At 53.2% G+C, this 258,422-nt stretch overlaps 3 protein-coding genes and 1 long non-coding RNA gene across 7 annotated transcripts; 3 read left to right on the top strand and 1 right to left on the bottom strand.

Moving 5' to 3' along the window:
• The first annotated feature begins 14,950 nt into the window (after positions 1-14,950).
• On the top strand, positions 14,951-159,555 carry TTC28 (tetratricopeptide repeat domain 28). 2 transcript variants are annotated; one of them, XM_054996004.1, is made up of 22 exons: positions 14,951-15,118; positions 21,326-21,604; positions 117,179-117,326; positions 122,799-123,071; positions 123,786-123,916; positions 128,288-128,795; positions 131,493-132,834; positions 133,224-133,747; positions 134,373-134,482; positions 134,689-134,818; positions 135,088-135,306; positions 135,832-135,994; positions 138,946-139,086; positions 145,093-145,237; positions 145,817-145,996; positions 146,730-147,450; positions 147,714-147,838; positions 148,076-148,307; positions 148,425-148,501; positions 148,991-149,120; positions 149,298-149,405; positions 155,319-159,555. In XM_054996004.1, exons 1-22 carry the CDS (start codon positions 15,017-15,019, stop codon positions 156,920-156,922), a joined length of 7,392 nt encoding a protein of 2,463 aa, XP_054851979.1. In that variant the 5' UTR covers positions 14,951-15,016; the 3' UTR covers positions 156,923-159,555. The 2 variants fall into 2 exon arrangements, with proteins under 2 accessions (XP_054851979.1, XP_054851980.1); XM_054996005.1 differs by lacking the exons at positions 14,951-15,118; positions 21,326-21,604 and adding an exon at positions 75,417-75,487.
• On the bottom strand, positions 66,376-74,500 carry LOC129341077 (uncharacterized). 3 transcript variants are annotated; one of them, XR_008598090.1, is made up of 4 exons: positions 74,416-74,500; positions 70,669-70,815; positions 68,949-69,047; positions 66,376-67,154 (listed from the first exon to the last, which is right to left on the bottom strand). It is a non-coding gene; the product is annotated as an uncharacterized LOC129341077 (long non-coding RNA). The 3 variants fall into 3 exon arrangements; XR_008598088.1 differs by lacking the exon at positions 74,416-74,500 and adding an exon at positions 71,217-72,783; XR_008598089.1 differs by lacking the exons at positions 68,949-69,047; positions 74,416-74,500 and adding an exon at positions 71,217-72,783.
• Positions 159,556-161,234: 1,679 nt separating the features above from the next.
• On the top strand, positions 161,235-175,683 carry PITPNB (phosphatidylinositol transfer protein beta). Its single transcript, XM_054996420.1, has 11 exons — positions 161,235-161,314; positions 161,443-161,473; positions 162,037-162,182; positions 162,539-162,630; positions 163,136-163,143; positions 164,097-164,171; positions 164,481-164,564; positions 168,845-168,922; positions 171,376-171,486; positions 171,689-171,811; positions 173,933-175,683. The coding sequence occupies exons 1-11, from the start codon at positions 161,295-161,297 to the stop codon at positions 173,981-173,983; spliced, it is 819 nt and encodes a 272-aa protein (XP_054852395.1). The 5' UTR covers positions 161,235-161,294; the 3' UTR covers positions 173,984-175,683.
• A 36,938-nt stretch (positions 175,684-212,621) lies between these two features.
• Positions 212,622-250,497, top strand: MN1 (MN1 proto-oncogene, transcriptional regulator). Its single transcript, XM_054996616.1, has 2 exons — positions 212,622-216,016; positions 246,753-250,497. The coding sequence occupies exons 1-2, from the start codon at positions 212,692-212,694 to the stop codon at positions 246,935-246,937; spliced, it is 3,510 nt and encodes a 1,169-aa protein (XP_054852591.1). The 5' UTR covers positions 212,622-212,691; the 3' UTR covers positions 246,938-250,497.
• The last annotated feature ends 7,925 nt before the right edge of the window (positions 250,498-258,422 follow it).

Genomic DNA, 258,422 nt, shown 5'->3' with positions numbered 1-258,422 from the left:
ACACACAGAGATGCTTCCTCCCACTGTGCTGATAAGAGGATAAAAAGAGCCATGACGGATCAGAGACCGATGGTCTGTCTGCCCAGTCCAGCATCTTTTCTCACACAGTAGCTGACCAGTTACTCTGGGGGGCCAACAGCAGGGCATAGAAGCTGAGGGCTCCACCTGGTGATGGCCTCTGGCATTGGTATTAGGAGGTTGACTGCCACTGAATGTGGAGGTTCTCTTCACTCACCATGGCTAGTAGCCAGTAGCGCTGTGTGTAATGAACATCACAAGGTGTAAAATCATGAAAAGAATTGTTTCCAGGTCTTACTTGTGGCTCTTCCGGAATGGAGACACTAGTCCTGGCTGTGTGGTAGTCACAAGATCCCTCCCTCCTGAAATCCGTGTTTTTTTGTTTGTTTTTTTGAGTTCCAGCATTTACCAGCAATGCAGCATGAGCTCGCATTTCACGCTGAATCTGTACTGAATTTCTTCCTTCCAATCAGATCATTGCAAGGGAAGATTAAACAGCACTCTCGGCCAATCCCAAAGACAGCTGCCATTTTCCTTTCTCCTTCACATCTCCTTGTGAGAGGGAGAGACTTTTTTTTTGTAAAAGAAAAGCCTAATGGTGTGTGTGGGGTGCTGAGGGGCCCATTGTATTTGAATGCTTTGCCTGATTTGCTTGAAGCTTGGGGATTCTTTGAAGGATAGGTGGAAGGCAGTCCACTGCAATTTTGGTGACATTTGGTCGAAAAATAACAAGTCCAGGCCCCCCGGAAGGGAATAATGAAAGTGCACGATGGCTGGCAGGGAGGGGGAAAGGAAGTCCTTTTCACTTCTGAAAGGAAAATAGCAACATGCCCTCCCTCCTGTCCCACTAGGTTCTCTTCTTCAGGAGAGGTCAGTGGCTCTGGAGGAACTGAGGGCAAAGGGGCATTGTCCTGCCAGAGGGTGGGCATTTTTGGCGGGAAATGGTCACGTTTGCGCTCTGGAGGACAATCACCCCTTTCTTAGATTTTAAAGCTGTACAGACCTCACCATTTGGCAGGCCTGCACAGAAGACCTCAATGAACAGAAGTTACAGGTAAGTGCAACTCTGTTTTTTCATCAGTTCTTTCTGTCATAGGTCGTGGTTTAGGAAGGAAAAGAAGAATTTTGCAAATGAATGGCTACGTAGATGGTGTCATCAGGAGCGGTTTGGTTTTTTGGACCGTGGCTTATGCTTTTGAGATGAAGCTCTTCTATCAAGAGATGGTTTGCACCTCATGAGGGTAGGAAAAATGTGTTTGGTAAGAGGCTTGCAAACCTGATGAGGGCTTTAAACTAAATCCTATGGGGGAGAGGGACAAAAATTCAGAGCCTATAACTGGAGAAGGGAACACTGAAGACCTGCAGGGAGCGGAACATAAGCTAGGAAACATTAATATGCAGGTAAGCATGAAAACAAAAACCTCAGGGCATATAACTCATGGCTTCTGATGTCTCTACACTAATGCACAGAGTATGGGAAACGAGCAGGAGGAACTTGAAGTCCTAATACAGGAAGGGGGACTATGACATAATAGGCATTACTGAAACTTGGTGGAATGACACTCACAATTGGAATACTAGGACTGAGGGATACAACTTGTTCAAAAGAGATAATTAAGGGAAGGAGGAGGAGTGGCATTATATGTAAAGGAGGGAATGAGGGAATAGTTGTATCTGAGCATGCAAGTTCAGTTGAGTCCCTGGGTAATAATTATAATAATACAATAATAACCAATTTATATACCGCCCTTCAGAACAACTTCGTGTCCTCTCAGAGTGGTTTACAAAGTATGTTAATATTATCCCCACAGCAATCACCCTGTGAGGTGGGTGGGGCTGAGAGAGCTCCAGAGAGCTGTGATTAGCCCAAGGTCACCCAGTTGGCTTCAAGTGGAGGACTGGGGAATTAAACCGGGCTTGCCAGATTAGAGTTCCACGCTCTTAACCACTACACCAAACTGGAGTAAGAAATAATTTGCCTGGGACAGATGTTAGGCTAACTGGCTTATAATTTCCTGGTTCCCCTCTGGGCCCTTTTTTAAAAATTGGTGCAACATTTACTACTGTCTTCTGGTACAGTGGCTCATTTTAGTGATAAATTTGCATATAGTAGACCAACCACCTCACATTTGAGTTCTCTACTGGTTCTTAATATCCCCTAGGTCTAGAACTTCCTCTCTTGTAACCTCAATTTGACCCACTTCTTCAGACTCCCTGAAAATAGTTGCTGTGGCCACAGGAACATGCCTCACACATTCCACAGGGCACGCAGATAGAAAGCATTCATTTGGTTGCCTTTTTAAAATAGCTCTCGGGCTGGGGAGGAGGAGTGGGGACATATTTTGAGAGCTGAAGGGATTGCAGGCTCAGTGCTCAGAAGCAAGCTGCTCCTGCAGCCGAGCTGTGCCAGGGAAGGGGTTCTGTGCCACCTTGCTCTTTTCCCTTCCTCTGTTCCATTCCCAGGCTTGGCAGGAGGGGGAAGAGTAGAACATGCAAGGAGAACTTGCCTGTGACAGAAGAAGGGGCTGTGGAAGAATATTCTGAAGAGTTGCTGGAGATGGAGGACAGGATCGGGAAACAACATCTTTCTGTTCATCTACAGTCTTCAGTGCAGTCCCACTTTGGGCCTGCGCATGCGCAGGCCTGCCGACTGGAAAAGATTCTTTAGCTCTAAACAATCAGAAGGGGGCTCTCGCCCCTACTGCATGTCCAGGAGTTTCCTGCCAAACGCAAGTAGGGGTCAGAGTGCCCCTATTCCCCTCAGTTCTTTTTTTGCCGTTATGAGAGGTTCTCCTTAAGAACATAAGACATGTTGGATCAAGCCAATGGCCCATCCAGTCCAACCCTCTGTCACACACTGGCCAAAAAAACAGGTGTCCTCAGGAGGTCTGCCAGTGGGGAAGGGACACTAGAAGCCCCCCCTCCACTGATTGCCCCCCCCCAAACACCAAGAATACAGAGCATCACTGCCCTAGACAGAGAGTTCCATCTATACCTTACGGCTAATAGCCACTGATGGACCTCCGCTCCATATGTTTATCCAATCCCCTCTTGAAGTTGTCTGTGCTTGAAGCTACCACCTCTTGTGGCAGTGAATTCCATGTATTAGAATCATAGAATCATAGAGTTGGAAGGGGCCATACAGACCAATCACTCTTTGGGTGAAGAAGTACTTTTCTCTGTTCTAACCCGACTGTTCAACAATTTCATTGAGTGTCCATGAGTTCTTGTATTGTGAGAAAGGAAAATACTTCTTTTTCTACCTTTTCTATCCCATGCATAATCTTGTAAAACCTCTATCATGTCCTTAGCTCTACTTTTCACTTACTGTGTTTTTCTTCTTCTTTTTTTTTTTTGAATTTTTTTTTATTGGGTTAGGATCAATTATTTTCACATTACAATCAATTCTCCCATTTCCCAATTTCTAACCCCCTCCCTTTCCCCCCCTTTTTGTTGACTTCCAACAGTTTTCCAACCCTTTGTCCCTTTTCCCTTACTCCTTTTATATTCCTCTATCTAACAAATATATATTCTCCCTTTATTCTAAGCAATAATTCTTTAACTATTTTTGATAGTCTGTACCCTAACTTTGAGTCCCTTTTTCCATGTTGGATAAACAATTTATCCCATTTTTCATAATTTCAAATATTTCTATAAATCATAAACCATATAAACCATACATTCATATAAGTCAACCAATTTAACTTATGCTCTATGTGTTACTCATTCTACATATCTTCTTTCTGCTTTAGTTATATTTAATTACATTACTATTTTTGTTCCCCTTCAATTATAAATCTATATAACTATCATCATATAATATCAATCAATTTGACTCATATATATCTTCAGATAAACTTATTCAGTTTGGTACATTATACAAATTTTACCAAAAATAATGTTAATTAGTCAGTCCTTATAATTAATCCTTATGGTTAATTATTTTCTATCAATATTCTATATATTATTCTACATATAATAATCTAATGACATAACTGCTTAGAAATTTTCATTTACCTCTTCGTCCCCCGGTAAAGTCACCCCCCTCTGCATTTTATTGTATTTCAATAGTTCTCAAACTGCCACAGTTCTCCTCCCACCTCCCATTTCTTCACCAAATATTGTTTCAGCTTCTCCCAGTCTGTGTTGAACTGTCCTGGGTCAAGGTTTCTCAATTTTCTTGTCATTTTGTCCATTTCCGCCATATACAGCAATTTGTAAATCCAGTCTTCGATAGTTGGCACTTCTTGTACTTTCCATTTTTGCGCGTACAAAAGTCTAGCTGCTGCTGTCATGTAAAATAACAATGTCCTGTGTTGAGCTGGAATGTCCTCCATTCCCAAGTTCAGTAGCAGGAGTTCTGGGTTCTTATTAATTTGAAATTGTAAAATCTCACTTATTACTCTTATTATTTCCCCCCAGTACTGCCTAGCTACCTCACACGTCCACCACATATGATACAGGGAACCCTCATGTTTTTTACATTTCCAGCATTTGTTAGAGGTGTTCAAATTCCCTAGCGCAATCTTCTTTGGTGTCATGTACCAACGATAAATCATTTTGTAAATGTTTTCTTTGATATTAGTACACGTCGTAGTCTTCATTGTAGTCTTCCACAAGTATTCCCATGCCTCCATTGTTATTTCTTTATTGAAATTTATGGCCCACTTCACCATTTGTACTTTAACTGTTTCATCTTCAGTATACCATTTCAACAGTACTTGGTATACCTTAGAAATTTCCTTCTTGTCATCTTTTAAAAGTGTCTGCTCTAGTTCCGAATTCTCTGTTCTTATGCCTCCCTTTGCAGAGTCCGAATTGTAGAGATCTCTGATCTGTCTGTACTGAAACCAGTCATAATTTGGTGATAACTCGTCCTGTGTCTTTATTTTAAGTTTAGAAGATTCTGTTCGGGTTATCTCCTTGTAAGTTAAACACTGTTGCTCAGTATCGACAGCTCTCGGATCTATTACCTCATATGGAACCACCCACAGGGGGGTTCCTTCTTGTAAATAGTCTCTGTACTTCTTCCAGGTTGCATATAGGCTTCTCCGTATATAATGATGTAAGAACATCGAATTCGCTTTTACTTTGTCATACCATAGATATGCATGCCATCCAAATATTTTTTTGTATCCCTCTAGGGCCAATAATTTCTTATTCTTCAGCGTCATCCAATCTTTCAACCACACTAGGCAGATTGCGTCGTAATAAAGTCTTAGATTGGGCAGTTGCATTCCGCCTCTTTCTTTTGCATCTTGTAAAACTTTCATTTTCACTCGAGGCTTCTTGCCTGCCCAGACAAAATCTGATATTTTCCTCTGCCATTTTTCAAACTGCTTAGAGTCCTGAATAATTGGTATTGTCTGTAGCAAAAACATTACTCTTGGTAACACATTTATCTTAACTGCTACAATCCTTCCCAACCATGACAAATTCAATCTATTCCATTTAATCAGATCTCGCTCTGAGTCCATAATTTTTCATAGTTATTTTTGAATAGATCTATGTTCTTAGCCGTCAGTTCAATTCCCAAATATTTCACCTTACTTGTTACTTCGCAATCTGTTATTTCCATTAGCAATTGTTGTTTTTGCTTAGTCATATTTTTACATAATATCTTTGACTTCTTTTTATTAATATAAAAACCTGCTAAATCTCCAAACTCCTTGATCTTGTCTATCACTTTTGGCATATTCTCCATTGGGTCCTCTACAATTAACATTATATCGTCCGCAAATGCTCTGACCTTGTAAGAAAAGTCCTTTATTTTTATTCCCCGAATTTCTTCGTCTTGTCGTATTTGTATCATCAGGATCTCCAATACCAAAATGAATAACAGCGGAGACAGCGGGCAACCTTGTCTTGTTCCTTTGCTTATAGTCAGTTTCTTAGTCGTCTCGTCATTCACTACAATTGCTGCATTCTAGTCTCTGTAAATTTCCTTAATTGCTCTTATGAATCTTTCTCCCATTTGTAGCTTTTCCATAGTGGCAAACATAAAGTCCCAGTTTAAATTGTCAAACGCTTTTTCAGCATCAACAAAGAAGAAACCAACCTCTTTATCACAACGCTTGTCGTAGTATTCAATAGCGTTAATCACTGTCCTTAAATTGTCTCTAATTTGTCTATCTGGCAAAAAGCCTGCTTGTTCCTCCTCAATAACTTCCGAAAGCCATCCCTTCACTCTCTCCGCCAGTATCTTCGCAAAAATTTTATAGTCATTATTAAGTAACGATATAGGTCGGTAGTTTTTCACATTAGTCAGATCTTGACCCTCTTTAGGGATCAATGATATGTTAGCTTCGTTCCAAGTATCTGGAGTCCGTTGATCCTTTAAAACTCCATTGATCACCTCTTTTAGGAATGGTGCCAGTTCATTGGCCATTACCTTATAGAATTTAGCTGTAAGCCCATCTGGCCCTGGCGCCTTTCCCAAATTTGTTGACTGTATTGCCTTTCTTATTTCCTCATCCGTTACTTCATTATTCAATCTATCTCTCCAAGCTTCCGAAATTACTGGGAGTTTCATTTTATCCAAGTATGTCGCTATTAATTCTTTGTTCACCTCTTTCTTGTTGTACAATTTAGCATAAAATTTGTAGAAGGCTCTACTAATGGCTGTCTGTTCCAAATATGTTTTATTATCTTCACATATTTTATTTATAGTTTTCTTTTCCTTTCTTTTTTTCAGTTGCCATGCCAGGTATTTCCCAGGTTTATTTGCCCCTTCAAACGCTTTTTGATTCAGTCTTTTAAGATTCCACTCCAATTCTTTGTTATTCATTGCTGTCAGCTGTTCTTGAAGTATTTTAATGTCCTGATAAATTTTCTTTTTCCCTGGTCTCTTCTTTAACTGTGTTTCTTTGACTTTTATTTTTTCCACAATCTCCTGTCTCTTCTCTTCTTTCTTTTTCCTGGCTCTACCATTTAAGTCCATTAGTATGCCCCTAATTACCGCCTTGTAGGTATCCCAAACCTTGTTGGTTGGTACTTCTTTATTCATGTTATATTGTATGAACAGTTTTGTCTCTCTTCTCAACATTTCCAAGTTCTCTCCCTCTTGTAACAAATCCTCATTTATTCTCCATCCTTTCCTTTTTCTCCTTCTCCCCAATTTCCACATGATTGGATTATGATCTGAGCCCACCATCGGCATTATTTCCACCTCCTTAGTCCATAACGCTAAGTCTTTTGAGGCCCAGATCATGTCGATTCTCGATAGTGTAGAATGCCTTGCAGAAAAGAACGTAAATTGTCTACTTTTGGGGTTTTGTCTTCTCCATACATCTTCTAAAGTCTCCTGTTGTATCAATTCAAAAAAGAGCTTTGGTAACAGTCCTCTTTTCTTTTGTGCCGTTGATAATTTTTTGTCTAGTTCCAAATTTGTCACTCCATTGAAGTCTCCAGCAAGAATTATCTGGTCATATGAAAGTTCATCTAGTTGCCTCCTCAAATCCTCAAAGAAGCTTTCTTTTGCTCCGTTAGGTGCATAAACTCCGACTACCAGCACTCTCTTTAGATTCCATATACATTCCACTGCTATAAATCTGGCTTCCACATCTTTCATTACAAATTTTGGCTGCAGCTCCTCTTTTATATACAACACCACTCCTCTTTTTTTCTTATTAGAGGCTGCTGCAAAATCATTACCCAATTTTTTCAGTTTCAAATATTTTACATCTTGTTTTCTAATATGGGTCTCTTGCAAACATACAATATCACATTTTTGTTTTAATAGCCAGTGGAAAATACTTTTTCTCTTGTTTGGTGAATTTAGTCCATTTACATTCCATGATAAAACTTTACATTCCATATTCATAGTCTTGTTGCTGGTAAGTCTTTTTCATTGTCCCTTAAGAATCGCTCCATCTCTCGCTCAGATCTGATACGCTTTTTGGCCCCTCCAAATTCAAAGGACACACCTTCTGGTAATTCCCATCTATACCTGATTTTCATGTCCTTCAGAATCTGAATTAGTGCTTTGTATTTTTTCCGATCTAGTAACACCGATCTGGGTAGTTCCTTCATGATGATAATCGTCTTGCCATCAATCTCCAATGGATCTTGAAACTGTTTAGTCACAATCTTCTCTTTCATATTTCGAGTCGTGAACTGCACAATCACGTCTCTTGGTAATTTCCTCTGGGTCGCGATTCTTGAATTTACACGATATACCACATCAAGGATAGCCACAACTTCCTCCTCCTCCTTTCCCAGGTATTCAGCTAACACCTCAGTCATCTGTTCTTGCGCTGTCTTTCCTTCCACTTCCGGCAAGCCGCGAAATCTCAGCTGCTTCTCCATGTGTTTACTTTCCGCAACCGCCATTCTTCCCCTCATCAGTCTCATCTCTGTTTGTTGCGTGTCAGCTAAGTTCTCCACCGCACCTTCCACTACTTTGACTCTCTGCTGTGTCCCTTGCAATTCGTTTTGTATTATTTCCATACCTTTCTTCACTTCTGACAGCTCAGTTTTCACTGTCTGTTTAACCTCTTTAATCAGCTCCAGTTTCGTGTCCTTAAGTTCTTTAATCACTTCTAAAAGTTTTTTATCCAGGTTTTCTATTGCCGATTGCCACTCTTTTTTCGACATCGTGGGGCTTGCTTTAGCTTGCTCCCACGAGTCCGCTCTCTTCCATAACTCCGTGGCGTAAAATTTAATGTCTTTTTAAATTCAAATGTCCCGGTCTTCTTGCAAAAAAAAAAAAAAAAAGGCTTTTAAAAAGTCCAAAATGTCGGGCGTCTTTTCTCTATGGTTTTTCTATGATTTTTGTAATCCAAAATGGCTTACTTCCTCTTCCGCTGAAGCCGCGACCCTTCCCCTTTCAAAAATGGCGATTCCCTTCTTCCTGCCCTTTGGCAAGGGCCGCTTCTCTCCAGCAACTCTATTGTTATTACGTACTTCCTGTTTCCCGACTTCCCACAGTAGCTCTCGCGATGGTAAATTTTTCTCACAGCTCCGTAACCGCAAGTATTCAAAACAATAGTCCAATTTCTTTAATAACTCCTTAAACTTAGTCTCTTTTCTTATGCAACTCTTGCCGAGTCTTCCCCTCCTTTTTACTAGCCTGTTGCAGTTTGAAAATCTACTTTACTTCTTCTTTACTTTTTACAATCTGTCCCGTATCAGAAGATAGTGATCTTTACCTTCTCATTCACTTTCCTTGGGTTGTAATCGCTGTTTCAATCTTAATTTCTCCTCTCCACTTCTTTCCCCTTTTGAAGCTTGGGTACGTAGGTCTTATGCCAACCGCATTGGCCCCGAATCTGCCGCAGAGATCTTAGCCGACCTGTCGCAGGGTGGGACCTCAAGGGTCGGGAGGGGGCCCGTTGCGCAGAGCCCCCCCTCGCCCGAGATCAACGCGCCCTGAGGTCTTGAGCGTTCTTTGCCTGCTCTCCGCCTGAGAGCAGTCGGCCGCGGGCTAAATTTCCCCCGCCGGCCGCTTAAAACGGCAGTCCGGTCAGCTCCGCGAATGGAGCTGCTTCAGACCTCCATGAATCCCAAACCGGAAGTCACTTACCGTGTTTTTCTTCTGTGCGATCTCATGATGACTCAAAATCATTTTTAAGGAAATGTTTATAACATGAAATAAAGATGCCTCTTGCCATGAAATGATTGTTGTTTGCTGTGTCTGGGTGAAACCTGTAAAATTTCAGAAGGCAGAGTTTGCCAGACGTTCACGCCTAAGCCAAAAGTAAAGGAGCTTCTTGGCTCAAGCGGCGTTATGGGAGAAGGCTCTCCCTGGCTCATATATGCCAGCAGCAGAGATATCTGCTGTGCTGTAGCTGCCTGCCCACTTGAACCAGGAACTCGGGTTCTGAGGGTCAGATCCAGCAGCAAAGATATCTGCTGTGATGACGTCGCCAACCCGTTCGAACCGTGGACTCTGGTTCCAAGGGCCAGATCCAGCAGCAAATTATCTGCCTTGATGGAATCACTGGCTCATTCTGAACCGTCAATTCCTGTTCTGAGGGCCAGATCCGGCAGCAAAGTCATCTGCCACGATGGATCTACTAGCCCAATTTGAACCATCCACTCCATTTCTAAGGGCCAGATCTGGGAGCAAGTAATCTGCCTCAATGGGGCCACCAGCCCATCCTGAACCATCCTTTCTGGTTCCGAGGGCCAGATCCGGCCACAAAGTAATCCGCTGCGAGAAACTGCCAGCCAATTTGAAACGTCACTCTAGTTCTGACGGCTGCACCCGATAGCAAAGCTATGTGCTATGTTGGAACAATCAGTCCACTTTGAACCATCTGACCCAGTTCCGAGGGCCACATTGAGAATCTAAACAGGAGGCACTGACCACTGGTTCTGATTAAGCACTGTTGTTTCCGACTAAGCCCTGTTGGATGCTCGTCAGATGATGAGCAACTCTTCCCCCTCCACATTCCCTCTCTCTGGCAGGGAGCTTCACTCACCAGATCTGACTCATCTGGAATGCTCCGCCTGCTTAAAGCCTGACTTACCCCTTGGCTGTATAAGTAGAGGACACTAGTCTGCCCAGATTCCCCCCCCACACACACACACTTCACATCCCATTTCAGGAGAGTGGAGGGGGATCACGCGCCACTTGAGGATCTTTATGCGCCTAACTCCCTGTGGAACTGACTGGTTCCTACATTTTCTCAGGGACCTCATAATCATGTGCACAGTCTTCTGCAACCCTGATGCCTATATAACTGGCAGGACTTGCAAACCAGTTGCCGCAGCATTCTTGCTGTTTCAGTGATTTCAGTTGTTTTCAACTCCAGGCCGTTTGTCTGCTCCCTCTTCAGTGCCGCCGCCACCCCATCCGCAACTACTTTTTGAGTTCAGATGATGGTGGGAAAATGATCCCGCGTTGTTTCTACCTCTAATCAAGAACTGAGAATAAAGCTTTGCTCACTTTTATTCCTTCTATCCTGCTTTCGTAGCCCTTCCTAACAATGGAAGACCTGTTGCTCACAGTGGGTGCAAAACAACCCTCCTCCACTTTTACCATTCCTCAGAAGATCGAGAAATGCTGAAGCCTTAAACAGCATGATTGGTGGCCCGTCATCCTTACCTCCCTTGCACATCCTTCCTGCTTGCTGAGGAGGTTTAAGGCTGTTTTTTGTCCTGCCCTCCTGTCGCCTTGGACTGACAGAGGAGGAAATAAACTGTATGCAGTTGACTTCAACTATACTCATCTGTGCCTTCCATTATCAGACCCCAGACAATTCCTTTCATAGGAGGAGCTCCCAATTTATAGTCAGGTCTTTTCCTAACAAACGTAGAGCCCCTACATGGGGCCGTCAAAGAAGGCTATTAATCAGCCGAACAGCAGAGGACAGCTGGAAGGCGTGCTATGAAGTCTTTAGCCAGGTCTAGAGCTTCAGCCATAGTTACCAGGTGTTAAACCAGGTTATCCTTAACAGCGCTCACTGGGGATAAGAAAGGATGATTGAGAATGTTCCTTCCAAGAACATGTCGTCTTTTTACGGAACAGCATATGATTCCTTAAGCCAGATACTGGAGAACTACCAGACGGTTAAGTCACTTGCTGTCATCGCTGTTGGCCCATTGGGTACTGCCCAAGCCTGTATGCAGTGCCCTCAAACATGCCAGCATCTCTTGGAAGGTATTCCTACCTTAGACCTTAGGGTCAAACACCCCATCTCTCAGCTCAGTGTCACACTACCAAGGGGGGTGAGACAAGGAACTGTTTTTCCTTTGATCCTGCCTATAGAGACAGGTTTATTGATATGTTTTCTGAGTAACTGCCCTTGTGTAGGCTCCTCTCCAGCAGAAGCCTGTTCTCCTGCCTTCAATGAGACTATTTATAGTTCACTGGACAGGGGTGTTACTTGAGCCTCCATTCCTGAATAACACTATTAAGTTCACAGGATTCACATGCATACCTCATCCACTGTTTGTTTGTTACAAAGAGCTTGCACTCGTCAGCCTTAAAGAGGCACAGTACACATCTCTATACATCTAAACCACAGGAGGGCTCTTTGTTCTATAGATGATGAATGTGTTCAATAGACGGTGCCTTCCCTCCCCTCTTCTTCTGCACCGGGTGTGCTTACCGAGTCCTGTTCCTCCAGCCCAGAGTCTGCTAGGTGTATCCCAACTGGGAAAAATGGCTACTAGTAGCAGAATCCACATTGCTACTCTTAACCCCTGGTAGAACTATACACTTCATTGGGGTCTGAATTCGGTTCCTCCATGGACAGGATCTTATTCCTGATTATAAGAATTGGAAAAGTTTGATCTCTGACCATTTCTGTATTACCAAGTGTTACCAATCCATGTTACTGGTTTGGAAGCTATTGGGTGTCATAGCAACTATTACCTCTGACCTATTTCTTCACTCAACTGAGTATAGGGCCACTGCAAATTGGGTTTTACATCACCGTAACCTGGTGATGACCCATCAACAAGCAAAAGCTGTTTATCCCAGGATCTGCATTTGGATTGTTGTTATAGTGGGCCCAAACTGAGAATCTGACCCAAGGGTGCCCATTCAGACCCAACCTGAATCTGACCCAAGGGTGCCCTGTCATTTCTATAGCCACAAATGCTTCAACATTAGATGGGGGTGTATGTCGTGGTTTTGTTCTTCGTTCAAGGTTTTGGGTATGTTATCTCAAAAAATCCCTGCACATAACAATATTTGGACTCGGAGTGTCTGTTCTTTTTCCGTTTCTGTTGCAGATCTATTGCACATCAGGAGGGTTCAGACTCCCATGGATAATACACCTCTGTAGTATAAGCTGTAGGAAATAAAGTACTGCTGCAACCATGCATACGATGAAGAAAGAAGAAACCAAAGCGGAGGTGCTCAGTGCAACTGTTCACAATCACCATGAATGGGAAAGAGCCAGTTTGGTGTAATGGTTAAGAGCACGGGACTCTAATCTGCAGAACAGGGTTTGATTCCCTGCTCCTCCATTTGAAGCCAGCTGGGTGACCTTGGGTCAGTCGCAGCTCTCTCAGAGCGCTCTCAGCCCCACCCACCTCACAGGGTGATTGTTATGGGGATAATGGTAACATACTTTGTAAACCGCTCTGAGTGGGCATTAAGTTGTTCTGAAGGGTGGTATATAAATCGAATGTTGTTGTTATATCAAGTATGTCCTGTTCATTTCATCTGTGATTTTTCTCCACCATGGACTTCCTTGCATCGCAAGGACTAAATAATTATGTCCCCTATCAGGTACCGGATCCCTTCCAAATTCCTTGGACCAGAGGTTTCTTCATGGTTCCCCGTTTCCATGATGCAAGAATACTTTGTAGTATTTGGATTTTCCATGTTCACTGCATTCTACTCACCTGCTTTTGGCCATGCCACTTCAAGGACTCTGTCCCAATATTGATGCCTCTGCTTCCTGATACTACCAGGCTCTCTGTGTAGAGGTCAGGTATAGCACTGTGATATAACACCTCTGAAACTGTGTGGCTACTGAACCCACAAGACCCTTTTTCTCCAAGGTGAACCAGGCCATTTGAATATCTGCAAAATGGTATTTTTTTTGTATCTTATGGTCTCAAGTGGGATTGATTCTTAATATGGTTGGAACCTAAAGGACTATCACTCTTCCCCTGACCATTAACAACTAATTTTAATACCAGAACCACTTTGTGTCTTCTGTTAAAGTACAGTTAGTTGCCATATCAGCCTTTCATGGTGGGATTGATGTTTTCTTCTCCTATCCTATTTCTTGTGTTTCTCAGAAATATCTTTGGTACCCTTCCTCTGAGAATCCCTCCACTTCCTTTATGGAGTCTCCTGCTGGTTCTCTCGATTAACAACCTTTGAACCCATGTTTTTTCCCTGCCCCTTCCCTGCTTATCTCAGAAGGTGGCATTTATGGTTCCTGTAATGTTGGCCGGACAATGGGGGGAATTCACGATCCTTCCGGTCGATTCCCCGTTTACTCAGTTCTTCTGGATGCAGTTGTCTGGCACATCAGCTTCAAATTCCACCCAGAAGTGGTGTCAAAATTTCACCTGTTTTTTCCCTAATGGTGCTTCTGTAACAGAACATGAATTACACAGGATGAATATAAAGAAGGGATTTTTTTATTTATTAGAAGAACCAAAGGGTTCACAAACCTGAATGCTTTCTTGTGTGTTATTCTGGGTCTCCCAAGTCCTTCCAAACTTTATGTGGACAGATAAAGCTTCCATTTTGCGCCTTTATTATTACAAAATAATTACTCAGCATTCTTAACATAGACTCAACTGAAAACCATACCATCCATTATATTTACATAAATCATTAAAGGCGCGCCATTGCATGAGCCCCCAAAGTATCTTCCCCAGGTTAGGGGGAGTCGCAGGCCAGGAGCCCCTTCTGGGAAGCAGCTCTGGATCAACTTGGCGCCTCACGTTGATGGGGTTTCCACACCTCTTGGCGACTCGCGTTCTGGCCTGACTGGGCTTATCGCTTCCTAGGCCAGAGAAGGCGATCCGCACCGGACGCGTCGTCTGGAAACACGAACCAGCCGCCGCTTCAGGCGGGCTGCTGTTCGCCTTCCCCAAGTCTGCGAGAGGGCGGCAAGTCCCTCGTGCAGCTCACCGGCCCTCGCCTGGAGTAACGCGGCCGCTCCGACCAAGGGAGGCGCCCCCGAGGAGGAGAGCGCCCCGCGCCGCTCCCTGCGCGCCCTCGCTCCAGCGGCGGCACCGGCCCGCGAGGGCCACTCGCCAGCGGCCCGGAGGCGCCGCGGCCAGAGGCCCCTCGGGGGGGGGGGCGCGCCCGCCGCGGGAAGCGGCCGGAGGAGGCGGCGCCTGCCCCCCGCTCGCCAACTTCGCAAACTCCGGGGCCGAAGTTGCCGGCGCGGCCCGGGCCAGGCGAGCGCGGCAGCGGACGGGCGCCCCGCTCCTCCTCGCGGCCCCCGGGGCGGGGCAGCGCCGCACCCCCGCCCTGCGCGCTGGCCGGAGCCCGAAGATGGCGCCTGGGTCGGAGCGGGACCGGCGCGGGCTCGGCCCGGGCGCGGAGGCGTGAGGCGAGGCCAGCCAGCCCCCCATGGAGCAACAGGCGCCGCGGAGGCTGGGCCGGGGGCCGCGCCGAGGCAGCGCCGGGGACGACCGAGAGGCCCCGCCGCCGCCGCCGCCGCTCCTGGGCCGGGTGAGTGAGGGGCCGGCGGGCGGGCGGGCGCCCTGGCTGGGCCGGGGGAGGCGAGGGCTGCCCGGGGCCGGGCGGGGGCGCTCGGGGAGGCGCAGGGCGGGCTCTGGAGCCCCCGCCGCTGCCCGCTTTGCCTTCTGCTGTCCCCGCCCGGGCGGCGCTGGGACGCGGGTCCGGCCAGGCAGCTGCCCGAGTCGGCCCGCGGAGCTCCGAGGGGAAGCCGCCCGCCTCGGCCCCGCCTTTCCAGCTCGGCTCCGGGGCCTCCGGCGGGGCGGCAGGCTGCGCGGCCCCCCGGGAGGCCCGGGCTCGGCAAGGGGGCCCTGCAGGGGAGGGAGGGAGGGAAGAATTGCCGCCGCTTGGCCGCCCGCGCTCCGGCCCTGCGCCCTGCTCCTGGCGGCGGCGGCGGCGGCGCGCTGTGGGGCCAGCGGGCGCCTGGGGCTGGCCTCCGCGCCGCAGAGAGCGCCTGGCGGGCCGGCGGGCGGGAGTGCGCGGCTCTCCTGAGCCCCGAGCGGCCGCCTCCTTTCGAGCCTGCGGGCGCGCCCGAGCGCGTGGGAAGCACGCCGGAGAGCTCCGCCGGCTTGACCCGGCAGGCGGGCCTCGAGCCGGGAGGTTTGCTGCCGCTGTGGCCGGAGCCCCCCGGAGCCGCCGCCCTCCGGACGCCGGGCACGGGGCCCTCGCGGCCTCCTCCGGCAGCAGCGCCTTTGAGCAGTTCACTCCGCCTGGCGAGGAGGAGGCTTTGCTTCTGTCTGTCCTGAGACGGTTTCCCCGCAATTGAATTGGGGCCCCGAAGCGCGGATACCGGAGGCGAGGGAGGCAAAGCTCCCGGGGTCCACGTGGGGCATAGGCTGGAGAGGTTTTTGCCTCGCCTGGGAAGGCCAGCCTGTCCCTGCAGGAGGAAGGGCGCTTCAACTCCGCGGTCATCCCGGTTGCCCTTTTCTTTCCAGCTCTGCGATGTCCTTCTGAGACCAGAACCCTGCACTGTGTGCCAGATAAGACCACCCTGGAACCTTATACAAGGGCATAACAATACTGGCCGCTTGGTTTTAAATTCCTAATCATTTCTAGCACAGGGTTTGCCTTTCTCTCTGTAACCGTTCGCCGGATCAACATTTTCGTCAAGCTTTGCACTACAACCTCAAGATCTCTTTCAGTCTCTGTCTCAGCCAATTCAGAACCCATCAGCATATTATTAAAATGATTGGGTGTGTGTGTGTGCTCCAAGATGCATTACCTGATGTTGAACTTCATTTGCCCCATTGTTGCCCACTCACCCGATTTAGAGAGAGCCTTCTGTAGCTCCTCACAGTCTCCCTTGGTTTTCACCATCTTGCGTGATTTAGTATCATCTGCAAACTTGGCCATTACCTGCTCGGCACCAATTCCAAATCATTTATGGACGAATTAAAGAGCACCAGCCCAATAACAACCCTTGCTGGGCTTCACTGCTTGCTTCTTTCCACTATGAAACTATCCTACTCTCTGCTTCCTATCATTTAACCAGTTTTTAATCCATAAAAGGACTTCTCTTCATATCCTATAATTGCTAAGCTTACTCAGGAGTCTTTAGTGAGGTACCTTGTCAAAAGCCTTTGAGAAGTCCAAAGGAGGACAACAAAGATGGTGATGGATCTGGAAACCAAGGCTGAAGGAGTTGGGTTAGGGTTAGTCTGGCGAGGGGACGAATGAGAGGAGGGACTGGGAATGTCAGCAGAAGCCCGTGGTTCTTTGTGGCTCCAAGATCCATCTGCAGCCTTTGAATAAGTAGATCAGGCCACCTGTGGAGGAGTTTGGAGGCAGAAGTGGTTATTGAGGATGTGCCTTGAACTGGTTTAAAAGTTCCTCATGGAACAGACTCAAAAGGTTGCTGTTGGAGACCAGGTCTCTTCAGTGGGGGAATGATCTTGCAGATTCCACAAGGCACTGTCGTATCCCCCATGAACCTTTAGGAGAAATCATTCATAGCTGTGGGACTGAATGTCATCAATGTGCAGATGACAGCCTTCTCTTTATCTCTCTATCCAAATTCCCTGGGGATGTAGTAGAGGTTTTAAATCACTTCTTGACAACTGTGGTCAGTTGGCTGAAAGAAAGCATATTGAAACTAAACCCAGACAAGACAAGTGATGCTGGTTGGGAAGGTGGAGACCTTGAAGTGGCGTTCCAGTGGCGTTCAGCAGACCCTTGCTGACTTGATTAAGAGCTTTAAAAGGTTATACTGGATCCAGAACTACTGCTTAGAAAATCAAGTTAAGGCAGCTGCAAAAAAATGCCTTCTACAAAGTCAGTCTAGGCTGGACTTGACTACTGTAATGCACTCTCCGTAGGTCTCCCCCAAGGTCAACTCAGACATTTTCATTGGTGCAGAACACTGCAGGTTGCTTATTATCAGGAGATAGTTGCAGCGTGCATATCGCTCCCATTCTGCAGTCACTCCACTGCCTACCCATCAGTTTTCAGGCTCAGTTTAAGGTTTTGGCTATTGCATGCAAAGCCCTTCATGGCCTTGGCCCCCTGGTATCCTACAGGATCACCTCTCTCCCTATGCTTTATGCACCTGAACGGGGCCTTCTGCGGGTGCCGCCCTACAAATGGGCAAAATCAACAACTGCCTCTATGTGCCCCTTCACTGACGTGGCCTCCACCTTGCGGAATGGCTTGTTTGATGAGTCTAGGGGGGCTCCAACTCTCCTGGATTTCCATAAACTGCAAAACTGAATTATCCCGGAGGGCTGTTTTACACGGGTAGGAGGGCTGTGCTGACATTTTCCAAAGTGGTGTGTTGGTAAGGGACAGAGACTGTAGACTACTGCTGTGTCCTGTCTGTTGTTGCAGCATGTTCCTACTGGGTATTCTCTGCATGTGTTTATTATGTCATGTTTAATTGATTGTGCTTGTTTCAGCATTGTTTTTAGCTCTGTTATTGGCTTTCTGCCATTTCCAATTTCTGCAAATTTTATTTACATACCCTACAATGCATTGTTTATTGAACATCCCATCGACTTACACTGTGTGATCTGCCTTAAGCCTGAGTGAGAAAGGTGGACTATAAGTTACACAAACAGCAGCAGCAACAACAAAACCCCAAATTGCTGTGTTGGTTCCTATCCCAGTTTCTGAGGCCTTGTCCTTAAATCCAGAGACGAGATACAGCCCCCCGCTTGACAAAACAAATTAGTGTCGTAAATGAAAGGAAAAGCTATGTGATTTGTTGAATTTCAGTTTTTAGTGAGATATAATTCTAGTTATATGTGTGAAAAGAGTAACTTGCTTGCCCTGCAGCATCCTTACTGTTACTACAACAGATGTGCCTTTTTTTTGAGTGGGATAGTTACAGAGATATTAATGTCAGAGGCGTCCTTTAAAGAACATGTTCTGCTTCTGCAGCTTGCTTTTTTGTCATGTACTAGAAGCGAAAGTGACAAAACTGAGGCTATTGTACTTCGGTTACATCATGAGAAGACAAGATTCCCTGGGAGAGTCAATAATGCTAGGAAAACTGGCAGGCAGTAGGCAGAGAGGAAGACCTAAAACGAGGTGGCTTGACTCAGTAAAAGAAGCCACACCCTCCCGTTTGCAAGATCTGAGCAAGTCTGTTAATGATAGGCCGTTTCGTAGGGTCGCCGTAGGTCGGAGACAACTTGACAGCGCGTCACACGCCTGCAGGGATAGTGGGAAGACCGTGTGATAGATGTGGAAAATGGAAGGCATCAGTGAGTGTTGCTGTTCTTTGAGCCGGCAGTTTTAGTTAACTTAGAAATATCTTCACGTAAACACTTCCAGCCATTCAGTACAAGGGAGTTAATGTCTCTGAATGCCAAACAGTCTGCCTGTATTTTGTTCAGAGAATGTCCATGTGGGCCAGTCCCATGTGTTCTGCTCAGTGAGTTTGACCTGGCAGTGAAAAGACTCTTCTGTTGTGGCTCCGAACGCCAGGCACCTGAAGAGGGCAAGAGGACCCTGCGGCCTGTGGCTGCTCGTGGTTGTATCACAGGTGAAGCAAAACCTTTGGCGAGTGACTTTGCTGAGGATCAGGTCCCTCAGTGTAGCCTAGGTGGACTTTCAAGAGGGATGTAAACGAGTCAGTAACAAATCAGATAAGCAACTGATTTTATGAGGGCTAATTCGGATATTTGATCTTAATCATATGTATTCAAGTTACACATATTTTTTGTTAACCTTTGATGACATTTAACGCAGTTCACTAGCAGGTTGTGGAAAAATACAAGCATCTTGTGATCTTTGACAACAAATTACAACTAGTTGAAAAAAAGATATTTTAATTGCTAGACTAAAATATAATCTGTTAATCTAGTTTGTAGTAGTTTTTTTAGCAACTTTAAAGCTTTATAAGAAATTTGTCAGTGAAGGAGTACAATGAAATTGAAGTTAGTTTTAGCAAAAACATCACAAGATTAACAATATGCAGAATCAAATTAAAGACCACCTACATCTTTATATTAGTGTCATATTTTAAAGATCTTAGAGATGTCTTTAGATAGTAAATGGCATTAAAGTGTAGAAGTCATCAAGATTTTTAAAAAGGATTTTGATGCAAAAAAAACCTCACACAGAAGATTTTAGGTGAGAAATATATGTGAAATTCCAATGCATTTCATAGTAGATGGAGTAAATTTGATTTTGCATCATTTGTTTATTTATTTATAGTCCACCTTTTTCACTGAGACTCAAGATGGACACACAGTGTGATTCAGTACAGTCGGTTTCAAAGACATTTCCATAAATGTGATAGGGTATATGAATGCAAGTTTGCAAAGATTTAAAATCAGCCGAAATGCTGAAACAGAGCATAAGCAATTCTAAGCCTGACATATTAAACAATACAGATGCTGCTCAGTATGATCATACTTACAGCATAAAAATCCCTCCTGAACAATCCAGTTTTTGCATCATTTACAGAAAGACAGAGGTGGGAGCTTCCCTGACCTCTTTGAGTATGCTGTTCCGTAAGATGGGGGCCACCACAGAGAATGCACGTGTATGGCCAACTGTTGGATTTGTCCGTCTGCGAGATGACACCTGCGGAAAGCTTTGTTCGGATGAACAAAGCTGCCAGGGAGAAACGGGGAGGTGGTCCTGTAGATACGACTGGCCAAGATCATGATAACCAGGTTGTGATAACCAGTACCTTGAACTGAGCCCGGTGACTGATAAGTAGCCCATGGAGAGACTGCAGAATAGGAGTAATGTTCATGCTCCTCCTGGCTCGATAATAGCCGAGTTGCAATGTTCTGCACCAACTGGAATCTCCAAGTTAATTAGGAGGGGAGGCCTATGTACAGTGCATTACAGTAGTCAAGTCTCAGATGTTATCATAGCTCAGATTCAGGTTGTGTCCAGGTAAGGGACCATCTTCCAAGCTAGACTGAGATTATGGAAAGCATTTTTTGCCGCTGTCTTAACTTAGCTTGTCTAGCAGCAGTGCTGGTTCCACTATAACCCCTAGGCTCTTAACTGAAACTGCAAGCGTCAGACAGACCCCATCAAAAGTGTGGAGCACAATGTCCTTCAAGATCTCTGCCTTCCCAACCAGCATCATGTCTGTCTTGCCTGGGTTTGGTTTCGATTTGTTTTTCCTTCAGCCATTTGACCACAGCTCTTAGGCAGCGACCGAAGAGCTCTACTGCATCCGATGGCAATTTGGATCATGAGATATAGAGCTGCTTGTCACCTGCATTTTGATGGCGTCCAATTCCATAACTACGAATGAGTTCTCCTAAAGGCATCTCCTAAAGTTATGTTTGAGAAATGTTAAGAGATTTTATTTTTATTGCATCTGTATGTTCATCACTAGTATGATTGTTTAATATGTACTTACATTTTAATCTCTTGATTAACTAAAAAGATTAGGGTTTATTTCAATAAAGAATAAAGATTTAAACTTTAAAAGAAGTTTCTGTGTACCTTGATGGGAAAGAGTTAAAGAGGAAGATCCCACTTACGTATAACTTGTCCTGAGAAGAAGGTTCTCTAACGAGATCCCTGTTATCAGACCTGCTTTAAAGGTCTTTGAAGGTATCCAGTTATGAAAATCAATTTTGCTGACTGGACAGTTTAAACTCTTAATTAGGTATGGATAAATTAATCTGTTACAGGGTAGTGTTATTGTCAATAATAAATTCTGAAATAAATGAAATTATTAATACCTCTTTTGCTTGGTACTTGGAGTTCATAGTTCTTTTTCCTTTGCAGATTTCGTTGTTTGGGCCCAAAAACTTTGCAGGAAAGAGCGCAGAGGTCCCCATGCTGAGTAAAGCTGAGTTTGTTGAGAAGGTTCGCCAGAGCAACCAGGCCTGCCAGGACGGCGACTTCCACAAGGCCGTGGCCCTTTACAGTGAGACTCTGGGGGTCGACCCTCAGAACTGCATCTTGTACAGCAATCGCTCCGCCGCGTACATGAAGACTCAGCAGTATGACCGAGCGCTGGAGGATGCCATCAAAGCCCGGCTTCTGAATCCCAAATGGCCCAAGGTAAGGAACTCCAGCATTTTGCACCAAGCTGCCACAAGGAGGGTCCTAATTGCTCTGTTTGTGGAGAAGAAGGGGCGGTGCGTTGTGCTGGAAAAGCAGCCTGGCCGGCCTTTGGGACCCGGTCTGGCCGGCCTCCGTGGCTGTGTGAGAGACTGGCTGAGCGTTCTGAGTCCCCGTCAGAATTTGGTCTTCAGAGAATGCAGACTCCCCACGCTGGCCGCGGGCCGTGGAGGTGGCTGGCCAGCCTCCGGGGCCTGGCGGTTCGTGGCGTGGTGTCCACGCCTTCTCAAGCGGCTTTCTTGGTATCCAGGTACAGGGGTCCAAGGGGGCTGCCTCCCGCCTGCCGTTTCAAGTGCTGCTTACAGCCACTCAAACCCCTCGCAGGCCTCCTGGAAGAAGAGCCCTTAGCCCTCCCGTTGAGACTCACCGGTCTCCGGGTTCTTTTCCAACCTGGGGGACTCTGCACACCCTTGGCCAGACACTCACAGACACAAGGCTTACATAAAAGGTGTTTATCACTTCAGAAGAATGTATGCAAGTAGCAGGAACCACTCTACTAAGGCACAAGCAAAAGGCATTTAAAACAATAAAAGCTTGTCTATTGTAACTATAGCTGACTAACTAAAACAGAAAGCTGGCTCACTTAGCATTTCTCTGAGGGAAACTTGAGGCTTATACTCACTCACATACTCCTTAAACTCTACCAGGCAGGTCTGGTCGTCAGGCCTGGCCTGGAGCAAAAATCTCCCTCAGGCTGGTGGAAAAGTCGCCTGGAGCCACCTGAGGGCTGAGAGGAGCCAACCTCCCCCTCTCGGATTCCTAGCCAATCAGAGGTGCCGTCAATCCGCGTTGCTAGGCGGGAACTGAGACAAGACTCCCTTGTTTCTCAAGGCCCCCCCCTCTCGGCAACAGCTTGCAGGTGCAGTTAATTAGCTGAGCCGGACATTCTGCTCCCAGGAAGTTGTTAGAACTGGGCCTGTGGAAACTTAGAAGCCTGAACCAACACAGGCAATGGGCTTAAAGGGGCTCTGCTAGACACTTGTGATCTGCTCCCCCCTTCAGGAGATCAGTGCAAATTGCATCTAGTTCCCAGGGAGGCGGCCTCCCCTGCATGTCGCGTGGAAGACTGTTGCTGCTTATTATGAGACCCTAGCAGGGTGTTTCAGGGTTTCCGAATACCCTGGGGAGTGCTGGGTGCCTGCTTTAAGGAAGTCTTCCAGGATTCTGCACTCTGTGCTTGGTTGCTGAAGTGTACAGTCCTGACTAAGATCTCCTTGTTTAATGGCTGAACATGAAAGAATTTCGTGGAATCTTGGTTGTTAACTGACCTCTCTTATTGGCCAAAAAGCAACAGTTGCCTGAATGTTGGATCTCAAATGCATGAGTGTTTTGAAGGGCTGTCTGTCTGGGGCTTTTTCTTACGGAAATGTGCCTGCATGCTCTTGATTTAGTAGGATGTGGCTGTTGCTCAAATTCAGCCATTAAGAAGAAGGCTTCTGCCATGGGAACAGCTTTTCGCCCTTTGTATGTGACAGATGGGCAGTCGTGTGGCTTTTGCATTTGATGTCTTGCTCATGCGGGCCCAGGAAAGAATCCTTTATTCCATTTGCAAGCCCGAGTTTTCTGGACTTGTTGAGCCTGGTTCTTGTACCAAATGTGGCTCAGTCCTGGTTCTGTTTGGTTTGTTTGTTTGTTTCTTCTTACGTTTGTTCCTTCGTTCATTTGTTCTTTCGTTTGTTTGTTTGTTTTGTTTGTTTTGTTTGTTTGTTCATTCGTTCATATGCCAGCTCTGCAGAGACGTGATCATGGAGGCTCATGAATAAAATGTTACAATAAAATCATAAAACCACAAGCCGGTGCTTAAAAACAATGTCGAATAACATTTGGCAGCTTAAAAATGATGGTCATAAACTGTCCTCAAGCTAGAAGCAGCCCATTAAAACAACTAAAAAAGATGGAACTCCTCAGTTAAAAGTCCGCTTAAAAAAGAAATGTTTTGGGCTGGTGGCTAAGAGGAGAGTAGGGCCAGGGCCGGCTTCCCAGAGGTTTCTGGAGGTCAGAAAATCTAGCCTTGTTACTGCAGGTCACGGCCTAAGACTGAGGGTTTGCTCTTGGTTATTGTTTGAGCAGCGTGGCAAGGTCCTCGACTGTGTTTGCCGCTGAGCTGTGCTGCTGCTGCTGCTGCTGGAGCATCTCCTAAAGTTCATCCGTGAGAAGCACCTGGGCCTTGCGGGGTCTGTAGCTTTTGGTCTCTGAAGAAGGGGCGGGAGGGCCTGAAATGCTTTTCCTGGCTACTGTAGAGAAGCAACTGTATTTCCTGCCTAAGGATGAAAGAGGATGCCTACTTGGGGGCGGGGGGGGGGGGACGACACACAGGGTGCTGTTTCCTTTTTGTTTTGTTTTTGGTAGCTTTGAAGGAAATGGCAGTTATCCCATCCATGTTGGCCTGAGGCTGTGCTTGCATTTCCATGGCAACCATGCTGAGAGTTCCCGTTCTGCCTCTGGTTCTAGGGAAGACATTTATCCCCCCTCTCCCTGTGTAGTAGAGACCTGTGGGGGTGCAGAAGAGGAGGCAGAACACGTCTTTGGGTTCCTCACACACCGGTGGCTCCAGATCCACCGCACGTCTGCATGCCTCGACTTAGGACTTCAGGGTTAACATGAGAGGATTGCCGTGTGGGCCTGTAGTGGGGCGTTGCCTTTTCCATGCTTTCAATATGAACAGGTTGCTTGCTTCCCCCCTGGAATCTCACCTAAGAGAGCCCTGCCTTTCCCAGCTGCAGCCTATTGTATTTAGTCATGTTCTTAACCATTTTCATAAGCAATTTATGAAAAATAAAATGAAGCATTCTCTAAACATTATAAACATCATAGAAACAACATAACATTTAAAAACAATATCAGGGCATCCGACAGCTGGGCTGAAATTCGGAAGGATTTGCATCAGAATCTCTGTTTCTGGGTGTGTGTGTGGGGGGGCTCTCTGAAACGCGTATGTTTTTACTGTTCTTTGTGATAGCAAGCAAAGATAGTCGTGGGGTGGGGGAATTTCCACAGTTCCGGGCGGGCCGCTGACAAAGCCCTGCTCTTCGCAGAGGCCTGTCCGGCTTGTGCCCCCTTGAGATGTGGCCAGACATTTATCGGCGGTCAGTGGAGCTGTGTTTAATACAGGCATAATAAGATTTTGCCTCCTCACATCTGCTGTTAATCTGACTGCAGCATTTTGCACTGGCTGTGGTTTCTGAACTGTCTTCATTGGCCGCCCCATGTACAGCATAGTGCTGTAGTCTACCCAGCCAATACTGACCGAAGGCATTCCGGGCGACTGTTGAGTCCTGGAGTAGGGCTGCTGGACCAGTCCCAAGCACAAACTGCAAGCTTTCTCTTTCAAGGAAAGTATGGTTCCCCACCCCACCCCGACCCCATGGCAGAGCTCGCCGCCTCGAACTTTGTGGAAATACTTTATATGTGACTGACGAGCTAGTGTGGTTGGTGTGTGTGCCTGTGTGACAAGTGAGCCTGAACCACCTTAGGAGAGAGGCTGGGTGTGAAGGGCGAGGATTGTGGGTACGCAGCCCCCGCCAAGGACTGCTGGGCTCAGCAGCGGCCAGACCCCCGGCCCTTCCCTTCATCGATAGGCTACAATTTCTCTTTTCTGTTGTTTTAATCTGGTGATTTTGCACGTTTGGGGTGTGTGCAGTTAAAGACCTGTTCCCTCCCCCCCCCCGCAGTATTTATGTGCTGTTTTAATAGGGGAAAGATGAGGAGGCACCAGGTGACCCTGTTGAGCAGCACTTGCGGGTTGTGTCCCGTTTCCTTTGTGGGGAGGGCGGGGTCCCACTGGAGTTACTGGAGTTCTTTTAGCAGAATAACAAGTGAGTAGATGAGGGTAATCCGGTAGACGTTATATATTTGGACTCCCTAACAGCTTTTGACAAGATCCCTCACAAGCAAAATACATCAGAAATCCTCTGGTGATCTACCGCCTCTGCTGTGCCCTCACTGGAACAAATTGAGCTTCCTGTTCCGCAGAGGAATGGGGGGGATTTTGCTGTGTGAACCACAAACCCCGCTTCCTGCCTGTTGTTACTTGACAGCACGCTGTGCCCCTTGCGCCTGTGTTGAGACAGCTCCGGTCTGGTGCAGAGCGGCAGCACCCCGGGGACTTCAGCAGAGCTCAGAGAGGGGACTTCATGCCTTGGCTTACATTTAACCCTCTTTGGATGGGACCCTTCCCTTGCTTTACCCCTTCCTACTTAATGTGGTAGCAGAGCTATAGAGGCTGTTTTTGGAGACTGACCCGGAGAGCAGTTTTCTACTGGAACAGCCTTCTGACTTCCTGCACTGGCAACTGGAGATGGGAAAGCCCTGGGGGGGAAATGGGAGGCCCCCCCCCGTCCTTTAAGAGCCAGCCTGGCGGGGCCGTCACCCCTCCCCTGAGTGCTGCTGCCGGGCCTGTACGAAGGCTTGATGCACCTGGCCGAGCTGTGTAAATACGCCAAAGGTTTGACTACCTGTGTTCAGGTTTGGCGCTTGGGTGACCAGGGGCACAGGGTTTTCCCAGCCAGCTTTGGTGTTGGGGTCGTCACGGCCCCTGCCGTAAGCTGCACTTTACAAGCTTCACGGTCCAGCATCCCCTGCCCTACTTTAGGGACTTAATGTTAACTCTTATGCTGGGACTTGATATCCATTGACATGATGTGCAAAATCTTGTGTGTAAAGGATCCTGTTAGCTGACAGGCAGAGACTTACGTTACCTGACTCTGTTGAACTTCTAGCAAGAAAAGGGCCGTTACCATAGAGACATAACCTTGACTTTATAAAGACATTTTCGCAGCTCAAATGCCTGTAGATATCTGCTGTAGCTGGATTCCTTCCTATTCGCTGTAGATAGAAGGGGGGAATGGGGCTGTGCTTAAATGACTATATATTTGCTGGGTATTGGGAACCAGACTTTATTCCTAACAAAGAACGTTTTGGGATGCTGAACTGGGGATCATCAATAAATCTTTAACTCATGCAGTCTTGGACTCTTGCAGTGAAGTTATTGAGATTCAACGGGCAGAGCTTTACACTTGGACTGGATTTCCTTGAACTTTTCATAGTGATATTTCAGCATAGGGCAAAGACTAGGTGTTTTTTTTCATGGTGAGTGAATTCGGGGACCGGAGGAGTTTCCCTTGGTTGTTGGGACATTAGATGCTTTCACCATTATGGGGAAGAGCTTGAGAAAAATTGCTTTGGGATGAGCAGACGTCAGAAATATCTGCCTTTAGATTTCAAGGTAACTTTCAGGTGCAAATGTTTGCCGTGCTTCTTTGTGCCTTGAATATTGTTTTTTACACTGTAGTCTTTGTCTCAATCCTCTGGTATTGGTGGCAGGAGTTAATTGTCTTGAATTCTGTGGGTCTTGAGGTCAGAGCAGCTTCTCTGAGCTGATTTTAAATACAAGCTGTCTGATAAAGGAGACTTTACAAATTAGTAGAAAGTTCTCTGTAATCTCTAGCTATTGAACATACTGCTCAGTGCAGTGCCTAGATTCTCGTAGAATGCTAGAGCTGGAAGGGTCCTTACACAGACCATCTAGTCCAGCCCCCTGCCCAATGCAGGAGCAGCCTAAAGCATCCCCGCCAAGACGTATTCCTCCAGCCGCTCCTTGAAGACTGCCAATGAGGGGGAACCCACCACATCCCGAGGCAGCCGATTCCACTGCTGGGTTACTCTTCTGAAATGTCCCAGTTTGGAAACTGATTGCTCTTGTGTATTGCAAAGAAGTGGGCCGGCTCCAGCACAAATTCTTCCCTCTATTCCATTTAAACTCGTTTGTGTGTTAAAATATTTAACCTCCCCTCCCTTTTCCTTGTAGTTCACTGCAGCTTCCAATAGTAGATTAAAAACATTAACCGTTAAAGCCAAAATAAGATCACCCCCAAATCCTTCCCTCTCCTCCCTTAAAAGACATCTGCCCTTTGAACTCCCTAAGAAGCCCTGGCAAACAGACACGTATTGCAGCGACTCCTGAAGATCTCCCAGCTGGGGGCTCCTCTTGTCTCCTTGGGGAGTCCATTCCGCAGAGCAGGGGCCACGATGGGAAAGGCCCAGGTTCTGATTGATGCCGATTGGGCCAGGCTAAGCGGTGGAACAGCCAGCAGGCGGCTGCCTGAAGACTGTAGTTGGAACTCGGTGACGCGTGGGAGGAGGCGGTCCCTCCGTGCTCAGTCAAGGAATGCGCAGTTGCAACCAGAGGGAAAGAGTGTGGAAGAGGTGCTGGGGGTGGTCAGTGGGGAAGCGCATGTGTGTGTGGCAGCAAGGGTGTGGATGCTGGGGGTGGGTAGCAGCTGGTTTGGTATGCCAGAGTTATGGCGAGTGGGGTCACAGGGGCCGATGGCTGAAATGGTGAGGAGCTTGGAGGAGCAGGTCGCTCTTGCTTTGGGCAATGGTGACATGCAGTGTGGTGGGATGGGGGGGAGGATTTTTGCAGGCAAGTCGTGGAAGAGAGGCACACGGGGGTTGTCATGTACGGAGCAGCGTATTTCTAAAATAAACCACAGGTCATAGTGCTCACTGATTTCCCCCTCCCTATCAGAAGTGGTGATGGGTTGGGGTTTGTGTGTGTGTGAAAAAGTATTTGTGTGAGAGCTTTGGCTGAGAGTTTACAGGAGTGTTTAACTCCTGTCCTGCTTTTTCCCTCAGGCAGCATTTGAGTACTAACCTTCCCCATTCCGTTTTGCAGTTTGCCTTTCTCTTTGGCTTAGAAATCTCGCTTTGTAGACTTGGGAATGTTGCCTTGAAGTGGTGTGTTGTTCTCCGCCCACCCCCAAGGCAGCTGTGTAGATGATAGGAGTTGTCATGTAATGGTAGGGCATGCAACAGCATTCCTTGAGTGACTGACTTTCTTCCTCCTTTTGTAATAAAAACCAGGTGTTGGCCATACAACCAGATTTGGGGGGCCAAGTGACTTACCTCCTTTGCCTCAGATGGTGCATGTTGAAAGGGGGCAGTGTTGAAATGAGGGTCTTCACAAGTGGAATACTCACCCCACATTGCACATAAAAACTTTGGAGTAAAGAATGTGACTTGACCAACGAAGCCTTTTTTATGAATAGGGTTTTTGTTTTTAATGTGATGAGCAGGGAACTTTCCAGCTCCATTCCCTTCTTTACAATCTGTCTTTAATTTGGAGGGAAGATGCATTCCAGTTTTTCAGACATGAAACTGCTTAGTGGGGCTTTCTTGGCTCCTCTGGAACTCCAGTTGTGTTAGTTTACCCTGAGTTAACATGTTCACTCCTCCTCTCAGAGGGTAGCTAGCAACACTTTTTAGGGCTACTTTTGACAGTTTGACTCCCTTGGTAACCCGTTTGTTATTTTGCTGAGGGAGGTAGCAGCTTGACTAGTCCGATTATATCCAGTGTTGAATTCGGCTAAAAATAGAGTGGAAATTGCTGTGCATCTTGGACTGCTTCTGCCCCTGTGGGATTAGATGCTTTGGAAATCTTGACTTGACTGAAATGGACCCAAATGACCTAAATAACTTTTACCCAGAGGCTAACATTCAATTCTTTGGCAAGGTGCTTGAGCAGGCGGAGGCTATGCAGCTTTAGGTAGTCTCGGAAGAAATGGATTATCGAAACCTGTTTCAGTCTGAATTCAGTCTTGGGTTTGGGAAAGAAACTGAGGGATGACCTTTGCCAGGGAAGTGACCAGAGGAGCATGTTCCTGTTGGTTCTGCCGTATCTGTCCTTGGTTAGCCATCTTGGTCTACAGCAGAACAGCAGAATTTGAGTCCAGTGGCACCTTAGAGACCAACAAGACTTCCAGAGCGTGAGCTTTTGAGAGTCAGAGCTCCCTCCTTCAGACACAGAAGCAGAAAGGGAGACCCCTGAGCCAAAGTTGTGAGTGTGTGTGTGTGTGGCGGGGTGTTACAAGGAAGGGCATCAGGATGTAAAGGTCCGATTAAAGCAGCTTGATTAGAGCAGAAGTGGCTGTAGTGAGATAAGAATCCTAAATCTCTGTTCAGGGTTCATTGCTCTGAATTAGCGAATGAACTCCATTTCAACAATCTCCCTTGTGATCTCCCCTTAAAGTTTCTCTGTTTGAGGACAGCTCCTTTGGGGTCAGCAGTGAAATGTCCTGTAACTTCCCACCCACCTTTGGCTGGGACGTAAAGACTCTGGGGGATCTGTTTTCCTGTGTGTGTCCGAAGAAGGGATTGTGCTAGTTCCACACTATGTAATCTGCCTTGAGTCTCGGTGAGAAAGGAGGCCTATAAATGACGCAAATAAAAATAAAAAGGGAGCTCTGACTCTCAAAAGCTTATCGTCTGAAAACCTTGTTGATTTCTGGGGCTCCGCTGGGCTCAGATCCTGCCGTTTGGGGGATTCTGATGCCGTTGAGCAGAGTCCCCTGGAGAGGCTGGTGGGCTGAGTGAGCAGCGCAGCACTTTGGTGGTCCTGGTCATATTTGTGCTGGCCAGTTCCAGAAAGCAGCGCTGGGGGACTCGAGTTGGTATTCTTGCTCGCATACCATTACCTCGGAACCGAGGTCAGACTCAGTGTGGGAACTGGAGATAGAAGGATTGGAACGTGGCCTGGTGGGAACCTCAGGTCCGTCGCCGGAGGAGACTGTGGGGAACTCCCCCAATATTTATTTCAAGCTGTACTTGGAACAGATGCTCCGCAGGGCGAAATCACTGAATATTGATATCTCAACAGTGCAACAAAAACCTAGAGATAGCATCTTGAAATACATTTATTCAGACACACCAGATACAGCGGCTTTCCCCATGACCGAGGGGTTCGTAGACATTACGGATAGTCTATTCCAAAAGCCTGCCTCAACTCCAGCAACAGCAAAGAAGGCGGAGGCCCTGTACAGGGTTAAGCAAGACAAATCCTCCAGCATCTTCAGTGATAACAGAAGAGCTTCAGTCCAGACATAGGCAGAATAGTATGGCAACACCTGCAGATAAAGAAGGAAGAAAACTGGATACTGTAGGCAGGAAGCTGTACTCAGGATCTGCGTTAAAAATCAAGATGGCAAATTACCTTACTATCATGAGTGGGTACCAAATATTTCTGTGGCAAAAAATGGCTGCCTTTATGGAAGGCTTACCAGAAAAGAAGAAATCCCTCTCCAAACTTATCTGTGTTGTTAGTGCTGTCTAAGCAGCAAATTGGTGCCAGCAGGCCTGTTTGGGACGTTTCCACAAGAGGCCTCAACACCACTGCTGTGCTGTGTAGACATGCATGGCTTAGATCGACGGCTTTGCCTCTTGAAACACGCTCTAAGATTGAAGATATGCCATTTGAAGGCATTTACCTGTTTGCTGAAGAGACTGGTGAATTTCTCTCCCAGAAGAAAAAAGACAAACAGCTAGATCTTATGGAGATTTACCTGCTGCGTCTGGAGGTCCTCCATACAGACATTCGGGGAGAAGAGATGACCAACAGAGGAGGGACTATCGCCCATACCGATTCCAACCATACCACCATCAGTATCCATATAGATTGCCATATACTGGTCAAAGTCAGCCTAGACGGAAGCCATCTGGACCATCTCAAAGGTTCACACCATGGTTGGACTAATAAGGAGCAGGGGCAGAAGGGACAGTTGTGACTAGAACAGAAACCGTTGACCCCCCCCCCCCCCAAGTGTTGTTTGAAGACAGGCTGTCAAGGTTTTCCCTCACATGGCCGGAAATTACGTCCGATTGTTGGGTGCTGTCTATAATTAAAATGGGATACCTGTTAGAATTCTGTTCCTTGCCTCCTACTTCTTTACCATTCAGGGTGCCCAACAATAACCTACCTGGGTTGCAGGAGGAGATTCATATGTTGTGGCAGAAGGAAGCCCTTCAAAGGGTTCCTGACTCAGAGACACCATTTGGTTTCTTCTCACGTTTTTTCCTAGTAGACAAAAAGATGGAGGGGAAAGACCCATCTTAGACTTGAGGGGTCTGAACAATCACTTAAGGGTCTCTGAGTTTAGTATGGTGACACTTCCTTGAGTTATAAGCGTGGTGTCACGCGATGCCTGGTTTGCAGTTTTAGACCTGCAGGATGCTTATTTCCACGTCTCCAGACACCACAAGCAGAGGAGATGCCTCAGGTTCATGTTCAGGGGCAGGTGCTTCAATATTCGGCCCTTCCATTTGGCCTGGCCACAGCTCCTAGAACATTTGAGAAATGTGTTGCAGTGGTAGTTGCTTACCTAAGACATCTAGGTTGCTCTTTTTACCCCTACCTTGATGACTGCCTGGTTACAGCTAGTTCTGCAGGAGAATTAGAAGAGCACATGGGCATTATCCTGAGTATATGTGATTCCCTGGTTTTGATAATCAATTGAAAGAAATCAGAGTTGTCACCTAGTCTCACCATAAGGTTCATAGGGGCAGTATTAGACTCCACTTCAAATAGGGTATACTTACCTCCTAATAGACTTACCTGTTTGGCTGGTCTGGCCTGACATTTCCAGTCCAGTAGGTTTCAGTCTGCGCAATCCATTCAGGTCCTGTTGGGGTTAATGGCCTCTGCCACGGCAGTGGTTCATTTGGCGCGCCTTAAAATGCGGACCCTGCAGCTGTGGTTTATTAGACGTTTTCACCTGGAGATCCAGTTCCCCCATACCTGGTTGTCAATCCCTAGGAAGGTCCAATGATCTTTGACATGGTGGTTAGACAACGATAATCTATCTAAGGGTGCAGGTTTTGGCCTACATGAGACCACGGTTACTATGGATGCCTCCCTAGAAGGATGGGGGGGGGGTCATTGGGAGAACTTGTCAGTTAATGAGGTTTGGTCAGAATCCGAGAAAAGGAAGCATATTAATTTTCTGGAATTAAGAGCAGTCTGTTACACATTTAACTCCTTCTCAGATACGCTTTCGAACAAGGAGGTGCAGGTCCTAGCAGACAACACAACCACAGTTTGCTCTATAAACAAACAGGGTGGAACTGCTTCAAAGAAGCTTTGCGAAGAGGCTATTCGTCTTTGGGAATGGGCCATTGCCCATGGTATTACGCTTCCAGCCTTGCATATTGCAGGCCTAGACAACTCTAAAGCAGACTACCTCAGCAGACTGGGACAATCACACCATGAATGGGTCCTGACAGACCGATGTGCTCACCAAGTATTTCAGCAGTGGAGGTTCCACAGGTTGACCCGTTTGCCACTCAGAGCAACACGAAAGCCCCCAGGTTTGGCTCCAGAGGAGGGAGAGACAGGAATTCACTGGGAGGGGGTGCTTTCCAAATGAGATGGACGGAAGCGCTGTTTTATGTATCCCCTCCCATTCCTTTGCTCCACAAAGTAGCCGGCAAAGTGCAAGAGGATCAGGCCGCATGTATACTCATAGCCCCGCTTTGGCCACAGCAGCCCTGGTCCCACATATCCTGAAACATCTGGCCGAAGGGCGTTATGGTCCCGGATTGGATCACCTTTGGTCGCACTCGTCGCCATGATTCGAACAAGCTGCACCGAACAGCATGGCTCCTAGGGAAGATGGCCTGCAGTTTTCAGGGGAGGTGGCAGATGTTCTCCTTAATGCTTGCAGACTATCCACCAGGAAATCGTGCACATACCCAAGTGGAATGGGTTCGTCCAGTGGTCCAATGCAAGGAAGATGAACCTAGATACGTGCTCCTTATCTGATACCCTTGACTACCTGGTGTCCCTACGGGCCTCAGGACTGGCATCCTCGTTGATAAAAATTCATTTGGCAGCTATATCAGCGTTGCATAGGGGCATAGATGGGGAAACAAATTTTTCGCACCATTTATCAAAGTTGTTCTTGAAGAGTTTATATAACCTACACCCCACAAGGGCCCCCTTGGTCCCACAATGGTCTCTATCCTTAGTCTGGGCTAAATTGATCTTGAAACCTTTCAAACGGTTGGCAACTTGCCCTCTATCCCTCCTTTCTGCAAAGGCGGCTTTTCTACCGGCAGTTGTCTCGGCCAGGAGAGTCGGGGAACTCAGAGCACTTAAGCACAGACCCTCTTTTTCTTCAGATCTATCTGGACAGGGCAGTGATGCGTACTGGCCTGCAGTTCTTGCCAAAGGTAGTTTCTAGGTTTCATGTGTCACAAGTTATACCCCTCCCTGTATTTTTTCCTGACCCTACCACTCCACAAAAGTGGCTATTACACGCACTGGACGTCAGGAGGGCAATTTTATTTTACAAGGGCAGGGCTCAATCCTTTTGCAAGGAGGCGAGATTCTTCGTCTGTCACTCAGGTCCCAACATGGGCAAGGCTGTATCCTCACAAACAATTTCTAGATTGGTAGTATCCGCAATTAAACCAGCAATTAAAAACTGCTATAACGTGGCCAACGCCCCCTTGCCCTTTTGTTCTTTGGGCCCATTCAGCAAGGGCTCAGGCGGCGTTGGCTGCTTTCCTATGAGGAATTCCTATTGCTGACATCTGCTGTGCTGCTACATGGTTGTTAGGCGAGACCTTCATGAAGCATTATGCTGTGGGTGTCAGTTCCAGAAGGGAAGCCGCAGTAGGACAGGGAGTCCTACACTCTCTCTTTGTTTGAGAGTTTCCTCCCATCTCTGGGTGAGTAGCTTGCTATTCTCTCAATGTGGGACTGCGCTAAAGACTGTCGATGAAAACAGGGTTGCACCTGCCTGTAACTGTTGTTTATCTAGGTCTTTGTGCAGGCACACATTGCCCCCCCCACTCCTGCCCTGCTGTAAACTCCTTGGCTTAACTAGGGGAGTTGTGGTGGCACAGGAGAACTGAGGAAGAAGGGGGACGCCCTTACCGATCATGTGGCCGTTTTGGCGGGAAGAACTGGCTTGGAGCAGTTGCAGGGGAGGCCCCCCCCCCTTAATAGCCTATAAGCCGGGGGAAATCCTGTTCTGAGCAGCTGGCCTGCGCAAGTGCAGTCCCAGTGTGTGCCTGCACAAAGACCTCGATGAACAACAGTTACAGGCAGGTGCAACCCTGTTTTCCTCATCTTGGAGGAAGAGCCCTGGAGCAGCATGGGTGTGCCAATCTGGGTGCACACTGAGCTAGGGGTGGGGGAAACCTTTGGACTGCAAATACTGTGGCCCTGGCTAGGCAGTGGAGAGGGCAGTGCGGGCAGCGTCAGCCGCTAGTGCCCATTTCGCTCAAGTTCAGGAGTGCACTCTGGCGCCACCTGGTGGTCTCTCTCGCCTTGCATGGCATTTCTCTAGCTTCGCGCGTGGGCCCTGGGGTGCCAGACAGTAATCTCCCCTTGCCCATATGTGTGATAAAAAACCAGAATTAAAATTCCCAGAAACAGGGAGCCAGTTGCAGTACTGGTGGAGGGAAGGGCAATGTGTCTTTTAGGCAAGGCGAAAACATATCCATCCCTGTGCTGCTGGACACAGAGCCTCGCCTGTAAGGAATGACTGTGAGTGCATGAGTTTGGAACTGAAACACACATGCATTCTTTTAAAAGATTTATTAAAATTACTCAGTGCCACCATGGCACACCAGAGACATTTGTGAGTGACGTGGGGTGTGAGTGAGGGGGGAGCAGGGTTGAAAGAAAAATGCAAACTATTTACTTGGGGGGAATGGGGTTCCTGCGGTAGGAAGCCGGAATGGGCTACAGGAGTTCACAGGGGATTGTGTAGTTGAGCAGTCTTTCCATGCTCATTGTTTTGCTTTGCATAAATGAAACGTTTTCTCTGCTAAGTTAGGGGAGAGATGCCATGAGAACCCTCCTTGTACAGCCAAAGCAAGGAATCCCAGCGTGGCTGTTGCTCTTCGCCTTTTTATCTGCTGCTGTCATGCCCATCCCCCTCCAAAATGTTTAGTTTACCTCTGGAAATTTAAATTAGCCAAACTTTCCAGGAATGGATGGAAGCCTGTAATCATCAAAACATAAAATATAGGATTGGGGAATTGGGAACCCCTGAAGGTCTTTGTTTTAATTCTGCTTGAGGGTGTTTCTGGAATTTGATCATGGCTTGCAGTCTTTCCTTTGAAAATGGTTGGCTGGAATACGCGGGTTGTATCAATATTAATTGACTGAAAGCACATAATTTGGGATCAGGGAACCCTCTTGACGACATTCCACAAGTTCCTGCCAAAGACGCATTTCTTTGATCCTGTTTTGGGCCACCAACAAATGTCGTGTTCATAAAAGGGTGGTTCTTTGGTAGAACCACCCAGAGAGAGAGCAAAGTGCTGGAACAGCTTAAAAGCAGAGTCTGTAAAAGGTGGCTCTTTGGTAGAACCCAAGAGAGAGAGCTCAGAGTGCTAATCCGTTTAGCAGGAGATGGTCTGCGCAATTAGTTGGGGCCCCCAGAAGATACTCAGAGAGAAGAAGATACTGTGGGAGTAAGGCAGGAGAGGGAGGGGCCTCGGCAGGCAGAGGCTCGGGGGGGGGGGGCGCGGCACTTCTGAGCTCCCACATGGGCCGGAATGGGGTCTTACAAGACCATTCCCCCACTATGTTAATTGACAATTCTCAAAAAAAGGAAGGGGGAAAAAGCCCCCCCCCAGGGGCACAGGAGGGGTGAAGGGCCATCAGGTGGGAGAGGGTAAATGGTGCTGATGTAGATGGGACTGGGGAAGCCCAGGATTCTCTGTTCAAATGGGGGCCAGCCAAATGGGGGGAGGTGGAGCCATTGCTGCAGTCCTTCCCAAAACGTAACAGCAAAGCAAGTTTGGGAAAGACTGCTAGGAAGACGGGGGAAGCCTGGGTGGTGCATGGAAACACCACTATGCTGTGGGAAGGGGAGGGGAAACGGCTTCCCAGCAGCATCCAAGCCAGGGCAGACATCCGAGGACTGCCTCTGCCGGCAAGTCTTGTTGCCCATCGTCACGCTGAGTGATGTTGCCAGAGTCACAACTAGGCCCCCTCAGGGTGGATTTGATTTAAATCAAACTGATTTAAATCACGATTTAAATCACGATTTAAATCACTAGTCATTAAGGCTGGATTTAAATCATAGTTTTCTACATAAAGACTAATTCTTGCTGGTATAACTTTAATATGCAAGTAGATGCCTGCCTTACCGCTAGGTAAAGGAACTTCATTAAAGTATTCCCAAACTGGGTCTCTTTTACGGCCTGCTGCCATTATAGGTTTTTTCCTCCAAGGAAAGAATGTGATAAACCTCAGGTCATACACACAAAAGATCCAAAGACTTGTGCAGTATTGTGCTCAAAAAGTTTCACTTTCATTTTGTACTGCTTGCCCCTCCCTCCTCGCACTTAGTTTCTTCTTGTGCAGATCTATTCCACTCCAAACAATCAGAAAAATATTGTTTCTATTCACTGAACTTCTTGAAACTTAGCACTGGAGGGGTTGATTCTGTTTTCATAGGTTTGTAGAACAATAGGATTAAGGTCTTTTTCTCAACTCTGTTCATGTTATAACATTTTTGCTGTGAAGAAGAGGCATGTGATCTCTGCTGAGCTGACACAAATTCAGTTTTGAGAACTGCAAAACCAAGCATCTGTGATAATATCTTGTAGGCAGAGAAACTGCCCAATAATCTTACAAAAACCTCTGGAAGAGCATGACATTGTGAATGGATTAATGGAATTTATTTGCCAAAAAAATTAAACATATACAGCCTTATTCTACATAATTAAAAAACTAATCTTTATTTCATGATGGAATAACCTTTGGATGGTAATATATTTTCCTCAAAAAGCATTTTATTTAAAAAAAATCCAATTTAAATTTAAAAAATCCAATTTAAATCAAAAAAATCTGATTTGAATCGAAAAAATCTGATTTTTTTGATTTTTTTAAAAAAATCATTGATTTTTATCCACCCTGGGCCCCCTTGTCCCCGCCCCAGCCCTTCTACCGGTGGCCTGGCTTATCCCGAAAACCCACACGCCAGTGACCAGTATCTCTGCTAGTCGCAAGAAAGGGTGTTTGCTTTGCAACGCAAGGATAACATCATGATTTGTGTCAGGTGGGCAGCCGCGTTGGTCTGTAGTAGAAGGGCAAGATTTGGGTCCAGGAGCACCTTAGAGATCAACAAGATTTCCTGGGTGTGAGCGTTCGAGAGTCAGAGCTCCCTTCATCAGACTCCATGCTATTGGGCCTGCAGTATGATTTGTGTTAGTGGATGGCATGCCCCGTCTCAAGAATTATTTGCTGGTGAAAGGTTTGAACTGGGTTGGTACCTGGGAAGAGGACGTTGGCCTCAGACTGTGTAGGCCCTAAAGGGATTTTCTTTTGCTTTACAGTTAGATCATCACTGGCAGGAAATAATTATGGGATGGCTTCTACAAACTAATTAGGGTTGCCAGGTCCCCCCTGGCAACCAAGGGTGGGTTGGGATTCATCGACGATGTCTTCATGCCACCGGCAATGCACCAGTGTCCCTCCCGTGCTCCTGGAAGTGGGATCAGTGCCTCGCTGGGGGGCGGCCACTGACACTCTGTAACTTGGGCAAAACTCTGTAGAAAAGGCTAACATGCTGGTGTCACTTCTGAGCATGCAGGAATGACACCAGTCAGTCCGGATATGCTGCTGGCAATTGGGGATCTCCCCCACAACCCCCTCCTCTCAGCAGTCCTTTCTGACCCTGGATGGGGAGGCCTGCGCGAGCCCATCCCTCTGCTGGTTGGAGGATGTCGTGGGAGGGGGGGGGAAGGGGGCTGCATGGACAGGAGGGGACGTCTGATTTTGAACCCTTTCCCCCTGCACAGCAGCGTCTTGACTGGCACGGCTGTGAGGGGAAAGGGGTGCAGGTAAGATCTGTTATTGCCAGGCCTTCCGCTTGGGGTCGGGTTAGGGTTAGGGCCATGTTTGCAGATGATGCAAAATTATGCAGGATGAGAACTGAGCCTGGAGGACCTCTCTAAATTGGGTGAGTGGACGTTAGTGTGGTCAGTGATGCTCAGGGTAGGTAAGTGTAAGGTGATTCTCATTGGACCAAAACATCCATAGTATAAATACCTGCTCAGGGAGTCTGAACAGGCTGGGACTAAGAGGGGAAGCGGTCTTGGGGTTGTAGCGGGTAACTTGATGAAAATGTCAACTCAGTGTGCTGCAGCCGTGGAAAAGGCAAAGTCTGTGCTGAGGATGATTTGGAAAGGGACTGAAAACAAAACGGCCAGTATTCTAACACCCCTGTGTCGATCTGTGGTCAAGCCTCATTTATTGTGCTGTGTTCAGTTCTGGTCACCGTATCTCAAAAAGGGCATTGCAGAGCTGGAAGAAGCGCAGAAGAGGACAAGCAAGATGATTAGGGCATTGGGGGGGGGGCGTTTTCTGTGAGGAAGGGCTGCAGACTCTGGGACTTCACATTTTAGAAAAGAGATGACTAAGGGGAAGTTTATACAATTATGCACAGAGCAAAGAAAGCGGATGCTGAGAGCTGGTGTTCTCCCTTCCCCCTGATAATAGAGCTTGGAGACACCTAGTGAAGTTAATGGACGGCATGTTCAGGACAGAGAAAAATACTGCTTTACCCAAAGAGTGATGGGGAGTGGGGAGGCCTGCTTTGCAGTGGCACCCTTCGGGCAGAGCTGATGCCAGCTTGGCGCTCGAGCCCCGGAGCAGGTCCTTCTGGAAATGCAGAGAGATGGAGAAATCCAGAATGGACCCTCAGAAGCTGCTGCTTAGTCGGGTCTGTTCTGGCACGGAACCATAATGGACCTGAGTCAGGAACTGTTCTCCCAGGAGTCCAGCACCACGGAGTGGACACAGTCTGACTGGTGGTGTGCCGGAAGTAAAGTAGACACGGGGTGATGAGCCATGCGCCAGTAGAGCAAATGGGGACAGAACATCCAGGAAAATAAGTCGAGCCCTCACCTCTGGACGGATTACCTTAGAGCATTGATACTCAGTGGCCCGAGAGTCACCTGTGGCTCTTTGATGTGCCCCCTGTGGCTCTTCTGAGCTCCTTTCCCCACTGTGGTGTCCCCCACATATTTCAGTGAAGTGGACAAAGACATTCCCCCCCCCCCTTGAAATAGCCACGGCTGGAAGGACTGGAGGATGGGTAAGCTGTGAGCCAAGGAGGGAAGTAAAAGGCCCACCCCTCTCCAACCACCCCCACCCTTCCTTGTAGCCTCTGCACGCTCGTCCCAGCTCCCAGGCAGCTGTTGGAGAAGGGGCAGGGCCTTGGTGGACCTGGCTTGGCCCACAGGCTGTTTACTTCGAAGGAGAGGGTCCTTGAGAATGATGCAGACTTCACAAAAGAGGTCTGAGAGCCCCCCTAGCCCTTCAGCCTTCCCAAGACTTCCTCTGGCGTCTGTTGGTCGGTGCCTGTGGGCCGTGCTGCTCTCCACCTTCACTTGCTGAAGCACTTTCACTGCGCAGGAATTAAATGCCTTGTGTGCCCATACCATGTTTATTTTATGTCACTATGTTTGGGGGTTTTGCTTTCTTTTCCAAATGCATTCAACAAAATTACATTTTATCATGCATTCTTTGGAAAAGACATGTATGCAACTGTATTTGAAGGAGTAAATTTTTCATGACTAACACATGGATAGTAAATAAAAAACGACAGCTTCTTGGATGTGACTGCAGTCTAAATATGTGCCTAGACCATTTGGAAAAGGAACAGCCCGGAGAGTCGCAGCTGTGTGTGCCGTTTGGTTTCATGTGCTTGGACTCCAGGAAGCGTCAGTGGGCTGGGGAGACCAGCCGTTGCTTTCCAGGCAGGGAGGGGAATGTGTTCCTTTGAAGTGCCAAATTTCTTGTTCTGTGGATTTTTTGGTGCCGTTGAGCTGCACCAGCCAGTGTTTGTTTATATTCTGGAGGGTGTCCAGGTTCTTTCTTACCTCGATTGGCAGTAGGGGTATGCCATGATGCTGCTGGGCAGAGGGGGTCTTGGGCCCAGGACAGACATGGTGAGCATGATTGGACGGCCCCCCACTGTGTACACCCACACCTCGACACGTGGTTGTGTTAGTCCCTAATCTCTGAAGCAAAGACAGGAAGGGAAAAACCTTTCTTACTGGAATCATGAATTCTTCTTTTCCGTTTTGTATGTTGTGTCCAGGTCTTGGGATTTTCCCTGGTTAAATGAATTGCTTGGATCCTTCCATGCTTTCCCCCCCCCCCCCCCCAGAAGAGATGCTGCAGGTCTGTGCTGATGGAAGTTGGAGCATCTCCATTGCTTGCCATCTGGAAGTGTGCAGACATGGATGTTCCCTGAAGGATGGCAGGATTTGAGTCCGGGGGCACCTTTGAGAACAACAAGATTTTCAGGGCATGAGCTTTCAAGAGTCAGAGTTCCCTTCTTCAGATATTAGAGAGTTCTGACTCTTGAAAGCTCATATCGTGAAAACCGCGTTGGCCTCTAAGGTGCCATTGGACTCGAATCCTGCTCTTCTACTGCCGACCGACCCAGCCACCCACCTAAAACTACTCTGAAAGGAGGATCTCAAACCTTCCAGACGCATGTGCAAGTTCTGTTGTGTCTCTATGCCTGAAGCAGAAGCGGGTGCCGTCTGTTACCCCGGCTGCTCAGATCAGCCAAGCGCAGGCCTGGGGGCTTCTACTGATGGCAGAGTCAGAGCGCCTGGTTTGCAGGCGGAAGGTCCCTGGCCTCTCCCATTAAGCCAGAATGTGGTGGTAGGTAATGGGAAAGGCCTTCCTCTGCCTGGGACGCTGGAGAGCAGCTACCTGTCAGAGTAGGTGGTGCTGACCTTGATAGCCCAGTGGTCTGAATCAGCAGAAGTCACCTGCTGGGCTCATTTTAGCACCAAGCCAGAGGAGAAGGAGAAAAAGGGGGTTGGGATATCATAGGGGCTTGGGGTGGGGGCTGAAGCAGCTCCTCAGGTGAGACGTGCTGAAGGCCACTCTGGCCACGCTCCGGGCCTCATGCACAAATGCATGCCCCAGACCCCCAAGCTGCAGGAGGAGATTTGGAGAAGAGAAATGGGCAGGGCGCTCAGCCCTTCCTCCACTTACCGGCTTCCCACTCCAGGTGGTCCTCTAGCCCCTTTTCTTCTTGCAGGGCTCCGAACACAGGATTGGAATCTCCCGGGGAAGAAGGTGGAAGGGGGCGGGGGATGGTCCCTCACCATGGCTGTCCCTTCTACATACTGGACATCTGGCGCCAGATCTCTTATTTGCGGGATTTCTTTATGAGATTTATGAGCCGCTTTTCCAAAAACCTGCACGATGTAGCTCATGAGGCAAAAATGCAACAGACAGAGCATTTGTGTCACACTACCAAAGCAGTCCCTTTTGTGTTGCCATATGTAAGCATCCCGTGTGCCTCTGTAACGGACTCCCTGCCCGTGTCTTAATTAATCTTTCCTAAGCTCAAAGGAAAGATTTATCTTTCTCTTGGATACCTTTAGCAATTAGTTCAAGACCTGTCAAACAGACTTGCTCTTTGAACAGTCTGCTTATCAGTACATTTATTTATATAGGGTTCTTTATTGCTTTGCCACCTCTCATTAAAGTACACAGATACCTGTCTAGAGTTTATTATTTCTTTTTATTGAAATACACCCTATTTTTTTAATGAAGCAAATAATTAAAAGATTAAAAATTAAATCCTACAACATTATAATGAAAAATGATAAATCTTACAAAAATAGAACACAGAAAGGCAATAAGAATTATTATTGTTGTCATCATTATATCATTATTATCTCGTCCTCCCCACAAGCAGGCTCAGGGTGGGTCACAACAGTAGATAAAATATACAGAGGTAAAATCACAGTCATTTAACATAGCCGTCTAAGAAAACACCTGCTCGCTGTATAAAAAACCATACAGCATCTGACGGAGGTGGAGGTGCAGCTTAACCATGCTTGGTTCCTCATATATAGGGACATAGAGGAGACTGGGAGAGAGGCTCATTTGATGGAATCCCTGATGGCCTCAACCATACGCCTGGCGAAACATCTCCGTCTTACAGGCCCGCCTGAAGGAGACAAGATCTTGGCAGGCCCGGGTGTCCTCAGACAGAGAGTTCAACCACGTCGGGGCCAGGACCGAAAAGGCCCTGGCCCTGGTTGAGGCCAATTGAGCCTCCCTGGGGCCAGGGACCACCAGTAGGTGCTTACCAGCTGATCGCAGCACCCTCCAGGGAGTATATGGGAAAAGACGGTCCCTCAGGTATACTGGTCCCAGTCCATTTTAGTGTAGCTGCTGCAGAACTGGAGTTACATGTGTCCTGAAAGGCACACCCATCAGGACACGGACAGCAGCATTCTGGACCTGCTGTAATTTCCGGGTCAGGCTCAAGGGCAGCCCTGCGTAGAGCGAGTTACAGTAATCCAATCTGGAGATGACCATTGCATGGATCACCGTTGTTAGGTCCTGGGTCGAGAGATAGGGAGAAAGCTGCCTGGCCTGCCAAAGATGGAAAAAAGCAGACCGGGCAACCGCCGCAACCTGGGCCTCCATTGATAAAGAGGAGTCCAGCATCACGTCAAGACTTCTGACGGATGAAACGGGCACAAGTGGTGCCCCATCGAAGGCTGGAAGTTGGATCCCCCCCCCTCCAACGTCCCATGGCCCAAGTACAGGACCTCCGTCTTCATAGGATTCAACTTCAGTCTGCTTTGCTTCACCCAACTAGACATGGCATCTGAAGCCTTAATCAGGGTTTCTGGAGCCAGGTCGGCCATCCAACAACAGATACAACTGGGTGTCATCAGGATACTGGTGACAGCCCAGTCCAAAACTCTGTACCAGCTGGGCGAGGGGGCGCATATACAGGTTGAACAACAATGGGGAGATGCCGCATACCAATGGTTGGCATGCAGAGACCCTCTCCCCTAGCACGACCCTCTGTCCCTGACTGTGGAGAAAAGAGATAAGCCACTTTAAGGCAGTCCTCTTATCCCCACATCGGCAAGGCGGTGGGTCAACAACAAAAGATCCAACAGCACCAGCAGCCCCGACCCGCCTCGATCCAGATGTCTGCGGAGATTGTCTGTGAGGGCGACCAACACTGTCTCAGTCATGTGGCCCCGGCGGAAGCCAGACTGGAATGGGTCCAGGACCGATGCCTCTTCCAGGAAAGCCCGCAGCTGCTCCACCACCGCCCGTTCAATCACCTTACCCAGAAACGTGAGGTTTGAGACTGGGCGGTAACTGGACGGGTTGGTGGGGTCCAAAGTTGTTTTTTTCAGGAGAGGCTTCACCACGACTTCCTTTAACGCCCCAGGAAAACCCCCAGAGCTCAAAGGTGAGTTGATAATGGCCTCCTCCAGTGAAGCCCTCGGCCCATCCACACTGGCTTTCACCAGCCACAAAGGGCAGGGGTCCAAGGAGCACGTAGTGGGCCTCACCCGCTGCAGGATCCTGTCAACATCCTCCTGGGAGGCCAGAATGAAGTGATCTAAGATCGGCCCAGAGGAGGGCCAAGGGGTCTCCAGTTCCCGTACTGTATCAACCGTGGCAGGCAGGTCGCAGTGGAGAGACAAGACTTCATCTGCAAAAAAGCTCCCAAAAGCCTCACAGCTAATAACCGAATTATCAATTTGACGGTCTCCCTCTCTGAGGGGACCGAACTACTTGAAACAATGTTGTTGGGCGTGAGCTTGCAGACGCTATGGAGGTGGCGTAGTGATCCTTCTTTGCCACCTTCACAGCCACCTCGTAGGCTTTCATAAACGCATAAAAAATTAAGTTTGCTAACATTTCCTATGTTTAAAACCATCAAAGTTTCTATGAAATGCATTAAGATTCTCATAGCATACAATGCAAAGATAAAATCTCACCTAGATTCTCATGAGATTTCTTCCAATCAGAACTCTATCTGAATTTGCATGCTTTATAGGTTATCTTATGCAAATATCTATGATATTTTCACAGGATAGCATAAACAAACTATAATTGGTTTGATGCTTCATTGAATATTCATAATTTCTGTTGCATAACCTCCTAATTAGCCAAAAAATGACATTATACTCAACTTGCAAAACAAAACTATAAATCTGTAAGAGATAGCAGAAAGAGTTAAGATGGTAGATCCCTATTGGTTCATTCTCTGATAAAGGAACATTAATCTAGATAGAGTCCACTATTTTTAATTAGCTGTCAAAAGATGAAAGCACACCTGTTTTGGTTACCTAACACTCTGGAAAAAACACACAGACAGTTCACACAAAGTTAAAAAGTTCACCCAGAATATAAGTGCTTCACTGTGTATTGCTTAGTATTGCTTATTGCCATGTGCTTTAATCCATATTACTGCGACATCTTGAGTGGCGCTTCTGACAGTTAATGCTGTGCAGTGAGGGGAGGGCAGGGAAAAGGCTGGCCAATAGACAGTCAAGGGAGGGAAAACGTGCTGGACCGAAACAAATACACCTCCAGAAACCTAAAGCCAAATACCTTTTAATAAATATCCAGAAGTAATGCAACAATGCCTCCAATCATCAAAACGCACATAAAACTTTCCTCATTTCGTAAATTAAAATCAGGAGTCCAGGCACATTTTAACACCAAAGTCTTCATAAGCACTCAACCTAATATTAATAGTTACGCAGTATCAAGTAAAACTATGTCTATGACAAACACATTTGAACCATTTACAGGGTCGCATAAGCTAGATAGATATGTCACATAGTTTAACACTTACAAAGTTCCCTCAAAATTAAAATAATAATTAGCATGACATAACTGTCCGTGACTCATTAGCTCATGCCCAGCTTTGTATGCCTCTAGAGACTGGTTTGCAATAACCTAGAAATGCAGATAACAAAATAATTATAAAACTTATAGACAATAAGCTACCTCTCTCTTAAATCAATATAAAAGTTTTAGCTGGATTAAATTTTTCCTAAGCTTTTATATAGTCAATCAATAATAAAGGAGCTTAAAAAGTTACCAAAATATTGTTTGTAAAAATCTCAAGATATGGGGAAAGGTCATTTAAAAGCCAATATAATACCCCAAAATAATTTACTAGAACAGATTATAAATGATCATTAACAAGCAAGATGCAGTATGTTTAAAATCCCTGTGGATGAAAGAGAGAGATGAAGCCCTGACCTTTGCACGGAGCCCAGAGACCTGAAATACGCCTCTCGCGCATACCTGAAAGTCAAAAGCGGCGATTACATTTTGTTATGTATACACGTGCATTGTAAATTATGGATACCAAATCCCACAATAGATACAGAGAATCAGAGAGTGACACCAGGCTAATAGGAGACGGGTGGTGCAGTCCTAACCTGTGGTTCCGTGGAGGTGGCCACCACCTCTGGCTCTTTGGCAGTGCTCGTTCTCTCCCTAAGGACTCCGTGTGGCAAGGTGCAGTCAGGAGGTCATGCTCCCTAGTTCCCCTGGCAGCATCCACCAGTTGCCGGGCAGCTGCTGTTGACAGTCCCGTTAGTGCCAGGAAAAGGCGCAGCCAGTCCGCTGGTTGGGATTGCTGCTGCGGCCTGTCTGTGGCACTCCCCTCCAGAGAGTGGACACTCGGGAACAAAGACCCCTTGACTGTGTGCCCCAGTGGAAGCACCCAGCATGAGAGGAGCCCTCCCCACCTCAGTGGGGCACACATGCAAGTGGCAGACAGGACATCCACCCCATCGCTCGCATGGGCTAGGCTGGCAGTGAGAGCACCCCCTGCTTTCAAATAATTCCCCCATTGCCGCTGCTGCTCCAAGACACGCGCACCCCTCTCCCAGACCCACAGCTCCCAACTCTCCGGACAAGCCCCCAAGAGGCGCAGCTGCCAGGGGACTTGCCAGGCAGGGCAGGAGAGACCTCTGTGACCCCGTGAAGGACACAAATCGAAAACACTCCCAGCCCCACCCGCTCCCAGCAGTGTGTCTGTGGGGGAAGGGGGGGAGAAGCTAAGTGGGCTGCAGCTGCGAAGGTGTCACTGGTCCTTGCAGCAGAACAAATCACATTTCCAGAGGCACCAGGAGCATCTTCCAGGGCCATCCCGTCCGTCGCAGCCTGGGGGTGTGGAAAAGTGAGCCAGGCCAGCTGACTCACCAACTTCTTCTTACCGGCCAGCGCATCCTTGCCCCATTGAGCCAAGACTCTGGGGGCGGGGTACTTGTTAGGGAACTCAGATAGGAGAGTGAAGGTTTTGGATGGGATTGGCGGGAGACTGGGGGTCAGCCGTTGCGTCCGGGCGCTGGAGAGTCGCTCGTCCACCGGAGTGTGTGTGTGTGTGTGTCCCGTCTGGGCTGCTTGGTTGGCCCGGCCTTCTTCCACCCTGCTGAGGGCTCTCCCCTGCTCTGGCCTCAGAACTGGCAGGAGAGAAAGCGGGGGGGGGGGGGGCGGTTTAAGCCCTAACCCTAACCCTCCTTGCCTGGGAGCAGGAGCTGTCCAGATTGCAGCCTTCGCCTTTCCCCAGCCCGTGTGGCTCAGTGGCAGCCCAGCCCATGCCCAGCCCTGGCAGCAGCTGCCGTGAGCCACTCCAGGCCCAGGCACGATGTTGAGGGAGAAGAAACCCATGGAGGGTCTTTGGGAGGGGGAGAGAAACTGGGGGTTGGGAGTGGGGAAGAACAAACTGGGAAGGGTCTTTGGAAGGGGGGCCAGGCAAGGATCTTTGGGAAGGTGAAAAGAAAGATGAACAGGCGAGGCTCTTGGGGAGAGGAGACCAAGCCAGGCAGGAAGAGGCGTTTGGGAATGAGGAGGAAGCAAAGGCTGGGGGGGGGAGTGGGATTCTGCTCCCACAACGCCCCTCCCCAGGCAACCAGCACTGCGCTCACCATTGCCAGACCCAGCTCGGCTCCCTTGCCCCCCCCCCCCCATGTCACCACAACACGATCTGCAACATTTTATTTCAAGTTTCCACTTGTTTTTATTACAATAATACTTGTAAAATATATAGCATACATTTTGCTTACATTGTTTAATTTTTTTTTAAATGCTTGAATGCTCTGAAAATGTTTAACATGCTAACTTGAACACCCCTGAAGAATTGTGCCAACTGTCCTCTCATCTCGTTCCACAGAGTTTAACTCTCTTTCGTGAAGGTCGTTGGGGCGCCTCTGTTTTACTGTCGCTCTCAGCAGCAGCAGCAGCACCCGCGTTCCTTCTTAGTTCCAAGGCAGAGGGGGGATTTCAGGCTCCCTTCCACCATGGGAAAGGAGGCAGATCAGCAAGAATTTCAGCTTTGGTTTTGATGCGTCTTGCACGGCCAGTCAGGTGATTTTGTAACTTGATTTTTATTGGGATTAATATATGCATGAGTGGCTTTGGTCTGCCCTCCCCCATTTACCATCAGTGTCGCATGTGTGTTCCCTTTTTCACCGTTCCTAGGGATAATCACCCGAGAAACATTAATTATGCTTTGAAACTGCTGAGCTGGCTGAATATTGTATTGGCAATGGCAGCCACTCCTTGTTGTTAAATTTTACAAAACAACGAATCTTCAGGAATGGCAAATTCTCAGCAGAAAGATAAAGCGCTGCTTTGTGTTCTGTTATGACGCTCTTTCCATCCCCCTCTCCAAGTTTCTCTTCAACATAATCCTTTGGTGTGTAACAGCGATGGTGAAGAGGCAGGTTTGTAAAACTGCCTTTCAGCCTTTTCTGGCGAGTCGGCTTGGCTCTGGGATTGGAGCAGCAGAAGGGGAGTTCTGGCCCGTTCTGTGGAGGCATCAGAGAGGCTGAATAAAGTAGAACGGTACAAGAAGCAGGCCTGATGACTTGGTGGGAGCAGCCAGATGGCTCTCTTCTCTCCCCCCTGGATCTCAGCAGAACTTGGGAGAGGGGAGAGAGTGGCAAAACACAGCTGCGTACATTATGAGTGGTACATTTGATTTCTTAAGCAACCAAGAGGACCAATATGTTACAAGCAGCTGATTTTTTCTCTTGCCTGTATGAAAATGGGCAGACTTGGGGGCCGTGACGTCAGCTAGGCAACAATCACAACTTTCTCTTTAACCACAGTTGCAAAGCCCATCAGGCACGCTGCCCTGCATTCAAAAAATCAGGCTTTTAAAATGCTGGATGTGTGACCTGCGTGGAGTCCGTGTTCTCTCCAGACAGGATCTTCTGTGTACAACCTGTATTTATTTATTTTTTTCATCGTTTGCCTCTCGTATTGAGGCTAAAGGTGGATTACACACTTTAAATTGATGCAACTAATAGGATGAAATAAGCAATGTAATAGGACTAGGAAGGATTACAGAAATCTGTATAACCCGCTGCCTGGCATGGCAAAGTCTGATGCTATAAGAACCACGTAACAGCGATCCTGCTGGGCCAGACGGAAGCCGGCGTGGTCCAGCAGAAGTCCTGTTCCCTCCAGTGGCCACGCAGAAGTCTCCTGGAACCCTCAGACAGACACGAGCGCAGAACTCCCCGTCTGCTTCCTGCACATGAGCTCACGGAGATCGCTGCTTCTGACCTGGAGGGCCAATTTCATGCTATAAAGGCATTATTTTTGGTCCCGCAAGGACTCTTTTCGGGTTGTCCACAGAGAATAAATTTGTAATTCTGGAAATAAGAAAAAACAATGGATTTCTTATGAGGTCATAATGGGGAAACATTATGACCTAAGAACCGGTTGGTGACTCGCTGAAGGCATGGTGGCCAGGCGTCTGACTTGTACCTTGTGGAGAGAGGATTGCTAGGGACGTGGAGTTCTCATCCATTAATTGCTTCGTATCAGGTGAAATAAATCTTCGGGGACGTGCATCAAGTTGCAAAAATCTGAGGCAAGTGATCTTTTTGATCTTTTGATCACAGCTTAGACTTAAACATGCAGCTTAAGTGGCTGGGAACAAGATGATAAAATGCACTGAACCACTTCAGACTGGAGGGATCTGGGCGTTTAGGAGGATTTTTAAAAAATGCTTATAGGAAACCAGCACAGCAGACAAAGGGTTGGGCTAGAAGTTTGCTTCCGGGATAGTTTTCTTCTAGTAGGAAGCTTTTAATATGGGCTTGTGGTTAAAAATGGTATTCCCAGCCTGCATTCTCAAGCCATTTTACTACCTCTCCTCTTTCTTCCTGATTTGAGTGGGGGGCACACTGGGTGCTGATCTGTGAAGGTTTTGCTTGGAACATTTAGAGCAGTCCCAGGATCTTGACGTTAACCTTGTAATCAGCTTGGCAGCAAACACCAAAGAGGCGCCTGAGTCCGGAGGTGCAGCTTGGCTGCTTGTCTTTCCCCATCTGTTCTCCAGGCTGCCTCCCAGCAACGCGGGGCTTGCGGCTCTGGGCTCTTCTCATTGAGTGGTGCGGTTCAGTCTGGCCCAGAAGCAACTGGTCATCTCCTAAGGACGCGGGTGGGACCCTCCTGCTGCTCCCTCAGTCTCTGGCCTGCTTAAAGGTCTTCGAGTTGCCAGACCTCCTCCAGGGTGCTCCTTTATTGGGAAGTCGCTAGCCGCCTGAGGGCATCGAGTGACCAGTGCAGGCCATTGGCTTTCCTTGCTCCCGAGTCCCAACCCCATCTCAGCCCTCCTCTTTGTTGCAGTGGTGTGGAAGAAACAGGACGTTCTGCTTGGCCCACTTAGAGATGTGAGGAAAAACCCGTTAATGATTGGGAAGGTTCCCTGCTTTTCTCTGAAAACCATTCTCCATTTTTCCCACAGGAAAACTGGAAACTTGGGGGATCTTTAAAAAAAAATCCTATGATTTTTTTTCTTTTGGAAAAAGTGAAATGCTTTTTAAGATAAGGTGCTATTCAAAATATTTAGTATGGATATTTTTAAGTGAGATAACTATAGCAATAGCAATTCCTCTGTATATTGCCCACATCGTCCTATATACTAATCGCCAAGCGTCCCTGAACTGTGGATACGTAAATCTGGAGACTGGAGCTATGAACAGGCAAGACAGATCTTCCTACACTCCTGAAATATGCCCCAGATTTGCAGGAAAATCAGAAATCTTAAAAAAAAAATGCATGGGGGGGGGGTTAAAAAAACCAAAATAATAAAAGGAGCTCCTGTAACTCTAACCAGATGCGCTCAGTCACTGTTGCTAGGCAACCATAACTGTTTAACCAGTATTCCAGGCTTGGTTTCTGCCCGTCAAAGGCAGGGGGAGAGGACAGGGCCCTTTCCAGGGCTGTTTTGGCCTTTGAGGGAGGACTCATTGGGGCCAGGCCCAGAAACAGCCGTCCAGTGGCTTGCTACCATGTGGCTTCCATGTCTTATTCAGGCTCAGCTACTTGCTCCTGTTCAACAACAGTCCTGTGTGAAAGTCAGTGTGCATAGTGGTTAGAGTTTCAGGTGAGGATCTGTGAGACTCGGGTCCAAACCCCGCTCTGCTGTGGAAACTCATGGGGTGGCCTTGGGCCAGCCACAGACGCTCCTCAGGGAAGGGAAAGTGGAAACGAGCAGGGTGTGTGGGTTTGAGATGATGCCCCTTGTGAGTCCCTCCTTGTGTGTAAAATATTTTCAAGCATAAATAAGTTTTAAATGCAACTCTTTTGTCTGCTGCTAGTGTGCTATCATGTGTATAACCCCAAATACTTCCCACCTGCCCCTAGAAGAGGTCTGGGGTTTGCAGTCCATCAGAGAAGTCCTGGCAAGCAGACAAGGGTGCCTCCTGAAGATCTCCAGCCAGGGGCTCCCTTCCCCTCTCCAGGGAGCCCCTTCCCCAGGGTGAGAGCCGCAGCATGGGAGCCTGAGCTCTGGCTGATGCCAGGTGGGCCACCCTAAGTGGGGCAAGAGCCAGCCCGGGGGGGGGGGGCAGCTGAAGACCACAGAGGCCACCCAGGAACATCTGGGAGGGCATGGTCCTTGAGACACCTGGGCCCAGGCCAAGGAGGGCTTTCAGGGTCATAGGCAGCAGCTGGGTCTCCACTCAGCAGACCGGCAGCCACTGCCCTTGTTTCAAAGCGGGCGATGTATGTTCCCTTCGGCTGGCCCCTGACAGTAACTGGGCTGCCGCGTTCTGGACCAGCTGCAGTTTCCAGGTTTTGTTCAAGCACAGCCCAGCCACAGGGTGTGCCATGCTCAAGGCAGGGCCCATGAACACCCCCAAGTTTTTAACCTGCTCTGAAAAAACTGTGCGAGATGATTTCTGTCCAAATGGTATGCTCTTTTGTTTTGTTTGCTACAGAAGTTGCGTACGCTATTTTCAGTTTTTGCTTTTTTCTGCTTCTCCAGTGGTAGAAACTAAGTTGCATGTGGGAAGACAGAAACCAGCACATCAGTTTGCTGCTCTGACTCTCAAGGAATGGTTGTATTCCCAATTCCGCTTGTAGGAAATAATAGCTTCTTATTTCACGGGGGGGGGGGATTAAAAATCCCTCCTCCCCCTTGGCTTCCTAATTTCTGTGTCTCCACTTTGACCTACTTTTGTTGGGATGCAGCTTTACTGAGGGGGTCTTCATTGCCTCTTGAGGGACTGTCAGGCTGTTTGTCCCAGACGTCAGAGCCTGGGGGTAGCTCACCCTCCAGTGTGCGCCTGAGGCTCAGGGGGGGGGGTGGTAAGGCAAGTTTCAGAACTGGGGAGGAGGGGGTACGCAGCACCCTCGCTCCCTCTCTCCCCTGGCTGGACGGCAGGTCCGGTGAGGCTGTGCTCGCTCTCCCTCTCCCCCCCCTCTCTCGCTCTCCCTTTCTCTCTGGAGTCCTCTCTGCGCTCTCCCTCTGTGCTCTGCAACCAACTTCCTCCTTGACTTGCCTGTTAGATCCCCCTTTATAGGGAGCTGCCCTGGGATAGTGCCCGCCCCTCTCCCAGGCCCCATCCATGCCCGCCTGTCAGCCTGTAGCGAAGTGCCTTCGGCCCAACCGTGGGTTCCCCAGCCCGTCTGTTCTCACCTCCCTCCTGCCCGTGGCCCAGTGGGGCTGTTCCTGCAGGGTGGGGCTGGCCGGACTACACCAAACGTTGGGGGCTCATGTTTGCCCGGTATGCTCCCCCTTGATGGCCTCCTCACAGCTGCTGTGAGCCGCACTGGCGTCGCTTCTTCTTTGGGGGGCTGCCGCACTTGCCAGCCCTCTTCCTGCCATCTGGGCGGCCGTTCTGGCCCCTGGGGATTGCCCCCTGTTCTTGGCCCCGAGGCTGGGTTCTTTGCCAGCATCTCTGCTGCTGGTCTCCTCTGTGCCTGGGGGCTTTCCCCATGGTGACCCGTGCCTCCTGCTCCCTGGACAGGTAAGGCTGGAGGGGGGCAGACACCCCTGCTCCGGGCAGGGATGGAGGCTGCAATCCCAAGGATGCTCACTTGGGAGTTTCAGCTGGGCAGCTGTGTTGGTCTGCAGTAGAAGATTCTAGTCCAGCGCCACCTTAAATACCAACAAGATCTCCAGTAGATGCGTTTTTGGGAGTTGGAGCTTCGTATCCAAGGAAGGGAGCTCGGTCTCTCAAAGGTTTCTACCCTGGAAACCTCGTTGGTCTTTCAGGTGCTGCTGGGCAGGAATCTAGGGAGTGGGTCTCACTGACTTCGGAGTCCACGTGCTGAGGAGACTCTCCGTGAAAGTCCCTGCTGCTCTAAGGAAGGCGGCAGGGCTGGGTCAGGCAGGGCGGAACCCCCCCTGGGCAGATCCCGGAGAGCCGGCTCTGGGGCCACGGTGCCACCTTGCTTTGCTGGCCTCAGCTGCCTGTGTACACCCTTCCACTTCTCAGCAGTGAACCGCTAGACCAGCTAGGCTGGCCTCCCTCATCCTGGGCCTCCACCACCTGAATCACGGAGGAGGGAGGGGGCCGGTGCCTGTTGTGGCAACAGAGGCCTTAAGGGAGGGGGGAGGCAGGCAGGCAAACAGGGAAGCCAGCAGTTGTTTGGAAAATGGCGGGTTGAGCCCCCCTGCTGAGAGGATTCCCTTTAATAACTGAACATGGAGTGGGGGGGGTCTTGGTATCGCTTTGCAGGCATTGGCTAACAGCCCCCCGTGCTCTTATCAAGCTGAATTCCAGCAGAAAAGAACTGCTGGTTCTTCTTTTCTTTCAGTGTAGCTGAGTGCCAAAAAGGACATTTGGGCTGGCTGCTTCTGCCAGAGGCGGAACAACCCAGGAGAGCAGGTGACATGCCTGCCTTCTGCTGCTCCCTCTGGGTTCCCCTTGCTGTCACAACCTCCAAGTGTTGCCCTGGTGCAGCATCTGCCTGTGCTCAGTAAGAATCCAGTCTAAGGTGTGGTGTAAGAGGCAGGAAGGGACAGCCTTGAGAATGGATGAAAAACAATAGCAAAAAGCCCGCGAGATGGGAAAGTTCCCGAAGTGAATGGTCAGAAGGACTTTTAGTCACAGAATCATAGGGCTGGGACCTCTAAGATCATCCAGTCCAACCCCCACCTTGTGGGAAAATAAAGCCCTTGAAAGGGGGAGAGGAGGAGATGTGGGTAGAAGGGATGTCTGAGGATAAGAAAGAGGGGAAGAGAACGGCAGGGAATATGTAGAAGGGGAAATTGCATGTCGAGGAGAGGGAAAGCCAGCTGGCACTGGGAGGCAGTTTCGGATCAAGATGCCCATCCTGTGCTGTTCAGAGGGAGGTTGCTAGGCAGACCAATGATCTTCCCCTCGGCGGACCAATGATCTTCCCCTCGTGTCTTCAGACACGGTTTTGGTGGTCTGGGCTTGTAGCCGCTGAACTTTGGCACACAGGCAGAGGCATGACGTCACTGAGTGGGGAACAGGAGCCCCTGGGGCTACTAAAGGCTGTTCATGCAGCGGCAGCCAGATGTGTGTGCTGGAATGGAAAAACCATCCTTGGGAAGGAACGAGGAAGGGAAATCAGAATGCCTCGTTCACAGCAAGGGAAGGTGCCAAGAATGAGCGTTCGCCACACAGTTCCTCCTTCCTGACACACCAGCCTTTTGGGGTGTGTGTCTGTGTGTGTGTATTGGCTTAGTGTTTGGGAGCATCCTGTCCAGAAGTCCTTACTCAGCATGTTCTTGCTTTCTGTAGCTAGAGAAAAATACTGAGGAAAACTCTCATTTTGTTACGGTTTTAGGCTGGGTGATGTACACAGCAACTAAGAAGCAAATGAAGGGCATCAGTGGACCTGCCAGGTTTTCCCCCCTTCTGCTGGGAAAGCTCAGGGATCTGTAAACCGAGAGCAGAAGAAGTCCTGCTGCTGGTCACAAGACGGCTTCAGCCTTTCTTCCCAGTCCTCCTGAGGCAGCCCTCCCTGCAACGGCACGGACAGGCGTGTTCAGGCCGCCGCGAGGGTTTCGCCTGCCTGTTTGTGCAGGGCATGGGAGACTGGGATTGTTTACCTAAAGGGCTGCCTGTGAGTAGCTATTGTCAGGGTTGGAATGTATGTAACCTAAGAGACTCCATATTAATTCTTTTAGTATTCTAAGTGCTTCATTCACAGGTGCCAAGATGTTCCAAGCAACTATCTCACAGAAGAGGATTGTTTTGGCTATCGCTTTTCCAGCCTTGGGAAACTTTCGCTTTCTCAGCTTCAAAGAGATTGTTTTGAGAACTATGGGGGGAGGCTGGGTCTGCTGGGATCTGATACTTTGTACCTTATGCTTTGCCCGTCATTCATAACAATACACGTGTACCAACCCAGATATTGCATCTGGGCCAGTGGACTATGATGATTGCTTTTTCAGTAAATCTCTTTTGGAAACAATGGACTCTTGTCTGATTGCAGAAGGTGGTCTGGATTACAATTATTATTTAGCCACAGATCTGACAGCTATGAGGGGTGTTTTTCAGTAGGAGAAGGATGACAGAGGCCAAACAGAAAGGCCTGGATTTTATTGAGGGGGTAGGTATTGTGGTGGGGGAGAGAATTATCGTACGTAAATACTAGCATATCAGACATAAATCAGAGCCCAGACAAATAGCGTAACTAACAGTAGCCTGCAACACACTAGAAATCAGTAAGAGCTACTCCCATTTGGAGCAGGAGTTACTTCTAAGCTAGAGGTGTAAACGAGAGGAAAAAATGGAGAACAGGACAGAGTAGAAATGAGTATGCTGGGACAGAGATGCCCAGTCCTCCAGGGGTGAGAGCCTAACTAGCAGAAAGAAATGAAATGCCAGCCCTTTGTGTGGTGCAGCATGGGGTGGAAAATAGGAGGAGATGGCTTAAGATGGGAAGCAAAGATATACCTGCCCTAGTCTGCATAGAAATTTGGAGGGATCCGGGGCATTGGGAGTCTGAGCAGGAGTCCAGTGGAAGCCGAGAATCAGGCCAGACTAGATATACTCTTTAGGCCCTTTGGACCCTTTTCAGAACACAAAGGAATTGCTTTTTGAGAAGGCTTAGCAGCTGCTATTTTATGCTCTGCCTGCAGGTAAATAACCTGCCAGGGGAAACTAACCCTCCTCGCTCTCTGCGAGTACTCAGGAGGGAGTGGGAGAGAGAGAACGCGTCGTCTCTCCTCTGCATGTAAACGATTCACCTTTCCTTCTGGCACAAGCCGAGATAGTCCCATGCCAGATAAGGGGCAAAAGGGCCTTGTACCTAAAAGTCGGGGCATCTGCCAACTGGAGGAAATGCCACTGGGGAGAGTCACCCCCCTGCCAGATCTCTTTGACTTCCACGGTGTGGAGATGGAGCAGATCTTGGAGAAGATGAGGATTCTGGAATGGTTCCAGTGGAAGTCTCAGGGCTGCTCTGTGTTAGTGTGATCCCCAGACAGGCCCTATGGGACCATAGACTCCTGGAGAGGGAAGAGGCCCTAATGACCATCTGTCCAACCCCCTGACCAATGCAGGAAGAGCCTCAAGCATCCCTGACAAGGATTCATCCCGCCGCTCCTTGAATGTAGCCAATGAGGGGGAACCCCCCACATCCCTAGGCAGCCGATTCCACTGCTGAATTACTCTTAACGTGAAGAAGTTTTTCCTAATGTCCACCTGGTACCTTCCCTCCTGTAATTTAAGCCTATTGTTGCGAGTCCTGTCCTCTGCTGCCAACAGGAACTGCTCCCTCCCCTCCCCTTCCCAAGTGACTGCCTTTTAAATTCTTCAAGATGGATTGGAGTGAACCTGGTGGGGCAAGAGTTGGTTAAAGCTTCAGGCTACGGGACAGTGGAGTTCCTGGGTCTCTGCTTCCATCTTTGCCCAGGAGCAAGAGTGTTGGGCTGTGGCTTGGGAAGAAGATGGAGCTTCTGAATTGTCGCGTGCATCTTACTAATGTCGTCCCAGCAGAGTATTCAGACAAACACCAGGACTTTCTTTCCCCTTCCTCCTAGTTAGCCTTGTAAATCAGCTTACAAAGGCTCCACCGAGGGTTATGGGAACTGTTGCTGATTGTTATAGGATCCTTTGCTGAATCCCTCAAGGGACCCCAAGGAGAATGAATGTTGTAACATGCTTATGTTTCCAGAGTATGGAGGAGAGTTTTGAATAGACAAAACAGATCTTTTGCAGTACAATAGTTTTATTGTGAAGCCTTCTGGGAGGGCAGAGCTTGCATTTCAGTTTAGTGCACTTACATTCTGGCTAAAGCTGTGGGGCAGGCCTGAGACAGAGGGCAGGTGATGGCTCCAGCCACCTTTGCCCACTTTTCTCTGGTAGGCAGGCACGTCTAAGACCTCCTGCAGAGTTATGTGTCTGAAGTGCAGAAAGTTTGTGCACTGGGCTGGCTTTGCAGTATTTCTGGATAAGTGGAAAGCATCCCCCTCTCCCTCAGTCATAATCAAAGCTGAGATTTCTCCAGCTGCTTAGCCAGAGGGACGTTTTAGGATTAAAATGGCTGCCGGAATATCTGGGATGCCACTGAAGAGCAAATCAGTGCATGGGGCCTTTGCCAGCTTGATTCCTGCGGCCACTTGTGGTGTCCCCTGCAGCTTGTAAGCAGCCAGTGCTGTGATCTAGCAGTTCATCGTTGGGGTTCCTGTGCAGTCCCACATAGGACTGCGCATGTGCAGGCCTGCCGATTCGGAGGTTACTTTAGCTGAAAATCCACAAGGGGGCGCTCCTGCCCTCCACCACGCAAGCGCGGCCGCTTTCCCGCCTCAACAGCCTCTAGGAGGGTGGAGTGCCTCCAGATACCCTCAGTTCCTCTTTTGCCACCGGCCAAAGAGGTTCTTGCTGAGCATTGAGAAAAGTTGGATCTTCTATCTTGTTGATCTTGATCATTATGTTGGAGAAATCCCTATTCAAGCACTATACTTAGTGAAATGGGAAAATGACCAGAACAGATGTTCATTCGTTGTGTTTGATGTGCCTAGGGGAAACTCACAACACCCAATCATGTTGGCACTGCCTTAATTTCACCCCTAAGACAAGGGCAGAAAAAGATGGCTGCCTGAAAGCCTCCCTGTGGAAGAGAGCATTAGACGTGGCAAAATCCCCGGCTGAGGCTCAGAAGCCATCCAGACCGGTGGGTCTGGGGCCTTGGATCTGACACTGACTCCAGCACTGGCCTCGACGCCGAGACTGAGCACTTCGGTTCAAAGACCCCTTGGAGCTAAGCCCCATCAGACTCCTCGGAGGCCATGAAGCGGTCAGACCTGAACCAATCTGGTTTGAGGATACCGAAACCCAGAGAGCCTTCGACTCCTATTGTTGATGTGGGTGCAACGGATCTGGCCCCGGGACCGAGTACAGATCCAAGGGCCCCGACCAGATCGGATCCGGTGACCGAAACCTGACAAGTTGAGGGGAAAAAAGACCGAAGGAGCCCTGGACAGCTCTGAAAGAGAGGGTCGTAGCAAGTGAGGAACCGCCCCCCAAAATCCAAAAAGACGAAGCACTTGCACTCTCATGGAGCCTCCTCTTTGGCTCCAAGGGAGCAATGGATAGAGCAGGAGATACTCATAACTGATCCCCTGCCAACACCATCGATCAGATCGAAGTCACAGTCTGCTTGATCAAAATCGTGGTCGGACCAGTCCTCGCAAGAAGGTGAGCTTCCCCGAAGAAAGGAGAGGGCCCGTCGGTCCCCGAGAGAAGGATATCGCTCCGGGGAGGAGAGGTCATGGTCCCATGGTGGCCCGTTCGACTACTCGGTGGACACTGGGCATACGTTCCTGACCGATGTGCTACATAGGGACTTTTCACTGGAATGGGTTAGCAGGTGCCACTCCTTCTCCAGCTCCAGGATGGCATACCAGCTGTCAGAACCAGAGACCACCGAGGAACCCTTCCAGAGGAGGGTACACCCAAGCCCACCTTTGGATACTCCCCCAGAGAAAACGGTGGGTGACACTGGGGAAGTTTCTCCTACGGACAATCTCAGGTCCTATTCGGAGATGCTCATGAGCATGGTAAAGGCGCTTGAAGTAGACATTACCTCCACCGAACCAAGGTCAAGGGACAAAAACTTAAAACACATATACGCAGGTTCATCCTCTAATGTGGCCTTCCCCATTATAGAAGGCTTTGTTGAGGTTATGAATGCAGTCAACTCAAAACCAGCCTCTGCTCCCACCACTAGAAAAAAGGCAGAGGCTCTATATAGGACCAGGGACGAGGCTTGCCCGCATCTCTCGTTACACCCTCCTCCATCATCTCTTGTCACCAAGGAGATGCAAGCGAGACAAAGGCATGGGTCCTACTCAACACCATATGACAAGGAGGGTCAAAAACTGGATGCAATGGGCAGGAAGATGTACTCTTCGGTGGCCCTGAGCATAAAGGTGGCTAATTATACGGTCATGATGGGAGCATACCAGCTCTTTTTATGGAGCAAGGCTGCAGCATTCCATGCAAAATTGCTGGATGAACAGAAGTCCTTCGCAAGAGTCATCCAGGAGGAGGCAGCTAAACTGGCACGACACCAGATTAATGCAAGCGGGAATGCGTTTGACACAGTGGTGAGGACAATGGCCTCTGTGGTAGTTTTGCGACGGCATGCTTGGCTAAGGGCTACCGCACTCCCGTTGGAGACCAGGAATAAAGTGGAGGACTTACCCTTTGAGGAAAAGACTTTGTTCTTGGAAAAAATGGATGAATACTTGTCCCAAAAGCACAAAGACTGCCTAACTGTGAAGTCCTATGGGGTGATCCCTCAGACCCAACAGGATCAAAGGGGAGGACAGTTTAGGCAACAACAGTGCAAGAGTAGGGCGTACAGATATCAGCCTTACCAAGGGTACATGTAGTTCCTGACGTTTCGCCAGCAGCTGTGGCTGGCATCTTCAGAGGTGTAGCACCAAAAGACAGAGATCTCTCAGTGTCACAGTGTGGAGATGTTGGCAGGTAATTTATATCTACTCAGGAAAGTGGGTTTGGGCTGAGTCATCCTGTAGGAGTTTCCCAGGGTGTGGAATGCTAATGGAGGGAGGCATCACTGTATCCTGAGGAGGTTCTTTCGTTCCATCGTTCTCCGGCCTTGAAAGCCTTCGACAATATATCGAACAGTTCTACGGGGAGGAAACATTTCAACAGACCTGGAGATTGGAAACACTTCGGAACAAGAAAGCACAGCTACTCTGTTCTTTAACCTTTCTCCTACGTTGCAGGGACATGAAAACCATTCCATCTTTTCTCAAAACAAAAAGAATCTTCAAAACTCCACAGGCTCACCGCATTTATGACCGTTTAGAACAGGCCCTCTTACGTGACAGAATCCATACTACCCGCAGAGAACTCGCTGCCGCAGACAAGGAGCTATTCTCCTTGCATATCAATGCTAGCCACAAAATGAGAAGTCATGATTGGGACAAGATCGATAATCTCACCTACAGAAAGATGGAACTTGTAAACCAGCCATACTTTCAGACAGATGCAGAAGTTTAACAAATTACAGGAAAAAAGACAGACAAACCCAATGCTCGACAATGCACGCATTGTCATCAATCTGACAGACCGTCAACTCTCACCAGAAGAAACCTCCATCTTGGCAAAGGGAGGAAATTTTGCAGTCACCCCCACCGAAATTCCTGTGGAAGACATCATTGCAAATGTGGAAGCTGCCATTTGTCATCTACCTGAAGAGGAAGCTGAGGAAATAAGAGGAGAGACGGTCAGGATTCTACGTAAGGCAAAACTTCCCACCAGCAATATAACACGCAAGGAGAGGAATGCCATCAAGACCCTCAATGTGGATCCAAACATCATTATTCTACCAGCTGACAAAGGCAATACCACAGTGATCATGAAAACAGAAGAATACAAAAGGAAGATTAAGGAACTCCTGGACCCTTCCATCTGCAAAAAACTAAAACGAGATCCAACCTGCAAAATCACCAGGCTAACTAATGTGCTGATCAAGAATTCCTCACTTCATCCCAACACGCACAGAAAACTATGCAAGACAGAAGCACAGCCACCATGACTATATGGACTCCCTAAAATTCATAAGGATTCAGTCCCACTCTGACCCATCGTGAGTGCCATTGGTTCCCCAACATATGAATTAGCTAAACATCTGGCCAATCTTCTACAGGACTACATCGGAAAAAACACGTCTTACTTCAAAGATTCAGCACATTTCATCAACAAAATCAGTTATCTGAAACTCAATCCACAGGACATACTCGTCAGTTTTGATGTTGTATCCCTGTTTACCAAGGTTCCAGTAAAAGACACAATTGCACTTATTAATCAGGTTTTTCCTGAGGATGTAACAGCCTTATTCCACCATTGTCTGACAACCAGTTACTTCCAATGGGATAATGAATTCTATGAACAGATGGATGGGGTGGCCATGGGGAGCCCACTCAGCCCAGTTATAGCAAACTTCTACATGGAAAAAACAGCTCTAGAATCAGCACCCCACAAACCTACAGTCTGGTTCCGGTTCGTGGATGATACCTTTATCATTTGGAGCCATGGTGAGGAAGAATTGATCAATATCCACCTGAACATACAGTTCACCATGGAGAAAGAAATGGAGGGTAAACTCCCATTCCTGGATACCCTGGTCATCCGCAAAGCAAACTTTCAGTTAGGTCACAAGGTCTACAGGAAACCAACTCACACGGATCGGTACTTGCACAAAAACTCCAATCACCACCCTCGACAGAAAAGAGGCATAATAAAAACATTAGTAGACCGTGCAAGACAGATATGTGAACCGCACTTTCTCAATGAGGAAATTAATCATCTAAACCACGTACTTCAAGCAAATGGCTCCTCCAGAAATGAAATCAGAAGAGCGAGTAAACCAAGGACAAACAACTAAGGAAAAACAGTCTCCCACAGGAAAAGTGTTTTTGCCATATATCAAAGGAATCACTGATCAGATGGGAAAGCTTATGAAAAAGCACAGCCTACAAACAGTATTCAGACCCACCAGAAAATTACAACAGATGCTACGTTCAGCAAAAGACAGTAGAGACCCCCTCACCTCTGCAGGAGTATACCGTATACCCTGCAGCTGTGGACAAGTTTACATTGGGACCACAAAGCGTAGCATCCAGACAAGAATAAAAGAACATGAAAGACACTGCAGACTTGGCCATCCTGAAAAATCAGCAGTGGCTGAACATAGCCTAACTCAAACAGGACACAGTATCCTATTCCAGGACACTAAAATACTTGACAACACTTCCAACTACTTTGTCAGATTGCACAGGGAAGCCATTGAAATTCATAAGCATAAGCACAATTTCAATAGGAAAGAAGAGACTTTAAGAATGAATAGAACATGGCTTCCAGCCCTGCAAAACACCAGGCTAACGAAATACTCCACATCCCACAATAGCCCTGCAGAGAAGATTAGCATATCAAGCACCAATCCATATGCAAAAGAACCTCCTCAGGATACAGTGACGCCTCCCTCCATTAGCATTCCACACCCTGGGAAACTCCTACAGGATGACTCAGCCCAAACCCACTTTCCTGAGTAGATATAAATTACCTGCCAACATCTTCTCCACACTGTGACACCGACAGATCTCTTGTCTTTTGGTGCTACACCTCTGAAGATGCCAGCCACAGCTGCTGGCGAAACGTCAGGAACTACAATGCCAAGACCACGGCTATACAGCCCGGAAAATGCACGACAACCATAATCCTACCTGTGTTCTTCAGGGAGCAATCCAATGATGCAGAGAGGGCCCTACACACCCTAGATGTTGGGAAGGCGATTCTCTTTTACCTTGACCGTACAAGACCGTTTAGGATTGATTCCCAGCTCTTTGTATGCTTCGCTGGCCCTAACAAGGGAAAGAAGGCCAGCACACAAACCATAGCACGTTGGGCGGTGCAGGCGATTAGGTTGTGTTATAAAATCGCTAATGTATCGTGCCCCCTGGAGGTGCATGCTCATTCTACCCGGTCGCAGGCATTGTCAGCGGTGTTGTTGAGAGGTGTGCCGATTCCAGATATCTGCAGGGCAGCGACCTGGGCTTCAGCCGACACTTTCGTGAAGCACTGTGCCTTGGACATCCTGGATAGGGGAGAGGCTGCAGTGGGGACGGCAGTTCTACAGACAATTTTCTCATGAAAGTTGTCTTCCTCCACTCAGGTAAATAGCTTGCTAATCTCCCATGTGGGACTGCACAGGAAGACCGACAATGAAAAACAGTGTTGCACTTACCTGTAACTGTTGTTCATCGAGGTCTTCCATGCCGGCACACACACCCTCCCTCCTTCCCTGGTGGGCCTCTGTTTGGGGGGTTTCATGGTAGCAAAAGAGGAACCGAGGGTATCTGGGGGTGCTCCGCCCTCCTAGAGGCTGTTTAGGCAGGAAAGCAGCTGCACTAGCGTGGTGGAGGGCAGGGGCGCCTCCTAGTAGTTTTTCAGCTAAAGTAACCTCCAAATCGGCTGGCCTGTGCATGCGCAGTCTCATGTGTGTCTGCATGGAAGACCTTGAGGAACAACAGTTACAGGTAAGCGCAACACTGTTTTTCTGGAAGTGGCTTCCCTTTCTGGAGAGGATTTGACCCACTTGAGATTTCTCCATGTGATTCTATCAAGACTGGCTTTGGCAAGCTGAGGAAGTTGATTGGCACATTCCTCTTGTAGTCATTGAATTTTATCATAGTTCAGAGACCGGAGCAGTGCTGCTGGTACCTGCACACCGCAATAGGTTTTTTGCACAGCTGATACAGGCATTGCAGTGCAGTTTTGGGTTGCTTAAGAGAGTTCTGCTTTTCTGAAGTGCTGTTTGTCTGGGGTGGGGGCCTAGAAATTACCCCCTCTGCATTTGCTAGCTTTTTGTGCTGCTCAACTACTGCTGCTTTCCAAGAAGTCATGGAAACCTAGCTCAGCAGCTAGCTAGGTGCAACCAGGATGTTGCTCGGTACTCCTTCTCTGGGCGTCACTGTAAAATAGAGGCAATGAAGATGGCTGGCCTTTAAACATACAAAAATGTGTGGTTTGCTGTTCTTCTGGACTTCCTGTGGATGGTTAAATTTGCTGAAATGCCAATGAAGAATTATAAAAATAATTTGTTTGGTTTTGCCCCTTGGGGCTCTTGGCAAATAAGACGATTCCTCTCACAATGCAGCCAGTCTTTAAAAGGAAATTAATTGATGCCATTTGTCTTCCCATCCGTGTCTCTGAACAGATGGAGCTGCTCTCCACTGACAGCCTCTCAGGGTCAGTCGTCTGCTCTGACTGGCAGCTGCTCTCTGCGGTCTCAGGCAGAACCCTTTCATGTGATCTCCTACCTGATCCCTGGGGATAGTTAATCCGGAGACCAACTCTGGCAGGCAAAACCTAACGCCTCCGCTGCCTCCCGGTTCCTGGTGGTTCTCTTTCACTCTCGTTTCATACTTGCACTTCTCCTGGTAGGCAGGCTCCTTCCCACCCTATTCCCGTGTTTCAAAAGCGTAAAGAGTGTCCTCAGTTCAGCAGTGTAAATTGTGGAGCCCGGATCACCCTCCTCTCCTGCCCGGTGACTGCGCACTCACGTACGTCTGCTGACCGCCCAGTGACAGGCCGTTGCCGCAGGAAGCGGTTTGTGCCCCACTTGAGTTCCCAGGGCTAGTGCTAGCCAAGGCCGTGTCCCTGCAGCCCCACCTTTACGCACTTCCGCCTCTGCTCCCCTGGAGCCCTTCTCTGCTGGGCCTGCTGGCTGCCCTTCAAGCAGATCCCCAGACAAAGGCCGCCTGGAACAGGCATGGCCAGAAGTTCAAGGCTTATCAGAATGGGAGGGAGAGGCCAGGACCCCAGAGGTGCTGCTATGATGGATCAGGGAGGGCAGAGCCTGAAGGGGAGAAGAGGAAATGGCGCTACGCACCAGATGGGGCATATCAGTTCTCTGGTGGTGGTTTTGAAATCAAGTCCTGGTGCATTTTCAGTATGGATGAAACCCTGGATGGATAGAATCCATTAATTACTGGAACGTTTAGGCTGGATTTTCCGATGGGCTGTTCAGTGGTGATGGCCCCGTTACAAATGGTACAGATCTTTCTGACTGAGGTGAGGTCTGAAATAGTTACCTTTATCCAGTCTTTTCTGGTTGCTTAAATCTTACAGTGTGTCTTTGTTTTGGGGGCTACTAATGTGTTAAATGTCTTTCCTCTTGACCTGAGCCCTTGTTAACTTCTGTACCACCGGCACATTTACCAGGTGAAGAAATCCTGTAAATGAAGCACTTTTGCAGATGTTTCCTTATTCTGGAGACATGGAATTTTCCAGCAACACGCACATCTTTAGCCTCGCTTTTTGGATTTGTGTTCTGCTGCATCATTTTGTAGCAGCGTTACTCGGTTTATTGTGCAGCTGCTGAACAACGCAAGTATTGATTTGCAACATGGAAGATTTTAGTGCTGTTTCGTTGTTTATGACATTAGGCAGAAATTCTGCCCCCCAGGCAGCAGACGTATCTCTCTGTGTGTGTGTGTGTGTGTGTGTGAGAGAGAGAGCGCATGAACATTTTCCACCTGCAGCAGAATTGTCACAGCACAAGCTAGAGGGAACGGAAGACCCACAGCTCTGGTAGATTTGGGAGCACTTCCCTGCTGGAAGTCCCCCCCCCCTTCCCGATTCTTTACAATTTCTGTCTATACATCTCTGCATGCCTAAATGTAGTACTAATGTTTGATAGCAAAAGCCATAGGCTTGGGGTTGCTTGGCAACGGGAGGAGAGGGGAGAACAGCAGGCTGCAGGCGGGATGAGCCAAGAGGAGAGGGTGCAGAGCAGTGCTGGAAAGGCGGCTCCTTTGAAAAATAGCTGGTGGAGGGGAAGGGGACATCCCCCCCCCCTTTAAAGCAGTGTTCCCACCACTTCCTGGCGTTTCTGGGGTTGCTGCCGTGTCTTCAGAGACCGGCGGTGCCAGAGGCCCATTTGGGAATGTGCAGGCGGATGCTTCCCCTCTTTGCCTATAGCCCCTCTGTTCAAAAAATGGTGCAGTTGTTTTGTCTTGTAGAGGGCCGCTGTAGCGTAGTGGCTAGAGTGACAGACTAGGGTCTGGGTGACCTGGGTTCGATTCCCCGCTCTGTGATGGGAGTGCACAGGGTGACCTTGGGCCAGTCACACACACACACAGCCTAATCTACCTCACAGGGTTTGTTGTGAGGAAAAAATGGAGCAGAGGAGGAGGATGGCGAGAAGGAGGGAAATAAATAAATGAATAAAATAAAAATTGTCTCTCGTCTGAGGCGACGTTGTGAGAAATGCTGCTTCCTGTGTCCCTTGGGGCCAAACTAGTTGACTCACTTTTCCAGCTGTGGGGAAAGGCCCAGCTTGGCTCCCGGGACTTTAAGAGTGCCTTTCTTCACAGCTGCTGTGTGCTGTGGGGAAACCCGGGACCAGCCTGTCAAGAAACTTAAGATGTGGTTTGGCCCTTAGAAGGCAGGAAAGAGAATGTATCAGGCTGTGCCCCTTCTCCCTTGGGCCACCATCCGCAAGAGGGTCTAGGGCTGCCATTTTTTCCTGTGAAACACCACAGAGACTTGGAGAAACCGATAGACCGTTCCCTGTAAGGGTACTAAAGGCTAGAGGCTGGTTGTGAGTTGAGAGAGAGAGAGATGGGACTGCTGGTGTCATCCTCTAGGCCTTCAAAGTGGATTTTTCTCCTTAACTTAGAGAAAAACCTAAACACTATTTTGAGAGTTTTTTTTAGGTTTAGTGGATCGTAGCTGGATAATATTGCTCTAACATCAGATGAGACACATGTCAGTAAAAAAAAAATCTGCCCCAAAACATATTTTTGGTTTCCTCATGATGAACATATGTATGCATCATTTTTATTTGTATTACATCATCACATTTGTGAACGTATATGTGAGAGTGTAAGTCAGGAGAAGAAGATGGGGTGCAGATAAGGGGCAGGAAACTTGAATTTAAAATTTTAATGTTGGTGGGAGGAAGTGACCTCACAGACAGGGGGAGAGTTCCAGGATCTGAGCTATGACCCAACCATGACATCATGCTCCTGCTGAGCTCTCCTTTCTTCATCCTCCACAGCCCCCACCCCCACCCGAAGCTTCCTGAAATTTCCCAAGCTGGAGCTGGTAAACTTAATTCTTAGTTCCTCCTCCAGAAACTGAGCTTCTGCTCTCAACAGTGACTTGGAAAATAGAGGGGCCTGCTGTTGAGTTGCACCTTCCAAGAAGATGTAGGAAGAGGAGGCAAGATGAACGGTCAGTGCCACTGAGCCTAATAAATATTGACTTGTGCTGAGAAAACACTTCTAAAAGCTACAGCCAACCTGGCACTCTTTCAGGGAATCAGGGGTGTCTGGTGGTGGTTTGGGCAGTTCAGAAGAGGGGCTGATTTGCCACAGCAACATAAACACACAAGTTCCTGGCTCCAGTGGTGATGGAGATGATGCGAAGCAATGCCAGACTCCTTTTCCCTCGAGAATAAGATGTGCTTTTAGCAGAGGATGATTCTCCATTTGATGGTGGCCTCATGCTTGGGTGAGGGCTGAGATATTCTCACTAACTGCTTTGGGTGTCTGTACAGATGTAAAAATTTCAGAGATTTTGAAACTTGGTGGAGGGAATGCTATTTTTCCTAGAAAAAAAATGGAAATTTGGGCAGAAATTGAAATATAATCAATATATATTTTCCTATCAAAACTAAACATCTTTTACTGATTTAATAAACAATATACAATGACATATACATTTTGACTACATAGCATATTTATGGAATTTAAAAGTATAAATATTGTCATTTTCTAGAGGCAAAATGCAAGAATACCCAAAACTTGACAGAGTTGCAAACTGCTGGCACCCTCCCTCACCATAGAATGCGTATGTTTAATTTTTGCCATCTGAGAAATAGAAGAAAAAAGGTCAAGGCAGAAAAATTCTATAGTAGAGATGGGCACGGAACGGAAAAAAAAACCCACTTGGTTCGTGGTTCATTAATGTCCACGGAACACGAACTTAATGAACTCACCCAATTTCCGAACCGGTTTGAGGTTCGGGGGGGGGGACTAGGATGGGGGGGGAGCACCCTTTCCCCAAACACCTCCGCAGTCCCCAGTCAGTAAGAAAAACAAGAAAGCAAGAGAAAAGAAAAGCGGCTTTTCAGCCCCTTTTCCAGCGGCCAGAAGTGCAGGCCAAAGATCCAAGTTCCAATCCCAATCCCAACACCACAGCCAGCCACCAAGCTCTCCTCCCTCTCCCACTCTAGAGAAACTGAAACCAGGAATCACACGGCTTCCCCTATTTATGGAAAAAGCGAAGAGATTGAACTACACAGGAGCACTCTGCTTGGCAGAAAAACCTGCCTAACATGGTTTTGGAAGGAAGAGATTGGTGTTACCATGGCTGCTGAAGGCCCATCTCCTCAGTTACCTTGGAGATTCTAAACCTCCCCCACCTCTTCCTGGATGGATAGGCCAGAGTGGGAGCTCTCTAGTTGGCAGGGACAGCTGCCAATCAAGCCTGGAGGCCTCAGATTGGAGGCAAGCTGCCACCGTTGCCTGGGCGAGGGAGTGTTTGGTGCCAAAAGTGTCCGAACCAGCAACAGAACGGTAAGAAAAGTTCTTTTGGTTCGGAAAAAGCGGTCCCACGGAATGCATGGTTCTTTGGCTACGAACCGGCCATTCCGTACGGAATTTTGTTCCATAGTTCGTTTTGTGCCCATCTCTAGTCTGTAGTAAATAAAAGAAACTGTCTTATGTGGCCAGAGATTCTGTCATACAGACTGCCAACATGTTTGGATATCAAGCTAAACTTTGTAACACTGAAAACACTGACCTCTTTAGTACTGCATTATCATTAAACATTAAGTGCTGCCAAAACAATGTGTTTAAACAGAAAATGCTATATTTGTCTACTGCGCCCCCCCCCCCCCCGTATACTCTCTGGACCTAGCAGTGAGGGAGCCTGTGGCTTAATGGTTGCCGTGCAGGCAGTCCTAAGTGACAGCGCTGCAACAGGAAGGCACATTGGCAGGGGTGGGTGCACCCGAGGGAAGTCTGAGGGCGCTGGGCTGGCTGCGTAGAGATCTCAAGGGTACAACCAGCTCTGTCTCGTGGACCCCGAAGCAAACAGGCAGCCAGGACCATTGATGCTGCCCTGGAGTTTAAGGTCAGAAACCTTGTCTGCATCAGGGTGGAAGATCATGGGGTGAGGCTTCTAGCCCCACTATGGTTCTTGATGCATTTCTTGATCAGATTAAATTTTTTGTGGCTGCAGCCTGTATATCCCCTGGGAATAGGTAGAAGGGGGTGGTGTGGGGGTTGAGAGTCATGCTTTTCCTATTCAGCTTCCAAAAAGTCCCCTTGAGGCAAGCAGAGCTTGTTAAATAACCAGGTCACAATTGAGGTTGCCCGTTAAAGCAATCTCCTCCTACCTGAAGATGTAGCATTTAAGGCCTCAAATGAAAACAGAAATGACAACCCATTTCCTGTCCTGGGAACCACAGGAATGAATACGGTGCCTTGAGAGTATCCTGTAAATAATTCATGGAAAGAATGCTGCATTAAGGTGCCGACAGTCATCAGCTGGGGAAGGCTCTTGTGCCACTCTGGCTTCTGTCCTGAAACTGTCCAGGTAGGCAGCAGGCCAGGCCAGGAGGGCAGCTTGGGGCTTCTCCGAAGAGCGGGGGGGGGGGGGGGAAGCAAATCTTTCTGCCTTGCTGGTTGCTGCTGGAAAGCCAGAAAACCCTGCACTGGCTGATCTGGCTTGTGGCACAAGTCCTCTTTAGGGGGCGAAGCAGTGATGCAATTCCAGGTTTCTGCTCCCTAGCTGCAAAGTGGGCCCTAGAGACAGGATGGAGTCCGTGGAAGCAGGTTGATGCTGATGACAATAGGAGGGGCTCTTCTGTCAACAGATCCTAACGCTTTTGCCTGGAGCAGAACACCAAATCAAGCACGTGCCCTGCTGAATGGATGAAGCGGGTTCTAAGACCAAACGGACCCATGGTGGCCAGAAGCCATGAAGTCCTGAGGCACATTCCACATGGGAACCTCAGGATAGATTCTGGTCTCCTAGGCAACCAACCTGCGAGTCCTTAAAATCACCCCTGGAACCTCCTTTGCCAATTCAAACAGTCACACCCACAGAATCTCTCATCTGCCTTGAAAACCAGGACAGGTCAGATTGTTTATCAAAGATGTTTTTTTTAAAAAAAAACTCTTTACTTTGAGTTTTCTTTAAAATATATAACATAACAATACAATTAGTAACTCTTAACAATCTAAGGTAATTTTGAGTAAGTCTGTACAATGGTGTTTGGTATAATTGAACCACAGACATTAATACAATACGCAAAATCTATTGAATATGTTTTACCAGGATTTAAACCTGTTGGCCATATATTCTAGAACTGGAAACCAAGTTTCTAAAAAATACGAGTGAAGAACGTCAGGAACAGATTGAGCAATTTGATCAGAGATCTTGCCCATTAAATGGTGATCTCATATTTTCCTATGCCATAAAGTAACTGAGGGAAGTTTAGAACTTTTCCAGACAGCAGCAATAGTTGTTCTGGCAGCTGCCAAAAGAATATCAAGTCGTTTAATCATTCTCTTAGGGATCTCAATGTCTAACCATAAGATAAGCAAAACTAATTCCAGCTTCATTGGGAGAGCGGAACCTGTAACCTGTTCAGTATGAAATATTATGTCAAGCCAAAATTTCTTTATATATTTGCAATGCCACCAACCATGTAAGTATGTACCTAGTTCTCTGCACGATTTCCAGCAGTAAGGGCAATTAGATGAGTGGATATAATGTAATTTGGGAGCTGTTCGATACCATCTGGTGAGCCTTTTTATAGATTATGTTCTGATATCAATCTAACTGGTAGTGAAAATATGAGATCTCCAAATTGTGGCCCACAGTGAGTCAGAGGCAGTAAATTTGCAGTCAGAATTCCACGCTTTCATATACGAAAGGAGTTTTGAATTTTCGAGATTTAAATTTTGTAGAGTTTTGAAACATAGCCCTTATAGTTATTGCAATTTAGCCTTAAAACATTCTCAAATTTTAAAAGTTTTACGTGAGAAAGCACTCTTTATGTTCCGTTGATTCGTCATATGGCTGATTTGGAGATATTGAGATCACTGTACCTTTTCACCAATCCAAGCTTCTAGCATCAATTTTGGTAGAAGGGATCCATTTTTCGCGCTATCAGTCAGGTGAGAGAGACTGTTGGTGCTCCAGGCTTTGTAGGGATCCTGGTACTCACCAGGTATGAACCACTTGTGGCCTAAAAACTGAGCGAGTGGAGAGGTTGTTAGCGCCAGTTTATGTCATCTCCTATCTCAAATTCACAACGTGTTTAATAAAGAAATATTACGTGAAGTGTTTGGAGGGCGATCTGCCTGTCTGTTCCAAATAGTCTCCTGTAAAGTTTTGGGATATGTGAAGGATTGTTCTATATCCAGCCAATCTGCTTGATATTTGTGATTTAACATTGTCAATAAGTAAGTTAACTGAGAGGATTCATAAATATACTTTCAAGTCAGCCATAGCTGTGTCGGCTGTTTGGGCAACTTGCTGTATAGAGTCTAATTTATTTTCATTGTTCAGTGATTGATTTAAGTAAGCTTTCAATTCTGCTTGCTATTTTGTCTTCTGATTGGTCAGTTTTGATTTTAATTTTGTTGCCTAGTACCTGAAGGTCATCTGGAGTAGCCTCGTCACTGGCCATGGCCATTTTAAGTTGTTTTCTTCATCCCAAGGCTCCTTCTTCGTCCCAAGGCTTGTTTTCTTTGTCCCAAGGCTTTCTTCGTTCTTTTTTGCTCCTCCCCAGATAGCTAGATCCCTTGCAGCAAAGCAACCACGGCTCCTTCTGGAGGAGGCTTCAGCTCACTTTGATATATCTGAATACTCTGGGCAAACAACTTGGTCTGTCTTTGCCATCCAAGACACGGCTTAATTTATGCTGTGTGAGTAAAAAATGCACAATCGTGGAAGGCATCTGAGCCCCTTTTGGTCATTTCAGGATACGGCCAGTTGCCTGGTGATCCTTCATTGGGGAAAAGATCTCGAGGTGGGCCTTGTCTCTCCTGGTCTGTCCCCCCACCCTGTGAGTGTGCTCTGCCCCATTACTCCCGTGAGAATGGGGACTTTTTTAAAAGCAGAGGCTTAAATGTCCTGAAAGGAAAGCAAACTCTGCTTGGGTGGTGAAGAGTTTTTGGTTTGAATGTGTGGTGGAAACACTGCTTGACTTTCTTATAGGCACCCAGCTAAAACATCTCCCCACCCCACCCCAGGCTTTTCACAAAGGGGTTTTGTCTTTTGAATGCTTTGTGGTCTACTTCTGGCCTGAGATGGTTTTCATCTACACCATTCTGCCATTGTTATGCTGTGACTTGTTATAAAGGCGTTTAAACCTAAGAAAATTGAACCAGTTTGTTGTTACAAAGAGATTCAAGATGGTTTCCTTAAGTGACTGACATCTTTTCCTTGTTAGCGCCCCGCATTTGGGTTGTTACTCTAGATCCCCAGGATGCAGTCTTCTGTGTATTAACAAAACCTTTGTACAGAAAATTCCCGTGTTTTCGGTGTGGACTCATCCTCTTCCTCCAACCAGTCCTGCTCATGACCCCCCGTTTCCATTTTTGACTGCTCATTATATCTGAAGCATCAGGGTTCAGCAGCATCTTTGATTAAGATCCATTTACCTGCCATTGCAAATCTTCATAATCCTGAAATCCTGTGTTTGTGCAAGGGAATCCAAAGCCTTCCTGAAGGCGGCTGTAGCAGAGCGGTTAAGTGGCTGGACTGCGAGCCAGCACTCTGCTAGTTTGACTCCCACTACAGCCGTGTGCTCAGCAGGTGGCCCTGGGTGAGTCCCTCCTCTCAGCCCCAGCTCCCCAGCTGCATTGTGGGAATAATACCTTTGTCTACTGCTCTGAGTGGGGCACTAATCTGTCTAGAAGAGTGATGTATACATGCAATTATTTATCTTTATCATCATCAAAAGTCAAGGATGTCCGCCCTCTTTATTCCTATCCAACAGCCCTACAGACTACCTCACATTTGTCCATAGCTGGCAAATCCTTTACAATTACTGCAGGGCAGTCTAAGCCGACGACCTGTATTTTCCACTGGATCATTTGTGAAATCTACCTAACAGTGTTCTTGCAATAATACATTTTGAACACTAAAAACGGTTAAACAAATCATTATAGATCTGTCTGTAAACAACAGTAGCATAATACATTTTATTAGGACTAACCAAAATGTCATGACACAGCAAGCAATCTTCAGAGTTCCCTGGAATTTTTATCAGTCTGGTTGCTTAGCACAAAAAACAAAGCAGTTGGGCAGGAAAAAAAAGATGCCCCAGGTCAAAATGGAGGCATTTGTAGTCTCCTCTCAGTTTTGTGCTCAATAGTCAGGCTGATGAAGAGTTCATGGAAACTTTAAAGCTTGAACTCTGATGTAAGGTTGGTGGATCTGCTTGGCAGTCATTGTGCTTCAAGCCAAGAGAAGTGGGGGTGGGGGGAGCGGAGAGAGGGGAGGGGTGGCAGAAAAGACCCGGCGAGATCCAGGGAAGGAAGAAGAGGCCAAAAGAAAAGTCCTAGAAAGGAGGGGGCTGCCCGGATCGGGAATGGCTGCTACTCCCTGCCAGTCTTCCCTGTATGGGCATGGCGGGTGAAGCTGTACTCCTGACAGTTGCTGTTGGAGAGGAGGCAGTTCTTGCCAACCTGCTGTGTTGCAGGCAGCTCCACACTGGCTAAGCTGGTTGGGATGGACTTGCAGGCGGCTTGGTACGTTTTGGCAAGGGGAGGAGTCAGGGCTTAAGATGAGAGCCAAGGGGAGTGGCCTGCATGGGCATTCCGCCCCCACCCTGCATTCTGCAAAGCCTGTCTGTGGATCAGGATGCTGAGAAAAGGGGTTTATTCTGCCTGGCTAAGCCAAGTATTTTCCAAATGTGTAGCCTCTTGAAGTAAGTCCTGTAAGACACAGGCCCAAGGAGGCGCCTAAGTGCCACATGCCCTGGCACTGCTCCGCTGTCTCCACGGGGGATGGATGGCATGAGCCAGTGGAGAGGCCGTCATGGCAGGTGGGAGCCAGGAGAGAGCCAGAGGACCACATTAAAGGAAACCCTTTAATCTTTCTATTAAAAGCAACTATGGGGGGGGGGGCTCTCCCTGTGCTGGATCTCATTCATACAGCCAATCCCCCGCCCCCCCCCCCCCCCCGCCAGCAGTGATCACCTAATTGTTTTCCCTGTGACACTAAATAGCAACTGGAGGAGGGGCTAAGCTGCCTGGGGGTGAGGGGGGTTCAGTGTGTGCGTGGAAGGGCTAAATCGGCTTCCCCCCATGGCAGACTCCTGCCCCAGCTTGCCTCTGGCCAGTGACTGCGAGAGGAGAGTTGTAATCAGGGAGACCCCCGCTGGGCTGGACTTCACTCCCTCTCACCCGTTGGCAGTGAAAAGCCAGGATGTCGGATTTTCTCTCCCTCCTCCCTGAAGGTTCTTGGGGCATGGGGGGCCCTGCCATTCAACTCGCAGCCCCCCCCCCCCCTTCTTCCTCCCATGTTGTTTTTTGTTGTAAAGGGAAACTGAAAACATTGACTGCGGCTCACCTTTGACGGGGGCTGATGGTAACGTGTTTTTTTTTGGCGGGGGAGGGGGGGCTCGGGCGGGGAGTGGCGTTCCATGGCCGCCTCCCCAGGGTGTCAGGCCCCAGCCTCACCCGGTGTGGGACGACCCTTGTGCGGAAAAGGCCCCTGTGCTCCGCGTTCCTGGGCACAGGCGGCAAGCTCTTTGGTGGTGAAGTTGGGCCTGGCTGCATTATTGGAGTCACAGCCCTTTTCATTGCTGCCTATTGGTTTACTACTTCATTTGATACACTTACGGTTTTTATGTCATTATTCTCCAATAGTGTGATCCAGTTTGATTACGTTGCTTGTTTATATTTTAAGGTCTTTATCCGCCTGGAGTCTCACTGTGCTAAGGCGCACCCTGAGGGCGCCGTCCTGGCTGGCTGGCCGGCCGGCCCGGGGCACCTCTGGAGCACCAGCGTGCCCGGGGCGCTGCTGCCCGCGGGCTCCTCTCGGCAGGGTGGGGGCGTCTCCCGCGGGCAGAGGAGGGGCGGCTGGGCCCCCTTGGCTCCTGAAGTGGCAGCCCCCCCGCCCGCCCGCCCGCCCGCCGGTGGCCAAGCCCTGCAAAGGGCCGGCGGCCAGGCTGGCTTCCTGCGGCATCGCCATGAGCCCGGCCCGGGGCAAGGGTAATTCCCAGGCAGGGAGGGCCGACCGGGAGCCTCCGGCCCGAGCCCACCTGCTGCAGGGCGCCCTCGCGGGGGGCCTTGCTGGGACCTCCCCTGCGGGCGCGGGCCTGGCGGCTCCGCAAGGAGAGCCGGCGAAGGCGGGCGGGCGGGCGAGGGCCCAGCCCGGGGCCGCTTCCAGCGCGGGGGGCTGCGGGAGCCCCGCCCAGGCGGCGCCGGCGGCGGCGCGGGCGAGCACTAGGGCCCAGGGCGCGGGCAAGGCGGCGGCGCTGGAGCCGAGCCCGCGGGGAAGGCGGCGGCGGCGGGCTGGGGGCTCGCGCAGGACCTCTTCCCAGCCGCCCTCGGCCGTCGGCGGCGGGCCTGGCCGGGACGGGGCGGGCGGAGCCTGGGCCTGCGCGCGGTGACGACAGGCGGCCGCCACGCAGCTCTGCGGGGCGCGGCCGGAGGAGCGGCGCTGCCTGTCAGCCGGGCGGGGGCTCCGCGGCCGGCGCCGACAGCGGCAGGAGGAGGAGGAGGATGCGGCGGCGCCCGCGGCACGTGTGGCGGGGCCGCGGCCGGCCGTGAGCCCGCAGCCAGCCGCGGCGGCAGCATGAGCGGCGGCCGCCGGGCCGAGCCCGAGCCGGAGCCCGCCCGCAGCCCCCCTGCGCCGTGACGGCCCGGAGCCCCGCCGCCAAATATGATGAAATGGCAGCCCCGGAAGAAGGTGAGCCCCGACGGGGAGGGACGGGGCGGGAGGGCCGCCGCCTTCGCCGTGGGTATGGAGAGGAGCAGCGCCCGTCCCTCTCCCGGGCGCCGGAGGCGGGGGCTGGCCCGGCCTCGCCTCGCCTCCCGCGACGCGCCCGGCCGCCGCCCCTGCCCGCGCACGTGCCCGCCCGCCCGCGGCCGAGGGGCGCCACTCTTGCCTCCGGCGCGCCGGGGCCGCTGCGCGCCCCGAGCCGGCGGCCCATTGCCTTATATGGCCGCTTTGTTGGGAGCGGCGCCTGGCGAGCGCGTTCCGGGCGGCGGAGGGCCGGAGCCGCGCGAGTGGCCTCCGGCGGCCCCGGGAAGGGAGGAGGCGGCGCGATCGGGCGTCGCTGCCCCGCCGCGCTCTTGCGGCCCCTGCGCCGCGGCTGGGAAGCCCTGCGGCGTCCTTCTGGGCAGCTCGGCCTGCGGCGGGGAGGAGGAGCCGGGCCGCCCAGCGCAGCGCAGCGCAACGCCACCCCGCTAGGCGAGCGCTCTGCGGCCCAGCCCGGCGGCGCTTCTCCGACGGCGCCGGAGTCTCGCTGGCTGCCGGCGGAGCGGCGGCTGCCACGTCTCGGCCACGTGGCCCTTCCTGCCCCCGCTCGGTAGCAGGGAGGCCGCGGGCGCGGAGGGAAGGCCGGCGGAGAGCTGCGCGGAAGGCGCCCGCGGAAAGGGCGAGGCTCGCGCGGGGGGCTTCTTGGGCTCCGTTGGGGTCCCGCCTTTGGCCTCCAGGCAGGCCGCCTCGATCGCGGCACACGCCGTTTCCCACGGTACGCTGTAAAAACCTGCGGAGGCGGCCGAAGAAAAGCACCTCCTCCAACGCCGCCCCTGCAGTGCAGGACCGCGGGCGTCCCGTGGCCGGGCTCGGGCTGCGGCTGCGGGCGAGAGGGAGGCGGGGAGGCAGCGACGGGCTGGAAGGGGGGAAGCCCGCAGGCTCCGCCCGAGAGGAGGCGATGCGCGCCGGGACCCGAAGCCCCTTCCCCGAAGTCCGCGCTGCGCGGTTCCACCGGCTGCGACTGGGAGGGCCCGGGAGACCCGGCAGAAGTTCAGCGGAAGCGGCAGCTCGGCCGTGGCGAAAGCAAGCGCTGCGCTGGGGTCGAACCGGCCAGGATGGTAACGGCCCCAGGTGGAGCCGTGCTGCAGCCTCCGGTGGGACCGGCTGAGGGGGCTGGGGCAGCTCTCCTGGGAGGAGGGGCTGAAGAAGAGTTCTGAAACGATGCTCAGGGCACAGCCAGTGGCCAGGGGACCCTTTCTCCCTCTGCCCAAAGACCGAGTGCTGCGGGGCGTCCCCCGAAGCCGGTGGGCAGAGGAAAGACTTCTTTGCTGCCGGTGGTCACCGGAAAGGGCGGCCTCAAGAGGGGATTCGACCCAGTGGCGGTTAGTTTCTGGCTGTGGGGACTGAAGGGAACCGCTGCATTCCCAGGCCGCCAGACCCTCCGAGTCCCACTGCCAGGAGGCCACTCCAAGGCAAGCCCTTGGCTTCTGGGCCCTGGTTGTTCCTGGCGAGGAACTGCTCGGCTGCCATGTGAGGCGGGGTGCTGTGCGAGATGGACCTTCGCTGGTCTCCGATGTTCTCATGGCCTTTTAAGGGTTCTGGCCTTTGAGCTAATTCTGTATCCCAATTCTCTAGTTAATCAGCAGGGCTAAGTTCCACAGGGAATTCTGCCAAACTTCACCCCTAGACTGTGGTGGAGAGTGCCCTCAAGCCATAGCTGACTTACGGCAACCCCTGGCGGAGTTTTCATGGCAAGAGACTAACAGAGGTGCTTTTGCCATTGCCTGCCTCTAGGTAATAATAATAATGACAACATTTCATTTATATACTGCCTGTCACGACAACTTAACACCTATTCAGAGCAGTTTACAAAGTATGTTGTTATTCTCCTCACAACAATAATCACCCTGTGAGGTGGGTGGGGATGAGAGAGCTCTGAGAGAGCTGTGACTGGCCCAAGGTCACCCAGCTGGCTTCAAGGGGAGGAGTGGGGAATCAAACCCGGCTCTCCATAGAGCCTTATGCTCTTAACCACTACACCAAACTGTCTCTCTGTGGTGACCCATTGTCTGCACTGGAGGTCCTATACAATTACTAACCAGGGCCAACCCTGCTTCGCTTCTGAGACCTGATGAGATCAGGCTTACCTGGGCTATCCAGGGCACGACCCCCCCCCAATACTAGTATTGTACACATGCCTTGGCTTAATTGTATTGGGCAAATTTGCCCCCAGTAAGCTGTTTCTTGCCCCTGCAATTTCAGAAGGGTTAGGGACTTCTGTCGGAGTATCTCCAGGGCAGGAATCTTCCTCTTCCTCCGAATCTGATGTAGACCCCTCAGGATCGTCTGGGCACAGGTTATCGGAGCAGGAATCCCCTTCACCTCCTGTCCCTTGTTCGTCCGTGGTGGCCGGCCGCGATGGGGCAGACTCCCGCGGGTTGGAGATAACGCTTTGGAGGGTAGCTATTTGTAGAGCCATTTCTTCGGGTGATGGCCTCTCTCCATTCCCCGCTACCATTACTGAGAGTAAATGTATGGCATGGGCTAGGCTTTCTTCCATATCGGCTAACCTAGCTTCTAATAGCTGAACTCTACTTGGACCCTGTTGGTCCGTCGGTCTTTCACTCAGTGTCGTTGAGTCTCCTGCGGTGGTGGTCACCGGGGTACTCGGTCTCCATGGTGGAGGGTCTCCTTGATCGTCTTGCGACCTCGCTGCTAGAATTCCTTTGGCCAATCCCGTAACTGCGGAAATGCCGGAATCTACAGCCAGGGTACGACTTTGCATTTGTACCCAACGTTGTTCGGAAATCTCTGGTTGTCCCGTCCACGGGGTGACTTCCGAATAGTCCCAGCTTAGGACGCCGCGGCGGGACGTTTCCCATTCCATCTGTTCGGTCGTCCTGTTCCAAAATAGCCATGGTTGGCTGCTGTCCTGCTCAGGGACTGTCTCTAGGCTTCGGCGCCCATCCAAAGTTAACGGATGGAACATCCCGCTGGCCCTGCGTTCTCTCGTTTCCCGCGGCCTGGGTCCCCACTCCGAGGGTGTAGGCGCCGAGAACAGTGGGATGGTGATGGCCTTCGGCTTTTCACCCTCACTGTCGAGATCGATGAGAGGAGGGGTGGTAGTTGAAGCTCCGGTCCCCTCCAGTGCAGGGCCTTGAGGTTGCAACTGTTGATCGCCGGGAGAAGCATACGGATCAAACAAAGGGTCCCTGTCCGGGACTGCTTTGGATTCCGATGAGCCCGGCTTAGACATGATTGGTAACAAAATGTCAGACTGTGGCTAGATAATGTCCTTCCTACAGATTCTCCTTTACAAGCAAACAAGAGTCCATTGTTTGAATAAGGAAACTTTACTGCAGAAATAGTTCATTATAGTCCACTGGCCTGAATAGAAGATTCAGGATGGTACAAGAGCATTGTTACCAATGAAGAGAAAAGCATGAGGTACAAAGTAACAGTTCCCAGCTGAACCAGCCTCCCCCCACAGTTCTCAAAACAACAGCTTTCAGACTTGGGAAGCTGGACATTTCCAAGGCCAATCTTGGGTGGAACGTTGATAGACATAACAATCTCATGTGGAGAGAAGTCTGCTTGGGAACATGTGCACCTGTGGAGAAAGCACTTAAACCCTAGAAGCATTAGAAAATGGAGTCAGTACAGATCATATACACACTGAACCTGACACCCAGTACTGTCTAGCTACTTCACACGTCCACCACATATGATACAATGATCCTTCATGCTTTTTACATTTCCAGCATTTATCTGACATGTTTGCATTTCCAAGCGCAATTTTCTTAGGCGTTAAATACCATCCATAAATCATCTTATAGACATTCTCTTTAAAACTGGTACAAGTTGAAATCTTCAGTGTTGTTTTCCATAAATATTCCCGTGATTCCATTGTTATTTCTTTGTGACAATTGATTGCCCACTTCACCATCTGTACTTTGACTGTCTCATCCTCTGTATACCACTTCAAAAGTATTTTATAAATTTTTGATATCTTCTTTTTACTTTCTTGTAGTATAGTCTCTTCCAATTCTGAGTTTTTCCATTTGATTCCTCCTTTTGAACAATCCGAGTTGTAAAGGTCTCTAATCTGTCTATATTGGAACCATCCATAACAGGGAGATAACTCTTCCTCCGTTTTGATTCTTATCGTTTTTTGTTCCATAATCAATATCTCTTTATATGGTAGACATTGTTCTTCATTAATAGATAGCTCTCGGATCGATCACTTCAAACGGTACCACTCAAGAGGGGATACCTTCACCCAGATATTTTTTGTATTTTTTCCAGATCGTGAAGAGGCTCCTTCTAATATAATGGTGCAAAAACATAGAGTCAGCTTTTATTTTATCCTGCCACAAGTAGGCATGCCATCCAAACAGCTTCTTATAACCTTCCAATTATAAAAGTTTGCGGTCTTTCAGTGACATCCACTCTTTTAGCCAAACTAAACATATTGCTTTGTGATATAGTCTAATATTCGGCAACTGCAGTCCACTTCTTTCTTTAGCATTACACAGGACTTTCATTTTTACTCGAAGTTTCTTGCCTGCCCACACAAAGTCAGAGATCTTCCTCTCTGCCATTTTTCAAATTGTTTAGTGTCTCTAATAATTGGAATTGTTTGTAATAGGAACATAATCCGTGGTAACACATTCATCTTAACTGCCGCTATTCTTCCCAGCCATGACAGATTTACAGCGCAATCCTATGGCCGGCCCCAACGCCGGCGTGCCTGCACAGACGGAGCAGTGGCGCCGCCAGGCCGTATCCTGTGCCAGCGAAGTGCAGCGGCGCCAGCCCCGGCAGCAGCGCAGAGATGCAAATTGGGAGAACCAGAAAGCGTTGTGGGCGGGCTTGATGCGCGGCCACCGCCGGGTGCAACCAAAGGGCGCTGTTCCCCACAAGCAGCAGGGGGAGGGGCCAGGATAGGCGCAGCCAATGGGCAGCACGCGATCCCGGCCAGGCCCCAGAGCAGCAGGCAAATCGCGCCCATGCCGGCAGACCACCCTGGCTCGTGCGTTGGGCGGGGCTCGCAGTCGGGAAGGAGAGGGGTGGGCGTGGTCCGAGGAGCCTTTCCACCGTTTGCCCAACGCAGCGCCAAGTCCGTGGCGGCCGTGTCCAGAGAGGTTGGCATGGGACTGGCAGGTGCCCTGCCATGAGGAATCCAGGGCAGCAGCCAGTCCCGGCAGTAGGGAACAGCCACCAAGTCACGCCCAAGGGGAGGGTGGGCCTGAGGCCGCCACCAAGAGGCAGAAACAGCGGGCCCGCCCCATCCCCGTCCCAAGCCAAAGACCACAGACACCCGTTGCACAGAAATCAGCCTTTATTATTATACCATCCCACCTCCCCCAGCAGACGTGAGGAAGGGGAGGCGTGTAGGAGAGGGTGGGTGTCAAGGGACCATGGGGAGGCAGGGCTGGGCAGAGCCCATTTGGAAGGACAGGCAGCCAGGGGCCCATGACCAGCCCCGCGCTGACAGCGCATCCCTTCCAAAAAGGGGGGGGGAAGAGAAGGATGCACAAGGACTGGCCAGGGGCCGCTCTGGCATGTCTTCCATATCGCCCTGACGCACCTGCCCTGCCTGGCATGCCGCCCTGAGTTGGGGTGCTCGCGCAACTTGCCATTGGGTGGGCCCTCCCCCTCCCCTCCCCCTCCCCCCCCCTCCCGGGGTCTGGGGTGGCCACTCAGCTTGCATGGCCCGGGCGGGGGGGGGGAAGCACTGTGGTAGCCAGCCAGGGGACCCCGGGCTTCTGCGTTTCGGCCACTTTGTGCGGGTGGCGTACTCCTCCACTGCCCCTGTGGGCGGGGCCAGCGGCCTGCCCTGCAGGATTGGTGGGGCTGTCAGCCTAGGAGTGGGTCCCCCCCCCGCAAGGCAACGCAAGCGGCCACGGATGCTGAAAGCAGGAGACGGCGCCGGGCCAGGGCGGAGCCACGCGCAGCCTCGGACACACCCCACCCCTCCCAACAACCATGGCATGTTGGCGTGGGAGGCTGGCAACTGCCCCGCAGGATTGGATGTGAGGCGGGACACCGCGGGGTGGAGGGTGTTGGAATGACCAATGGGGCTGCCGCAGACACCTGAGGGGCTGGACCCACTTTGGGAGGCAGCCGCTCATGGGACTTTGTTGCTGTGGCTGCGGCTGCAACGGGAGCGACCCTCCCCAGGCGCACGAGACCTCCTGCCTGGGATATGGCATCTGTCTGCCGCTACCCTAGTTTCTTCACTGATGGGGCTAGGGTTCCAGTGAGCGGACCGTTTCCCCTGCCATCTCCCGCCCCCTTGCAGCAGCACCCCCGGCCACCCTCTCCCTGTCTTATCGGGTGCCAGCTGCTCGCCCTACCAGGGATTGATCGCCCTCGGTGGCTCCCCCCTCCCCGCTGACATGCCCTGCCCCAACCCTCTACCTGACGTTACTGTGAGGGGAGGGAGGGGGCGGGGAGGCAGAACGGGGTCTGTCAGATACATTTGTGGCAATGTGCAGGTGGGGAGATGTGACGGGAGTGTTGGGGGAGGGGCAGAGGACGAAGTCAGGCTCGCAGACACAGAAAGCAGTTGTTTTACGACTCGTTTTATTGCACTGGAACAAGTGGGCTTGTTTTTAGGCTAGCAAGGGAGCCGGGGAACTCTGCACAGCCCTCCTTCCCGCTCGGCGGGGCAGGGCTGAGATGCAGGCCGCGGCGCGAAAGTGCTTCCTGGGCTGCAGCCAACCCTCCGTCAGAGATGTTTGGGGAGGGCGGGACGCGGGGGAGCAGCCCTGCCCTGGACGTGCCTGCGGGAGGAAAAGACACATGTGGGCTTTGCCTCGTTCCACTGGCAAGGCAAGCCCCACACTCCGCCATCCGGGAGGATGTACATAGTCGAGGGAAACAGCAACCAGCTGATGCACGGCAGTCTGGCGAGGACGCACTCGGCCTTGGCAAGCCTTTACCTTTAAGGGAGGAGTGAGCTGGTCATAACACCTGGTCGCATGTGGTTTCTGGGGCGCCTGCCTCTGAGGCGGCCAGGGGCGGCCATGGTCGCCCCCCACCCCTGCTGGGCCTCCCCCGAAGCGGCAAGTGAGCGGGTGGGGTCAGGTGAATGGGCGGTTTGCACTAATCCCCCCTCCCCTACCTCCACCTCACCTGTCAGCGCTCCGTCAGTCAACACCAGGCGGGAATACCGGAGTCAGGGTACCTGCAAGGAAACGGGAGAGGCTGCTGTAAATTCACCAAGTGTCACTCCCTTCTCTCATGGAAGGGTTAATTTGTTTGTGCTTAGTTGGAAGCAACTAGCTTGCATGAGTCCAGTTAGATGTTGAGTTGTTCTTCCTGTCGGGGTAAAAAGGGGGTTAAGCCAGACATTTGCACTTCTTCCCTTTTATGGGAAGTGCGCCCACTTTTTCGCAAAGTCCCCCGAGTGCATTCTGTGCCTGCCACCGTGAATGCCCTCACCCCCGTTCGGTGTTCAAAGGGGCAACGCCACGCAGCACACGGACAGAGCCTCCGGCGACGTGCTCACCTACCTGAGGGTTTTGGCCGGCGCTGGCCGGATGTTTTGTAGGGCGCGGTCGCAGGTGATTGGGTGCGGAGAGGGGGGCTTGTCTACGCCGGGCGCGCACGCTGATTGGTCCCCGGGATAGTTCGCATCCTATGCTCCTTTGGGCCATAGGGGCGGGGCGGGGCGCTCAGAGAGGGGGCTGATTTTTCGCCGTTCCATGGACGCCTATGGGCTACGCCTTCTTTTTCCGTGGCGTAGCTTTTTTGCGCTGCTGTGGGCGTTCCCGCTTCTGGAGGGGCTTAGGGAGCGGACTAACTCCGGCCCCACCCTCCCCCCATGCTGGCGCAGGGCTCTACGCCACTCCTACGCCGCCGCCCGGGCGCCTGAGGCTTCCGCCAGTGCAAGCCCGCCGGCGGGCCAGCGCCGCGTCCCAGCGCGGGCGGAGGGCGACTTACGCGGGCGTAAAGCCCAGATAAGCGGTCGCAAGCCTTAGTTCGGTTCCTATTCACTTTCCACGCCCTTCTTAGGATTGGGCTGCCAGTTTATTCCATTTAATCAAGTCTCTATCAATCTGTTGCCATAGCTTTTCATAATTATTCTTAAATAAATCGATATTTTTCGCAGTTAACTCAATTCCAAGATATTTAACTTTATGTGTTACTTCACAATCAATAAGTTCCATTAATTCTTGTTGCTTTTGTTTAGTTATATTCTTGCATAGTATCTTTGATTTCTTCTTGTTAACATAAAATCCAGCCAGATCTCCGAACTCTTTTATCTTATCAAGCAACTTCGGCATGTTTTGTATTGGATCTTCCACTATAACCATCACATCATCCGCAAAAGCTCTAACCTTGTAGGTAAATTCTTTAATCTTTATGCCTCTTATAGTATCATCTTCTCGTATTTGAATCAATAGCAGTTCCAAAATCAAAATGAACAACAATGGAGATAACGGGCACCCCTGCCTTGTACCCTTACACCCCCAAGACAATTCCCACCCTGATGATAGCTGGTCTCCAGCAGCAACCTTTGGAGTCCCATGAGGACCAACATAAACCAATGCAAGGCACATCCCCAGATACCGACTTCTGCCTCGAAATGCCTCAACAGGATGGCATGATTTACTGTATCAAAGGCTGCAGACAGATCCAGGAGGAGCAACAAAGAAGTATGGCCTTTGTCTACATTCAGATGGAGATCTTTTACTAAAGCCAGCAGATCTTTTACTAAAGCCAGCAGATCTTTTACTAAAGCCACCAGGTCTTTTACTAAAGCCACCAGATCTTTTACTAAAGCCAGCAGATCTTTTTCTAAAGCCACCAGGTCTTTTACTAAAGCCACCAGATCTTTTACTAAAGCCACCAGATCTTTTACTAAAGCCACCAGATCTTTTACTAAAGCCACCAGAGCCTTCTCCATCCCATAGGCTGGCCTGAAACCAGACTGAAAGGGGTCCAGAGCTCAAAAGTTATGCAAGAAGAACTGGAGTTGCTCTGCTACTGCTCTCTCAATCACTTTGCCTAGAAAGGGCAGATTAGAGACCGGGTGATAGGGTAATAGACATCATTTTTGTCTAGGGATGATTTTTTAACTAGTGGGTGGAAGACCAACTTTGAGTGGGTGAGGGAAGGTGCCTTGAGTTAGTGACCAATTTATGATAAACGTCAAGGGTTCAAGTAGGTGTTCTTTACAAGATTTTGGCAGCCAAGATGGGCAAGGCTCCAGTGCACACGTAGCCAGGTCCCCCAGGCCTCCTGGCGGGAGGTGGGGGTCCCAGCACCTACCTGCTCCATTGTGCGTGCGCTCCTGTCATGACATCATCGCGCAGGCTGCAGTTGCCCCTGGGAGCACTCCTACCATAAAATGCTGCTGCAGACCGCAGGAGCGCTCCCATGCTCCGCAGTGGACCAATCCGGGTTCAGGTCCGCGGGAGTGCGCTGCGCCACCCCGGAGTGCGCTGAGCCGCCCAGTAGCATGCCCCAGAAGGCCCGTGCCTTGCTGGTGCTTACGTTGCGGGTGCAGGTAAGCCATCTGGAAACGGCCCTGCAGAGAGCTCTCTGCACCAGTTGTGAAATTCAGAGGCTGGCGCATTCTGTTTGATCAACCTATGTTCCATGCTGCTTGCAAGAGTTCTTCTCCGGCGTGAGCACAGCTTAGAAGAGAGCAGGCATCTGTTTCCGCTGGCCATGAATGAACCTGCAGAAAAGGAGGGGGCCTGGCAGGTGCTGACTGTGGAGGGCAAGAGGAAGGACCCCGCAGGTGGCTGGAGGTTGTGGATTCCCCCAAACCATTCCAAGCGTGGAAAATGGCGCAGGGGAGGGCTGAAGCTCCTTCTTTAGGCAGGCCACAGTCGTGCTCGGAATTGGGCACTACGTGTGTGGGAACTGAGGTGAGCCTGCAGCTGCATCTGGCCCTTACGGTGGCCCTCCGAAACCCAACCTGTAATACATAAAAAGGCCCTTTCTGAACTCTGCCTGCCCCCATTTGTGTGGTACCAGCTTAGCTTGTTTTGACCCAGCCAAGTATCTTGGCAAAGTTAATACTGGCAGTCCTGCATCGCCCCAAGGCGAGCCTGATGGGCAAGGGATCTGGCCGGATCGGTCTTGTCCTGGGGCATGGAGCCCGGAGATCCCCTCACGCTGCCTGGATTCCATACAGCTTGTTTTGTGCACAGAACAGGAGTTTGCAGTGCCCCCCCCCGGGCATCTAATGGCACAACATTTTGGAGGGTTAGGATTAATTACGTTGCAGAGACTTACGGATCCTGTCAGGCCAAGCTTTTCCAGCCCCCGAAATTTGTTTCGCTCAGACTGACAGCATGACAGGGTTGTGTTGTATAAGTGTGTACGGTATTGCTGGCAGCAATGCTAAAAGTAGGTCAGAGGAATTCATTTAGACTTCCACTGCTGTGGAGTACATAATCTGCATTCGTAGCGTGCTTCATGCTTCTGTGGGCAAATTGGTCATCTCCCCATTTTCCTAGATTTTTAGATGAATTGTGAATTCTTAACTACACCGTGTAACAAAAAACATTGCTGGTATACCCAGTACTGTATCAGGCATCTGACGAAGAGAACTTGATTCTCGAAAGCTTATGCTAAAATAAAATTGGTTAGTCTTAAAGGTGCTACTGGACTCTTTTTGATTTTGATACCCAGTACTTGAGGAGAAAGATTTGCAGACTGTGGTACCTGTGCTTCCATAGCACAGGTATATTTAACTTTTGTCATCTGAAAGATAGGAAAAAATAAAAATGGAAGGTAGAAAACCATGTATATAGTAAACAAAAGAAAGTGCATTATTTGAAAAGAAATTTTCTCATAGAGTCCCCGTAGGTAGGATTCCTGGTTTGTATGAGTACTACTAGTAAGCTAAACTTTACAACATTGGAAAAAGCACCGAGCTCTAATGGTATCACCATTAAACACATTATAGCATATTCATTGTTGCCAAAAATATTTACATTTAAACAAAAGTCTTGACAATAAATGTATATATCTATAGTATAAGAGGATGGTTTTTCCCCCAAGCACTACCCAAACTTTCAAATTTTTCCACTGGGAATGCTGAGGAAGCCCTCTTGCTGTTCATTTGGAATCAGAGAAATGCTTGTAAGGCAAGGTTTTTTCTCACTCAAAAAAGAAAATATTTCACAGGAGTTTTTTTTTTCCAATGTTACCTCAAATTGCCCAGTTTTTCCTTGGAAAAATTGAAAAACTCCTCAAACTTTTCATTCTATACATTTTGAATGTGAAAAGCCTTGGCTTAAAAAGCATTTAATTCATTCTAAAAGAGAAAATATTTCATGGGAGTTCCTTTTCTGTGTTCCCCAATTTTTCCAGGTTTTTTGTTGAAAAAAAAGGGGGGGTTCCCCTCCCCCCCCCCGCCAGTTTCCTGTTGTTTTCTCAGGCCCTCACATCTCTACCCAGGGTGAAAGATTGGAAAAAACACAGGGTGGGGTTTTTTGCTTGCATGATAGTTCAGCACCCCAAGGAAGCAATGGAAAAGTTTTTAGAAGATTCTTGTAAGCTGTGTGTTTTTTTTGGCTTGGAGCAGTTTCTTCAAATGGTGCAGCAGCTGTTGCCCTGTTTTTCCTAATTGCCCTAAGAAAAAAGAGTCTGTCAGAGAAATGCCTTTGGGCTTTGCATACGCCTGGCAGAGTGAGAAAAGAATCAGGTCCTACACACACACACACCCACCCATCATAATCTAGTCGGGAGGGGAGAGAACTAGTTAGTAGTTAAGACTTTCAGACCAGGATGTGGGAGAAACAGGTTCGCATCTCCACTCTGCCCGGGAAGCTTGCTGGATGACCTCAGGCCTTTGGGCCAGTCACAAAATCTCAGCCTCACCTACTCTATAGGGTTGTTGTGAAAATAAAATGGATGAGATGAGCATTATGTAAACTACCTTGGGTCCCCATTGTGGAGAAAAGTAGGATAAATAAAGCAAATAAATAAAAAATAAAGTCAATAAGAGGTACTGCTTTCTCTCCCCCCCCGCCCCATCACAATCCAGTTTGGAGGGGAGCTTTTTTCTGGGGAGATAAAGGTGGCTCCCACGTAAGGACAGTTCCCCATTCAGTGCTGCTCTAGTGTTGCATTCGCAGTGGCCAGAGCACCTCCTGCACAGCAGAGATTTACTCCATGCTTTCCCCTCCCCCTCCTCTCCCCTGGAAGACTTTTAAAAACCATTTAAAAAAATATTTTAAAAAAACCGTTTAAAAAAATTATAGTATATCACTATAGTGTTAAAATAGTGTAGCGACATCTCAGCTACCAATAACAACTCAGCAAAAAGGCCACCAGCGGTGGAGAAAGGAAATGGCGGCGTATGTGGTCAGCAAAGTCCCGGAATCCAAACCTCCCCTCTTCTCCTCTAAACTGGCTTTGGGTGCAGCCTTCCAAGAACTATCGTAACAAATACGGTTTGGCGAAAGTCAGTGGAGCCGGAGAGAACCCCGAAGGCCGGCAGGAGTGCAGTGATGGTGGTGTGTAGCAGATGCCAAAACGAAATCTGCCACTATTTTGGGGGGGGGGGACGCAGAGCAAGAGCTTGGCGCGCAGGAGCAGCCGGGGGTCGATCTGTGCACCAAACAGAACGGGATGCCAGTTGGTGAGGGCCGTCTCCGAATCTGCACAATGAAACACGGCTAGCCCGTCTTCTTCCAAAGAAGGCTCTGGGAGGGGTTATCGAGGGGAGTGCGGGAGCGTAAGATAATGTTTGGGATGGTGGGGGGTTTTATAGAGGAATTATCTTCAGAATGGATCTGCCATTTAAATGAATGTTTGAAATCACTCCGTCTCTGAATGGAAATGGTTGCCACCTTGCGATGCTGCAAAAGTGGTCTCTCTCTAGCTTTCAAAGGAAGCTAAGAGTATCTGGGCTGCTTCCACATGGAGGCCTTGCGCTGGTTCTGATCCAAACTGGTCTGGGAGTTTTTAGGAACAGCCGTACAGTGCTGTTCCCTAATTGTTCACCTTTGCAGTTTTCATTTCTTTGGTGTGATATTTACCAAAGCGGGTTTGAGATGATCATTTTGGGAAGGCCGCGAAGCACTTGTGCATGCCATGTGGAGGGGAAAGTGCACATTGAAGGTCCACCCACATTGGCTCCATTTTCTTTGCCTCGGCCTTCTACAGCCATCAAATGCCTCAGGGGGGAGGGGAGGGGAGGTGCATCCTTGGTGGGGGGCAGAGGCAAGGACGGTACTGGGGAAATGGCTGTGCGGGGAGCATGTGGAATCAGCCTGTGAATTAAGACCCCTGGGAGTGGATGGAGATGGTCCTTGCCCAAGGGCGAAATGGCCAGAAATGTGGCGCTCCTTGTCCCAAGCTCTCTCCTGTTTTCTGCATGCACAAGTCGATGTAGCCCATCAACACTGTCAGGTGCCAGGTGTGGGAGGAGGCAGCGGGCACTGGCCATGGAGACCCCCACAGTAGGCAGGGAGGGAAGGGTGATCGGTGTGAGATGGGCCCCTCCCTGCTGCCTCTCCTCTCTTCTGGATGATGTGCTGAGGAGCACCCAGCCAGTGGCTCTCGCCTCTTAAATTATTGGCTGGAATAAGGGGGAGGGAAGGAAGGGCCTTTGATTCCTACGTGGTTAAAATCAGGAAGACGCTGACCAGGCCTGGCAAGAGTGAGTGTGTGCTGCGTGCCGCTGCTTTTCCTCTGTGAGGGATGTTCCAGTCTAGCCTGTCGTGTGAGCAGGACATGCCTTTGGCCTCGATGGAGTTGCCCACACCACGGAATGACAGCTTGAAAGGGGCCTTTGAGACTGTATAGTCCAACCCCCTGCTCAGTGCAGGAAATCCAAATTGGAGCATTCCTGACGGATGGCCACGGAGCGAGAGCCAACCCTGGCCCAGGCCATTGGCTCTGTTGTCAAACCACAGTCTCTCCTGACTGTCAGTTGAAATCTGTCCACCTGTAACTTAACCCCAATAGATCTAGTTGTGCTCTCTGGAGAAGCAAGATGGGCAATTATTGGAAAGCCTGTCTTGTTCTCATGACAGAAGAAGGGGATCGTCCAGCGATTGTCCAGTAGTGTAAAGCAAGCCTGATTTAGAAAAGGGCCCTAAAAAGGAGCTTGAAACGTGTCCCGTCAGCAATGCCTCGCCCGTCCCCTGGGCCAGGACAGGGGTCTTTTTCCGAAGGACTCTTGGGAGCTGTTCTTGCCGCCATACAAAACAGGCAGGACAACACACAAAAGTGTTTGTTTATGGGGACAGGGGCCTGTTGGGAGGTGATTTCCTTGTCCTTTGAGTGCACTAAACTGGACTTTGCACACTGGGTGCCTGCGGCTGTTTAGACTCCTCGCTTGGGATATCATAGCTTTTGAATTCCCCTTGCTCAGCACTTTTCTTCCTCAATTGCAGGGTAGCTTCGGGCGCACTCCATACAGCACTGGAGACTTGCTGCTTGGAACATTTCTTTGGTGGCCGCAGTGAGCCGGGTGCTGATACAGCGTTGTTAAAAGCTTGATGCATTTTCCTCCCCAGCATGCCCCTTAATAGACAGTCTGAAATAATTATGAGGAAGGAGTTCCAGCGGGGCAATCATGGGGATTCTTGGTGGTTTTCCTCCCAAGTAGTCTGAGATCCACGAAGCCTGGGAGGTTTGGTTGTTCTAGAATGTATGTATGTTCAGAGACGAGTGGAAAGTCAGCAAGGAATTTCCTAAGGAGACGTCTCGCACGTGGGCAGCGTGTACTGTGCAGTGAGAGTGTCCCCAAAGCCACAGGCCTTCCCAGTCCTTAATTTCAAATGTAGGGTTCCCTCTGTTGCGGAGGGCTGTTCACATGGGTCTCCTGTGGGCTGGGCTGTGGAGCATCCTAGTGCCGCATGTGCCAGCAGGCTGTTGCCTAGAGTCAGGGCTTTGAGGCCTGGGCGTCTCATGACTTTGGGTAGGGGGCTTAGAAGGCAGGCAAGAGGGCCAGGGGACAACTCGCAGGACAAGCGCTTTGGTGAGTGGATGGCCGGAAATGAGACTAAGCCCAGAGCAGGGAGAAGCAGGAAGATGCGCTGTACTGAGGGATGGGCTCCAGTCTGATCACATGGCCTCCCTGCTCTGCGAGAAGGGGCCCATGGCTGGCAGGTGCTCCTCTGTAAAAACTGGGCACCTCCTTGCTTAAGCCCCTTCCCCTGTCTGTGCTGGTGGATGGTGCCTTTCCAGAGTTTGCGCAGGTTCTGCAGTAGGAGACCGAACTTCGAGAAATCTGGTTTCGGTTCTGGAGATCATGCCAGGCTTCTGTTCTGGGATCCCTCATTTTTGGAGATGCCCTTACTGGTTTGGGATTCTGTTCCTCCTCTTCTCTTTTTCTGCACACCTGGGGCCTTTCCCAGGTTTGTAGAAAGGTCTGCCTTGTCTGTCTGTGGCACGAGTCTCTGGATTTAAGTAGCCATAGATGGAGCCACATTGAGAATTAGGTATGTGGATATCATGTCTTATCCCGACTCTGACTTGATCATTCCATGCCATTACAAACATTGACCATTTCTTGACGAATTTAACTGATTTTACGTTAACATCCCCAAGACGTCCACATTGGAACACTAACTAGGCATGAGAGTCATTTTCACAGTTCTCAAAATCCAGCCATTGTAGAGGAGGAGGGTCTTCTGGTTTTCATTGAGAAGCAGTGCTGTGCCGCTGTCCATTAACGATCGCTCCCCTGTCTTTGGCTAGTGCAGATTCTTTTAGATAATGGAGCGATGAAAGTCGGGCGTCCTGCAGCCTCACGTGCAGTGGAAGTTCAGAGAGCCACTGCTGTGCCAGTGAGGGTGGCCCTTCCTTCGTGGCTTGGCTTATCAGTTACAATCAAATCGTGTTCTTTTTAATGAAAAAATGGTGCTTCCAACAGTCAGGGTAGGGAGCACCCAGTTCCTGAGGCATGCCGTTGCCCCCACAGTTGACCACTTGGGTGTGGTCCAGTTTGGTGTCTGCAAGGTCATCCGGGAACCTTTCCTGCTACGCCTTTTTGGTGCTGAGCTAGCCAGCAGTCTGGAAGGGCATGGAGGGGGAGAGCGCTTCCATACACTCACCTGTGCTGGTTCCAGGCTGCGGTGGATTTCTCTCGAGCAGCAGGTGCCCTCCAAACTAGCAGTGAAGGCCCAACTCATTGCCTGCTGGGCTGGCAGCTGAAATGCAGGGGAACCCTTTTGGCAGGGATAGAAGCCAGCCATCGAAGGGGCTCCTTGACTCTGCTCCATGACTGAGCTCATGCACCAGGGATGCATACAGGGGCCGGTCAGCATGCCGCTCAGGCTAAAAGCTTCCCCTGCCAAGGCGTTCCTCTCCTGTTCTTCCAGCCAGATCTATGGGGGCAGGTCTGTCAACAGCTGATAGTCAGGAGGACCACGAGAAACTGCCTTGTATGAAAAACCAGACCCGCTTGGGTCCGTCAGGGTCAGTATTGCCTGCTCTGGCCGGCAGGGGCACTCCCGGCTCTCATTCAGGTGCCCTTTGGCCCCCCCCCCCGCCTGATCCGTTTTGACCTGGAAGCGCTGCTGGGGGGGGGGGTGAGCCAAGGCCTTCTGCATGTTGAGCAGGTGCTCTGGCCAGTGACCTGCAGCCCCTCCCCAACTGTGCTCAGCTGCGACGTCTCCCCCCGTAGCAGCTTCCAGCCATTGCCCGAGCGCAATGAGCGGCCACTGCGGAAGGGGGGGGGGGCGGCAGACTCTGTTTCTGTGCTGCTCAAGGGGACATAGGAATCGGCGGGAAGATGGCCGCCTGTCACCTCTCCCCTTGGAAACCTCCCTGCTTCCCAGGCTTGCAGAGAAGCAGCACGTTGGGGTGAGGTGATCCCATCTTATTCCTCAGCTTGGTTTGTAGAAAACAGGACGAGGCTGCTGGTCTTCTTCATAGTTTGGACGGGGGAAATGGATCACTTCTGTGTACTGCAAACTGTCGGATCGGGCTGCAGAGAAAAGCATGTAAACAGTCTCTTTCTTAGTTTCATGCGGGTGGCTGTGTTGGTCTGAGGTAGAAGGGCAAGACTCTTGTTGGCCTCGCAGGTGCTCCTGGACCCAAATCTTGCTCTTCTTCACAGCTACCTGCCTGAGTCTGTCTCCATGAAAGACACCGCATTCCGCCACCTGGAGTGGAAATCCATCAACCTTACAAAAACACTAGAACAGGCACAGACGTATCATTTTTCTTAACAAATGCAAAAGACGGATATTATACTTAAGGGACCGAGAATTTAAAAACCCCTACAAACCTCTTATCAAATCTAGTTGGTCTTTAAGGTGCTACAGAACCTGAATCTCTTTCTTCCCTCCTTTTTGCAGTGGGGAGTTCACAAGCATTGCTTCCCCCCACCCCCGCCCAGCTTGCAGAGGAGAGAAAACAACCTTTCCCCCCTTTTTGCAGTGGGGAACTCAGAAGCAAGATTTCTTCTGATACCAAGTTTTACTGTGTAGCTATTTCTTTCTGAGGCAGCTGGATTGGAAGCCCATTCCCATCTGATCCCCCATCATCTGCTAGTGGGCATCTGACTCCTCCCCCCGCCCCCAGCTTTCCTGTGCCCCAGCACATGAAGGCTAGGGTGCAGGGGAAGGGCTGGGAGATTAGAACCCAGCTCCTGGCTGACCAGCCAGTGTGCTGTCAGTAATAATAATTCTGAGCAGTAGGCAGCTGTGAAGGTGCTTGGCAAGTGTCTGAGGCACTTGATGCGTGCAGAATGGACCCTCCCTTGGCTCATGGTCTGATCGTGGCCAGCGGGGTCTGCCGACTGGGCCCTTTGCCTGACTTGACAGAAGGAGTCTCCGGCTTGGTGCTGGAGACACCCGGCTTGAGGGCTGTGAGTGATGTCAATATTCATGCCGCAAGAATTTTTCTGGGTTGGCTCAGGATTTCATAGCCTCTTTTGCTGCTATGGGTCGTCCTCAGGTCCTGATTGGCCAGGTGTTAGGTGCAAGACGGCAGCTGTGTTCCTTTGCTGTCTACGCCAGGGCTGACCAGACCCTTAGAGCAGAGCTGGAGCCTGTGGCTTCGATTCCAGATGTGAATCGAACCCATTGTTTTTTTCCATTCACTAATCCCGTTGCATTGTTTATTGGACATTTTATGCTGTCTGAGTTGGTCTTTTTTTATATTTGGTAATCTATTTTGAGTCTCAGTGAGAATAACAACAACAACATTTAATTTATATACCATCCTTCAGGACAACTTAGCACCCGCTCAGAGTGGTTTAGAAAGTGTGTTCTCCTCCTCCTCCTCATGACAATCCCCCTGGGAGGTGAGTGGGGCTGAGAGAACTCTGAGAGAGCTGTGACTGAGCCAGCTGGCTTCTAGTGGAGGAGTGGGGAATCAAACCCAGTTCTCCAGATTAGAGTGCCACCACCCTTAACCACTACACCAAACTGGCTCTAAATGAAGTTAAGAAAGTAAAGGTCCAGATCCTAGCGCTGTGAGGGTGAAGAATGGCTGATCTGGGATACAGAGGGACAACAGCATCTCCTTGTGGAGCGGTTCTAGAAGCAGGCCCTTAGCTGGGACTTGGAATCGAGGGGCTGCTCAGTGTCTGAAGCTGTCTGGAGACGCGGAGGGTCCCCGAGGCCTGTGATCTTCCTCGGGGTAGTCCCCAGCCTCTTCTGCTCTTCCTTGAATGAAGAGGCTTTTTTCTCTGTTGGTCAGGGCCCCAACTAGGAACAGAGTACAGAATACCATATCCTGGAGCAGGCATGGATCTGCTGACCCGGCTCCTTCTAGGCCCTAGGAGCAAGCTGTGGGCCCGGAGACCTTGGGCTCTCATCCTCTGGCTCATGGCTCTGACCACTCACAGGGTGTCTGAAACTGGAGGAGAAGCTCAGCCTGGATCTCATTCAACTGGCAAAGAGATGTTCTCAGCCATCCCCTCCTGCTAGAAATGCCTCTGACCGCACCCAGGCAAAATTCATGAAATGGGGGATAAGCTCAGCCCACTGGCACAGGAGGGGTTCCCAAGCATCTTGCCCCGTTTCAGAACACAAATGTTCAAATGGAGGGAATGAGAGCCTCCCTTCCCACAACTTGTAAGGATGGGACCGAGATTAGACAAGTGTTACCCCTTCTTGCTGGTCTCAGAACATCAGCACTCTCCCCGCTGTTGCCCTTCCGAACACCGTGCACGCACTTTCTTTACATTTTAGGAATAATCAAAAGCACAAGGTGTAGAGGCAGCATTCTTTGCTCAAAAGCTGTAGCAGATGGGGAAATGGGAACGAATGGTCTCCAGTCCCCTGACAGTCAGTTGAAATGCTCTTTCCAAAATGAACATGAGCTTAGTAATTGAGGAGGGCCATCTGGGAGCACCCCGAGCCCCGAGAAGGTGGCCCTTCTCTTGAAAGAGGGAGGGATGCCCATGGGGAAGGCTTGGCCAAGAGGAGCTCTTCTGTCCTTTAAATGGGGGTGAGGGGCATAACTATTGGCGCCAGGCAGCTTGAGAGAATGCGTATTGGCGGGGGCTGCTTTGGGATGTCTTTTGATGACTGAGCCGGTAGCCTTTTGACAAACACATCTGCTTCTTAAACATGCTTTTCTGAAGGCCTGGAGCTGCATCCTTGCTGGGGGGGGGGGGAGCACTCGAGCGCTGGGTCCTCCCTGCTGGAGCTGGGGGAGGGATGGAACCTCAAAGGGGGCGGGGGCATGAAAGGGCCATCCCAAACAAGAACGCTGAGCTGCAGGATCAGACCCAAAGTCCCTTTAATCCTGCAGCCTGTTTCTCACAATAGCCAGCATTGTCCGTTAATGATTCCGTATTCTTCCCTTCTTTCGTTATTCCTCAGCTAGAATTTGTAGACAAATTCCTAAGTAGCCTGCAAGATTACAACACTCTAAATAATAATGAACAATCAAGTGACGTGATGGTGAAATAAAAGGCAGTGAAAAAGGTCTTAAATAAACAATTACTAAATTCTCTTTTCAAGAGCAGCCAGCCAGATGCCTGCGAAGGTCCCGGGCTGGGTATGCAGTGGATGGCAGTTTCTGGTTTCCTGCCTCCGGCACTCAAGATGGTTCTGTTTGATACCGATAGTGTACATAGTGCTGGCTTGCTCTTGGTAGCCCTGGTGTCGAGCTGCCCGCAGAAGGCGCATGGGCTTTGCCTGTGGCGTGCCACTCATTCAGTCTTAAAGACAAAGAGAGATTCGTGGGAAGAGATACAGTTACATAACTGATATAGAAAGTAAACGGCAAGAATTACTGATGGCTCGGCAAATTCCTTGAAAAAGGTATCGACTGAAACAGGCTCGCAAGCCGGCTACCTGTAGGACCACAGAGCCGCCCTGCATTCCAGCCACAGCTTTATTCCAGAGCTACATTTGTCTCCCATTCTTAATATTTGTGGACTTTAATTTTAGTGGACTTTATATCCTAGTATTTACTGACTAAGTCTGGATGGACTAGTTTAATTTTGATTACATTGTTATCAACTGTGGTTTTAAAGGAACTGTATAGATAACAACTCGATACGAAATTGGGAGCCTCTGCAACTTTTGGAGCTTGAAAAGTTCTTTGCACTTTTGGACATTATTGCATTTTATGAATCTCTTACTTTGCACTGAAAAATACTAAAAAATCTATTTTGATACATTGTTATTTATTATTATTCACTGTATAGTACGGGTTAGGAAGTGTTTGTATAGTTAGTTATTCACTGCACATGTTCCTGTTTCAACTCATTCAATCTTGCCAGGAGATTAAAGATGCCCCTAAGAAAAGTTCATCAGTGTGTTGACCATTTAGTTTCCTCCCTGCCTGCAGCTGGCTAGTTGTGTGCCAAGTGTTGTTTCTCTTCCTCCCCTTGTGAGATGCCTAGAGGAGGGGGAGTGGGAAGGAGAGCGTGGAACGGCCGTCCTGTCGCTGTGTTGCGTGGCTGTTTTCTTGCTGCGAGGGGAGATCACGAGCAGCTGGGTGGATCTGTAAGGAACTCTTCCTGCTGCCCGTAGTTCATGTGATGTGATACATTCTGGTATTTCTTCTCATTGTTTCCATCACACTATTCATCATTAGGTTGGGGTGATGGAAGAAGTACGGTAACTTGGTGAGAAATAAACTGGAGGTGCAAAATTGCTTGTGGACCTCAGAAGTGAGTGAGAAGCACAGGAGGGATCTGCCTGTGGCTGGTCCGGTGGCATCAGGAGGGTCTGTCTGGCCTGCAGCTTAGAGGAAGCAGAGGCTCTGAGGGTCAGCGAAGCCCAGCGGCAGACGTGGCCACCCCGTGCCTGCCCTTGAAGCCCAGAAGGTTCTTCTGGACAAGGGTTAGGGTTCCCGTCTGGAACAGACTCCTCTCCTGTCTCCAGGGAGTTCACCGAATAAGAGAGATGAGTTAGAAATTGGAACTTGTACAGGAACGGAGTTGAGAAGTCCAGGCTGGAGTCATAGGTGCCTTTGAGGCTTCAGGCATGTGTTGAAGGCCAGAGTGGAGCTCCAACACGGACTGCAGAGCTTTTTGAAGGGCAGCTCCAGACACAGTTGGCTGCCTTTGTCATGTCTCGCGGCTTTGTTTTTGTGGTGCTCTGCGGGGCACGCTGAGTCACGTGATGTATCTCATCTGATTTCATGCATTGCTGTGTTGACATTTAAGATTCCTTGATGAGTGAAGCAGAGTTAAATTGGAGGAGTGACAAGCCCGGCAATTCCTCCTGATCTGTGAAGCAGACGGCATGCAGGGATGGTGACCAACACACCGCTGAGAGGCTGCCGTGCGCGCACTTCAGAAGGCGCAGAACTGAGAGCTGGAAAAGGAAGGGCGAGGGGAAGCGCGTCTCTGGGCTATTTCGCAGCCTGGTACTAAGAACAGTGAGGCTTGAAGGGTCAGGCGGTCCCTTTCACGAAACGTCTTCTGTGAGTGCTGCAGTGGGGCTCAGCCAACCCCTCTTTCTCTCGCAAGGGATCCAGGCTGATCAGTGGGTTAGGTTAGGCGCAGGAGGCCTTGCCCTGTTGCCTTAGAATTTGCCACTGAAAGGGAATGAAGTGCGTTCGTTGCAGCGCACTCTCAGGGAATTGTGTGTACCCAAGGCGCGTGTGTTTATGGGGGGGGCACTTTCAAAGTTTGCTCCAAATCACATTTAGGCAGCTTGAGCAGAAGGAAGAACAAGCAACTAGTGACAGGTTCCAGCTCCTTGCGTAAGGCCAGAAGCTTGAACGAAACAAAAGAAGGGGATTCAGGCAAGCAGACAGGGACGGGCCCCGGTGGCCTGCAGGAGCGGGTCTATTGTAGGTCTTGTAATATTTCCAAATACGAGGTTCAATTTGTGGCTGGAAATTCCTCTCCCAATTCAGTCACTCTGGTTCAGGAAGTCTTGATGGGAAATGCTAAGGAACGCTTTCGTTCTTCCTGCCGTGAGTACTGCAGGGGAAGGGGGATTGAGTATTGAGAGGTCCTCTTCAGTGGTCTCAGAATTTGGTATAAGGAGAGACTCCTTCCTCTCTGAGGCTGCCTTTATTCCTTGTGAGCGTGATGAGATTATGCAGGAGAACTCCCAGACCTGTCCCTTCTGTGGTGGCCCTTGCTTGGCAGGCGGCCCCAGACTGGCTTTCAGGGCCTCTTGTGACTGGCAGAGGAGGGGCGGCCGGAGGGGGAAGAGGGGATCTTTGCTGAGGAGCAGAGGGGCGAGAGTGTCCTGTGGGAGTCGACGTTTGCAACTGACATCCTTACAACATCTGCCCATCGTATTTCTTTGTTGAAACATGGCTCCAGCCTGTCTCCGTGGCTCAGGGGAGGAGGCTGTTCCATACAGTGGGAGCAACAACAACAACAACAGAAAAGGCATGTTTCAGGTCGGTGGCCAGCCTGGTCAGCAGTAGAAGAGCAGGCCTGGAGTCCAGGGGCACCTTCGAGACCCACAAGATTTTCCGGGTGTGAGCTTCCAGGAGACAAAGCTCCCTTCTTCAGATACAGGGAGGAGTGGAGATCCCTGAGCCTTTATGTCTCAAGCACAAGGTGGGAGGAGTGAGACAAAGAAAGGAGTCCGGGTGTAAAGGTCCAATGCGGCTTGATTAGAGCAGAATTGGGCATGTGTGGTGAGATAAGAAAGCTATGTCTCTATTCAGCCCCGGGGCTTCATTGTTCTGAACTTGTAACGAACTCAGGTTCAGCAATCTCACTGTCGTAATCACCTCGTGAAGTTTCTCTGTTTGAGGTCAGCCACTTTTAGGTCAGCGGTGGAATGTCTTAAAAAGATTACAGTGGTCTCCCACCAGTTTTTGAGTGTTGTGATTTTTAGTGTCAGATTTATGTCCATTTATTCTTTTCGTTCGTTGGAGTGAATATGAGGGCAGAGTTGGCATCTTGGTTTATTGCAGGCCCTGGTTCCAGAGTCTGTGTTAGGAAGTTCATTATTATGAGTGAGAAATTGTTTAAGGTTGGGAGGTCTGTGGGCAAGAAAAAAAATTTTCTTTCTGGTGCCTGTGAAAGCAGTATCGTCGTCAGGTGTATGCTACGGATCATTAATGGTTTGTTGAACTGGTTGGAGCTGGAAGTTGTATGTATCTACCAGGGGAGTTCTGTTGTTGTTCTGTTCGGGCTTATCTTGGGCCCATCCCTTGGTATCGTTCTGGCTTTGTTGGTCTGTTTTCTTACTACATCTGGTGGGTGTTGTAATTCCAGAAATCTCTGTTGTAGATTACGCCAGTGAGAATCTCTGTCAGAGGGATTGGAGCAGATGAGACTGCACCGTAGAGCTTGGCCGTAGACGGTGGATTGTTTGGTGCATTTCAGACGATGAACAGAAGCATGTAGATATGTTTGGTGACCAGATGGCTTTCGGTATAAGGTGGCTCTTAAGTTTCCGTCACATATTTGTAGGATGGTGTACTTCCTGTGTGGATTGATTCACGGCCAGGTTGATGGTGAGGTGAAAGTTGCTGAAAGCCTGGTGAAGTTTCTCCGGTGCTTCTTGCCCATGTGTCCAGATGATGAAAATGTCATCAGTAAATCTCAAGTACAGGAGGGGTGTTAGTGGGTGGGAGCTCAGAAAGCACTGTTACGAGTCAGCCATGAAAATGTTGGCATGTTGTGGTGCCATGCGAGTGCTCGCGATGGTGCCGTTGGTCTGAAGGAATAGATCCTCACCAGATCTGAAGTAGCTGCGAGTGGGAACAAACTGGCGTAGCTTGGTAACAAGGTTAGTTGTGATGTTGCTGGAGATGGTGTTCCTAACGGCTTGTAGTCCATCTTTATGGGGATGTTGATGCGTAGAGGCTCAGCATCCATGGTGGCCAAAGTAATGTTGCCTGGCCGACTGTCAGTAGAATGTATTTTTTTCAGGAAGTCTGTGGTGTCCTTCACATAACAGGGAGCACTGAAGGCACTGGAAGTCTGAGGCTGGGGCCCGTGCACCCAGACGCCCCAGCAGCAGTGATGGCCGTGTGCCCGAGACAACGGCACGTCCTGGCTTGCCAGGCCTGTGTATTTTGGGCAGAGGCTAGAAAGTGCCTAGTCGAGGTTCCTGTGGTGTGTCCATATTGATTTATACCTGTAGGTGTGCAGGTAATTCTTTCAAAATCCTGTTCAGTTCTCTTTGGTATTCCTGAGTGGAGTCTGAGGTGAGTTGTTTGTAGACTGCAGCATTGGACGGTTGTCTTTTGGCCTCCTGGATGTGGTCAGATTTGTCTCTCTTGTCAGCATCTTTAATCGTGCCATCTGGATTGATTCCTTGCAGTTCTCTCAGCAAGGGTGAGGCCGTGTTGTGGGAGGCGGTGTTTTCCCGTCATGTCCATTTGGGCCTGGCAACAAAAGCAGTCTGTGTAGAGATCTAAGGTGGCAATGAGACCGTGGGGTGGGTGCGTGTGTGTGTGTGTCCACGCAGAGTCCTTCTTCCTGAAGCGTTGGGTAGGCGGCAGTTGGTTTTCAATGTGTCACCCATCAGAGGGTTGGAGACATGGCAGTTGGTCAGCAATCGTTGTGAATTGTTGTGAAGATATTGCCTGTCCGTCCTTCCAAGTTTTGTTCCGAAGCTTGACGCAGATGGAGAAAACGGCCTCCAAGTACCAAAGAACTGTATCGCCTGTGTGGGGCAGAAGGGACAGCCCTTGGGAACGGACGGGTTTCTCTGCTGGGCTGGAAGTGTGCTGCGAAAGGTTGACAGTGTTGCTAGAGAAAAGGGCATGGACTTGCATTGGTGCCTGGTTAGCCACCCTTCATCAAGGAGCAATCAGAAGGTGGCCATTTGAAGCCGGTGGTGGGGCCTGGGGATATATGGGGAGAGGCAGTCCTAGGACTTGAAGTTTTTTAAGGGCCGCAGCCATCATCTTGAATTACTCAAATAAATTGGCAGCCAATGAAGCTGTTTTAAGGTAAGCCACAATGTATTCCCAATGGCCAGCCCCTGGCAACAGTTAACCTGCTGCATTCTGAACCAGCTGGAATTCCCAGGTTACCTTCAAGGGCAGCCCAACACAGAGTGCATTATGGCCATCTGGCCATGATGGTTCGGTGTGACTAGGTCAGCTGAGTCCAGAAAGGGAGAGAGTTGGTGAACAGATGCAGCCAACAGAAGGCACTCTTCTTGGCTCCCCTTTGGCATTTGGAGAGCAAGGCTGGGCTCACGTCACGAGTCCCCTCAGCCCCCTGAAGCTGCTTTGCAAATGCCAACTCCACTCCATCCACTCCCAGCGGACCCGAACCTCCCCAAGTCCCGTCCCTTCCCAGGAGGGATGCCTCTGGAAGCTTAGAGCACGACATACAGGACTTCTTTCCAAGAAGAGTCTTAGTGCAAAGTTTAGTCCTCTGTTGACTAACATTAGCGGCAGTTTGGCATAATTGGCTGTTGGGTTCCTCTTGGGTGGGGCAGGCAAGAGAACAAGTGAGTGCTCCTGCCTGGATTATCTCTGCTGCTGCAGTGGCAGAGCATGCCTGGCGTATGGCGGGTGTAACCTGCTTCTCTCGTGCAATGTCCGTCAGTCTGAGCCAGTTCACGTTCCTTGCAAGAAGAAGTGCACCTCAGGCGCGCATGCCGTTGGTTTATGAACCATGTGGTGCAGCTTAAGTCTTTCGGGACAGAGGCTGGGGACCTCTTGAGGCAGAAGGAGCTTCTCCTCCGTGCAGTGCTGGCCTATTAGTGTCTGCCCTGCTGTTGGCCTAAGATGCCCTGGGTTATGCATGGACGTGCCCCAAGAGACCCCAGGCTCAGTCTCTGTGGTTGGGTGCCTGGGCGGCTAGGGCCGTGGCCCTTGGGTCTCCAGTGACACTGCAAGGGTTGGGGGTGGTCCAAGGACAGCCGCGTTTGCAGGGCCGAGTGGGGCTCGGCAGAAGACGAGGCATGCCGCTGCAGACTGATGGGCCAGCATATCCTCCAACAGCAAAGCAGAACAGGCAGCTAAAGCAAAGCAGATTGTCCTCCTAGAAGGGAATCTGTGCAGGATCAGCCAAACTGATGTTTCTTGACCTCCTTGGAACAGTTCAGTAAAAACAAGCAGTTTCCATAGCAACTGCCACATTACTTGGTGCTTGAGAGAGTTGCGCTAAAAGGGAAGGCACGTGGCTAGGGTGCGCCTCCCCTTTGTGTGCCAGACTTGGGAAGATGGTGCAGGCAAGCGCGGTGGAACGGGCCTGTGGCAGGACAGACTGCCTTTGTGTTTGCCCAGGATGGGGCCGTCCTGCAGCAGGCTCTGCTGGTGGCGCTTGGGGAGAGCACCCCTCGGCTCTCCTCAGGCCCTCCCTCGTCTCGCCTCTCCCCCACACCCGCCCCAGGCTCTGATCTTTGTCCCTGGCAGGCCAGCAAGGGAGAGGAGGAGGGAGTCTGACTGTTTCCTTCTCTCTGGACGGGAGGCAAGTGTTCTGCAGGCCAAGCTCTTGCATGGCTGCCTGCTGGGCTTCTGCTCCAGGCTGGCGGAGCTGAGCAACCGGGCAATGTCACGTGTGCCCCATCAAGGGAAACCGGGACGGGAGCAGCTCTTGAGCCGCTTCACCATGTGCCGGAAGTGTTTGAGGCAGCACCTGGTCCCTTTGGAAAGGCTGGCTGTGCTCGCCTTCGCTACCTTCCGTCCAGCTTGCTCAGAGAGCCAGCATGGCGTAATAGTGGTTAGAACACTGAGCTAGGATCTGGAAAGCCCTGGGCCCACATCCCCCCTGGGCCATGAAAGCTTTTTCGGTGCTCTTGGGCCAGTCACGCACACACAGCCTAACCTACCTCTCAGGGTTGTTGTGAAGATAAAGTGGTGGGGAAGAGAACAATGGAAGCCACTTCAGGTCCCCACTGCGGGTGAGGGTTAGGGGGAATGAAGCAAACTGACAAATGAATAGCATGAATACGAGAGAGGTTCTGAAATTTCATCGGCAAGTTTCTTTGGCGCCCTCGGATGCCCTTCATCTGGCCCTGAGGACTTGATTTCGTCTAAGGAAGGCAAGTGTTTTATGTACCACCCCTGTGCCTGTTCTAGTGTCCCTTCAGCACGTGGTCTCTTTGGCCAGGTTGAGCACAGTTTCCCTTGCAAGAGACGGCTGAGGCAAAGTAGAAGTTCTGCCTTCTCTGTGTCATCTGTTCAATTCCACTCCCCTCTCCCTGCAGCAGGCTTAACATTTTCTGTTCTTTTTCCTGCTCCAAACATAACCAAAGAACCCCTTCCTGTTGTGTTGAGCATTTCTCGCTAGCCTACGCGCATACTGAGCTTTAGCCTTTCTCCCTACAAGCGCTGGCTGTTTGTTTATCTTCATCCCTGGTTGTATCCCCCTGCTTCCATTTCCTAAATGTGTCATTTTTAATTCTCAACCCATTAAAAAAGCGTTTATGGAGCCATCTTGGCTTCTTTAGTCACCTCTCATTTTTCTTACTGTTTTCAATATCTGAGTTTTAAGAATGAGCACTGAATTGGATTTGTTGGGTGGCTTCCGCTACAAGCTCTTGGCCACCTGATGTGATCTAGAACCCACTTATTTGTCTTTTTGGCTGTCCACGGTATCTGCAAAACTCTCCAGCCCCACAATCCAAATGAATCCGTTTTCTTGCTGTCAGCTTTCTTCACTGTCCAACAGCCACATCTATGCATAGAAAAGAATACCACAGCATGAATTCTCTTGATGTTGGTCCCCGGTGACGCATCTTTGTCCCTGAGGATCTTTTCTACTTTTCTTCTTTTCTGGTTCCTTCATGGCTGCCCTTCCAAGCTGCGACCTCCTTCCGATGTCTTGGTTGCAGTTTCGCTTTTGATTGATGATTGAGCCAAGGAATAGAAAATATTTTAACGATTTCAGTTTCCTCCTTGTCAAAATAGTGTAATTCCTCGGTCGTCTACTTTTGCCTTCTTGATGTTCACCTGTACTCTTGCTTTGGCGCTTCCTCTTTTTACCTTCATCAGTAGTTTTTTCAAGCCTTCACTATTTTTTGCCAGTAACGTGGTGTCATCTGCATATCTCAAATTGTTAATGTTCCTTCCACCGATTTGCACTCCAGCTTCTTCTAGATCTAATCCAGCTTTCCTTATGTTATGCTCTGCATAGCGGTTGAACAGGTAGAGAGATAATATGCATCCTTGTCTGACACCCTTTGCCAATTGGAAACTGTTCTGTTTCCCCATACTCTGCCCTGACAGGAGGCTCTTGTCCAGAGTACAGGTTGTGCATCAAAACAACCAGATTTTGTGGCATACCTGGATGTTGTGGATGCTTTTAACAGCATCCACATAGTTTTTCATGATCCGCGTAGTCAAAAGCTTTGCCATAAAGCGCAAACTGACTTTCTTTTGCATTTCTCTGGTATGCTTCAGTCACCATTGTAAATTTGCAACATGATCTCTAGTGCCCCTTCCTTTTCTAAATCCAGCGTGAACAGCTGGCACACTTCTTGTTCCATATATGGAACTTCACCTTCCACTGAGGCTGTGCTGTTCTGTGCTCCCCACTGCAGTAGCTCCTTGGGGGTGAGGACCTGTGCACCAAACAGGAGCCACGGCTTTGATTCTCAAGAAGGACGTCTTAGGCCAAGAGGCAGAATTTCCCTTTTGCCAAAAAGCAGGCTGAGCCACAGCAAAACATGAGGCAGAGGCTGGACTTCCACATTTGGACACAGCTCCCTCACCATTCACCCAACTGGGAGCACACAAATAAGATAATGCATAGGGCATTAGCCCACCCCCCCCCCCCCGGCCCTGATGTCAACAGGCACCTGGTACTGGGTAGGAAAAACTGCCAAGACAGGCTGGCACAGCAGAAAGCCACGAGGGTCGCATGGCCAAGACACATTCCTTTCCTGAGGCAGTCGTTAGAGTCCAACATGGCTCCTCATGCGCTGGTGCAGTCCAGCCGGGCCCTCAGGCCCAGCAGGCGTCTTGCCCCCTCAGACATGATCTTGGGGACAACCCCCCCCCCCCCATGCTCACTGGCTGCTCCACCTTCCACCACCATTTTGGTGAGCAGCCTCCCCTGTGTCCCATTTCCCTCCCGCTGCCACAGGGCTCGCTTCTGCAGCCCACTCCCCGTCGCTGCAGCCCACTCCCTGAACTGGCGGAGACTGACCAAGAGAGAGATCTTGGAGTCATGATAGATAACTCACTAAAAACGTCAGCACAGTGTGCGACTGCCATAAAAAAAGCTAATGCTATGCTAGGGGTTATTAGGAAAGGGATTGAAAACAAATCAGCCGGTATCATAATGCCTCTGTATAAATCAATGGTGAGGCCTCATTTGGAGTACTGTGTACAGTTCTGGTCGCCACACCTTAAAAAAGATATCATAGCACTGGAAAAAGTACAGAGAAGGGCAACTAAAATGATTAAAGGGTTGGAACACTTTCCCTATGAGGAAAGATTGAGGCGCTTGGGGCTCTTTAGCCTGGAGAAAAGACGACTGAGGGGAGACATGATAGAGGTTTACAAGATAATGCACGGGTTAGAGAAGGTCGAGAAAGATGTGTTTTTCTCCCTTTCTCACAATACAAGAACTCGTGGGCACTCTATGAAATTATTGAGCAGTCGGGTTAGAACAGATAGAAGAAAATACTACTTTACACAAAGGGTGATAAACACATGGAATTCGTTGCCACAGGAGGTGGTGGCAGCTACAAGCATTGCCAGCTTCAAGAGGGGACTGGACAAATATATGGAGCAGAGGTCCATCAGTGGCTATTAGCCACAGGAGATAGATGGTATTCTCTTTGTGGGGAGGTGGTGCTCTGTTGTCTTGGTGCTGGAAGGAAGGCAGTGGGAGGGCTTCTGGTGTCCTGGCCTCACTGACAGTCCTTTAGATGGCACTGGATTTCTAGCCACTGTGTGTGACAGAATGTTGGACTGGATGGGCCACTGGCCTGATCCAACATGGCTTTGCTTATGTTCTTATGTTCTTATGTCGCCCTGGCTGCCTCGATGCGCTGCCCAGCATCTCCTGCCCCTTCTGCTTTCAGGCAAGCCGTGGGGCCTGTCATGTCCCACAGCGGGGTCTGAAGGTGCTGCCCAAAGTCCCTTTCCCCTTGCAAGGGAGTATCCGTGGATCCACACCTGGACCTGCCTCCATTGAAACGAAGCTGATGACAGCTGGGGCAGCAGTGAGCAGGAGGCAGGAACCGAGCCCGGTCTGCCGAGTCCTGGTGGCAGCTGTCGAGCAATCCACACGTTTGTTTGGGCAGCACGTGGGGAAGTGGGGCCATGTCACCAGGGTGGGGTTGACAATGGCACTGCTCCAGAAAGGGCTAGAGAGGCTTTGGGAGTCGGTGGAGTCCAGCTCAGTTTGCGGTGAAGCCCCTGCTGCTATACTGATGTAGCAGTGACGTCAGTGCAGCCGCAGTGCTGCCTCTGCCTCTGGCTACCCCAGCATCCCTCAGAGATGCATTGGTGTCAGTCCCAGTTGCACTGGCACAGGGCTTGGTAGTCCTCCGAAGCCTTTTCGAGGCTGCTGGAAGGGAGGCCAAAAGTAGATTCCGGGGTTGGGACCTCCTAGGAACCTTGGCGGCACCCCCAGTTAAGGCACAGAGTGAATTCATTCATTCATTCATTCATTCATTCATTCATTCATTCATTCATTTGTTCATTCAACTTGTCTATGGCCTCTCCACCGAATTTGGTGAATTGATTTCTTGCTTCCCGAGCACAAGGATCTTAGCTACAAAACTCATGTGGCCAACCCAGATCCTCCTGAATATCGGGATTGTGTCACAGTCCTCTCCTAGACACAGGGGAGAGTCCCGCCGATTCACTTCCGCCTCGTGTGTTTCAGGGTTAGGGTTGCAAGGACTTGCTTCTCTCTCCCTTCCTGGCCTTTCTACGGGGATATTCATGTGCCTGGTGCGCCTGTCTGGTCCACCCACTCCGGAAGATGGAGGGTTTTTAAGAGTCATTTTAATCTTGCCAGTCTCTACAAGATAAGCACAGTCCTAGCCATTCGGAGGACTTCTTTCCAAGAAGAGTCTTAGTTATGCCAGAGAAAAGCTCGGACTGGACAGAACTGATTGCCTGATCTGGAAGCACAGTTGACTGCTTTACTTCGTGTCTGAGGGCCAAATCTAAGATGGTTAAGACAGCCGCATGAAGATAAGCCAGTACAGAGGAAGAGGCACCTATAGAGTCCCTTTTAGGCTGCTCTTTTGGTTGTAAATGGGTTGCAGTTCGGGGGCCATCTGCTCCACCCATTCCCCTCCTTCCCCGCCTTTTGCTGGAACACCCCGTGGTGGCTGTTCCTCCTGGCCCTTGAAGGGAAGGTGTCCGCTGGACACAGCACAGTGATGCCCCCCCCCCTTTCAGAAAGAATGGAAGGGCGTGGGATGCAGCATTGTGCCATATTCGGCGGGGGAAGGGGGGGAGAGAGGCTGAGAGCTGTTCCTCCTTTGGGTGATCACAAGAGCATCCAAAGAGCCGTGCAGTGCGGGACCAGACCGGTGCGGTTCCGTCCAGTCCAGCATCCCATCTCTCACAGCAGCCAACCAGTTACTCTGCAGGGCCAACAGCAGGGCGTACAGGCCGACGCCTTCCCCTGAGGCTGCCTCCTGGCTCTGGGATTGCTCTGCGGGTGGGAACTCCAGTCTCGCCTGGGGCACCTGCTTCTGTGTGTCTGGGGGGTGGGTGGGTGGGTAGCCAGCAGGAGGGTCAGCCTCTCTGGCCTTGGGGCAGTTTTATCTCTGCAGGCAGCTGTGGCTGATGTAATTGGTGGCAGAGAAATAATGAGTGGGCTGTGCTGCGGAGGGGTTGGGGAACGGCCTTCTGTGTCTGCTGGGAGTTTCTGTGCGCTGTTCAGTGTCTCCTGCGCACTTGCCCTGGGCACTGGGAGACCTTTCTGGCTCTTCGTTTCTGCCCCAAAGGACAGGTGGAAATGAAGGGAACACACATTTTGAGGCATTTGTGGATCTGTGATCTGGGAGGATTTCCTCCAAGGGGGAAACACCAGCGAAGAAGAGGGAAGCTCTTTGTCTCCCGCATGCCCAGCAGCTGCAGCGGAGGATTGACTCTGACCTTCTGCAGGCTGCTAAATGGGATGTAATAAATACAAACAGCTGAGTAATGGTAGACACGTGAGAGAAGGCGCCGTGAATCGATAGCACCAGCGCAACAAAGAGGCTGCCCCAGGGCTGGAGTGTGGAGGCAGCATGGAGCCCTGGTTTCCCCTGCGGGGTTCTCCATCCCACCTGGCAGCTGAGCTTCTCTGAGAATCTAGCATGGCTTCCCAGTCACCAGCGGCTTCTACGTCATCCCTTGAGGCTGCTTCGCACATGGCAGAAGCGGTGTGGATATCGCCTGCGTTGGTGGGGGGCTAGCCGCTTTCCTCTGTGGGTTGTGGCCATGCAGCCGGCTGCTAGGGCAGGTTCCTGCAGAGGGTCAAAGAGACAAAGGGGCCTGCTGTGCATGGTGGGCAACTCTGGTGACCTGCAGCCAGCAAACCTACCGCTGGTGATTTTGGCAATGGCGGCTGCACTTCTTTGAGATGATTCTGCTTCGGGAGTGGCCAGGGGCTTGGGCCCAGACCCTCATTGCCCTGTGAAAACGGAGTGGGGTTCTTCTGGCTCCGACAGGTCATGGGCGCACGGCCTTGTGGGCTTTTGTGGCTTGGGCGACTCTTCTGCACTGCATTGAGCTTCCTGTTTGGTCCACGGAACTTGGAAGGAGGGCCCAGGCCCAGCCCCCCCCCGACCCCCGCTCAGGTGCCCGCCTCCTCCTTAGGCTCTGTGCCCCCCCCCCTGTGGCCGCCCACTCAGACCGTTCAGCTGGGCTCTTCGCTTATTACCTGGCAGAAGCTGCTGCCGAGGGTTTCCCTCCCAGCAACACTTGGAAAGCTGACTTGATGCCGGAGCTGGGGAATTGTTGACCATGCAGCTGGCCAGTGGGGAAGAAGCGTTCTGAAAGGCCCTCCCAAGGCCTGGTGTACAGTTGAGGGAGGCTGGTCCTCCGCAGGAGTTGCCTCACAGGTTTTGGTACTTGTTCACACTCCAGATTGGTCCTGCTTCTGCCTGCGGGAATGATGGGCCAAGACATCTGCTTTATGTGGTCAGTGATCGCCTGGCCTCTAACTTGCCCTTCCTCGGCAAGAAGACAACAGAAGGAGCAGCGGCAGAACAACTCCAGGTCTTCCTGGATGACCTTCAGCCCAAGACCCCTTTGAGTCCAGCTGCAGGCTGGGCTGTGGGACGAAGATAGCGATGGTGGCCTTCGTCAGTGGGCTCTGTCTGGACGTGGACAACAAGGGCCCTGCCTCTCTGCTGCTCCTACTGGATTTCTTAGCAGCATTCGACACTGTGGACCAGACATTCAGAGGGGGAAATTGGGATTAAAGAGCTGTGCTTTGGACTGGTTGAAATCATTCCTTATGGGCAGGTCTCAGAGGGTCGTCGGTGTGGACTTCCCTTGTGGTTCTTCAGGGCTCAGTCCTATTTCCCTTGCCCTTCAGTCTCTATGTAAAACCCTTAGGGGAAAGCATTCGTGGATTGGCTGTCAGTTATATGCTAACGACACACGTTTCTTTATCCTAAGGGCTTGATGATGCTGTAGAGATTTAAAGATCCTGAACCGGCTGTGGTTAAATGGCTACAGGTAATAATAGTAATAACATTCGATTTATATACCGCCCTTCAGGATGACTTAACACCCACTCAGAACGGTTTACAAAGTATGTTGTTATTATCCCCACAACAACAAAACACCCTGTGAGGTGGGTGGGGCTGAGAGAGCTCTGAGAGAGCTGTGACTGACCCAAGGTCACCCAGCTGGCTTCAAGCGGAGGAGTGGGGAATCAAACCCGGCTCTCCAGATTAGAGTCCAGCGCTCTTAACCACTACACCAAACTGGCAAGCTGAAACTGAATGCAGGGAAGGCTGAGGTCTTGTGGGATGTTGCACTGCCCACCACTCACTCACTCACTCACTCACTCACTCACTCACTCACTCACTCACACTCTGCCTTTCCACATAGTTCAGGATGGCTCATGGGGTGCAGTTGACACTCACTGACTCAGTTAAGGGCCATGGGGTTATTCTGGATCCAGTAGAAGCAACTGAATGCAGATGCAGAAAAGGGGTTCTGCCAGCTTCTTTTCAGAAGATGGACCCCTACCTTGGCTCAACTGACCTGGCCACCGGAATCCATGCTACAGCTACCCTGAGGCTAGACTACTGTGATGCATTCCACACGGTTTGGCCCTTACAGACAACTCAGAAAGTCCACCTGTCACAGAGTAGCCCCAGCCCGGTTTCCGCTGGGCGTGAGGTGAGACGCTCTCCGTCACCTCCGTTCCGCAGATGCTCATGGGCTACCGCTCAGTTGCCGAGTTCAATTCAAGGGACTGATTATCAACTCCAAAGCCCGGAACGGCCTTCGGCCCACCTGCCTGCAGACTGCCAGCCCTGCTCCGCCCCGCCATGCCAGCTCCCTCGCCTGAGCAGAGCCCCCTGAAGGTGCCACTCGCTGCCTGTGAATGGCTGAGGCTGGCAGCTGCCTGTCCACGTGCGTTCTCGGGGGTGGCGCCTGCTTGCGGAATGGCCTGCCTGGGGGTTCAGGAAGGCCCCCCCACTTCTGTCGTTCTGCAGGACGTGCAAAACTGAATTGTTCAAGAGTGCATTTCAAAAAGGGATGAGGGCTGCGGTAGAACGAACAGCCCCGGAAGGCACCCTTACAGAGGCCTAGTCCACCACAACGATTATCCCGGGGATCCCGTCTTTACCTGGGAACCCACTTCCTGTATTATTAATACTTTACCGGCCTTAGACAGCCTGTTGCTCAGACTGTTCTCGGATTCTGTCATCGTCGCCCTGTTTCATTGTTCACTGGTTGTCTTACGTTGTTTGTGCTATGTATTGTCGAAGGCTTTCACGGCCGGAGAATGATGGTTGTTGTGGGTTTTCCGGGCTGTATTGCCGTGGTCTTGGCATTGTAGTTGTTTGTGCTGTTTATATCCTGTAGTCTGCCTCTAATCTGAGCAACGAGAAAAATGAGCTGCAAAGTAAATAAATTAATGGCCCATTTCTTCCTCCTCATTGTGAAGAATGTGGCTTTGTGGGTGATGTGAGAAACTGCCCTTTCCTGCCATGACGTATGCAGCCGCCTTCTGCTGGCCAGTCTGGCCCTGGAGGCAAAGCTGTGTGTCTGATGGCCTTTGCCCCCCTTGGGGCCCCAGAGCCTCCCACCCACCCAGCATCAACTAGAAGCTAGGCAGTCAATTGCTTCATATTCTGCAGGGGGGGGCAGGGAGTGCTGTTGGCGCCGTGGTGCCTGAATGCCCTTCCTGGCCGTGGTGCTCTGAAATGCAAGACTGCAGAGCAAAACCGTGGTGAGGCCAGATCCGGTGTCCCTGCAGCCCCTTAAGCCCCTCTTGGTGCCGAGTTGAACAGCGGGCCAACCGTGAAGCCCTGTCGTAAGCCTGTGGGTCTCAAAGGGACTGGAGGGGACCTTGGAATGGCTCCCCCATGGGCCCCCCCTCCCTGCCTTCCTCTGTAGCCCCCCTGGGGCATGCAGGCTGCCAAGCCACGAACCTTTTTGGTGGTGGCAAGGCCAGGTGGTTCGCCACTGCTTCCCCCAGTGGGCCATCGCTGGGAGTCAAAACTCTCTACACCATCTAATGCCTCTTCAGCTGGATTTGCAGTACAGGGACCTGTTTGGTTCAATAATAACACATTGATGCTAAAGGTTAATGAAATGAATTCTGCTTCCATCCAATTCATTAAAATGGTTCTACAGTGATTGCTTGCTAATGGAAAAGAGATTAAATATTCATGTCTATAAATTTCCCATGTCATTTCTGCTTTTTCTTCATCTCTGTCTCCACGGACCAGCTCCTGAACAAATCTGAGCACCCTAATGAATAGCCACTGTAGCTGTTAATTGAAGATCTGTTCCACTTGGGTAACGAAGGCCTTGGAAATGGGTTGGCCTAATCTCTCGCCCTGGGGAAGAGGCTGCAGCTCGTGGCAGAGCACTTCCTTTGCACCGCAGTCCCTGCCCAGCAGCCTCTTAGTGGGAAGAGGGGCCAGGGGGTGGGAAAGGCCGCCCCTTCCTGGGACGGGGGGAGTCACTGCCCATCAGAAGAGGCAGAATGCTGGCAAGGGGCGGACTTGGGGGGGGGGGAGAGTCCGTGCAAAGAGCCTGACTTGTAGGTTAGCTGCTCAGTCTCAGGCTAGTCTTCTCCTTCCACTGGCCTTGCTTCCCTAAAATAACCTCCACAAGGAGGAGCTCCCATAAGAGCAGAAGAGCCCCACCGGATTGCACCAGCGAGGGTCCCTCCTGTCTCCAGAGTGGCAGTGCCCAGGGGCCAACGCTTCCCTCTGATGCTGCCCCTCCGCACTGGCATGCAGAGGGTCCCCTGACCACCCCACGGGCCCATGCTGTCAGCTGGCTTGCACATTCCCCCCCCACCACCACCATTGCAGCACCACCTCAGCTGCCTTGCTGGCTGACAAGGGTGAGGGATAAAGGTGGGCGGTGCTGTGCCTGCCCAGTCAGTCTGCCCAGCCAGCGTTGCAAAGGGCGGTTAAATGAACAACTGGATGCCTAATTGCCAACATGAGAGGCTTCTGCCTTGCAGCCCTGCAGTTTGTCCTGGAAAAACCTTGCTCACAACCTCAGATTATAGAGGCTGGTCTGGGGTGACTCAGGATTACAAGGCGCTCCACAGCACTCCACGGTGCCTTGCTGTTCTTTAGTCCAAAGTTTCCTTGTACTGGATTGGACCACATCTGTGACGTGGGCCAGTAGTAGGACTGGCAGAGGCAGTGAGATGCCGTGGGCTTCTGGGTTTGCTTGCTTCGTTTAAACGCCACCTTCTTCCTCGGTGGGGACCCAGAGCCGCTTGCAGTGTTCTGTCCCCCATTTTATCCTCAACGCAACTCTCTGGCGTAGGGGGCGAGCGTGCCCTGGCTCAGCTGAGTGGAGTGTCGGGTGTGGGTCTCTTGGATCGGGACCAGGACCTCTAAACACAGCAGCACCACCCTGGATTGAGCCTGACTGCTTCCACGTGCAAAGCATGAATATGTGCTAAGCTCTGACCCCATTGTCAGGCTCCTGGTTGCTGTTGCCCGTGGCACAGGCCTGGCACCGACAAGATGAGAGGTTCAGATCTTTACCCTGGTGGTTAACCTGAACTCAAGCAAATGGGAAAAACTGGAACTGGGCTTATGCAAGTGGGTTAGACCCCTAAACACCTTTCTTTGGCTTGGATCCTACAGTGCGTTTCCATGGCTAGAAGTATTTCTTCTGTTTTGCTGCCTCGTGATGTGCTGTCCTGGGGATGGAGTCCCCCAATTACTGTCTAGGAATTGTCCTTGTCAGTTGTGCTAAAAATGATGTTTGGGTCTGGTTTTGTAGGACACATGTTGGGGGGGGGGTGTAAAAGATTATTTGAGGAGGAAAGACTGGAGGAAAATGGGCATATGTGGACCCTGGGATGTTTAGAGCCTGTCAGATTTTGCTCATGAGCTTCATTTACAAGCATCATGTTCAAACTTTGATTTTGGGAGGGAATTAAAGACCCATTAGTCAGTTCAGTGCGACAAATGAGTCTAACCACCATCTATTAACGTCTGTCTCTGGGGAAATGTGTTCTGACTTCCAGACACCTGACTTACAAACTAATTTCTAGAATACGAACTGTTTGTAAGTGGGATGGGTGGGAACAAAGGGGGGTTGGGGGGGGGCATTGTGGACTTTTGCCTAGAAACACTGACAGCCCCAGCTGCTCCTGTCTATGGAGGTTCCCTTTAGTCAACGTGGCCAGTAGCCACTGATGCTCCTCCAGGAATGTGTCTCATCCCCTTTTTAAAAGCCATCCGTGCTTGAGGCCATTGCTGTGTCCCCTGGCAATAAACTCCATGGTTTGGTTCCCAGTGGAGCGGGCGCTCCTTTTGTCCATCCTGAATCTCCTGTCCATCAGCTTCATTGGATGCCCCCAAGTTCTAGTATTTGGGGCGAGGGAGAAAAAGTTCCCTTTGCTACTGTCTTCACACACACACAGACACACACAAAAAGTCCCAGAATCTCCGGCCTGTCCTCATAGAATACGTGCTGCAAACCGCTAATCGTCTTGGTTGCCTTCTTCTGCACTTTTTCCAGCTCTGCAGTGCCCTTTTTGAGATTCGGTGACCAGAACGGCACACAGCATTCCAAGTGATGCTATGCCGTTAATCTATACAGGACTGAATCATGGATTCCTAGGGTTGGAAGGGGTCTTACAGACCATCTAGTCTAACCCTGTGCAGGAACAGCCTAAAGCATCCCTGACAAGGACTTGCCCCGCCACTCCTTGAAGACGGCCAATGAGGGGGAACCCACCACATCCCGAGGCAGCCGATTCCACTGCTGGATTGCTCTTAATGTGAAGAAGTTCTTCCTAATGTTCAGCCGGTACCTTCCCTCCTGTAGTTTAAACCCCTTGTTTCACATCCTATCCTCTGCTGCCCACAGGAACAGCTCCCTTCCCTCTCCAAAGTGACAGCCTTTTAAATACTTGGAGAGCAATCATGTTTCTCCTCAACTTCCTCTTCGCCAGAGTGAACATTCTCATGGCCCCCAGGCTTTCCCCTGTAGGGCTCGGTCTCCAGGCCCCTGATCGTCCTGGTTGCTCTCCTCTGCACCCATTGCAGTTGGTCCGCATCTTTTTTGAAATGATGCCTTCAGAACTGCATACAGTACTCCAGGTGAGGCCTGACCAACATGGTATATAGTGGCAGAATGACATGCTATGGTTTAGATGTCACGCCTTTGTTGATACATCCCAAGATTGCATTTGCCTTTTTTGCTGCTGCATCACACTGACTGCTCATCTTTAGCTTTGCATCCACCCATACCAAAGATCTTGTTCCCACACACTGCTACACAGAAGTGTATCCCTCTTCTAGTATGCATGCTTTGCATTTTTGTTACCCAGGTGCAGAATCTGGCACTTGTCCATGTTAAATTGCATCTTACTCAAATCTGCCTAGTGTGTGTTCAGATCTCATTGAATTCTATCCATATCTTCAAGGGTGTTTTCTTCCCCTCCCAGTTTGGTGTCATCTGCAAATGTAATGAGGAATCCCTTCACTCCCTTGTCCAGATCATTTATACAGATACTGAAAAGCACTGAGCCCCGGTCTGGGCCCCGTGGCACTCCACTGGGCACCTCCCTCCAATAACATACGATTGACAACTGGTCTTTGGGTACGGTTAACCAGCCAGTTCCCTATCCATCTAACCGTCCTAGAATCCAGTCCACAATCCTCCATTTCATCCATCAGAATATCTTGAGGAACCTTGTCAAAAGCGTTACTGAACTCCAGATAAACTCCATCTACAGCATTGCCACGATCCAGTAAGCCTGTTACTCGGTCATAGAAGGAGATGAGGTTGGTCCGGCAGGACCTGTTGGGGACAAGTCCGTGCCGACTTCCCCACATCACCATGTTTTCCGTCAGATGCTTGCAGCTTGACGCCTTTCATATCTGCTCCACTATCTTCCCTGGGACAGGCTGACTGGCCTGTAGTTCCCGGGATCATCCTTTCCCCCTATTTTGAAGACTGAGATAACATTTGCCATCCTCCGGTCTTCTGGCTCATCACCTGTCTGCCAAGAGGCCTGGAAGATGACCAACAAAGGGTTTGCAAGCTCTTTTGAAAGTTCTTTACATGCTTTCGGGTGTGCTCCATCTGGCCCAGGTTATTTGTACACCTCCAGTGCAGCAAGGTGTTTCTCAAGCACCTTGCGGTGTTAGAATGTTGGCCATTTTATTTTCAGTCTCTTTCCCGATAATCCCCAGTACAGAGCTTGCATTTTTCACTTCAGCGGCACACTGAATTTACACTTTGTTGAGCTTTTCACTATGACCCCAAGGTCTCATTCCCTCTCAGCCTCAGCAAGGTCAGACTCCAATAGTATAGGCTTGGAGCTGGGATTTTTGGTTCCAGTGTGCATCACTTTGCACTCATCAACACTGAATTTCATTTGCCACATTGCTGTCCAGTAACCCAATTTGTGGAGAGACTCTTAGAGCTCTTCGCAGGCAGCTTTGGCTTTTACCATTCTGAATAATTTTGTGTCCTCTGCAAACGTGGCCGCCAAACTGCTTGGCCCCAGTTCCAGGTCTTTTATGAACCAATTAAATAGCGCTAGGCTTAGTAGCAATCTGTGAGGGACCCCAGTGCTTGATCTCCTCCGTTGGGAGAACTGTCCATTCCTTCCTACTCTTTCTTTCCTGCCATTTACCCATCGTTTGATCCCTGTGATCGTGGGAAGGGGAGGTTTAATGCAGTCCTTTTATCCCCCCTGCTTGCTAAGCTTGCTCAGGAGTCTCTGGTGAGGTCTGTCTCCATTCAGCCCTTTTGGCCTCCTTGAGATTTAAGCCGGGTGCCTGCTACTCAGGGAGCCCTGAATGCCAGTGTGAAGAGGTGTGCATGTCCCGAAGTCGCCTGCCATGCGGGGTGGGTGGCATGTGTGTATGTCCTTGGAAGCTGCCATGTTCACGCTAGTCTAGAGAATGTTGGTGAGAATATATTTTTATTCCGTCCTTCTTCCAAGGATTTCAGAGCCGCGGACATATATGGTCCTTCCTTCCTTCCCCTTTTTGGGGAAGGCTGAGAGTAAATAAGGTCACTGTCTAGGTTTCATGGCAAGCAGGGAACTTGGGTCTGTGCTGGCTTTTCAGAAAATAGCAGATTATCCAGGGACCAGTCTGGGCTGGATCCTGTCTGAGTTTTAGTGTTGGAACCCTGTCGCAGCATCTCAGATGTAGTAATATTTATGTCTGTGTTTAGGGGTTTTATATGCTGCCTTTCCAGAGCCCTGCTTGAGGCAGCTTACAATTATAAACATCATCAATCATCAATACAAAAAGAAAGATGTCTCTGAGCACATGCAAAGTGCTTGGGGGGAAGAGTTTCCAGGAGAGAGGGCCGTTCAGGCCTTGGGTTTACAAAATGGCAGCCAGATCTGAGCATCCGTGGGGTAGCAGAGGGAGGCCACGCTGGTCAGGAGGGGGGTGTTCCATTCTGCCCATGGCTCCTAATCTCCCTCCCCACCCCATTGCCTCGTGGAGGGAAAGTGTGTAGTAGCCATCGGGGGTGCCTGTCTGCTTTCCCCTGCGGAGGAGGAGGAGGAGGAGGAGGAGGAGGAGGAGGAGGAGGAGGAAAACTGCAGCTTTAGGGAGTATTCAAAGGGGGGCAATGGCACAGAACAACCTGTTTCGAATGAAAAACAAGGTCTGGGGAAATCAAGCCCCACCTCCTCTGGGCGCTGGCCTAGCTTGACCCTCGGTCCAGTCTGAGTGGGACTTTGGGGCAGTCTGCCCTCTTGGCTGAGGCTTTCCTGTGCTTTTGTCATTGCAGGCCTACTTCCGACAGGGTGTTGCCCTCCAGTACCTGGGGCGCCATGCCGATGCCCTGGCAGCATTTGCCTCTGGGCTGGCACAAGATCCCAAGAGTCTGCAACTCCTCGTGGGGATGGTGGAAGCCGCCATGAAGTCTCCGATGCGAGGTGAGTGCCTGAGCACCCTGTGCAGTACGCTGCTGTTGCTTAGTGTTGCAGGTCACACAGGGCTCCCGTCACGCACACCTCCATTTAAAAGAGTTAGGATTTAGTGCAGGGCCAAACCCAATTTTGTCCAACTAAAGAGGAAATGAAATATTTCCAGTACTAGTTTCCTCTAATATTATCCCATATTTTAAAGTCACTGGTTAAAAATTGATTACCAGTTTGGTGTAGTGGTTAAGAGTGCGGGACTCTACTCTGGAGAACTGGGTTTGAGTCCCCACTCCTCCGCTTGAAGCCAGCTGGGTGACCTTGGGTCAGTCACAGCTCTCTCAGAGCTCTCTCAGCCCCACCTACCTCACAGGGTGTTTTGTTGTTGGGATAATAATGACATACTTTGTAAACTGCTCTGAGTGGGCGTTAAGTCATCCTGAAGGGGGCGGTATGTAAATCGAATGTTGTCATTAATGTTTTTGATGCTTTTTGGATGTTCTTTGCGTTTGTCCCAGATGCCTTCCTGGATAGGTTTTCCCCAATATATGTATATTTGTTCAATATCTTTCCAGTTGGTTATAATGGAATTGTTTAGTAGTACTGTGATATTTCTAAGATGTGTGACCTCGTAATAAGATTTAAGATCTGGTATGTTGAGGCCACCCCTGTTTGAGGATCTTTTCATAGTTTCGTAGGAAATTCTCAGTTTTTTGTTATTCTAAATGAATTTGTGTTTTTTGTTTGTTTGTTTGTTTTTGCCAATCTGCCAATTTTTTTCTGGAATTGTTAGTGGTAATGCTCTAAATAAAAATAATAGTTTTGGGGAAATAAATGCCTTAATTAAATTTATTTTTTCTCTAAGTAAGAGCTGGATCTTGTTCCAATTAACAAATAATGATTTGAGAGACTGGTTAATCTCTGTATAGTTTGTTGTTAGTAAGTCTCCTAAATTAAGAGGGATTTTGACTCCCAGATACTGCCAATTTTGTTTTACCTATCTGTATTGATGATTTCTTTTAAGATTATCTATTTGGTCAGTTGGTAAATACATAAGATAAATTTCACTCTTGTTATAGTTGATAGAAAGACCTGACGCTTCTGCAAACCTAATAGATAACTCTTCTAAGGCTTTCAGTGGGCTATTGGAATCTGATAGGTCAATGACCATATCGTCTGCGAATAATGAAATGTTATGTTATCTTTTGCTTATTTGGATGCCTTTTATTGTTGGCCAGTCTCTTACATAATTTGCAAATGGTTTGGTCGCTAACGCAAACAGAAGCGGGGAGAGTGGGCAGCCTTGCCTTGTACCTCTTAATAACTTGGTTTGACTTTATGCCCATTAATTTTTATCTGCGTGGTGGGAGCTGCATAAAGTGTATAAAATGCTCTTGAGAACTTATGTCCAAAATTCATTTTGTTTAATAAATTTTGTATATATTTCGTTTCCACATGATCAAATGCCTTTTCTGTGTCTAGTGCTAGAATCAGCACCTGTTCTTTGTGGCCTTTTCAACTGCCAGGAATTGAACCCAGGAACTTCGGCATGGAAAGCCAGCCTCAGCAGCCGCACGCGGGAGGCAGCTGGCAAGCCGGGCTCTCCCCTTGCTCTGGGTACTACGTGGCCTTTCCTCACAGCAGGCTTCCTGCCCCTTCGGGATGCAGAAGTTTCACTGGATCTAGAAGAAGCCGGACTTTTTGCCTTTGCTTCTTCTTGCTCCCCCTGCGACTGATATGGGCATTGTGAGGCCGTGCCCGTCCTTGTGGCTTCTGGAGGACTGCCCTGCTGGGCGGCTGCTGCTTCCCTCTTCCCCTGCCAGGTCTCTGTGGTTCAAGATTGGCTACCCTGGCCTGGGTATCTGACTGGCTTTCTCTGTGTGTGCCAGCAGCTCTCTTCCTGCCGGTCTTGTCAGAGGGGTCTCGTGTGCAGCATACAGACACTCTCTGGGGCTGGCGAAAACGTTTCTAGGACGTTGGGGGAGAGGCGGTGCTGAGTTTGGCCAGAGCGGCTGGTGCAGAAACTCCAGGACTTGTGTATGAGCCAGCCCTGTTGGCTGCTGTCCAAAGAGCCCACACCCCGAAGGAGGAGCAGGAGGTGCGCTCCTGGCAGGCCAGCCTGTGCTAGACCCGCCAGCATCGCCCCTGGATAAGATTTCACCCAGAGATGTGAAAGCCAGGGGGGCGGGGGCGGGGGTGGGGGTGGGGGGTGGAAGCTTGTTGCGGCGGGAGGGGGGGGGAATGTGTCATCTCCTAAGGTCTTTCAATAAAAATTTTCAGTGGAATAACTGGACATTTCGGGGAAGACTGAAAAACACTCCTTTGAAATATTTTTTCTTTTGGAATGACTGAAATGCTTTTTAAGATAAGCTGTTACTTGCTCAGAATATGTGATGTGAAGATTTTTATGAAGCTGTGATAATTCTTGTATATACATATACTACATATTTTCAGATGCATGTCTATCTTAATCAGATTTTGCTAACATGCCTGCAGCTCCTCTTCCCCTGCCAGGCACTTCCATGCCCTGCACCTGTCACTCAGACTTCCCAGCCCTCCATGCCTTGGAAGAGAGATCTGAGGGAGGGGCTGTGACCACATGGCGCAGCAGCAGAGTCCCCCCCCCCCCCCGTTAGCAAGCAGATGGTCCCTGGCAACATCTCCAGCCAAATAAGGATCGGGCAGTGGGGGAAGGGAAGGGGCTCCCTCTGCCAGAGACCCTGGAGAGGCCGAGTGGGCAAGACTCACCTGGCTGGCCCAAAGGGGGTCTGGCTCAGGTAGGGGGCAGCTCCCTGTGTCTCTGCTGCTCGAGATCTTCCAGGCTGGCTGGCTGTGATAAGCACTCCAAAAAGACCTCCTTGGCCCTGATCCCAGGCTGCAGAACTCCTGTCCTCCAGGGGTCCCAGCTGGCCCCTTCCTTGTGGGCGTCCCAAAAGCCTGCTCAGGGCCAAACTACACATTGGAGTTTTTTAAGGAGTTGCGCCCGGGCTCTCTGAAGCCACGCAGGAGCTGCAGGAAATGTCTTTTTTAAAAAATCAAGGCCAATCTGTTTGGGTTCGAAACGCTGCCACACAGTAGGGGGGGCTCCCCCCACAAGCCCTTTTCCCACTGGGGGAAAGTTCTTTCCCTTTTATTGCTAATTCAGTGTACAAAGAATTCACCCCAAGGCTGTTCTCTTTCAGAAGGCTTTGGGAGGAGGTGAACCTCCCAAGTCACAGCCAGTGTATGGTGACCCCCCCCCCCCGCCCTTTAAGGGTTTTCAAGGCAACAGACACTCGTAGGAGGTTTCCCATAGCCTGCCTCTGTGCAGTGACCCCAGACTTCCTTGGAGGTCTCCCATCCAAGACCGTGTTTAGCTTCCAAGATCTCATGCTCCTGGGCTAGTCTGGGCTACCCAGGTCAGGGACCATTGTTTGTAGGCCAGGCTTTTATTGACTTTGGTGTCTGTCTGTCTGGTCTTTCTACATACATTATTTATAATCCGCCTTTGAGACTCCAGGTGGATTATACAATATCAGTCAATGTGATCAGTGGCCGAGGCAGTCAAAAAACAGCGCAGTAGGGTGTGGTATGGATTTCATACATTGGAAATGAGCAGAAATCTGATACAGAGCTGAAACAAAGCATAAGCAAGTTAAATGTGACATATTAAATGCCACAAAAGCTATGCAACAGGAGCATACTTATAGCAATGGACAGTATGTAGTAGTATAGTCTACAGTCCTTGTCCCAAAGCATCTGTCTGAACCATTTCCCTAGAGGACAGCCCTCCTACTCGTGTAAAAAACCTTCCTGAGTAATTAAATTTTGAGCCGTTTGTGGAAAGCCAGAAGAGTGGGAGCCCTTCTAACGTCATCAGGAAGGCCACCCCAGAGAATGTGCATATATGGGCGGTTGTTGATGTTGCCTGTTTGTACCATGGCACCTGTAGAAGGCCGTGCTCAGATGAGCGAAGTTGCCATAATGAGTCTAGGCAGAGAGGTGGTCCCACAGTGGGAGGGACCGAGGCCACAAAGGGCTTTGCTACATGTGATAGTCAATACCTTGAATTGAGCCCAGTAACTGATGGGCAGCCAATGGAGTGACTGCAGAAGGGGAGTGACATACATGCTGGCCCTAGCTCCTGGTAATAACGGAGCTGCAGCATTCTGCACTAAGTGGGGTCTCTCCCAAGTTTACTTTGAGAGGAAACCTATGTAGAGAACATTACAGTAGTCTAGTCTTGATGTTACCATGCCACGCATCCCAGTGGCCAGATCGGCTGGGCCAAGGTAGGTTTCTTAAACATGACGAGGAATTCTTGTTGCTGCTGTTTTGAGATTTAAACTTAAAGTTGATGTGTCAGTCTGCACCAGGAGGTAGTTTACAACTCACCCTTCCCTTCATTCTCATGGCTGGGATTTCTCCCCGTTGAGCCTTGTCACAAGGACAAGAGGGGAGTCCCATGCCAAAAGCTTCATCCTTCACGGCAGAAGAGGACGGAGGACAAGAGACTTCTGTGTGTCCGGAGAATTTCTAATCTCCCCTTGGAGAGTCCCCCCCCTTCACCCGGCGCATCATTCAGATATGTTCTGGCAATTTGGCTGTTGTCCTCTCTGTCCCATCAGGTGTGAGTGGTAAATTGTTGCCCTACTTGGCCAGGTGTATTAGCCCTGAAGTGCTCTGGGCTTGGACCAGAAGGATCCCGCTCATGGGATGCACTGCCAGGGTTTGAAACCTTGGGGTGAATTCCAGGGCGGAGGGCATTCCTCCACACCTTTCCCCCAAACTGAGGCGCCTCTTAAGGGAGGGCTGAACTAATTCAGAAGGAGGCATGTGGCGGCTGGGGCGGCTGCATTTTACAGTTCTACCGGTAAGCGTGTTTGAGACCCGCTAAGCTGGGTTTCTGTGTTCCAGTCCGCTGGAGAAGTTAGTCCAAATTAAGCTGTTTATCCTTGTCCTTGAAACTGACTGTACTGACTCACACTGTGTAATCTACCTTGAGCCTCAGCGAGAAAGGAAGACTATAAATAATATAAATAAATGAATAAAGTATTGAAGATACACAGAGAGATAGGGGAGGGGGGAAGAGAGAAGAAATAAAAAGTCGCCACTTCCGTTCTCTGTTAATTCGAGTCACCCAGGCAGGCCCTAAGGGTGGCACAGGGCATGGGGCAGGCAGCTGTCCTTGTTCTGGAAAAGCTGCTGCATATTTATTTATGCAGTTAGACTTACCGTCCGCTTGCCCCGCAAGCAGCCTCAGAGTGGATTACAACCATAATATAAAATAAAAACACGGTGGCATAAAACTATATAAAAACCTCAGTGTACAATTCGTTAAAAACAGCAGTGCCATATCCCAAGCAAAGGCGCTTCCTTTTAAACCCAGGAACAGCCCCCGCTGTGTGGCTTCTTGCAGACCTGCCTGGGCAAAGGTGTCAGACCAGCAGCAGCCATTGCGTGAAACTGGTGGGAGTCCTCCTCTGTCCCTCTCCTCTGTCCTCCCAGAGTCCCTCGAGCCGACATACCAGCAGTTGCAAAAGATGAAACTGGACAAGAGCCCCTTCGTGGTGGTCTCTGTAGTGGGCCAGGAGCTCCTGACAGCCGGCCATCACGGGGCCTCCGTGGTAGTCCTGGAAGCTGCCCTGAAGATAGGCACCTGCAGCCTGAAGCTGAGGGGGTCGGTCTTCTCTGCTCTGAGCAGCGCCTATTGGTCCCTCGGCAACAGCGAGAAGAGTACCGGCTACATGCAGCAGGACTTGGATGTGGCCAAGACTTTAGGTAGTCACCTTGCGTCATACATTTGCTTGGGGTGGGATGTGTGGAACTGCACTGGGTGGCACAGAAGCAGGCAGAGGGACCCTCAGCCTGACAGAGGCCTGTGCAGGCATGGCCCCATCCTGCCTCCCCGGGCCTGCGTCGAAGCTCCTCCTGATGCGTAGACTTCTGGAGCAGGAAGCACTGACGTGCAAGTGGCCAGCTTAACCCCCGTACCTGTGGCCCCCGAGGGGACGGCTGCCCCACGTCATTATGGCCGAGCCCAGTAGAAGGCCTTGGGATACAAAAGGAGGGAGGGGGCAAGGGCCATGGGTCCTTCCCTGCCGGGAAGATAATGTTGGCCTCGAAGGGGCGTTTCTGGGGCACTGATGGGGGAGCAGTTAGCAGAGCGTGGTTGGACTGGGCCATGGGTGACCTACCTAAGAGGGCCTTCTGTTCCCCGCAAGAGCTGCGTCTGTGTGTCACCCTGTAGAACCTCGAAGCCACTTGTGGGTAGCATGAGAAAGAGATCCGGGAAGAGGGTTCTCGCGTCTGCATGCGCCGGGAGCCCCAGTTCGGTGTGGCATGAGACCGACTTTTCGCTGAGCCCTAATGCTTGGGGGAAAGAGGGTGCAGACGAAGGCCTGATAGCTGGTGCATGGTCTCACCCATAAGGGCGTTCCTCATCTGCTTGCCCCGTTTTGGTCCAAATACATGTCTTGCTTGCTTGCCATCCAGGTGACCAGATGGGTGAATGCCGAGCACATGGGAATTTGGGCTCCGCGTTCTTCTCCAAAGGAAATTATCGGGAGGCCTTGACCAACCATCGGCACCAGCTGATGCTGGCTATGAAACTGAAGGACAGAGAGGTAGGTGGGGCTGGGGGTGGGGGGTGTATGAGGAGGAAGCGGCTTATGGACTCCTGCCCACACAGGCCAAGGGCGCAGGCTGCTTCCTTGGAGGCCGGCCTCTTGAGCGCCTCCTCTCTCCAGTGAAAAGCGTTTCCACGGAGCCCGGGGGTAGGGGGGTGCTTCCATGGGGCAGCGGGAGGTGTGCTGTGCGCCAGGGCTGTGGAATGGCTTGTGGCCAAAGTGAGGCAAAAGTGGTCAGCGGTCTCTGGCTGTGGCCCAGTAGGCCAAGCTGATGCCGAGAGTCTGTCGCCTCCTCACGGGAAGCCTTTCTGAAGACAACTTGTGCTCTGGGACAACGGGTCCTCTGTGCCTGAGGCAGAGCTGCTGTCGGGGACAGGGGCCACGCGCTGGGCTGACAGGGCGAGTGTGGCTCTTGGTGTCTGTCTCTCCCGGTGTGTGTGTGTGTGTGCTCAGCATTGCCCAGTAGGAGACCCGTTTCTGTGGCTGCAGCATCCAGACGCAGTGGAGCAAGATTCTGCCCCACCACAATATTTTTCCATTCATGGCCCATCTGGGCTCATAATTAACGGCTGTTGCCAACAAGTGGCTACTCGAATTGTGAGAAAGCTGAGCCCCTTGGATTTCCTGTGGATGTAACCACAGGAAATTACTTTGGCGCTTTCTGATGACATCATTCTAACCGCAGGGCTTCCTCTGAGCGCCCAGCTGTTTTTCTTGGCCCCTCTGCAGGGTTTTCTTTCTTTCCAGCACACAATTATTATAAAGCTGCTGCAGTGCTGATGTGAATTCCGCCAGAAGTTACTCACTCTGTGCTGTTCTGGAATGAGGTAATGGCTTTGCCCCCAGGGTGTGAGCACGGGCTGGAGGAAGTGCTGGGCCAGGATGCTGCTTGCCGGGACGGCTGAGTGTGACAGCTACGTTGCGCTTCTCGGGCTCCCGTCCCATCCATGCAGGGCTGTGTGGGCCCGAGGCATGCATGGGAAGGGGATGAGGGGAGGGCAGCAGCAGCGAGGGGGCTTGAGAGCGAGATGCCCCTGTAACAGCCCTGCAGGGTGCCCTGGGGCAAGGCTGGGTGAGCTCCGGGGTGGGCCGTCTCTGGGATGTGAGGCTCTGAGCCCCTTCCAGGGACCCGATGCAGAGCCACTGCACAGTTGTCCCTGCCTTGGGCCTGAGGTGGGGGCCGGGCTGTAGTGTCAGGGCACGGTGGGCTTGGAAGGGGGGGCTGAAGGAAGAGGCTTCCTAGGGCCTCAGATGTCTGCTTGATGGTCGCAGGTGTGATGAGAAAGAGCAGCACAGCTGGCTCCGGGAGAACGTGCCGCTCCTGTTGCTGCCCGGGAACGGACGTTTGCCTTGCGAAGGCAGCTATTACCGCAGAGTCTCCCTGGCTCCATTAGGCCTCTGGCCTGGCGTTTTGAAACCAGCTAAAGCAGTCGCGGGCTTGCCTGGAACTGCCTGCCGGTGGTTTGGCAGCACCGGCAGCTGCAGAGCCTGTTCCTGCCCCCAGGAGGCCCCTGCCCGCCTGTGCTTCCCAGGACCCGGAGGCAGACTCAGCCCCTTCCCTTCGGTGGGTTCTGAGGCTCCTGCGTGAAACCCCCACTTGGAGCCCGGTGGGAGAGAGAGTCAGGCCACATCCTCACCTGGCCTGCCTCAGGACGGCCATCTGCCTCTTGCCTGCTAGATAGTGTAAAGAAAGAAATACCTCGTGTTCCTGGGAGAGGCAGCAGGTCGCTTCGAGGGGTTTAAGCTCCAGAAAAGATCTCTGTTTCCCCTTCTCCCTCCCCCTGGCAGGACAGAAAGGTAGCGGCTTTCTCTGAGCTTGGCAGAAGGAGGACGCTCAGTGGCCTCTCCAGCTTTGGGCAGTGGGGCGAGCTTCTGGCCTGCTGCGGGGCAGTTCCACTCTTTCAAGAGGGGGTTTGTTTCGCATGGCAGAGGCTAAAATAGTGGCTAATTAGCTGCCTGTGGAGCTGTTCTTCAGCGGTCTCCGTTGCTCTCCGCCCAGGAGCCAAGGAAAGAGGGTGAGGCAAAGATTGCTGGGGAGACTCTTTCAGTGGAAGCCATCTGTCTACTCTGGGGGAAGTACGGATGACGACCAGCAGGCCTGGAGGGGAAACTCTGGGCCTTTGACTGGGAGGAGGCAGCGAAAGGGACAGGTTACTTGTGGCTCCTTGGTAAAGAACGGCCCTTCATAGTTCCGGAGATAAGTAGCTTGCTCCCTCTCCTGCTGTGCTTTCTCCCATCGTGTCTCTCTGCCAGGTCGGTGGCACCTTGTCTCCTTCCTGCCCCTGGACTCCAGCACCGACATCTCTTGTGCCGAGTGAACAGCTTTTCAGCCGCTGTTAGAGTGTGCAAACGTGAAAGACAGAAAGGCACGAGGGTCTAATTTCTGATTTTCAGTGCTCTTGTTCCAGTTTTTTGAGTTTGCCTGGAAGTGGCATTGCGGCACACACAGGCCTTGGATCCAGGAACGGTCCCCTGAGAGCCCAGATAAGCACCGCCTCTGCTTGCGCCCCCTGCCCCAGCAAAGAGCCCCACTAGCCTGTTGGGTCTAGTTGAGGGCTGTTTGCTTGGCACCAGCTGTTCAAGAGGGATCTTTCTGCCCTGCCCACTGAGAGGATCTGCTTCTTTGCAGCAGGTGCCAGATCCCTCTCTGAAGCACGTCCTGAGCGCGTGGCAGTAGGAAGTGGCGCTGCAGAGCAGAGCAGTGAAGACTCTGGACGTTTCAAAGCCAGGGGGACGGTGGTCTTGTTTTTTTAAAAACACATTCCACGCATTCAAAAAGAAAAAGTATTTCATTGGATTCCCTCCACCCCTGTTTGCCTCCATTTTTCCAGCGGAAAACTTGCGGGGGAAACGTCCTCATAGAGAAAGTCACCACCTCCCCTCCAACATGCCCATCTTTCCTGCGGAGGGAAAGGAGAGCCTGCCTTGAGCCTGGCTAGAGGCGCCTGCCTTGGCTTGCCATTGGGTATCTTCCCAGGCATGGGGTTGAGGTGAGAGTCCGGAGTGATGCTGGCTGCCCTTGGCAGCACGAGGTCCGCTGGCAGCATCCAGTGGAGCTGCTTCGTGCCCAGGCAGCCTTGAAGCCTGGCCCCGTCAAGCCGCAGGGTGCCTGGTGGGAGTGGAAGAGCTCGACAACTGCCACGGTGTCTTGGGCCAGGCAAGTCCCCTTCTTGGCCCAGGGACGCGCAAGGCCTTTCGCTAAGGAATGGGTGCGGGAGAGGGCAGCCCAGCTCTGTGTGGCCTTCTCCTGGTTTCCCCTCACGCACACCCTGTACTCCTGCAGTGCTCAGGGACTGCTGTTGCAGGCTGTCTTAGAATGGACCACGCTGGGCCTCACCCCCTTCAGCCCAAACAGGAAGCAGCAGAGAGGGCCACCCTTATGCTGCCGGGGTCCCCTGCATGCTCTCACAGCTTCTTCTGAGATTGCCCTGTTGCTGACGAGCGGAGCAGAGTGGAGTTGGGCTGTCAGTATACATCTGTTTGCGCCAGACCTGCCAAGTGCCACGTTGGCCTTGCTATGAAAATAGAAATGGACGGCCAGGTTACTAACAGCTGCCTTGCATTTTGAGTGCCTGGCCCTTGTTCGTTGCCTGAGAGGTGACCCCCCAGCCACAGGCCAGGTCTCTGTAGTGCTCCTTGATTCTTGCTCCCCCTTGCCAGCATCCCTGCCGCCTGGGGGATAGCGGCCCTCTCAGACCCTCCCTGGGGTGTCGTGTCTGTGCCCTATCCGTGCCACTATTTGATGCTGACCTGTTGTTCCTGAACCAATGTTTCATGCTAGAACTTGATGTCATATTGCCAATGCTATAACTTCCTTTCACAGGCTTATCAAAGCTGCAGGTGCCTTATTTAACGGACTGTAGAAACTCTCAGCGCTTCTGACCTTTTGTACTGCTCACTCCCATGTACTGCTATGTCTCAACTTTGATCTCCTGCTTTCTCAGTGTCTTGACTTGATAGTACAAATATGGGAGACGTTCTCAGGATGCGTTCGCGCCAAACGTCCTGTTTTACTGTTGGGAGGGGGAAGGAGCAAACGTGTGTGTTAAGAGGAAGGGTTTTCCCACAGGTCAACTCCTGTCCTGACTGCTTGGATGCTTACCTTGCTTCTGAGTAATCCTATGGACATATCTGTGGAAATGATCTGATTTCTGAATAAAGCCATTTAAGCAAGAGCCTGGGTTTCTTGCTGCAATGGTACAGGGGTCTCTCTGCCATGGCCTGTCATCCGTAGCCTGACCCTGGGCCCTCACGCTGCCCCCTGGCATCTCCCCCTGGCTGCCAGCCCCCGCTTCATGGGGCATCTGTGTGTCTGCGTCAGGCAGGCCTGCCTCCCTGATGCTCGCCTCCTTTCTCCCCTCCTTGCAGGCAGCCTCCTCAGCCCTCAGCAGCCTGGGCCACGTCTACACAGCCATTGGCGACTACCCCAATGCTCTGGCCAGCCACAAGCAGTGCGTCCTCCTGTCCAAGCAAGGCAAGGATGAGCTCTCAGAGGCACGCGAGCTGGGCAACATGGGCGCAGTGTACATTGCCATGGGCGACTTTGAGAATGCCGTGCGCTCCCATGAACAGCACCTGAAGATCGCCAAGGAGCTGAGCGACAAGCGGGAGGAGGCCCGTGCCTACAGCAACCTGGGCAGCGCTTACCACTACCGGCGCAACTTCGACAAGGCCATGTCTTACCACAACCACGTCCTGGCACTGGCCCAGGAGCTGGGGGAGAAGCCCATCGAGATGCGTGCCTACGCCGGCCTGGGCCACGCCGCTCGCTGCCTGCAGGACTTGGAGAGGGCCAAGCAGTACCACGAGCAGCAGCTGAGCATTGCGGAGAGCCTGCAGGATCGAGCTGCCGAGGGCCGGGCCTCCTCCAACCTTGGTCAGTGGTACTGTCTGATCTGCCCCACGCTCTGCGTGATCCTTGTCCCCCAGCCTCAGGTATGGCTGAGGAGCCCCTGGCGGAACCGTCAGGAGGGGGCCAGTAGGGGTGAGCGGAGGACGGAGCGGACTCTGCGCAGGGGTGCAGCCGCACGCAGGCCTGGGGCCCTTTCTGGAGCTTCTCTCCATGCCTGCAGCCCCTGTGCTGTGGGAGAGAGCTAGCACGCCCCTGGGGGCCTTGCCTTATTCATGAGAGGCCACCCGTTGACTGGTCTTTCTAGCCAGCCTCTTGTGGTGCTTGCTGCCAGTTTCCTCCGGGGGTGCTTGGGAGAAATCTGCTTGGCGTGGGGGACATGGAGGTGGGCAGACCCTTCCCCAAGTTGCAGCACAGGTGATAAAGCTCAGAGGGGAGGAGGATGAGAGTGCTTCTTGTTGAAGAGCCAAGGCTGCCTGTGGGCGGGTGAAAGTGGGTGGCCGGGACCCCTCTCTGCCCCCCACCCCACCCCGAGACCTTTGGGGTCACCCGGACAGACAGTCACGGCATGGCCACGTGTGCAGGTGTGTGCTGGCTCCAGAGGACGGGGAGTGGATAGGCCAGAGGAGCTCCTAGCAAAGGCTGGGGCAGGCCAGTCGTGCTGAGGGTGTGTCAGGATTCCAGCGCCCTCTTGGGCCAGTGGCGGCTGCTTTCTTGATGCTCATCATCTGGCGGAAGCAGTGGCAAGCGACGGAAGTCGGCTGGCTGGATGGCTTGATTTCTGTGGACAGCTGAGGGGGCGAGACGGGCAGAAGCAGGGAGGAGGCGCAACAGCCATCTGACTAGCAGCCGAGGGACTTCGTCTCAGCGCAGGGTGAGGTGGGCCGAGTAATTGGCAGAGCCCCCCACCGTGGTCCCTGTGAGCATAGTTCCCCCTGGGCGGCAGGAAGGAGTCCCCTCAGGATTGGCCTCTGGCCTCTGCCCCTCAGGAGAGGGTCTCACAGGGTGCCGTGGTGGCACTGCTCTCAGGTGCCCGCGGAAGAGCTGTCTCCCGCCAGAGGGCGGCCTGCTGCACTCCGCCCCGGGCACGCAAGCTCCCTGCATGCACAGAGTCTGGAGGAAGAGCCCCAGAAGAGACCTTGGGCGGGCCGGGGGGTGGGGATCATTTCCCGGGAACGGATTCCTTGCTACATTCTCAGCTGCAGTGACTTTGGTCCCCCCGGCCCTGCTGCCCAGAAGGGCCTGTTAGGTGCAGAGGGGGCCCCAGGGGTGAGCTGCTCTGCCCTCGCAGGGACCCAGGGCTGTGGGAGCATGCCCTTCCGTGGTGCCCAGCATTACCAAAGCATTTCTCAGAAACAATTCTTAGAGCACAGCCCTATTATCGGAGTGAAAAAGCCCTCCTGAATAAGTTGGTCTTGCATAGTTTGCAGAAGGCCGAGAGAGCGGGAGCTTTCCTGACCTTCCCAGGCAGGCCGTTCCATAAGGTGGGGGCCAACACAAAGAAGGCACGTGTCCGGGCAGCTGTCCATCTTGCCCATTTGCAGGGTGGTGTCTGCAGCAGGCCCTGCTCAGCAGCTCACTTCTGTGCTCCCTGTTTCGTGGCCCTCATTGCCGAGAGGCCCTTTGAAGCTTCGGCTGCGGGAGCAGGCAGATGTAGCCGCAGGGGTTGTCTTTCGGGAGCCGCCTCCCTCTCTGCCTCAGCTCAGCCTTCTCGCAAACTCGGCGTCAAACCTGACCAGATGCTGGGAGTTCCAAGAATGGAGCACCCTATGTCTTTAAAAACAGTTTTAAAACTGCCTTTCCCATTGTCCTTCGAGAAGGAATTTGCCCTGTCCGAAAGGCGTGATGAGTTGTGACACACATCCCCCCCCACCCCCCCCACCCCCGTTTGCTGTTGCTTGTGTTTCCGTGAGTGGCGAGGGAGGCTCCAAGCAAAAGCAGAGAAGCGAGCACCCCAGGGCCTGGGAAGGGAAGGGGCAGATGTGGGACAGGTGGCTCTTTGCAAGAGAGAATTGCTGGAGCTCCTAGCACTGCCAGGTGTCAGCCTCACCTGGAGAAGGACCCCCCAGGCACCCTTGTAGCCTCTCGGGCCCGGGAGGGGCCGCAGGGGGTGTCCCACTGGGTCTGTGCCAGAGGGAACCTGAGAGGGCTGTGGCTGGCATCTGTTTTCTTTGCAGATCCAACAGGATGAGCAATGATTATTTGAGTGGACGATCATTTGAACCCCTCCCCCCCCCGGCCCAATAACTTGCTGGGCCAGCTAAGCACTCCTTGGGCTTGGCACGTGTGGCCTGGTGCAGGGAGCTCTCCTGGCCCAAGCCCGACCTGCTCTTTCCTGCCCCACGGCTCGCCAAGCCCATTCGGACTGCGTGCTGCCGTTCTGCAGTGTAAAGGTGACGCTGAATGCCAGGGAAGGGGGTCCTGCCTTTCGCCCAAGGTGGTGGAACGGCAATAAAAGGTCACAGAAGCAGCCGGTGGCAGGACGCTTCTTTCTCTGGGGCGGGGGGGGGGGCTGCCGGCTGTTGCCTGCTCACCACCGAGGTGGGAGACGCCCTGCTTTTCACCCTGGATATGGGGGGGGGGGGTAGCTGGGACTGCTGTTTGGTTGGGGCAGATTTTTGTAATTTAAAAAGTAAATGATTTGAATTGCCCCTGAGGCCAGTCCATCCCCAGTGCGCCACTCAGCAGGGCCCTCCTGCTAACCCCACAGCTGCTTTCCCACAGGAATCATCCACCAGATGAAGGGGGAGTACGAGATGGCCCTGCAGCTGCACAAGGGACACCTGTCCATAGCCCAGGAGCTGAACGATTATGCTGCACAGGGGCGTGCCTACGGCAACATGGGCAACGCCTACCACGCCCTGGGCCTCTTTGACCAGGCCGTCAAGTACCACCGGCAGGAGCTGCAGATCTCCATGGAAGTGAACGACAGGGCCTCGCAGGCCTCGACCCACGGCAACCTGGCTGTGGCCTACCAGGCTCTCGGCGCGCACGACCGGGCCCTCCAGCATTATCAGAACCACCTCAACATCGCCCGCGAGCTGCGGGACATTCAGAGCGAGGCTCGGGCCCTGGGCAACCTGGGCAACTTCCACTGCTCCCGGGGGGAGTTTGCCCAGGCGGCCCCCTACTACGAGCAGTACCTGCAGCTCTCCCCGGAGTTGCAGGACATGGAGGGCGAGGGCAAGGTGTGCCACAACTTGGGCTATGCCCACTACTGCCTGGGCAACTACGAGGAGGCGGTGAAGTATTACGAGCAGGACCTGGCCCTGGCCACGGACTTGCGTGACAAGCTGAGCCAGGCCAAGGCCTACTGCAACCTGGGCTTGGCCTTCAAGGCCCTGGCCAACTTCGGCAAGGCCGAGGAGTGCCAGAAGTACCTTCTGTCCCTTGCCCAGTCTCTCAGCTACCCCCAAGCCAAGTTCCGGGCCCTGGGCAACCTAGGCGACATCTTCGTCTGCAAGAAGGACCTCGGCGGCGCCATCAAGTTCTACGAGCAGCAGCTCAGCTTGGCCCACCAGGCCACAGACCGGAAGCTGGAGGCGAGCGCGTACGCGGCCCTGGGCGCCGCCTGCCGTCTGGTGCAGAAGTACGACAAGGCTGTGGGCTACCACACACAGGAGCTGGAGGTGTACCAGGAGCTGGGCGAGGTGCTGGGGGAGTGCCAAGCCCACGGGCACCTGGCCGCCGTCTACATGTCCCTGGGCAAGTACACCATGGCCTTCAAGTGCTACGCGGAGCAGCTGGAGCTGGCCCAGAAGCTGAAGGACCCCGGCATCGAGGCCCAAGTCTACGGCAACATGGGCATCACCAAGATGAACATGAACGCCATGGAGGAGGCCCTGGGCCACTTCGAGCAGCAGCTGGCCATGCTGCAGCAGCTGAGCGGGAGCGAGGCCGTGCTGGACAGGGGCCGTGCCTTCGGGCACCTGGGAGACTGCTATGAGGCGCTGGGCGACTTCGAGGAAGCCATCAAGTATTACGAGCAGTACCTGTCCGTGGCACAGAGCCTGAACCGCATGCAGGACCAGGTGAAGGCTTACCGGGGCCTGGGCAATGGGCACAGGTAAGGGGTGCCCGGGAAGGAGGGAGGGAGGCAAGGTGGGGCTGAGGAGGCAGAGCCAATGTCTTCAGTGAGGTCCAAGGAGCAGAAGAGGGGCAACAAGGGGTTGACCCCATTGGGAGTCCTGTGGGGATGCTGGGAGAGGGCTGAATAGCAACGCCCCCTGTTTGGCTTGGGGGTCTCTGTGCTGCCCAGCCCAAGGAGCTGCCTGTGTCCTTGCTGTGTCCAGGGCAGGCGCTGGGAGCTAACGCCAAATGACTCCTTAATGTTGTGTGTGCCCCCCCCCCGCCCGGTGTTTGAGTCAAGAGTTTGTATCTTTTCAAGCTTTTATTGCTGCCACCCCTCAGTGCTGCAAAAGCCCTGACCAGGAGCTGTGGCCATGTTTCCTGCAGGGCAATGGGGAGTTTGCAGCAGGCCTTGGTCTGCCTTGAGAAGAGGCTGGTAGTGGCCCATGAGCTCGGGGAGGCTTTTGACAAAGCACAGGCCTATGGGGAGCTGGGGACCCTCCACAGCCAGCTGGGCAACTGGGAGCAGGCCATCTCGTGCCTGGAGCGCCAGCTCGGCATCGCTCGGGAGACGAAGGACCAGGCACTGGAAGGGAGCGCAGCCTGTGGCCTGGGCAGCGTCTACCAGCAGATGGGCGAGTACGACACGGCCCTCCAGTACCACCAGCTGGACCTCCAGATTGCAGAAGAGACCAGCAATCCAGCCTGCCAAGGGAGGGCCTATGGCAACCTGGGCCTGACGTACGAGGCCCTGGGCACCTTCGAGAGAGCCGTGGTGTACCAGGAGCAGCACCTGAGCATCGCAGCCCAGATGAATGACCTGGCGGCCAAAACGGCTTCCTACAGCAGCCTGGGCAGGACGCATCACGCCTTGCAGAATTACTCACAGGCCGTCATGTACCTGCAGGAAGGTGAGTGGCCAGAGCAGCAGCAGCAGGGTGTGTGTGGTGGGGGGGGGAGGCACCTGCATGGCGCACAGCCCTGCCAAAAGAAGGGCTGGTCATGGCCCGGGGTAGCCTGGGGGCGGGGGTGCTTGGGTGCTAGAGAGCAGAGGCAGGAGGATGTATCCTTTGAGTGTCTGGGGGCATGCTAAGCCCATGCAGGTACCCGCCCCTTCTCTCCAAGGGCGCGGCTCCAGGGGCAGCAAGGGAAGAGCAAAGCTTGTTGCTCTCTGGGGCTGCCTGTGTGGAGCCGGAGCAGCTGCTCAGATGCGCAGCGCACTCACTAGCCTGGCAAGGCATGGGCCCTTTGTGGCTCATGCGTCACAGGAGCGGGGGCCCACTGCGGCCCAAGAGGAAGGTCAAGGGGTGGGTGACCAGGCCGCCTGGCCCAAGGGGGCAGAGTGCTCCTCCCTCTGTGCTAGAAGGAGGTGGGAGGAGCCAGCTGAAGTGGGCAGGGCTCTGGAGACCTCTCTCTCTCTGGCTTCCGCAGGGTCTGGCCCCACGGCCTGCCTTGGGGCCCTTCTGCTGCCTCCCCTCCCCCTCCCCAGCAAAGGGGTCTGCCGCAGCTGATTCAGCCTCTTCTTTGCTCTTGCAGGGTTGCGGCTAGCGGAGCAGTTGGGGCGCAGGGAAGACGAAGCCAGGATCCGACACGGCCTTGGCCTCTCCCTGTGGGCCAGCGGGAACCCGGAAGAGGCTCAGCATCAGGTCTGCAGCAGCAGGGCAAGGAGGGGGCTGCTGGGCACGGGAGGGCACGCTTGCATGCACGGCGTGTCCCTGGCTTGCTTGCCTTGGCTGGCTGGCTGGCTGCGGGGGTGGGGCGGGGGGGACGGGTCCCCAGCACTGGAGGGTCAGCTGTGCCCCCGGAATCCAGACCAGGATCCCCCCCCCCAATCGATGCTTCCCCGTCACAGCTCTACCGGGCCTCAGCGCTCTTTGAGACCATCCGGCACGAAGTCCAGCTGAGCACCGACTACAAGCTCTCGCTATTCGACCTGCAGACCTCCTCCTACCAGGCTCTGCAGCGGGTGCTGGTCACCTTGGGTAAGCGAGGTCCTTCGTATCTGGGGACTGTGGGGGGGGGGAGGGGCTCCAGCTGTCCCCCAGGTGTCTCAAGCCCAGGGCGCTCTTGCCTGAGGACAGCGCTTTGGATTTTGGAAGCTGAAGCAGGTGTTCCTTAGGGGGGGCTCCTTTCCCCGCCCCCGTTCCCGTAGGCAGAGTACCACAGCCAGATGTGTTCCCATCGAGCTGTGCCAGGTCCTCTGCTTCCGCGGCCCGCCGTGTGAGCCTCACATGCAAGTGCCTGGCTTTAGGGCATCACGACGAGGCCCTGGCAGTGGCTGAAAGAGGGCGCACCAGAGCATTCGCTGACCTGCTAGTGGAGCGCCAGATGGGGCCACAGGAAGCAGACCCCTACTCCCCTGTGACCGTGGATCAGGTCCTGGAGACAGTGAACAGCCAGCGGGGGCTGGTGCTGTATTACTCCTTGGCTGCAGGATTCCTCTACAGCTGGCTGCTGGCCCCAGGGGCAGGTAGGACATGGGGGCCGGGCCGGGATGGGGTGCCAGGTCGGGGCAGGTGGCCTTCCTAACGTCCTGTTGACCTTCTGGCCACGGCTGGCATGGGGGCCACCTTTTTTACTGACCATGCTCTTGTGTCTTGAACAGAGGTTAAGTGGCTGGAATGTTCCCCGTGACCTCTGTGATCTGTCTTAGAGTCACAGAACCCGAGAGTGGGAAGGGGCCTTAGAGAGCACCTAGTCCAACCCCCTGCCCTGTGCAGAAACGGCCGAAAGCATCCTCGGCCAGTGTTTGTCCAGCCTCTCCCTGCAGACTGCCAATGAGGGGGAACCCACCACATCCCTCGGCGGCCGAATCCACTGCTGGATCACTCTAAACCCATTCTTGCGGGTCCCACCCTCTGTTGCCAACAGGAACTGCTCCCCTCCCTCCTCTTGGTGGCACAGGAGGGGAGCCGTAGCCGAGGGGGTGGCTCAGTCTGGTTGGCCTCGCCCGGCGGTTCATGTGGCCTTGTGCTGGTCTCCTCTGTGCTGTCAGGCATCCTGAAGTTCCACGAGTGCTGCCTGAGTGACAGCCCCGCGGAAGATTCCGGAGACTTCTCCGAGGGCAGCGGGAGCCTCCAGGCCCTGGCCAGCTCCGCTCTCGAGCAGCTCAGCTCCAGTGTGCGAGAGGCACTTGGGGTCGAGTCCTACTACACGCGGTGAGTGTCTGCGTCTCCGGGGTGGCTCAGTGTGTGCTTCCTTCTCATTTCAGTGCGTGCCTCTGACAGGCAGTCAGTGTCTCCCCCTGCTGTGGCAAACCCTTCCCTCCGGCTGTTGTGGTGCAGACCTTCTTTCCAAGCCCGAGAGGTGACTGTGCCCAAAATGGGCCCCTCCCCTCCTACCCCCACCAGTTTGGGCCGTATTAGAGGCAAGAAATGTGCCCAGTCGTTCTGCGGCAGGCCCCCAGACAGGCTCCAGCTGATTTCGGCCCAGGAGAACTTCAGCCCAGATTCTCCAGCCACGGAGCTCACAAACACAGCAGGCGTTCCGTCCTTGATGCTGGCCTGTTCGGAACCTTCTTGGTAGCCGACAAGATTGACAAGCAGCTTACAAATGAAACATTTTTCCCTAGTAACGATCTGTGGTAGCATAAAGCTTGCCTGGAAGACAGAGAGTGCAGAACTGCCCGTGTGCCTGGGAAGCTGGCTGGCTGGCTGGCTGTGGGGGTTTGTGGCGGGGGGCTCTGCTGCCCCTTTCTGCTCCCTGATCCTCCGGACTGGCAGGAAATGGCTGGTGGATCGCCCTGCATCCGGGACAGGCAAACAGGCGGCTGCCTGGGAGAGGCCGAGGCTCTTGCCCCCTGACTCTTTGACCGCAGGCCCCAAACAGGTGTCTGCCCCTCAGTGTGGCATGGTTCAGGCGGTCCACGTGGTGCTTCTGGGATCCCCAGGGCTGCCCCGGGGCCTGGCGTTATTAGGCCCAAGGCCAGTGGAAGGCGGGGGCAGCAAGGCAAAGAGGCGCGTTCCGGGTGGGAGCCCCACCCCACCTTTTGAACTGGGACTCTGGACGCTTGCGGGTTGGCTCTCCCTTCCGTGCTGCGGCGCTCTCCCTCATCCAAATTACCAAGCCCCTATATTTGGGGGGTTCCGCAGGCAGCAGAGGGGACGCGGTGGGTTGCAGGCTTTGGGCTCAGCCCTCCAGTCCCGCGTCCCTGGGCGTAGGCAGTTTCTGGAAGAGTGGTGAGCGGCCCTGGGGCAGCAAGGCCGAGGCGCCAAAGAGCAGCTGCTCCGGGGGGTCCCAGGGGGCATCACGAAGAGTTCTCGGCCTAGCACTGGCAATTGCCGGGAAATTTGCGGGCAGGGTCTGGGGAGGGTGAAGTTTCAGGAGAACGTGACGTCAGTTCCAGGTAACCCTCTCAGAGTTTCCTCTGATCTTTATGGTAAAGACCATCGTGGCAAGGGGAATTCCTCGCACGTTGCCATCTGTGCCAATTTTCTCCCTCTCCTCGGTTGGGGGTTGGGGGGTTGCCTTCTCCCCGTGGGCCAACGGCAAGACTCGCCTGCAGGAGGGATGGGAAGGACCTTGGGCGAACCACCACCCTGAATAGCAGTACCACTTCAAGAGCACAGCTGTACTTAAAATAGCCCTAAATATGCTGGCAAGATGTTTGGTGTAGAAGTGGAGTGAGACAATGAGGATGGACTTAAAATTAATCAATAATATGTTCTTATACTGCCTCAGGGTGGCTTGCAGTAAAACACAACCATTCCAAATGCAGTCAAAAATTAACCTGAAATAGTCCTTGGAATCTCTGCCCAGGAGCGAGTCCCCGTGACGTGGGTCCGCCGCTTGGAAGTATGCCCCAGTTCCGGCTCAGAATGCCTTGCCCAGTGGCGCTGATTCCGCTAGGCTTGCCGGGAGATTTTTGGACCGGAGACTCATAGAAATGGTGGTCTGTGGCGTGATGACATCATTTCCAGCCGCATAACTGGAAAGGACTTCTTCACTGGACTCTCCAGCATTCGCTTGAAACTTTATGTTAGAGCATCTGGCAGAGACGTGATGTCATTTCCGGTCACTGGAAATGACGTCATCACATCAACAGACGCTGCTCCCGGACCTGCATTTTCCCAAGCAAGGGTGGCCGGGGGGAGTGGGCGGCTCTGATTTCCACAAGTGTTATTTTATTTGTTCTGGGTTTGATGCTGTTAGAAAGGTTTAATTTTCCTGTCCCATGGCATTGTGGTAGCATTTGTGCACCACCTGGATGCCCTCTGGCTTTCCTCCAATGTTTCCCACACCTGATTTGCTGTGAAGTTTCGGGGGAAGATCTCAGCAAAGCCAGGACAGCTGCCGTGTGGGGTGGAAAAGTTCGGATTTTCCTGGTCTGGCCCACAGGGCAACTATTTTCCTCGCCTGTTACTGTGGCAGACACCTGGCCATTAACTATTGTTGTAACCTCATCACCAGATGTGTATCTGGGTCTCTGGATGCTCAGCTTCCATCTTTTAAGAAGCCTCTTGCCCCTTTCCTTGTGGAGATACCCCTTTCTCCAGACAGAGCACCTGTGGAGGAGGTCAGCCTGCTCTGGAAAGGGCAGCTTCATCGTTCGAGGGGTGAGATTTCCATTGTGGCATAGACCAGCTTCTGCCATCTTCAGCGGGTTCTCCAGTTATGACTGTTCCTTGAGAAACGAAAATTGGCCACAGGGACCCATTCTCTGGGGCTGCCCTTGAAGACTGTTCAGTTAGTACAAAATACAGCAGCCAGGCTGTTGGGTTGTGAAGAAGTTGAAATGGGGGAGAGAAGAATATATGCTGCCTGGAGCGATGGCGGGGGGAGTTAAAAGGGGGAGAGCAAGCAGGGAACGGGATTCACCAAGGCTCCTTATTCGTTTAAAAAGGTAGAGTGTGCCGTTGAGTCACAACTGATCTACGGTGGCCCCAAGAAATTCCACCTCATGGGGTTTCCAAGGCAAGAGCTGAGCAGAGGTGCTTTGCTATCGCCTTCCTTGGAAGACCAGCCCCGTCTTCCTTAATAGTCTCCCCCTCCGTGCACTGACCTTGCTTAGCCCGCCCCCCCGCGCCCCGCGCTCGCTGGAATGACTGGCTGGCAGCCTTCCCTCCTGTCACAGTGCCTGGTGACATCTGAGCCCTGGTCTCCTTCCCAGAGCTTGCGCCAGCAGCGAGACTGAGAGTGAGGCAGGCGACATCGTGGATCAGCAGTTCGAGGAGATGAACAGCCAGCTGAACTCGGTGACAGACCCCACCGGCTTCCTGAGGATGGTTAGCAGGAACAATCTGTTCAACAGGTACAGCAAGGCTGCCTATGGGAGGGGAGGGGCTGGCAGACCAGAGGCCCTGGGGTCCGCTGGGACCGGCTCCTTGGGCTGGGCGTCCTGCTGGCCCTTCTCTGCCCTGGAGCGTTCTCCTCCTGCCAGCTGGATCAGCTCAGTCCCTGGGGAGGGGGGCGTGTGTGGAGGTGGCACCCGCACCAGGCTCAGCCAGAGAGAGAAAATTTCTGGCCAAGGGAGGGGGATGTTTCTGTTTTTCTCCAGGTAGAGGGGGGCAGTATCTGGAGAAGTGAGCTGTGACTCGGGGAAGCCCCTACCCTACCACAAAGCGTATTAGTCTTGCAGGCGCTGGTGGACTCTTGCTCTTTCCTGCTGGGTTGAACCATACGCAGTACTTGCAGAACACGGGCCGTTTCCCCCAGAGCGCCTGGCCTCGGGTTCGCTCTGTCTGTCGGGGAAGTCCGTTCTCTTTCCTGCTACGCCTCCCAGAGCTTCCGTGGCTTTTCTCCGTTCGTTCTGAAACCTGCATTGCTGCAAAGTATTGGACAAGATCACCGCAGCACCTGGGTGGCTGCTGCGTGGGTAGGAAATTCTGGGTTTGCCTGGTCCTCCTGGCCACTTCGCAGCTGTTTTCCCCACAAGTTCCCATGGCAGCCGTTTCCTCTGCATTGTCACCTTTTGGTTTCTTAAAGTTGGCCATTGAATATTGTTGTATAGATGCAATGTCCTCACGTGAATCTGTATATTAGGCTCTTTGAATTCTTCATTTCATTAAAAAGCTCTCTAGCCCCTTTTGTTGGAGAGAGATGCCTTTCACCATATATCGCTGCAATGAAAAGAGCTAGAGACCTAGTTTTCATTTAAGGAAAGGCGGGGATTCAGAGAACTTGACACACACATATTGTTACAACAATATATAGTTGTTGATTTAAAAATTAAAAAAACTAGAAAGGTCTTGTGGCCTACTGGCCACTGCCAAGGAACTGGGACAGAGGAAAGCCGATGGGCATCCTGGCACGTGGAAGCCCTGTTGCCAGTCCCTTATACTGGCAGCCGTAGCAGCAGCAGAGAAACCCTAACCAAGCCCACCGCTGCGTGGAAAACACCGTACCTTGCTGTTTTCAGAACACAATGTGTGTCATGCATAACTTCCGTAGCACACAAGATTGTGTTGCTGCTAAGGAGTTAAGCACACACACCTCTTTCTTCTTGAGCCATTCATTGTAAATATATCCCATATAAGCCCCAGGCTGCTGCACCTTGTGAGGGTGCTTCAGTATATCTCAGTGGGAAGATCTTTTTTTAAAAGAGTAGAAACTAGAAACCATCATCATTTGCCGTGTGCAAAGGCCAGTTTTGTGATCTGGGCCGTAGAAACAGTCTGTGGAGCTCAGCAGCGTGGTGCAGAGATGGAAGAGACGTCTTTTTAGAGGAAAGAAATCAGAAAAACAGCATTCCTATAAATGCAGTGAAGAAAGAACAGCACACTATTTTGCGACAGCGTGGTTAGTATCTGAGGCAGACGTCCTGCGGTGCAGACCCCATTGAGCTCTGAGAGCAAGTCTCCACTTGGGCAGCACCGAGGGGGGGAGCCTCCAGCAGCCCCAGATGACACCTCCCCTGTCCGGCACCCCGTTTGCCGCAGACCGTGACTGACTGTCTCTGCATTTTTTAGTCCAGTGGTGCCTTAAAGGCGAACATCCCTCCCAGCAAGAGCATGCCACTTGTCCTGGCGGTGGCGCTGGGCTTGTGTTTTATTTTGCTGCAAGAGACTTGCACCCTCCAGAATTAGACTTTTTCTCCTGCCCTTCCCTCAAGGGTGATCAGGCATCTGACGAAGAGAACTTGATTCTCAAAAGCTTATGCTAAAATAAAATTGGTTAGTCTTAAAGGTGCTACTGGACTCTTTTTGATTTTGCTACCACAGACTAACACGGCTAACTCCTCTGCATCTACACACACACAGTTTCTCCCTCTGGCCCCGATGCCCTTGACACAACCAGGCAGGCATGGCAGCGGCGTAAGCGGCTCACAGTCTCCCACTGAGAGGAGATTTAAGCTCAGCCAGGGGCCGTCACATCCCTGGGCATCAAGTTTCTGGGGTTAGCGATACATTGCATGAAGAAGGGCCGGGATCTCCTGCCCTTCAGCTTCACGGGTTGGGAGGGGGCTTGTGAGCTCTGCTATTAGGAAGGAGGGAGCAGAAATCCACTGCTTTCTCCTTGCCCTGACTGGCTTCGTTTCTTCTTGCCCAGGAGGTGCCATGGTCATTCTTGGCCAGCCCCTCCACCTGATTGTCCAGCAGGAGGCCTGAGTCCGGCAGCACCTCCACTGCACAGACCTGCTCCTCTGGGGGGGGAGTGCAGCCCCCTCCAGAACAGGAGATAGCCCCGTTCCTGGGTCAGACCTCTCCCCAACCAGTATCACCCCTGTTTTGTTGGGATGAAGTTTCCACTCGTTAGCTCCCAGCTACTCCAAAACCGCCTCCCAGCACCTGTTCACAGTTTCCTCAGCCTCCCTGGGATCTGCTGGTAGAGTTGAGTGGCAGCCACGTACTGGGGCAAATCGTCTCAGAGCTCCAGATGACTTCCCCCACTGGCCTTCTAGCCACTTGAAGATGGTCATCATATCACCTCTCCGTTTTATTCCGTGAAAGGATTATACATTTTGGAGATTTCTTTCCCTTGATGCGGAGCCGGAGCAGGAGGCTGCAGGACCAAGCGCCGCCGGGGCCCCTCCGCCTGGGTCCATCCCTCACACGGCAGCACCACATCCTGCTTGCCCCGGTTCACATCCTGGCAGCTTAACTGCTTGCATTTGGCTCTGCTGTCGTCCCTCATTGTTGGACTTAAGAACCTCCCAGAAGCGTGGTTTGGCGGTAGCAGAACAATTCCTTTTGCTATCCTGTTTGAAGGAGTATGTCACAATTCTGGAAAGAGGAATTTTTCTTTAAAAGGATTCCTAGTTTTACCACTGGAAAAAAATTCCGGCATGGGAGCAGGTGAAGGAATGCTGAGCGAAGGAACAGTTTAAAGTGGTGAACAAAAGGGGTCACACCAAGAAAGGGGGGGCGGGGTGGAGGGTGGAGGCTGCTGCCACTTGCTGGTAGCCGAGTGGGATTGCAGCCTCCCCCTCCCCCCTCCTGCATTTCCAACCATCCCAGTATATCCCGACTGACCTGGGAATTGGGTCCTTTATCTATGTTTTGAAAGTGGATGGAGAATGATGCAGACTGGGGGAGGGGGGCAGAGAGCAGCACCCTTGCTATGCAGAGCTCTGGATTTTGGACTTTGAAGTTCTGCTTGAGCTATTGTGCTCTGTTTGAATAAGGTAACATCTGGTTTAGGACTGAAAGCTTTACACTATTATTAGGATAGTTATTTAGTTTGTTATTATTTTTCTTCTCCTGTTTGCACACTTCTATAATGATATTTTCTTGCACTTCTTTTAATAAACTTTATTTGGGTTTCAGTGCTTCCGTCTGAATCCAACACTTTGGCCTACTTGCCGCAGCTACCCAAGTAATTGTTTTGTTGGAATTCAGTCTGCAAAGTGGACTGCCTACCTTGCAGAGCTGAGAGCTGACATCTTTTTGCTTAAGACCCGGTTGGCCTTGCGATTTGTCTCTGGGTCTCAAGTTGAGGGTTAGCCAGGCTTTGCTGTTCTAGGAAGCTTCCAAAAAAACCCCCTCCAGTTTTGAGTGTTTTAACTCTTGACCCCCATAAGAAGCCTCCTTGTGAGGCAGGGGGGTTTCTGGGCTCACACACAGCCCCTCAAGGCCTCGGCCCCTCCCATCTGCAGGAACGCCTCCCCCCCCCTCTGCTCCGCCATGGCAGTTTCACTCATCAGCACTGGGCCTTCTGCAGGTGCCACCCTGCAGATGGGCAGGATCAGCAGCTGCCCGCACATGCGCACTGTCTGTGCAGTTCCCCACCTTTTTATTATTATTACTATTATTGTTGTTATTATTAGTCTACCTTTCTCACTGGGATCCAAGGTGGATTAGACAGTGCAAGTGAAAATACAATATAATCAAGGACATTCAGTGAGCAAAGTATAATTAATGGTTATGACATTCAGTGAAAGAGATACAATAGAGTCTGGGAGCAGAAATTTGAAAAAGAAGCATAAAGCTAAGCACAAAGATCAAATCTTTCTGAAACAAACCATAACTAATTTGCATGGCATGTTTAGCAATATGGAAACTCCCTAGAAGGTGCATGTATACATCAGCAGACAGTACCAAACCACAGCATATAGTCCCTGTCCCCACCAATGCATCTCTCGTACCGAATCCTCGGGCTGGAAGGGACCTCCAGGGTCATCTAGTCCAACCCCCTACCCAATGCAGGAAATTCACAACTACCCACACCCCCAGTGGCCCCTGCTCCATACCCAGAAGATGGCGAAACACCGTCAGGATCCCCCACCAAACTGGCCTGACCCCAAGGTGGCAATCAGCCTTACCTGGGCATGTAAGAAGGGGCCATGAGAACCAAGCACTGATGTAACTCTTCCTGCCTTCGCCCTCATGATCTGTGTAGGTTCATAGAATAAGCATTGCTGTCAGGTGGCCATCTAGCCTCTTGCTTAAAAACCTCCAAAGAAGGAGAGCCCATGACACAGCCCTGTAATCTGGGTAGAAAACCCTCCTGAACAGTGTGTGGAAAGCCAGGAGAGCAGGAGCTTTCCTGACCACCTCAGGCAGGCCAGTCCATAAGGTGGGGGCCACCGCAGAGAAGGCACGTTTACAGGCAGCTGTTGATTTTGCCCAACTGCAGGGTGGTGTCTGCAGAAGGTCCTGTTCAGATGAGCGAAGCTGCTGTGGCAGAACACGGGGAGAGGCAGTCACACAGATTTGAGGGGCCGAGGCCATGAAGGGTTTTGAATGCGATAGTCATGACCTTGGGTCGCACTCAGTAACTGATAGGAAGCCAGTGGTGTGACGGCAGAACGGGGGTGACGTGCAGGCCCTGCCTAGCTCCTGAGAGCAAACGAGCTGCAGCGTTCTGCACCAGCTGGAGTCTCTGAGTCAACTTTGAGGGGAGACCCAAGTAGAGAGCATTACAGTAGTCTAGTCTTGGTGTTGCTGTGCCATGAATCCTGTTGACCAGATCGAGTCAAGATAGCTCCCACTCTCTTGGTCTTCCTCAAACTATAAAAACTGAATTATTCAGGAGGGCTCTTTCACTCAGATAGTAGGGCCGTTCTGTAAGAAGTGCCTCAAAGATGTGCTTTGGTAAAGGGACAGGAGCTGTAGATTATGTTACTGGGTACTCCTTGTTAATATAGATAAGCTTCTGCTGGGTAGTTTCTGCTTTGCTTAATATGCCACATCAAATTGCTTATGCTTTGTTTCAACAGCGTCTCATCCCTGCATTCTTGGACTCAAATGCTTGCTTATTTTCACGTTTTTGCATCGCGTACCTTTTTGGGTGTTGTTGTTTATTGACCATCACGGCTGTTGATCATATTGACTTACATTGTGTAATCTGCCTTGAGTCTCAATGAGAAAGGCAGATTATAAACCACACAAACAAACAGATAGCGCAGTGCTCTTGGAAGCAAGAAGGGGGACGAGGGGTGGGGAGTCGCTGCCTGACGATATCTCCCCCCCCCCGCCCTCCTCCCAGAGAGGGAAGGGAAAAGGAGAGAAGCTCCCAACCAGCACAGCGTCTCACGGGGGCACGTGAGGCGAGTCTCAGATCTCAGGGAGCAAATTTTATTTATTTACTTACATCGAGAGTCTGTCTTTCTCACAGAGCCTCTGAGTGCATTACAAAACGTAGAAACCAGTTCAGTCCTACAGCATAAAATATCACGCAAAGAATGCAATAGGGTTAGGTTTGCAGAATTAAACAGCAGTGCAGACACAAAATGGGCTAAGGCATGCCCTGCCATAAACAATGCAGAAAGGTGGGAGGGGCCCAGTAAAAGCCCGGGGGTGCACACAGTAAACCCCGGCATGGACTGCAGTCCCGCTCCATCATGCCAGCGCCCTGAAGGCCCGCCTTGTCTCCACAGGAGCTGCCAGAGCTCGAGTAGCCTCTTCGGCGGTCCGGCGTCCCCAGCCAAGGAGGCCGCTTCCTCGTTGCCCCGGCGGCCCGGCTCGCTCAGCGCATCCCCACTGCGTGCCCTCTATGACCTGCTGGTCGGGCCCATGGAAGGGGTGAGTCGTGAGCTACCCCCACTGGCCCCTCTCAGGCCTGCAAGCGGCACCTGGCACGGCACCCTCTCAGAAGGAGTGGGGTGCCTTTCAAGGGCCACGGTCGTGGCCGTGGGGGCAGAAGCCCTGCTTTTATGCTGAGTGCCAGCAACGTGCCCCCCCCCCCGCCACCCCTTTCCTGTCATGGCCACACCAGGCCCGTCTTCCCTGATCACAATGCCTCTGCTCCCGCCATTAGTTTAGATCAGCCCATCCAGCCGTCTGAACCGGTCTCATGTTTTAGGAGGATGTGAGGAAGAAAGGCTGTGGACTCCGATCGGAGCGGCACGAGCTGGCTTGGCCCTCCTTGGATTAGTGTCTGAGGAGACGGGCCATTTGGGGCCTGCCGCTCGGAGGCGGCTTCTCCGGAGTGTCGCTCTGACCGGGCCACGAGGCACCTGCGGAAGGGCTGCTTTGGCGTGGTTGTCTGTCCCCAGGGCAGGCGGCTGGGTCTCTTGCCGGCCTCCCCTGGAAGTCTTCCCTTCTCAAAGGGTCTGCTGTGCAAGTCAACTGAGAGAGCCGCCTGTGGTGCCTCTCTTCCAGGGCCTGATGCACTCCAGTGGTCCGGTGGGCCGCCACCGGCAGCTCGTCCTAGTTCTGGAGGGGGAGCTCTACCTCATCCCCTTTGCCCTCCTCAAGGGCAGCTCCTCCAACGAGTACCTGTACGAGCGCTTCAGCCTCATCGCCGTGCCCTCCCTCCAGGCCCTGAGCCCCAGGTCCAAGGTAAGGCTCTCCGTGGCAGAGGCAGGCCCCCCTCGCGCCACCCGCCACAGGCTGCCATGCCCTGCTGTGAAGGGGCAGCACAGCCAGCGCTCGGGGCTGGGCACCTGGGCAGGGGTCTCCTTCTGCTGGGTCCTTCTCATGACCCTACCCTGTAGGGAAGGGGGGGGGGATGATGCTGCCTTCTTTCCCCCGTAGAGAGCAGCAGCAGCTTTTAAGTGTATTTTAATGGTGTTTTAAAACTTTTTTTAAAAAACTAATTTTTAAATATTTTCCCTGTAAGTTCCCTTGAACACCTTTGGAGGAAAGGCAGCTAATGAACATTTTTAAATCAATAAATGTAGGGGTGGGGCTGAGCCTCAAGGAAGAAGGGCACCCCCTCTCCAGGGCGTTTCCTCTGGGCAGCAGGCAGCATTGGTAGCACACCCTGGGTAGTGGCCGCAGGAGCCAGCCCCGTGGGCCTGCTGGCTGAGCCCCGTCTTCTGCGGCTGGCGGCTGTTCTCCCCCCAGCAGCTGCAGCCTGGGGGCCTCCCCCCCCTCCCAAACACGCCAGGGACTGAGCCTAGGAAGAGCCTTGTGCCTGCAGGCCAGGGGCCCCAGAGCCAGAGAGGAGCCACGCCAGCAACAGCAGTGGGGCTCCCACACACACGTGGCAGTCCACGTGTGCTGCTGCTGTTGCCTCCCATGTGGGAGGCAGGCCGGCCTAGTGGTATGGTTTTTCCTCCTGCTCTTCCAGGGCCAATCCAAGAAGACCTCTTCAGTCTACAGCAGCTCTCCTTCCACGGCTGCTGTCATTGGCAACCCCAAGCTGCCCTCTCCTGTCATGGACCGGTGGCTGTGGGGGCCCATGCCCTCCGCCGAGGAGGAGGCCTATGCAGTGTCCGAGCTGCTGGGCTGCCAGCCGCTAGTGGGCAGTCTGGCCACCAAGGACCGGGTGATGAGTGCCCTGGCACAGGCCGAATGCGTGCATTTTGCGACCCACGTCTCCTGGAAGCTGGCCGCCCTAGTCCTAGCCCCCAGTGCGGAGAGCATCGCTGCCGGGAGCAAGGGCTGCTTTGGGAACTCCTACACCATCCCTGAGTCCCTGCGCATGCAGGATGACGCCAGCGACGTGGAGAGCCTCTCGGACTGCCCGCCGCTGCAGGAGTTCCTGCTCACCGCTGCTGATGTTCTGGACCTGCGCCTGCCTGTCAAGCTGGTGGTCTTGGGCTCCTACCAAGAGTCCAACAGCAAGGTCACGGCTGACGGGGTGATCGGGCTGACACGAGCTTTCCTGGCGGCTGGGGTGCATTGTGTCCTGGTATCCCTGTGGCCGGTCCCGGTGGCTGCTTCCAAGATGTTCGTGCACACTTTCTACTCAGCCCTGCTGAACGGGCTAAAAGCCAGCGCTGCCCTTGGCGAGGCCATGAAGTTGGTGCAGGCCAACCAGCAGTTCTCCCACCCTTCCAATTGGGCAGGTCAGGACTCAAGGGCTGGGCTGGGGCGGGGGGAAAGGAGGCCCCGCAGCTGAGAGCAGCAGGACCAGCCCTGGCCCGTCTGGAGGAGCCATGTCCCCTCGGAGTGAATTGTGCTTCGGGGTCCGGCCTCCTGGGGCAGGGGAGCACGAGGCACTTGGCATACGATGTCCCTCCACCTGGGGATAGAGACCCAGCTCCTTGGCTTGCGCCAGGGACTCTTTCCCGAGACGTGCATAGCTGAGGCTTCTCTTTCTCCCATGCAGGCTTCATGCTGGTTGGGAGTGACGTGAAGCTCAACAGCCCTTCTTCTCTGATTGGACAGGCCTTGACGGAGATCCTCCAGCACCCAGAACGGGCACGCGACGCCCTTCGGGTGCTACTGCACCTGGTAAGAGTAAGGGGCCTTGGGCAGTGGGCATCCAGGTGGCGTGCAGGAAGGGATTCATGCCCCTTCCCCACCCCCCCGCCCTAAATGTAGAGGCTCCCTAGTGTCGGTTCCCAGTTCTGGGGGAACAGAAACAATTCAGAGCTCTGGCTGTCCTTTGGATGCCTGCAAGGGGAGGGAGTTCTTTCGGCCTGGCTAGCCCCTGCACCGTCTCCTCCCGTCCCTTCATCTCACCCACAGGTGGAGAAATCCCTGCAGCGCATCCACAGCGGGCAGCACAATTCCATGTACACCTCTCAGCAGAGTGTGGAAAAAAAAGTAGGCGGCATCCCAGGCTGGCAGGCTTTGTTGACCGCGGTTGGCTTCCGTCTGGACCCCGCAGCCAGTGGACTCCCAGCAGCTGTCTTCTTCCCCACGGCAGATCCAGGCGACCGGCTGCAGCGGTGCAGCACCACCCTGCAGGCTTTACTTGGTGAGTGTTGGGAGCAGGGGAGACGCTGCTGCTGCCCCCCCCCCTGCCCCACCCACACTGGACTGCTCTCATGGGCAGGGCTCAGCGAACAAACAGCCTCTCCCTCTGCCTCTCCAGGTTTGCCGAATGCGGCCTTGCAGGCGCTTTGCAAGCTCACGGCTGCCTCCGAAACTGGGGAGCAGCTCATCAGCCGGGTGAGCCTCAGGCGTGTCTTTCGGGGGGAGGCAGGGGCCACTGCACCTCCCCGCTCAGGTGCCTGGTTCTGCCAGGAGTTCCAAAGGAACCTCAGACACCCTCCCCCCTTTGCCCAGTCTAGCGGCTGCATTCTTCACAAACCTGGCTCTAAACTGCTCATGTTCTCTCTCCTTCTCATTCTCTCTCGCTTCTGCTTGCCAAAGGCTGTTAAAAACATGGTGGGAATGGTGAGTACGGGGTCTGCCCATCAGCCCCCCCCCCCATCAGTGTCCTGCTGTGCTGTTTCTCCAGGCTCTTTTTCTACTCCACGGGGTGGGGTGGGGGGACTAGGAGGTGTCTGCCCTGCCGTGTAGGGAGCCCTTCCCCCAGTCTCAGCCGCCTTGATCTTTTCTGCTGCCTCTGCTTGGTTATTCTAATGGCATCCTGAGGTGGGGGGGGGCGAGGGGGGCGCTGCAGCGTCAGTGTGGCTGAAATGTTCTCCTCCTCAGCTCCACCAGGTGTTGGTGCAACTTCAGATGGGAGAAAAGGAGCCGGACTTCTCCTTGGCACCGATCCAGGTCTCCATTAGTGTCCAGCTTTGGCGGCTGCCCGGCTGTCATGAGTTCCTGGCAGCATTAGGTACGGTCAGAGCAGCCAGGGAGGGAGGTGCTGGCTGGGGAAGCGGGGGTGGCTGCTTGGAAAGAACCGTGTTTTCTGCTGGGCCTGCCCCCCCGGGGATAGCTGGGAAGGGGCTTTCGCCCAAATACCAGGCCTGCCCTGGACTGGGTCTCCAGTGCCTCTCTGTGTTGTTTATAGGATTTGACTTGTGTGAAGTCGGGCAGGAGGAGGTGATCTTGAAGACAGGCAAGCAGGCCAGCCGCAGAACCACGCACTTTGCTGTCCAGGCTCTGCTGGCCCTTTTTGGTAAGGCTCGTGCCCAGAAGCGTTCGGGGAGGGAGGCTCTGCTGGCATAGAAAAGAAGGGGGCAGGGGCCTTCCCCACCAGCTGCGACAGCTGCCCTCCACAGACCCATCTGGGGCCTGGGGCAGGAAAGGCATAGTGGCCCATTGATGCCCTCGTTACTTTAGTGCTGATGCTGGTCAGGTGTGCGTGCGCACACACAGACATGAAGACCGGCTTTCCAGGGCTAGCACTGGGCCTTGTGCAAATGGAGACAGCTGCTGAGACGCAGTGGGGTTTTCTTTGCGCAACAGCCCCCAGCACCACATCCTCTGACCTAATGGCTCTCTGCCGGCAGAACGGAACCGCAGGATCCATGCCAAGCTCTTTCTATGCCTTGCCACAGTGTCTACAGAAATTTCCAAGGTGGCTGCTGACCGCCATTTGAGATACAAAACACAGTTTTAAATTACCTAAAATACAAAACAAAGAGCGTCCTCTTTCATTGAACTGCTACAGTCATCTGACGGGAGACTCATATATGGAGAATAAAAACTGGTTTAGCTGATACAAAGATCAGTCAACGTGCTGATGACACTGTCTGAGCCTCAGCTTTCCATACCTGCATTTTTGGCTCTGTTGGATAAGCACAGTGCAGCCTTAGGGTAGAAAATCAGCCTCATTAAATCTGAAGTGTTGGGCTGAAATCTAGCATAGGTGCTCAGAAGTGTCATCGCAAAAATATGCCCAATACCACAGAGCTCCCGCTCCAATTTACATTTGGGCATGTAGATAAAAGAGAAGCTCAGGAAGTTGTAATCGAGAAAACTGATTTATGAGCTACAGAAGGTAAATTATATATTTCATGGCCAGTTAGGAGCCAGTGATAAAAATGTCACTTTTTCTAGTCCTAAACCTCCCCTTGACTGTAAGCCATTAGTTGTAAGAGAAGGGGTAGAGGATGGGAACAGCATTCGTGAGGGCAAACGAAGTACCCAGAATTGCTGAGAAAACCTTTCTTAAGCCAGAAGCAAAAGGCAGGTCCCGCCTTCCTCGTGGCGCAGCAGCAAGGCCATCAGAAACGAGTGGCTGGTTGAAAACGGGGGAGCAGAGTCGTGTTTCGGTCAGCTGTTCGGGGCTCTGGTCTGGGCCAAGAAAGTGAAAACTCTTAAGGATTTCTCAGAGATACAAGTACTATTTTGAAAATATAAAAATGTTCTGTGGCCATGTCTGTCACTTTTGACATCTGTTTTCTATAATAAACCATCAGTAGATGTATCTATTTTAGGAAATAGGCCACTATGGAAGAAATATAAATTAATCACATTTGAGGTTTTTTCCATTTTTTTGGTGAATGAGAGTAGAATAGAAATAATGCAGGATAAAAAAAATTTATCACTAAAATTTTTAACACTACATTATTTTTTAGTGTTAACAATTTCTTCATTCAGTATTGTTGAAAGGCAGACTAAATTTAAGAAAGCAGTGGAGGCTGATTTATCATGTAAAAGAGAATCACGAGTATATCCAGTGCTGCTAAACTTAGATAAATCTGTGGGGCAAAGATATGGGGCAAGAGACATCACAGGCTGAATGGAACTGGATTTGGAAAAAAATTGGTATTAGTGGACCAGAGGGAAAGATTCATAAAAATACAACGTTGATGGCACCTCACCACTTTCCAAGGCTTTTTTGACGTTTGCTAGGCGTATGTTGGAGGTGTGGAACTAACAAAGCTGATCTGGTTTTTGTTTTTGGGAGTTTCTTGCTGATTGTTGTTACAAGATATTTATTAATCCCAAAGAAATATGACATTATCTGGAAGGAAGAGTAGCAGAGCTGGATTTGGAAATTATTTTTATTTTATTAACCAGAGCTAGACTTTGCATAACGGCAAGATGGAAAAAAATCAAATCCACCAACAATAAAAGAGCAGTTTCAGGTGGGTAGCCGTGTTGATCTGCAACAGAACAGCAAGATCTGAGTCCAGGGGCACCTTAAAGACCAATCGGAGTTTCCAGGGTATAAGCCATTGAGAGTCAAAGGTCCTTTTGTCAGATACCACAAAGGGAGCTTTGATGCTCAAAAGCTTATATCCTGAAACTCTTGCCAGTCTTCTAGTTGCTCCCAACAATGAAAGAGGAGCATGACAAAAAAAAATGAAAGAGCAAGGCAGAACGTTCTTTTAATGGTAACACCGGCATCCTGTGATGCGAGGCCTGAGGGGTCCGTTCCTCTTACAGCTGTGGGGAGAAACCATCAGGAAGTGCAACCCTGGGGCCCACCAGGGCACTGGCGGCTGCACGTTGGGTAAATGCAGCACTGCCAGTCTGCTCCCTAAGGGCTTTGGCGAGAGAGCTGTGCCGGCAACTGAGCCCGGCATGAGTGTGGCCTGGGCAGAATGCTCTGTAATTGCCCTGGCAATGCCCGCAGAATCCACCAGTCGCAGGGCTGCTGGAGTTTATGGTGCCGTGAGTGGCAGGGAATGGAGTAGCCAGTCCTGTGTGAAAGGGCAGCCCTACGTGGAAGTGGTGAGGGACTGCTGTCATGCACAGGCAAGCAAACAGGGAGGTTGTTTAACACAGACATTATTGAACCACCAAAAGTGATGTCCGACTGTGTGTTGCCAACTTCCCTCAGCCGGGAAGGGAATTGCACCCGTCTGTGCAGCGGTTGAGGCCAGGAGAGGCATTCCTTGTGCTGTGGGATTGAGTTGTGGGCTGGCCCAGGAACAGCTCCATTGGCAGGGCTCGGATGGCAGTCAAGGAAGATCACCCAGGGATGGAACAGCCACGCTCCCTAGCCTTCCTGGCAGTTTGCTACCTGCCTGAATGGGAAACAAGACGTGTGTGGCGAGGGGTCGGGCCTCATGCAGGCTGCAGTAGGTTTGCCATGTCCGGACAGGGTGTCCATGGCCAGGGCAGCAGCAGCTCCATCATCGCAGGTGCTGCCGGCAACTAGAGCGATGCTACTCAGGTAGGTCAGTGCTCCTCATCCACTTCTGGCTGTGCTCCTGTGACTGCTTCGATGATCCAGTGAAGGGAGACAGTTACGGAGTTGTGCACCAGCCAACGCAGGGGAGTCAAAAGAGCAAGCGCCCAGTCACCCCGACACGCAGCCGCACTCCCTCCTCTGCTCAAGGGGGAAGGTCAGCCAAGGGAGTCTGATCAGAGCCCCAGCATGGGCTGCTAGAAGCCCTATCCCCAAAACGGCTGTGTCGAGCGCGACTACCTGGGCGACAGCCTCCTTGGTGGACACCAGGCGTATTGGTTCACAAGCAGGGGCTGCCCCTCCCTGGCAGGCTTCAACCGCAAGGACCAGTGTTTGGGGGGGGGCACCAGTGAGAGGGGAGAGGGGGCTGGTGTGAACAAGTGAGCTGGGACAGCTGCCTCCCTAGCTCCTCCTGACCTGTTGGTGCACCCTTGCTCCTCTCCGTGCTGGGACCTGGGAGTCGGGTACCCTGCGCGGGAACTTGGGGGGGGGGGTGGTTAGACCTTCTGGACTTGACTCTCCTTTTCCGAGTGAGTGCAAAGTACTCACTGAATGTCTCAAAGGTCCCCCAGTGAATTCTTGCCACGCCACCGCGAGCACCCTCTTGCGCCTCGTGCTGCAAGTCCTCACGGCAGCGGCTCAGGCTGCCTCTCTGCTTACCTGGGGTCATGAGTGCCCTGGTCAGACGTTACGCGCGGTGCCCGGGGAGCCGATTGGGTGCAGGGAAGTGGGCATGGCCGCCGTGGTGGTGCGAGCCGGTTTTTCCCTGTGGTAGTCGGCATTCTATGCTCCTCTGGGCTGCTTGGTCTGGGCGTGGGGTGGGGGTTGATCGCATTTTCCTGTAGAAGGGGTGCCTATGGGCTGTGCTGCCATTTTTCGTGGCTTAACTTTCGGCCACTGCAGGGAGTGTAGCCATGCCCAGAATGGCTTAGGCAACCAACTAACTTACACCTACCCCCCCCTGGCCTGCCCCCCTGGGCACTTACACAGGGACTTGCGCCACACTTACACCTGCGTCCAGCTGTGGCAGCCAGGCGTCAGTGGAGGGCACCACAGTTGGGCGCCCTCATAGGGGCGTTTACACTATCATAAGTGCAGGATACGCTGGCGCAACACTTAATCCGCTCATTGAGCACCTTCAGCCCCCCCCCCCCCCCATGCAGAATGGGTGTCACTTTAAATCCCAGGTCAGGCCTTCTGCTTACCCAGTTGGGATTAAGCTTTGGTGTATTATTTTTAAAAGTTTACCTTCCTTACAGCCTGCTTTCCTCACTGAGACTCAAGGCAGATTACACAGTGGGAGTCCCACGTTTACTTCAGAGGTGCCGCGAGGTGCCGATTCCAGGTTTCTGCAGCCTCCCTGGGATCATCTAGGGGTGCAAGTAGAGTTGAGTGTCATCTGCATCGGTGACAACCCAGCCCAAATCTCCAGATAACCTCACCCAGTGGTTTTATGCAAATACTCAAGAGCAGAAGGAATAAGATGGAACCTTGAGCAAGATCAGAGGCTACGGGACTGAGCCAGAGCCCCCCAGCACCATCTTCTGAAACCTGCCCTCCAGATGGGACTGGAACCACCGCAAAACGGTGCCTCCCAGCCCTAGCCTGGAAAGGTGGGCCAGGAAGATGCCATGATCCACTGAGATCCAGGGGGACTGACAGCAGTGGGTAAGGAGGCGGGACCCGCAGGAGGGTCTCCCACCATAGCTGGAGTCTTGGCAAGCCTGCTTAGCGCTGGTCGTCTGTGAGGGCAGCCAAGCCTGTTTCAGCCCACAAACAGCCTAAAAACAGATGGGAGCAGTCGTAAAGGTACTGCCTTGCACACGTGCAAACCCCCCCCCCCCCAGCCTCCGTTCTCAGCGGTGGGACCACCCTATGGAACGAACGGCCTGCCTGAAGAGGTCAGGAGGGCCCCCCCCCCTCCTGCCTTTCCACAAAATGTGCTCAACCCAATTACTCAGAAGGGCTTTTTTACACAGGCCTCCAATCTGCAAGGATCCTGACCACACATCCTCAGACTAAATAAGTAAAGCATCCCAAACAATCCCAATTATGTACTGGGAAGTCCAGTATAAGGTTGTAATTTATCTGCCTTTGGTCAGGATATAATAGATGGAGGGCAGGATATGAGTATTTTATAAGAAACCGAATTACTGGTGGTTCTGATACACGTATTATATGATTCCCGTGCAACTGGATGGAATTGCTGGGTTTTAATTCTAGATTTGCATTGGTATGTTCTTAACATGGTGGTGCCATGTCGGCCTCCCACCTTTGGGGTGGGGGAGGGTTCTCCCCACCACTGCACTTTGTTAATTTGTTTTATTGTTTGTATATTGATTTTAGTTCTTGTTTTTATCAATTTTAACTGTTCACCGCCCAGAGCCCCTGGGGATGGGCGGTATATAAATTGAAATATAAATAAATAAATAAATAAATAAATAAATAAATAAATAAATAAAACAGATTTGTATAAAAATAAATTCTAAAAAGTAGAAAACACAATCAGCATAAAATTTGAGAAAAGCAGCAGTGGTCCACAGTAAAATGAGAGAAGACATTTATAAAAATACAATCATTGGTGCTCTGATCTTATGTCGGCAATAAAATAGGACAGAGTGCGTGAGGAAGCAAGAGGCCTGGGGAAGCGGGCAGCAGAGGGCAGGCTGAGCCTGCAGGGGGTGAGATGGCAGGGCGGGGCGGGACATTCTTGCTTGAGCAGGACAGGGAGCAAGAGGGTAGCAGGAGTATTCGGGCGGCACCCACTGGGATGCTGCCGAGATCCCTAGGGGACCCAGAGACTGAGGCGGCTGTCCAGACGGGCTCCTGGAAAGCTTCCCTTGCCTCCCCTCCTGGCCACCAGAGGTAGAAGTGGGTGCAGCTGTTAGGCCTCAAGGGAGTGCTGAACTCAGGTGCTTACCCCATTTCTGTCTCTTCTTTCTTTAGACTCCACAGAGCTACCCAAACGCCTGAGCTTAGACAGTTCCTCATCCCTGGAGTCCTTGGCCTCAGCTCAGTCTGTCTCCAACCCGGGACCTCTCAGCTATCAGAACCCGCCGTTTTCCCCCACAGGCCCGGACAGCTTCGCATCAGATGCCATCTCTGTGTACAGCCTGAGCTCCATTGCTTCCTCCGTCAGCTTTGCCTCCAAGCCAGAGTGTGCGCTGGATGTGGGGGGTGCCCGGGGGCGCCCAGATTACGAGAGGACCAGGAACATCTATCCCCAGAGGGCGCTGGTGCCACGTGGCCCTTTCTCACCACAGAACAGTGCTGCCTTTGGCAAAGATGGGGATGAGTATGAAGGATTTTCCATCATCAGCAGTGACCCACTGGCACCCTACCCAGAGACAAGGCAGCCACCGTTTTCCCCCGACCACAAACCCTCCCAGGTTCATAAGGCCGGAGGGATCAAGGTCTCAGTCAGCTCCAAGGGGAGTGTCAGTTCCCCAAACTCCCCCATTAAAATGACTCTCATTCCCAGCCCAAACTCCCCATTCCAAAAAGTTGGGAAGCTTACAGGTTCGGATACCGGCGACTCAGACCAGTCCAGTACTGAAACAGACAGCACTGTCAAATCCCAGGAGGAGAACAACCCAAAGCTCGACCCTCAGGAACTGGCCCAGAAGATCCTAGAAGAGACTCAGAGCCACCTCCGGGCCGTGGAACACCTCCAGCGCAGCGCCAGCCAACTCAGCAAGAGCAACAGCTTGGACAATGGGTCCTCTCCACTCACGGGAGCGTCTTCCTTCAGGTCATCGGAGACCAGCGCCTTCAGCAGGCCCCTGTGGTCCAGCCACAAGGGCCAGCCTTCCCCCACCTCCATGAAGCCAAAGCCACCGACCAGGAGCTCCTCCCTGCAGAAGGTGAGCTCTGGCTACAGCAGCCCAACGGCCTCGGAGGCATCCACCAAGGACGGCGCAGGGCAGCACAGCAACCAGCCGTCCCCCAGCTCCGACTCTCACGGGGGGTCGCTCTTCAGACTCAAGTACCCGAGCTCGCCCTACAGCACTCACATTTCCAAATCGCCCCGGAACATCTCCCCAAGCTCAGGGCATCACTCCCCACTCGGCAGCACCCCCTCCCCCGCACTCTCCTACTCCTCCGCAAGCTCGGCCCGCTCCAGCCCCGCGGATGCCCCTGCCCTGGACAAACTCAAGATGGCCACCATTGACGAGAAAGTGCAAGCCATCCACAACCTGAAGATGTTCTGGCAAAACAGCCCCCCTTGCTCCACAGGCCCCGTCAAGGGGTTGCGGGGTTCCTCGGGGAGAGCCAGTGCCAGGCGAGATGTCCTCAGTTTATTGAACTTGTCTCCACGGCACAGTAAGGAGGACGCCACAGACAAGCTTGAGCTGAAGGACTTGTCTGCTCCTCAGCCCCTGACCTCATTGCAGAAGAGCCCCCCAAATGGACACAGGCGGCCTGACCCCACGCAGCCCTCCTTCCCAGCCAGCACATTGCCTGGTTCTGGGCACTCGTTGCGATTGCCGTCGGGAAATGGGTACAAATTCCTGTCGCCAGGACGGTTCTTTCCTTCTTCCAAATGCTGAAGTCCTTTTGATCCCCTGAAGTTTCTGGGCTTTTTTATGCCCACGTGATTGAATGATGCGGGACATTGGAAAGCAAACCAAGGAACTGGAGCCTCGCTTATGGGGGTGGTGGTGCCCTGGGCCCGCCCAACATTGTGCAAGACCCATTGGTTCTCGCCGGCTTTGCAAGCTTGAAGCTTGTCTTTCTGCTGCCCCCTCCTTGGACGTGGTTTTTACAGTGGTGTTGCGTGGGTGGGGGGGGTTGTCTACCAGGGAAATGCACACCCTTTTCTGTGATGAGAGGTACAAGCCATGTTATTGATGCTTCCAGGAAGGGGTGGGGATGGGGCAGTGCTGCACTGGCTAGGAGGTACTTGCTCGGATTGCCTGAAATTGGGGGAGGGAACTGGCCCCCTCTCAGGGAAAGCCCTCGGCCGTGGTTTTTTGTGATGCCGGGTTCCAGCTTACAGAGCTTGTCTGGCAGGGACAGACAGGAAGGATTCCCTCGTGGCTGCAGAGGAAATAACAGAAGAGGGTCTTCCTGTCTGCAGATGGCTGAGCCAGGAAGAAGCCCCTCCAGGGGATAGAGCAGCAAAGCAGGGTCACGTGCCTGGCCCTGCCTGGTGCCCGTCTACGGTTGAAAGAGGGGGAGAGGAGGGCCGGGCTGAGGTCTCGGTGATTGCCCTGGGCACCACCTGTCCAGGGGCCCGTCGTTCTGCCAGGAAAGCCTCTTGCAGCAGCTTCGCTATGCAGATTTCTATCAGAGCTGGAGCCTGCCCTTTCTCCTCTCCAAGCCATCCCTGGTCACTCAGCAAAGGTTATCATCCGGTGTGCCCTGCAGGTGGGGGATACTTAGCAGCCTGCAGCCCCTCCTCTGGCCCTTGGCTCGGCTCCTTGTCGTTTGACTCGCCCCACCCCATGCCTTCTGTCCGCACCTTGGCTGCAGGGCCAGCCATGTCCTCGTCTCTCATCCCAGACCGGTGCTGGCCTCCTTGCTGCCTCATCCCTGCATCCCATCCCAGCGACCGGGCCACCGCTTGTGCTGCAGGCAGACGGCAGAGAGTGCCTCTGCGATTCGCTGCCTGAGGTCCATGACTCGCCGTATGTCTAGCAAGGCATGAGAATGCAGTCTTGGGGCTTCTCGCTCATGGAACAACTTCTCCTGCAGGAGGCTGCAGCCGCAGAGTGGAGTTAGGCCCCACCCCCCCACATTCCAGGCAAGAAAAGGCAGAGCCTTTACACCAGAGCGATAAAACCTAAACTTTGAACTGACTTGGCGCTGACCGCTCCTTGCTGTGCCTAAACCGGGGAGTGGCAGAACGGGATGGGATCGCACCTTCCCACTCTAGCAGTCCCCCCCCTAGCCAGTGCTCAGCTGCTTTTCCCACATGTGAAAACTCTTGGGATCCCTTGAAAAGAGTACCCCATGAGCGCTCTACACAACTTACAGGCAGTAGCATGACATTTTCAGGTGGGGCAAGACTGTTACTCGGACCTGCCTGTGGTCCCTCTTTCCTATGCAAAGTCACACTGTGCGCAACCCCAAGAGAGTTGCAGTAAAAGACAGGGAGGGCCTTTCCTCCAGCCCTGTTCTCTTGCAAAGCTTCCCTTCTTCCAAGAAGCGTAAAGAAATGGTGCTTTTTTTTGTTTTTTTGAGGTTGCTGCTATTTTGGTGGCCCCATCAGCTCCCCAGTAGTGATTCTGGCCATCTTAGCCTCCCAAGTGGGCACAGGAGATGGAAGAGGGGAGCACTTGGAACTGTTACCTTCCAGGGCTGCCTTCCCCGAAAAGGGCTTCAGGAAAAAATTCAGTAGAGCTTCCTGCCCCAGCTCTTGCTGCCCCCACTAGCCTGCATAAGTGAGGGAAATGGGTTTGCTGTTTAGATGGGGAAACTGAGGAAGCTTACCTCCTCCCCTTCCGCCGAGCTGCAACACACGTCGTCTTCCTTGTCGTCTTTGTGCATGTACAAGTGACAACACACACAGTGAGCAATAAGCGTTCTGTGCAGTGACTTGTTCTCAGCCTTGCAAATCCCTCCCAGTCGTCCAGCCCAAAGAGGGTCTGTTTGTTTGGTTTCATCTTGTAAAAGGCTCATCCCTTGGTGAATCTGTAGCCACCAGTGACCATGAGCAAAAGCCACTTGGCCTGGGCACTGCTGGCTGCTCGGAGTTAGGTGGGATCACCTGCTTTTCTCCCCTCTCATCAGGCCTTTTGCTTAAGCAAGGGCCATGGTGAGAAATGGGAAAGAGGGAATCTAATATCCAATTCCCACCCCTTTCCCCGGCACCCTGGAGGATCCCTGCAGGTCGCTGGTACTGCCAGAACGCTATGCTTCCTTCCTTAGGGGTGCTGAGTCGAGTGACCAGAGGCAGCAGGGCTTGGGGTCATGGAAACACACGGGAAGAACACACACAGACACACGCCCACTCCTGGTCAAAAGCCACTCCTCTGCACTTAGTTTTATGTAGCATCAGCCATGTTTGGCCTATATGGACATTTTTGTAAATTAAACTCCGTTTCCAGACAGCATTAAACTTTTTATATTACGACGTTTACCCTGTAAAAAGAATTTCATATTTTTATTGCAATCGTGAAGGCATTTGGCCTCCTCCTTTGTGACTTCTGTGTCTATTAAAGCATGACATCTCTCTGTTTCTGGGCATCTTTGTGGGAGAAATGCCTGACAGCTGGGCAAGGACGGGCTGTGCTGGTGACTGTGAAAGAGAGCGACCCTTACAAGTACCTCCAAATTGTACAGAAGCAGGGATATGGGTGAGGGGGTCAGAGGGCTTGATGTGCCAGGAGGGCTCCCTGGCGGCCCTCTTTGCCCCACAAGCGGGGTGGGGGCAGGGGTGGGAACAGCCACTTGAACTAGACTTTGTGCTGAAGAGGCAAAACAGAGTTCTTTTGGTGCCTGTGCCTGGACGGAAGAGCCAGGGCCTTGGCCGACTGAGCAGCTGGCGTTCCCAGGGAGCGCTTGGCGTGGGCAGGTCAGCTACAGCAAGAGGGTTGCAGAATTAGTAACCCAAAGTGACACATGCATTAATGAAAATAATAACAGTACAGGATAGGAAATGGATCACCTGCAATATCTTTCTCTCAAATCCAGACATGATTCTATTGATATTTCATAAAGTGGCACTTGCAACAATAAGGATGACTATAATTATATACTGTTAGAGAATCCAACACATACAATAAAACATCTAGTTCCTGATTTCAAGAGACATATCGGTAAGTCTATAAAGTGTTCAAGTGCCGAAATTATGAAAATTATTTGCTGGAAGAAAAAGCCATTAAGTGTTGCTGCTGCTCCAACAAGGGGCTGGCTTGCTCCCTGCCTTGTTTCAACAAGAGCCTTCTGCATAAAGCAAAATTCTTCAACCAATGCATAGTTTTGTTCTGGAACCTAGTGAATACCGCAAAGTGTTCTTCGCCAGGACCACTCTTGTTGGGCTGAACCGCAAGAACATCTGCAGCGGCGCCTAATGGCCTTTCTTCCGGCAGAGAGAAAATTTTTCGTAATTTCTGCACTTGAACAATTATGACTTGAAATCAGAAACTAGAGTGTGTGATTAGTCTGTGTATTGGATTCTCTAATGGAGCATTGCTACTATATAGGGTTGCAAGGTCCAGGTTGGAAAATTCCTGGAGATTTGGGGGTTGGAGCCTGGAAAGGGCGGGGTTTGGGGAGGGGCCTCGGGACGGTCTCATGCCATAGAGCCCGCTCCCCAGAGCAGCCATTTCCTCCAGGGGAACTGATCTCTCTCACCGGGAGCTCAGATGTAATTCCGGGAGATCTTCAGCCACCCCCTGGAGGCTGGCAACCCTGTTCTAGTGAGACAGTTGCGGGGGGGGGGGCGGAGTTCTCCATCCAGTAGCGGGCAGATCCGCCACAGAAACGGGGGGGGGGGGCGGAGGGGCTGCTCGGAAGGGCCCCGCCTCGCACTGCCGAGGGCGCGGAACAGCCGCGGGGGCCGGAGACGGCCTGTCGCCCGCGCACGGGGCCCTTCGGAAGCCGCCTTCCCGCCCCGGCCCCTCGCGCAGAGGCGGGCCGCCTGGGCCCCGCGGGGGTCGAGCCGGCCTTCCCGGCGGCGGCGAGGGGCGCGATTCCGGTGGGGCCGCTCTGGGCCGCGTCACCTCAGTGGCTCGGCGGTCCTTCGCTCCCTCGGGAAGGGTGCTGGGCGGAAATGGCGCCTCGAGGCGGGGTTCGAGGGCCAAGGCCCGCCTTTCGGGAGCCGCCTCGCCCATTGGCTGGTCTGGCCGGAAGGGCCGGGTCATGACGGGGTGCGGAGCCGCTCTTGGCGGCGCCCGGAAGCGGCTCGCCGGCGCGGTGGCGCATGGGTAGGCGGCGCAGGTGGCGCCTGCGCAGTGGGCTTCTCTGTGCGGGAAGATGGTGCTGGTCAAGGAATTGTAAGTGAGGGGCCGGCGGGGGCGGGGGGCGCCGGGAAGGGGGGGGCGCTGCTGGGTCTCCCCGGCCCGGCCCGCCCCTCACGCCCGCCCCTCCCTCTCTCTCTCCCCCCCCCCCGGTTGCCTTTCAGCCGCGTGGTCCTGCCCTGCTCCGTGCAAGAGGTACGTGCGCCCGTCGCCGCCCGGCCAGGCACGGCACGCCGTGGCGCTGCTGCGGCCCTGGCGCCCGGAGGGGAAGGGCCCGCGTCGCCCAGGCCGTCGTTCCGGGAGCGCCCAGGCGCCGGCGGCAGGGAGGCGGGCCTGTGGCTGCGGCTGCCCGGGGCTCTCCCGCCGCCCGAAGGGGCTCCTGTGCGGGCCTGGCGCGGCGGCGGCGGCGGCCTTGACCAGCCTGCCGAATGCGTTGCCGCGGCCGGTGCTGCGCCAGGCGGTCTCGCCCCCTTGGCCTGCCGGAGGAGAGCCGGGGCCGAGCCGGGTGAAGCCGCCCCTTCCGGACCCGCGCGGCCTTTGACTCTGGAGCGCTCCGGGCCCGGCAGTCTGCCGGGCCGGGCCTGGCCTGGCTCCGAAGCGGCTGCTGTTCTGGGGGGCCCTGGACTGGGTGGGGCCGGCCTGGCCTTCTCCGTGATCCGATGCCTCGGGCGGAAGCCTCATGAAGGCGGCGTCGCTAAAGGCCGCTGGAGTTCGGACCGGGGCGTTCTCTGGCATCTTGATTTTTGCTTCTTTCCTAGTATCAAGTGGGGCAGCTTTACTCCGTTGCCGAAGCCAGTAAAAATGAAACAGGCGGCGGGGAAGGGATCCAAGTGCTGAAGAATGAGCCTTATGAGAAGGAGGGCGAAAAGGGCCAGTACACGCACAAGATCTACCACCTGAAGAGGTACCTACGGAGGCCGTGAGACCCTCTGCACGGGGCCTGTTCTAGGATGGGTGGTGTGGTGAGGGTGCGCTCAGAGGGGAGCCCTTCCTGGTGTTTTCTACCAGCAAGTCATGTCCTTTCACAGGAGCTGCCCTTCTCTTGAAAGTCCCCCAGGTTATTCTGTCCTGCTTCCTTTGATTTCTACTTCATTATTCTTGGTATTTAAATACTTTCGCAGTCGACAGGTGCTGATTACTGGATGCTTGCACCTTGTTTAGCTCTTCTTACGCCTGGGAAGAAACGTCTCTATCGGAGGGGAGGACTAAACTCTCTTGGTGCAGCCTAACGTCCTGACTTTGCTCTCTAATTCTTTGCAGCAAAGTGCCTGGTTTTGTGCGAATGATTGCTCCTGAAGGCTCCCTGGTCTTCCACGAAAAGGCCTGGAACGCGTATCCGTACTGCAGGACAAGTGAGTGTCCTTGGCTCCAGTCAAGCAGTTTAAGGAGCTCCTGAAGCTATGCTGACTTCTCTACAGCCATCCCAATGTCGAGCTTTGTTTGGGCCAGAGGACTTGTTGTTACTATCCAGACAGATCCCTGGAAGCAGCGGTTCTCTTCCTCCTGAGTTCCTTTTGCCAGCTCCTGGGTGGGGGGGAGGTGTCCAGCTGGCAAGGCACACTCACCAGCTGCCATAGCAAGTGGGAGAGGGACAGGTGGCTGAAGGGGTAAGTGCAGCACAGACAGTTCTGTGCTGCAGGGTCTGGGCTGGTAACGTAGCCCAGGAGATTACTGGAAAGCTGGGCATGGTGGCAGATTGAGTGGGAAGGGAGCACTGCCCCCCCTCCCCCCCAGCCACTGGGCTGCACGTCTGGTGTTGGCCAAATAAGCCTTTATTTTTAGCAAGAGACCCAGTTTTTGTACTTGGCTGATTGTTCCATTTCTCTCTTCCTTTCTCTATGTTTCTCTGGGCTTCAGTCGTAACGGTGAGTACTCCTTTGCTCTGGGAACGACGTTCAGCTTGCAGCAGCTTTTGCGTGCGGGGCCTCTTCGCTGAGTTTGCTGGGTTTTCGGGCAGGTCGTCTCCTGGGGCACATACAGCAAGCGGGGGGGGGGGAGACGAGGGCTTCCCTTGGAGATGGGACCGGAGCCCTTGGAAAGCGGGAGATGGACTGAAGGGCCCAGTTCTGGAGGGCCTCTCACCGGGTCAAAGGCTCTGCCTGCTCTCCCAGAAGACGGGGGCCTATGCGAGTCACGCCGTTCTGAGCATTACAAACAAATTGCGACGTGTTCTGTAACTTGCAAGTGTGGGTGGTTGTAGTAACCCCTGAAGAGTCCCTGTGGCAGCGCTATTGTACGCATCTTTGGGGTGATGGAGGGGGCAGATTCCCCCCATCTTTCCAGGGTGGGCCAGTGGGAGGTTTCCATCGGTTGGGGGAGGGGATACTGATTATTCTCTTGAATAGCAAACTGAGGGGAGGGTTTCTGTGGTTTGCAGGCCTCGAGCCTGTGGATGGCTCGGGGGGGCGGGGCGGGCGGTGCTGCTGCTGCTGCTGAGCACCCCAGCGACGCCTGGGCTAAGCAGTGCTGGACCTCCCCACACACAGCAGGCTGTGCCACTCAGCTTGGCTCGCTCCAGTGTTAGAGCCTGTTTGGGGGGGAAGGAAGGGAGCGAAGGATGGGTGGGGGTAGAATAAGCAGGCAGAGGAAGGGCCGAGCACCCTCCTCTGGTCTCCTGCTAATCTCCCCCCCCCCCCCCACCACCACCTCCGAATTTGACTTGTGACCAAAACGCCAGGGTGCAATTGGGATCCGAATTGGCCTCCTAAGGTGCCATCCTGATGCCGGATGCCCCAGAAGTGACGTTTGAAATTGTTTGAAGAGGAGCCTGTGATGAACCCTCTTGGTCCTTGCCTTGCTTGTCTTTCCTTTCTGGCAGAACGAGTACATGAAAGAGGACTTCTTCATCAAGATTGAGACGTGGCATAAGCCGGACGTGGGGAACGCGGACAATGTAAGTGGAAGAGCTGCCTTTGCCAGTCCTGCTGCCTGCTTCTGGGCACCCTCTGCCCGTCAGCAAGCAAAGGGCAAGCTTGTTCTCCTTTCCTCCTGTGCTGGGGAAGGGGTGGTTGGCCTTCACAAGCCATGCAGGGAGAGCACCTGGGAGCTTGGAGCATGGTGGACTGTGTCAGCTGTGGCTGCGTGTTGAATCTGTGGGTTCCCCCTCCCCAAGTGTGCTTTCGTTGGGGACGGGGGTGGTGGCTTGGAGCTGTGCAGCTGAAGCCCCAGCCGAGGCTGATGGAATTTTTGCTCCCTCTTGCAGGTCCATGAGTTGGACCCCAATACGTGGAAGAGTGTGGAGGTTGTTCACATTGACATTGCGGACCGAAACCAAGTGGAACCCGGAGTAAGTGGTCCCTGTCTGCCTGCGGAGGGGCATGAGAACGGGGATGCAGCATCTGGCTGGTGTGAACGGACAGTTGGACGGGCCCGTAGAAGTTTTTCCTTGAAAAAGGCTAATTGAAAGTTTTTGGCCTGCCAACCGTTCCGTTGAAATGCATTCCTGTTTTTATGGCAGGCTGACCATGGGCTGTGTGTGAAGGACTTTGGCAGCTTCTTCACTTGCTGCTGGGACGCTGCCCGTTCCGATTGAGCTGTCGTATGCCTCTTTCGGAGACGCCAGTCACTGGTTGTTCTTCAGCCAAGAGGCTGAGACAGTGAGTTTGCTAGGCGGCCCCGTCTGTGTGGATCTTGGCATCGGGGTGTTTTATGAGCACCTTAATGTGTGTACGCTATAGACTGTCTTTCTGGCTGAGATTCAGGGCATACTACGCAATATAAAAGTTCAATCAGAAAACATCAACTGAATTTCTTATAAACGTTGATAGATGCAGGAGGATGGCTGCGTTTCTTAAGTAGTTATATGTTGCTTTCCACCTTGCAATGCAGAAATATTGCATGAAGGTGGTAGAGGAGAAGGGGAAAATGCGTGTGAGTGCAGGGCAGCCCATGTCCTCTCTTTCCCACTGCTCCCCCCAGCAGATCTTCCTCCTCAGGGCCAGCTCAGGGTTAAAAGGGTTACCTGTGAGAAAGGGTTGTGGTGCTGTCTCAGAGTCATGCGGGGGGACGGGAGGGTCCAGTCTTAGCTGTGCCGCGAGGTATGCAGGATCCCGAGGGGCTGTCTGCAGGGTCATGGCTCTGTATCCCAGGGGCCAGAGCTTCCCTTTGCCACATTCCTCTCCCCGGTCCCGGGCGAAGGCGAATCTTTGAAGCAGCTGGTTCTGCATGGCCATTGGGGTGTTAGTGGCATCTTTGTCCTCTTACTTTCCGCGTGTCGTTGTTGGTTTGGAAAGGGGATCTCTGGGCTCGCCTTGGCCCTTGCCTTCCTCCTCCCATCAGATTGTCAATTCTTGTCCGTCACAACCAACTGGGATGTCAGTGAAGCAGAGAATCTCGTGAATGAAGCCTGGCTGCACGTGCTCGAGTCCTGCCAAGGGTTTGGCCTTCGCTTTGAGTGAACCTTGGCCAAACAATCTAAAATGCTAATCAATAAACAACCTGGTTCCAAATTTGGCGGACTCTTTAAGGGCTTAATGGAAGTCAGATGGCAGCCCTGCCATGCTCCAAATGTAGACAAAGGGCTAGGCTGACATCTGTTGTTTGCTTAAAATATAAATTTAGACCTGGCTCCTTCTAATCATCTCCAGCGTTTTGTCAAAGTTGTTTTATGTGATTTGTATACAAAAGTCACTTCCCAGGAGAGGAGGAATCTTGAACGTGTAAGCAGAAGGAGACGTACAATTAGCCACAGAAAGGGCTGGACTTTTGGAAGCGATTTGGAAGAAAATGAACAGAATGAAAACCTGAAGGGAGGTGGGGGGGATGAGAGCAGTTCCTCTGCCTCGTTTGCTCCCTGTTCTGCCCAGGCTGCTTTTCCTGCTTCATCTTCTTGGCCATCCATCCCAAGGGTGGTCTCTGGGAGGGCTGCAGTCTAGTGGGGCCCAGTCTTTCTCCTGTCACTCACCTTGGGCCGTTGTTCCTTTCCTCAGATCTTGCTTCTGATGAAGGCTTGCCCCCCGCCCCCCCCCCTCCGTTTTTTCTAGCCTTTTCTCTGTGTCTCTGAGAACTGCACTGTGGCACAGAAAGCCCTTAGCATGTCGATCCATGCTCTCCACTTCCCCCAGGAGGAGCAAGAGCAGCAGAAGCCTTGGCTTGGGACGGTTTAGCCAAAGAAGCGGGGTTGGAGGATGCGGGGGGGGGGGGGGGATCTGCCGCCTCCTGCACGGGGCGTCTGTGGGGCTGACATCACTTTCCGTATGCCGGGCTGTGATTTGCTGCAGTATGCAGATATCCCTCTTGCAACTGACATGGGCAGGAAAGCTGGCGGTGTGGCCTGACGGAGAGTTCAGGCACTCCCTAGCACTTCCGGGTGAGACAGGAATCCTGCCCTCCGCTTGGTCTTTGCTCCCTTACCACGGAGATGGTCTCAGATGCTTGTTTTACCATTCCTGTCAATTTGGTTTTAATGTGTGAAATGTGGAGAGAGCGCGTGTATGAGTGTGGAATTGCAGGTTCTTGCTGCAGCTGGAGCCAAACAGGGCGGCCACCACTGCTTGTGGCTCTGGAAGAGCGTATTAAGCAGCAGGTGCCCTTGGACGTGTGCTCGAGTTCAGTGACCATCTCTCGGGGAGGGCAGTGCAGGATCCTTCCCACAGCAGAAGGGCCGCACCCAGCAGGTGCCACACTCTCCATTGGGTGCATGTTTGCAAAATTTGTCACTCTTTATCTCCCCCCGCCCCCCCGGATCTCTCCGAGAACTCAGGACAGCGTGCATTGACCTCTCTTCCTTCGTTATATCCTCACAATTGCAGCCCTGAGAGGCAGACTTGACTGGAGCAGCGTGTCTGGCCCAAGGTCGCCTGGTGAGCGGAGGGGGAGTTTGAGCCCGCGTGTCCTTAGGTGGCTCGTGGAGCCTTTCCTCTAAAGGCACTTGCTGGCACCCCCTGTCTGGCTTCAGTTAGGATGGGCTTGGCCTGTTGGTCTGGCCCCTCCCTTTGTGTTACCTGCTTCTTGTCACCTGCCTTGGGTCCTGGGATGGTAGGGAGCAAGGCAGGTATGTCAGTGTTTTAAATGAAATGGAATTTTTCGGGTTGTATTGCACTGGGGGGCGTTATCAGGCCTGGGATTCAGCTTTGTTGATGTGCGGGCAGCTTCCCTTTTCGCATGAGCTGTGCCGGAGGGAGTCCCAGCCGCCAGGATCGGCTTGTCTGGGCGGCCCCTTCCCCGCCGCCATCTTTGATGCAGTTCTTGGCTCGCGGAGGAGCAGGTGCTCGGCTTGCGTAATGCAGAGTCATGACCTGACTTCCCTGAGGCCGAGTGTCTGGGTGCGGGGGCCTTTTCAAGGAAGCGTTGAGGGTCTTCGCTCACATAGTCCCTGGCTTCGAGCACAAGGAGCCCTTCTGGGGGCTGTGAGGCTCCTCCCGAGCATCAGGCCACGGATTGGTAGCCAGCGGCAAGTGCTGCTGCGGTCCCGTTCGCAGCTGTCCAGCCCCAGCCCTGCCTCTGGGCCCGTTGAGGCCGGCGCTGCCAAGAGCAGAAGTGCCCCCTGGCCAGCCACATCTCCTCCTCCAGAGCAGCTGCCAGGAAAGGGGAAAGCGGCTGCAGGGGGCAGTTTGAAAGGCCTGCCCAACCCCATCCGTTCAAGGAGGGTTCTGAAGTGGAAGCGAACCCTCATGGCTGCTGTTCGTCTTTTCTCCGTCCCCCATCCCAAGGGCTGGAGGGTGCACTGGGGGGAAGACCTAATACCCAGGGACCAAAGAGAATCCCCAGATCTTTGCCCGTCTGTGAATAACAACAACAACATTTGATTTATTAATACCCACTCAGAGCGGTTTACAAATGTGTTGTTACCATTCCCACAATAATCCTGTGAGGTGGGGGGGGGGTGCTGAGAGAGCTCCTAAAAGCTGCAGCTGCCCCAAGGTCGCCCAGCCGGCTTCGGGTGGAGGAGTGGGGGATCAACCCTGGCTATCCAGAGTTCAGCTGCCTGGCCAGAGGTTGCTGAGCTGGGGGTGCCAGTTGCAGGCATCCTCCTGCCAGGTGGTCAGTTCCTCGTCCTATGGTGACTCGAGGGCAGTGTCGAGGAGAGCCCAAAGCCTCGAGGCAGCAGGGCTTCATGCCGCAGGGTCTGTTCAGCGCAGAAGTCTTTTATTAGCTTAGGCAGAACTTGAGCGTATGCATGGGGCAGGGGCTGTTAGTTTGCTTCAGGAAAGCAGCATATTTTTCATTTGAGGGCTGCTACCAGGACTTAAGTGTGTGTGTTCCTCCCTTGCTTGGGGTGGGGAGCTGTGTGGGGCAGCTTGGTCAGTGTGCGGGGCCTTCGAGTGGTGCTTTGGAGGACTTGGGGTTGCTTCCAAGGTCCTGGCCACTTGGGCACAGGCACGTTCTATGACTTGAGTGGGCAGGAGCCCCTTTCCCCCACTGTGTTGGCTGTGCCAGTGCCTGGGCTTTCTGGAGAAGAGCAGGAGCCGGCGGGCCGTAGCTCCTTGTGCCTGCTGCACTGGCCTCCTTCCTGTCAGGCTAAATGGTGCTAGAGGGGAGCCACGCAGTGTTTGTGTGTGGGGGGGATGTGTGTCCTCTCTCTGCCTCTGCTTAGCCTCCCTCTCACTGGTGCACCTTGATTCCCAGGACTACAAAGCTGATGAGGACCCAGCATTATTCCAGTCGGCCAAGACCAAGAGAGGCCCTTTGGGGACCAACTGGAAGGTACGGTCAACGGGAGGTTCAGACGGCAGGAAGGGCTGGCTCTGAGCAGCCTTTGGCTCGGGAGGTTTGCCTCGGCTGCTCCTCGGGGGTGACCCTTTCAGGACCTGTCGGTGCGTTGCAAGTAAAATGCTCTCGCTGCCCGTGACCTTTCTGCAGTCCACACAGCACGTGAATCGGTCTGAACCTTTCCTGTCTTGGTAATGATCAGATCCTTTTTCCTGTGAGCAGCAAGCTCTGGCTTGGAGAGATGCAGATGGAGCCAGTAGCGGGGAGGGGTCTGCGTGCTGCCGTGGAAGGGAAGAGCAAGGCACCGGGCTGCAGGTGGGGTCAGTTGGGCCTTCTGGGCTCCACAGCAGCAGAGTGGGGCCCTTTGGCCTCTGCAGGAGAGTAGCCCTCGCCCTGTTCGTTTGGAATGCCACGCGCCAAGTTCCTGCTGTCACAGAACGGCTGTCCTTGGTTGCTGCTGTCAGGCTGAGCAGAATCTCTGCCCCTCTTTCAAAGGCCGCCACAAGTAGCTGCCTCGGTTCCAGTTGGCGTGGCTTTTAGCCCGCCTTTCCGCCCTCGGAGCTCCAGGGAGGTGTTCATGATTCTTCCCTCCTCCTGTTCATTCTCGTAGCAGTAACCCTGCAAAGTAGGTTAGGCTGCGCGTGAGTGACCAGCGCGCTTCCACGGCAAGCCGTGTGCCTGTGGCTGCTGCTCTTCCAGGAAGAGCCCTTTCCCTTTGTCCCCACCCCACCCCTCGCAGCCCCCTCTTCCCTGGCACTCAGTTCGCTCCGTGCCATCTGCCTGTCGGCTTGGCATCTGAGCTGAATCACCAGGGAGATTGGATTTGTGGGGGAAACTTGACCCAGTTTGGGCTCCTCCTTTCCAACCTGAATCAGAACCAGGGTAGCAGTCCAGCCTCCCACAGAAGTCCCAGTTGGGGTTTTCCAAGCGTAATGCTGGAGGTGGGGTGTGTGCGTGTGTCTGGTCTGCTTTAGCTGAGCCTGTGCGCGTAACGGGGTGTCGAGCTCAGCCTTTCTGGCTTTTGCTCCTCTGGTGCCCCTCCTTCTAAAGATAAAGCTGTCTGTCAAGAATTGTGTTTGTGTTGGCTTAAGTGGTCTGTGGTCACAGGTGGGTTGCAGTCATTTGTCTAAAAAGCTCCCCACCCCAAGGAAAAGACACTTAAGCTTCTGGAAGAGCTTTATGCAAGTAAATAAACCAAAAGCACAGGTAATTGAAAAGAAACTTAAAAGAAAGGAAAGCATAGCAGAGTTACCTGGAGAAAGCAATCATAACAGTAGTGCTAGCTAGAGTTCGCTTAGACCAGGAGCCGGCCAGACGAAGGTTCGGCCAAGGGCCGGCCGCTGCGAGCCCATCCCTCTCAGACCCTCTTTCTCGGGCCAGTGGCCACTCAGGGCCTTGACCGTCAGTTCTCACCATCAACCAGTTCGTCAGTAAGAATCCCAGTTTACAGCTGTGAGTGTTCTCGGAACTGGGCCCTCAGTTCAGTGGTGGGACAACTTGGCTGTAGCGCCTTAGAAGAGGAGACCTCACTGCTTGCTTTGCGCCCCCCCCCCCCCAGGTCATGCCTCAGCCAAACGTGCTGCGTCTTCCCCTGTTGTGCACCTTGGGGGGGTGGGGTCTGATTGCCTGTTCCAGCACATAAACTTGGGTTAATTTTACATCCGACTGACTCCCCTTCCTAACACCCCCAGCCCACCCCAAATAAAGTGGTTTAGAACTTCGGGTATATATTAACATGCAGGAGTGGAAGTCAGACACAGTTCTGGCTCCTTTTCCACCCAAAGTGGCCCCATCGCTCTCTTCTGGCAGCCTCCACTGTCCGAGTGGCACGGCCGGGCTGGTGTTTGGCTGCAGCCCAGGAGACAAGACCTGTCAGCCCATTGCTAAGCAGCTGGTTGCTGGAGTAGAGGTTCAAGTTAAGCATGCCACAGGACGTGCCTCTCTGCGTGCTCCATGCTGGCGTGTGGCCTCAGGAGTTGGGTGCATGCAGCTGTAGGGAGTGCTGGCCGTGGACCCTGGAGAGGGGCGCTCAGCCTCAAGGGAGGCTGCTGTTGCCTCAGTCAAGGCCCAAGGAGGACCAACATCCTGAACTCCCCACGCCCCCCCTCTGTTTCTGAGCTACCCACACCAGATGCTGCCTGGGGTCGAGTGCTGGAACCTGGCAGCTTGGGGGCTCCCCTGGCTCCTTGGATGCGGAGTAGCCCCTCCCCTTCAGCCTGGCCTGCTGTTCAGTGGGAGGGGCTGCATTTCGGCAGAGGGCCTTGCCTCTTCTTCACCTTGAAGGCACTGGCATTTCCCAGCTGAGACCCAGCAAGGCCCTGGAGTGTCCCTCAGTGCCTCAAGGGCATCTCTTGTGGTGCACGTTTGAAATTCCACCCAGATGGGAGCTGGGAGCGCTGACCTTCTGCTCTCGCCCCTTGGGGTCTGTTTTTGTTCTGTGCCCACAGAAGGAGCTGGCAGCTGATGAGGACTGCCCGAAGATGTGTGCCTACAAGCTGGTGACGATCAAATTTAAATGGTGGGGATTGCAGAACAAAGTCGAGAACTTCATTCAGAAGGTGAGGAACCAGGAGCAGCTGTGGGCAAGACAAGCTGGACTCCGATTGGTGGCCCTTTGGGGGGCGGGGAGAAGTCCCGTGTTTCTGCCCTGTGCGCCTTTCCTGGGGCGGGGGGCGGCGGCTCTGTCCTCCCTGCTCCTGGCAGCAGCTGTTTAGTCCACCAAGGACCTGCCAGCTAATCCACACGCTCCGCTCTCGGCAGCAAGAGAAGAGGATATTTACCAACTTCCATCGGCAGCTCTTTTGCTGGATTGACAAGTGGATCGATCTCTCGATGGAAGACATCCGGCGGATGGAGGATGAAACTCAGAGGGAGCTGGAAGCGGTGAGTCGCCAGCCTCCGCGCTGCAGCCGCCCTTCCTCCTCTCCCTGGGAATGTGCTGCCTCAGGGGGTCAAGAGGCCCCCTCTGTTCCTGCCTGCTTTCTTTCCAGGGCAATTGAACTTGGAAACAGGTTGCCATCGGACAGTTCCCAGTGTCGGCTGACTCTGAAATGGGCTGCCTTTCAGCTGGGATGTTAGACTGTTTGCTGTGGACAGTGTGTCCAGGCGGGGGGGTGTGTGGGGGGTGTGTGTGATGAAATCCCCAAGCCAGACGTGCGGTGCTGCAGGGGACGAGCTGTGCTTGTTGGTTTGGGCCCTGTCCAGCCGTTCCCTCGCGGGCTTCACGGACACACAGGATGCTCTCCCGTAGCGTTTCGGGGCTGGGCCTGACCGTCTTTCCCCTGCCCACCGGCCGTGCTTGAGCATTTTCATCTTCTGGCCTGTCCCTTCTTGTTGAGATTCCCTTTGCAGGGCTGCTGATCATAGTATGATCTCTTTGGGGGCGGAGCTGGGGGGGCTGGGCTCTGACAGCCAGAACCACAGCGTTTCCCTGCATTGTGCAGGGGGGTTGGACTAGATGACCCTAGGGGTCCCTTCCAGCTCTTGAGTTTCTAACCTTGGTTGTGGCAACGTGCTCGCCAACGGTTGTGCTCTCAGGGATTGCCCCCCCCCCCCGCCCACTGTCTCCTCCTGCCTGTTTGCTCTAACCCATCTACACAGTCCCAGATCGGTTCCTAAGTTGGGAAGGGAATGCCTTCTAGGTAGCCCTGCTCCTTTGACTCTCTCTTCTCTGCCGGCATTTGTTTCTTCATTATTTATCTCTGTTGGTCTCTCTGGCCTCTCTCCTTCTCCACTACTTCTTTCTGTAGAACTGCAGTCTTTTGCTTTGCTGGCATCTCCAGCCTTGGATGGTTTCATGCAGTTCTCCAAGCTCCACTCTTTGCTTCTAGCAGAACTTCTGTTGCGTTGAAAACAAACGAGTATCACTGGGACTAGGTGAATTTCTTCTGGCTTTAGAGAGGCACAGCTATAATCCTTTGCTAGCCTACCAAAATGATCAGGTCTGGATTTAGAATTCCTCATTTTCCCTTCTCTTCTCCAGTGGTCAGCACAGAGATGTCCCAGCAGTTTACTTCAGTTGCATGCTGGGAAGGAAGGCGAGTGCTGTCCGTCCTGTCCTTCCCTGCATGCGAGAGCAAGGCCCATCTGGGGCTGGGTGTCCGAGGCTGTTCTTCTGCCGCTATAACCCTTTCTCACTAACCCGTGCTAGGTTAACTGCCTGGTGGCTTACAGTTCTATTTTGCATCTAGATGCGTAAGAGAGGTTCCGTTCGAGGTACGTTGGCTGCTGACGTCTAGAGGAATCCTCTGTAGGGTCAGAGGCAGGAATCAAGTTGTGTAAGTGGCTTGTTGGGAGAGGAGACCCTCACGCCTCTCCTGGTGAACGGGCACTTCCTGCGCTGTGAGTTTCGGGAGTATCAAAGCTACGTGCCAGTCTGATCTTACCATCTCTCCGACCCCCGGTGTGCATACTTCCTTGCGAATATCATGGCATTCTTATGACAAAGTTTTGCATTCTGTTGGGTTGTCTGCCAGGCGCTGTCCTGGTGAGGGTGTTCTGGGTTCTTGCCCCGTCCATCAGCAGGTGGTGCCATGCCCCTCCGGGTCTGAGTCAGTGTGCAATGCCCTCTGCCCTTCCTCTGTGGCTCCCCCCAGAGCTCTCATGGGCAGGCCAGAGCAGCTCAGTACGTTCCTTCTAAGCGGAAGAACTGCTCTGATGCATCAGGCTTTTTGCCCAGCTATGACGGTGTCCAGCCCCTGGGTGCAGGGTGCTGCACGGCTTCTCCTGAACCTGCTGGGGCTTCACAGGAGAAACCTGTGCCTTTTCCCAGAGTGAATCCCGGCTGCCTAAGGACTGTCTCTGAGCTAGGCTCTAGAGCAGGCTCTTTCCCCCCTCGCACTGTGAAGCGTGGCAGGCCCTGCTTCGGAACGGTGGCCTGCCGTCCTGATTAACGTTGTGGCTAGTCTTTGTCCTCGCCAGTCCTTTCCCTTGGACGAACACACGCAGCCATCTGCTGGTGGGCCGGCTCTGCCTCTGACGGACTTTTGCCTTTTCTCTCTGCAGTTGCGTAACCAAGGACAAGTGAGAGGGACGAGTGCTGCTAACGATGAATGAAGGCCCATCCGCCCAGCCGTGCTGTCAGCACAGCGATCCACACTTTGCACATTCGGGCGTGCGTGCGCGCGCGCGCACACAGCAGCGAGTGCACGTGTCCGGAGGAGCCAATACACTTTCTCCAGGGTACTGAATCTCTTTCACAAAGGAAACAGCTTTCGTTACATACACCTAATGCAAACAAGCCCACCTCGTGTCATTTAAGGGACGAGTAAGCAGTGGCAGTAGGTAGCGTTTCATGCCGGTTTCTGCTGGACCAAATTGCTCCCTCTTGCTTCATTTTATGCCCGCCTGAGCCCAGGAGCAGACTGGCCCTTGAACTGCATAGCTCTCGGTGGGCTTCTTGGCTCAGCTTGCTCCAGAGCTCTCTGGGCCTCACAGTCTGCCCTGCTTGAGTCTCACCTCCCGCTGGAACTCCCCCCCCCCTTTTATGCAAATAGATCGGCAGTTAATTCCTCATCTTGTGTTTTCCCCACATGATTTTGGAATAAGAACTCTTAATGTATTTATAGCTATTTATTTCTGGATTGTCTTGCAATCAAATCAGAAATGTTTCTTGTAGCAGTAGTCAGTTTTTGCTATTGAGTGGGGTGGAGGGGACCAAGCCCATCTGCTGCTGCAAAAGGGGGAAAAAATCTGTTTTACTGGTATTTTGTATATTGAAAATGGAGCGCCTCTTCATTAAAATGGGCTAAATAAGAGGCAGCTTGGTGATTTGTCAGCATCATGAATGGGCCAGCGGTGGGTGCTTTTCCAGCTTGGCCTGGCAGCCGGAGACAGTGGGCTTGCTCTCTGCTCCCACTTCATCATCGCAGAGTTGCTGTTTGTCAGCTGCACAGCTGCACCGTGCTGCACCAGACGGAGGAGGAAATAGAATGCGCAGAAATATGCTTCATGAAGAGTTGTTGCTGTTCAGATGTAATTTTAACTTAGCATTTTTCTGCTGTTGACTAGACATAAGCCCTAGAAGTTGGTTGCTGGAAGACCTGGCGTAGATTGTCTTAAAGATTCCTTTTGTTCTTTTGAGAAGAGGGACTCGTACCCTGGAGGCAGCCTTTCCCACTGCTTGGTAGAGTAGCAACAGAGTCTTGGTGGAGCTCAGGCGAGTGGAGCCACTGGACTCCAGTGGCTCCAGTGGACTGGTGGAGGAGGGCGTGCCTTGGCCACTGAACCCAGTCAGCCTTGGCACCCGGTCGCAAAGCCCAGCGGAGTGGCAGGCGCCAGCTCCCCTCTCTCCTGGCCTGGGCAAGCATTCCAGAGGGCTGAAGCCAGAGCCATCAGGCATGCGGAGCGGAGGGGGGGTCCGGGTTTCAAAAGGCCTCTCCACCTCCTCCTCTGCCAGGCGGCTCTTGACCTCGTGCCTGAGCTTTCAGGGGCGGCTTGCCTGTTCTTCCCACCATCGGAAGAGATCAACTTTGTAAATATATAAATAATGGTTTTTAAGAGACTTGCTCATCTAGCTGGTGCTCGTCCCTGAATTCGAGACTCGTTTTTTCCAGGGCAGGAATCGGCTCCTGTTGCCGCCTCCACCTGCAGAGGGAGGCTCTCCCAAAATGACTCCACGCAGCCATTGGGGGGGTGGGGGAATTGTCTTCAAGCATTGGGAAGGAACTTTGTCATGAATGTCAAACTTAGCTTCCTTCCGCAGTTTCTGGCCTAAATCGCATTAAGGAAATTTAAATAAATTTGCTGATAAAATTTTCCTTGTCTATGCTTTGGGTCCCATGGTGCTGGGAGAATGGGGGTGAGTGGGATTAGAACCAGTGGGCTGGTAGCAGAGGCAGATAACAGGCCTCCCTGCCAGCACGTCCTGCAGCTGCTGCCTTTGTTCTCCCAAACTCCCGGCCAGGAATCATTTCAGTCCATGTAAAAAGCGTCCGTCCACCCTGCCAAGTCAGCATTCCACGGGCTTTGCTGCCATCTTGAAGGAGAAAGAAGACGATGGTCTATACAGATGAACGCTGTAGTCCCACGGTCCCCTGATTAGGGTGTCCTGAATTGGTATCGGATCTGCCTTTTCCAGGTTTGGCAGTATGTGTGATGCTGTGACACTAATGAGTGTCAGGGTATCACCTGGACACGTCCTCAGAACAGCCAAGAGCCCTGCCGTGCTTGGCCTGGCCTGAGGTGCCTCAGCCTCGTGTGTCACACCAGGGCCAGGCAGCTGCTCTGGAGACCCAAAAGACCGGGCACAGAGGTCAGGCCCTTCCCTGGACGTTGCCGCCTCATTGACTCCTCTGAAGGTGGAGGACCCCTTAATTCACCATAAGTAGTGGCTGTTGATGGCCCTCTCTCGCCTAAGCATGGCTGCTCCCCTCTTAAAGCCATCGCTACGTTGGTGGCCACCACTCTGTCCGCTGGCAGTGAATCCCCCAATTTCATTACTTGTTGAGTAAGGAAATATTTCCTCTTGCCTGTCCTGTATCTGTTGGTTAGGTGGCCCTGAGTTCTAGTATTACAGGACAGGAGGGGGTATTTCCAGCCCTGAAGAAATCAGGGACCGGCCTTAGCCTAGTGGAGTTGGGCTTCCAGCTGCCAGCCTCACACATCTGCTGTCACATCCTCAGATACTTACCTGCTGCAGCAAGTGGCTGTAGATGCGGCCAGATCCTCTCTAGCAACAGAAGGTGCTTGGTGTACGAAGGGCCCTCTTGGCCTGCTGCAGGAGACAGCTCAGCCTCTGCCCACTGCAAGCCTGTCTGGGGAAGTCGTGTCCTCATTGGGATCCAAGCCAGGAGCATGGGCAGCAGGCGGAGAGCACGGTGGCCAGCAGGAGGGTGGGGGGGGCGCCGGGGAGGAGCAAGCTTGAGGAGGGCCCGAGCCACAGAGGAATCTCTGCGCTTGCAGGGAGGGGCTGCTGCAGGGCGGCCTTGCTTGCCACAGCAGAAGGGCAGCTGCCTGAGTCCAAACCCTTGACCTCGAAGCCAAGGCACTGAGGGGTGGGAGAGGCTGGAGGCAGTATGATGGAACCCCCACCACCACCCCCCTTGGGTCTGCTGGTGTTCCTTCGGGGTTTGACTTGCCATGCCAACAACAGTCCCTCTGCTCTTCTGGGCGTCTCATCTCACTCTGGTTGCCGTGGGAAAGTGCAGACTTCCCGCTCATCTCAGGCTGAGAACTTCGGCTCCGCTCACCCCCGTGGCTTTCCACTCATTTGGGGGGGGGGGTGAGGGGGGGGCTTATGTTCCAGAACACCCAACTGCCACCCGCTGGAGTTCAGAGAGAGAGAGCAGCCCAGGGTCGGGGGGCTCTGCCTAAGAGGCTACTGGAACCATTTCCCCTCCCCCTTGTTACGGTGACTTTGGTGTTTTTTCTTAAGCAGTTTCTTCGCTTGGAGTTGAAGGTAAGTGAGATCAAGCTTCTGAGCGCATTCTGGTTAGGCATGTGTTGAATCTCATCCAGTGACATCTTGAAGTCTGTCCTTGGAATTTATTTATTTACCTACTTAGAAGATTTATATCCTGCCTACTCCAGAAGGGGCTGGAGGTGACTAACAATGTCATATAAAAATTAAAATTTCCTGCTTTATGTTTTAAATCATAATTAATAAAATAAGCAAGCTAGAGCAGCAACATAAACTCCATCACCAGTGTTTTAAAGGAGTAGTCAGTAGAACCAACCATGTAAAGTTTGGCCTGTAGAGAGAAGAGCTTGATGGAAGAAAACTACTTGGGCTTTGGGCCAAACAGCCAGGAATTGGGGGGCCAGGCAAGCCTCAAGGGGAAGGCGGAGGAGTTCTGCCAGTGGCCCCCCCCCACACACACACACACACCAGAGTGGGAGGTCCCATCTCTAGTCACCAACCACCTATTTTCCGTTGGTGGAGGCACCAGAGGTTGGGGAACCCCCCCCCCCCCGACTGTGCAATGCAAGAAGCAGCCATCGTCAAGATCAACCCCCCCCCCCCGAGCCCTTGAGGGCCTGCGAGAGAAGCGCCAACGCTCGGAATTGTGCCTGAAGGGAAGCCCGTGCAAACCTCTCAGGGTGGGCGGTGGGGAATAACCATGTATCTGGTCCTAACACCAACAACTTAAGTTGCCCCACAATTTTCCGAGCTCACTGCAGTTATCTAGACCGGCGGTGAGCAGGCATGGGTCGCTTGGCCAGATGCTGCTTTCCAAGGAATGACACTGGCGAATGTCTCCGTCAAAGCCAATCCAGGCGGAACGTGCCACAGGGAGGGAAGACCTGCACCTCCGACTGTAGGCCAGGATCCAGCCACGCTCCCAGGCAAGTTCATTGGGTGTGCTGCTGGGTCTTGGCCTACGGTTAGGATTCCTCATTCCCTTCCTCTCTCCTAGTGAAGATCATCTGTCAAATCTGTTTTGGTTCCTGGATGGATTTGGGCAATGTTTTATAGTGGTTAGAGCTTCAGGCTACCATCTGGGAAGCCCAGAATCTCCCCTCTGCCATGGAAATTCTCTGGGTGACTGGGCTAGTCACACACACTCAGCCTAACCCACCTCACAGGGATGTTGTGAGGATAAACTAGAGGAGAGGAGAAAGATGTGAGCCACTTTGGGTTCTGCTGGGGAGAAAGGCAGTGTAGAAACAATTGAAGAAATAAATACTGGCCATTAGGAAGGGCAGTTGATAATGTTATCCAGGCCCATAAATGATGGTTGACCACAGCTCCCTTCCTTAAGGAGACGTTGAAAACTGCCTGGACTCACCCGGCCCAATCCAGCTCACAACCGCCTGCCAAGAGGGACCAGGCTCCAGATGATGTGGTGGCTGGCGCTCGACAGGCCTCACCAGCCCGAGTCCAGCTGTGCTTCCTGAGAAATTGCAACCTAAGAGATTGTACTAGTGAGTTGACTGGGTGATGAAAACAGCTTGCTGTGGCTAACCAGCATATGTGGGCGAGGAGGGCAAAAGGTGGTTGCAAGAGGAAGGCTCCTGATCTGCTGCTGAATGCAAGCAGAACTCCGGGCCCAACCCCTGCAGAAGGCCAGGTGGTATCAGGCAGCCACGCGTTCAGAGTGGGCCTTGGGAGCTACGTGAAAAACCAGGAGGGGTCACTGCCAGCCACATCACCACCTCTTCTAAGAAATTTCCTTTGGCCAATTCTGGACCAGGATCCGTTTTCCAGCCCTGCTTTGTCGCCAGCTAGATGTGAGATCCCCCATATCAGCCAACTGTGCCTGGAATGTGAGCACAGATGCAAAGGTGCCAGGCTCCACGTCCAGTGCTTCACACTCACTTCCTATTTGTATTCGGCACAAGTGCCTTAATGCATCCATGTGTAAATGGGTGGTGGCGATTAACAGTGGTTGTGAACATCAAAATTATTATTGCCCATCTGAATGAAAGCCTAGCCATCTCCCTTGCTCAGGAAACATACTGTGCGAGGGAGGAATAATAGCCAGCTTGTGCAAATAACTTCAATATGCTGGCATTTCCTGTTCTCATTTCTGTGCCTTCCACCACCTTCCCAGAGTTGTCTGGTGGCTGCCCATCTCTTGACAGCACAAAGAAATGTGTGATGGAGCCCACTGCCAGTACAAGGGGGCGAAAGACATGCAAAAGGTAATGGTGCCCTGTTGTGCCCTTTTCACTCCTCACTTGGTAGCAGGGCTACTTGGATGAGTGCAAATCTGCTTGGCTGCCCTGACTTGTGGCTTTTAATCAAAAGCTGCTGGTGGTGAAGGGAAATTGCCGAGTGCATGTTTAGAAAAGCATATATAACTAGCATGTGGGTCATTTCCTTGTTCCTGTTTGTACAGCGTCTCATGACCAATTTCTTTCGCCCTCCTCTACTGAACAATCAGAAGTGAATGTGATGGGATTCCTACACTGCGCTTCTGCATAGCTTTCCCACCTTGGGGCAGCCCTTGTGGGGGGTGTCCAGGTGTCTACACGTGCCACTGAATTTTTTGGAACAGCCATTGCCTTCAGAGGGGGTTCTACCACAGCCCAGTCCTGTCCCATAAGCTACTTGGGATCTTTGTTTAGCCCTGGGCCCCCATCCCATTTCCCCACTTGAGCCCCTCCTCCCAGACGCTGCACTTTCCCCCATGCAGGGGGTCACTGAGGACCCCTGCGAACGGTCCAGAAAGTTCCACTCATTCAAAATGCAGCAGCCGAGCTATTGCCATGGGTGGGGCACAGGGAATGCATCACGCGCACGCTGGCCTCTCATTTGTTTCCAGGCTGCGTCTTACTTTAAAAGCCCTAATAAATGGCTCGGGGTCAGGGGACCCGAAGGACTGCCTCCTCCCACCTTGTCCAGCGGCTGGTGAGGATCTGCCTCAGGAGCCCTGCTCTCCATGCTCCTGCTTAAGAGGTGAGGAAGGCGGCAACCGGAGGCAGGGTTTTTCCAGTGGTGGCACCTTGCCTGTGCAATGCCCTTCCTCACGAGGCTTGCCCTGTGCCTACTTTACTTTCTTTTAAACGCCAAGCCAAAAGGTTTCTCTTCACCCATGCTTTTGATCTTCTATGGGCAGCGTAATCCTGAGGCCCGTGGTGCCGCTGGTGCCCGCATGCTGGCATACCCATTAGTAAGTTTCTTCCAGACTCAATGCTGGTTAAAATGGTGTTTGGAGAAGATGATGCAATAGAGGAATGGCTTGATAAAGCAATACACCGTGAAACGGGCTGTCTAAATTGCTAGCGCACCCGTTACCAACAGCCTGGGAGCTTCCCTATCAACCTGGCTCCCGTCGGAGCCCTTCATTGGCAGGTTTGCCTGCAATGTTGCCAAGTAGGCCCCCTCTTCTGCTTTAAGGCCTGCCATGGACTGTGCCCGAGTTTCCTGCGTTACTGTTTTACTGCTACACAAAGATTGCCCGGCACGTGTGCGCTCTAATACACGTGTCGGTTTCCTGCCTGCTTGTTAATTACCTTGCTGCTGCAATAGACTGTGTTAGTTTCCTGACTCCATGTCTGGATGACTCCACAAAGGACTTTCTTCCTGGGCAGCCCTGCCCAGACCTATTCCTGGACCTCCCAGTGTGTGTTTGGACTTTATTACACATGTGCCCAGTGCCTGCATTGCCATCCGCCACGGACCGCGCCTGTTCCCTGCTTTGGACTGTGTTTTGTGTGCTGTCTCCCCTGCCTCCATGGAAGCCTGCCTCAGCTGGGCCCAAGCCGCTGGTAGCAGCCGGGCGCCTGCTGGGGAAACCTCCAGCGAGCCTGGCCAGGCGCTCTGGCCAGTTCCCGCCTGGAGCCTCCCGCGGGCTGGTCATCGAGCTTGCCCTCGCTACCGGGCAGCCTGCTAGCCATCCCCAGCCATGCCCAGCCGGCAGCCATGTTCTTAGGCAGCCAGAAGACCTAGAGAAGAAGCCTGCTTTGGGAAGCCATTTCGGAGAAGCGGGTGCGCCACATCCGCAGCAAGAGAACCTCGCCCTGCTCTGCATATCTTAGGAGCCGCCCCGGAGAAGAAGCTAAGTGCCGACCATCCCAGGCACTTAGAGAATGCATCTCAAAGAAGCCTCCGCATTCCAGAGCTGATGACATCAGGACAAGCCCTGTCCGCTAGAACATCCATTCAGCCCACTTGGATCTCCCCCTCCCTCCTTTGTCCCCTCTCCCTAAGGTGTCACTATAACACAATCAGATTCCTAAAGTGGCCCATCCAAGCCATTCAGTAATCCATTAAAGCCTTTGTTTTAATCTGTGAGAACCACCATGTACAGCACCAGCCCCAGGGTACGTTTTGGGGTATTTAAGCTGGTCCCTCAGACCACATGGTGTGTACACCATCCCTATCCAGACCCCCTTGCTGCCCCTCTGTGGATCCAGTGCTGGCATTGGACCACCTCGCTGCCGTGTCTGCTCCGCTTCAGGATTGTAAGTATCACCCTTATCATTGTGGGTACCTACCTGCTCATGCAACCATCTCTGTATTTCTTACTCTGCATTTCCTAGTTCTTGTATGCTTTCTTGTATGTATGTGCAAGTTCAGGCTTACGCCACGCTATTAGTAAATACACGTGTTTATTGAATTTATTTGTAGTCTGCCTCTTTGTCACGAGAGTTTCTGGAATTGGGACCTCCGTAAACGTTGGTTAGATCCGCGCTAATTTTAGTTCCAGACTGCTGAGCTAATTTCCCCATTTAAAAGAGCAATTCTGGTAACAGCAAGAAAGAAGAAACAACTCGTTGGAACTGTACATTTTGAAAGACAAACTTTGTATTTATATGCACATTATTATGCATGTGTTGTATGGACTATATTCCATGCATTGGGGCTACATGCATGCAGATGGACAGTCCGTAGTATTTTTCGGGTGTATATATTGGAATACGTACCTTGCACTCTGTAACGAAATGGTTACCAAGGATGAGATGAGTGCTGGTTGCAGTTGATCTGTTTTAAAGAAAGAAAAAATGTTCCCCCTGAGGTTTGATGGGCTGTGGGGCCAGGGAGAGGCCTGCAGGAGTCTTGGTGTGGGACGCCCTTCTTCCTGGACTACAACTCCCAGCTGCCCCGGGCCAAGAAAGTGTGGGAAAAATAAGGGGTGGGGCCAGAATTGAGAGCCTCAGCCGATCCTGAGGAGAAAAGAGTTGGCCGCCTTCTTGGTTGAAGGAGGAGAGGCTCCTGCTGCGGGGTGAGATCTGGGTGCCTGGGCCCTAAGTGTGGAGGGCCTGGGAGGCAGCAGAAAGGGAATAAAGGGAGTCACCCTTCTTGGTTCTAGAAGGAGAAGCTCCTGCTGCTGGGTGAGACCCGGGTGCCTGGGCCCTAAGTGTGGAGGGCCTGGGAGGCAGCAGAAAGGGAATAAAGAGAGCCACCCTTCTTGGTTGTAGAAGGAGAAGCTCCTGCTGCTGGATGAAACCCGGGTGCCCAGGCCCTAAATGTGGGGGGCCTGGGAGGCAGCAGAAAGGGAATAAAGAGAGTCACCCTTCTTGGTTGAAGGAGGAGAGGCTCCTGCTGCGGGGTGAGATCTGGGTGCCTGGGCCCTAAGTGTGGAGGGCCTGGGAGGCAGCAGAAAGGGAATAAAGAGAGTCACCCTTCTTGGTTGAAGGAGGAGAGGCTCCCGCTGCTGGGTGAAACCCGGGTGCCTGGGCCCTAAGTGTGGAGGGCCTGGGAGGCAGCAGAAAGGGAATAAAGAGAGCCACCCTTCTTGGTTGTAGAAGGAGAAGCTCCTGCTGCTGGATGAAACCCGGGTGCCCAGGCCCTAAATGTGGGGGGCCTGGGAGGCAGCAGAAAGGGAATAAAGAGAGTCACCCTTCTTGGTTGAAGGAGGAGAGGCTCCTGCTGCGGGGTGAGATCTGGGTGCCTGGGCCCTAAGTGTGGAGGGCCTGGGAGGCAGCAGAAAGGGAATAAAGAGAGTCACCCTTCTTGGTTGAAGGAGGAGAGGCTCCCGCTGCTGGGTGAAACCCGGGTGCCTGGGCCCTAAGTGTGGAGGGCCTGGGAGGCAGCAGAAAGGGAATAAAGAGAGCCACCCTTCTTGGTTGTAGAAGGAGAAGCTCCTGCTGCTGGGTGAAACCCGGGTGCCTGGGCCCTAAGTGTGGAGGGCCTAGGAGGCAGCAGAAAGGGAATAAAGAGAGCCACCCTTCTTGGTTCTAGAAGGAGAAGCTCCTGCTGCTGGATGAAACCCGGGTGCCTGGGCCCTAAGTGTGGAGGGCCTGGGAGGCAGCAGAAAGGGAATAAAGGGAGTCACCCTTCTTGGTTGAAGGAGGAGAGGCTCCCGCTGCTGGGTGAAACCCGGGTGCCTGGGCCCTAAGTGTGGAGGGCCTGGGAGGCAGCAGAAAGGGAATAAAGAGAGCCACCCTTCTTGGTTGTAGAAGGAGAAGCTCCTGCTGCTGGGTGAAACCCGGGTGCCTGGGCCCTAAGTGTGGAGGGCCTGGGAGGCAGCAGAAAGGGAATAAAGAGAGCCACCCTTCTTGGTTCTAGAAGGAGAAGCTCCTGCTGCCGGATGAAACCCGGGTGCCTGGGCCCTAAGTGTGGAGGGCCTGGGAGGCAGCAGAAAGGGAATAAAGGGAGTCACCCTTCTTGGTTCTAGAAGGAGAAGCTCCTGCTGCTGGATGAAACCCGGGTGCCTGGGCCCTAAGCGTGGAGGGCCTGGGAGGCAGCAGAAAGGGAATAAAGGGAGTCACCCTTCTTGGTTCTAGAAGGAGAAGCTCCTGCTGCTGGATGAAACCCGGGTGCCTGGGCCCTAAGTGTGGAGGGCCTGGGAGGCAGCAGAAAGGGAATAAAGAGAGTCACCCTTCTTGGTTGAAGGAGGAGAGGCTCCCGCTGCTGGGTGAAACCCGGGTGCCTGGGCCCTAAGTGTGGAGGGCCTGGGAGGCAGCAGAAAGGGAATAAAGAGAGCCACCCTTCTTGGTTCTAGAAGGAGAAGCTCCTGCTGCTGGGTGAAACCCGGGTGCCTGGGCCCTAAGTGTGGAGGGCCTGGGAGGCAGCAGAAAGGGAATAAAGGGAGTCACCCTTCTTGGTTCTAGAAGGAGAAGCTCCTGCTGCTGGATGAAACCCGGGTGGCCTGGGCCCTAAGTGTGGAGGGCCTGGGAGGCAGCAGAAAGGGAATAAAGGGAGTCACCCTTCTTGGTTGAAGAGGGAGAGGCTCCCGCTGCTGGGTGAAACCCGGGTGCCTGGGCCCTAAGTGTGGAGGGCCTGGGAGGCAGCAGAAAGGAAGTAAAGAGTGCCACCCTTCTTGGTTGTAGAAGGAGAAGCTCCTGCTGCTGGATGAAACCCGGGTGCCTGGGGCCTAAGTGTGGAGGGCCTGGGAGGCAGCAGAAAGGGAATAAAGAGAGTCATCCTTCTTGGTTGAAGGAGGAGAGGCTCCTGCTGCGGGGTGAGACCCGGGTGCCTGGGCCCTAAGTGTGGAGGGCCTGGGAGGCAGCAGAAAGGGAATAAAGAGAGCCACCCTTCTTGGTTGAAGGAGGAGAGGCTCCTGCTGCGGGGTGAGACCCGGGTGCCTGGGCCCTAAGTGTGGAGGGCCTGGGAGGCAGCAGAAAGGGAATAAAGAGAGCCACCCTTCTTGGTTGAAGAGGGAGAAGCTCCTGCTGCTGGATGAAACCCGGGTGCCTGGGGCCTAAGTGTGGAGGGCCTGGGAGGCAGCAGAAAGGGAATAAAGAGAGCCACCCTTCTTGGTTGTAGAAGGAGAAGCTCCTGCTGCTGGATGAAACCCGGGTGCCTGGGCCCTAAGTGTGGAGGGCCTGGGAGGCAGCAGAAAGGGAATAAAGAGAGCCACCCTTCTTGGTTGAAGGAGGAGAGGCTCCCGCTGCTGGGTGAAACCCGGGTGCCTGGGCCCTAAGTGTGGAGGGCCTGGGAGGCAGCAGAAAGGGAATAAAGAGAGTCACCCTTCTTGGTTGTAGAAGGAGAAGCTCCTGCTGCTGGGTGAAACCCGGGTGCCTGGGCCCTAAGTGTGGAGGGCCTGGGAGGCAGCAGAAAGGGAATAAAGAGAGCCACCCTTCTTGGTTCTAGAAGGAGAAGCTCCTGCTGCTGGATGAAACCCGGGTGCCTGGGCCCTAAGTGTGGAGGGCCTGGGAGGCAGCAGAAAGGGAATAAAGAGAGTCACCCTTCTTGGTTGAAGGAGGAGAGGCTCCCGCTGCTGGGTGAAACCCGGGTGCCTGGGCCCTAAGTGTGGAGGGCCTGGGAGGCAGCAGAAAGGGAATAAAGAGAGCCACCCTTCTTGGTTGTAGAGGGAGAAGCTCCTGCTGCTGGGTGAAACCCGGGTGCCTGGGCCCTAAGTGTGGAGGGCCTGGGAGGCAGCAGAAAGGGAATAAAGAGAGCCACCCTTCTTGGTTCTAGAAGGAGAAGCTCCTGCTGCTGGATGAAACCCGGGTGCCTGGGCCCTAAGTGTGGAGGGCCTGGGAGGCAGCAGAAAGGGAATAAAGGGAGTCACCCTTCTTGGTTGAAGGAGGAGAGGCTCCCGCTGCTGGGTGAAACCCGGGTGCCTGGGCCCTAAGTGTGGAGGGCCTGGGAGGCAGCAGAAAGGGAATAAAGAGAGCCACCCTTCTTGGTTGTAGAAGGAGAAGCTCCTGCTGCTGGGTGAAACCCGGGTGCCTGGGCCCTAAGTGTGGAGGGCCTGGGAGGCAGCAGAAAGGGAATAAAGAGAGCCACCCTTCTTGGTTCTAGAAGGAGAAGCTCCTGCTGCTGGATGAAACCCGGGTGCCTGGGCCCTAAGTGTGGAGGGCCTGGGAGGCAGCAGAAAGGGAATAAAGGGAGTCACCCTTCTTGGTTCTAGAAGGAGAAGCTCCTGCTGCTGGATGAAACCCGGGTGCCTGGGCCCTAAGTGTGGAGGGCCTGGGAGGCAGCAGAAAGGGAATAAAGGGAGTCACCCTTCTTGGTTCTAGAAGGAGAAGCTCCTGCTGCTGGATGAAACCCGGGTGCCTGGGCCCTAAGTGTGGAGGGCCTGGGAGGCAGCAGAAAGGGAATAAAGAGAGTCACCCTTCTTGGTTGAAGGAGGAGAGGCTCCCGCTGCTGGGTGAAACCCGGGTGCCTGGGCCCTAAGTGTGGAGGGCCTGGGAGGCAGCAGAAAGGGAATAAAGAGAGCCACCCTTCTTGGTTGTAGAAGGAGAAGCTCCTGCTGCTGGGTGAAACCCGGGTGCCTGGGCCCTAAGTGTGGAGGGCCTGGGAGGCAGCAGAAAGGGAATAAAGAGAGCCACCCTTCTTGGTTCTAGAAGGAGAAGCTCCTGCTGCTGGATGAAACCCGGGTGCCTGGGCCCTAAGTGTGGAGGGCCTGGGAGGAAGCAGAAAGGGAATAAAGGGAGTCACCCTTCTTGGTTCTAGAAGGAGAAGCTCCTGCTGCTGGATGAAACCCGGGTGCCTGGGCCCTAAGTGTGGAGGGCCTGGGAGGCAGCAGAAAGGGAATAAAGGGAGTCACCCTTCTTGGTTGAAGAGGGAGAGGCTCCCGCTGCTGGGTGAAACCCGGGTGCCTGGGCCCTAAGTGTGGAGGGCCTGGGAGGCAGCAGAAAGGAAGTAAAGAGTGCCACCCTTCTTGGTTGTAGAAGGAGAAGCTCCTGCTGCTGGATGAAACCCGGGTGCCTGGGGCCTAAGTGTGGAGGGCCTGGGAGGCAGCAGAAAGGGAATAAAGAGAGTCATCCTTCTTGGTTGAAGGAGGAGAGGCTCCTGCTGCGGGGTGAGACCCGGGTGCCTGGGCCCTAAGTGTGGAGGGCCTGGGAGGCAGCAGAAAGGGAATAAAGAGAGCCACCCTTCTTGGTTGAAGGAGGAGAGGCTCCTGCTGCGGGGTGAGACCCGGGTGCCTGGGCCCTAAGTGTGGAGGGCCTGGGAGGCAGCAGAAAGGGAATAAAGAGAGCCACCCTTCTTGGTTGAAGAGGGAGAAGCTCCTGCTGCTGGATGAAACCCGGGTGCCTGGGGCCTAAGTGTGGAGGGCCTGGGAGGCAGCAGAAAGGGAATAAAGAGAGCCACCCTTCTTGGTTGTAGAAGGAGAAGCTCCTGCTGCTGGATGAAACCCGGGTGTCTGGGCCCTAAGTGTGGAGGGCCTGGGAGGCTGCAGAAAGGGAATAAAGAGAGCCACCCTTCTTGGTTGTAGAAGGAGAAGCTCCTGCTGCTGGATGAAACCCGGGTGCCTGGGCCCTAAGTGTGGAGGGCCTGGGAGGCAGCAGAAAGGGAATAAAGAGAGCCACCCTTTTTGGTTGTAGAAGGAGAAGCTCCTGCTGCTGGGTGAAACCCGGGTGCCTGGGCCCTAAGTGTGGAGGGCCTGGGAGGCAGCAGAAAGGGAATAAAGAGAGCCACCCTTCTTGGTTCTAGAAGGAGAAGCTCCTGCTGCTGGATGAAACCCGGGTGCCTGGGCCCTAAGTGTGGAGGGCCTGGGAGGCAGCAGAAAGGGAATAAAGGGAGTCACCCTTCTTGGTTGAAGGAGGAGAGGCTCCCGCTGCTGGGTGAAACCCGGGTGCCTGGGCCCTAAGTGTGGAGGGCCTGGGAGGCAGCAGAAAGGGAATAAAGAGAGCCACCCTTCTTGGTTGTAGAAGGAGAAGCTCCTGCTGCTGGGTGAAACCCGGGTGCCTGGGTCCTAAGTGTGGAGGGCCTGGGAGGCAGCAGAAAGGGAATAAAGAGAGCCACCCTTCTTGGTTCTAGAAGGAGAAGCTCCTGCTGCTGGATGAAACCCGGGTGCCTGGGCCCTAAGTGTGGAGGGCCTGGGAGGCAGCAGAAAGGGAATAAAGGGAGTCACCCTTCTTGGTTCTAGAAGGAGAAGCTCCTGCTGCTGGATGAAACCCGGGTGCCTGGGCCCTAAGTGTGGAGGGCCTGGGAGGCAGCAGAAAGGGAATAAAGGGAGTCACCCTTCTTGGTTCTAGAAGGAGAAGCTCCTGCTGCTGGATGAAACCCGGGTGCCTGGGCCCTAAGTGTGGAGGGCCTGGGAGGCAGCAGAAAGGGAATAAAGAGAGTCACCCTTCTTGGTTGTAGAAGGAGAAGCTCCTGCTGCTGGGTGAAACCCGGGTGCCTGGGCCCTAAGTGTGGAGGGCCTGGGAGGCAGCAGAAAGGGAATAAAGAGAGCCACCCTTCTTGGTTCTAGAAGGAGAAGCTCCTGCTGCTGGATGAAACCCGGGTGCCTGGGCCCTAAGTGTGGAGGGCCTGGGAGGCAGCAGAAAGGGAATAAAGGGAGTCACCCTTCTTGGTTCTAGAAGGAGAAGCTCCTGCTGCTGGATGAAACCCGGGTGCCTGGGCCCTAAGTGTGGAGGGCCTGGGAGGCAGCAGAAAGGGAATAAAGGGAGTCACCCTTCTTGGTTGAAGAGGGAGAGGCTCCCGCTGCTGGGTGAAACCCGGGTGCCTGGGCCCTAAGTGTGGAGGGCCTGGGAGGCAGCAGAAAGGAAGTAAAGAGTGCCACCCTTCTTGGTTGTAGAAGGAGAAGCTCCTGCTGCTGGATGAAACCCGGGTGCCTGGGGCCTAAGTGTGGAGGGCCTGGGAGGCAGCAGAAAGGGAATAAAGAGAGTCATCCTTCTTGGTTGAAAGAGGAGAGGCTCCTGCTGCGGGGTGAGACCCGGGTGCCTGGGCCCTAAGTGTGGAGGGCCTGGGAGGCAGCAGAAAGGGAATAAAGAGAGCCACCCTTCTTGGTTGAAGGAGGAGAGGCTCCTGCTGCGGGGTGAGACCCGGGTGCCTGGGCCCTAAGTGTGGAGGGCCTGGGAGGCAGCAGAAAGGGAATAAAGAGAGCCACCCTTCTTGGTTGAAGAGGGAGAAGCTCCTGCTGCTGGATGAAACCCGGGTGCCTGGGGCCTAAGTGTGGAGGGCCTGGGAGGCAGCAGAAAGGGAATAAAGAGAGCCACCCTTCTTGGTTGTAGAAGGAGAAGCTCCTGCTGCTGGATGAAACCCGGGTGCCTGGGCCCTAAGTGTGGAGGGCCTGGGAGGCAGCAGAAAGGGAATAAAGAGAGCCACCCTTCTTGGTTGTAGAAGGAGAAGCTCCTGCTGCTGGATGAAACCCGGGTGCCTGGGCCCTAAGTGTGGAGGGCCTGGGAGGCAGCAGAAAGGGAATAAAGAGAGCCACCCTTCTTGGTTGAAGAGGGAGAAGCTCCTGCTGCTGGATGAAACCCGGGTGCCCAGGCCCTAAATGTGGGGGGCCTGGGAGGCAGCAGAAAGGGAATAAAGAGAGTCACCCTTCTTGGTTGAAGGAGGAGAGGCTCCTGCTGCTGGGTGAAACCCGGGTGCCTGGGCCCTAAGTGTGGAGGGCCTGGGAGGCAGCAGAAAGGGAATAAAGAGAGCCACCCTTCTTGGTTGTAGAAGGAGAAGCTCCTGCTGCTGGATGAAACCCGGGTGCCCAGGCCCTAAATGTGGGGGGCCTGGGAGGCAGCAGAAAGGGAATAAAGAGAGTCACCCTTCTTGGTTGAAGGAGGAGAGGCTCCTGCTGCGGGGTGAGATCTGGGTGCCTGGGCCCTAAGTGTGGAGGGCCTGGGAGGCAGCAGAAAGGGAATAAAGAGAGTCACCCTTCTTGGTTGAAGGAGGAGAGGCTCCCGCTGCTGGGTGAAACCCGGGTGCCTGGGCCCTAAGTGTGGAGGGCCTGGGAGGCAGCAGAAAGGGAATAAAGAGAGCCACCCTTCTTGGTTGTAGAGGGAGAAGCTCCTGCTGCTGGGTGAAACCCGGGTGCCTGGGCCCTAAGTGTGGAGGGCCTAGGAGGCAGCAGAAAGGGAATAAAGAGAGTCACCCTTCTTGGTTCTAGAAGGAGAAGCTCCTGCTGCTGGATGAAACCCGGGTGCCTGGGCCCTAAGTGTGGAGGGCCTGGGAGGCAGCAGAAAGGGAATAAAGGGAGTCACCCTTCTTGGTTGAAGGAGGAGAGGCTCCCGCTGCTGGGTGAAACCCGGGTGCCTGGGCCCTAAGTGTGGAGGGCCTGGGAGGCAGCAGAAAGGGAATAAAGAGAGCCACCCTTCTTGGTTGTAGAAGGAGAAGCTCCTGCTGCTGGGTGAAACCCGGGTGCCTGGGCCCTAAGTGTGGAGGGCCTGGGAGGCAGCAGAAAGGGAATAAAGGGAGTCACCCTTCTTGGTTCTAGAAGGAGAAGCTCCTGCTGCTGGATGAAACCCGGGTGCCTGGGCCCTAAGCGTGGAGGGCCTGGGAGGCAGCAGAAAGGGAATAAAGGGAGTCACCCTTCTTGGTTCTAGAAGGAGAAGCTCCTGCTGCTGGATGAAACCCGGGTGCCTGGGCCCTAAGTGTGGAGGGCCTGGGAGGCAGCAGAAAGGGAATAAAGAGAGTCACCCTTCTTGGTTGAAGGAGGAGAGGCTCCCGCTGCTGGGTGAAACCCGGGTGCCTGGGCCCTAAGTGTGGAGGGCCTGGGAGGCAGCAGAAAGGGAATAAAGAGAGCCACCCTTCTTGGTTCTAGAAGGAGAAGCTCCTGCTGCTGGGTGAAACCCGGGTGCCTGGGCCCTAAGTGTGGAGGGCCTGGGAGGCAGCAGAAAGGGAATAAAGGGAGTCACCCTTCTTGGTTCTAGAAGGAGAAGCTCCTGCTGCTGGATGAAACCCGGGTGCCTGGGCCCTAAGCGTGGAGGGCCTGGGAGGCAGCAGAAAGGGAATAAAGGGAGTCACCCTTCTTGGTTCTAGAAGGAGAAGCTCCTGCTGCTGGATGAAACCCGGGTGCCTGGGCCCTAAGTGTGGAGGGCCTGGGAGGCAGCAGAAAGGGAATAAAGAGAGCCACCCTTCTTGGTTGAAGAGGGAGAAGCTCCTGCTGCTGGATGAAACCCGGGTGCCCAGGCCCTAAATGTGGGGGGCCTGGGAGGCAGCAGAAAGGGAATAAAGAGAGTCACCCTTCTTGGTTGAAGGAGGAGAGGCTCCTGCTGCTGGGTGAAACCCGGGTGCCTGGGCCCTAAGTGTGGAGGGCCTGGGAGGCAGCAGAAAGGGAATAAAGAGAGCCACCCTTCTTGGTTGTAGAAGGAGAAGCTCCTGCTGCTGGATGAAACCCGGGTGCCCAGGCCCTAAATGTGGGGGGCCTGGGAGGCAGCAGAAAGGGAATAAAGAGAGTCACCCTTCTTGGTTGAAGGAGGAGAGGCTCCTGCTGCGGGGTGAGATCTGGGTGCCTGGGCCCTAAGTGTGGAGGGCCTGGGAGGCAGCAGAAAGGGAATAAAGAGAGTCACCCTTCTTGGTTGAAGGAGGAGAGGCTCCCGCTGCTGGGTGAAACCCGGGTGCCTGGGCCCTAAGTGTGGAGGGCCTGGGAGGCAGCAGAAAGGGAATAAAGAGAGCCACCCTTCTTGGTTGTAGAGGGAGAAGCTCCTGCTGCTGGGTGAAACCCGGGTGCCTGGGCCCTAAGTGTGGAGGGCCTAGGAGGCAGCAGAAAGGGAATAAAGAGAGTCACCCTTCTTGGTTCTAGAAGGAGAAGCTCCTGCTGCTGGATGAAACCCGGGTGCCTGGGCCCTAAGTGTGGAGGGCCTGGGAGGCAGCAGAAAGGGAATAAAGGGAGTCACCCTTCTTGGTTGAAGGAGGAGAGGCTCCCGCTGCTGGGTGAAACCCGGGTGCCTGGGCCCTAAGTGTGGAGGGCCTGGGAGGCAGCAGAAAGGGAATAAAGAGAGCCACCCTTCTTGGTTGTAGAAGGAGAAGCTCCTGCTGCTGGGTGAAACCCGGGTGCCTGGGCCCTAAGTGTGGAGGGCCTGGGAGGCAGCAGAAAGGGAATAAAGGGAGTCACCCTTCTTGGTTCTAGAAGGAGAAGCTCCTGCTGCTGGATGAAACCCGGGTGCCTGGGCCCTAAGCGTGGAGGGCCTGGGAGGCAGCAGAAAGGGAATAAAGGGAGTCACCCTTCTTGGTTCTAGAAGGAGAAGCTCCTGCTGCTGGATGAAACCCGGGTGCCTGGGCCCTAAGTGTGGAGGGCCTGGGAGGCAGCAGAAAGGGAATAAAGAGAGTCACCCTTCTTGGTTGAAGGAGGAGAGGCTCCCGCTGCTGGGTGAAACCCGGGTGCCTGGGCCCTAAGTGTGGAGGGCCTGGGAGGCAGCAGAAAGGGAATAAAGAGAGCCACCCTTCTTGGTTCTAGAAGGAGAAGCTCCTGCTGCTGGGTGAAACCCGGGTGCCTGGGCCCTAAGTGTGGAGGGCCTGGGAGGCAGCAGAAAGGGAATAAAGGGAGTCACCCTTCTTGGTTCTAGAAGGAGAAGCTCCTGCTGCTGGATGAAACCCGGGTGCCTGGGCCCTAAGTGTGGAGGGCCTGGGAGGCAGCAGAAAGGGAATAAAGGGAGTCACCCTTCTTGGTTGAAGAGGGAGAGGCTCCCGCTGCTGGGTGAAACCCGGGTGCCTGGGCCCTAAGTGTGGAGGGCCTGGGAGGCAGCAGAAAGGAAGTAAAGAGTGCCACCCTTCTTGGTTGTAGAAGGAGAAGCTCCTGCTGCTGGATGAAACCCGGGTGCCTGGGGCCTAAGTGTGGAGGGCCTGGGAGGCAGCAGAAAGGGAATAAAGAGAGTCATCCTTCTTGGTTGAAGGAGGAGAGGCTCCTGCTGCGGGGTGAGACCCGGGTGCCTGGGCCCTAAGTGTGGAGGGCCTGGGAGGCAGCAGAAAGGGAATAAAGAGAGCCACCCTTCTTGGTTGAAGGAGGAGAGGCTCCTGCTGCGGGGTGAGACCCGGGTGCCTGGGCCCTAAGTGTGGAGGGCCTGGGAGGCAGCAGAAAGGGAATAAAGAGAGCCACCCTTCTTGGTTGAAGAGGGAGAAGCTCCTGCTGCTGGATGAAACCCGGGTGCCTGGGGCCTAAGTGTGGAGGGCCTGGGAGGCAGCAGAAAGGGAATAAAGAGAGCCACCCTTCTTGGTTGTAGAAGGAGAAGCTCCTGCTGCTGGATGAAACCCGGGTGCCTGGGCCCTAAGTGTGGAGGGCCTGGGAGGCAGCAGAAAGGGAATAAAGAGAGCCACCCTTCTTGGTTGAAGGAGGAGAGGCTCCCGCTGCTGGGTGAATCCCGGGTGCCTGGGCCCTAAGTGTGGAGGGCCTGGGAGGCAGCAGAAAGGGAATAAAGAGAGTCACCCTTCTTGGTTGTAGAAGGAGAAGCTCCTGCTGCTGGGTGAAACCCGGGTGCCTGGGCCCTAAGTGTGGAGGGCCTGGGAGGCAGCAGAAAGGGAATAAAGAGAGCCACCCTTCTTGGTTCTAGAAGGAGAAGCTCCTGCTGCTGGATGAAACCCGGGTGCCTGGGCCCTAAGTGTGGAGGGCCTGGGAGGCAGCAGAAAGGGAATAAAGAGAGTCACCCTTCTTGGTTGAAGGAGGAGAGGCTCCCGCTGCTGGGTGAAACCCGGGTGCCTGGGCCCTAAGTGTGGAGGGCCTGGGAGGCAGCAGAAAGGGAATAAAGAGAGCCACCCTTCTTGGTTGTAGAGGGAGAAGCTCCTGCTGCTGGGTGAAACCCGGGTGCCTGGGCCCTAAGTGTGGAGGGCCTGGGAGGCAGCAGAAAGGGAATAAAGAGAGCCACCCTTCTTGGTTCTAGAAGGAGAAGCTCCTGCTGCTGGATGAAACCCGGGTGCCTGGGCCCTAAGTGTGGAGGGCCTGGGAGGCAGCAGAAAGGGAATAAAGGGAGTCACCCTTCTTGGTTCTAGAAGGAGAAGCTCCTGCTGCTGGATGAAACCCGGGTGCCTGGGCCCTAAGTGTGGAGGGCCTGGGAGGCAGCAGAAAGGGAATAAAGAGAGTCACCCTTCTTGGTTGAAGGAGGAGAGGCTCCCGCTGCTGGGTGAAACCCGGGTGCCTGGGCCCTAAGTGTGGAGGGCCTGGGAGGCAGCAGAAAGGGAATAAAGAGAGCCACCCTTCTTGGTTGTAGAAGGAGAAGCTCCTGCTGCTGGGTGAAACCCGGGTGCCTGGGCCCTAAGTGTGGAGGGCCTGGGAGGCAGCAGAAAGGGAATAAAGAGAGCCACCCTTCTTGGTTCTAGAAGGAGAAGCTCCTGCTGCTGGATGAAACCCGGGTGCCTGGGCCCTAAGTGTGGAGGGCCTGGGAGGCAGCAGAAAGGGAATAAAGGGAGTCACCCTTCTTGGTTCTAGAAGGAGAAGCTCCTGCTGCTGGATGAAACCCGGGTGCCTGGGCCCTAAGTGTGGAGGGCCTGGGAGGCAGCAGAAAGGGAATAAAGGGAGTCACCCTTCTTGGTTCTAGAAGGAGAAGCTCCTGCTGCTGGATGAAACCCGGGTGCCTGGGCCCTAAGTGTGGAGGGCCTGGGAGGCAGCAGAAAGGGAATAAAGAGAGTCACCCTTCTTGGTTGTAGAAGGAGAAGCTCCTGCTGCTGGGTGAAACCCGGGTGCCTGGGCCCTAAGTGTGGATGGCCTGGGAGGCAGCAGAAAGGGAATAAAGAGAGCCACCCTTCTTGGTTCTAGAAGGAGAAGCTCCTGCTGCTGGATGAAACCCGGGTGCCTGGGCCCTAAGTGTGGAGGGCCTGGGAGGCAGCAGAAAGGGAATAAAGGGAGTCACCCTTCTTGGTTCTAGAAGGAGAAGCTCCTGCTGCTGGATGAAACCCGGGTGCCTGGGCCCTAAGTGTGGAGGGCCTGGGAGGCAGCAGAAAGGGAATAAAGGGAGTCACCCTTCTTGGTTGAAGAGGGAGAGGCTCCCGCTGCTGGGTGAAACCCGGGTGCCTGGGCCCTAAGTGTGGAGGGCCTGGGAGGCAGCAGAAAGGAAGTAAAGAGTGCCACCCTTCTTGGTTGTAGAAGGAGAAGCTCCTGCTGCTGGATGAAACCCGGGTGCCTGGGGCCTAAGTGTGGAGGGCCTGGGAGGCAGCAGAAAGGGAATAAAGAGAGTCATCCTTCTTGGTTGAAAGAGGAGAGGCTCCTGCTGCGGGGTGAGACCCGGGTGCCTGGGCCCTATGTGTGGAGGGCCTGGGAGGCAGCAGAAAGGGAATAAAGAGAGCCACCCTTCTTGGTTGAAGGAGGAGAGGCTCCTGCTGCGGGGTGAGACCCGGGTGCCTGGGCCCTAAGTGTGGAGGGCCTGGGAGGCAGCAGAAAGGGAATAAAGAGAGCCACCCTTCTTGGTTGAAGAGGGAGAAGCTCCTGCTGCTGGATGAAACCCGGGTGCCTGGGGCCTAAGTGTGGAGGGCCTGGGAGGCAGCAGAAAGGGAATAAAGAGAGCCACCCTTCTTGGTTCTAGAAGGAGAAGCTCCTGCTGCTGGATGAAACCCGGGTGCCTGGGCCCTAAGTGTGGAGGGCCTGGGAGGCAGCAGAAAGGGAATAAAGAGAGCCACCCTTCTTGGTTGTAGAAGGAGAAGCTCCTGCTGCTGGATGAAACCCGGGTGCCTGGGCCCTAAGTGTGGAGGGCCTGGGAGGCAGCAGAAAGGGAATAGAGCCACCCTTCTTGGTTGTAGAAGGTGAAGCTCCTGCTGCTGGATGAAACCCGGGTGCCTGGGCCCTAAGTGTGGAGGGCCTGGGAGGCAGCAGAAAGGGAATAAAGAGAGCCACCCTTCTTGGTTCTAGAAGGAGAAGCTCCTGCTGCTGGATGAAACCCGGGTGCCTGGGCCCTAAGTGTGGAGGGCCTGGGAGGCAGCAGAAAGGGAATAAAGGGAGTCACCGTTCTTGGTTGAAGGAGGAGAGGCTCCCGCTGCTGGGTGAAACCCGGGTGCCTGGGCCCTAAGTGTGGAGGGCCTGGGAGGCAGCAGAAAGGGAATAAAGAGAGCCACCCTTCTTGGTTGTAGAAGGAGAAGCTCCTGCTGCTGGGTGAAACCCGGGTGCCTGGGCCCTAAGTGTGGAGGGCCTGGGAGGCAGCAGAAAGGGAATAAAGAGAGCCACCCTTCTTGGTTCTAGAAGGAGAAGCTCCTGCTGCTGGATGAAACCCGGGTGCCTGGGCCCTAAGTGTGGAGGGCCTGGGAGGCAGCAGAAAGGGAATAAAGGGAGTCACCCTTCTTGGTTCTAGAAGGAGAAGCTCCTGCTGCTGGATGAAACCCGGGTGCCTGGGCCCTAAGTGTGGAGGGCCTGGGAGGCAGCAGAAAGGGAATAAAGAGAGTCACCCTTCTTGGTTGAAGGAGGAGAGGCTCCCGCTGCTGGGTGAAACCCGGGTGCCTGGGCCCTAAGTGTGGAGGGCCTGGGAGGCAGCAGAAAGGGAATAAAGAGAGTCACCCTTCTTGGTTGTAGAAGGAGAAGCTCCTGCTGCTGGGTGAAACCCGGGTGCCTGGGCCCTAAGTGTGGAGGGCCTGGGAGGCAGCAGAAAGGGAATAAAGAGAGCCACCCTTCTTGGTTCTAGAAGGAGAAGCTCCTGCTGCTGGATGAAACCCGGGTGCCTGGGCCCTAAGTGTGGAGGGCCTGGGAGGCAGCAGAAAGGGAATAAAGAGAGTCACCCTTCTTGGTTGAAGGAGGAGAGGCTCCCGCTGCTGGGTGAAACCCGGGTGCCTGGGCCCTAAGTGTGGAGGGCCTGGGAGGCAGCAGAAAGGGAATAAAGAGAGCCACCCTTCTTGGTTGTAGAGGGAGAAGCTCCTGCTGCTGGGTGAAACCTGGGTGCCTGGGCCCTAAGTGTGGAGGGCCTGGGAGGCAGCAGAAAGGGAATAAAGAGAGCCACCCTTCTTGGTTCTAGAAGGAGAAGCTCCTGCTGCTGGATGAAACCCGGGTGCCTGGGCCCTAAGTGTGGAGGGCCTGGGAGGCAGCAGAAAGGGAATAAAGGGAGTCACCCTTCTTGGTTGAAGGAGGAGAGGCTCCCGCTGCTGGGTGAAACCCGGGTGCCTGGGCCCTAAGTGTGGAGGGCCTGGGAGGCAGCAGAAAGGGAATAAAGAGAGCCACCCTTCTTGGTTGTAGAAGGAGAAGCTCCTGCTGCTGGGTGAAACCCGGGTGCCTGGGCCCTAAGTGTGGAGGGCCTGGGAGGCAGCAGAAAGGGAATAAAGAGAGCCACCCTTCTTGGTTCTAGAAGGAGAAGCTCCTGCTGCTGGATGAAACCCGGGTGCCTGGGCCCTAAGTGTGGAGGGCCTGGGAGGCAGCAGAAAGGGAATAAAGGGAGTCACCCTTCTTGGTTCTAGAAGGAGAAGCTCCTGCTGCTGGATGAAACCCGGGTGCCTGGGCCCTAAGTGTGGAGGGCCTGGGAGGCAGCAGAAAGGGAATAAAGGGACTCACCCTTCTTGGTTCTAGAAGGAGAAGCTCCTGCTGCTGGATGAAACCCGGGTGCCTGGGCCCTAAGTGTGGAGGGCCTGGGAGGCAGCAGAAAGGGAATAAAGAGAGTCACCCTTCTTGGTTGAAGGAGGAGAGGCTCCCGCTGCTGGGTGAAACCCGGGTGCCTGGGCCCTAAGTGTGGAGGGCCTGGGAGGCAGCAGAAAGGGAATAAAGAGAGCCACCCTTCTTGGTTGTAGAAGGAGAAGCTCCTGCTGCTGGGTGAAACCCGGGTGCCTGGGCCCTAAGTGTGGAGGGCCTGGGAGGCAGCAGAAAGGGAATAAAGAGAGCCACCCTTCTTGGTTCTAGAAGGAGAAGCTCCTGCTGCTGGATGAAACCCGGGTGCCTGGGCCCTAAGTGTGGAGGGCCTGGGAGGCAGCAGAAAGGGAATAAAGGGAGTCACCCTTCTTGGTTCTAGAAGGAGAAGCTCCTGCTGCTGGATGAATCCCAGGTGCCTGGGCCCTAAGTGTGGAGGGCCTGGGAGGCAGCAGAAAGGGAATAAAGGGAGTCACCCTTCTTGGTTGAAGAGGGAGAGGCTCCCGCTGCTGGGTGAAACCCGGGTGCCTGGGCCCTAAGTGTGGAGGGCCTGGGAGGCAGCAGAAAGGAAGTAAAGAGTGCCACCCTTCTTGGTTGTAGAAGGAGAAGCTCCTGCTGCTGGATGAAACCCGGGTGCCTGGGGCCTAAGTGTGGAGGGCCTGGGAGGCAGCAGAAAGGGAATAAAGAGAGTCATCCTTCTTGGTTGAAGGAGGAGAGGCTCCTGCTGCGGGGTGAGACCCGGGTGCCTGGGCCCTAAGTGTGGAGGGCCTGGGAGGCAGCAGAAAGGGAATAAAGAGAGCCACCCTTCTTGGTTGAAGGAGGAGAGGCTCCTGCTGCGGGGTGAGACCCGGGTGCCTGGGCCCTAAGTGTGGAGGGCCTGGGAGGCAGCAGAAAGGGAATAAAGAGAGCCACCCTTCTTGGTTGAAGAGGGAGAAGCTCCTGCTGCTGGATGAAACCCGGGTGCCTGGGGCCTAAGTGTGGAGGGCCTGGGAGGCAGCAGAAAGGGAATAAAGAGAGCCACCCTTCTTGGTTCTAGAAGGAGAAGCTCCTGCTGCTGGATGAAACCCGGGTGCCTGGGCCCTAAGTGTGGAGGGCCTGGGAGGCAGCAGAAAGGGAATAAAGGGAGTCACCCTTCTTGGTTCTAGAAGGAGAAGCTCCTGCTGCTGGATGAAACCCGGGTGCCTGGGCCCTAAGTGTGGAGGGCCTGGGAGGCAGCAGAAAGGGAATAAAGGGAGTCACCCTTCTTGGTTGAAGAGGGAGAGGCTCCCGCTGCTGGGTGAAACCCGGGTGCCTGGGCCCTAAGTGTGGAGGGCCTGGGAGGCAGCAGAAAGGAAGTAAAGAGTGCCACCCTTCTTGGTTGTAGAAGGAGAAGCTCCTGCTGCTGGATGAAACCCGGGTGCCTGGGGCCTAAGTGTGGAGGGCCTGGGAGGCAGCAGAAAGGGAATAAAGAGAGTCATCCTTCTTGGTTGAAGGAGGAGAGGCTCCTGCTGCGGGGTGAGACCCGGGTGCCTGGGCCCTAAGTGTGGAGGGCCTGGGAGGCAGCAGAAAGGGAATAAAGAGAGCCACCCTTCTTGGTTGAAGGAGGAGAGGCTCCTGCTGCGGGGTGAGACCCGGGTGCCTGGGCCCTAAGTGTGGAGGGCCTGGGAGGCAGCAGAAAGGGAATAAAGAGAGCCACCCTTCTTGGTTGAAGAGGGAGAAGCTCCTGCTGCTGGATGAAACCCGGGTGCCTGGGGCCTAAGTGTGGAGGGCCTGGGAGGCAGCAGAAAGGGAATAAAGAGAGCCACCCTTCTTGGTTCTAGAAGGAGAAGCTCCTGCTGCTGGATGAAACCCGGGTGCCTGGGCCCTAAGTGTGGAGGGCCTGGGAGGCAGCAGAAAGGGAATAAAGGGAGTCACCCTTCTTGGTTCTAGAAGGAGAAGCTCCTGCTGCTGGATGAAACCCGGGTGCCTGGCCCCTAAGTGTGGAGGGCCTGGGAGGCAGCAGAAAGGGAATAAAGGGAGTCACCCTTCTTGGTTGAAGAGGGAGAGGCTCCCGCTGCTGGGTGAAACCCGGGTGCCTGGGCCCTAAGTGTGGAGGGCCTGGGAGGCAGCAGAAAGGAAGTAAAGAGTGCCACCCTTCTTGGTTGTAGAAGGAGAAGCTCCTGCTGCTGGATGAAACCCGGGTGCCTGGGGCCTAAGTGTGGAGGGCCTGGGAGGCAGCAGAAAGGGAATAAAGAGAGTCATCCTTCTTGGTTGAAGGAGGAGAGGCTCCTGCTGCGGGGTGAGACCCGGGTGCCTGGGCCCTAAGTGTGGAGGGCCTGGGAGGCAGCAGAAAGGGAATAAAGAGAGCCACCCTTCTTGGTTGAAGGAGGAGAGGCTCCTGCTGCGGGGTGAGACCCGGGTGCCTGGGCCCTAAGTGTGGAGGGCCTGGGAGGCAGCAGAAAGGGAATAAAGAGAGCCACCCTTCTTGGTTGAAGAGGGAGAAGCTCCTGCTGCTGGATGAAACCCGGGTGCCTGGGGCCTAAGTGTGGAGGGCCTGGGAGGCAGCAGAAAGGGAATAAAGAGAGCCACCCTTCTTGGTTGTAGAAGGAGAAGCTCCTGCTGCTGGATGAAACCCGGGTGCCTGGGCCCTAAGTGTGGAGGGCCTGGGAGGCTGCAGAAAGGGAATAAAGAGAGCCACCCTTCTTGGTTGTAGAAGGAGAAGCTCCTGCTGCTGGATGAAACCCGGGTGCCTGGGCCCTAAGTGTGGAGGGCCTGGGAGGCAGCAGAAAGGGAATAAAGAGAGCCACCCTTCTTGGTTGTAGAAGGAGAAGCTCCTGCTGCTGGGTGAAACCCGGGTGCCTGGGCCCTAAGTGTGGAGGGCCTGGGAGGCAGCAGAAAGGGAATAAAGAGAGCCACCCTTCTTGGTTCTAGAAGGAGAAGCTCCTGCTGCTGGATGAAACCCGGGTGCCTGGGCCCTAAGTGTGGAGGGCCTGGGAGGCAGCAGAAAGGGAATAAAGGGAGTCACCCTTCTTGGTTGAAGGAGGAGAGGCTCCCGCTGCTGGGTGAAACCCGGGTGCCTGGGCCCTAAGTGTGGAGGGCCTGGGAGGCAGCAGAAAGGGAATAAAGAGAGCCACCCTTCTTGGTTGTAGAAGGAGAAGCTCCTGCTGCTGGGTGAAACCCGGGTGCCTGGGCCCTAAGTGTGGAGGGCCTGGGAGGCAGCAGAAAGGGAATAAAGGGAGTCACCCTTCTTGGTTCTAGAAGGAGAAGCTCCTGCTGCTGGATGAAACCCGGGTGCCTGGGCCCTAAGTGTGGAGGGCCTGGGAGGCAGCAGAAAGGGAATAAAGGGAGTCACCCTTCTTGGTTCTAGAAGGAGAAGCTCCTGCTGCTGGATGAAACCCGGGTGCCTGGGCCCTAAGTGTGGAGGGCCTGGGAGGCAGCAGAAAGGGAATAAAGGGAGTCACCCTTCTTGGTTCTAGAAGGAGAAGCTCCTGCTGCTGGATGAAACCCGGGTGCCTGGGCCCTAAGTGTGGAGGGCCTGGGAGGCAGCAGAAAGGGAATAAAGAGAGTCACCCTTCTTGGTTGTAGAAGGAGAAGCTCCTGCTGCTGGGTGAAACCCGGGTGCCTGGGCCCTAAGTGTGGAGGGCCTGGGAGGCAGCAGAAAGGGAATAAAGAGAGCCACCCTTCTTGGTTCTAGAAGGAGAAGCTCCTGCTGCTGGATGAAACCCGGGTGCCTGGGCCCTAAGTGTGGAGGGCCTGGGAGGCAGCAGAAAGGGAATAAAGGGAGTCACCCTTCTTGGTTCTAGAAGGAGAAGCTCCTGCTGCTGGATGAAACCCGGGTGCCTGGGCCCTAAGTGTGGAGGGCCTGGGAGGCAGCAGAAAGGGAATAAAGGGAGTCACCCTTCTTGGTTGAAGAGGGAGAGGCTCCCGCTGCTGGGTGAAACCCGGGTGCCTGGGCCCTAAGTGTGGAGCGCCTGGGAGGCAGCAGAAAGGAAGTAAAGAGTGCCACCCTTCTTGGTTCTAGAAGGAGAAGCTCCTGCTGCTGGATGAAACCCGGGTGCCTGGGGCCTAAGTGTGGAGGGCCTGGGAGGCAGCAGAAAGGGAATAAAGAGAGTCATCCTTCTTGGTTGAAGGAGGAGAGGCTCCTGCTGCGGGGTGAGACCCGGGTGCCTGGGCCCTAAGTGTGGAGGGCCTGGGAGGCAGCAGAAAGGGAATAAAGAGAGCCACCCTTCTTGGTTGAAGGAGGAGAGGCTCCTGCTGCGGGGTGAGACCCGGGTGCCTGGGCCCTAAGTGTGGAGGGCCTGGGAGGCAGCAGAAAGGGAATAAAGAGAGCCACCCTTCTTGGTTGAAGAGGGAGAAGCTCCTGCTGCTGGATGAAACCCGGGTGCCTGGGGCCTAAGTGTGGAGGGCCTGGGAGGCAGCAGAAAGGGAATAAAGAGAGCCACCCTTCTTGGTTGTAGAAGGAGAAGCTCCTGCTGCTGGATGAAACCCGGGTGCCTGGGCCCTAAGTGTGGAGGGCCTGGGAGGCAGCAGAAAGGGAATAAAGAGAGCCACCCTTCTTGGTTGTAGAAGGAGAAGCTCCTGCTGCTGGATGAAACCCGGGTGCCTGGGCCCTAAGTGTGGAGGGCCTGGGAGGCAGCAGAAAGGGAATAAAGAGAGCCACCCTTCTTGGTTGTAGAAGGAGAAGCTCCTGCTGCTGGATGAAACCCGGGTGCCTAGGCCCTAAGCGTGGAGGGCCTGGGAGGCAGCAGAAAGGGAATAAAGAGAGTCGCCCTTCTTGGTTGTAGAAGGAGAAGCTCCTGCTGCTGGATGAAACCCGGGTGCCTGGGCCCTAAGTGTGGAGGGCCTGGGAGGCAGCAGAAAGGGAATAAAAGGTGAACCTTCCCTCAGACCACCACCCCCTTAAGGTAGAGTAGGGAACAGAGTGGTAGGGATAGCAGACGGCGGTCCTCCTCAGTTTGATTTTCTGCCCTAGGGGTTCTGAACAGGGGGGGGGGTCCTACCCCTGTGTGTGGTGCCTTTACCTGCTCTGTATATAGTGCTCTGTATATAGTTATTATACTTTTTTGGAATATAAAGGACCTTGTGGTGCTCTGACTACGTAAGCCCCCCCACTTGGCACGCTACAGGAAGGGAGGGAGCCCAGGAGAAACTGATCAGGCCAGACCTTGGTGGGTTGCCAATTCTCCAGGGCCCACCCAAAGATTGGGGAATTCCTTTCCCAGTAAGGAAATTCAGCCAGAGGGGTCTCACTGCCCCTCAGTCAGGCGGTGTACAAATCAGTGAGTGGTGGCAGCGACGAAAAGTGTGAACCACGCCCACTAGGGATGGTGGGAGGCGATTAGCGGGGCTAGCAGGCCATTGATGGCGGCTCAGTTGCCCGGACTGAGAGCCAAAGCCCGTTCCGCCAGACACTCATTGCATTAGCACTTTCATTAAAATTACGTTATTGTTAATATCTATCAGGTTTCTGTAGACCATTTGGTCCTTGTTTGGCAATATTTTGTTTGAAACCTGTCCCTACTTGTTTGTGATACTGAGTTAAGTGGGACTGCCACCCTCATAAGTATGCTGAGGAGGGAGTGTCCAGACCCAGCATTTCCAAACCAAATCGGAGTGCACAAGACAGTTGCCCAGCTCCCCAGTCTGAGCCATGGATCCTGTTGCCGTGGCCCCTTTGATGGTGGCTTGGCATTGCTACGATATCCTAACGCAATGTTTTGAGCCCAGTGGAGAGGGCAAGTGTGGTGTGGATTTGGGAGTGCTGGGTTCTTCTTGTGCAGTAGTGGAAAGTGCCATCAAGTTGTAGCTAACTTATGGCAACCTTTGCTGGGGTTTTCAAGTCAAGGGACTAACAGAGGTGATTTGCTTTGCCTGCCTCTACCTAGCAACCCTGGTCTTCTTTGAAGGTCTCCCATCCAAGTTCTAACCAAGGCCGACCCTGCTTAGCTTCCAAGATTTGATTAAATTGGGCTTCCCTGGGCTTTTCAGGGCAAGGCCTGCTTCCATTACCCATCTGTAAAACAGGAATAATTGTGCCCAGGCTCCCCAGGCTGTTGTGAAATCAGCGTACAGAGGCACCGGGATAATTGTAATGTAAAAATGGGACAGATGGATAAGTCATGGCTGCAATATGACTGGAGTCAGTAACTCTATCCTGAGCCCTTCCATGTGGGTGCTGGACATTCTGGTTCCATTGGCTTCATGCATCTGGTCCAAATGTGTTTACTTAGAAGAAAGTTGCCTTCTGCAGAAGATTACTCTACGGTCTAGTACTGGTGACGACCAAAGGACCAAATGGAGCTGGAGAAGAAAAGACTGCTGGACTGCCCAAGCCAGGAGCAGAAACTGGTGTCTGCAGTGGAAAAATAAGCCCGCCACGTGGGCAAGAGGGAAGCGTCCTGCCGTGGAACCGGGTGGCGGAGAGGGAAAAGTGGCGGGGGGGCTGCTGGCTCAGTGCCTCCTTTGCCCCTGCCCTGCCCGTCTTCTGCACTCCTGCTGTCTACCACAAGGTATGTGCTCATGACCATGGCGTGACTCTTGAGCCATGTGCTGGTTCCTCCCATCTGGAGGGCAGAGCGGTTGAATGATGCATTTCCACACCACAGTCATCTTTGCAAGGCATCTTTATGGCAAATATGGAGCAGAATGAGAATTTTTTGGTGTGCTTCATTTATTGACCACCTGGAGGCGGATTACAAAATTATAAAACATTTTACTAAAGGCCAGGATACGTGTGTGTGTATGTGCGTGCAATAAACAATGCAGTAAGACTGGATTGTACAGCTAGAGAACAATGAAACAAAGGCAGCATAATACATCCAATGAACAATGCAGTATGGAGCAGGGGCTGTCTAACATTTTCAGAAATACAGCTACAACCCTGTTCCCTTTATAAAAAGCGGCAGGTTTGGTTAAGAGCCTGGGTTTATACTGGATCCAGCAAGTAAATGCAGCTGCAGGAAGGGCCATGCCACAACTAAGAGGAGACTGGAAATGGCCCCCGACCCTGACACGGCCCATCCGGCCACCTGGATTCATGGTACAGCAATATCAAGACTAGACTACTGCAATAACTCTACATAGGCCTTCCCACAAGGCTGACTAGGAGACTCCTGCTGGTGCAGAATGCTGTGGCTCGTTTACTCCCGGGAACTCTCCTGCACATATCACCCCCACTTTGCAGTCTCTGCATTGGCTACCTATCAATTACCGGACTCAATTCAAGGCCATGACTACCACATTCAAAGCCCTTCATGGCCTCGGCCCCTCGTATGTGTGTGACCGCCTCTCCTCCTGTGTTCAGCCGTGGCAGAGTCCTCCGGGGAATATACGGGAAGAGACGGTTCCGCAGATATGCTGGCCCCAGTCCACATAGGGCCACATAGGTCAATACCAGAACCTTGAATCTGATCCAGTACTCCACTGGCAACCAATGCAGCTCATGTAGTATCGGTGTTATATGCGCCCTACTGGGTGTTCTTGTAATAACACGTGTCACTGCATTTTGCACCAGCTGTAATCTCCGGGTCAGGCTCAAGGGCAGTCCCGCATAGAGCGAGTTACAGTAGTCCAACCTCGAGATGACCGTTGCCTGGATCACTGTAGTTAAGTCACAGGTTGACAGTTAAGGGGAAAAGTTGCTTGGTCTGCCACAGATGGAAAAAAGAGGACCTAACAACTGCTGCGACCTGTGCCTCCATTTTTAAGGAGGCATCCAGGATCAGCCCCAGGCTCTTGACCCTCGGAACTGGCACAAGCTGTGCCCCATCGAGGGCCGGGAGCCGGAGTCCCGAACCTAATCCCCCCCAGGCTCCAGTACAGGACCTCCATCTTTGTCGGGTTCGGCTTCAGCCGACTCTCCCTCAACCAACCAGTCACGGCTGCAAACGCATGTTCCAGGGCATCTGGGGCCGAGTCGGGCCGTCCGTCCATCATCAGGTATAACTGGGTGTCATCTGCATACTGATGACACCCAAGCCCGAATCTTCACACCAGCTGGGCAAGGGGGCGCATATAAACTTTGAGTAATAATGGGGTGAGTATTGCTGCCTGCAGGACCCCGCACACCAATGGGTGGTGGGATGACAATTTCTCCCCAAGCGCCACCCTCTGTCCTCGACCGTGGAGAAAAAAGACAAGCCACTGCAAGGTTGTCCCTCGTATCCCCACATCGGCGAGGCAGTGAGTCAAAAGATCATAATTTTATTTATTTATTTATTTATATCATATTTGTATTCCGCCCTCCCCGCAAGCAGGCTCAGGGCAGATAACAACCTGAAAATCATTTAAAAACGTTCCATATTAAAACTGTATTGAATGCTGCTGACAGATCCAATAATATCAGCAGTGCCAAGCCACCTCAATCCAGGTGTCTACGAAGGTCGTCTGTAAGGGCAATCAGCAACGTCTCCGTCCCACGCCCCGGACGGAAGAGAGACTGGAAGGGGTCTAGGGCTGAGGCGTCCTTCAGGAAACCCTGTGACTGTTCCACCACCACCTGCTCAATCACCTTTCCCAGCAAGGGGAGGCTCGAGACCGGGCGGTAATTGACCGGGTCGGAAGGGCCCACTGATGGCTTCTTTAAGAGAGGTCTCACCACGGCATCCTTTAACGGTCCGGGAGGAAACCCCCGTGCTCAAGGATATGTTGGCAATGGCCTCCAGCGAGGACCGCAGCCTCCCTGCGCTGGCTTTTACCAGCCACGATGGGCACGGGGGGGGGGGGGGTCCCAGGGGCACGTGGTGGGCCTGACTGATCGCAGGGTCCTGTCAATCTCCTCCCCAGAGAGTGGGCTGGACTGATCAAACGTTAGCTCCAAAGACGGCCAAGAGTTCCTTCAGTGTATCAGTTGTGGCTGGTAAATCACTGCAGAGAGACAAGAAACAAATGCATGAATTTAAAGTGGTGCCAAGGAATTGGAACTGGGCTGCAGAGACCAGTGTTTTAAGGCTCCTGCACATGCTGAAAGGGTTGGGGTTAGATAAGGGCTAGAAGCATGCTGCTCCAAGAGAAGTTGGCTTTTGACGTCATGAGCAGCCAGTCCAGCACTCCTTGCCTAATTTGCATTCTCATTGAGACCCGCGACACAACCCACGTCAGCCCTGAGCGCTAGCTGGGCTGCAGTGTGATGTGAAGACAAACTGCCAGTGGTTGCGGATCCCGAAGCCAGTGGTGAATGTTCAGAGCTCTTGTCAGGCGACGGATACTGAGGACCGTGTCTGGCTAGGCGCTGGGAGGCCCGGGTTCGAATCCTTGCTCTTCTTCAGGAGCTCACTGGGTGATCGCGGGCCTGTGGTGCTCACTCAGCCGAGCCGACCTCAGAGGGCTGTTGTCAGAATAAAACTGAGGGGGAAAGAATGATGTGTGTAATCCCCAGCAACATGGAGAAAAGGTGGGATAACAATGTAGCAGGTAAGTCAGTGACACCCACTCTGTAGCTTGGGAGCCACCTGTGGCTCTTCCAAGCAGTGTTTGCAGTGAGGCACATGTCGTCATGGGCTGGGGGGAGGGGTCACCGTGCACATATGGAGCCAGTTTGTTGTAGTGGTTAAGAGCGGCAGGACTCTAATCTGGAGAGCCGGGTTTGATCCCCCACTCCTCCTCCACTAGAAGCCAGCTGGGTGACCTCGGGCCAGTCACAGCTCTCTCAGAGCTCTCTCTGCCCCACCCACCTCACAGGGGGATTGTCCTGAAGGGCAGTATATACATCAAATGTTGTTGTTGTTGTTATATGTGGGGCACACGCTACTTCTTTGTCCCCACTTCCCACTGGGTAGTTCAGGACTCGCCCCATCTCATTCTCCAGTAGCCTGGGAGAGTGGCTGAGCTCTGGGCGCCTGAAAAGTGGGCAGAGGCGCTGAGCTCCCTTTCCTCCTGTCTGCTATCCAGCATTTCTTGCAGCTGCCCTTACCTTGTGTTTCTCGCAGTAGCACTGGGTCTAATATAACCGCCCCCCCCCCCGTCTCTTAACCGAGTCTGCAGTGGTCAACCGAACCCCCTCAAAAGTTGGAAGCACGATGTCTTCCAAGATCTCTGCTTTCCCAGCCATAAGAACATAAGAGAAGCCATGTCGGGTCAGGCTAATGGCCCCTCCAGTCCAGCACTCTGTGTCACACAGTGGCCAAAAAAAACCCTCAGGTGTCCTCAGGAGGTCTGCCAGAGGGGAAGGGGCACTAGAAGCCCTCCCACTGATTGCCCCCCCCAACACCAAGAATACAGAGCATCACTGCCCGAGACAGAGGGTTCCTTCTATACCTTGTGGCTAAGAGCCACGGATGGACCTCTGCGCCGTCACTTCCATCTTGTCTGGGTTCAGTTTCCATTTGTTCACTTTTAGCCAGTTGGCGCCAGCAGTCAGGTAGCGACTCAGGCAGCCTGTGGCATCATCCGGGGGTCTGGATAGCAAGAGAGAAGGATGCATAATGAGGCCACCCACCTGGCGATTGTCCGGCTTGAGCGCTACCAACAGGGCATCCAGATTGTCAAATCCTACCTGGCCCAACGGGGTGGGTCTCCCTTTGGGAAGTGATGCGTCTCTCCCCCCAGGGGTCGCTTGGCACTGTTTCCCCCAGTTAGTTTGGAGCACGGGCCTCCTTGGTTTGTTGCCCCACTCAGATTATCCAAATAGTCATTCAGCTTGCTCCTCCTTGACGATAGGGCAAACGGGTATCTCCTCGCAGGGAACGCACCTCCACTCAGTTGGCGATTAAAGCAGTTTATTGCTCCCTTCTCCTGAGGCTGGGGCCCCTTCCGTGCAATTCAAAGCATCTTATTTATTTATTTATTTCAAATTTGTATTCCGCCCTCCCCGCAAGCGGGCTCAGGGTGGATAACAACACATTAAAATACAATTAAAATACAAGAAAAAATGCATGTTCATTAAAAACAACATATTTAAAACAAGATGGCAGACAGCCTTCACAGGGAGGGTTTTATACACCCCTTTTTTCCAGGCCGGCGGAGGCCCAGCCTCAGCCATGTGCCTGGTGGAACAACTCTGTCTTGCAGGCCCCGATAAAAGATAGTAAGTCCTGCCGGGCCCTGATCTCAGCAGACAGAGCGCTCCACCAGGTGGGAGCCATTTTTCTGTCCCATCCGCCCCCCCGCCCCCTTGTTCCAGGAAAGTGAGAACGGGCGTTGCCCAGCAGGGCTTGTGGTTGGTAGGTGACCCCCCCCCGCCGCCACCCCACCCTTGAAACAGCAGGACCGGCGGAGGGGAAAGCTGGCAGCAAAGGGCCCGCCCTGCCAACAATGCCCCACCTGGGAGGACTCACCCCAGCCCCTCCCTGGGTGGCTGCTGGGGGCAGAGTGGAGTGTAAAATCATTACCGTGGCCGCTGCTCAGGAAAGGAGCAGGCTGGCCAGAATGGGCGCTGGGTGCTTCTATGCCCCCTTCCCCTCGGCTAGCTTGCTCTCCTTCAGCCTCAGGCAACCCCTCTCTCTTGTTTGGAGGATTGGGGTTGGTCAGGTGGAGAAGCCAGGGACTCGGAACGGGAAGCCCTCTTCCGCCCTCCAGATGTGCAAAGAGGGGCGAAGGTTTAACAGTGCTGGAGGGGAACCACGTGCTCAGAAGTAATCTGGTATGGAGCAACGTGGCCCCTTGCAATAGACAGCCAGGCCGCACGTCTCCCACAAGGGGTGCTGGTGTGTGTATGTTGGGCGGGGGGGGGGGCCACAACTCCCAGGGTGCTGCTTGCTGTCTCTGTGGGAGGGGCGTGTCTGTGCCCTGTCCTACTTAGCGGCTGCTTTCGGGTGTGGAGGGGGCCACGTGCTTTGCTCTCCTGCCCCCTCTGCCTCTTAGCATGTCGTGAAATGTTACACGGATCTTTATTTGAACACTTCTGGGCAATTTCCTTGTCTCCGTGCAATCGATGGAACTCATCTGGGAGAACAAATGCTAATCTCCCTTCCCACGAGGCTGGAAAGCTCTCGCTTTTCCTCCCTCGACAGCTCCCCCTCGCCCCCCACGGATGCCCATAAGCCCGAGCGTCTCCGGACCTTGAAGCAGCACCGGGTTGGCCTTCTTCGGGGCCAGTTCAGGCCGTTTCTTCTTCCTATCCCTGCACTGACAAATCTCTGGCTGCAGTGTCCTGGCGGGGTGCAGTCCACACGGGGCTCGCTCCATTCTGAGGAGCAGAATGCAGCCTCTGGGCCTTCCCTGTTCTGCTGCAGGTGGGAGTGGTGAAGCCCCCTGGGCTTTGCAGACTAGGCGGACTGAGATGGGGGGCAAAGGGATACTTGCCAGGCAGGCCAGAGAGGTGTGGCAAGAGCCATGCTAGAGGGCCACTGGACATAAAAAGCAGGCCAGGCCAGGCCAGGGCTTCCTCTGAGCTGCGCTTCCAGCTGGGCACATGAAGAGTGGCAGTTTAAAAACTTCCAGTGTATGCAAATAATAATAATCGATTTATATACTGCCCTTCAGGACAACTTAATGCCCACTCAGAGTGGTTTATAAAGTATGTTGTTGTTATATCCCCACAACAAAACACCCTGTGAGGTGGGTGGGGATGAGAGAGCTCTGAGAGAGCTGTGACTGCCCCAAGGTCACCCAGCTGGCTTCAAGCCGAGGAGGAGTGGGGAATCAAACGCGGCTCTCCAGGTTAGAGTCCCGCTCTCTCAACCACTACACCGAACTGGCCCTGCCTAAGCAAGGGAGGGCTGCATTGTAGGGAGGGGGTCTCAGGTGCTTCACTAACGAGTTGGGGATCATAGACTTCATCACCATTTTTGCCTTATATATTATCTGCTGCTTTAAATATGTACTCCTATGTACAACCAGAGCTCCATGCTGTCTAATGTTAGTCCTAGAATTATGTTTTGCTCCAGTATTTTTCTACTCTGTCTTGGATCCTTGCTAATGCTATGTCTTTAAACTTGTATATGTTTACTTTATGGTATTGTATTGAAAGAACTTGATAGTGATTGTATTAATCTCATACTGTGTGTAACAGTGGGAGGCGGATAGCGGGGCTAGCAGGCCATTGACGGCGGCCCAGTTGCCCGGACTGAGAGCCAGCGCCCGTTCCGCCACACTGTGTAATCCGCCTTGAGTCTCAGTGAGAAAGGTGGACTATAAATGACGTAAACAAACAAACAAACGTGAAGATTGTGCTTCCTGGCCTTTGTGCCGAGGGCCTGCCTGTGCCAGCAGCGGGTGTGGTTTGCTGCCCCTCCTGTGCCACAAGATTACAAGGGAGCTGTTGCTCAAATCAGAACCTCGAATCAAGCCTCATAACTGATGGGTTGCCAGCGGAGTCCTCGGCAAGCACCACCTGGCCCAAACCGGTAGCGCGAACCGTGGCGTTCTGCACCAACTGCAGTCTCCAAGCTGACTCTGAGGGGAGACTTGAGTGGTCCGGCAGCACCGCATTACGGTGGTCCAGAAGCATGATCTAGGTCCAACACCACCTTAAAGACCAACTAGGTTTCCTCGAAGGGAACTTTGACTCTCCAGAGTTCATACCCTGGAAATCTAGTGGGCCGGCAAGGTGCTATTGGGCTGAGATGGTGCTTGATGTAGCCCAACACAGCTACCCCTCTGAAACTGGCAGCAGCCTAGCTCCCGGCGTGTCGATTCAGGGGGCCAGATCGGCCGCGGCAAGGCAGGGGGCCACAGTCCAGGCTAGTCTGGGTTGGGAGAAAGCCTTTTTTTGCAGCTCCATTCACTGGGTTCTCTAGCAGCAACGCTGGGTCCAGGATCACCCCCTGGCTTCCTGACCAAGCCAGTTGTGCCCCATGGAAAGTGAGCCGTGGAATGTCCCTTGAGACCCCTGCACCTTCCCAGTCTTTGCTTTCAGCCATGTGACCACAGCTGCCAGGTGGCAACTCAGGACCTCTCCTGCACAACCAGAATATGAGTCCTGCACACCTCAGAGACCGACAAGATTCCTAGGGCTCTTGGAATCTAGGGCTCTGGAAGCTTTCCAGAGTCAACTCTCCCCTCTTGGGAAGCCCCGCTCTTCTTTGACTGAAAAGCTCCCACCCTGCAAATCCAGTTGGTCTCTTGAGGTGCGCTAGACTCCAATCTGGTGGTCTCCTCCCGGTAAGAATTAGGGCTGGACACCGGCTAGCCCGCCAGAGGGGCCAGAGACTCTGCTCCCTCCGCCCACGCTGGGCCCCTTTTTGCTGCTCCAAACGAGAGGAGCAGAACATGTGCAGAGTGCCCGCGGCCCAGGCGGCGAGCCGTGGGGGAGGGAGGGAGGCTCCCGGTCCCGCGCCCTCCCACCAGCCGCCGCCAGAGGGCAGCGTGTCACCGCGGCAGCGGAGCCGGAGCCGGGCGGGCCGGCCGGCCGCGAGGCGGAGCTGAGCTGAGCGGCGCGGCAGCCGAGGCGCCCCGGAGCCCCCCGCGCCCCGCCGGCTCTGCCGGCGCCCGCCACTCGGCTCAGCAATCCTGTCCCCCCCCCCGTCCAGCTGCATTTCTTTCCTCGCTCCGAGCCGTCCGCGAGCAGGAGAGCCGCCTGAAAACTAATTACACAAAATCAATATTTAATCACAGCCCGGCATCCCGATCCGCCCGAAAGGCCCCTGGAAAGCTCGCCCGCTTCTGGGCCGCTTATTTATGGGTCTCATTTGGGGGCTGCGGAGGGAGGCGGAGGCCGGGAGACAGCTGCGCGCCCCTCCTCGCCCGCTTCCCCCGGAGGACGCAGGGAGGCGGCCGCAACTGCCCGCCAGCGAGCCCGCCAGCCTGCGGCCGCGGTGAGAGGCCGGCCGGGAGGCGGCGTTCGTAAGGAGCCGCGCAGCTCTTCGGCGGCGCCCGTGGTTTGGGCATCCGGGCCGGTCCCGCGCCCGCCGCGCTGAGTGCGCTCTTAAGGAGGCCCCCCGCCAGCCCCCCGGCCCGCCGCTGCCTGGAAGGTCCGCCCGGCCCAGCCCGGCCGCCAAGCTCCCGGGCGGGCGGGCGGGCAGCGCCTCCTTAACGAGGAGCCCCGCCCCGGCCTCTCATTGGCGCAGCGCGAATGGCTGGAATTGATCGCTGAAATGCAAAACTTGTTGCTGTTTCTCCGGCGCGGGCTGAAGGCGAGCGAGAGCGCCAGCGCCGGAGAGGCAGGCAGGCAGGCGGGCGGGCGGGCGAGCGGGCAGCAGCCAGCCAGGGACGGAGGGACGGCGAGCCCGCCCGGCTGTTCAGGGCCCCGCCGGCCATGAGGCGGAGCCCGGCGCCCGGCCTCGGCGCCCATGACTCGCGGCTGGCCTGGGGCCTCTCGCGCAGGTGCCAGCGGCTTCCCCGCACCATGTGAGCCGCGCGCCGCGCGCCCCGGCCGCAGCCCGTGAGCCGCGGAGGGAGGCAGGCAGGCAGCCGGGAAGGAGGGAAGGCAGGCAGCAGCAGCCAGCGAGGCGGCCGGCGGGCGAGATGTTCGCGCTGGAGCAGTTCGAGGCGCAGAGCGGCGGCGGCGGCGGCGGCGGCGGCAGGAGCGGCGAGCGCGGCGGCGCCTTCGGAGGGCAGCAGCAGCAGCAGCCGCCGCCGGGCATGGGCGCCCACTTCAAGCCGTCGCCCTTCCACGGCGGGGCGGCCGGCGGCGAGCCGGCCCTGAGCGCCCTGGGCGAGCCCACCTCGGCCATGCTGGCCATGAACCTGAACTTGTCCGGGGAGGCCTACGGCTTCCACGCCCGCGGCGCCCACGTCGACCTGCACCAGGCCCCGCCCGGGCACGGCTTCTTCGGCAGCCAGCAGTCCCCGCACGGCGCCCACCAGCACCACCACCCGCCGCCGCCGCCGCCGCCGCCGCCGCAGCACTTCGGAGCCGGCGGCTTCGGGCCCGAGCCCAGCGCCTCCTGCCTGCACGGCGGGCGCCTCCTGAGCTACGCGGGCGGCCAGCAAGCCTTCGCGGCCGACGGCTACGAGCAGCACCTGGCCGAGGGGCAGGCGGGCGCCGACGGCTTCGGGCAGCAGAGGGCCGGCCCGCTGCCGGACTTCCAGCCGCCGCCCCACAACCCCGGCGTGCCGGCCCCGTGCCTCCCCCTGGACCAGTCGCCCAACCGCGCCGCCTCCTTCCACGGCCTGCCCGGCGCCGCCGCCTCGGAGCCGCACGGCCTGGACTCGCAGCGACGCCTGCCCAGCCAAGGGGCGGCGGCCGTGGAAGCGCTCGACTACAGCTACGCCAGCGGCGAGGGCCACTTCGACCTGCCCGTCTTCTCCCCCTCCGAGGCTGACGGGCAGCTGCCCCACTACGGCGCCGCCGGCAGGCAGCAGGGGCCCGGCGCGGGCGGCGGCTTCTCCGGGCCCTCCTCGGCCCTGGCCCGCGCGCCCGCCGGGATGGCCGCCCTGGCCAAGGCGCACCCCCAGCCGCCGCCCGGCGTCTTCTTCGAGAGGTTCGGCGGCGCCCGCAAGATGCCGGCCAGCGTGGAGCCCGGCCTGGGCGCCAGGCACCCCCTGGCGCAGCCCCCGCCGCCGCCGCCGCCGCAGCCCCCGCCGGGCCTCCTGGCCAGGCAGAACTCCTGCCCGCCGGCCCTGCCCCGCCAGCAGCCCTGCCCCGAGGGCAGCGCCGCCAACCCGGCTCTGCAGGACGGCGGCCCCCTGCTGCCAGGCCCGCACGCCCAGTTCGAGTACCCCATCCACCGGCTGGAGAACCGCAGCCTGCAGCACGCCTACGGCCCGCCGGCAGAGCCGCTCTTCAACGTGCACCACCCGCCGCCGCCCGCCAACCAGCGGCTGCAGCACTTCGACGCGGCCCCCTACATGAACGTGCCCAAGCGGCCCCGCTTCGACTCGTGGGCCGGCGGCGGGGGCGGCGGGGCCATGCACGGCGCGGGCCTGGACAGCCACCTCTCGCCCTCCGCCGCCTACTCGGGCCTGCCGGGGGACTTCCCGCCGCCCGGCCCGGACAGCTTCGCGCCGCCGCCGGCCGCCGCCGACCCGCAAGCGGCCCTCCAGCAGCAGCAGCAGCAGCAGCGCCAGAACGCCGCCCTCCTGATGAAGCAGATGGCCGCCTCCCGCCACCCGCCGCAGCGCCTCCGCCAGCCCAGCCTGCAGCAGCTCGGCCACCACGCGCACCCGCACCCGCACCCGCACCCGCACGCCGAGGCGGCCTTCGAGGCGCAGGAGGGCGCCTGGTTCCCGCCGGGCGCGGCGGACTTGCTCTTCCGGCCGGCCATGCAGGAGCCCCCGCCGCTGCGCTTGGCCTCGGCGGGCGAAGGACACGCGCCCTCCCCCGGCGCCCTGCACGGCCCCTTCGGCCTCAGCCCGCCGGCGGAGCGCAGGCCCGGCCCGGACTTCGCCGCCCAGCAGGCCTTCCCCTTCGGCGCCTCCAGCCGCCAGGCCACCCCGCACGGCGGCGCCTCGCCCGCCTCCTACGGCCCCCCGACGGACTTCGCCGCCGCCGGCCCGCCGCCGCCCCCTCGGCCGCCGCCGGCCAGCAGCAAGCTGGGCGCGCTCTCGCTGGGCTCCTTCCCCAAGGGCGGCGGCGGCGGCGCGGGCGGCGGCGGGGGCCCGGCGGCGGGCGGCGGCCCCAAGGAGAGCAGCGGCCTCTTCGGGCAGAGCTGCCTGGCCGCCCTCTCCACCGCCTGCCAGAACATGATCGCCAGCCTGGGCGCCCCCAACCTCAACGTCACCTTCGGCAAGAAGGGCGCGGCGGCGGCGGGCGGCGGGGAGGGCGCCAAGCGCGGCAAGCTCAGCCCGCCCGAGCCCCCGGACGCCGCCGGCCTCGCCCCCGGGCCCCAGCCGCCGCCCCCTGCCCCGCCGCCGCCGCCGCCGCCCGAGAGCGGCCTGTCGCCCACCTACTCGCCCGGCCCGGGCCCCGACCCCAAGGCGGGCGGCGGGCGGGGCCGCGGGCGGCGGAAACGGGACAGCGGGCACGTCAGCCCGGCCGGCGGCGGCGGCGGCGGCTTCTTTGACAAGTACGGCCCGGCGGCCGGGGCGGAGGGCGGCAGCCCGGCGCAGGGCGCGGAGCGAGGCGGCCCGCCGCACCTGCTGGAGCCCCACAAGGCGCTGAGCTCCCCGCCGGCCGCCTCGGCCTGGGCCAAGGGTGGCGGCGGCGGCGGCGGCGGGGGCGCCGAGCTGCTCCTGCCCGCCGCGGCCCCGGAGCAGGCCGATCTCCTGCCGGGCCTGGACAAGGCGGACTCGCGCTCGCCCCGCGGCGACTTCCCCGAGGAGGGGGCCGGCGCCGAGGACGAGGTGTCGTCCAGCTCCGACAGCCAGCCGCCCAAGGGCGCCGCCCGCAGCCCGCCGCAGGCCCGCCCCGGGGGGGAGCACCCGCTGCTGGGCGGCCAGAAGGGCGCCCTGGCCCCGCCGCTCGGCCTGCACGGCGGCAGCGCTTCTACCTCCAGCCCCGACGGCTACGGCGGCCCGCCCACCAGCAGCGGCCCCGGCCCCGGCCCCGGCGGCGCCCCGGCCCAGGACGAGATCCACCCGCTGGAGATCCTCCAGGCGCAGATCCAGCTGCAGCGCCAGCAGTTCAGCATCTCCGACGACCACCAGCCGCTGGGCCTGAAGAGCGCCAAGAAGCCGCAGCCGCAGCCCGGCGAGGGCGAGGGCGGCCCCCTGAGCAGCTGCTGCGCGGCCGCCGAGGGCGCCAAGGGCCCCGCCGTGAGCACCATCGACCTGGACTCGCTGATGGCCGAGCACTCGGCCGCCTGGTACCTGCCCGGCGACAAGCCCCTGCTGGACGGCCTGCCCGAGGACGACAAAGCCCTGGCGCCCTGGGAGAAGGCCAAGCCCCCCAACCCCGCCGGCAAAGAAGGTAGCTGCGCCGCGTCCCCCTTCCCCGGGCGGGTGGGCGGGGGGCTCCTGTCTGACCCGGGCCTTGCAGGCAGCCCCTTCCGAGGAGGCGGCCTGGCCTGGCTCCGGGGCCTTGGGTCGGGAGGCCTCCAGCGCCCTGCCAGCCGCCTGGGAAACACAGGCCTGGCGGCTGGGCCAGGGGGGCTCAGCCTGGCGGCGGGTCTCGGCTGTGTTGGTTTTGGGGGGGGGTGCCACTCGCTTCTCTTCCTCCTTTGAAGCAGGCCGGAGGAGCTCCTGCTGCTGGGAGCCCCCGGGGGGGGGGCTGGGGGGGAGGCTGTGGCTGGGAGAGGGGGCAGGGCTGTCCTTTTCCCACAGGGGACTGCGCCGAGTCGGAGAGGTGGCCCCAGGCCCCAGGCGCAAAAGGCACAGCCAGTGCTCCTTGCAGGCTCCTTTTGTGTGTGCTGTGCTGAAACCAGCTCCTGGGCACTTCCACCTTGTGCCACGTGCAAATGCCGGGGGAGTGAATGCAAACCCAGGGCAGATTTCTGCACTTGCCAGCCAACACTTCCTGAGAGGTGGCAGCAGCTTGCCGCCATCTGGCCAGGGCAGGGGGCTTGCTTCTCCCCTTCCTCCATTATGTTCTCCTAGAGATTCTGGAGGAGAAGAAAAATGAGGTTCTTTGTCTTAAAAAAGTGATGCAACGTCTGGCTGCAAAACCGTGCCTGATACTTGAGTGAGGTAGTAATGATAAGCGTAGCATCCAAGGGAGACAGAACTGCAGGTAGTGAAATTTGCGAGACTCCGCTCTAAGGGCGCCTTTGAGAGGTCCCCTTCACTCCTGCTTCTGAAGGTAGCGAAGTTGCAAGACCTCTTCTTCTTCTTCAGTGGGACTCTTACCCCCAGACTGGCGGCTGCAGAGGAGGGTGCCAGTGACAGCTGAATTTCAGCCACAAGTCAATGGATGTGGAAAAGGATGACCTGGGCAGCGGGTGGGGTGCTCAGAAAAAACACACCCTTGCATGTGGTCTTTGGGGTCCCTTAAAATCTCCCAGCTCTGCCTGGCTTTGTGGGGCACACAAGTGACCTCTGCTGCCATGCCCCCTTTGTTCCTGGGCAATGTCGCACAAGGAGCTGTGTGGTTCACATCTCCACAGGTGCCGCAGAGCCCATCAGTATTCTTTGGGCTTCAGAGAGGCAAGGACATAAATTGGGGGCACTGGAGATGGCTGCCTTTTCCGTTTTTAAATGGAGCCCTGCACACCATCCTTTCTGGTTCCTTATTTCATTGTTTCTTGTACCCAACATCTAGATCTGACTGGATCAATAGCTAGTTAGCACAAATCACAGCTCCCGTCACTTCTGCCTTTCCAGACATGCACGTACACCTGGACGCACTGTCTTGCTCTCTGTAAGTACAATCAGAGTGGAAAGCAGAGAAATAACAGACCGTCGTTACTGGTTACTAAGAAAGATGCAGGTGAAGCACTTTGGAGTGGAGTTTTGCTTGTATCAATGACACTTCGTTGCCTGAGAATTTGACAAGTGGGCCAAAGTCAAGCACAGAGCTAGGCCAACGAAATCCTTTAGGTTTCCGTAGTAGTCTTTTCCATTTTTGAAAAATGGTATGATGTGTACGTGGACCCGGCCTTGCCGCAGCGAAGGGATAGTTTCTGGGTCTTGCGGTACAATTCTAAGAACGCTTTCCTGGAAGTAGACCCCCTTGACCTGATCTGAGTAGACCTACTTCGGATCGCTCATTTCTGGGCAAGGCCCCTTTATTGTTTCTCATTCCCAGAAAAGGATCTCCCTGCTTATGTGCTAATTTTCCTAGCAGAAGGTGACTCACATTTTGCGTCCTCATCAACAGAGGCTTAAAGATAAACGGTAAGGTGCTGCTCTCACTTTATAGATGCTAGGAGTGAGAAACAGGAAATGTTTAGACTAATTTTGCCACTGAGGAAGTGACCAGAGATAAGTAGAGAACTATTCTAACGTTTGTGTTAAAGATGGATTTTTGCCACACATCATTTGGTATTTAAAAGCACAGCATTTAAAGGACTGTGTTGTGTATTCCAGAGGAAAGAGCCAATCTTCACATACGTTTGTTCCTCCGTAGTTTGATTTGTAATCTGATAAATATGGCTTCTGTTCACAGATTTTGAAAAAGCCGCTGGGCACAAAAAAGTGAGCATTGTTATCTGTCCAAGGTTCACAACTGCTTGACACATGTTGAGAAAGTGACACGGTCGATTGAACTGTTGGCACAGAAACGGCAAGACCGGTTTCATTGTCTGTTGTGGGTGCTTGTAAAGTTCTGTCTCGCTTAGCGTTTGGAGCAGGGCTTATGTCTCGCGCTTGAGGGTTTTGCAAAGGGTTTCCGAGGCAGGCGCTCCGCTTTTATGAAAGCCTGGGAGCAGATTGACATTGCCAGTAGGATCCAAACTCATTCTCCCCGTTCTAACAGAAGCGTGACAAAGGCTTTAAGCTCCAGTGCCAGAATCTTTTGCATGTTTTAATTTTAAATTAGTATGCGGAACATCTAGATGTGTACATTATCATATGAGTAACCTTACTGAGTTTTGTGTTTATGAATTATGAGTACAGTAAAAATGTATTTTTTAAAAATTGGAATTAAAATTGGAAGGTCCAGGCAGCCTCCCCCAAAGCAAACAGATGCCCCCCACTATCCCTGTTTGAACAGAATTTTTTTCCATAGGCCTGATGGAATTGCCTGCTGCTAGCACTAAGGGCAACTGTAGGCCGCCAGGCTTTGCAAAGCGGCGATTACTGACCATTCCTGCCAGGACAAGCCTGGAGGGGCTTCCTGTTTGGAAGAAGGAGCCCGTCAAGACTGGCCGGACTGTTCACAGGGGCATGGCACGAGGAAGCCCTTGGGATTGCACTCCGGGCTTTTTACCTGTGACGGAGAAGAGCTGGAAAGGTGGCGAATGCCCCTTGGGCTGCGGCAAGATGCGCCTAGAACGTTGGTGTGGCGCAAACAGGCCCAGACCGATCCTTGCTGTGAGTGGTTGTGTTTATCTTCACGTGTGAAACCTCTTGCATGCGGAGTGGCCCCGGATTCTATTCAGAAACGAGGGACTGCCTGGACCCTGATTCGAGGGAGGGAATTCAGCGGACTTCCATGAAACTGGCGCGCTGAAATGAAGAGAGTTCTCGCCCTGGTTAGGAGCAGAGTCCCTCCCTCTTTGTAGTTGTCTGTCTCAGCAGGGTGGGCTGCTCCTAGGGGTCTCTGCTGTCCCTGTTTCGTTCATGAGCATTTAAAAGCAGACCTGTGTTATTTTCTTGGACCCTCCGCGACATGCAGCCGGAAACCGCTTAGGTGGCTGGCAGGCAAAATGCCGATAGATGTGGTTTCCCCCTCTGTGGTGGCCGTGGGGTTTTCACTTGCACGACATCTCGCGGCTGTTTGGCTTGGCAGCGGCTGCCTCGTGCTCATAAACCTGTCGTTGAAGCAAGGCAGCACACAGGGCAAAGGCAGCATTGATGGCGTAACCTCTCTGACACGGAACATTTCTTGGTGGTGGTGACGAAGGGCTGCGATTCTTACCTTGACGTGTTTCTCGGTCCTTGCCCTAGCCTTGCCCGATGAGTCGGAGGGAATTGCTCTGTTTTCAAACACTTGACTTTGAACCACCTTCCAGAAAGTCCAAGTGGTGAAGAGCAATATTTATAGGTTTGTGGCATACGAAAGACTATGGGAAGTGGGCGAATTGACAAAACCTGCTGCACTTCTCCAAGCTGTGTTGTTGCTTTGATAGCAGCGTTTAAAGTTCTGTGAGGAATTTTCACAGTATCAGCAAAGCACATCGCTTTGCCAAAATGTTACAAAATAAAATCTGATCTGCATCTTGAATAAATGATCTGGGGTAGTGGTCTGAGTTAAGAGGAAAGAATCCTCCCCAGATCTCCAAATGCTTGAGTTTTAGATGGCCCTCTTTTGATCTCCACTCAAAGAAAGCCACTAAATAATTTAGCAGAATTTACTTTAAGATAATTTGGCTTTATTTGACTGACAGAAGCCTGGGCTGTCCTTCTTGTGCCTTTAGGAAAATACTTGGATTCAGCAGTCGTTTCCTTGGTTAGCGGTTGGCATTTTTTTGGTGCAATTCTCAGGGTAAAATGTTTGAAGTTTTTTATAACAGCAGTTGCTAAAAATGTGGAATGGTGCAAATCTTTCCTTGTTTAAGTTGCCCTGTTTTCCTTTCGCTTGTCCATGCGGAGGATGGTGGTGGGGTGCATTTGCTGACTGATATTAAGGCCAACTGACTATGAGGCTTCAATTTCACTCAAAAATGAATCCTATTTTATGCCACTTTTTAACTGGGCTTGTGAGTAGGCAGGAATAGTTGCCTTCACGGATGGGGCCAAGCTGGCGAACACCTCTCATCTAAACCTGTTCTGTGGCCGTAAATTCTCTTGGATGGCTGGTACATTTGGGTTCAAGGGCTGGGAATTGCCCTCCTTTGAGCAGTGGAATAATTGGGCTGTTCTTCGACTCTTACTGTAAGCGCTCCTTTCCGTCTGGTATGCAACAGTGTCTCTTAACAGCGTTTGATAAATTGGAATATCTGTTTTGAAAGACAGCTGTGAAATTTTAGTGTCATTTTAAGGTATTTATTTTTTGTTTGTGGAATTTCATGGAGCATGAAACAAAAGAATGTTATAATCAGAAATGGCAGAGAACCGGGCGCCCTCCCCTTCGCGTGCTAGACTCAAAAGGAGCCTGTTACTGGTATTCGTTCTGGGGAGGTAACAGCACTTCGTGCGGCTTGGTGGATGGGGGTATAACTGGGCTGGCTAAATCTGTGCCACACTCACATTGAAACAGAGAGCAAGACGGTGCATGAAGTTTCATGAAAGCAGAAACACTTGGTCGTTTCCCCCCTCTGAGCCCCCCTCTGAAAGTTTGCTGCATTCAGAGTGTCTCAAGGCAGGTGTGGCCCTCCTCCTTCCTTGGCTGGGCGGCTGACGGAGCGTTCCCACCCCAAGATGAGTAATGTGCTGCCTTTCTAAGGGTGTGAATTGTATGCCAGCTATGGATGGTGCCCCCCCCCCCCCCCCCGGCGTGGCTTTTGTGGCCAGGATCGGGATTTTCATTAATGGACTGTGACTATTTGTGTACATGGAAGGACTCTCTGAAGGTTATCATAAATAATCTTTTCTTTGGTTTAAAAAGGAAGACTAGCAAAGGCTGCTTCTTAGATTCCTCTTTGATTTGTGCTGCGCTTGAGAATCCTTGAACTGTTGACCAGAAATGCTAGGCTGGGTACCGGCACCTTGGAATCGGACCAGATAGTCAAAATCCTTCAGAGTAAGGAGGTTTTGGGCTGCCTTGCGTGTAATTCTGTCTAGCCTATTAGATTCCATCAAAAATAGATGGCCGTTTTAGTGATATATTTGGGGGGGGGGGGGGCTCTAGAGCTGATGTCAGGAAGGAATAAAAATGTCTTTCAGAATTTAATACTCAGGGGTAAGAGGGGCAGCTGAAACTGGTCTTTCTGAGTGTTACCACCACAAAGCACCTCACGTCTTTCCCGCTGATCCATAGCCGTGATGTGTTTTGGGCTCTCGTTTTTGAGACGTACCAGTCAGATTTCTTTCAAAGTGAAGTATATCTAGAAATTGTGCTGGAGGCCGTCAGATTCCATGTGGACTTGTCATCTGGAGGGACAATCCATTTATTTTAAATAGCTGCTTTTTTAATGCTTCAGAGGAAACAACTGAGCTCGTGCTGCATTGCAAAGGGGAGGGAAAGCCAAAAGCCGAATGCTTCCAATTACTTGCTCCTCTGCTTTCTCAATTATAAGTAATGTTTAGTTTTGAGCCTTATGTCATTTATTATATATTTAAATTTTATCTGGAACCAATTCTTGTGGACCTCACAGTTTATTCCGCATTTAGGACTGAAGTGCCAGGTGAGTGTTCCAAGAGGTTATAAAAATTAATGTGCAAGAGACTGAGGCTGTGGAGAAGAGTGATTTTTCATTTAAAAACGAACAGGAAGGGTTTCGTGGTGCAGACTTTGCGGGGATGTTGAAGAGGTCAGTGCCCGGGCATCTGATTCCTTAAAATATATTTGTAACTGGTCTGAGCCAGAGAAAATTTTTCAGGCTAGGTTCTGTCAGCTCTGTTAAGGGTCCAAAGCATTCATTGGATAGACGTGCAGGTTTATTGATAAATCCTAGACTAAGAATGTATTACAAGAGTCTGGTTTATATGGAGATGTTCCTTGCAAAAGGGTGTTCTGTGTCGTGTACCATTCTTTTATTTAAATATCTTCGTTATCATTTCCGTGGGAGAGACAAGTGCTGTTTTGTCTTGGCTAATTGAGGAAATAGTTACTTTCAAATAGCATCAGTTGTTGCCCATGTTGGGAGAGACCGTAGTTTAGCAGGTGACAGTATCTTTGAGTTAGGTAAAGGCTGTCTGACTAATGAACCATGGCACCCTAATCCTAAATTCGCTTGTGTGGAAGGAAATCCCGTAGTTTTCAGTGGGATGTTTCTTCAAGTCAGCATGCTGAGCAGTGCAGGTTGAATAGGTCAAAGCCATAGTCCCCTTACTATCAGCAGAGCTTACTGAAAATCCCCGAGGTGATTTATGGTTGTTGCGTGAAGTACTTTATTATGACTTAAAACACATTTAATGGTGTGTTAGTAGTAGAAATGTTGCTAATTCTGGCTGCAAACTTTTTAAAAGATTGGCTTAAAGAGCGCAGGATCTAGATGTGTTAGTTTTTCTCATTCAGGGTAGAAAACAGATCATGTTTCTGTGACACACCAATAATTTTTTTGTTTAAATAGCAGTTTGTTTTGAAGTTCCATACAGTTGTAACACCATTTAAGCCTCTCCATCATCATGATGAAGGTTTTTGCCAGAGATGCTGAAAATAGTATTTGAGTTTTACTTATTATGAATCTGGTGGAAAAGCCAGAAGATCCATTTGATTTAAAATGAGTGTTTTTTATTGCCTGTGCGGTAATCGCCAGCGACTGGCGCCTGTTCTTTGCATCCTTGGTGAAAATATTCTGAGCACATCAGTGAGCCGTTCCCTTGCTTTCGCACGCGATGTTGCACGCCCGTGTTTCCGATGAGAATTTTGGCATTGTGGGCAGAGCTCCTCGGTTTGAAGGGAATAAAGGTTTTATCTTTTGGGCCCTAAGAAAAAATGTCCACTGCTGTTGGTGATAAAACAGGTAACAGAAATTTGAAGGGAATTTTACACAGGATTTTTTAATTGCCAAGAGGGAGGGTACCATGAGAGAAAATCAATTTGTAACTTAAAAAAAAAGGACTCCGTATCTAATCTTCTTTGTATTGTTATCAGCAAAGCAAATTGGAAGGGAAACGCAGTTTCAGTTTGGAAAGGAGTGTTGCCCGTTCAGCGTTTAGACCAAGCCGTGCCTTTGCTTTGCAGTCCATCCATTTGTGGGAATTTATGGAAAGGAAAACGATCCATTAGACAGGACCTGAATTAAAAAGTTGAGCCTTTGGCTGGCGCCTGGGGTCTCTGGCAGCCCCCCTGCGCCCTGCGTGCTGCTTTCTTTCCTTGTCGTGGACCTTCTTGTTGCCCAGGACAGGAAATAAGCCCCCTCCGTGGTCGGTCACAGAGGGTCCCTCTTGACTGGACCTCTTAGCTCCACGTTGCTGCACTGCTTTGCAGGTGATCCACAGCTGCTAAGTCAGTTTACTGTTTCCTTCCATAGAGGACCGCCAACCACTGTGAGAATGAGCTGGCTGTACATCCATCTTGAGCTCCCAGCTGGGGGGCCTCTACAGGACCTCTTGCTCTGGTGTTTAACATATTTTCTTTGTTAAATGGGGCTCAAGTGAAGAACACCAGCCAAACCGGGCAGGGAGCAGCACGCCATTGAATCCCAACCCGTTGCTCTCGCAGCTGATGCCGTGGCTGCCTGGCGGTGTGGGGTGAACAGCAGTAGAATCCCCAGCGCTGAGGTTGTGGACTGAGGTTCCTGCAAACCGTGGGGCTGTGCCGCGTCTCAGCTCCATGCAGTGCTCCTGTCCTGATCTGTTCTGCTGCTGCCTATTTGAGGTTGTGCTTGAGTTGCTCCAGCTGCCCCCTCCTCCAAATAAATGGGCATAGCCACTAGTGATGCTGACCGAGCTGGTGTAGGCGGAAGTGTTCAAACCCTAGTGGGGGTGGGCTGGAGCACAGAGGTGGTAGAAAAATGATTTGGACCAAACCCAGGTCCTGAATGGATCCCAAGTGGATTCCCCACCTCTTGGTTTGGTCCAGTGGTGTTGGGACGGCAAGATGAACATGCCCACGGTCCCTTCTTCATCGAGCGCCTCCTTTTTTGACTTCAGAAATCAGGGACAGTTTTCCTGCTTATAAGAGCAAGTTCAACTTCTTTTTGTTCTTGCAGGCCTCGTAGGGAGAGGAGGGTTTGCCTGCCTCTGAGTTCGGGGAGCATATTTATTCAGGGCACTGCGGCAAGAGGGCATTAACTGTTCTGGGCACAGTTGTGGGGTGCTGATGGGCTGGGAGAAGGGGGCAAAGTGGGTGTTTCCATCTCACGAGGTTTACATTTAATGTTGGACTGAATAAACATGAAATAGCTCCCAAAACGAACCAGGTGCTAGTCTGGAGAAGAACTTTGCAAATGCTCGCCCTCCGGGAGGGAGGGAATTGAACTGCGGCCTGTGGCCGGTTGCTGAATGCTGGCCTCCAGCACCATCCGATTAGTCCGCTGCCCTTCCCCACAGCTCTGGTCGTCTCTGCCCGATCCAAGCAGCGCTGTGCTGTGCTTGAGCAGCAGCTCTGAAATTCCGGAAAGATGAGAGGTCATTGTGGTGTGCGGACGATGGAGCGTTGTGAAAGGAGGTGGCCTGTGGCAGCAAAGATGGCAGAGGGCTCAGCCTCCCTGAAACTGGAGGGTTTCCAAAGAGAGGGAAACTGGGAATGCCACACTTGCGTGCTTTAGCTCGGCAGAAGAGGTGTTCGGCTAATTAGTTGCAACAGCTCCTCAGGCTTAGACTGCTTTGTGGGCCTTTTTCTCAGGTGAGGACATGGAACCTCCTAGAATCTTGGGTTGCAAACACTGTCCCGTGTATTTGTATCAAAGATCTATCCTGTAAATGTTGGGCTTCTTGATTGCTTGGCCAATTCATGATCTGTTTTTCCAGGTTAGATGTGAGGCCAGGAGCGCATTCAGCATAAATGGTGGCTCCTTATTTGGACTCGCCCTGACCTGGATAGCCCAGACTAGCTTGATCTCATCAGATCTCAGAAGCTAAGCAGGGTTGGCCTTGGCTAGAACTTGGATGGGGGACCTCCGAAGAGCACCAGGATTCCTATGCAGAGGCAGGCAATGGCAAACCACCTCTGTTAGTTTCTTGCCTTGAAAAACCGCTGCAGGAGTCGCCATAAGTCAGCTATGACTTGATGGCTCTTTCCCCCGCCTTTGGACTCGGCTGAAGTGGCTATGTTTATCCTTGCCACAGCAAGCTCCTGGCTGGATTACTGTAAGGTGCTTTATGTGGGGCTGCCTTTGAAGACCGGAAGTTTCAGCTGGTGCAAAATGCTGCAAGTTACCTGCTTGCAGAAGTCAGCAGAACCAGGCATTGCGCTGGCTATCTGTTTCCTGGCCCAGTCCGAGGTGTGGACTGTTTGCTTATAAAGCTCTTCACAGCCTGGGACCCCCATATTTGCCAGACGTGCCCCCCCACTCCCCTCTGCTCCCCTGCACAGAGGAGAGTGTTCTCGATTGCAGTGCTGGTCCCGGGAACATCCTTCCTGAGAAATGTGTGATTGGCGTTTTGACACCTATTTAAAAGAGCCTTTGAAATGTAGGTAGGGTGACTTGGCCAGTTTGAAGATTACTGTTCAGAATTTCTGGTAACGTTTTAAGTCTGGCGTGTTGGTTTTGAATTCTTGCATATCTTTTGTGTTGGTTTTGTAACTGTAATGTGCTTTTGGTCTTTGTGTGTGTTGGGGGGACAGGCTAGAAATGTTTTTTAAAAAATAAAGCAGCCTCGAGAGAGAGATCCTGCAGCTCCTTGTTTGCTGGCGGAGCCTTTGCCGAAGGCAGTGTGTGTGTGTGTGTGTGTGTGTGTGTGTGTGTGTCTGGTTTTGTGAAGGGCCAGGAATTCCCTGCCATCCTCTCGCATTCGTGGCTGGGTTCAAACCGACGTGTTTGCAGGACTCCAGTGTTTCTGATTGCAAGAAGGCAGGCAAGACCTTGGGGTGCTCTGGGTGCAGCATGGTGACGTCTAGTCTGCTTGCAAAGGAGAGCGGAAGTTGGGTGGGCGGCCCTTTGTTGGGATGGCAGCTGCTTCTCCTCTTCCCTGGATTGTGGGTAGCAAGCGTGTCGTTGCTGAGCCATGCCCCCTGCCCCAACAGGAGGAGCCACGCCCTCCTATTTTCTGAAAAAGAATTTGCCATCTTCCTGGGTAGGCTATAAAAGAGGGCACATCTGTGGTACAGGCTGGTTTTGTGCGGTGGTGGCATCAGAGAATATATCCGGCCACCAAATACAGCGTTATCAAGCCCCTGTGTTTGAGCGTTGGTGGCAGCAAGCGTGGCACACGAGTGCTAGGCTGTGCCCCTGCTCTTCCACAGGCTCCCACTCTGTAGGCCACCAGATACCAGGAGGGGCCAAGATGGGGACCCTGCAGATGATAATGCCCGGCTGCAGCAGGCAGAAGGAGGGGCGACCAGGCAGTGCTTCAGAGGGAGGGCCTCTTTGCATGGGGTTCCCGGGGTGGAAAGAGCCCGGCTCTCTTCTCTCGGATCGTCTGGGTGGCTTTCTTGCTGAGGAAGGCAGGGTGCCCAGAGCTGAGTCGCCAGGGTCGGCTCGAGTGCCCTCTGGGGAGCGTCTGTCCTGTCAGTCACTGATGGGCTGAGGTGACAGGAGCCGGGCTTTGCATTGCTTGGTAACGGGCCTGCAAAGGCTCCCCCCCCTCTTCTCCTGGGTTGCCCCCCGAGGGTCCAGCTGCCTTTGAAGGCAAATACACTTTGCTGCTGAGGCGAGGCACTCAGCCGGGACACCGGAATCTTGTTAAAAACCCACCATTGATTGTGTGTGTGTGTGTGTGTGGGGGGGTTGTGTTGCACCTTCCGCAGCTGTCCACTGGCCCTGCTGCTCAGGTGCCTCCCCCTGCTCTGCTGCTGGGTTTTTTGGCATCAGCTGTGGCCTGGGAGGTCTCTGCCTGTTGAAATTGGCTGGGCAGTGGCACCCTCTCCGTCGACCAGGGCTGCCCTGTGGCCTCGCCCGCTGTACGGGCGTCCGATCAGACCACCGCAGCCCGCCCTCCCTGGAGCTGTGCTGCTGCTGCTGGCAAATACGCGGAGGTTGCCGTTGGCCCCAGATGGCTGCAGGGGCTCTTTCAGTGGGTGGTGCTGTATCCGCCAGTGACCCCGGGCCCAGCTCGAAGTGCTGGCTTGGACCTTGACGGGAGCAAGTGGCCCTGGCCCAGAATATATCCAGGATTGCTTCCTCCCAAGAGAACCCACCTGGGATTTAAGACTTCCTCAGAAGCTCGGTTGGCTGCGCCTCTGCTGGTCCAAGCATGTGGGTTGGCCATACGTGGCGGGGACTTTCCTCTGGGACATCAAAAGTCCCTTCCTTGGGAAGCCTGCCTAAGCCCGCCAGTGGTGCCCTTTGGAGGCCAACTGAAGGCCGGGGCTGTCTGCGATGTCCAGGCCTTTACTCCTTTCTCCTGGCCTCCTGCTCCTGCTCTCTTTGCGGTTAGGGGGCTGCCCTTGGCTCCAGTGTGTGACGTTTGACTGTGTGTATGGGCCTGGTTTTTATTCTGTATTGCTGCAGTTTCTGAAAATGTCATTAGCCACTCGGAGACTTCGGCGAAAGGCAAGATAGAAATGTATTTAGTGGCAGGTCTGGGTTCCAGCATTTTATTATTTATTTATGTATTAATTTAATTTATGGTTCGCTCCCCCCACGAGCGGGCTCAGAGTGGCTTTACATCATAAATACATAGATACAAGAAAATTAAAAGCAATTAAAAACATTAGTGAAAGTACAGCATTGGAAGTAAGCAAGGGCAGCTTGTACCTGCACCCTATGTAGCACCTCAAGCCCACAGGGCAGGACGGTTTGAACTTTGCCAGTTTAGGGTTGGGCACATATCCCCCCCCCCCCCACTGGGAGGGGCCAGGTAGATGGTTTGCCTGCCCCAGCCTCCATGAGCCTGGTGGAACATCTCTTCCATCTTACAGGCCCGGTGAAATGAGAGCAGGTCTGGTTGAGACGGAGCCTCCTCAGACAGAGAGTTCCACCAGGTAGGTACCAGGGACCGAAAAAGGCCTGGCCCTGGTTGAGGCCTTGACATCTCCCAGCTTAAAGGGTTTCAGGGAGCAGGCTTGGAAAGCCCCCTCCTCTCCCAGTTGGTGTCCCAGTGGGTGCTTCAGAAGCTTGAGCCTCTGCATTCCCCTCGGAAGTAAAATCCTGCCGCCGTTTGGGCAGGAGGCAGATACTGTAGCCTCCAAGCAGAAGTGCTCCGTGGAGGACCCAGAGCTCAGATAGCACATTACGCGCAAAGCGGGAAGGCACACGGCAGCCTTCCCTGGCCTGCGCTGCGCTATCTCAGTGCTGGAGTTTGACATGTGAACCTTGCGTGCCGGGCGGACACACGTGCTTGAGCCGCAGCCCTGACTTTGTGTGTGTCGGGGGTGGGGAGGGTTGAGAGCAGGCAGCGGTCAGGAAGTGACTGCGTGTCCACTATCTATTCCCTATACCCGACTCCACATGCGCCTTGGCTGTTTTTCTCTCTCCGAAACATGTGGCCAGAGAGGCCTGCGGTGGACATGGTGTGCGGCTGCCCCTTTTGCTGCTCCTCTCGGTGGCTTTTGGGGCTTTGCATTTCTCCACTGCCTGTGATGCGTCTGTTGGATTGACGTGGAGACCTTTTTTTCAGCTGGTTGGAAGCGTGCACCTGCTCCCAATTACCACGTGCCCATTGCACAGCAGTAAGAAATAGTATAAACTATGATGTAGGAAAAAGCACTATGAATAAAAGTGTAATTTTCCCTTCGTAATCAAGGATTTCTGAATTAATAGTATGTTCTTTCTAAGCTCCATTTCTTGATTATGTTTTTAGGCTAGCGATTCCTCCCCCCCCCCCGCATGTATGTCTTTCCACGTTTGAGAGCAGCTGAGCACCGTCATCTTTTCCCTCCAAAGCCCACACAACTCAGTTTCTGGCGACTTTTTCTCTCCAGTTAAGTTTTGCTGAGAAGGTGGGTGGGACAATCTGGGCAGGTGCAGCTTCCCAGAAGTTGGGCCCTCATTCCGAGGCGCAAGAGAGCATGTGTGAAGAAAACGGCCCTGCTTGGGCCTTCCCGTGCTCGATCAGGATTCTGTCCCTTTCTGTTGGCTTTATTTGTGACTTGCATTTAGATGTTGGGCACAAAATGACTCGTGACCAGCAGTGTCGGCGATTGCCCCTCGTCGTGTGAAAAGTTCCAGAAAGGTGGCTGCTTCACTCGCTCTTCCCTCTCTGTGCTGCAGATGTTGGGCAATGGCCCGTTGCCTGATGCGCCCAAAGAGTGCCTGCCTCTTTCCTGGAACAGGCATCTTTTATACAAACCGAGTTCACGCTTTGCGACTTCGAAAGTCTGACTTTAAAATCCAAAAAGGAGCAATGCGTACTGGTATGTGTGTCCATAAGAGAGAGCGAGGAATACTTCCCTGACCACGCTTCTTGCTTGGCCGTTCTAATCTTTAAGCTTGTTGCTGAGTTGAGGGCGGTCTACAGGAGAGCAGGAGCCGCAGGCCCATTTCACTGGAGCGTCTGCTGGAATCCTGCTTTAAAATCCACATTTGGAACAAGTAGACCTTTTGGAGCCTTTAGAGCCGAACCGCGGCCTCTGCTGGGGATTGTGGGGCAACGGGGTCCCCTACGAGATGAGAGGCTGGACTGCCCTGGCGAGGCAGGATTGCCGTCAGTCTGCGTCGCCGTGCAGCACTCGCGTAATCGCAAAACTCCTCCGTGGCTTTTGTTTACGAGGCAAGGCAAGGCAAGGCAAGAGAAGTTGTCAGTTTGGTGTAGTGGTTAAGAGCGTGGGACTCTAACCTGGAGAGCCGGGTTTGATTCCACATTCCTCCATTTGAAGCCAGCTGGGTGACCTGGGGCCAGACACAGCTCTCTCAGAAGTCTCTCAGCCCCACCCACCTCACAGGGTGTTTTGTTGTGGGGATAATAATAACATACTTTGTAAACCGCTCTGAGTGGGCGTTAAGTCGTCCTGAAGGGCGGTATATAAATAGAATGTTGTTGTTGTTGTTGTTGTTGTTGTTGTTATCAGCAAATGAGCCTCAGCAGCAGGAGGAGGAGGAGGGCCGAGCAGACTTCGTTCGAGATGGCGTGTCGTGCATCCTGCCCTGGGGTGTCTTCCTGCCCTTGCGTGAGAGCCGAGTGAGATCCATCACAGTAATTGCTGCCTTATTATGGACAGAGCCCTCGGGGCTGGTCTGCGCTTTGGAGGGAAGGACTGCCCAGCCTTGTCGTCTGAACCCCACGGGCTCCTGAGGGGCACACTGTGCGTGTCAGCCCTTGGCTGGTACTTGGAGCCCGGCTGTAGTCGTGTCCTGGCTTTTGTGCCCGTGCAGTCGTGGGCCTTCACTGGTGCACGTGAGAAGGCAGGAGGCGGCTTTTCCTTGGATCGCCAGGCGACCTTCCTTTCTTGAGGTGGGGAATGGCTGGTCTTCCGTTGGTGTCCCTTGTGAGGTGGAACTTGTGCTCGTGAGAGAGCGGCCACCGCTTAAGCCCGTGTCCAAGTGCAGGACGCCAGCCGGCCGCCTCTGAAGCGTTCAAGTCTGGTTTTTTGGTTTTTTGCTAATGAATAAGCCTCCACCCTTCAAATCAGACTGAGGGCCTCTTCCTGCTTCAAACAGATTTCATTATTATTATTATTATTATTATTATTATTATTATTATTATTATTATTATTATTTTGTGCTCCAGCTTAAGGGCCAGGGCATGATTTGCTCCCACGCAGCTTATCACTTACAGTTTCGTGTCATCAATTCAGGTTCTCTATTTAACTTACATTCTGTGCTGAGAGGAGGAGGAGGAGAGGAGGGCCCTCGTTTTTCTGAAGCACAGCCTTCCTCAGGAGTCACCAGGGCATTTGGGGAGAGAAGAAGATCTTCACTTGGGGAAGGCTGGGGGGGCAGGGGGGGAGAGACCCTCAGGGGTGCAAATTCCCCCGCACTGTGTCGTGCTGCCCACCACCAGAGGTAGCTCTATTCCTGGCAGGGCTCGGAGGCCACATCTCCAGATGCCCTTTGGAGAAGCTGCCCTGGCACACAGAGAGGAGGCGCCATGCTTAGGTGGAGGGAAGGGCACACGTGGGCCAGGCTTCAGATGATTCTGTTTAGCTCACTGTTGCTTTGAACATCTGTCCTGCGGTTTGGGGCGCTCCGGTCCCACACAGAAAAGGCCCCAGTGCTACTGGAAAAACAAACGGTGTTCTTCCTCAAACTGATGAATAGAGACGGACGGCCCAGACAGGTAACAGGGCAGCTGCCTGAAGGTGTGAGGAGGGGCAGAGACGGGGGGGGGGCAGGTTGCTGCACCTTCCGCTGGAGCCTTTTTCATCTGCTGGCCTTAGGCTGGAAAGAGGCTCCTTCCCCGAAACTCGACTTTGCAGCATCGGAATAACCGTCAGGTTTTTCTTCTAGCCGGCAGAGTGCAGTTTTCCCCCTGCAAGTGAAGACTTGTTTGGTTGGCTTCTTACTGGGTAGTTGCAAACTCTTGTGTGTGCGTGTGCGCGCTTAAAGCACAGTCTGCATATTCAAGAGTTTTGTTGCCCAGGTTCCTTTGCCTGTTTTTATCTGTGAATAATTGCCCTAATGATTCCAAATCAATACTTTCTCTCCATAGCTAATCAGTTGACTTCATTTTGTGATCAGCTAATGAAGGCATCTAACCAAGGCTGTTGCTGGCCAGCTTCCATCCCACAAGGCCGCCCGTCGGTGGGTGGGGACCCCTCTTTGCACTTTGTGCCGTACAGAGTGGTGCCCAATTCCGGGGGAGCTTCAGCGAGCGAGCATGGGTGTGCTTCAGGGCTGGGCACCCGTGCCTCCAGTGGGATGCTGGCGCTGCACCAAGCCCGTGCCAGCGAGGAGCTGCTGTAAGCATTTAAAGGCTCCTCCTGCCATGCCCTAGGTGCCAACCGTGACCCTCTTCCTGGGTCCTGCTTCTTGGACCCGTTGGAGTTCAGTGGGGAATTGGGAGTGGCTGTTAGTCTGCTTCCACGCTTCTTCCTTGTGCCCCTCGCCTAGGTGTAGAATGTCTCATCAATGAAGTAAAATGAGAGCTAGTTTGACGTAGTGGTTAAGAGCGCGGGACTCTAATCTAGAGAGCCGGGTTTGATTCCCCACTCCTCTGCTTGAAGCCAGCTGGGTGACCTGGGGTCAATCACAGCTCTCTCAGAGCTCTCTCAGCCCCACCCGCCTCACCGGGTGCAAACTGCTCTGAGTTGGTGTTAAGCCATCCTGAAGGGCAGTATATAGATCGAATGTTGTTGTTTGTTGTTTTGCCTTGGGACTCAGGCTCAGTCAGTGGGGGGCCTCCCAGTGTTCCCATTTGTGTCACTTGTCACCTGCCCGCCCTGTGTGGCTGGTCTTCAGCCAGACAGTGACCTGATCCAGACCTGAAAGAGTCCAGTAGCACCTTTAAGACTAACCAACTTTACTGTAGCACAAGCTTTCGAGAATCACAGTTCTCTTCGTCAGATGCGTGCTTCGTCGGATCCAGACCTGCTCAGCTTCCACAAGGGACCCGTGTGGTCAGCATTTGCACTGTCCCCTGGGCCTGGTTGGGACTGCTGGGCCTTGCTCCCTGGGCCTGCTCTTGCATTCGGGGCCTTGGCCGTACGTGGCACAGTTCAGCGGGATTCCCCTGCACGGGAAGGGGGCCCCGCGTCCCCTGAACGCTTCCGGGTTCGTCTTCCTGGGCTGGTCTCCGCCGCTAGCATTTGACTCCCCCAGTCCGCTGGCATGCAGACGAGTGCCCCTTGGCACTGTGCTCAGTTACTGCAGAGGCACAGACCCTCGTTCCACACCTCGGGGCCTCAGCGGTGCTGGCTCACTCCCTCTCTGGGGAGAGAATAGGTCCTAGTCCTGTGAAGCAGCCAAAGCTCCCTCTTGATGGCCTTGAGAAGTCGGAGCCTGTAGCAGCTATTGCACATTTGGGGACAGCCTGAAAGCTCTGAAGCACGTGGGTGAACTTTGCCCTGGAACGTCCCATTTGTCTGTGTGTCCCCTTGCTATTTTTGGCAGTCCCGTCCATCGGAGGCCAAGGACACTGCAGGGCAGGATGGCACGCTGGGCCTAAGGAGAGGCTTGTGCCTTGCCCCCCGCCCCGCAACAGAAGAGCAGCCAGAGCGTGCTTGGGGTCCAGACAGCCGCTTGCTTCCTTACGCCTCGGAAAGTGGGGGGGCTGCTGAGCCAGGATTTTTTACTTCATTTGGGCCCTGCCCTTCCCACACCCTCTGCCTCAGACTCGCCTGGCCGTCGCTTAAGCCCATGCCGTATTTCTGAGCAAAGCCTGCTTCTTCTCACCTGACGGTGCCAGGCCTGCTGCCTGCCCCTCTCCTAGGTGGGCGCGGGAGGGGGAGTGCAATGAAATGGAACCCTTGAGCTGCCAGCTTTTCTGCTTACCTGCCAGGCTCAGCCAGAGGGGAGCCTGGCCTGCCTGTCCCTCCAGCCTGTCTGGCTGGCCCTGGGCGGGCTGGGTATGCCTCTTGAGGGGTGGAGTGGGAATGCCAATATCCCCCAGCCCGCAGGCCGGCCGGCCTGGCTTTGGTTGCTGGAGAAGCCGGAGCTCTCTGCGGAGGAAGGTGGGCCCCTCCCAGCTCTGCCGCGTCAGGGAAGCCTGGCCCTTGGGGCATGTGGGACTGCAGGGCATTGGTCTGTCTGTGGCAGGGCCCCTTAGTTGGCACAGGCGTGGGGCGCCCTGCTGACACTGGCCACGTTTCCTTAACTGAGTTGAAAGACTCAAAGAGGCGCCTTGTGCTTCAGAGCGGAATTACCCAAGGACGCTCCAGTGTAGGGAGGCGCAGTGTTAGCCGGACGCGTAGTTTGAATTTCACCTCTCGCTGAGGAGCAGGCTAGTTTGCTCTTCAGAGGGTCTGTTAATTTCCTCTTTGCCTTCCCAAATGCTCTGTCAGTTATTAACAAACCCGCTTTAGAGCCATCTTTGCCAGCCCTGTAGAGAGAGGTGAAATTCAAACTATGTTTCCCAGCTAACATTGCTCCTCCCTTCACTTGAGCGTCCTTGTGTAATTTGCCTCGTGTGGTTCAGCTCTCAGTGGATCCAACCACAGCCCCTGGCATGGCGGACACAGGTGCTCTTGGGCCCTGCTCCGGAGGTGGGGCCGTTGCTCGGGGGGTTGGATGGGAGCCTCTGTGTCCTGCTCCTTGGGCACCTCCCTCCCTTGCAGTCTCAGTTTGCCGTCTGTGAAATGGGACTTGTTCAGACTTCCCTCAGAGAGCTGTTGTGATGGCAAATGCTGTAAGCTGGATAAGGCCTCAGTTGGAGGCACCGGCTGCCCCTTGACCTCGGTGTCACATGGCAGCTTGTGCAGCGCAGCTCTGGGGTGGTGGCTCGAGCCTCCAGTCTTGCAGTCTCAGGAACCTTAACTTGTGTAATGGGTCCACTCGGCTCTGGGTTTTATGGGCGGTGCAACATTCATTTTCCCTTCTTTGGAGTTTTTGCTGCTGCTACTACACAGTTGGCATCCTTTCGCCAGGGGACGCTTTGGATGCTGGGCTGTGGCATTCCGGCCGCAGCGCTGGTTTTGCTGGGAGGAAGATACGGCTCTTCCTTCCCTTGCTTGCTGCTTTTCCCTGCATGGCGTTAGGCTGTGTGAGCCTCACAGGCGACTCTTGGATGTTTCCTGCACAACTATGTGCACACCAGCGACTGTGCTGAAAGCTTTCGGGGCTGTGACTGGCGCTTCCTCTTGTCTGACTCCTGAGAGACCTGGAGACGCAATCCAGGGCAGAGTTGCTCCTGTCTCCGCTCATGGAACCGGAGGGATTTCAGCTGGAGCCCCCCTGCACTGCACTGCACTGTTCGGTCAGTGCTTGCCCCCGCTGTGACACTCCTACAGGGAGGTGTTTGCATAGCCCTTTAGAAAAGTGAGAGCGGGGGGGGGGGAGCCAGGAGGTCTGCTCTCTCCCCTTGGAGCAGGGCCCGCTACTTCATGGACCTTTCCCTTCCTGCTGCTTGTTCATGGCTGCTCCCTTCCCTTGCTTGAGATTTAATCGGAGGGGAGGGGAGGGGAGGGGGGATGTTTCCAAGCAGAACTCCCAGAGAGTAGGGGTAGCCACTGAAACAACTCAGTGCAGCAGGCTGTGGGCTGCCTGTCCTCCTGCAAACCCACAGCTGCACTTCCTGGCTGGGATGCTCTGTTCCCCCAAGGGCCCTAGTCTCCAACCTGGCTGCCTCTCGAAGGGGAGGCCGGCAGGAGCAGGGAGCTTTGCCCGATGGACTCCCTTTCTCCACTGTGATTTGGAGGCATGGCAGAGCTTGGGAAGGAGTTCATGGGATGAGGTCGGGGAGCCTTCCTTTCTCCCTTCCCTCAAGGCCTGGGGACTTCTGCTCCGTTCAGTGTCCGTCACACCAGCCCGGGTATAGTAAGGGCGGTTACTGCTTGCTAGTTAGCACAGCTGTGGCTCTGGGGCACCCTTCCACGGGCAGGCGAGGCAGAAGCCCTCCCGTCCCATTCTCTTGGAGCGTTGGGTGTGAGGCAACGAGAGCTCTGTGGCAAAACGCGCGCCTGCCATATACAAGGCCTCTGGCTCAGTCCTCAGCAGTTCCACTTCTTTATTTACATCCTTCCCTTTTCTCTTCCCAGTGGGAACCAAAGCAGCTTACAACATTGTTCTCCTTGCAACAACAACCCTGTGAGGTAGATTAGCCTGAGAGCGAGTGACTGGCCCGAGGTCTCCAGTGAGCTTCCATGGCATGGGGTGGGGGGTGGGATTTGAACCTGGGTCTCCCAGATGCTGCAGAGCTTTTGCCATCAGAGCAGGAAATACTGAGCTGGGGGGGGGGATGGTCTGGGTAGAAGCATCTTTCCAGCAAGTGGTGAAGCATTCTGTTTTCCCTCCTTTAAACACGCAGGAATACGGACCCCGGTCTTTTTGCTTCGTCCTCTGGTTGCGGGGGAGCCAAGCCCACGGGGGCGCCCCTGCCCGTCTCCCTGCCTGCTTATGCTGCGCTTTGCACCTGGTGATTTGTTCTTGAACCCGCACAGAACCCTCTCTCCACACACGACCCCTCTATGAGTTTACTGGACGTACGGGCAGGGGCAGTGGGCACAACTGCACTAGCCCCACGTCTCTCCCCCCCCTCCCAGGATCGGGAAACCACGTTGCAAACGTTGCTCATCACAGGGAGGGGGTCGGCATGCAGGGATGTCTCCACACACCAGCCCTGTGCCTTGCTGCAGAGTGGGCGGTGCCCCCACGCCGTCCCCCAGGTGTGCAGGCCTCATGTCTCTGCCCCAGGAAGCTAGAAGGGGCCCTGCAGCTCCCTTCCTCTGGGCCTTCCCCCTCACACCAGCTGTTCTTCCACAGCTTCTGTCTGGGTTTCTCTGCAAAGGCCAAGGACGGAAAGGCTCCCCTTGCACTGGAAGCAAAACAAACATCCTTGCAACCTGGCCTGTGACGAGCTCTCTCTAGAAGCCCCTGCGCCTCCATCCGTCATCCTGTCTGTGAAGGAAGAGCCTTTGAAGGGGGGGGGGCGGCTTTTGCCAGAGCTGATGTGGTGATGCAGAAGCCCAGAGTACTGAGGCAACATAAAGAACCAGTGGGCCGCTTTCGCAGTGCAGATGTGTTGGGGGGGGGTCCTTCCCTCAACTGGTGAGTGATGGCTAAAGAGCCGAGGGAGGAAGCCCCCTCTCCTGCCCCACAGCACCTGCTACTTCAGAGTTTCAGTCTAGGGTTTGGGAGACACAAGTTCAAAACCTACATTTCCCATGGAAGCTGGCTGGGTGACCTTTGGCCAGTCCCACACCCCAGCCTAACCTACCTCACAGGGTTGCTGGGAGGACAGACTGGACGGATGGAGAACAAGGGAAGCCGCTTTGGGTCTCCATTGGGGCGAAAGTCGGGATATAAATGAAGGAGTTCAACAGAGAAGCTTCGTTTGTTTGTAGGGAAAGGGGTGTTTTTTTTTGAGAGCTTGCTTGGTTACCAGCGGGCTTGTGCTGGGCCTTTGGCACACATGCAGAGCCTGGGCCAGCCTGGCAACTCCATACAGTGTGGCAATTGGAGGTGCGGTTAGCATAACCGGAGTGTGTGCGTTTCATTAGCCGTGCGTCTGAGGCCGCTGTATCTGCCTTCTTGATCTGCGTGCACTGGATGTGCAGCAGCTGGGGGAAGAAGTGATTGGGAATGGCTTGGAATGATGGGCCCGGGCAGGAAGCGGCCTGTGAGTGGAGGAACGCCATCCCTGTGGCGGCATACGAGTCCTCACTTGCAGTTCAGAGATGAACAATGCAGTTGTAAGCAGAATTACACCCCTCTTAAGTCCTCTGGAGTCAATGGGCTGAGATCCCTGTGGGCCTTCTTGAAATAGGAGCCGTGGGTGGTGTTTGTGTGTGGGGTGTGTACCTTGTGCCAGCTTTGAGTTACTCAAGAAAGGGGCTTGACTCTGCTTGTTCCCTTGCCATGCAAATTGCTCCTCTGATGTAAAAGCCAGCAGATTCCTCTCCATGGGTGTCCCACTAGAGCACTCGGTCATGTGTGGGGAGGCACGGCTAAGTGCCAGGATGAGAATGGCCACCTGCCACAGGGAAGACTTGGGGGGAAAGATCTGATCCCCAGTCGGGGGATAATTTGGATAACAAGATGCTGGCCTGAGAGCCACACCCACTGAGGAGTGCTTTGGCTGGGACCAGAACCACAGACTCCGAGGGCTGGACGGGACCTCCAGGGCCATCTAGTCCAACCCCCTGCCCAATGCAGGAAATGCACAACTGCCTACTTGCCCCCCCACACACCCTCAGTGACCCCTGCCCCATGCCCAGAAGATGGCAGAACACCTCCAGGATCCCTGGCCAAACTGGCCTGGGGAAAATTGCTACCTGGCCCCAAGGTGGCGATGGGCATTACCCTGGGCTATGAGAACTAAGTGCTGATGCAACCCTTCCTGCCCTCGCTCTCATGATCTGCCCAGGTTCACAGCATCAGCATTGCTGCCAGAGGGCCATGGAGCCTCTGCTTAAAAAGGAGAGCCCACCACCTCCCGAGGAAGCCTGTTCCACTGAGGGACTGTCAGGCAGTTCTTCCTAATGTTTAGCCGAAAACTCTTCTGATTTAATTTCAAGCCCTTGGTTCTGGTCCGAGCTTCTGGGGGAATGGAAAACAACGTGCCATCCTCCCTATGACAGCCCTTCAGGTGCTTGAAGATGGTTCTCCTATCCCCTCTCGTAATGCGGGATGTTCGTGGCTGGCTGGTCATTGAGGACTGACTGCCCAGCAGGGACTGCAGGACCTGCCGGGCCTTGTCGAGTGGAGGCAGAGGTGGGAGCGATGAACCTCGAGGCAAGAAGCCGCCTCCGTTTTCACTTCCGGCAAGATCACACTGACAGGATCAGACCGTGGGTGGAATGCCGTGTGGTTCTTGTCCAGACCGGTCTCACGTTTGTCTTCCCGTAGGAAACATCCTCTTAAGGGTGTGTGGGGTGTGTGTGTGTGTTGCTGCGGCATCTCCTGTTGCCTTTGTGGAGATGTGGGTAGCCTCTTAACACCCTGGGGTGCCTTGGGGGCTGACAAGGAGCCATTTCTGAGGCGCGTCTGGCCTGGCCTGTGCCTTTGGGATTAAAAGGGTCCAAGAGGCCATGGGCCGCCAGTCGCCCCGCAGAGCCAGCTCTGGTCCCCTTGTGAGCCCCCCCCCCCCAGCCCGTGCTGCCTGCTTCTGTATCGAGCCGTTTCGCCCAGGGGCGGCCCTCATCTCTCGGTCCTTGGGCTGGCCCATCTTGCTGAGCTTTGGCAGGCCTGGGTGCCTGGAGGGGAGGCCTTTTCGAGATGCCCCCCCCCCCCCACACACTGCTGCCTCCTGGGAAGGACGGCAGATGGGATCCTAGAAATTCCATATCCGATACGTGACTGGTTAGTTAAAATCAGCGTGTGCAGTCGGGAGCGTTTCGCCATCGCAGTACCTTCTCCATCCCAGTGGCCTGGTGACGGGAGTGGCTATCACAGGCAGACTCGGCCCTCCAGTGCAGCTCTGGCAGGGTTGGGGGCCTCCTCCCTCGGCTTGTGCCTCTTTGCCCACGGAGCTCCTCAGTCCGGGAGCCCCCCCTGCTCCACTCTGTCCTGCTTGTCGGCCTGCTGCCCCCCATCCCGCCTGCCCAGCCGGCGGTTGGGCCTCTTGCAGCTGGCAGGGGGCTTTCCCCCCCACGGGGCTCCTCCTGTCCTTGCAGCCTGCAGGAGGGGCTTTTTCCTCCAAGTGGACCTTTGTGTTTCTCGCACTTAAATGTGTCAGTCGGAGTTTCTTGGCATCCGACCAGTTCAGCCATTGCAGGAGAGAGAGGAGGGCCGTGGGGGAGACCCTGAGTGGCCGAGAGTCTCCTGCCGTCTGCCCCTTGCTTCTGTCCCCACTGGGGTGACCAGAGTCTGGCGGGAGCAGCCAGGTTTTCCTTCTGCTGGAGGGATTTCTTGTCACTTCCATTACTGGCCCTGTTGGCCGGGGAGTGGCAGAGCAGTGCCTCTGGACTTGAACCCTGGTGCGACCCTCACACTTAGAGGTAGTCCACACCCATGTGTCCCACCAGACGACAGTGGCTGGGGGTGGTGCACAGGTCAGGGGGTTGGACTAGGATCCGAGAATGGCATGTTCAGTCAAGCAGCCCTGCACGTGACCAACAGAGCAGGGGAAGGAACCCTGGAATCCCCCCCCCCCCAATTGACTCAAGGTTTTGTAGTGAGAAGTGCCAGGGACTGAGCCACAGCAGGCAGGTGCCGGCGGGCAGTTGGGCAGCCTCCCCTGACGGGTGCCTCTGCAGGCAGAGGGAGGCCTTTCCCAGCGCCTGCTGCTGCCCGTGGCCCTCCGAACCAGGTGTCTTCTGTGCTTCTCTGCTCAGCCGTGGTACGGGGAGCTCAGGTGCACTTGCCTGGTTGGGGACCTTGGTTCCTTTTGGGCCCTCACTGCTGAGGGAGGGTGACAGGGCCATGGGTCAGGGATGGGGGCCTGGCTGGATGCTGGTTCTCCTCCCCTGGTCCCTGACATGTGGAGGCTGCATGTAAGGAGAGAGGACTTGAGCCAGAGGAAGGGTGGGATAGAAATATCTCATGACAAACAAGGAGACTCCCCCCCCCCTGTGCTGTTTCCCTGACCTGCAACCGCCAGGGGTGCTCTTAATTTGGCCTGTGGGCAAAGGAGCCGTGTGTTCTGCTCACCAGGCTGGACAGCAACCCCCGGGGCACGTCAGGGTGGGAAAACCTGGCCTGCGACTGAGTTCCATGCGTGGGACTGGTGGGGCACATCTCGCTGCCAGGAGCTGGCGGGGCTGTGAGGAGGACTTGGTGTGTCGTGAGGCCTTTCTACGGCACGGGGCCTGGGCTCCCCAGGCCCACACAAGGCAACCCGCTCCGTAGGCCCTGCTGACTTTTCCTGAAAGAGAGTTCAGAGCTGATCCAAGCTCTTAGGACAAGAGGACTCCGGGGGGGGGGGGGGCTCCCTTGCGCCTGCAAATGGACCGCGGGCAGTTTTCAGTTCACCTCTGACGATGCGGCAGGTGGAGTAGGGGGCCCAGTGGCGAACCGTCAGGGTCCTTGCAAGCACCACACTTATTTATTTATTTATTTATTTGTATTGATGTCACTTATAGTCCGCCTTCCTCACCGAGACTCAAGGCGAAACAGGTAGTGTGAGATCAGTGCAGTCAGTTTCAAGGCCATTTCCATAAACAATGCCATAGGATAAATAAACACAAGTTTACAGAGACACAACATTGGCAAGAATTCAGTACAGAGTTGAAGAAATGCTGAAACAGAACTTCGCCAGTGAACCGGTGTCCGTGTAGAAGGAGCTGGTCTTGCGTCGCTTCTGAGGCAGGTGCTGAATAACCTCTGAGTGGGAGGAAGTTGATCCCAATGGGAGCAGCTCTTAGGTTCACCCCTCTGTGCTTGCCCGGGCCTTTCCTGGCAGGGAGGGCGCGCTGCCTGGGAGTCCTGCAGATTGCAGTGGGAAGCGGAACGAGGGAGCTGGTTGTGAGGCGCCGCAAATGCCCAAGTCCTTGACAGATCTGAAGTCCCATTTATAGTTCCGCAGGGGCACCGAGCTCCGAGCCAGTGTGGTGCAGGGGTTAGAGTGTCAGACTAGGACCTGGAAAACCCAGGTTTGAATCTCCACTTTGCCATGGAAGTTTGCAGAGGGGTCTTGACCATGTCTGCGTTCAGCCTAACCTGCCTCACAGGGGGAGTCATCTGTCCCCCCCTGTTGCTGTCTCCTTTGGTCTTCTCCCTTTTTTTGTATTTTTGTGCTGTGTGTCTTTATTGAATTATTTTTACACAATTTTAAATGTTTTATATTTAAATTGTTTTAACTGGAGAGTTAAATTGTTTAATATTTTAACGTTCACCACCTTGAGGACTCTATTTTGGATAGAAAGACGGTTTTCTGCAGTCCACCTTTCTTGTTGAGGCACAATAATAATAACAACAGCAACAACAACAACATTCAATTTATATACCACCCTTCAGGACAAGGGGAATTACAGGATATAAGCAGCACCATAGGACAACCAGTGAACAATGAAACAGGGCGACGATGACAGAATCCGAGAACAGTCTGAGCAACAGGCTGTCTAAGGCCGGTAAAGTATTAATAATACAGGAAGTGGGTTCCCAGGTAAAGACGGGATCCCCGGGATAATCGTTGCGGTGGACTAGGCCTCTGTAAGGGTGCCTTCCGGGGCTGTTCGTTCTACCGCAACCCTCATCCCTTTTTGAAATGCACTCTTGAACAATTCAGTTTTGCACGTCCTGCAGAACGACAGAAGTGGGGGGGCCTTCCCGAACCCCCAGGCAGGCCATTCCGCAAGCAGGCGCCACCCCCGAGAACGCACGTGGACGGGCAGCTGCCAGCCTCAGCCATTCACAGGCAGCGAGTGGCACCTTCAGGGGGCTCTGCTCAGGCGAGGGAGCTGGCATGGCGGGGCGGAGCAGGGCTGGCAGTCTGCAGGCAGGTGGGCCGAAGGCCGTTCCGGGCTTTGGAGTTGATAATCAGTCCCTTGAATTGAACTCGGCAACTGAGCGGTAGCCCATGAGCATCTGCGGAACGGAGGTGACGGAGAGCGTCTCACCTCACGCCCAGCGGAAACCGGGCTGGGGCTATTCTGTGACAGGTGGACTTTCCGAGTTGTCTGTAAGGGCCAAACCGTGTGGAATGCATCACAGTAGTCTAGCCTCAAGGTAGCTGTAGCATGGATTCCGGTGGCCAGGTCAGTTGAGCCAAGGTAGGAGACAGACTGAGCCTTGAGGAACCCCACAAGGGAAGTCTGATAACAGTTGATCTCCAGCAGCAACCCTCTGAGACCTGCCCATAAGGAACAATTTCAGAAGCCCCTTTGTCTCGACTTCCGTCTCCGGGCATCTCAGCCGGGTGGCGTGGCCCACAGTGTCAGAGGCTGCTAATAAGTCCCCTAAGAGCAGCAGAGAGGCCACGCCCTTGTCTCCACGCAGATAGAGATGACTGACGCAGGCCGTGATCACCGTCTCCATTCCCCAGCCGATCCTGAAGTCAGACTGAAAGAGGTCTAGAGCGGACGGGTCCTACAGGAAGACCTGGAGCTCTGCCACTGCTCTTTCCGTCATCTTGCTGAGAAAGGGCAAATTAGAGACCAGGCGATACTTGGCCGCACCATTTTTCTCTAGCAAAGGCTTTTTATGTATGAGTTATTTTAGTAGGAAAGGTGTCCTAAATCAGTGATAGGTTTATGATAGACATCTGGTCCTCATGCATGTGATCCTTACATGATTTCAGTACCCAGGATGGACGAGGGTCCGGGATACATGCCGTAGCCTTCATCAATCCCAAGATCCTGTTGACATCCATTGCAGTGACTGAATTAAAATGATCCATAAACGGACCTGGCAGTGCACTGGACCTTTTTAGTGTCTCATCTCTATTGCAACCAGTCTCCAAGTCAGAACATAATTGGGAGATTTTATCAGCAAAAACCTTTGCAGAAGTATCACAACTAATTGTCAGATCCTGAGAATTTAAAGACTCAATCTTTGGAATCAATAGATGCTGAAATACTAACAACATCTGGCTGCAAACCAACCAATGTAACAGGAGCAGAGAGGTTGGATTTCTTTGCTGCCCTCTCTGCTGCCTCACAGGTCTTCCACTTGCTCTGTTGCACACACTTGTCAAACTCTGAGTTTTCTGCCCACTCGGTTGTAGACCTCCAGTCCAGTTAGCTCCAGATTACCCCGTGAGGGTGGGAGACGTCAAAGGGGGGATAAATGAAGGAAGGGAAACAATGGTGTAAGCCAGTGGGTGGGTCCCTATAAGTAACTTAAATCTCACCAGACGTTTGTTTTTAAAAGTCGAGTATCTGTCTTTGTGGCTACAAAGATGTATCACTGGAACTAGGTGGACAATCTTACATACTAACAGCTGAGTGGCAAAGATCTGAGAAAACATAAATCTGGAGATTAGAGCCCTGAGCAGAGGAGACAGATCTTCCTATACGCCTGAAAAATTCCCCAGGGTTACAGAAAAATCTGAAATCTAAAAGAAAATACATTGTTTTTTTTTTTTTTAAAAAACCTCAAATGATAAATTGAGCATCTGTAGCTTTAACCAGATGCCTCAGTGGCTCTTGCTAGGCAACCATAACTGTTTAGTCAGTAATCCAGGCTTGGTTTCTGTCAGTAAAGGGCAGGGAGAGGGGACAGGGCCCTTTTCAGAATTGTTTTGGCCTTTGAGGGAGGACTTACTGGGGCCAGGCCCAGAAACAACTGCCAGGCAGCTTGATACCACAAGACTTGCATGACTAACCCGGTCCGGACTGCTCAGCACTGTTCAACAGTAGCCCTCCCCCAAGCAGTGTGGTGTAATGGTTAGAATTTCAGAGCAGGATGCCAGAGAACCAGGTTCAAATCGCTACTCTGCCGGGGAAGCTGTCTGGCTGACTTTGATCCAGTCACACACTCTCAGTCTAACCTACCTCTCAGGGCTGTTGTGAGGATAAATGCGAGGCAAGGAGAATGATGTAAGCGGCTTTGGGTCCCCCTTGTGGAAAAAGGCAGTATATAAATAAAGTAAATAAATAGAGCTGAAGATGGGCGGGGGGGTGGGGGGAGATGAAAGATCAGTTGTTTAGTGGGTATGAAGGACAGAAGGAAGTAGGGAAGGGGCATATGGAGTCTGCCAGGAGGAGAGAAAGAGGAAATAGTGTGGGGAAGGGGATACAGGGAAAAGTGAAGTACCCCCCCCCCCACACACACACATTTTGCAAGTCCTGGCAGGTTCCCCCCTGTGCAACTGAGCCTGGCTCAGCTGGCAGCACACAACTGGGCCAAAGGGGAGAGGCTGCTGGGGAGGGTGGAGATGGGGCAGACAAAGATGTGTGGGGAGGAGAGACGAATCAGGGAAAGGGGGGAGGCAGTGGGGGGCAAGGAAGGGGAAGAGGACGTGGTGGGGGAGGGGGGAATGAGATGCTCCCCTGCAAAGCCTTTCTAAAAAATGTGGAGGCCAAGCTAGATGACAGCTGACATGTGCGTGACTGGGCCCATGTGGGCATATGCGACCTCCTTCTCTCCAGCCTCCCCCCTGCCCGTTCTTTGGCTGCTGCCCTGGGGGAGGGTGAACGCTGTGGCATCATTTTGTGGGTCTGCGCCCGAGAGAGGGAGAGGGAAAGGGAGAGATGCGGAGTGGCAGCTGCCCTCCTCCTGGGCAAGGGCCCCACTGGGCCAGCCTCCCAGGGTCTGAGTTGGGTTTCCAGTTGGGGTTGGTCCTTCCATGTTCACTTCTTGCTCCTTCTGGAGATGTGGGGGGGGGGCGGTCTTGGAGGGGAAACTGTGTGGGGGCGGAGAGACTTTTTCTGTCTTTTTTTCTGAGGACGTTTTTCAGGTTTTTTCCCAAGGAAAAATGGGAAAATTGGGGGAAATGCTTAAAGAAACCTCCAAAATACTTGCTCTACTAGAATAAGTAAAATGCTTCTTAAGGCTTTTTATATTCAAACGGTTTAGCATGAAGAAGTCTGAGGGCTTTCTTAATTTTTCCAGTGGGAAAACTGGGAAATTTTAGAGAGCTCAGAAAAAACCTGATACAGTAGACAACATTTTCAAGATTTTTTTTGTTTAAAAGTAAATAATTTCTCAACAAATGTGTTTAATGAGAATTCATTAAGGAGTTTGGTGTTTTCAATTGAAATGCTTAGCTTGATATCCTACCTATTCTATATGAGGGCGTCTGTTCAAATAATACATTTTTTGTATATTACAGAGTTTGATTTCTTCAGTTTTATTTTTCTTACCTTTCAGATGACATGTATTAAAGATACACGTGTTACGGTAGCATAGGGTGCAGCAGTCTGAAACTCCTTCTCAAGTGTGAGACAGACTTGCCGTTTCCCTTACGGAAAATGTAGATATTTATACTTTTAAATTACATAAAGATGTCAAATAGTGCATCTTTATATATGCTAAGTTATAAATGATGCATAGGTTGCTAAATCCGTAAAAAAACAGCTTAGGTTTGATAGGAAAGCAAGTATTGCATCTATTTCAGTTTTTCCAAAAGTTCCATTTTGTCTTCCCTCCCTGGAAAATAATACTGAAAAAAATTATCTTTCTTTCTGCTGCTTCAAAATTTCTGGAAATTTTCTCTCTCTGCCCCTTCCAAAGAGTAAACATTATGCCATGTAAGAGACACGGTGCTATCTGCATAATTTATGCACATCACTTTTCTTGGTGCAATGTTTATTTTATTTGGGTGCAACATTTAGTGTTTCTATTGTCACACAGTCGACCAGATTCAGACGTTGGCGCTGGCACTTCAGGCCTCTTGTGTGCCCTGATCTTCCTTTGGTTTCAAGGGTGAACGGCAGGATTCATGTGCCAGGTAGCCTAGGGTGCAGCAGTCTTATTCTGCACCCCCCCACCCCCCCGCCACACTTACAGGCACACTTTACAAGTGACAGGGTAGAGAAAGACTTTGACAAGCCGGGGGCAGATTCAGCTGTGGGGGAGAGCAGAAGGGCGTCCATGCTGACACCCCCCCCCCGATCAGCCAGAAGACACCCCAGTTTCTGACAGCTGGAACAGAGTGTTCCTTTTCCCACAGTGCATCTTTCTGAATTTGTTGCCTCGAGATACGGCTGTTGTTGTCAAGTGTGTAACTGCGTTTCATAAAGGGATTAAGGGCAACTGTGCCAGGGGTACACATTCCCATGCTTTTAGGGACAAAAGGCAAGGCAGAAACCTGCTGTGCCCGTGCAGCTCCCCTGTCTTTCTTTCTGTTCATCTCCATAACACTTGGGTCTCTGCGGAGGGGTGGACTCCGTGGGGCTGCCGGGAAAGCAGCCCCCTGCTGCTGCTGGGTCCCCTCCCTCCTCCTGAGGACGGGCCCTTGCTGCCTGCATTCCTGCCGGTGGCTGCCACGGGTCTAGCCTGCCCGTGGCTGCCTTCCAGGTTGTGGCCTGAGCTTTGCCCGCGTGTGCGGGGGGGGGGGGGGTTACGTTGCATACATGAACCTCTCTGTCTCTGGCCCTCTTGCAGCCCACGACCTCCCCGCCACCAAGACCTCGGCCACAGCACAGACTGGCAGCCACTTGCAGTGTCTTTCTGTCCACTGCACAGAGGACATGGGAGAGGCGAAGGGGCGGACTGCGGTGCCGGCGTGGCGATCCCTGCACTCGGACATCTCCAACAGATTTGGAACTTTTGTCGCTGCCCTGACTTGAAGAAGAAGAAGAAGAAGAAGAAGAAGAAGGAATTATTTTTCATTTCTCTTTATGTTTAAAGGGCCACTCCCGCTAGTTGGACTATTTTTCTAGGTTGGTACCTGCTTAGCGGCATAGAGACTGGAAAGGGTTAATTTAAAATCAAGCTCCCCCAAGTTTCTTTCTCCTTTTCAGATCTCCCATCCTGGTCTGTCCCCAGTGCTGACCCTCCTCCTCCTGCTCCCTTCAGGGTCAGTTCACGGGTCCGGTTTGGCACGGGTTGTGTCTGGCTTCCCCGCTCCCCTGCCCTCAGAGGCGAGCAGCCAGTCCCCCCTCCTTTCTGCTGCGTGTGACGTGTCCAAATCCCGATGTGGAGTGCAGGCCGTGGCAAGGAGGGGCTTCAGCTCCGCACCATCCCTCCGGCCGGAAACAGCCCCGGAGAGACACAGTTTGCCCCGCTGGGGCTGCCCATCCCTGCGGGGGTGTTTGTGTGTGTGCCTGTAGGGAAATGGGGGGCGAGGGCTGAGGTCCCTTGCCTGGCACAAAGTGAGGGGGAACTCACTGCTCACACCTGTCTGAAAGACAAAGTGAGGAACCCAGATACAACCTGTGTGAAAGACAATGTGTGAATTGGGCCTCTTTCTGGAGAGATTCGTTCCCATCACAGTCATCTTGGCATTTGTTGCTAGGCGAGACCTTTCCTATTTCTGTTTCTATCCCAAGTTGTGCAAGTCACAGTAAGAAAAGATGCTTCCCTCTTTTACCCGTTTCCCCCTTCATTCCATACTGCTCAGAATAGCAATCCTGCAAAACAACTGCAGGAGTCCATAACCTCTTGAGATCAAACTGCCGGAGTGACTGAGAGTTTCGTGGCCACTCCCTGCCAGCCAAACCTCTGGCTTCCAGGCAGGGAATCCTTCACAGCTTTGTTCTTTCTGGCCACTGAAGGGCGGTTGACTGGGGAAGCAGGCTCCTCCGCCCCCTCCCCACTGCCTGGTTTGTTTTCTGGCCCGAAACCGCCCCTCCTTGGCGAGCCCCAGTCTCTCCCCCTCTGTGGAAGGAGCTTTACTCTCAACGCACCCCATTCTTTCTCGCCAAAGACCCAGCTGGAGTGGCATGTCCTTCCCTCCCCCTGCCCCACTCCGCCCCCCCCCCCACGTCTGTGAACAGGGAGGTAGAGTCGGTCTCCAGGCGATATTGTTTTAGGTTTTGGGGGGCCGGCAGAGCGTTGTTCAAGCAGTTGAAGTGTTTGGGGAGGGTGCTGGTTGCCAGGAGCTCCCTTCTCGTGGGGCTGGCCTGCAGCAGCCGAGGACCGGAGGGAGCACCGCTTGCCCTGCCCTGGGAGGAGGCAGGATGCCTTGGGGGGGGGGGTCAGCTGTTGGCCCCCTGCCTGTGGCTCATGGTGGGAGAGGAGAAGCCTGGGGCCTGATGCCCACCCCCAGGGCATAGAAAGATGGGGCAGGGGGTGCTTGCCTCCTGCGCTGCCCAGCTCTGTGGAGCTTCGTTGGTGCTGCTGTGTAAATGTTCTTTATCCAGAAGCCAAAATTGGAAAGATGCTAAGCTGGGGGGGGGGGGATGAAGCAAAGTCTCTTTGGAGGCCTGCGACCTTGGCGGGGCTCCTCTGCCCAGCAGTTTTTGAGAAAGCCAGAGGAAATGGCCTTGGTGCTGGAGTGAGGGCCGCCTGCCCCAGGGGCTGTTCGTCCAAAGGAGCCTTGGTTCCTCCCCCCCTCCCTCCGGTGCTTGTGGTGGCTGGCCCCGCTGAGTCAAGCGCTCTTGCAGGGCCTGGCTGGGTTCAGGCCTGCAAGCGGCAGTGCGGGTCTGAGCTGCAGTGCCTGCTGCCCCCCTCGTGGCCAGGAGCCAGCCACGCCCCTGCAGTGGGTCAGCACTCTCCTCCAGCGGGCTTGGCTGGACGCTCCTTGATGCCCAGTTCCTGCCTCGTCCGTGGTTCTCGTCTTGGGCCTGGCTGGAACCTCCTGCCCCGCTCCCTGCTGGGCAGGGCTCTTGTGGGCCAGGCTGCTGCCCAGCGCCATCAGCCGTGTCCAGGACTGCGTGGAACTGAGGAGCTGCTCCGCAGTGTGGCGCCTGCCTTTCAGTCCCTTGGCCCCGTCCAGCAACCTGATTCAGCCGCAAGGGTTTCGAGGAAGGTTCCACCGCAGGTTCAAAGAGCAGCATCCTTCGGCAGGAGCCGGCATGGCTGTTCCGCAGGTGTCTCTGCTCCTCAGGCAGAGGCCGCCCCTTAGACATGAACTGCCGCTGGGCCCTGGTCGTTTCGCCTTCAGCCGTTATCGTCCTTCCAAGCCCTTAAGATTTTCCATGGATGCAGAGGCCAGGCCTGCCCCCGAGGGATCCCAGTCTTGGGTGTCCCTTCCCGGCTTCTCTGTCAGGAAGGCAGGGCTTTTCTGGAGGTCTCCAGTTTGCAGCAAAGGACCCCCCCCCCTCCCGGTTCGGTCCTGCCTTCTGTCTGGCCGATGGAGCTGGCGTAGCTTGGAGCGCTGCTCTTCTTCTGGGGACCTCAGAGGGCTCTGGGCTGACGTGCTGCCTGTTGTAGGCTAGGAGTACTGTTGGCTGTTCAGTGAACAGAGTCTCTTATCCTTCAGTCATAAAAGAAAAGAAACATGCTTCCTAATTTTTTTAAAAATTGTACTCCCTGAAAAAAAAAATCCAGGGGATTTAAAAAAGAAACAAACACCCACCAGAGTAGACCTCATTGAGGCAGCTGGACAAACTGATTCCACTGGGATGTCTTTGTTAGTGAGAAATGATTATTTCGAGCCAAAAAACCCTCCGAGGCAAATCTTGGCAAACTCTCTGTGCCCAGCTGTCTGTCTGGATAACCTGCCCACTTGCCATCTTAAACTGGACCACGTGCTGAAGTCCTTGGCTTTACACTGAACACAAGCTGCCTTTCTGCTGACTTTGGGTTTTTCAGAATATTCTGTATATGCTGAAGGACGGAAATTGTGAGAACTCCGCCAGGGACCCTGAAATTGAGCACATACAGGCCTCTTTCAGTGGCTCATTTATGCACTCGGGGATGGTGGGCCAGATTCTTAAGTGGTCCAAACATGTTACCAGACGTAAACCAGATGAAACCCCAAGGCATTTAAGCCATTGTCTAATGCAAACTAATTCCCCCGGGGCTCACAACTGCCAGTTTTATCAAAAAAGTTGCCTCTTAGAACCTGATTTCCTAAGCAAAGCAAGCAGAGAGTGAGTGTGGGGCGTGTGTGTGTGGGGGGGGGGGGGTGTTCCTCAGTCCCGAAGCTAATCTTTATGAAAGGTCTCTTTCTCGAGCCTCGGCAAACTCCCTGTTCCATGCAAACTCAGTCCAACAAACGTTATTGCACATGTAAGATATACATGGGGGCAATCTGTAATCTGCCCTCCCCCTCCCCCAGACTTTTGTTTAAATTCATTTCTCGATGCTTGGTTGGAAGACTGTGACGAAAGCTCATGAAAAGAGTGTTATTTTCTTTCTTTTTTAATATGTAAAGTGCAGTCTTCTGTATTCATGCATATTGTATATATCTGTATATGTTTTACTGAGCAACTAAATAACAATAAATATGATGTTAATGGTGGCGATTGTATATTTTTGGCTGGATTTTTAATTGCTTTAGGAAGAACATCTGCTTGCTGCCCCGGAGCTGGGGATCTCGCTCCCCTCTTCAGAAGCACCTGAGCACTTTGAGTGTTGAATGTGGACAAACGCACGAAAGCAAGACGGCCGCCGCCACCTGTTCATGACTCCTGCCCGTGGACCCAGGGCAGCTGCAGAAGAAACCTCTGCTCCCAATTTCTTTGGCCATTTTTAATTACATAATTAGCAGAGAAGCAGAAGTCCTTCAAGCGCTGGCGGCTTGGGGGTTTGTGAATCATTTCGCTTGACTAGGTGGCTTCTATGGTGTTTCCTTCTCCTAAAGTGAGACCAGTCAAGAGCATTGGGGCATAGAGCCTGGGTCAGACGCCTGCCCACGGCGTTAGAGCTCAGTGTGGGGAGGCCACTGTGTTTTGTGGGCCCCCAGCTGAGACGTCTCTTTTGGTTGGTGGCTGTGACACTACACTTCCTTCCTCCCCCCCCCCGCATATTTCATGAGGAGGGGGCCAGTATGCCCATTCTCCAGGGTCAGCAGTACAACTGAAGGGATGTGGCTTCTACCCCGTGAGCAAATGCGATGCAGAGCATATGCACCTGCTCTATGTGCGAACTCTCATGCGAAGGGGAGCAAATAAACGGGATTCCATGTTTTGGGAATGCCCCATTCACTGCCTGTCATTCTCAGATGTTGCTGAATCACTCTGGATGCCGCCGGCAGAGGCGTTTCCCCTGCTATTGCTGAGCTGGGCCTCAGGATGCTTCTCCCCACAGGTGCTAGCCAGTTCCTGCTTATCACTCTCCCAGGCAACCTGTAGGCTGCACGTTGCTGTTGCTTCCATTGCACCGCAAGAGGAACGTTGGGTCTGTGTCTGATTCTCTCGGACAGGGGCCGCTGCTGCTGCACAGAGGAGGGGAGGGGGAGCCTGGGGGAAGAGGACTGAGCTTCCCAGAAGCTCGACCTCTGGGATGGCCTGGCCCAGCCAGTTTGTGGAAGCAGGGCCCCTCCTTGGTCGGAGGAAGCAACCAGCTGCTGTCCTGGAGGTTGCAGGGTAGAGATGCAGCTGGGACCGGCCTGTGGTTTGCCCAGGGAGAGAAAGGTGGGCACACACAGGCCGGCTGTGGGAAGGGCAGCTCTTGTGCCTCATGCTTACAGCGGTGGGGGAACTGGGGGGCTGCCGCTTTGACATCAGCTGTTGAGCAGGAGAACTTGCCCCCCAATTACCAGGGCCCTGTCTGCTCCACCTGGGCTACAAACTGAGTTGGGGCAACTTTCAAGAGACACCCCTCCCCGCCCATGACATCCCTGCATCTCTTTTGGGAAAACGTCCTCGTTTCCCAAAGTGCCCTGGAATTCTGCTCTCTGGAGGAAAAACTCCTCCGTTCACAGAGAAGCTATGCCATGGTGAAAAGTCTGTGGGGATTTAATAGGCTGGGATGAAGGGGCTGCGGGCTCTGAGGTTGGGTGGGGGGAAGCTTTCCTCCCTGGTCTTTTATCCGGTGCAGAATGCAACCACCCCCACCCCCCACTTGCCTTTACAAAGCGTCTTCCAGCCAGAAAACTTCGCTCTGCACATTTGCGCTTTGTGTGAGGAGCTCTTTGTTTAGTCAGCGTTGTGAGAATTTTCTGGGGAAAGGGGGGGGGACCCCAGCCCTGCTGAATCAAACACAGCACATTAGCATGTTCTTCACACCAAGGCATGGCACAGAGAGTTGGGGGCAGTTTTTCATTAACCCCCTGCTGGCTCACCCAAACACACAGCCCTGTTTTGTTAGCTGGCCAGGCTCGGCAGGGGCCTTTTGTGGCAGGAGAGGACAGGGGGACCGGAACCCACCTTGCCCTTCCAATGGCAGGGCCAGAGCATGAGCCTTTCTCTTGGAACACCCTCCTCGGGGGGGGGGCAGGGGTTGAGGCCATTGCAAGCAGTTGGGGGGAAGTCTCGAAGCCATAAGCATGCTGGCCCAGGCAGCCCACAGAAAGGGACACGAGGCCGCTGGGCCTCGGGCCGGGGATGAGCACTGCTGGGGGTGAGGATCATGCCAAGCGGCCTTGAGCTGAGCCCCAAGAGGATGGCGCCATCACTTCTGCAACTGTGTCCCTCAGTGAAGAACCCTTGGGCCCCAGATGGGGAGGCGCAGGGGCTGGAAGCGCGCGGTGACCAAGAGGTTGCCCCTGTGTGCATCAGGGCAAGGCCAGAAGCCCAGGCACTTCAAGGAGACAGCAGGAGGAGGAGAGAGCGGAAGAACTTGCCACTCTTGGGCACAGTGGCACGGGGAGGTCACCAGGTACGCCAGCCTCCTCCCAGGGCAGCATTCCTCCAGCCAGTTCCCTTTCCCTGCCCCCGTTGGTGCCCTGTGCTGCCCAGCCAGTGGCATGTGGTGCTGTTTGATCCTGGATATGCCTCTTGTAATGTGACGTTCCTCCCAAGGCAGAAATAGCCTGCAAAAAACTAGATGAGGATGATGGTGGAGTTGGGGCTGGAGAAGCAGTGCAGCAAACATGGTCTGCGTTTGCCCCACGGACACGCTGGCTGCCTCCTCCCCACACCTTGGGCTTTGGGCGGCAGAATCTCCAGGTCCTTAGAATGGCCTTCCTGGGCTCTGGCTGCTTGTTGCCCAGCCTGCCCACTGTTGGGGTTTTTTTTCGGGGGGGGGGGGAATAATGCTGAAAAGCCATTCATGGCGCTGAAGGCCGATCGACTGAAGCCGTCATGGAAAGGCATCCGGCCTGGCCACCAAGACAGACTCTGGGGAAATAATAGGAGGCCTGGTGGTGGCTGGCCATCTGAGCATGACGGGTGGCTCTGGGGCCAGGCCCCCAAATCTCCTTGAGTTCCTCTGCCTTGCCCGGCATGGCCTGGGAAGACCTCAGTGCCCCCAAGCCACTCCTCATGGAAGGGTGCTGACCTGGGCACGCTGCGCTTGCACGTCACATTGTACTTGCCCCCGATTTGGCCAGTGAGTGCCCCCTCCAGCTCTAAGTTTGCATCAGTGTATGAACATTCCCAAGCCTGTTGTATCTGCTGGCACCCCTCGCTGTCTCTAGACGGATGCTCCCCCACACGCACCCACAATCTGATGGGGGAAGTTGCAAAGTGCATGTAGCACGGAGAGCAGCTGAGCCTTCCGGGAGCAGATGCCGTGGCTTGAGTGTGCAGCCAAGCTGGCTATATGGTGAAGGTTGCTGAGGCTCATTGGCTGTGTGTTGTTCGCAACACACCCAGTCATCTCCCTGTCATCGTCCATCTGGGCCAGAAGGAAGGGAAGCTTTGGTTTAGGCAGAGGAGTTGCAATAATGCGATTATTTTTGCAAAAAGGCAGCACAGCCAGATTCACTCGCCATACTACGGATGGCGGGGGCGGGGGGGGGGGCATTTCTACATAACCTGCTGCTACCTCCTGAGCAGTTTTCTCTATCCCTTCCTCCAAGGAACTCGGAGCTGCAGGCATCACTCTCCCACCCCCGTTTAATCCTTGCAACCATCCTTTAAGAAAGTCAGGCCGAGAGTGTGTGACTGGCCCACAGTCACCCAGCATGCTTCATGGCAGAGGAAAATAGAAAAGAGTCCAGTAGCACCTTCAAGACTAACCAACTTTACTGTAGCATAAGCTTTCAAGAATCACAGCTCTCTTCGTCAGATGCATGGAGGGTAAGAAGAAACCCTCCATGCATATGATGAAGAGAACTGTGATTCTCGAAAGCTTATGCTACAGTAAAGTTGGTTAGTCTTGAAGGTGCTACTGGACTCTTTTCTATTTTGCTACTACAGACTAATGCAGCTAACTCCTCTGGATCTATGGCAGAGGAAAGACTGCAACCCAAGTCTGCCGCCAGACTCTGGTCTGACACTCGAACCACTACACCACACTGGCTGTCTCAGCAAACGGGGCAAATGTGCTCTCTTGTGCTGCACGGGGTGGGTGGGGTGGGGATGCTGCAGCCTCTTGTGGTGTGCACTGGATCAGAAGAGCAAGCCAGTGTGCACAACGGAGAATCCTTGAGCAGTAAACAGTTCTGAGGGTGGGCTGGAAACTGCCCTGACCTTGGGGAGGGGGATCATCAGCTCCAAGAGCCACTTGATTTCCCTTCTCGGGCAGGGCTTGTTCTGCTCTGCTCTGGACTGAAGCCCGCTCTGAAGGCCCTTTAGAGGCAGGGTGCTGTAGTGTGTCAATGAGTGCCTGGCGCAGAGGGCTCTGCCAACGGGGGCATGCAGGCAAGTGATCCTGGCATCCGGGAGGCTATGTGGAGCCTGGGCTTGCTTAGAATCAGAATCATAGGGTTGGAAGGGACCTCCAGGGTCATCTAGTCCAACCCCCACACAGTGAAGGAAATTTACAACTACCCCCCCACACACACACACCCAATGACCCCTGCTCCATGCCCAGAAGATGGCAAAACACCATCAGGATCCCTAGCCAAACTGGCCTGGGGAAGATTGCTACCTGACCCCAAGGTGGCGATTGGCCTTGCCCTGGGCATGTAAGAAGGGGCCACGAGAACTAAGCCCTGATGTAACCCTTCCTGCCCTCCCTCTCATGATCTGCCCAGGTTCACAGCATCAGCATTGCTGTCAGGTGGCCATCGAGCCTCTGCTCAAAAGCCTCTAGCTTGAGAGCAAACAGGCCTCTATGCCCTTCCTCCAAAGCCAGCTGCCCCTCCTGGGCCTCTTTGGTCAGTTCTGCCAGCCTCCCCGCTTTTGGCAGGGTGATTGGAGGTGCCCTCTCCAAGATCCAGGATCAACTCCTCAGTCAGGTGTGTCTCCTTATCTGAACATTGCTGAGACACGGAAAGTGCTTGTGCCGTGCCTCCTGCAGCCGGTCCCTAGCTTGAGTGGAAGAGGGTCCTCCTGGGGCCCAGTAACACTTTCCCCTCCCCCCAGCCAGGCACGAACTTGCCTCTGGCATCACCTGGACTCCCCTCCAGCCTCAGGAAATCCCAGAGTTCTGCTTCTGTTGCTGCTCCACCCCTGGATTTGCGGAGTGCCTTGGGGACCCAGCTCTGTGCCACAGGGCAGCAGCGCTCAGTGGGGCACCTTGCCTGGACCCCCCCATTCCTGCTTGGCACCAGCGCCAAGTGGCCTCTCCCGGAACTCTCACCCCCCAGGTGTGTGCAGTTTTGAGGCCGTTTGCTCTTCAGCCCCCTAGATGCCTGCCCCCCCCAACTATACCCATAGGGTGTCCTGTCTCTTGCTGCCTGCCCCAACCCTCTTCCACTTGAGAGAGACACACATATTTTGTGTGGCTACTGGGATTACTTGTGCATATTCCAGGCATTTGCATTTGGTGCTCTGACATACTTAAATATTGGCCGTTTCCAGATGTCTCAGCAAAGCTCTAAACAAATGCAATGAGGGCAACTTCCGGGCGCGATTTCTGACGTCGTCATGCCATGATCCCGTTTTCGTGGCGCAATGATGTCAGCAATCATGCCAGGAAGTCAACTTCATTGTGTGAGTTTAGCGCTATGCCGGGATTTGTGGAAACGACCATTCCTTATGTAAAAACTCCTCAGCACAGATGCATGCGCACACGGAGGTCCTTCTGTGTGCCAAGCTGCATCCTCTCGCCAACAAGCCATGGAGATGGGACCCGATAAACTCTCTTTGTACTCTATTCCTGCCGCCATTTTAATTCCACTTCCATTTTGGCGCTTCAGCTCTTTGTTTGAAAGGTCCCTTAGAAGTCTGTTGCTCCCTCGCACTGTGCGTCCAAACTGAAACTCGCATCTCCTTTGGAACATGCGAGAGAGAAAGAGAAAGAGCTGGTTCCGCAGAGTGGGCTGGGGCCCAAGGAAGAGTCGGGCCTTGTCCATGCGTGTCCAGAGCCCGTGTGGCTTCTTGAGCCTCCGTGGTACGCAGTGGAGCTGCATTGCTGCTGCTGGCTGCCAGTGCTGTGCCTGGACAGCTGGGAAGGAAGAGTTCCTGCCCCCTTCCTTCTCTGCCTGGGCCTACTGGAAGTGCTCAGGCCCCAGTTTGAGCTCGCTAGGAAGAGCAAGCCCCTTGGGGAGGCCAGAGAAGGCTGGGGGGTGGGGTACCTTGCTTCTCCCATCTGTCCCATGGCCAGGTGACTCCCTGCGGGGATGCCTCCCTCACCCCTTCTGCCTGACCACCCCACAGTGAATTTGTGCTTGCATCCCTTCTGGCATCTTTCCCTAAAACCGGAAAGGGGGGGGGGAGAGAATAAGCCGCTGAACCGCAGCCAAGGTTTATGAGGCAGACATGCAAGAATGGCTGAAAGTTAAGGAAAATGTATTTATTACAACACTTTTCATGGGCAAGTTATCATTTTGTCAAACTTTATTAGAGAAAGTAATTAATGGGCTGTAAAAGGTGCCAGTGCGTAGCCAGGGAAAGAGCGAGTCCTCTGCAAATTGACACTTTCTAGATTTACGGTCCTCTTTCCCTCATCTATTCATATGGAGAATGTGCATGAAGTATTTTATATATGTGTGTGCGTGCGCGCGCGCGCGCGCTCCTCCCAGGGCCATAGGCCAGGGTCCTGGTTCTGTGCATTTGGGCCCGATTTGCAGTCCCCGGGCGGCTTCCACATGGAGGGTCTTTCTCCCCTTTGGCTTTCAGACTGGAGCGCTCCTTTTTGGGGTGGGTGGGGGAACATCCACATGTTATCATGCTTTAATTACCCTTTGTCAAGCTTTTCACAAACAGACTTTTTGGGGGGAAGAACACCGTCCAAGCATGTCCGCATATTGTGTGGAAGGGATAGTGTGCGTTTTCCTGATGCAACCATCCCACCCATGACATTTCCCCACTGACAGTCCTTTGTGGGTGGCATTTCCCCAACATTTTTATCCAGCTGAACCACAGTTGGTCTTTTTATAGACTTTTTAAAAATGGGTGATTACTACTGCAGTATAATAATCTATCAGCACTTACCTAGTTCCATTTCAACTTTTAGTTTCTCTGAATTATCAGTTTCATTTTATTTAAAATATGAAGTCTCCATCCTTTTTTGTTGTGGAGATATAAGGGGAAAGGTGCAGACAGATTTTGTTTGGATGGCCTGGAAAGGAATGAGGAGAGGAAGCTGCTAGATGGCTGAAGGGTACTATTTGCATATCAATATTGCGCTATAAGGATCTATTGCCACTTACCTCTTTCAAATTTTGCTAGAAATGTTACAAAGCTATAGCAAATGTATGAAAGGGGGGGGGAGTAACTATCGCACCCCTGAGAGCTAATCTGGAGTCACTGCAGAGATGTGAGGAAGGGAAAAGAACAAAGAGAAGAATATTTGCAGAAGACTGTCAAGTGTGGAAGTTCCACCACCACCATTGTGCAGCCCTCTGAATTTGCAAGGGCCACGTGCAGCATGAAAACCCCAGATATAACAAAGTCCGATCTTGTGTGCACTGACTTGGGTGGTTTTTGTATTTCAGTGAGAGAACAAAGAGGAGCATTATGTGCTGAAACTCCACACTGCGGCAATAAAGTTAAGTGAATTGCCTACTTTCATTCCGGGGGACACATTTCAGGGCACACCGTAGCATCATGGCTTGAAAAAAATCTTTCCACTTTCCTAAATTTTGTTAACATTCAGCCTAATGAAGAGTTCTGCTGAGCTCAAAAACTTGCACAATGTTTTGTGTCCATTTTGTTGGTCCTAATAAAAGGCATTACATGGAATTCATTGGCTTGGCACAGACTCTCTCCACTGATTGGCTGGCTGGTTGCCCCTGCATCGTTTATTGGGTGGCTCAGAGTGGAGGGTGGGCCATGGGCTCTTGCTAATAAATCAGTTTCCAGCCTTGCAGCCTGTGATAATTCTGGGTCCAGAGAGCAAGGCTGCCAATGCAAGGAAGGGCTGAAACAACCGTAGCATTCAGGACAAGTAAACCTACTCTTCTGCAGTCTCTCAGAGTCTCCGCCAATTGGCACAGTTCCCTCCGAGTGA

This window comes from Eublepharis macularius, chromosome 13 (assembly GCF_028583425.1).
Source record: "Eublepharis macularius isolate TG4126 chromosome 13, MPM_Emac_v1.0, whole genome shotgun sequence".
Lineage (NCBI taxonomy): Eukaryota > Metazoa > Chordata > Lepidosauria > Squamata > Eublepharidae > Eublepharis > Eublepharis macularius.
The sequence above is the reverse complement of the archived record's forward strand: the minus strand, read 5'-3'. Positions and strand labels throughout refer to the sequence as shown.

What these genes read in the sequence shown, in the direction of transcription:
- TTC28 (XM_054996004.1), top strand. Translation starts at nt 15,017, where the DNA reads ATGGAGCAACAGGCGCCGCGGAGGCTGGGCCGGGGGCCGCGCCGAGGC. An exon ending in GCGGGTGCTGGTCACCTTGG is followed by an intron (nt 134,819 to 135,087) that starts GTAAGCGAGGTC and finishes GCCTGGCTTTAG; the next exon opens with GGCATCACGACGAGGCCCTG. An exon ending in GGCTCTGCTGGCCCTTTTTG is followed by an intron (nt 149,406 to 155,318) that starts GTAAGGCTCGTG and finishes TTCTTTCTTTAG; the next exon opens with ACTCCACAGAGCTACCCAAA.
- PITPNB (XM_054996420.1), top strand. Translation starts at nt 161,295, where the DNA reads ATGGTGCTGGTCAAGGAATT. An exon ending in TGCCCTGCTCCGTGCAAGAG is followed by an intron (nt 161,474 to 162,036) that starts GTACGTGCGCCC and finishes CTTCTTTCCTAG; the next exon opens with TATCAAGTGGGGCAGCTTTA. An exon ending in CTTTGGGGACCAACTGGAAG is followed by an intron (nt 168,923 to 171,375) that starts GTACGGTCAACG and finishes CTGTGCCCACAG; the next exon opens with AAGGAGCTGGCAGCTGATGA.
- MN1 (XM_054996616.1), top strand. Translation starts at nt 212,692, where the DNA reads ATGTTCGCGCTGGAGCAGTTCGAGGCGCAGAGCGGCGGCGGCGGCGGC. An exon ending in CAACCCCGCCGGCAAAGAAG is followed by an intron (nt 216,017 to 246,752) that starts GTAGCTGCGCCG and finishes GCCCTCTTGCAG; the next exon opens with CCCACGACCTCCCCGCCACC.